Source organism: Artibeus jamaicensis, unplaced genomic scaffold, assembly GCF_021234435.1.
Source record: "Artibeus jamaicensis isolate MK-2021 breed Jamaican fruit bat unplaced genomic scaffold, CSHL_Jam_final contig_196, whole genome shotgun sequence".
Taxonomy (NCBI): domain Eukaryota; kingdom Metazoa; phylum Chordata; class Mammalia; order Chiroptera; family Phyllostomidae; genus Artibeus; species Artibeus jamaicensis.
Genome location: NW_026521401.1, coordinates 3528783 through 3769028, shown reverse-complemented (window position 1 = coordinate 3769028; position 240246 = coordinate 3528783). Strand labels below are relative to the sequence as shown.

The 240246-nt window shown below is 42.7% G+C and overlaps 7 protein-coding genes across 23 annotated transcripts; 2 read left to right on the top strand and 5 right to left on the bottom strand.

Annotated features, from left to right (window-relative positions):
- Positions 1-8335: 8335 nt before the first annotated feature.
- MCAM (melanoma cell adhesion molecule) lies at positions 8336-15091 on the top strand. The gene is given in 16 exon segments (XM_037147349.2): positions 8336-8710; positions 10391-10518; positions 10609-10816; positions 10898-10968; positions 11054-11141; positions 12058-12237; positions 12346-12467; positions 12550-12712; positions 12810-12928; positions 13010-13151; positions 13300-13421; positions 13528-13669; positions 13780-13851; positions 14039-14186; positions 14526-14559; positions 14561-15091. Coding segments are annotated over 16 exon segments (1980 nt in total). The 5' UTR covers positions 8336-8643; the 3' UTR covers positions 14735-15091.
- A 1428-nt stretch (positions 15092-16519) lies between these two features.
- Positions 16520-155216, bottom strand: CBL (Cbl proto-oncogene). Of its 5 annotated transcripts, XM_037147169.2 has the most exons (16): positions 154645-155216; positions 116774-117021; positions 72146-72292; positions 68846-69002; positions 61273-61394; positions 60795-60932; positions 58770-58857; positions 58272-58403; positions 57861-58064; positions 45763-45894; positions 45297-45674; positions 41369-41463; positions 27642-27782; positions 27179-27279; positions 26321-26500; positions 16520-24873 (listed from the first exon to the last, which is right to left on the bottom strand). In XM_037147169.2, the coding sequence occupies exons 1-16, from the start codon at positions 154861-154863 to the stop codon at positions 24590-24592; spliced, it is 2766 nt and encodes a 921-aa protein (XP_037003064.2). In that variant the 5' UTR covers positions 154864-155216; the 3' UTR covers positions 16520-24589. The 5 variants fall into 5 exon arrangements, with proteins under 5 accessions (XP_037003064.2, XP_053528504.1, XP_037003066.2 ...); XM_053672529.1 differs by lacking the exon at positions 116774-117021 and having other exon boundaries at positions 154645-154733; XM_037147171.2 differs by lacking the exon at positions 154645-155216 and having other exon boundaries at positions 116741-116829.
- On the top strand, positions 154862-164070 carry CCDC153 (coiled-coil domain containing 153). The gene is given in 8 exon segments (XM_053672603.1): positions 154862-155069; positions 156954-156969; positions 160467-160537; positions 161475-161594; positions 162123-162187; positions 163458-163553; positions 163555-163626; positions 163897-164070. Coding segments are annotated over 8 exon segments (822 nt in total).
- Positions 164071-168745: 4675 nt separating this feature from the next.
- On the bottom strand, positions 168746-173516 carry NHERF4 (NHERF family PDZ scaffold protein 4). Of its 4 annotated transcripts, none has more exons than XM_037147177.2 (11): positions 173080-173516; positions 172689-172716; positions 172506-172579; positions 171951-172162; positions 171503-171692; positions 171266-171402; positions 170790-170994; positions 170375-170577; positions 170055-170282; positions 169713-169913; positions 168746-169413 (listed from the first exon to the last, which is right to left on the bottom strand). In XM_037147177.2, the coding sequence occupies exons 1-10, from the start codon at positions 173159-173161 to the stop codon at positions 169749-169751; spliced, it is 1524 nt and encodes a 507-aa protein (XP_037003072.2). In that variant the 5' UTR covers positions 173162-173516; the 3' UTR covers positions 168746-169413; positions 169713-169748. The 4 variants fall into 4 exon arrangements, with proteins under 4 accessions (XP_037003072.2, XP_037003073.2, XP_037003075.2 ...); XM_037147178.2 differs by having other exon boundaries at positions 171954-172162; XM_037147180.2 differs by lacking the exon at positions 170790-170994 and having other exon boundaries at positions 170375-170572.
- Positions 173517-173575: 59 nt separating this feature from the next.
- NLRX1 (NLR family member X1) lies at positions 173576-188456 on the bottom strand. 5 transcript variants are annotated; one of them, XM_037147174.2, is made up of 10 exons: positions 188401-188456; positions 187443-187564; positions 186837-186906; positions 186299-186387; positions 185124-185743; positions 183912-184730; positions 176528-177123; positions 176170-176256; positions 175146-175397; positions 173576-174694 (listed from the first exon to the last, which is right to left on the bottom strand). In XM_037147174.2, exons 2-10 carry the CDS (start codon positions 187510-187512, stop codon positions 174373-174375), a joined length of 2925 nt encoding a protein of 974 aa, XP_037003069.2. In that variant the 5' UTR covers positions 187513-187564; positions 188401-188456; the 3' UTR covers positions 173576-174372. The 5 variants fall into 5 exon arrangements, with proteins under 5 accessions (XP_037003069.2, XP_037003070.2, XP_053528868.1 ...); XM_037147175.2 differs by having other exon boundaries at positions 187443-187559; positions 188401-188450; XM_053672893.1 differs by lacking the exon at positions 188401-188456 and adding an exon at positions 187958-188394.
- Positions 188457-194855: 6399 nt separating this feature from the next.
- ABCG4 (ATP binding cassette subfamily G member 4) lies at positions 194856-209460 on the bottom strand. The gene is made up of 15 exons (XM_037147318.2): positions 209412-209460; positions 208548-208797; positions 201437-201554; positions 201188-201320; positions 201004-201054; positions 200648-200793; positions 199405-199528; positions 199162-199276; positions 198826-198968; positions 197854-197952; positions 197482-197650; positions 197299-197399; positions 195780-195938; positions 195508-195626; positions 194856-195352 (listed from the first exon to the last, which is right to left on the bottom strand). Exons 2-15 carry the CDS (start codon positions 208786-208788, stop codon positions 195127-195129), a joined length of 1944 nt encoding a protein of 647 aa, XP_037003213.2. The 5' UTR covers positions 208789-208797; positions 209412-209460; the 3' UTR covers positions 194856-195126.
- A 15235-nt stretch (positions 209461-224695) lies between these two features.
- Positions 224696-231372, bottom strand: HINFP (histone H4 transcription factor). 6 transcript variants are annotated; one of them, XM_037147320.2, is made up of 12 exons: positions 231285-231372; positions 230836-231177; positions 229999-230089; positions 229732-229916; positions 228146-228375; positions 227775-227886; positions 227448-227600; positions 226876-226953; positions 226667-226787; positions 226442-226580; positions 226226-226350; positions 224696-225677 (listed from the first exon to the last, which is right to left on the bottom strand). In XM_037147320.2, exons 4-12 carry the CDS (start codon positions 229904-229906, stop codon positions 225332-225334), a joined length of 1479 nt encoding a protein of 492 aa, XP_037003215.2. In that variant the 5' UTR covers positions 229907-229916; positions 229999-230089; positions 230836-231177; positions 231285-231372; the 3' UTR covers positions 224696-225331. The 6 variants fall into 6 exon arrangements, with proteins under 6 accessions (XP_037003215.2, XP_037003217.2, XP_053528916.1 ...); XM_037147322.2 differs by having other exon boundaries at positions 231055-231177; XM_053672941.1 differs by lacking the exon at positions 229999-230089.
- Positions 231373-240246: the final 8874 nt, after the last annotated feature.

The following is a 240246-nucleotide window of genomic DNA, read 5'->3' as shown; positions in this document are numbered from 1 at the left end:
AGTGTCCTTGGTTAGTGGGGGTAAGGTCTTGTGATTCACCAGCTAGCTGTAAGTTGCTCAGATTGTTTGGTCTTGTTTAATTTTCTTATCTCAGTTTCTCTATTCCACTTGCTCAGGAATTTTCCTAGCTTCTTACTACCCTGTCTCATTCACAGCAGCACTACTATTTACAATGCCAAGAAGTAGAAAAAATCCAAGTGTTCATTGGCACATAAATGAATAAAGAAAATGTGTTATATCCATGCATGCAATGGAATATTATTGTGCCATAAAAATAAACAAAATTCTGATACAGGCTATAACATGGATAAAAGTTGAAAACATTATGCTAAGTGAAAGAAGCCTATCACAATACGATAAATACTGTATGATTTCACTTAGATGAGTTATTTAAAGTAATCAAATTCATAGAAGCAGAAAGTAGAATGGTCATTGCTGGGAGCAAAGGGGCAAGGGAAAGGAAGAGTTTTTGTTTAATAGGTATAACTCTTTGGTTTTACCAGATAAAAAAGATTCTGGAGATCTGTTTCTCAACAATGTAGATGTACTTAACACTACTGAACTGTACACTTAAAACTGTTAAAATGTCAAATTTTATAGTATGTGTTTTCTACCACAATTTAAAAAACAAAACAAAACAACCTAAATATGCTTTGACTCTTTGACCCAGCAATTCAATTCTAGAAATTTACTATTAAGATACTTTCCACAAAATAAAAAATTATCGCAACATTATTTTTAATCATAAAATATTGGAAAATTATTTAAAAGTTCAAACAGAAGATTGATTGACAAAATTATGGTAGGTAAATCCAGCAGAGCACAATATAATTGTTAAAAAATAAAAAAAGGAATAAGTAAGATCCCTATAATATAGGATGATTTGCAGTTTATATTACTAAATTAAAAAAAAAAAAAGCTAAGTGCAATCCAGAGTGTGATCAGCACGTTTTTCTTCCTCTCTGTCTCTCTCCCTTCTCCTCTCTCTAACAATAAGTAAAATCTTAACAAAAAGAAACACCAAATAGCCCTGACTGGTGTAGCTCAGTGGATTGAGTGCAGGCCTGTGAACCAAAGAATTATGGTTCAATTCTCAGTTGGGGCACATGCCTGGGTTGCAGGCAGAGTTCCCAGCAGAGGACCCATGAGAGGCAACCATACATTGATATTTCTCTCCCTCTCTCCTTCCTTCCCCTCTAAAGATAAATAAGTAAAATCTTAAAAAACAAAACAAAACAAAACACCAAATAGATCTAGATACAGTATTGCATTAAGAAATGATTTAAATTACAATATAAATGATAAAGATTTATATGATGAAAAAATATTTTCTGAGATAAAATATTTATTATATGTGACTCCTTGACAATGAACATGACATAAAATTTATGACTGAATTCTTAATCTAAGTATTGCTTTAAAAACATAAGTAATTTCAATGTGAGGCAAAATTTCTCAAAATTGAAATTACCTTTTAAAACATCTGAACAGCAACAATGCACCCTGGCTGGTGATGCTCAGTTGATTGAGTGCCAGCCTGTAAACCAAAGGGTCACCAGTTTGATTCCCAGTCAGGTCATATGCCTGAGTTGTGGGCCTGTCCCCAGTTGGGAGTGTGTGAGAGGCAACCACACATCAATGTTTCTCTCCCTCTCTTTCTTCCTCCCTGTCTCTAAAAATAAATAAATAAAATCTTTAAGAAAGATATAACTAAAAAGCAATAATGCAAGAAAGGTCAACTTAATTTAGCATTACTAGCTAAATAACATTATGAGAAAAAATTATTATAACAATATAATTAGGAATTTTGCCAAAATTAAGGCAAGAAAAATTAATTTCATGAAATACATGTATAAAATTTATAAATCGTATATGACTTTATTATCTATCCAAACATTGCTAACTTATCATGAGAATACCCAAGCATGTGCAATAATCATTAATTTATCTTGGTTTTTTTTTACTTTAAATTTTACAAAAACCATAGCTTTACATATTTTTAATGTTCTCATTAGAAAGTATATTTGTCAAGATAAGAGGATAGAGCACATTGGACACTTAGGTAGCTTTCAAATAATTCAAGTATTTTGACATGTGATAGGTGAGCCTTCCTTTGTATTCTGACCTGGACCAGTAAATATTGAGAGTGGCCTGTTCCTTCCATTTCTCTCTATGTAACTATTGGTGTTTGGGTCTGGTCCTTTCATTGTTTCTATTTGAAAATATAGAGATATGTAATGTATAAACTGTTCATCCATTCTTATCCAAAAGATAACACTATATGTGTGTGTGTGTGTGTGTGTGCACGTGTATCTCTCTCTCTATATATATATAATTCTATTGCTAGCTTTTAAAAAAAGATTTTATTTATTTTTAGAGAGGGGGAGGGGATGGAGAAAGAGGGAGAGAAATATTGATGTGCTAGAGATACATTGATTAGTTGCCTCTTGTAGCCCCCCAAATGGGAACCTGGCACACAACCCTGGCACGTGCCCTAAGAATCGAATCAGCAACCTTCTGGTTTGTGGGTCAGCACTCAAACCACTGAGCCACACCAGCCAGGGCTATGCTAGTTTTTTTAATCTAAAATTATTGTACATTCTGGTCGTCACTCCATATTAGCATATAGAGATCATCCTAATTCCTCAAATAGCTGCATAGTACCCTACAGTGTGGAGTTTATTCAGACTATTTTAAGGGGATGCGTTAAACCTCCAGTTGGATATGGAAAGGAGCAGAGACTGCAAAGAGGATCTCAGTCACTTGTGGGTGACATAAGGAAGAGGCCCCCTTTCACTGTAGTGAAGGCAGAGAGCCACAGTAATGTTCTCTTCTCTGAATCCCTGTTGCACTTCCTGTTTATACCACATTATACAGTGACATTCAATCCACTACTTTCATTTCCATTATATGTTTACTTATTTTTTTTTTAATTTTTATTTTTTATTTTTTATTTTTTTGAATTGTTTATGCTGTTACAGTTGTTCTATTCCCCCCTTCATTCCCCTATATGTTTACTTATCTCAGATGTAAATATTATAGGTATAGTGCATAGGTTTTGGAGTTAAATCTTGGTTCAAACTGTAGTTCCTTGGGGTGATGAAAAAGTTCTGAAACTATACAGTGGTGATGGTTGCATAACATTTGAAGGTACTTCATGCCACTGAGTTGTACACTTAAAATGGTTAAAAGGGTAACTTTTTGTTATGTGTATTTTTATCACAATAAAATATGTAGTTTCATCACTCACAGGTTGTGTCACTTTAAATCATGTAATTCTTTGTTCTTTGGTCTCATTTTTTGGTTGCAAAAATCAAGATAAACATCAGCGATGAAAATGACCCATAAGTAAAACATCTACATTGCAAAGCACTGTACATACGTTGAATATGAGTGGCTTCTTTCCTCATTCTAGCACTGCCCTGTTCCCCCTGAACAGTCATGGTTCAGTCAGTTGCCAGAGATTAACTAAGTGGCAGGGGTGCCTCAAAGCCACCAGATCCTTCCTGGAGTTTACAGCCAGGTGTTTGAGAAAAAAGTTGAGCAAACACTTTCCAGTTGCTTTACATCCCTATACATGGGGATATAAAGGAAAAGTGCCACAGGAGAGCACAGACTGGTCTGATCTAGTGTGGAACTTTCACTGACTTCAAATCCTGTGTTCTCTCCACCTTTCAAGTTCTCTTGAAGCCCCAGCCACTGGGAATGGGGGTCAAGGAGGCAGGGAGCAGGCCCCAGGCTTGCATGCTGTCTTCTCTTTCCTCTCACCAGCCTGCCCTCCTCCAAGATCATGTGTGGAAACCTTAGTGGAGATCACAAGCCCCACCAAGGCGGAGTGGAACAAGGCTCCTTCCCCCAGGGTTCCACGGGGCACCAAGCTCTGTGTGGAAGGAAAAACAAATGCAGAAGTGGTCTTTAGGAAGGAGAGGGGCCAGGAGACCCAAAACTGGCATTCCTGGGTTTCTCATAGACTCCTCTCCTGTAGACTGGCTAGCCTTTTCTCAGGATAAGTCAATCAAATTTAAACAGCTCTCTGGGGACATTCCTCACCCTGGATGGTGTCATTTTGGGGAGAGGATGTGAACTTCCATGAGGGAGAGAGATGTAAACTCCCAGTATTCTGTTCCCAACCTTCTCTTCAACATGCTGCACTCTCCGAATTTCGGGTGGGAGGAGCAGGTGGGAAAGGTTTAGGCCCTCAGAGTTCAGAGAAGTGAGACCCAAGATTGGGGGCAGAAGGCCCCCAATTATTACAGCTGACAAGACTGGGTTCTACAGAGATGGAGGGAGACCCATAAGTCCTCACCGGTCCCAGTGCTGAACTCAGGGCTAGAAGGTTCTATTGTTGATCACAGGTCACTGCACACCCAGGAGGCAACCCATAGGAGGCAGCCTCGGCTCTCCGCCCAACTCCACCCCCAACTCTATTGGACCACTTTCCAGGGTGGGGAGGGAGCAGACCGAATCTAGCTGACAGCTTGCGCTAAAAAAAAGAAAGACAGCAGACGGTTTCCTTTCCTGAACCCAGAATCCCCAGCAGGAGCCACTCCCTTTGCTGGCGGCTCCGCCTGAGCATTTATGGTAGTATTTGGGTTGGTGTGTACAGCTGCAGAGGATGCCCCGCCTCCCCGCAGCCTGGGCTAGGCAAGACCTGGGAAACAAGGGGTGTTAGAACGCCACGGCCAGCCCCCGCCCCGCCCCGCCCCGCCCCGAGCTGGGGCATTGGGTGCTAGAGGACTGTCTATGTGGAGAAGCCCCTGGGGTCAGAGGGGACAAGAGTGACAGTCCCCTTTCTGAGAGCACAGCAGGGTGTGGAATAGGATGGGAGGGCTGTAACCATCCTCAGCATATACCACCCACTCACTTCTGTCCCCTTCCTGTGGCTTAAGGGTGCCTACTCTCCAGGAAGAGTCCCTATACATCCGCATCCTCTTTCCCCCTCTTTCTCCCCACTCCCTGGCAGGGAACAGGATGAGAGTAGAGGCCAGCAATCTCCCATGGGAGTCACTGGAATGCTGGGAGCCTGGGAACCGACCCTGCAGTCCCTGAGAAAGCCAGGCTATGGGAATCCCACCCTCAGCTCCCTCACCATGATGAGCCAGTGATGCCAGAGACCCCGGTACCCCAGAAGGGGACTTTGTTTGCATGGAAAAGCCTCCTGTCCAAACCCTAGCCTGGCTGGACCCAGGAGTTCAGTAGGCCAGCTGTGAAAAAGACCCTCTTCCCCACTCTACTCTACACTCCAACATAATCCTCATCATTGTGCCACTTGCCCCCCCCCCTTCTCTGGGCCCCTGTACAATGGGGCCTTTTCGGCTTCCAGCACTCAGGGTGGAGATGAACTCACTCACTTTTTTTCCAAGTCTAAAAATAGCCCTTCCCATCCCCCCAAATCATCACCCTCCTCTTCTACAGTATTTCTGGGGCACACCTCCATCCAGGTAGCACCTTCCTCCTACCCTGAGTCAGATGCTGAGGCCAGGATAGGGGTTGCTTCCCCCCATTCAATCTCTTCCCCACATCTACCCAGCCCCCAGTATCTGGTTTCCTGACCTGATGTTGTCCTCAGCAACAACTGCCCCCACTGTCCTCCCACCCAGTTTTTTACTCCTCAGTACAGTCATTTCCCAGCTCAGACACCCATTCTGGAAAAATTCTCCTACCTCTCTAACCCAAACTGGATCCTATTTTCTGGCCAGTCCAGGGGGTTGGTTCCACAGCATCCACAATTGTCAAGATTACTGGGCCATCCCCTCCATCCCCAGCTCCTTCTCATTGCAGCTGCAAACTTCTCTTTTATCAGCTTCCTTCCTCAGCCCAGCCTGCATCTCTCACATCCTCCTGGTTGAGGCCCCTGGACCAGAGGGGTGGGTGGGAGGCCATTGTGCCCACTATGCTAGAGCTGACAGAGGGCTCCTAGGTTCAAATTTCACCCAGGTGAGCCCCTGGAGGCAGGCCCATCCTTGTCTTTTTACCTCCAGCTCCACTGGAGCTGGGCACCACTTTTCTCCACTTCTCCTTACAATGAAATGAAAGACCCACTCACCCTGGAGACTTCAGCTGAGGTACCTAGAATACAGCCACCACCCCACCCAGCCTCCATCACACCCATGCCAGAGAGACACAACAGAGGGCCTTTCACACGGTGGGGTTTGAAAGGGTCAGGCCAGTTTTCCAAGCCACTGGACTGCCCAGGACTCAGTTGTCCTGACTCGCTTGGTAGCCCAAGGCTTAACTCTCTCTTGCTCACAATAGACACCTGGGGCTAGCCACAATGGCTAGTTGTCAGACTGACTCTCCTGTACAGCCCAGCCCTTTACCTAACCCACTGTCCAGGCTCACATCCTGGAACCCTGAGGCACCTGCCCAGAAGAACAAGAGACTAATCCCTCCCCTTTAGCCCCAAAAATCCTGAGTCATTTCTTTAAAAAACCCCATTCCTGCCCCCCACCCCAGGCTGCAGTCGATCTGACTCAGCCCACCTGTAATAAGTGCAGCATCAAATAAAGGCACTTGGATCAGATCATCCGGTTCCTCACGCCTCTATTTCTCCCACATTTCTAACAGGGTTCTCATATCTCTGAGTAGCCTGGGTCTACCATGAGGTGCTGGTAGAAAGTACTCATACCCCTTCTTTCTCCAGGGAAGTCAGGCAAAGAATTAGGACTCTGGCTGGGGGACCTCTTCTTCTGATCTTGGCCTATATCTGGGCAAGGCTGCTTCTAACCCAGTCCTGGTGCAAGAGTCTCTGCTGGCAGAAAGCTCAGAGAGGTGATACCCAACATCTTCTGCTCCATGTACCCTATTCTGTCTTCACTCCCCTTTCTTCCTGTTTCCAGTCCCCTTTGAATTCCCTCCAAGGTCTTGCCTCTTTGGTTTGGGATCCCAAAATGCTCCCGTTATTAAGCCATCCCAAAGATGTCTGCTCCCTGGCAATTCAAATCACCCCAAGCTACTGGCTTCCTTAAAGAACAATCTGTGCTTGTCTAGCAGGGCAATGCTAGGAAGAAATGTCACCTGGGCTCTAACTTCATTTCCCCTTCACTGCAGAGCCAGTTCCTCTAACCCCATCTGGCTTATCTTTCCTCAGGGTACTGACTGTCCTTGGAGGTTAGCTGGCACTGTCTTCAGGCCTAAGAAAAGAGAATGATTAGTTAATGGTGTTAAGTGAAGGGAAGGGGGTGGGGGCAGGGAAGCAAGGCTGTATGCCCAGCTCTGGGCTTGCCAAGGCAAATAGCATCCTTCAGCCATTCCCACTGCTGCCCCTGCAGTCAGACAAACTCATCCATTCCACTCTAGGCCCCAGGCCAGTCCCTATATTCACTCTGGGGAGTGGGGAAACATGGTCCTCTTCTTCCTCTATGCCCCCTGGCCCCAGGCCCCCAGCACTTTGCATGGCCCCTAACCTATTTGGAGAAGGAGGACGGTGTGTGTGTGTGGGGGGGGGGGTATCAGGGTTCTGAAAGACAAGAGTGATGTGGTTTGCTGGTCATCTCTGTGTTATCAACGCACCATCCCAGAGCATTATCTCAAGTCAGTGGCCCATCTCTGGCATTTGCTGCCTCACCCTGCTCCTCCCCCAACCAGCAGAAGGTCTGCCCGGCCAGGTGACAGACCTCCACCTCAAATCCAGGCCCTCGTTTGACTCTCCCTTGTTGAAGGAGTCCCAGGGGCCAGGGTGAGAGCTCTCTCTGAGTCAAGAGCCCATTCTACTCCCCACGGAGCCTGTGGGTTGGCAGGTAGAGCCCTGCTGCAGGGAGTCTTTTCAACTGCCCTCCCCAGCAACAGGGTCTCAAGGGTCTAGGTGGAGACCTTGTACCCATTAAACTCTTCCTTTCCCTCTTTCCATTAAGGTGAGGGGAAACTGAGTCCCAGCCTAGGCACTTAACGAGCGAAGAGGGCAGAAACACAACTCTCAAGGCTTCGGCTTGGACAAGTTTGAAAACCTTGGGCTTATGAATTCAGCTCCCTCCCTCCTTCCTCTAGTCCAGGACGGACCTGCAGTAGCTTGGGTTTGAATGGACAGCTCAAAGGCACCATCTCCACTCCCCAATGCAGGTACCTTTGTGTCTGTGTGGGATCTGGCCCTAAATTCTTCCCGCAAAGTTGCCAGGACTGTCAGGCGTGGGGGCAGTGCCAGGCCGGCAGCAGCCGCAATAGGGCAATCGGCTTTTTTTTTTTTTTTTTTTTCCCTATGGCAGGGGCCCCGAGGGGTGGAGAAGGAGAAGGAGAGGGAGAGAGGATCCTGAGTGCGATGCCTCTGTTAGCTGAGCCTCCCGCCCGGAGGTCCCTCAGAGCTGCAGTTGCTGGTAGGAGCTGAGCCGGGGTGAAGAGGGTGGCGATGAGCGCCGTTGGTCCTGACCACAGCTACTCTGGCCATTCCGGCCAGCTTCTCTTTGATACCGCCTCTGCTAGTCAGTCCGGCCTGAGACACCTGTCCCTGCCCCCTCACCCTTCCCAAGGTCGGGGCTGGGAGTCGGACTCTGGTGCAGCGTCTTGGGAGGGGCTGGGGGCTGCGGGGCGAGGAGGGGAGGGGCAGGGCGACCAGCAAGGCCCTCTCTCCCCTCTCCCTCCCCCTCCCCCTGACGTCAGCCCCGGCAGTCTGGAGCTCTCTCACTTGGCGCTGGCCCTCCGCGGGGAAGTATGGGGCTGTCCAGGCTGCTCTGTGCCTTCCTGATGGCCTCTTGCTGCTGCTGTGGCCACGCTGCGGGTGAGTGAAGTCGCTGGGGGACCCGTACCCTGAATAGCCGTAGCCGGCCCTGAGGTAGGGGCTGGAGCTTTGCGCTCCCGGCATGCGCCCGTCCTTCTCAAGTCCCCGGCACCAGGCGCCTTGAGCGCACGCCACTCTTTTTCTTCAGCCAGTTTGCAGTCTGTATTCCAGTATCTCGGGAGGAGGAGGCTGCGGCTCGGAGCGCTTAGGGGTGGAGCCGAGCCTACTGGGGCGTCCAGAGACCTTTTTTCCTCAGGTCCTTCTGTGGGGCCCATAGTTGGAGCAGTGGCAGGGATGCACAGCTAGAGAACATCATCCACAAATCGTGAATTCCGCTCCCGCCTGTTGCTGGGAAAGACGGCTTTCTTAGCTGGAGAGTGTATGCCAACCCCACCCTCTCCCGCCTGGGCTTCAAGTCTGGCTGGAGATGTAGAAGAGGGGATAGACGGCGGCTCTCGACCAAGCTGGGCGTTAGCGGGAGCTGGGGGGCGGTGTAGGTCGCCTCATACCTACCCTGGTGATGGTATCACAGCCAGCAGAGACGAGGGATAGAAGCTTCCTAGAGTGGAAGCGCCCCAAACTGTTACACCTCCGGGAATGAGACCATGTTCAGGTGGGAAGAGCACCCCTGCACGAACTTGCTAGGAGCCGGGTGCTCCCGGGTCCACACTGCCCTTGTATGGCCCGCAGCGGTGCTGCATGTTTCTTTTGGCTCCTTCTCCCAAATTGCCGCCGCTCTCCGGCTTTGGAAGGGGAGAGCTAGCCCGGTCTGCTACCTCCCGAGGTGACTGTATTTCTGGCAAAAGGGCTAACTCAGGCTCCACAGCAGCGGTAGGTCCAGCGTCACCCTGCCCTGCTCTTCTACATCCGGGGAAATGGAATCAGGGGTCTGAGCCCTCTGCTGAGGGATGAAAGACCATTCCATCTGTCTTCCTTGTCTGGGAGCCAGACCAGAAAAACAACCCCAGAGTCCAGTCAGATAGGATCCCAGAGTCCAGGAAGATGGGATTGAGTGACATCACCTCCAAACAGAGTGGGCAACATGCAGGCACCACTGATGTCACTCTTGCCTGCTTCCTGGCCCTTGTCTTGACCCCTAGGGGAAACTCTGAGCCCTCACAAGACTCCCAGGTTGAGGTCCTCTGAGTGTGTCAGATGTTCAGAGGTGCTGCTTTCTAATCACGAAAGGGGAGCTTTGGGCAAGGATTGGACCAGTGGGTCTTATGGGAGACTTAGGGAGGGGTTTTGGTGGCGGCTAAATGGTAGAGTAGTGATATTTTCCCTTGGCTGTGGTGACACAAAGGGGCCTGTGTGCCCCAGCTTGGCACATGCTTTACATTCCCACACTCTGAGCTCACTCAGAGAGGAGGGGGCCTGGAAGGGAAAGGGCATTCCTCTTGGCCCAGAGTATGAGTAGCCCTCTCTGCCAGCCTCATCATAGAGGTGCCTGGCACTCAGAGTCTCTGCTCCAATGACCAAAGATTACCATCCCAAGTCCCTTGAACTAACTGGGAGAGAGCTGGCCTGAGGCAAGGGGTAGAGAGTGGCTGAGGGTTAGGAAAGGACAGGGCTCTCTTCAGATACTGGAAGAGGGAAGAAGAACAACTGCAGTGAGCAGTGTGCAGGCCTGGACAGCAGCTGGAGTTGACACTGCTGGGGTGCTCCTTCTCTCACCCCCAGGTGTGCCTGTAGTGGCAGAGCAGCCAGAGCCTGAGCTGGTGGAGGTAGAAGTGGGCAGCACGGCCCTACTCAAGTGTGGCCCCTCCCATTCCCAGGGCAACTTCAGCCATGTCATCGACTGGTTTTCTGTGAGTGCTGGGGCTCCAGAGAGGGCATCAGTAGGGGAGCTCTACCCTTCATGTAGCCCAGGATGCCCCTCCCCTATTGCCTCTTCTTAGGTCCACAAGGAGAAGCCAACACTCATCTTCCGTGCGTACCAGGGCCATGGTCAGAGTGAACCTGGGGAGTACCAGCACCGGCTCAGCCTCCAGGACAAAGGGACTACTCTGGCCCTGACACATGTCACCCCTCATGATGAGCACATCTTTCTGTGCCAGGGCAAGCGCCCTCGGTCCCAGGAGCACCGCTTCCAGCTCCGTGTCTACAGTGAGTGCCCTACCTGTGCCTCATGGGCAGTGTGGGTCGATGTAGTGCTAGTTCCATGCCTCTCATTTCTCTCCCTTGTAGAAGCTCCAGAGGAGCCAAGCATCCAGGCCAATGCCTTGGGCATTTCTGTGAACAGTAAGGAGCCAGAGGAGGTGAGACATACAAAGGTGGCCAGGTAGTAAGAGGAGCTGTAGGGCTTCGTAGGGTCTCAGAGGCAACTCACTCTATTCTTCGTAGGTTGCTACCTGTGTGGGGAGAAATGGCTACCCCATTCCTCAAGTCATCTGGTACAAGAACGGCAGGCCTCTGAAGGAAGAGAAGAACCGTGAGTACCCCTCTTGGCCCTTAAAAACCATGCTTATGGTGCCACACAAAGACCACCTTACATTTTATTTTACTTTTTTTAAAGTATACAAGTGATACTTGAAAATATTTACATAAGAATTTAAATTGTACAGATAATATAAAAGGAAGGTTTCCTTCCTGCTCCAGACCCAGTGCCCCTGCCCCAGAATTAATCTCTGCTGTTGGTTAGTGTGTGTTCTTTCAAGCCTGTTTCTATATGCTTACTCACATAGGCAAATACATCTGGGAATATATAGGCTTTTGTTTTTTATTACATAAATCAGTGGTTCTCATCCAGAGGTGATTCTGCTCCCCCTCTGGGAAATTTGGTCACATCCAGAGACATTTTTGGTTGTTTTGACTGGGGCAAGGAGAGGGGCTACTGGTGTCTACTAGGTAGAGGTCAGGGATGCTGCTAAACATTCTACAGTGTCCAGGACAATCCCTATAGCAAAGAATTGTCTAGCCCAAAACTTCAGTAGTGCTGAAGTTGAGAAACCCTGATCTAAATGGTATTGTATAGTATACACTGTTACAGTTTTTTTTTCTTTTTACAATAAGTCTTAGAAATCTTTACAGGTCAGTAAAGATTTATTTAGATCTACCTAATTGTTTACCCTGGCTGCCCAGGATTCCATTCATGCCCATGTAGTAGATGTCTACAGCATTTCCTCATTTCTCTTTTTCATCACTGCAGCATTATTTTCACACATCTTTGTGTGTGCCCATGTGTGTTTGTTTGGGGTGGATATCTAGCAGTGAGAACTTGCAGCTTGCCATTTGTATGTGGCCCTTTGCAGGTGATAAGAGGTCCCTTTATGTCTCCCCTCACAACCCCAGGGAGACCATGGAGGCAGGGCTGAGGCCAAGCCCTTTTCCCCTTCCTCCCTGCCCAGGGGTCCACATTCAGTCATCGCAGATTGTGGAGTCAAGTGGTCTGTATACTGTGCAGAGTATTCTGAAGGCACAGCTGCTTAAGGAGGACAAAGATGCCCAGTTTTACTGTGAGCTTAACTACCGGCTGCCCAGTGGGAATCACATGAAGGAATCTGGGGAAGTCACTGTCCCTGTTTTCTGTGAGTGTTGACCATTGAATTGGGGCTAGGCCTGGGGATGACGCCTGCTAGCCTCTCTGTCCCCAGGCATGGGCAGTGTGGGCTGAGAGCTACCCCTTTACCATGCAGACCCGGCAGAGAAAGTATGGTTGGAAGTGGAGCCTGTGGGAATGCTGAAGGAAGGGGACCATGTGGAAATCAGGTGTTTGGCTGATGGCAACCCCTTACCCCACTTCAGCATCAGCAAGCAGGTGCAGAGGGCTTCATGTGGGTGCAAACAAGGATATAGAAGGGATGGAGGTGCACTCCGCTCACCCCTGCATCTTCTCCCAGAACCTCAGCACCAGGGAGGTGGTGGAGGAGGCAGTTGATGACAATGGAGTCCTGGTCTTGAAGTCTGCCCACAAGGAGCACAGTGGGCTCTACGAATGTCAGGGCCTGGATTTGGAAACCATGGCATTACTGTCGAGTGACCAACAGGAGCTCCTGGTGAACTGTGAGGGGCTGAGGGCCCAGTACAGGGGGACTGGGCTGTGGCAAGAGGGAATCTGCTCACTCTGCCACCCACACGCTGACACTGTTGCTATCCTCAGATGTGTCCGATGTCTGGGTGATTCCCGCAGCCCCTGAAAGCCAAGAGGGCAGCAATCTCACCCTGACTTGTGGGGCAGAGAGTAACCAGGCCCTTGAATTCCAGTGGCTGAGAGAAAAGGTACCCTGGTGGCCCTGGGGCTGTGGAGTGGGTGGAGGTGGATGGAGAAGGGAGTAGCCTCTGACATGTCTCTCACTCCAGACAGGCAAGGTGCTGGGAAAGGGGCCTGTGCTTCAATTACACAACCTGAACCGGAAGGCAGGGGGAGGCTACCGCTGCGTGGCATCTGTGCCCAGCGTGCCCGGCCTGAACTCTACACAGCTGATCAATGTGGCTATCTTGGGTGAGACCCTCTGGGCACAGATCAGGTGGCCCTTGGAGCCACCCCAAGTTGGGTGTTTCAAGTTTTTTGAGGACATAAAACCACTCACTGCCCTGGGCTGCTCTGTGGGGAGGGGGAAATAGGCTAGCAGAGTTTGCTGCCTCTCCAGGGCCCCCATGGGTGGCATTAAAGGAGAGGAAGATGCAGGTGCAGGAGAACACAATGTTGAATCTGTCTTGTGAAGCCTCAGGACATCCTCGGCCTAGCATCTCCTGGAATGTTGGTGGCATGGTGAGCAGGCGCATCTCATCTTCCCGTGCTCTCATTGATCCCTGCCCAGGCTTTGTTGCCATGGCTGGACATCCTCCCCACCCCTTGAGCTGCTCCTTCCTTGTAGGCAAATGAACAAGACCAAGATTCACAGAGTGTCCTGAGCATCTTGAGTGTCCTTGTGACTCCAGAGCTGTTGGAGACAGGTGTTGAATGTGTGGCTTCCAACTCCCTGGGCAAAAACAGCACCATCATTTTCCTGGAGCTGGGTATGGGCTTTGGCCTGCAGAGCATGTCAGGGGCATGCCAAGGCGAGGGCACCAACTTAGGCTTTTCCAACAACCCCCTGTCACAATCCATCTAACTGCTCTCCCACCAGATTCCAACAGAACCACTGCTCTCATCACCTCCACTGTCAATCCTTATGCCAAAGCCAACAGCACCTCTACAGGTAAGACAGGCCTGGTGCAAGACCAGGGCTATACCAGGGCATCCTCACTGTGTCCTGACTGTCCCTGGGAAACCCTGTCCAGAAAAGTAAGCACAGTCCCCCTCTCTCAACCTTTGGTTGGGGGGAGCAGTGATGGAAATGCCACAGCCTGGGGCAGGAAGTGAATAGGAGTGTCTTTGTGGGACAGAGAAAAAGCTGCCAGAGCCCAAAAGCAAAGGTGTGGTCATCGTGGCTGTGACCGTGTGCCTCCTGATCCTGGCCGTGCTGGGTGCTGTCCTCTATTTCTTCTACAAGAAGAGCAAGTTGCCTTGTGGGAGGTCAGGCAAACAAGAGATGTAAGCATGGTTCCTAGCCCCTTGCTCGTTACCCCATCTTGTTACTCAGCTTGCTGCTTCTTTGGGATGTTTCCCTTTGCCCCAGCATGTTTCCCTGTTTGCCCCAACACCTACTCACACCTTTGGGGCAGAAGTGGAGCACTGGGTCTTAGTGCTTTGTTTTACTGCCCACTACCAAGCTTCCATCAATCATACTTTCTTCCTTTCATTACCTATTTCCCTCCCCTGCATTGGCCCCAGAGCACCAAAGAGCCCATCACTCAGCCCAATGTCCTTCCCAAGGGCCCTTTCCTTCCCTTACCCAAGTTGCCAACTTCTTGCCTGCCTTAGTCCTCCCAGAACGCTGCCCCCATCTCGTAAGAGAGATTTTATAGCTTGAAGTTAAGTCAGATAAGTGCCCAGAAGCCATGAGCCTCCTTCAGGGCAGCAACCGTGACACGAGGGCTCCAGGAGACCAGGTAGGAGGCAGTTCCTGTGGCCAGTGCCTGATGCAACTTCAGGGATTGGCAACAACAGGGGCTAATGATTCTCATTTCCCTCAACACTAACTTTCTATTCATTCTTCTCTGCTGGAGTTTGGGAGCGGACCACATCTTGCCCTCCTTAACAGTATTTACAGATGGTAGGACCCAGCACGTGGCTGAGGGATCCTGGACAGGGTAGCTCCCAGGACTGAGAGCGAAGACCCATACCATCACCATCACCATTTCCTGAACAGTACTTGTGGCTCAGGTCACGAGGTGTGACTTAGGGGCCTAGGTTCCTTCCTGGCTCTGCCATACCCACCTCTGCTTCTTTCCCCCAGACTACTACACCTAGTCCGTCAGCTTTTGCTTCATACCTCCTCCCTCCTTAGTGCTCACACCCTGAACTCTGGTCACTATCTCCACATTCCTCTCTTGCTTCTCTTCCCCCGTGTTTAGGGAGAGAAATACATAGGTCTGAGGCACTAGTCGCTGAATCATACCGAACTCTTCCTCTTTTTGCCTGGATATGTCCTGCTCCTGCTCACTCTCATCTCCAGCACTCAGGATGGTCACCAATGTCTGTAAAGTGGACGACAGAGAAGACTTCTACTCCAGCTTAACTGCAGATGACATTTCAGAGGGCCAAAGGGCTAGGACCAGAGCCATACTGAGAAGGACCTCGGATGCCCCCGGAGGCCCCCTTCTCAGGGACCACATTCTGCCACTGTCTCAATTTGTTGAGTGATGCTGATCGCAAGGAGAGGCCTTGATATTCTAGGAGTGGGTAGGACAGTTTCTTGCAGAACATGTGTTCTCTTTACACATACTATGGATATAAATACCCTTCTTCTATCAATAGCTATTGAAGTAGGTAGCCTATTTATCTTGAGGTGATTTACTCACCCAACGTTGGCTTCATAATTCAGTTGTATCACTGATATGAGGATGCACTGAGAGCCCAAGCCCCCTCACCACTGGTGAAGTGTGTTGTGCACACCAGTTCTAGACAGTACCCCAGCAGGATCTAGAAGCAGTTGCCTGCCTGTCTCTGGAGTCCCTTTTGTGACATTCCTTTCTTTGGGCAGAAGCCAGGACCTACTATCATTCCTTAAAAGACTTGCTGGTTGTATCTCATTGTCCCTGCAGTGAGGAAACTGCAGTTTTCCAGGGTGAAGCCCACTGAGCACAAGTGTCTATATTCGTTTGGCTCTCATAATCATATGATTGAAAGATGAGAGTAAGGGACAGAGATGAGATCTACATAGTTCTTTAAGGGGATTAAGGTTATAGTTATACTAGCATCAAACTTCTACAAACTGAGCTAATGGGCATAGACCACAAAAGAAGGGCCTTAATGGGAAGATGATACTTTAAGGATAAGAAACAGGGGCTTAGCAAGAGATTGGGACATATATGTGTATCTGTGTTTGTGTGGTTTTGTTGTGTGTAAATTTGCAAATGGTTTCCTTTATACACACACACAATAAAGCTTAATGTCCCAGAAAGTTTACATTGTTTTTTATTCATTATGGGGACCACAGCAGCCAGGGGCCTCTGGAATTGGAATGGGACTAAGAGGAACACACACCCTTTGCAGTTGGCAGCAGAGCAAATGGCTTAAACCCTAGCACAAAGGACAACCTCGCTGCTCAGCAGCAGAGCTGCCCTGGTCCAGGCAGCCCACAGAGCCTGGCAGGCTGTTGACAAGGAGCTGTTGCCCTTTTTGTACACTTTGCTGTCGCTGAGACTTTTCCTCGAGGTAGCAGTACAGACTTGCTGTGATAAGTGGTTCCATAGCTGCCTGATGTATCACCCCTCCACCCCCACAAAAGAGCAAGAACTCAAGTCAGCTACAACAAAAGAAACTTTATTTAAAAATACTTTTACAGACATGGGTGCTTGAAAAAGCTCTTTAGTTAACTGTGTATATAAATGAATTAATAAATAACATTAGTATAACAAACCTCTAAACATTAATACATTGGCAAAACAAAGTAGACTTAAAATGAAAATGAATCTTAAAGCTCTGCTATTCTCTGTAGGAATATTTACCTTCTGTTTTTCTTATTCTTTACATGTGAGAATGATTAAATACTACTAACAAAAGAATTTTATATTAATGACATATTTTTAAAATAGCCAACAAAAATCTCATCTAAGTTTTCACGTTATTTAACACTGATATACAAATTGAGACTCTTATTCTGGAGAAAGCATCAAGCTTCCTCCAGCCCCAGTATGTTAAATCCCCAAAAAAGGACTTTAAAAAGAATTGTTTCTATCCCCAAATTTATTAGTTATAGGCAGGGAAGAACTGAGAAAAGGGAAAGAATTAAGTAAAATGCTATTATATAGGAAACATTTTTTTCCTCGCCTGCCTCCTGAGACCTAGTGGCCACAATAATGGTGACAGGCTTCTGGTATTTGGTTCTCTCTGCCTTTCCCAGGGGAAACTAGACCCCACAGAGGGCACTAGCTGCTTAATGCTTTCAGTTTGAAAGTCTTCAAATGAAAGGGAGAGGCAGGAGGTCTAGGCCAGTTCAGGATCTACCAAAAAGAAAAGAGGGAAACATAGAAACAATCTCCCCTTTTTAGAGTCCATCTGACACTTCCAGGCAGCTGGGCCATTAATAGGATTAGGAGGCTGGGTCACTTGAAATGGTCCAGAGTAGACCTGGAAATCATGGAACATTGTCTCTATTCTTGCTGGAGACATCATTTGACCTGATAACTAAGACTCTAATGGGAAGCAACCAAATGATCCAGAGTACAATGCTTGTTTCTTCCAACTAAGCATCACAGGCAAGGAAAAGGGACCACTGACACTATGCCCCTGTGTGACATCTCCAGCCACATGGACTACTTCTTCCTTTTCCCTAGACTGTAGGGATCAGTGATACTCAAGGTAGAGGAGAGCTAAGACTCTGCTATTTCCATATTAAGCTCTAAAATGCAGCCTTTCTTTACAAAGGCACAATATGTTTGGCTTTTTTTTTTCAGTGTGCTAAAAATTGTTTTTGTTTTGAATAAAAGAGAAAGATATACTCATATAAGGTTAAAAATCCCAAGTCACCACAGCCAGCCACAGAAAGCAGATGTAAGAGATACTTGATAGCTGCCATGGCCCAACCACATGCTTCAGCAGGTCAAGGCCAAGACACTACAACAATGCTGAGAAGGGTAGATCAGGAGGCATCTACTTCATGGATATTGCTCCTGCAAGCTTACTCACTTACAGCAAAAGAGGCCAAGGAAGAAAAAACATGTGGTCTAAAGACTCATAAGTAGCTTTTTGCCTCTTCAGTTTCCAGATAGCCATGAGGATGGCAACCTACACCCACCATAACAGGGTCAGGGGTAAGGAGGAAGGACAGAACTGACCACAGTAAACCCACTGGGGGCCTGACCAGTTGCACAGAGCATGTGTTGAGCAAGCTTTCTCTGGTCCCCTAGTCTACCTCATGGGTAGAACGTGAGGTGATGTGGAGGGTGCCTCCCATGTTAATTTTTGGGACTGAGTCAAGAATATGGGGCTGGGCAATTAGAATTCTGACTTGTTGAGCTGCCAAATCAACAGATTCGAGGTTGGCCTTTGGCCTTTGTTCTGCACAAACAGAAGGTGTGGTAAGCCACAGTTTTCTCAGGCACTACATAAGAAGAGGGGAAGCACCTGCCATCTGACTATGAATGAGCCTCCATGCAGCACCTATGTACCCCTACTTCCCCAACTCTTACTCTTTGTGTTTTCCAGAACCAAGAAACTCGGCACTCCTCTCCAAAATCAACCCAGGTTTCCTAGGACACTGAAGGCAGAACCTACACTAGGATACCAAAGGTAAAGTCTGATAACCCACCCTATAACATGTGCCTCAATATACATCTTTGGATTATTAGGTTGCTTCTATGTATATATAACAATCCAATAGTTTTTTAAAGTTCTCATTATGAAATGCCTTAATAACAAGACAAGACTACATAATGAGATAACTAAGATCAAAAGATTCAGGCAAGCAGAAGCACAGTTTCAAAAATAAAAACAAAGGTTTTAATACAGGACTACAAAGAAAGCAACTGGACAGGTGAAGATATTCTGTCTAAAGAGCTCTCAGTAAAACAAACACACACAAAAACTCCATTCTAAACTGGAATCTATATGTAATTTATATCCTAACAACTCTCCCAACTATTATGTATCCTTACTGGCTTCAGCAAAGCAGTTTCTGAGGTATCTAAGGGAGGTTGCCTAAGACTATTACCAAGGAGCTCCCCTCATACAGCAAATGGAAGGGTGAGAAGGAGGGTATAGAGAGGAACACAGGTCATAGAATGAATCCCTTTTCAGTGCTGAAACCTGAAGACAGCCCAGAAGTCCATGGGTGACTACAGTGGGATTTGGGATGATCTGCTCTCTAAATGATATGAATGAAGGCTAAAAAACCTGAGATAGAAGGAGGGCTAAGAAATATCACCCTAAGAACAGACTAGCTCCAAAACAGAAGAAACTGGTCCTTAAGAAAGAGATAAGAACTCTTGGACACAAAGACTCATAAAAGTCTCATTAAAAAAACTCATAAGAAGAAAAATAAGAAATAAAGAGAACCTGAATTAAATATAAGGATTTCCTTGATGTTCCAGACACAATGCCACAGCTGTCTTCTTACTCTCAAAAAAGTAGTATGATAGCAGTTTACTGCTAAAGTATTTTTAGGGTATCTCTCCTATCTATACCCCCTTCTCTGAGAACCCCCACCTGCCCCCTGAAGGGACATGCTGCTGTTGCCCTGTGTGGGAAGGCTGAAGGGTAGGGGGTAGATACCTAATCAATGTGCTAGGGTGGTCATATTCTTTCTTGAGAATATGAACCAAGAAGCAATGGAATCTGGTTCATGGTGATCTCTAGAGTTGTGGACTTAAGGATTAGGGTGTCTATTTTGGGCCTATGCATGCCAGTAAACACAATGACAAGCAAAAGGACTAGGTGCAAAGTGTTCCAGTTCCATGCGAGAGTCAAGTGTATTTCTTCTCCTGGGTTCTGTGAAATACCCTGCATCCTTATGACTCTGTCCTTTCTTTAGTTTCAGTACTTGTTTCTTGCATCCGAAGGATTCCCAAACAGGATAGTCAAAGATACATCCTTGACCTTCTTCCACTATGCACCGCCTCCATGTATTGAATGGCTAGATGCAGTTCTAAAGACAGACTACTACTGTAGACGGAGATCAAAGTAGTAATAGTAATGCTCTATGTTGGATTAAAATGCTGTAGACTGAATTTCTGAAGACTGAAAGTCTAGGAGAGAATAATGATGTGTTGATTTTAATACTAAGTTCTAGGATGTCTGAGGTCTCTCAGTTCCCTACCTTAAGAGACAAAAACTGACATTAAAAAAAAAATCCTCACTCAAGGGTATGTTTGATTTTAGAGCAAGAAGAAGGAAGAGAGGGGAGAGATAGGAGAGAGAGGTGACAGGGGAGAGAGGTAAACAACATTGATTGATTGTTTCCAAACATGCCTGACCAGGGATCAAACCCACAAACTAGGTATGTGCCCTGACTGGGAGAGTTGAACCTGCAACCTTTCGGTGTTCAGGATAACACTCCAACTAACTAAGCCACCCAGTCAGGGCAAGGCTGACATTTTTGAGAACTGATTGAGTTCAGTGTATTTTCATTGCCTGACTCTCAGGAGACCAAACAACTGGTTGAAGATCAGGACCAACAACAAGTGCCCATAGGTTTCTTATACCTTCAGCCACCCTTAAAACATAAGATTAGCTGCAAAACTCGGTGAAGGACTGGAAAACAAGTTCCAAATGGGTGACAGGTCACAGAAGGCCAATAAGGAAACTTCCCAACAAGGGAGATTAGAGACACAATTGGCCCGGTAAAAAAGATGAAGGGAGGTACTACATTAGAAAGGGAACCATGGGTAGATGCTTTGCTTAAACAGTTAATTGCTTTATTGCGCAATTCTCAGTCAACATACCCCTCAAACCACCACACAGATTCTTCAGCCAGGACAGCTCTGAAAGGAAATGTAAAAGCCATGAATGAAAACTATACAATCTTACTGGGAAGGGCTACTTTAGGGCCAAATCTAAGTGCCAGGCAGCCAAGTAAAATCCCCCAACATCAGTAAATCACCACATGGTGGTAGGAGAAAACACGAGCTGACAGTTCTGGCAAATGGTAAATCACTCATAAACTTTTGCTGAATGAACAAACAAACTGGTAAACAGCCAGGTCAATGGTCAGAATACTGTTACTCCATGGACAGAGTCAGGAAGAACACAGTAAGAAGGGGGACTTCCAAATAGTTGGGAAGGTCTATAACCCTCTGACTTTCATGATGTGAGGTAGGAGAAGACTCTGCATTAACACCATTGTTATCACCCACAGAAAGGTGTAGATCCTTAGTGCATATGTGAATGTCGCCAAGAGAGTATATCTTAAAAGTTCTCATCGCAAAGAAAAAAAGAATTTTTTTGTAACTTTTTATGGTGATTACTAAACTTAGAAACTTACTGTGGTGATCATTTTGCAGTATATGTAAATACTGAATCATTAGATTATATACCTGAAACTAATATGTCAATTATACTAGAACTTTAACAAAAAAGAAAAAACGGTCTAGATCTTGTTAATAGTGCCTTAAAGGTAACATACAGCTGGGTTCCTACTTCACAAATAATTTACAAAAACTCATTTGTATGTTCACTGTTTGGACCATAAAACATAGTTTACTTTTCTATATAAAAAAATAAATACTTCAAGTATGAAGAATAGCAATGGCCCCCCTGCCCGTTTTTTGTTTTTTTTTAATCCACAAAAACAGCAAAATGATACATCCTAGGCCCTGGTACTGAAAGTCTATAAAAGAAGAGGGCAATCAGAAGAATGGCAGAACATTTAGAGTGGGGCTGAGGAAAGAGAGGGCTGTGGGAGAGAATGACCATCCACTATTTACATAAAGAGTAATAGGTAAATGCAAGATGATATGTTGCTCAATCTATTATGTACCTGAAGGGAGGTATAACATAGAACCCACAGATTTTTTCCACTTTGAGAGCTCTATGCTTTAGTGGGAGATGGGACGGGCAGATCATTGCAAGTCCTGCACAGCAGCCGCCCAGTTAATGTGGGAGGCTATGTAAAGCAACCCTGGAGAGCAGAAGACTGGGTTTAACAGAATAGCCTAATACATTTAAGAAAAAGGAAAACATCAAAGTGGTTTTACCTTATATACCTGATAGTTAAGAGAGGAAGAACCATCTGTGATAGGAGGGAAAAAGGAATGAGTTTGTCAAAATGGAAAAACTCAACGTAAAGCCTTCTTGTGAAAGAGCAATTTTAATTTAATTCAGAACAGAGCCAAAGAATTATAAATTATCATAAAAATGGAGTTTGAGGAACAAGTTACTAGGGCCGTAGTCAAAAGAAAATTTAAGAAATTAAAGTTTTAGGACTATCCTCAAAACAAGAGCCGTATGAAAATTTTCCTGAGCTCGCCTGGCAATCTCAGACATGGACCTGGATATACCCTCAAAGCACCCAAAGAGAAAAGCCTCACAGAAAGTCTGAAACCCTGAATGCCTACAGATACACAACTGACAAGATAATACTCCGACCAATGGTGTACATGTTTAACAAGGATCTGGCACCCCAGTTCAGGAAGGACCTAAAAAGCAAAAGCCACACTAGTACTCCACTGAGGAAAGAAAGGATGAACTTGCCCTTAGCCTATATAAGCAAGGACATAATCTCCAAAGAAGATTCTGGATGTACTTTGAAAGAGGAATAGATACAAAGACCAGGGCTTTGGTCTCTTGATAGATCTTCAGATTATGGGCAATATCTACAGACAAGCAAATCCCTGTATGGTTAGGCATGGAAACTGCTGCCATTTTTTTAGTTCTCTCTAGGCTTTCAATATCTCAACAAAACACAAAACTAAATGTTACCACAAATGAAACACAAGTCTGGCTTTTAGAAGAAGCCAAGTTACTGTTTCCTATACACTGACACTCTATTCTGCCCTCCACTCTAGTTCAGGACCTCCTACGCCAGATGGTGGGCCATGTCATTCTCCACCACACAGAAGAGACACAGGACAACCATAGCAAATCAGCAAGTCCTGTACTGTCTACCATGAGAATGCAAATAGCTCTGAGATAAGAGGATAAAACCAAAAGCTAAAAGCCAAGAGAAGAGTTAGAAAAGTTTTAGTTATAAAGATGACAAGATGAGAAAGAGATCTAAATAAAGAGTCAATTTCTGTGGATCTAAAGACAAAAAGCATGATTTAGAGTCTGAGGAAGGTAGATCAACAAAAAGCAGGCCTGCTTCTGATAAGGAAGAAGGTTCGGGGAGACCAATGAAAGATTCTGGGCAAGAATGACCTGAACTTGAGGGGTCATTTGGTAGTATTTACAAAAACTAATGGTGCCTGACACTGGATTCTGAATCTGCTTTGGGAATCTGCAATTACACAAACTGCCTTGCTGTTCACATATTGTCTCTGACTATAGTAAAGTCATTTATCACACTAAATGATGTCTAATTACTGTGGGAACACAGTCATTAAAGTGTATATAGGACCAAAGGTGAAGAGGAAAGGTGAAGGAGGTGCTACATTCCCAAAGCCATAGGCACAAATGAACACCAATTTGTTGGGTAGAAAAATGCTGAGTTAACATGGATGGTACCCCCATTTCTAAAGGGCAAAGAAAAAAATCACTACAGAAAATATAACTTGGCTCATGTTCACAGAGAGACACCCATATAAGCTGGAATTAATTCATTTGGAATAAAAAGTGAACAGGTAAACCCTTATTGTCTGTTTTGTGCATTTTATGGATAACAAAGTAGACAGCACGTGATTCAAGCTTCCTGGAATTTTGGCCAGAAAGCTATGCTAGAAGCTAATGTTCTTCCCTTCCCACTGAGTAGAAACACTCATGACCTACATCAGACACAAGCATACCTAGTTCCAAGGCAATTGACTCCCAGACTATTTTCTGGAGAGAGCATGGAATGTATCTGAAGGCCTCTATCTCAAATCACTCATTGTAGTTAGAATAATTAAACATCTTATTTTAACAGATTCAATGTTCCTATAGAAACAGTGTTTTAGAGTGGCTAGTGCTAGCTGCTAGTATGAAACATGACTAGAATGATACAGGAACAGGACCTTTTTCCCCTTTCAAGCAAACCAACACCATCACATACAATAAAGAAATCCTATACATCATTTGGCTCAGCAGGGCTGGTCATAGCAAGCTAACTGCCAATGTGAGACACCAAGGAAGAGGAGGAAAGAGAAAACAGGGAAAGGATAGAGGGGAAGTATTCTAAAATTACATGACTTTGTGCATATGATAATCCCAACCACAGGGGAGTGTTAAAGTTGTAATACACACTGGGGGTGGGTATAATACCACAGTATATGGAAGTTTTAATAAGATTCCTTCCTAAACTTCTTGTGCTAATTTTCCCTGCCTTGGATTAACACAAAAAGCAGATTAATTTTATAATTACAGGACAGACATGAACACAGACAAACATATATACACGACCACATTCCTAAGCCCAGGAAAATCTCAAGTCCTCAATTAGGATTTATAGCACAATATTTCTCTTACTGCTTTCTGTACTGCTCCCCAGGTAGGCTACCATAAAAAAAAAACCCACACTCTCTCTGACTGGAGATGGAAGGACACCTGCAAATATACTCCCAAAATAAAATAATAAAAACACACTAGTCACTCCATTTTCATTCCACTGCTTTGCAATCTTAGAACCACAGATGTGATATCCCACAGACAGGGCTAAACTTCACTGTGAAGTCTCCAGAGGAACCTCTCTGCCCTTTAGGTACTACTCGAGTAAGAGCTCCCAGGTCATTGGTCCTCTGAAGCTGCAGCAGGAAGATGATGTGCTAGGTGGCTACATGGGCAGGAGAAGAAATAGAAACAAATTCCCGGAGGATATTTTTGGCCATTTCAATGTTGTTGTGGGCAATGACCAAGGCTTTCTGAATGTCCTGGTAGGAGTATCCCTGACTCATCAGGTTCTCAATCTCACTGGAGAGCTGTGGTGAGGTGGTGGCAGCAGAAGTAGCAGCACCACCTTGCTGAGAGCTGCTGGCTTTTCGTTCGGAGTTGATTCTCCGAGGAAACGGCTTGGGAGGCCTCTCAGGGACTTGGGAACCCTCAGTTAAGTCTACAAGAAATAGAAAAGGAAATATTTGCAAATGTGAAGGGGAATCCTGATTTGATTGGTAGCAATAACAACAATACACTAGTATCAAAACATTACTGACATACTGTCAGTTGGGAACATATATTCTTCAGTCAAAAGGTTGGGTGCCCTAGGCGGGTAGCTCAGTTGGTTAGAGCATCATCCTGACACACCAAGGTTATGGGTTCAATCCCTGGTCAGGGTATATACAAGAAGCAACCAATGAAAGGGGGGGAAATTAGGACATCTGTAATAGACTAACAACATAAAAATTATTAAAGAAAAGATTAAAAACAAAATGAAGCAACCAATGAATGCATGAATAAGTGGAACAACAAATCAATGTTTCTCTCTTTCCCTCTTCCTCTCTCTCTCAAATCGATAAATATTTTTTAAAAAGACTGGGTTTTACAGGTTCAAGAATTTTAGTACATGGGCCCCTCCTTCTCATAGCAGAAACAACCTTCTAAATATACCATGCACCTGTTCTGCTAACAATAACCACTACTGTCATAAGCACAGAACATCTGCATTTGCATCATGCTTAACACTTGGAAACAAGTTTTCATACACATCACTGCCTGGATTATTTTTTTTTAATTTCTGAGGGGGACAGAAAAGACACTGAAATTCTCGTTTTCCAAATAACAAAACAGAAATAAGGTTGAGTGAATGGGGATCACCACCTGTTTCAGCAAATGGCTGTAGTATATCTTTTTTACCAGCTGTTGAAAGTGACAAAAGTTTTGACTGTTGTGTTCCCAGGCAGCCACAGGTGCAAGAAAAATAGTCCTTGACAGTCAAGACCCAAATGTAGGTTGGGTCCATGCCCAATCAGTGTGCTTCCCAGAGGCCACACACCTCTTTTCCAAAGGAATGGAGCCCAGAAATTGGAATATGTGGTCTGAAGAACCATTGAGCTTAATAACCACTGTCATAATGCACAGAAATCCTTCTTACCCCCCACACAGGAGGAGCCATGGTTTAAGGAACAACCTCATTTCAAAGTCTAGCAAAATCTTAGAATCTGAGCCCTAGCTGGTGTGGCTCAGTGGATTGAGAGCGTGGGCCTGCGAACAAAAGGATCAAGGTTCGATTCCCAGTCAGGGCACATGCCTGGGTTGCAGGCCAGTTCCTGGCAGGGAGCGCATGGGAGGCAGCCATACACTGATATTTCTCTCCCTCGCTCCTTCCCTTCCCCTCTAAAGATAAATAAATAAAATCTTTTTAAAAAATCTTAGGGTATGACTACAGTTTAACTTCCTAACTGGGGACCCAGAACCCACTCTCCTCCCATTTAGACATAATGTTTAGTCTACTACTTTCAGCTACTGATTTACTTCACCAGGCAGTCACTCATCTCTATTTCAGTATAAATTAGGAGCCATACAACATTTCAGTACAAACCCAAGGTATCCTGGAGACTCACTTGTGGGATCGCCTTCCAGAGACAACCAGCCAAAGGAGGAGCTGGCATTAGAGATGTCTGAGAGAGTTCGGCGGGCCAGCACTGCTGGCACAGGTGGCTTAGGGACATCATACCCATCATCTTCATTTTCTGATTCTTCTGGGCCAATGTCAGCATGGCCTGCAGTCGTATTACCCTCATCTAGAGCAAAGTTTGAGCAGTTAGTTATTTTCTTCTAGCATACTTCATCTACTACTACATTTCAATATAAGGACATCCTTTCATTCAGGCATGTATGGACAGAGTCAAACCATTACTAAATGTTGATTACATTTACTACAGGCCAAACATCATGTGAGGCCCTGTGGGAGAAGATAAAAGACAGAAAAAATAAAATCTACACCAATTCTGTAGTTCTACCTTTCTGAACATGTCAAAAGCTATTTTGCCAGGATTAAGCCACTTAAGTGCCACTTTATAGCATCATTCAACACTTTATCTGCATTTCACTTTGGAGGGCCCTGTGTATGCTGCCTTGAATTTTCACCTTGGTAAGCTAGTTAATATGGGAATTGAGTATTTACCACACACACACAAAAGAATATCATCACTGTGAGAAAGCAGTGGGAATAAAAGAGAGCTGCCAGCATTGCAGGTCCAGGCCATTTAACACAAATGTCTCTAGGCCCTGGAAGGATGAAAAAGCAGAAAAGAAACTAGTGGTGTGAACAAGGAATAAAACGAAGGAAAGACATTTTACTGCTCACAGATCAAAGATATTTTGCAAATAAAATTATGTAAAAGAATTTTCTGCTTAAATCAAGCTATCTCACTAGCCAAATATTACAGGCTCATTCCTACGGCAGAATAGCTACTCACCAAAGGTTCTGCTCTCTGTGTCAGGTGGTGCCACTTGGGATGGAATATGGTACATTGCTTCATATGTACAGCTATCAATCTGCTGGTCACAGTCACATGTTCTGAACCGGAAGGAAAGTAGCACAATGATCTTTAGAAATAGAACTCTGTTATTCACAAACTTATTAAGATTCATCTATTCACTATTACTCTAGACCCTGATTCTATCAAGAGAACATTCTTTTGCCAGTATCACTACAAAATGTAAAAGTCATTCTTGTGATGAGTAATAGACATGTATGTTTTCTAGATTACTGTGATGTTGAGGAATATTAAGAGGAATTGCTTACAGCTGTTAATAGGCTTAAACATTAGCAAAGATACATCTTTCTGCTTTGTGGCTGGGTAAAGCTACATGAAAGTAGCAAGCCAAACAGGTGAGTAGTGTCAGCTTAATTCCAAAGCAGGATTGTTGTGAACCTACCGTAAACTCTGGCATGTCTCTAAAGGCCATTTCACCTCTGGCTTTTGAAGCCCTAGAGGCCTAGAGGTGGGAGTCATATACTCTGTGTCCTCCTCACTTTCACACTGTTCTCCAGGTGGCAGCTTTGGCACAGGAAGAGGTCTGGAAGATGAAAAATAAAAAATAGAAAAAGAAAACAGAAAGAATTAACAAGATGAAAAGTCAAGTATGAAATAAGTGTCTTCGAAGCAAATAACAATTCAAATTTGACAGAGCAAGATATTTGCCACCAAGGGAACTATAATTTCTTCTGGCTAAGATAAGTAATTATTAGATACACAATAATTTAATGTTTCACTTTTAACTGACCAAACATAAGGCTATTAGCTTTGAAATGTATTACACTGGAACAGTACTTCATGCCAGTTAGACTCTGTCCTCCAACAAGTTAGAACACCAGTCTAAGAGCTAGTATGCTGGTTTTTCTTTCACTAGGCATGAAACAAAAAATAGCAGGTGGCTTTCTGACAATATGCTAGGAATGTATACAAATCTCAATTCTAAAATCTTCCTGTTTCAAAGAATATACAGCTTGTTGAAAGCTATCATATATACTACCTTATAGCATAAATAGGTATCCTATTCATATTATACAAAAAAAATAAAAGAAAATAAAAAGATATAAAGTGCTTTGGTAGTTAGCATCAATTCTAGGACTACATCCCGAATCTTAGGACCCTGGCCTTCTGGGATCTTGCCATTATACTCATACATAATTCTTGCCCAGAAGTTTTTTTTTTTCCATTACCATTTAACCCTCTTATACCCATCTCTGCAATCACCACACTGTTGTTCATGTCCGTGAGTCCTTTGTCCTTTTTGCTCCATCCCTCCATCCTCTAACCTCCCCCATAGCTGTCAACCTGCTCTCTCTGAGTCTCTATTTTGCTTGTTAGTTCGGTTTGAGCATTAGATTCCAAATATGAATAAAGTTATATGGTATTTGTCTCTGACTGGCTTATTTCACTTAGTGTAATGTTCTCTAGGTTTATCTATGTTACTGCAAAGGGCGAAATTGCTTTTTCTTATGGTTGAGTGGTATTCCATTGTGTAAATGTCCCACAGTTGTTCTAATCATTCATCTACTGATGGACACTTGGGCTGCTTCATCCAGAAGATTTTGAAAAAAAAAAAAAAAAAAACAAACTTCTCCTGCCACCCCACACTGTGAAACTTGAGGAAGACAAAACAAAAAACAAACACCCCCACCACCCCACCACACAACTATGTAAGAAAGAAAATTGCTTCTGGGAATATGAGTATTTCCCCTCCTTTCTTCTTCCTGCTTTTTGTGGACATTCTAAATAGTCTATACAAACATCGATTAGATTTGCCTGTCTGTGTTTACTTGATGTTTATTTTTGCTAATTACAAAACCAACACCTGTTGATTATAAAACACTTAAATGCTAACTGAAACCTAACAGATGATAGCCCTTTATATTCTCACTTCAGATTTTTTTCTTATGTCTACATATTACTTTCATTATTTGTGTATTCCACACTGAAGTTCTGAGGTAGAAGTATACTGGGATCTAAAATGTTCCTTGAGCCCTGGCTGGCGTAGCTCACTGGATTGAGCATGGGCCTGTGAACCAAAGGATCATGGTTCAATTCCCAGTCAGGGCACATGCCTGGGTTGCAGGCCAGTTCCCAGTTGGAGATGCATAAGAGGCAACCCTACATTAATATTTCTCTCCCTCTCTACTTCCCTTCCCCTCTAGGGATAAATAAATAAAATCTTTAAAAAAACAAAAAATAAAATAAAATGTTCCTTGAAATGTGTCAAAAAACTAAGGATGGATGAGTAATAGCATAGATAGATAAACGTGTAACAAAACAAGTGTAATAGGACTTCCGCCAAAATGGAGGCGTAGGTGGAAACCCTGTGCCTTCTCCCACAACCAAGTTTAAAAACAACAAAGTTAGAAACAAAAATGCAGCCAAACCACAGAAAATTGAACTATACAGAAGTCTGACAACAATGAACCTTTCAGCCAGACCCAGCCAGACCGGTAAGAGGGGCGAAGCCAGCAGCAGAGCAGGGTCGGGCAGGAAAGATCCACTGGACCTGGACGCGCCACCTAGAGTGCAGGCAGCCGTTGGGGGAATCCTAGGTGTGGAGTAGCAGCGGGCAGACCCACTGAGGGCTGACACATTCACCCACAGATAAACTGGCGAAGGGGAGAGCAGTAAGACAGACTATGCAAGGCTCCAGCGATGGGAAGCAGCAGAGGAGACCGCTATGGTCCCTCTCTGACCTTGCCCCACATAAGCATCACAAACCAGCGACATGGGTAGCCCTGCCCTGGTGAACACCTAAGGCTTCGCTCCTCATACATAACAGGTGCGAACAGAGCAAAACATTATGGCTCAAGAAGAACTCAAAGCCCCAGAGCCCGTAATTCTAAGCAACAAAGAAATAGCCAAACTTTCAGATGCACAGTTCAAAACACTGGTGATCAGGATGCGCACACAATTGGTTGATTTTAGCCACAAATTAGAGGAACATATGAAGGCTAAACTAAATGAAATAAAGAGAAATGCACAGGTAACCAATAGTGATGGAAAGGAAACTGGGACTCAAGTCAAGAGACTGGACCATGAGGAAGAAAAAAATGACCAAACAGAAAAGGATGAAGAAACAAGAATTGTTTTCTGTTCATTTTTTTGAAATAAGGAGAGGCTTAGGAACCTCCAGGACATCTTTAAACACTCCAACATCCAAATTATAGGGGTACCAGAAGGGGAAGAGAAACAGCCACAAGTGGAAAACTTATTTGAACAAATAATTAAGGAGAATTTCCCCAATCTGGCAAAGGAAATAGACTTCCAGGAAATCCAGGGAGCTCAGAGAGTCCCAAAGAAGTTAGACCCAAGAAGGAACACACCAAGGCACACCATCATTACATTAGCCAAGATTAAAATTAAGGACAGAATCCTAGAAGCAGCAAGAGCAAGAGATAAGGGGACAGTCACCTACAAAGGAGTCCCCATCAGACTCTCAGCAGATTTCTCAAAGAGACCTTACAGGCAAGAAGGGGCTGGAAAGAAGTATTCCAAGTCATGAAATCCAAAGACCTACATCCAAGATTGACCTATTCAGCAAAGCTTTCATTTAGAATGGAAGGGCAGAGAAAGTGCTTCTCAGATAAGGTCAAATTCAAGGAGTTCATCATCACCAAGCCCTTATTATATGAAATGTTAAGGGGACTTTATCTAAGAAAAAGAAGATAAAAAACATGAACAGTGAAAGGACAGCAAACTCACAGTTATTAAGAACCACACCTAAAACAAAAGCAAACTAAGAGGACAGCTAGATCAGGAGCAGAACCATAGAAATGAGATCACATGGAAGGTTAGCAACAGGGGAGTGGGAGAAGGAGAAGGGGGGAGAAGGTACAGAAAATAAGTAGCATAGAAGGTAGGTAGAATATAGATAGGAGGGAGGGCAAGAATAGTATGGGAAATATAGAATCTAAAGAACTTGAGACACGTGGTCATAAACTAAAGGGGGGGAGTGATGGGGGAGGGGTGTGCAGAGTGGAGGGGAATGAAGGAGAGGAATAGAAAAACTGCAATGGCATAATCAATAAAATATATTAAAAAAAACAAGAGTAATAAAATACAAACACTAGAATACAGGAAGTGAGTAAGCAGATGTTCACTGTAAAAAATCTTTCACCTTTATATTAGAAACTTTTAATAAAATGCTGGGGGGAACAACCCATAAAGATTAACAAAAAATACCAACTATTGGTGAAGATGTAGGGAAATGGGTACTTTCCTATGTAGTTTTACAAATAAGAAATATATGGAGTAACTTTTCTGTATTAACTCAGCAAAAGTATTAAACCAAAGATGAAAATACTTATACTGAGAAATTCCATTTCTAGGAATTCTTCTTAAGGAAATAATACTTAAAAAAGAAAAGGCAACAACCTTGTCAAATAATAGTGTTGAATAAAATTTAAACCAAATATCTGAAGTCACCTGTATCCCTCAGTGGCTTGGGGGTTCCAAGAAGAGCTTCAGAGGCCTACTTCTGCTTCTACCACAGCAGGTCTTGTCTATTTTACAAAGTGAGGTTACACTTAAATCAGTTACTCTGCTTTGCAATCAACTGAAATAATTTAAAAATTATTGTAGTAAAAGAATATGTAATGACATTCTAAGTTGTTAAAGCTATTCCTAATGAAAAACAGCATGTACACTAAGATTTCATTCACATAGAATGGCAATGAATGCACATCAAACGCTAACTAATAGTAAGGTTATGGATAACTTCTATTTCTTCAATGTCGCTTATCTGCATTTTCTATAATTCTTAATTAACACATTACTTTTATTTTAAAAAGATATTTAGGACTTCCGCCAAGATGGAAGCATAGGTGGAAACACTCTGTCTTCTCTCACAACCAAGTATAAAAACAACAAAGTTTTGGCAACAAAAACATAGCCAAACCATAGAAAATTGAACTATATGGAAGCCTGACAACAACGAACCCTTAAGCCAAACCAGTAAGAGGGGCAGAGCCAACAGCAGAGTGGGGTCGAGCTGGAAAAATCCACCAGACTGACCGGAGCACAACCCAGGCAGGCAGGCAGTGGGTGGATCCCAGGTGTGGAGTAGCAGGCAGACCCACTGAGGGCGCAAGGCAGTGGATTCACTGAGAGCTGACCACGGTCACACATTCGTGCACAGATAACTGAAGAAGGAGCATACAGTGAGACTAAGACAGACCGCACGGGCCCCAGCAGAGAGGGGACCGCCACTGTCCCTCTCTGACCTCGCCCCCGCATAATCATCACACATCAGCGACATGGGTAGCCCCAACTTGGTGAACACCTAAGGCTTCGCTCCTCATACATAACAGGTGCGAACAGAGCAAAACATTATGGCTCAAGAAGAACTCAAAGCCCCAGAGCCAATAACTCTAAGCAACGAAGAAATAGCCAGACTTTCAGATGCACAGTTCAAAACACTGGTGATCAGGATGCTCACACAACTGGTTGATTTTAGCCACAAATTAGAGGAACATATGAAGGCTAAACTAAATGAAATAAAGGGAAACGCACAGGAAACCAATAGTAATGGAAAGGAAACTGGGACTCAAATCAAGGGAGTGGACCAGAAGGAAGAAGGAAATAACCAAACAAAAAAGGATAAAGAAACAAGAATCAAAAAAATGAGGAGAGGCTTAGGAACCTCCAGGACATCTTTAAAGGTTCCAACATCCGAATTATAGGGGTACCAGAAGGGGAAGAGAAACAGCCACAAGTGGAAAACTTATTTGAACAAATAATTAAGAAGAACTTCCCCAATCTGGCAAAGGAAATAGACTTCCAGGAAACCCAGGAAGCTCAGAGAGTCCCAAAGAAGTTGGACCCAAGGAGGAACACACCAAGGCACATCATCATTACATTAGCCAAGATTAAAATGAAGGACAGAATCCTAGAGGCAGCAAGAGCAAGAGATAAGGGGACAGTCACCTACAAAGGAGTCCCCATCAGACTCTCAGCGGATTTCTCAAAGAGACCTTACAGGCAAGAAGCGGCTGGAAAGAAGTATTCCAAGTATTGAAATCCAAAGACCTACAACCAAGATTGACCTATCCAGCAAAGCTTTCATTTAGAATGGAAGGGTAGAGAAAGTGCTTCTCAGATAAGGTCAAATTCAAGGAGTTCATCATCACCAAGCCCTTATTATATGAAATGTTAAAGATACTTATCTAAGAAAAAGAAGATAAAATATATGAACAGTGAAAGGACAGCAAACTCAGTTATTAAGAACCACACCTAAAACAAAAGCAAACTAAGAGGACAGCTAGATCAGGAGCAGAACCATAGAAATGGAGATCACATGGAGGGTTAGCCACAGGGGAGTGGGAGAAGGAGAAGTGGGGAGAAGGTACAGAAAATAAGTAGCATAGATGGTAGATAGAAAATAGATAGGGGGAGGCAAGAATAGCATGAGAAATATAGACTCTAAAGAACTTGAGACACGTGGTCATAAACTAAAGGGGGGAATGGTGGGGGAGAGGTGTGCAGGGTGGAGGGGAATGAAGGGGGGAAAAGGAACAACTGTAATGGCATAATCAATAAAATACATTTTAAAAAATCAATAAAAGGTCTTCCACCAAGATGGAGGCATAGGTGGATGTGCCGTGCCTTCTCACACAACCAAGTTTAGAGACAACTAAATATTAGCAACACAAAACACAGCAAGAACACGGAAAATTGAACTTTTCGGAAGTCCGTTAACAACAAATTCTTCAGCCTGACCGGTAAGGGGCGAAACCAGCGGCTGGTGAAGCGGGATTGCACAGGAGGTCTCGGTCAGCCGGACTCAGGTGTGGAATCCAGACGTGCGGAATCCAGGCGCAGGGCTGGACCTAGTGAGCGACCGAGCGAGCCACCAGGCGAGAGACCTCAGGGGAGACAGCGGGGGAGCGGTGCTGCGTGTTGACTGTGGTCGCGCATTTGTGCGCGGGCGTACAGGCAAGGGAGTGGGCGGTTGGACCCGGCCAGGTCCCCGTGGCAAGCGGCAGTGGAGGGTGCCGCCATTTCCCCACTCTGACCCCACCTCCACATACAGCGTCATAACCCAGCGACTCTGAGTGGCCCAGCCCAGGTGAACCACCCAAGACGCTAATCCTCACCCAGCCGGGAGAAACAGCAGAGGGGGTCGCCATTTCCCCGCTCTGACCACGCCCCCACATACAGCGTCACAACCCAGCAACTTGGGAGTCCAAGGTACCGCTTCTCACACTTAAAGGGCCAGAACAGACCAAAAATGTTGCAAGATCTCAAAGCCACAGAGCCTATAAATCTAAGCGATGAAGAAAAATAGCAAAACTCTCAGACGCACAGTTTAAAACACTGGTGATCAGGATCCTCACAGAACTGGTTGATTATACTGACAAATTAGACAAATATATGAAGGCGAAACTAATTGAAATGAATGGAATTGCACAGGACACCAATAGCAATGAAAAGGAAACTGGGACTCAAATCAATGGAGTGGACCAGAAGAAAGCAAATAATGGCCAAACAGAAAAGAGTCAAGAAGCAAGAATTCAAAGAAATGACGAGAGTCTTAGGAACCTCCAGGACATCTTTAAATGCTTCAACATCTGAATTATAGGGGTACCAGAAGGGGGAAAGGCACAGCCACCAGTGGAAAACTTATTTGAACAAATAATAAAGGAGAATTTCCCCAATCTGGCAAAGGAAATAAACTTCCAGGAAATCCAGGAAGCTCAGAGAGTCCCAAAGAAGTTGGACTCAAGAAGGAACACACCAAGGCACATCATCATTACATTAGCCAAGATTAAAATGAAGGACAGAATCTTAGAAGCAGCAAGAGCAAGAGATAAGGGGACAGTCACCTACAAAGGAGTCCCCATCAGACTGTCAGCGGATTTCTCAAAAGAGACCTTACAGGCAAGAAGGGGCTGGAAACAGGTATTCCAAGTCATGAAATCCAAAGACCTACAACCAAGATTGCTCTATCCAGCAAAACTTTCATTTAGAATGGAAGGACAGATAAGGTGCTTCTCAGGTAAGATCAAATTCAAGGAGTTCATCATCACCAAGCCGTTATTATATGAAATGTTAAAGGGACTTATCTAAGAAAAAGAAGTTAAGAAAATAACATGAACAGTGAAAGGACAACAAACTCACAGTTATCAACAACCACACCTAAAACAAAAGCAAACTAAAAGGACAGCTAGATCAGGAGTGGAAACATAGAAATGAAGATCTCAAGGAGGGTTAGCAACAGGGGAGTGGGAGGAGGAGAAGGGGGGGAGAAGGTACAGAAAATAAGTAGCATAGACAGTAGATAGAAAATAGATGGGGGGCAAGAATAGCATGGGAAATATAGAATCTAAAGGAATTGAGACACATGGTCATAAACTAAAGGGGGGGTAATGGTGGGGATGGGGGGTAGGGTGGAGGGGAATGAAGGGGGGAATAGAACAACTGTAACAGCATAATCAATAAAAAAATTTAAAAAATAAAATAAGGAGCAAAGCATAACCAGAGGCATGGAAAAAAATCAATAAAAAATATAAAGCATGAAAAAAAATAAAAAAGAAAATTAAAAGGGTGATCAAAAATGTTTCATTATAGCCATGGCTGGTGTGGCTCAGTGGATTGAGTGCCCATCTGCAAATCAAAGGGTCACCAGTTTGATTCCCAGCCTAGAGCACATGCCTGGGTTGCAGACTAGATCCTCCCCCCGCCTTAGTAGGGGGCACGCAAGAGGCAATCACACATTGATGTTTCTCTCCCTCTTTCTCTTTCCCTGCCCCTCTCTAAAAAATACAATAAACAAAATCTTTAAAATTTTTAATTGTAATTTTTTCATTGATGATGTTAATAAAAATATAAAATTGCATCTCCTCACTAAGCATTTTAGCAATACATATTTTAAAACATGAACCATCTTTTGTCACAGAAGTTCTACCTTGGTTATATCTCTGGTTACCGTATATTTTGGACCACAAGACGCACCTAGGTTTTAGAGGAAAATATGGGAAAATTTTTGAAGCAAAAAATGTGTTTAAATATTTAATAACATAAATAATAATATAATATTTCACCAAAGTAAACAGAACTCAACAGCAGCATTAACAACCATTATTCCTCCCAAACTGGGGGGTAAGGGGGGTGCGTCTTATAGTCCGAAAAATACGCTATGTGCAAAGCTATCCAATAAAATGTTTATCATTTTAAACAAAATAAATATCCAACAATAGAGGAATAATTAAAATATGTGATTCTAAAGTCACATTATGTACGTAATCATTGAAAGTATGGATTTCGAAGAACTTTTTATTTTTTAATATTTTAAATATTTTATTTGTTTTTTTAGAAAGTGGGGAAGGGAGAAAGAGAGGGAAAGAAACATCAATGTGTGGTTGCCTCTCACATGCCCCCTCCCCCCCCACTGGGGACCTGGGCCACAAAGCAGGTATGTGCCCTGACTGGGAATCAAATTGGCAACACTTTGGTTCGTAGGCCAGCACCCAATCCCCTGAGCCATACCAGCCAGGGCTTAAAGAATTGAAGAATTTTTTAAATGATAGGAAGAGATGCCCAAGACACAATACTAAGTTTAAATAAGGAGAGACTATGAAACTGTATCTTGATCTAAAACATACATGTTGCATGTTCACAGCTATGGCCAAGTAGCAAGCACTGTCCAACCATCTGTTTGGAGCAGCCACTGGAAAAGGACTGCAGAAGAAAGAGGCACTGGAGAGGAAGCAGGCAGCCAGACTTAAGAGGCCAGCCAAGACTCCAGACAGGAGGAGAATGCTCTGATGTAAGCCCCAATTTAGAAGATCTAACCTTGGGGTTTCGACAGGCTGGGGATTCTGGAGTATCAAAGTGGCCAATTTATCATGAAGGGCCAAAAATCCTGAAGAAAGTAATAGCAGGGAATTAGGTTTAAATTCAACCTGCAATTTTCCTTAGAGTTATTGCTAATCCCCAAACTGTGTATACATGAAGTTAGAGCCAGATAAATCATGCAGGAAAAGATACTCTTGTTGTCTTGCCAAGCTAGAGAGACAAAGCTGTAGTTAACAGATGTGGCCTTCAAAATAATTATATGTTCAGTAAAAAAAAAAAAAAAAAAAAAAAGGATAGAGAATTTTATTGGAAAACTAAAAAAATATATTTTTGATAAGCACATGAAAAATCTAGAACCTAAAAACATAGTATCTGAAAATACAAATTCAACAGATGGATTTAGGGCAGATTAGAGACTGCAAAAGAGAAGATCAGGGAATTTGAATATAGCAGGAACTATTCAGACTAAAGAGGAAAAAATGGGAAATACAGATGAGCATAACAGTTATGTTAGGAATGGTGAGAGGCCACACATTAAAGTCATTGGAGTCACAGTAGGAGAGGAGAAAGACTACACTATTCAATCTATTTTAAGAAACAGTGGCCTAGCCCTGGCTTGTATAGCTGAGTGGATTGATCATAGGCCTGCAAACCAAAGGGTTGCCAGTTCGAGTCCCAGTCAGGGTACATGCTTGGGTTGTGGGCCAGGTCCCCAGTAGGGGATGCACAAAAGGGAACCACACATTTGCTCCCTCCCTTCCCCTTCCTTTCTCTCTAACAATAAATAAATAAAATCTTTTAAAAACAGCCCTAGAATTATCTAAAACATTAAAAACATCAAACCACAAAATCAATGAAGTCTATAAACCTTAAGAAGGATAAATGTAAAGAAAATTAAATAGGAGCAAATTATGGTAAAACTGCTGAGATCCAAAGAAAAAGAGGTCCAGAAAAGACACATTATCTTTAAAAGAAAAAATTTAAGCCCAGGAGCTATTTTTTCAACAGAAACAAAGGGCAGAATAATGTTATTTTTTAAGTGCTAAAAGAAAATAACTGCACTTCAGTACTACACTCAGTGAAAATATCTTTCAAGAAAATTAAAGTGAAATAAAAGACATTTTCCGTCAAACAAAATCTGGAAAAAATGAATGATGGAAGACACCTACACTCATCCATACTCATACCTGAATACTCTGTCTCTGTAAAATAAGTTATTTGGGCAGAAGGAAAAGATTCCGGATGAAAACATGGCAAAGCAGTAAGAATTGAGGAGTACTAGAGAATAAATATGTGGAAAATTTCAATGTCCAGAAAGTGTTAAGAGGCACTGATTCAGGACTTTCAGCCAAGATGGAGGTGTAGGTAGACATACTGTGCCTCCTAACACAACCAAAAAAAGGACAACAAATTTAAAACAACAAACAACCAGAACTGCCAGAAAATCGAACTGTATGTAAGCCCAACAACCAAGGAATTAAAGAAGAAACATTCATCCAGACTGGTAGGAGGGGGGGCAGATGGGAAGTTGGGTGGAGAAGAACTGAGGCAAGGTAGTGGCTGGCAGGCAGGGCAGTCCCACATTTACATGTAGATAAACTGGGAGGAACAACTGAGGAGCAAGACAGACTGTACAACCCAGGGATCCAGTGTGAGGAAATAAAGCCTGAAACCTCTGACTGAAAATACCTGTGGGGGTTGAGGTGCCAGTGGGAGAAACTCCCAGCCTCACAGGGGAGTTTGTTGGAGAGACTCACAGGGTCCCAGAATGTACACAAATCCACCCACCTAGGAACCAGCACCAGAAGGGCCTAATTTGCTTGTGGGTAGTAGGGGAAGTGACTGAAAACCGGCAGAGAGCAGAGCAAGCAGCACTGCTCCCTCTCGGACCCCTCCCCCACCTACAGCATCACAACAAATTGACGTGTGTTGCCCACTCTGGTGAACACCTAAGGCTCTGCCCCTTCCTACATAACAGGCACGCCAAGACACACACAAAAAATGTCCCAAATGAAAGAACAGATCCAAGCTCCAGGAAAAATACAACTAAACAATGAAGAGATAGCCAACCTATCAGATGCGCAGTTCAAAACTCTTGTTATCAGGATGCTCCAGGAACTCACTGGATACTGCTAGAGCATAAAAAAGACCCAGGAGACAATGAAGGTTGCATTATGTGAAATAAAGAAAAAGCTACAGGGAACCAACAGTGACAGGAAGGACACCAGGACTCAAACAGTTTGGTGCAGAAGGAAGAAGTAACATTCAACCAGAACACAATGAAGAATTCAAAAAAATTAGGAGAAGCTTAGGAACCTCCAGGACACATCTTTAAATGTTCCAATATCCAAATCACAGGGGTGCCTGAAGGAGAAGAGAAAGATCAAGAAATTAAAAACTTATTTGAACAAATAATGAAGGAGAACTTCCCCAATCTGGCAAAACAAATACAGGAAATACACTTTCAGGAAGTCCAGGAAGCTCAGAGAGTCCCAAAGAAGTTGGACCCAAGGAGGTACACACCAAGACACATCATAATCACATTATTACCCAAGATTAAAGAGAAAGATTCTTAAAAGTAGCAAGAGAAAAGCAGACAGTTACCTACAAAGGAGTGCCCAGAAAATTAACAGCTAATTTCTCAAAAGAAACATTGCAAGCAAGAAGGAGCTAGAAAGAAGTACTCCAAGTCATGAAAGGCAAAGACCTACATCCAAGATTACTCTATCCAGCAAAGCTAACATTTAGAATGGAAGGGCAGATAAAGTGCTTCCCAGATAAGGTCAAATTCAAGGAGTTCATCAACACCCAGCCCTTATTATATGAAATGTTAAAGGGACTTATCTAAGAAAAAGATAAAAATATAAACAGTAAAATGACAATAAACTGATAACTATCAACAACTGAACCTAAAAATACGAAACAAAACCAAAAATGAACTAGGCAAACAACTAGAACAGAAATAGATTCACAGAAATAGAGATCACATGGAAATTATCAGTGGGGAGGTGGAGGGGGAAGGATGGGGGAAAAGGTTCATGGAATAAGAAGCATAAATGGTAGGTACATAATAGACAGGGGGAGGTTAAAAACAGTTTGGGAAATGGAGAAGCCAAAGAACTTACATGTAATACCCATGGACATGGGCTAAGGGGAAAGGGGGAATGCTGGTGGGGGTAGGGGAGGGATGGGGCGGTACAGGGTGATAAAGGGGAGAAAAAATGGGACAACTGTAATAGCATAATCAATAAAATATATTTAAAAAAGAGATTAATATCCAAAATATGAAGAGAACTTCTAAAATTCAACACAAAAATCCTGATTAAAATTGGGCAAAGGTCTTAATACATTTCTTCAAAGGAGATATATGAATGACCAATAAACACATGAAAAGATGCTGAACATTACTGATCATCAGGGAAACACAAAACAAAACCACAATGAGCTATGACCTGACACTCACTAAGATGGCTACTATTAAAAAAACAAAGACAAAAAATACAGAAAATAACAAGTGTTGGTGAAAATTTGGAGGAATGGGAAGCTTTGTGCACCATTAGTGGGGATGTAAAATAGTACATATGCTGTGAAAAACACTATGCCTCAAAAAATTAAAAATAGAATTACTACATGATCCACCAATTCAACTTCTGGGTATACACCTAAAAGAACTAAAAGTAGTCTTATAGAGATATTTGCTCGCTGGTATTCATAGCAGCATAATTTACAGTAACTAAAATATGGTAGCAACCCAAGTGTCTATTGACTGATGATAACAAGTTGATGGACACTTATTAAGCATAACATGACATATACAAACAATGGACTATTAGTCAGCCTTAAAAGAGAGGACGTTCTTCAATATGATACATGGTGAATCTTGAGGACACTCTGCTGAGCAAAACAAGCCAGTAAGAAAAAGATAAATATTGTATTATTCTACTTATATGAGGTATTTAGAGAAGTCAAAAACCACAAAGACAGAAAGTGTAATGATGGTTGTCAAGGGCTGGGGTGAGGGGAAATGGGGAGTTATTGTTTAACATGTATATAGAGTTTTACAAAATGAAGAGTTATGGAGATGGATGGTGGTGATGGTTGCACTATGTGAAGTATTTAATACCACTGAGCTGTATACTTATAAAAGAGTAAGATATAAATGTAAAAGCAACACTCCAAAGCATAAAATAGGATACTTTTTACATGGTGCAAATACGGATCAATTTTTATTTTCCTCATTATATTCCTCTGGGTTTTAATTTTCTATAGGTAAACTGTTTAAAAGTTCCAACTCCACTGTATGAAATACAGCTTTAGAAAACTTACCTGGAAGCCAGGGAATAAATGGCATTGGCAGATGCAGAAGGTTTGATTTTGGGGTGCTCACACTCTGGACCTGCTAATGGGCCACTATTTGTATTCTGGAAAGAAAAGTGTTGAAAAAGGACCTTCTTAATATAGCTATTTATCTCCTCTTATTTAACCTACTGAAAATAATAATAGGTTATTTAGACACAGACCTTTTTAAGGTCTAAATTATAAAGACATAGACCTCACTTTTAATGCCATGCTGAGGGATTATTACATCTGAAAAAGCATTGTTATTTTCAGGTTTGGAAAAAAGCTCAAATGTAAGGGGGTTAGGGAGACAGAGATCTAAAAGGAGCCAAGGACATGTGCTGCTTTCTGGTTTGTTTGTTTGTTTGTCTGTTTAATTCTAGAAAGAGTTGAGCAAATTGGCTCTCTATACAAATACCATTTCTAGCTTTAGATTTCTATATATCCTTCAACTGTGATGCCACCAGGAAGCCAAACCTAACCCACTCTCATTAATTAGACTCTCACTTAAATCTAAATTACAGCTTTCCCCCCTCCCTTGGAACACAGGGAATATTCAGTTCAATTACTGGCCACAACATTCCTCCACTTTGCCCTTCCAACTCCAGCTTTTTCTTAGATTTCCAACTATCTACTGGCTATTTCTGTTTCAATAACTCATCTCAAATTCAACATGTCTCTAGTTAGCCAGGTTCAAAACCTCGTGTGTGTGTGTGTGTGTGTGTGTGTGTGTGTGTGTATGAAAGAGAGAGAGAGAGAGAGAGAGAGAGAGACAGATGGATGGAGAGATGGAGATTCCTTGTCCTGTTTTGCACCTACTGACTGCTTTCTAGCCTTACTGAATCTTTGTTTCTCACCCTGTCAAGGCTCTACCTAATCTGGCTGCCCCCACCTGCCACAGACAACTGTTCTCCTTCCTGCTTACTTAGCACCAACTCTATTAAGGCACATTGTTATTCCTCAAACAGACCCTTCCAAACTCACTTGCTTTTCTCTTCACCATGGAATGGTCTTCCCCCAGAATTAGCATGGCTCACTCTCCCCATTGCTACAGGTCTTTGTTCAGCTCTCCCAATACCAGCTATTTTTGTGCTATTTTTTCCCACAGTACCCATCCACGACCAACATCTTGAATGTTTATTAACTTATTTTGCTTATTTTCTGTCTTTCCTCCACTAGAATGTAAACTTTATGAGAGCAAGAACTTGTGCTGAATGTGTAAATGAACCAACAAAAATATGAATATACCTCTTCCATCCCTAGTTGTGAACCCCTAATCTTATGCTTATACAATGGACTGCTAATTTGTCATTTTCAACCTATTATCTTAGCAATCCATTCTACATACTACTATTGGACTCATCTCTTTAAATCATCATTGCGGTCACGTCACTCCACTAATTTAAAACTTTCAAATGCTCTCATTCCCTACAAAATAAATTCAAATTCTGTTGGAACAGGATATTCAAAGCCCTCTAATCTAGCCCCTTTTCCTATTTTTTAAAAATATATTTTATTGATTATGCCATTACAGTTGTCCTATTCCCCCTTCATTCCCCTCCACCCTGCACACCCCTTCCCCACCATTCGCCCCCTTTAGTTTATGACCACGTGTCTCAAGTTCTTTAGAGTCTATATTTCCCATACTATTCTTGCCCTCCCCTCTATCTATTTTCTACCTACCGTCTATGCTACTTATTCTCTGTACCTTCTTCCCCCTTCTCCTCCTCCCACTCCCCTGTTGCTAACCCTCCATGTGATCTCATTTCTATGGTTCTGCTCCTGATCTAGCTGTCCTCTTAGTTTGCTTTTGTTTTAGGTGTGGTTCTTAATAACTGTGAGTTTGCTGTCCTTTCACTGTTCATGTTTTTTATCTTCTTTTTCTTAGATAAAGTCCCCTTAACATTTCATATAATAAGGGCTTGGTGATGATGAACTCCTTGAATTTGACCTTATCTGAGAAGCACTTTCTCTGCCCTTCCATTCTAAATGAAAGCTTTGCTGGATAGGTCAATCTTGGATGTAGGTCTTTGGATTTCATGACTTGGAATACTTCTTTCCAGCCCCTTCTTGCCTGTAAGGTCTCTTTTGAGAAATCCGCTGAGAGTCTGATGGGGACTCCTTTGTAGGTGACTGTCCCCTTATCTCTTGCTCTTGCTGCTTCTAGGATTCTGTCCTTCATTTTAATCTTGGCTAATGTAATGATGATGTGCCTTGGTGTGTTCCTCCTTGGGTCCAACTTCTTTGGGACTCTCTGAGCTTCCTGGGTTTCCTGGAAGTCTATTTCCTTTGCCAGATTGGGGAAGTTCTCCTTAATTATTTGTTCAGATAAGTTTTCCACTTGTGGCTGTTTCTCTTCCCCTTCTGGTACCCCTATAATTTGGATGTTGGAGTGTTTAAAGATGTCCTGGAGGTTCCTAAGCCTCTCCTCATTTTTTTGAATTCTTGTTTCTTCATCCTTTTTTGTTTGGTTGTTTCTTTCTTCCTTCTGGTCCACTCTCTTGATTTGAGTCCCAGTTTCCTTTTCATTACTATTGGTTTCCTGTGCATTTCCCTTCATTTCAATTAGTTTAGCCTTCATCTGTTCCTCTAATTTGTGGCTAAAATCAACCAGTTGTGTGAGCATCCTGATCACCAGTGTTTTGAACTGTGCATCTGAAAGTTTGGCTACTTCTTCGTTGCTTAGAGTTATTGGCTCTGGGGCTTTGAGTTCTTGAGCCATAATGTTTTGCTCTGTTCGCACCTGTTATGTATGAGGAGCGAAGTCTTAGGTGTTCACCAAGCTGGGGCCACCCATGTCGCTGATTTGTGATGCTTATGTGGGGGCAAGGTCAGAGAGGGACAATGGCAGTTCCCTCTGCCACTTCCCTCCACTGGGGCCTGCGTGGTCCGTCTCACTGCTCACTCCTTCACCGGTTTATATGCGCACGAATGTGTGACCACAGTCAGCCCTCAATGGGTCTGCTTGCTACTCCACACCTGGGATCCACCCACTGCCTGCCTGCCTGGGTCGTGCTCCGGTCAGTCTGGTGGATCTTTCCAGCTCGACCCCACTCTGCTGTTGGCTCTGCCCCTCTTACTGGTTTGGCTTAAGGGTTCGTTGTTGTCAGGCTTCCATACAGTTCAATTTTCTATGGTTTGGCTATGTTTTTGTTGCTAAAACTTTGTTGTTTTTAAACTTGGTTGTGCAAGAAGGCACAGTGTGTCCACCTATGCCTCCATCTTGACGGAAGTCCCCCTTTTCCTATTTTGATACACAAAATTTCTGCTCTACTCAAACTACTTCTCATTTTACAATACAACTTTAGGATTTCTGTCATTGTAGCTCTGATCTATCTTAAAACTGTATACACTTTGGAAAGAATACTTCAAATTCAGATGTCATCCTTTCTATAAAGCCCTCAATGTTTGCTTTATCTGACAATAATTTCTCCTTTCTCTAAAACATGTTTTTTATTTATACCACTCATAATACATAACATGCACACATGTGTACACACACTTAGTGAATTTACAAACATGCCTTAAATGCTCTATAAAAATATACATATCTTCAGGGTAGAGATTTTGTTATCTTTAAATACTATATAAAACCTATCACAAAATGCTGACCCATTAAATATTATCCACAAAAATTTGTTGTTATAGGCTAAATAATTTCAAAATCAGCCCTGGCTGGTGCAGCTCAATGGACTGAGTGCCAGCCTGTGAACTAAAAGGTCATTGGTTTGATTTCAGTCAGGCACATGCCCTAGGTTGCAGGCCAGGTCCCTAACTGGGGGCAGGTGAGAGGCAACTGATCTATGTATCTCTCGCACACTGATGTTTCTCTCCCTCTCCTTCTCCCCCCCTATAAACAACAAACAAACAAACAAACAAACAAACAACATCTTTTAAAAAGAAAATCAGGACTCACCATAGAGGTGTCCAGGCTGAATGTGCTTCCGAGCCTAGGCACATCTGCTCTGGGTTCAATTTGTGAGGGCAATGAAAATGGAAGTGAGTGCCGGTTGGTTAATTCTCTCCCTGTCCAGGGATCACTAAGGTTTGGGGTAACTACTGGTACTCTGGGGATTGGCCTAGGAAGCCATGATTCCCCAAAGCGGCTAGACGGGACAGGGGGTAATCTGTCCCTGGATGGACAGTCGGCTGGTGTACAAGGCAAGGGGCGTCTCTGAGGCCGGGTTTCAGCTCCAACAGAATACAGTCGGTCTGGAGGGGGTGGCGGTGGAAGATCTCTAAGTGTGGGAGGTACTGGTAATGGCTTGTCCTTATGAAGGGAGCCAGAAGCTGCCTGTGGAAGCGAGATAGAAGCAAATCAATCAAAGCCCACCAACCCACAACAAAGAACCAGTAAACTGCACAAACAGATAATGCTTTACCTTAGAAGCAGTTCCAACACTAGACACACTTGAAGGGATAGACACTCGTTGTTGCAGAAGGTCAAGTCGTGGTGGCACTGGGGGAAGGGAAGCTTGGGGGGCCATGGAGAATGGAGATGGAGGCCGTTCCACCTAACAAACAAAATCTCCTAATGGATTATTCTTGTTTGGGAGTGGCATGTTTCAACTCCTTCGGAAGATGTAGATATCAAGTCCTACACGAATACCACCTTTAACTATCAATGGGTCAGACTTTGGCCTGGGGTACCACTTTCTGAATTATTTTCATGTCACTGTAAGAAGTCAGATTCAATCACAGAAATACCATACAGATATAATCTACAGGCAAATGTATAAAAAAATGGCTGTGCTACAAAAAGCCTCCTAGCTTACAACTTTTAAAACAAATTTACAATTTCCACCTCCTCATTTTCAGAGAAAGAAAAAAATCTTTTCAATATTAAAAACAGGAACCCAGCACTGGCCAGTGTGGCTCACTTGATTGGAACACTGTCCCCTAAACTGAAAAGTCACAGGTTTGAACACCAGTCGGGGCACATACCTAGGTTGTGGGTTTGGTCCCCGGTCCAGGCACATACCAGAGGCAACTTGATGTTTGTCTCCCTTTCTCTCTCCCTCCCTACCCCTCTTTCTAAAATCAACTGGCATGTCCTCAGGTGAGGATAAACAAAACAAAACAAACAGAAACCTATATAAAAAGAAAGAAACAGACATTCACCTCTCAACATATCACCTGCGAAAATAATGTTTACAAAGCAGAACAAGAAATTCAAGCCAAGATGGAGGCACAGGTAGATATACCTTGCCTCCTCACACAACCAAAAGAAGGACAACAACTTTAAAAACAAAAAATAACCTGAACTTCCAGAAAATCAAACTGTATGGAAGTCCAACAACCAAGGAGTTAAAGGAGAAACATTCATTCAGACTGGTATGAGGGACAGAGACAGGCAGCTGAGGCTGAGAGGATACTCAGCAAGGCAGTGGCTGGAAGACCTGAGCAGGAGAGTCAGCAGCTGTTGGACTCTGCAGTTCCACATTTGTATGCGGATAAACGAGGAGGAACAACTGGGGAGCAAGACAGACTGCGCAACCCAGAGTTCCAGCATGGGGAAATAAAGCCTCAAAACTCTAGTGATAAAAACCTGTGGAGCTTGGGGTGACAGGAGGAACTCCCAGCTTCACAGGAGAGTTCACTGGAGAAACCCACAGGGTCCCAGAAAGTACACAAACCTACCCATCCAGGAATCAATACCAGAAGGGCTCAATTCTGCTTGTGGGTAGCAGGGGAAGTGACTGAAAGCTGTCAGAAGCCCAGCAAGTGGCAGTGTTCCATCTCTGATTCCACCGCATACAGCGCCACAATGCAGCGGTGAGGGTTGCCCACCCTGGTAAATACCTAAAGCTCTGCTCATTACAACCTAAAAGCTGTGCTGAGGAAAAAAAAAATATGGCCCAAATGAAAGAAAAGATCAAAGCTCCAAAAACAGAACTAAGTGATGAAGAGAGCCAAGCTATCAGATGCAGAGTTCAGAACACTGGTAATCAGGATGCTCACAGAAATAGTTGAGTATGGTCACAAAATGGAGGAAAAATTAAAGGCTATGCAAAGTGAAATGAAGAGAAATGTACAGGGAACCAACAGTAAAAAGAAAGAAACTGGGACCCAAATGAACGATTTGGAGCTAGGAAGAATAAACATTCAACCAGAACAGAATGAAGAAACAAGAATCCCAAAAAACGCTGTGGCTGGTATGGCTCAGTGGATTAAGTGCCAGCCTATGAACCAAAGGGTCACTGGTTTGATTCCCAGTCAGGGCACATGGTTTGCAGGCTAGGTCCCTGATAGGGTGCACAAGAGGCAACCACACATTGATGTTCTTCTCCCCCTTTATCTACCCCCTTCCACTCTCTCTAAAAATAAATAAATAAAATCTTTAAAAAAAAAAAGAAATTCAAAAAAATGAGGAGAGGCTTAGGAACCTCCGGGACAACTTTAAATGTTCCAACATCCAAATCATACAGGTACCAGAAGGAGAAGAGGTAGAGCAAGAAATTAGAAACTTATTTGAAAAAGTAATGGAGAACTTCACCACTGTAATAAAGAAAATAGACTTCCAGGAAATCCAGGAAGCTCAGAGAGTCCCAAAGAAGTTGGAACCAAGGAGGAACACACAAAGGTACATCATCACTAGACTACCCAAGAGTAAAGATAAGGAGAGAATCTTAAAAGCAGCAAGAGAAAAGGAGACAGTTACCTACAAAGGAGTTCCCATCAGACTGTCAGCTTCTCAAAAGAGACCTTACAGGCAAGAAGGAACTGGAAAGAAGTATTCCAAGTCGTGAAAAGCCAGGACCTACATTCAAGATTACTCTATCCAGCAAAGCTATCATTTAGAATGAAAGGGCAGATAAAGTGCTTCCCAGATAAGGTCAAGTTAAAGGAGTTGATCATCACCAAGCCCTTATTATATGAAATGTTAAAGGGACTTATCTAAGAAAAAGATTAAAAATATGACCATTAAAATGACAACAAACTCACAACTATCAACAACTGAACCGAAAAAGTGAAAACAAAAACTAAGCAAACAACTAGAACTGGAACAAAATCACAGAAATGGAAATCACATGGAGGGTTATTAGTTTGGAGGGGGAGAGGGTGAATGGGGAAAAAAGTACAGAGAATAAGCATAAATGGTAGGTACAAGATAGACAAGGGGAGGTTAAGAACAGTATAGGAAATGGAGAAGCCAAAGAATTTATATGTAGGACCCATGGACATGAACTAAGGTGCAGGGAGTGCAGGTGGAAGAGGGTGTGCAGAGCAGAAGGGAATAAAGCAGAGAAAATGGGACAACTATTAGCATAATCAATAAAATATACTTAAAAATGAAAAGAAAAGAGGCAGAACAACAAAAGAGATCAAAGATAATAAATTCTCAGTGGGTTGTTACTATAAAAAAGAAAAAAAGAGCTTTGTAAGAGGAGAACAATCAATATCTCTGAAAAGCATATTGAATCCTTCTGAAGAAATATAATTAAAATGAGGAAATTCAATTCAATAATTAAAAGGGATTAGTATTTTCTGCTAATCTGTGTTCTAAAAAAATGAGGTACAGTCCTGGCTGATTAGCTCAGCAGATTGAGTGCAGGCCTGCAAACCAGACAACTGTGGTTCGATTCCCAGTCAGGGCACATGCCTGGGTCGCAGGCCGGTTCCCTGCAGGCCAGTTCCCAGCAGGGGATGCCCAAAAGGCAACCATACATTGATGTTTCTCTCCCTCTCTCCTTCCCTTCCCCTCTAAAGATAAATAAATAAAATCTTTTAAAAAAGAGGTACAAATTAGAAGAAACAGTACATGTATAACCTTTTCCATTCCCTTGCCTGTAGCAGGGTGATGAAGAGCTGAAAAAGTTGTCCAAGTAACTGTCAAGAGATATACAGCAAGTCATACAAACACTTCTCTGCATTTGCATTCTCTAACAGAGAGAAATACAGAAGGAATAGAGGCAAATAATTATTACAAGCACTTATGTAGAATGATAGAAAAATAGCCATCCCCATACTTAGTCCTGTCATTAATGCTATATGATGAATGAGAGTAAAGAAAGCTCTTATCATTAGCTACTTGCTTTTACTCATGCTGTAGAAAATGGGTCTCATGTCAATGGAGTATGAGCAATGCAATATGAGTAGCTGAATTTCCAAACGGTTAGAATATCCCCCATCTATATTTCATTCTACTTACCAACCTTGGACCTGATTTATTAAAACTGCCTTCTAATTATTCTCCCAACTTCTACTTTGTATCTCACCAAATCCTTTTGCTCACCATTACTATTTTAGCTATCCTTAAATACTGACTAGTTCAAAACCATCCATCGGTAACTCTCATTTCCCCACCACTCTTTATTCTGGAATTCCCACCTATTTGCCTTTGTTCAAACTGCTTCCCAATTTGAAAGGCCCTCTCTACCTATTTTGATCGCTCGCAGCATCCAACTTTCTCATTCCTAAACCACAGAGGGTTAAGCTCATCATATTCCTCAATTCATGGCACCACATCATAACCAATCCCTGCAATGATCATTTATCTCAACATATAATAAAGTTCCAAAAACAGAAAATCACAAATGGTAAAGAAATTATCTCAGAAAGAATACAAAACATTTCCAAGAACTAAGGGTATAAACATCCATATAAAAGGGTTCCCTGAAGAGCTAGCCCAGTGAAGGGAAAGAAACCCATAACAAACACACAAACCACCCCAAAGCATCCTTAAACTTTCAGATAATCAAGGATAACAAAAATATCCTAAAAGCTTCTGGGGGTTGAGGGTACCAAACAGCATAATTACACAAGAAATCACATGAAGCTGTAACGGTTTAGAATTGAATTTTTTCAACCTAGACTTCTATAATTACTCAGTTTGAGGGTTGAATAAAGACATTTTAAGATAGCAAATGTTCAAAAATTTTACCTCACACCTTTCAAAGAAAGCTATTTTGAGGACATATTCCACCCAAACAAGGAAGTAAAGCAAAAAGAAGGAAAACATGAGAACCAAGAAATAGGCACTACAACACACAGTAGAGGTAATGAAGTCCTATGATAATGAGGGCAAGTAGAGATCTCAGGGGGACAGAGGATACAGCATGCTCAGAGAATAACCAGTCTAGACTGGGGTTGAAACATGGAAGACTACTCTATATAGTAAGTATGCTATTAGGTTGGCCAAATAGTCTGTAAAATAAAGACATTTTTCATTTTCACCAATAACTTTATTGATTGGGATATGTTGAGTATGTTAGATATCTCCCACTATTAGCTTCTAGTGGGTTGAGGCCAAGGGTGCTACTAAACACTTTCCAATGCATAAGATACCCTCACAACAAAGAATTATTAGGCAAAAATGTCAACAGTACCAAGTAACTTTGCAAACCACTTTTGACACGTTTGATCAATCACAGTACCTTCTCCATACAATGGACAAATCTCATTTCTGTCTATTTCAGTTGTGTTTTTACTTTTATTGAAATAATAAAGTATAGTACACCAAAAATGTTGCATGTCTTCTTCCATCTTCAATATTAAAATGGCTACACAAAAATTCACCAGTTTCGATCATTTTTTTAATGCACACTGATATGACAGCTGTCACAATACAATCTTACAAAATTGTTTCAAATGAAGTTAAAGACAACTAAGCACTACTGGAGCCATCTTACGGAAAAAAACAATCGAACTTTTTGGCCAACCCAATATATTATATACTACTATATTAACAGAATTTACTTTATAGGAAGTTATATTGAGAGGATGTTTGACAACATGGTAACACTTGGCACTGCTAGATACAAAGTGAAATTTAAGAAAGTAAAAATAAAGCAATTATCCCAGGAAAAATAAAAGTAATTACATTATAGTGAATATATTATTTGGCACATTGAAGAGCAATATCATTCAAACACTGAACACCAATTTAGCCAAAAACATTCAGATATAGTGAGAAGATAGTAATAAGAGATCTAAAATCCATTTGTACAATATCTGAAGTAAAGAAACAAATATTGGAAAGCAGTATAAGCCTATGATTAAGGAACAGTTTTTTTAGAACTGAAAAATCTAAATGAAACACAGAAAGCAGCTGGAGGAGTATAGGCAGGGAACCAACCTTTCTGTAAGGCTGTTATCAATTCTTTTAAACTTTTAAAAAACTTCATGTGCATTTACCACATGACATTTTTAAAAAGTAGATTTACTGTATTAAAAACAAATGAGACTTCCGCCAAGATGGAGACATAGGTGGAGGAACCACCTTGCCTCTATGCACAACCAAATCTAAGAACAACTATTTTTAACAACAATCACAACCAAGCCACATGGAAAATCGACAATACGGATTCCAAAAGACAACTAAATACTCAGCTAAACCTGTACGAGGAGCGAAGCCAGCAGCGGAGCAGGTTAGCAAGAAAAAATTCCCAGGTGGTGCGCGGTGCGTGCACAAGCAGCTGAAGGCGCTGATCCTCGAGCGAGCTAGCTACGGGAGCGCACAGGGAAGAGGCGCGGCGGGTCGGTCAGTCGCGCATCTGCGTGTGGAGAAACCAGTGAGAAGGGAAGCCTGTGCGGGGCAGCAGGCTCGCACAATTCTGATCGGCTAAACAAGCCCGAGGCGTGTGGTGTGACTGGACGGGTTGGGCTAGCAGAGAGGACCGCCATTGCTCCCTCTCTGACCACGCCCCCACACACAGCGTCACAAACCAGCGACCTGGGTCTCCCCGTCCTGGTAAACAACTAAGGCTTCACTCCGCTTACTTAACAGCACGAATAGACCAAAAATGGCTCTAGGACAACTCAGAGCCCCAGAACCGATAGATCTAAGCGATGAACAAATAGCCAGTCTCTCAGATGCACAGTTCAAAACACTGGTTATCAGGATCCTTACAGAACTGGTTGATTTTAGTCACAAATTAGAGAAACATATGGAAGCTAAACTAATTGAAATGAATGGTAATACAAAGGAAACCAATAGTAATGGAAAGAAAATTGGGACTCAAATCAAGGGAGTGGACCAGAAGGAAGAAAAAAATGATCAAACAGAAAAGAATGAAGAAATAAGAATTCAGAAAAATGAGGAGAAGCTTAGGAACCTCCAGGACATCTTTAAACGTTCCAACATCCGAATTATAGGGGTACCAGAAGGGGGAAAGGCACAGCCACCAAAAGTTTTCCTTTGTTCAAGGAAAACTTATTTGAACAAATAATAAAGGAGAATTCCCCAATCTGGCAAAGGAAATAGACTTCCAAGAAATCCAGGAAGCTCAGAGAGTCCCAAAGAAGTTGGACCCAAGAAGGAACACACCAAGGCACATCATCATTACATTAGCCAAGATTAAAATGAAGGAGAGAATCCTAGAAGCAGCAAGAGATAAGGGGACAGTCACCTACAAAGGAGTTCCCATCAGACTGTCAGCTGATTTCTCAAAAGAGACCTTACAGGCAAGAAGGGGCTGGAAAGAAGTATTCCAAGTCATGAAATCCAAAGATCTACAACCAAGATTGCTCTACCCAGCAAAGTTTTCATTTAGAATGGAAGGACAGATAAAGTGCTTCTCAGATAAGACCAAATTCAAGGAGTTCATCATCACCAAGCCCTTATTATATGAAATGTTAAAGGGACTTACCTAAGAAAAAGAAGATAAAAAAGATGAACAGTGAAAGGACAGCAAACTCACAGTTAGTAAGAACCACACCTAAAACAAAAGCAAACTAAGAGGACAGCTAGATCAGGAGCAGAACCATAGAAATGAAGATCTCATGGAGGGTTAGCAACAGGGGAGTGGGAGGAGGAGAAGGGGGGAGAAGGTACAGAAAATAAGTAGCATAGACAGTAGATAGAAAATAGATAGGGGGGAGGGTAAGAATAGTAGGGGAAATACAGAATCTAAAGAATTTGAGACACATGTTCATGAACTAAAGGGGGAAATGGTGGGGGAGGGGTATGCAGGGTGGAGGGGAATGGAGTGGGGGAATAGAACAAATGTAATGGCATAATCAATAAAAAAAAGTGTAAAAAAAATAAAAACTAAAAAATTAAAAAAATAAAAAAATAAACAAATGAAAATAAAACAAAACAGCAGCAAAACAATAATCAATAGCTACCAGGATGTGACAACATGGGCACTTTCATAGTCTCATACACCTTTGAGAGTGATTTGAGGACAAAAAATGATGACAAATTTTAATATCTACCAAGAGATGTAAAATATTTTTACTGAAATATTTTGTTCATGTAAATATTTTACTCAGACCTTATATAAACTATCAAGTACAAATAATATGACACCCATGCAGTACCTATCACTCAGATAAGAAATGAAATACCATTGCCTGTGTGAAATTTCCGTGCATCCCCTAACCTAATTATGTTCCTCTGCTCTATCAGTTTAGATTTTTCCATAAGAATTCTTTTATCCAGCAATTACACTACTAGAAATTTACCCTAAAGATAGGCATGCAAAAGAATGCCAATATGTATATAAGCCTGCAAACAATATGAAATGTCCATTAAGAAAAGACTAAATTACCATACTCAGTAACAATAAATGATGCTATTTTCTCTCTACTTGAATTTTTACAGTTTACATTTTTTTTAATTTTTTTTTACAGAGAGGGAGGAGGGAAAGTGGGGGGGAGAGGGGGAAGGGAGGGAGGTAAGTGGAAAGAGAGAGGGAAGGGGAGAGACAGAGAAAGAAGCATCAAATTTTTGTTCCACCCATTCATGCATTCATCCATCAGTTGATTCTTGTATAAACTGTAACCAGAAGATTGAACCTGCAACCTTGGCATATTGAGACAATACTCTAACCAACTAAGCTACCCGGTCAGGGCTACAGCGTACATTTATTACTTTTATTTAAATGAGTTAAATTTAGTGTCTTTCATATTTATCAACTATGGAAAAAAGCATTCATTTTCATCTTTCCTCTAAGGTTCTTTACACTTAAAGAATATGTACTCTACAATTGAGACCAATATATACTGTCAGCCTTTTGTTAAATAGTGTTTCGCCTGCATATATATTCTTTTCCCTAATAAAACTACTAGCTTCTTGTGGGCCTTTGTCTTAGGTTTCTTATCCCATACAGCACTCAACACAGAGCTACTTACCTAGCAAAATAAATACTTTGTTAAAGCAATATGTTAATTGAAAATTAAAAAAACTCAAATATTTCATAAAATTTAAAGTCCTCTGAACTTGTATACTCAGAAATAGTAATTTGCTGTGTAGTCATCCAATTTTTTCCATGTGCATGTAAAAAATTTTTTTACAACCAAATTATTCTTATAGAAATAAGTGATATTAAACAGAGTATACAGTTATTTTTAAAACAATATACATTAGGCAGCTTTCCTCTCAAGGAAAGCTGAACATGAAAACTGAAGTCATTCTGCAGTGTTCCATTCATTATATGGACTATAACAAGCAAATGATCTGCTGCCGCCCTCCAAGATTCACGTCCTAAAACCGAGAATTTGTGAATGTGATACCTTATGTGGCAATTTTGCTAATGTGATTAAAGATATGGATCTTGAGATTGGGGTAATTATCCTAGATGATCTGCAGTGGGCCCAATCTAACTATGGAGTCCTTAGAAGCACAGAACCTCAGAGAGACAAGATTAAAGGCAGAAAGGAGTCCAGGAGCCAAAGAATGCAACTGACCACTAGCAGCTGAGAATACTGTCAGCTGACAACCAGTAGGGAAACAGGGAACTTAATCCTACAACTGTAAAGGAACTAAATTTGCCAAACCCAAATGAGTAAGGAAATGGAGTCTTCCCTAGGGCCTCCATAAAGAAATAATAGACCTGCTAACACCCTGACTTTAGCCTGATGGGAAATGGGTTGGAATTGTGACCTACAGACCTATAGGAGAATAAATTTGTTCTTTTAAGCTACTAAATTTGTAATAATCTGTTATGGCAATAGAATACTTACATATGTGGACATGTGAGTTGTTCTTAACTTTTTTTTTAATTACTTTTATTTAGTTATTTTTCAAGTACAGTTTTTTGTCTATTTTCCCATCCCAGCCTCCCCCGCCCCTTGCTCCCCACCTCCCTCCCATTAACTTTTTATTATTATAAATAATGTTGTAAGAATAACCACACCTACAGATTTGTACACTTGTCTAAAAACATTTCTTTTTCTTTTTATCCTCATCTGAGGACATACTTATTGATTTTAGAGAGAGAAGAAGGAAAAGAGGGAGAAAAGGAGAGAAACAGTATGAGAGAGAAACATGGATTAGTTGCCTCTCAATCTCCCCCACTGGGGACTGAACCTGCAACCGAGGCATGTGTCCTGACTGGGAATTGAACCTGCTACCTTTCGGTTGCAGGTCCATGCTCCAAGTGAGCCACACCAGCCAGGATCACTTAAGTATTTCTTAAGGATACATTTTTAGAAATGGAATTGCTAATTCAAGCTGTGAACATTATATATTTCGAGTTTGTCAAAACTGTTCTTCAAAAAGATTGAATTAATTTGTGCCCACATCAACACTGACTGTGAGTACCTGTTTCTCCACCATCTATAAAAGTTCATAAAGAAAATACAAGGGTAATTTAATTCCAAATAAATACATATATGAAAGGTCACACTTTTTTTATCTTATCATTCATATACCCTAATAGTCCAGAAGTTGCCAGTAAATTTTCACAAATGAACAAATAGCAATCTATGCATGAACATGAAAGTGCTATCATGGTCAAATGAATCTCTTAAAAAGGAACCAGCCCTGACAGGTGTGGTTCAGTGGATTGGGCATCATCTGGCAAACCAAAGGGTCACTGGTTCAACTCTTGGTCAGGGCACACGCCCACACTGTGAGCCAGGACCCTGGTTGGGAGCACACGAGAGGTAAGCAATCGATGTTTATATCATATATCAATGTTTCTCTCCCACTCTTTCTCCCTTTCCCTCTCTAAAAATAAAATAATAAAATCTGTATTAAAAAAAAAAAAAACCTGTATGAGGGGCCAAAACTACTATCAACTTCAAAAAAACAAAAATATAGTGCCCTCAACTATCCAGTAGTGATATGGCATAGATAAATTTATCTACTCTTGTTTTAAAGTATTTTTAAATCTCAAACATTCAGAGTAATTACTATGTGTTCAATTTTGAGAAGCTAATTACAAATGAGACATGGCTGTTGTCTTCTAGGAACTTACAATGAAAAATATGTTTAATAAATTATTACAAGGTGATAAGTTCTGTGGGAGACATATTCACAACATCGCAGAAACATCAGGCCAAACTTAGATTGTATGTGTATAAATACATGTGAGTGAGTTGGGGGTCAGGAAAGCAGGGTACAGTTTGGAAAGGTTTCCTAGGAAGTAAAAACAGCTACACTACACAGAAACTATCCGGACAAAAAGGAGAAGTTTTTAGAGGTTCAGCCTTGCAGTAGCACAAAATATAAAGTGGAAAGGATTATGGGTGCAAAGTATCTGGAAAGAAGAATAAGTTTAACCCATTAAATAATGAAAAGTCACCAAAGGGTATGAAGTAAAGGAATAAGGTGGCAAGATCTGTGTTGTAGATCATGACTCTGGTAGCAGGGAGAACAGATGATGATGAGAGCCTGAAATAGGGCAATGGCACTGAGGATACAGAGGAGAAGATACAATGGATATAGTTATTTAAGAGATAAAATCCATGCTTTCAAAATTTATTGAGCACCTACTATGTGCCAAGCAGTCAGGTGCTGGCTTCTTTTGTACCAAGGAAATGCACCACATGAATTTGAAACATGCTAAACTAGACAATATGCAGCATATTAGAATCTTTTGTTTGCCCTCTATTTACTAAAATCTACATGAACTGACTTCTAAGATTTAAAGAATAAATCCGTTTTACCCTACCATCTGATGTAGCAAAATTTGATCACATCCTTTTTATAGCCTTTATCTCTCCTATCTTCACTAGGACCTTTCTAGTTTGTTCTGTTTCTCTATGGTACCTCCCACCAGCTTGCAATCATTTTAGTTGCCATTTATTTGTTTATTAACAGTTCCTCCTTTCTCCCCATCAAAGCTAACTTTCTAATGCCAAGATTCTATTAGAAGAAAGATAAGGACAAAATATTCTAGTCACAGTAGCAAAATAGGGTCCAGTTATTTTACTCTCCTTCATTTTCTGCACCAAGCTATCTGAGTGAAGCCCAATTTTAGAATATAGACAGTAGAGCTTGGGCCTTTAAGCCAAAATGCCTGGCCACAGAGTCTAGTTCAACTTACTATGTGTGTGACCTTCAGCAAATTCCTTAACCTTTCTGTGCCTCTGTTTCATCATTTGTTAAATGATAATAATAGTATCTACTCAGAGGGTTATATGAGTTAAAATAGGAAAAGTTCTTAGCAAGGTATCTCTGACATAGTAGGTGCTCAATTAAGTATTAGCTATTATTACTCCTTGTACTTTGGATGTCATTAAGTGCTCTATAGCTTTAGAATACAACTCGTAATGGATTTTGCCACAGTCTCTTAAATTGCAGTCTTACCTTGGCACCAGCTAATTCCTTCATCATAAAGAAAGAATCATCAGCTCGTTCATCATCATCATCATCATAATTTGGTGAAGAAGCTCCCTCTGTTCCTTGCCTCAATAGGCTGCCACTTCCTCTAGGATCAAATGGATCTACCACAATAGGCTCAGTACCTTTAATTTCACATCGGCAAAAAGGACAGCCCTGGCCTTCTGATTCCTACAGAAGAAACAACAGATGGTAACAGGCACATCTGAAAGTACTTAAAATATTCATCCTAAAATACTCATCCACTAGGAAATACATTTCCTAGAGATGAAAAAAGAAATCAAAAGTTTAAAACCTACCCTGCAAAACAAGCCATACACACTTCCCAGTTCTTCAGAGCGATTACACAGCTGAGGAAATGAATGATTTGGACCATACCTGCCAGGATGTAAGACAGGACGTACACATGAGGTGTCCACAGGGCTCAATCTTTACATCCTTATCATTTTCAGCACATATTTTACACAGTTGGAATGTGGAACCCATCTCACAGTATAATTCATATTGTTCCTTTAATTAAAAAAAAAAATTACTCAGTTTATTTCAGATATTTGTTGAATGAATGACTGCAAACATAAATGCTTAAAATGAAAATATTAAAGAAATATTTATAGTGTCTATACAAATTTTGCTTTTATAAAAGTTTCACAGCAGTGGTCAATGTTCTCCCATAAAACAGAAATCACCTAGCTTTGGTCCCATTTTAAAAGCTGCATAATTTAAAGAAAAACCACATGCAACATTAATTCACTAATCTAGTCAATGGTTTAAAATTTAAGTGTTCCAATCACTTAGTACAATTCTACTACCAATTCTATTAAGTCCATACAAAAGCTTGACTCTGGTAATATGGTTATAATGTAAAACAAAAGTCACCTGGGTCACTTTGATGTGGTCTTGGGGAGTTGGTTCACATAAGCCTGTAAGGTCGGGATTCTGATTCCGCCCATCAGGAAACAAATAGCTGTAAAAAGGAGTAATCAGCACTGGTATTTTATTGAAGCCATTGATCACTGCTTGCTAACATAGACAAATGACATCTAGGATTCCCTCACTATAAAATGGAAACTTTGGGAAAGTGCAAAGGTAAATCTTACTAATATTTCAAAAATAAATAACACAGAACAGTTCCAAGAAGATATTCTCCTAACACTGACATTCTTTCTACAGGGTACATTGCCACAGACTACATCTTTTTAATTGAGGGGTTTACAAACTTTTTCTGTAAAGGGACTGATAGTCAATATTTTAGGCTTTGCAAGCCATAAAAATCTATGTCATATATTCTTTTCTTTTTTTAAACATCATTTTAAAAAGAAAAAATTATCTTAGAACAGGTTGTAACAAAAAAAGCTAGACAGGATGGCCACAAAGTATAAATTCTTAATTTAAACTGTATTTGCTATTGCTGTATTTTTTATCCTCACCCTAGCACATTTTAATTTGCTTTTTTTAGATAGAGAAAGGGAGGGAGAGAGAGAAACATCAATGCAAGAGAAGCATCAACTGGTTGCCTTTGTATGCACCCAGACCCAGGATCTGTGCTGGAATGAATACTGTATGTGTCCAGAACAGGGATCACAAGCTCTTGCACCTGGACAAGGGATGAACCCACAACCTAGGTGTGTGCCCCAACCTGGCATTCGAACCACCGAGCCACACCAGCTGGGGACTTCTATTTATTTGTTTGTTTGTTTGTTTATAGATTTCACTTTTATTTATATTTAGAGGGAGAGAAACATCAATGTGTGGTTGCCTCTTGTGTGCCCCCAAGTGGGGCTTGGCCTGCAACCCAGGCATGTGCCCTGCCTACGAATCGAACCAGCAACACTTTGGTTCACAGCCCCTGCTCAATCCACTGAGCTACGGCCCCCAGGGCTTCTTTTTTTAATTGATTTGAGAAAGAGAGGAAGGAAGAGAGGGAGATGGAGGAGGGGGGTAAGAGAGAAAGACGGGCATAGGAGAGAATTGTTTTTCTACTCATTTATGCATTCATTGGTTGATTCTTATATGTACCTTAATCAGGGATTGAACCCACAACCTAGCATATGGAGACAATGCTCTAACCAATTGGCAACCCAGCCACAGTAAACTCCATTTGCTTTTTTGACCAAATACCTGAAACACCACCACCACCCCTTTTTTAAATCAGATTTACCACGGATAGACACCAATTTAAAAGAAAAGTAATAGGAAGCAACTTAAGCCACTGAGATCATCTACCACGAAGCTTCTAGCACCAAACTGTTCTGACATTAGGGGAAACTCTAATGCTACTGCATAAAATGATACATAATAGAAAATGGACTTCCCTAATCACCTTAAAATACACAAGTAGTTTTCTGATATCTGGTCAACTGTTAGTACTTTCAGCACTTACAAATTGATAATCAATTTGAATTCCCAAAAGAACAGCAATTCTGGAATAAAAGAACTTAATCATAAACATTAGCATATATTTACAAGAGCCCAAAGCCTGAAGAAATGCTGCTGAACCAAAGTGCAGTTGGGATGAAGGCCACCGAGCCTGCCGTCATTGGGAGCAAAAAATCTAATCACTCTATTGTTAACTAGTTAAATAACTGGTAACATTTTCTGATAATTGGGATAATTTTACATCTGACATAGACTTAAACATAAGTTAACATTTATAAAAGGAAAAAGATAAACTTTACTCATAGTAATAAATGAACCATTAGACAAAAGTTATTTTACTCAAGGAATCCCTTTTAAGTAAAAACAGAAATTCTACAGAACCTGAAGGTCAAAATATAAAGTGTTAATACGTTTCCTGACTCTTAACATGTAGAAGAAACCCAAAATAAAGTCATTAATGAAAAAGTTTTATGGCATCTAAGTTCCTTGACTCTAGCACATGGTAAACAGTAGGTAGTTACTCACAAGCCTTCCCTGAAGCCATCAATCAGTGCTTGGAAGAGAGGTTTATTGTGAGGGATTGTCTGGAGAATGTTCCCATCAGCAGTAACATACCCAATAGCCCACTGACCCAGACGAGTACAGCTCAGCCGGAAAATGTAACTGAGAATAGAGATAAACAGAATCTTCAATATATAATAAATTTATGTTAGGGCAGAAGGTAAGACTGGGACAAAAATCAAAAGGACCATCAATAACAGATTCTTCACTGACTCCAGGCCAAAAAGCAAAAGACACCTAAGCCCAATTCTGAAGTGGCTTGAAAGTATTTATCAAATCATTATATCTGAATGAGTCAATACCTCAGATAAACAGGCATCAATTTTACTGCAGAAGCATAGCCACTGGGGAACTCGTGAAAAATTGTGTTTCCTCTATATTAACAAAGATTATAAGAAAATAAAATTCTGGAGAGTAAGCCTCTTTGATTCATGGCACTGACCTGCCAGGTTTGTGAATGAATTTCTGGAGACGAGCTTTTACTTCATCATATGTCAGGAAAGCCATATAACCAGGGTGAGTTACAGCAAGACTATTCCAGTTCCTGAGCAAAGAGGACCAGGGCTAAGGAAACAAGAGATCAGTAAGACCATTTGGTTCAAGACATGGAATCATTCTCAGAGTGACAAAGAACCTCAATTCACAATTATAAATTCTCCATTTATTGTCACAAATTTTTAATTGCACTGTGAGGGAAGACAAACATGTTTGGGCAATAAGAATTTTAAAAAGCTAAGAAGAAACAAATATATCCTTACAGGGAAAACTTAACTTTACAAATGAAATTTTAAAAATTTTAAATCTAACAGTAGTGACGTTAAATAAAAACATAAAAATAAGAGAATAAGACAGGGACTACATGTGCAACTAAGAAGTTCCAAATAAAGGGGGTTCCGGCCAAGATGGAGGCGTAGGTAGAGACGCCTTTGCTTCCTCACACAACCAAAAGAAGGCTAACAACCAATTTAAAAACAAAAAACAACCAGAACTGCCAGAAAATCAAACTGCATGAAAGTCTGACCGTCAAGGAGTTAAAGAAGAAACATTCATTTAGACTGATAGGAGGGCAGAGACAAAAGCCAGGGTGTAGAGGACACCAGGTAAGGGGGCAGACCGGTCGAGTGAGGTAGTAGCTGGCAGACAGGATTTCCCACAATTAGAGCAGATAAGCCAGGAGGAACAACTGGGAAGTGAGACAGACAGCACAACTCAGGATTTTCTGTGCAGGAAACTAAAGCCTCCAAACCTCTGGCAGTAAAAACTTGTGGGGCTTGTGAATGTAGAAGAAACTCCCAGTTTCCCAGGAGAGTCCACTGGAGAGACCCACAGAGTCCTAGAACATACCCACCCACCTGGGTTTTAGCACAAGAAAGGGCACAATCTGCTTCTGGGAAGTGAGGGAAGTGATGGAAAGTAGGGCAAAAGCCAAACAAGTGGCATTATACCCCATCTGACTCTTCCCCAAAATACAGTGCCACAATGCAGCAATGTGGGGTTGCCCCATCCTGACAAATACCTAAGGATTACAACACCCCTTACAACACAACAGAGGCACCAAGACAAAGAAATATGGCCCAAATGAAAGAATAGATCAAAACTCCAGAAAAAGAACTAAGCGATGAGGAGAGAAAGAACCTATCAGATGCATAGTTCAAAACACAAATAATCAGGATGCTCCCAGAAATTATTCAGTTCCATCACAAAATGAAGGAAGAAATGAAGGCTATACAAAGTGAAATGTAGGAAAATATACAGGGAAGTGAAGGGAAGGAAAACAGGTCTCAAATCAACGATTTGGAAAAAAAGGAATAAACATCCAACTGGAACAGAATGAAGGAAAAAAATGAGAAGCTGAGGAACTTCTAGGAAACAAAATGTTCCAACATCTGAATCATACGGTTCCCACAAGGAGAAGAGAAAGACCAAGAAAATGAAAACTCACTTGAAAAAATAATGAAAGAAAACTTCTCCAATGTGACAAAGGAAGTAAGACTTCCAGGAAGTCCAGGAAGCTCAGACTTCCAAACAGTTTGGACCCAAGGAAGCAATAACAAAGGCTCATCATAATTACATTACCCAAAATTAAAGATAATCAGAGAATCTTAAAAGCAGCAAGAGAAAAGGAGACAGTTACCTACAAAGGAGTGCCCAGAAAATTAACAGCTAATTTCTCAAAAGAAACATTGCAAGCAAGAAGGAGCTAGAAAGAAGTATTCCAAGTCATGAATGGCAAGAACCTACATCCAAGATTACTCTATCCAGTAAAGCTATCATTTAGAATGTAAGGGCAGATAAAGTGCTTTCCAGATCAGGTCAAGTTCAAGGAGTTCATCATCACCAAGCCCTTATTATATGAAATGTTAAAGAGACGTATCTAAGAAAAAGATGATCAACACTATAAACAGAAAAATGACAACAAACTCACAACTATCAACAACTGAACCTACAAAACTAAGCAAACAACTAGAATAAAAAGAGAATCACAGAAATGGAGATCATATGAGAATCACAGAAATGGGGCAGGGGGAAGATGGGGGAAAAAGGTACATGGGATAAGAAGCATAACTGATTGGGGGGAATGCTGGGAAGTGGGTGGGTGAAGGGCAGAGGGGGATAAAGGGGAGAAAAAATTGGGACAACTATAATAGCATAATGAATGAAATATACTTTAAAAAGCTAATCCCAAATAAAAGTTTATTCAAGTTATCTCACATATATAGTATCTTTATTTAAAAAAAAAAAGAGAAAACTTGACTTGCTCTGAAGTATTATTACATCTCAATATTAAAAGTCAAGAACTTTTTTCAAAAAAAGTAATTGATTATACTATTACAGTTGTATAATAGTACCTTTCCCTCCTTTGCCCTCCTCTACCCAGTACCCCTCATTCTTTCCGGCAATCCCCCCACTTAGTTCATGTCCATGGGTCATGCATGTAAGTTCTTTGACTACTCCATTTCTTTCTTTTCCCATTTATTTTTATTGTTCAAGTACAGTTTTCTGTCTTTTACTCCCATCCCAGCCCACACCCCCAGTGCTCCCCACCTCCCTCCCATTTCCACCCCCCCTTAGTTTTTGTCCATGTGTCCTTTATACTTGTTCCTGTGAATCCTTCCCCTTTTCCCCTGAAATTCCCTCCCCTCTAGTCCCTGTCAGCCTATTCTCTATTTCAGTGTCTTTGGTTATATTTTGCTTGCTTGTTTGTTTTGTTGTTTAGCTTCCTGTTAAAGGTGAGATCATATGGTATTTGTCTTTCACCACCTGGCTTATTTCACTCAGCATAATGCTTTTCAGTTCCATCTATGCTGTTGCAAAGGGTAGGAGCTTCTTCTTTCTTTCTGCTGCATAGAATTGTACCATAGTTTTTTGATCCATTCATTTACTCCATTTCTTATAGTGTCCTTAACAACCCCATCTATTCTGTACCTATCAATTTGTACTTCTTAATCCCTATCCCTACACCTTTCCCCCCTTTCTCTCCTCCCTCCCACTGATAACCCTCCATAATCTCCAAATTTATGATTCTCTTTCTGTTCTGCTTGTTTGCTTAGTTTCTTTTTTGTATAGTTTGCTTTTAGTTTATTCAATTGTTGATAGTGGTGAATTCATTGCCATTTCAATATTTATACTTTTGATCTTCCTTTTCTTAAATAAATCCCTTTAATACTTCATATAATAAAGGCTTGGTGATGATGAACTCCTTTAGCTTTACCTTGTCTGGGAAGCACTTTATCTATCCTTCTATTCTAAATGATAGCTTTTCTGGATAGAGTAATCTAGGTTGTAGGCCCTATCACTTTGAATACTTCTTGGCAGTCCCTTATAGCTTGCAAAGGTTCTTTTGAGAATTCAGCTGACAGTCTTATGGGAACTGATTTCCTATAAATTTTTATTTCACTTAGTGTATCTTTCATTTCTGCCTGGGTCTTTTTTATGCTGTTGAAGTACCTAATGAGTTCCTAAGCATCCTCATAACTGGTGTTTTGAACTCTGCATCTGACAGACTGCTTATCTCCATTTTGTTTAGTTCTTTTTCTGGAGTTTTTTTCTATTCTTTCATTTGGGCCATATTTCTTTCTCTCTTCATCTTGGCAGCCTCCCTGTGTTTGTTTCTATGTATTAGATAGAGCTGCTTTGACTCCCTGTCTTGGGAGCATGGCCTATTGTAGAAACATGCATCCGCAAGTTAGATTGGGTGCAGTCTTAGGTAGTTGCCAGGGTGGGACAACCCGTGGGTCAACACATGTAAACCGTGTTGATGGAGTCTCAGAAATGTTGCCACTGTGTGGCTCTGTGTGAGGAGGGCTCAGAAAAGGGAAAATGGCTGCTGGCTGGTCTCTGGAGTTTTGTCTGGGAGGAAGCTGTCCCCCGGCACTTGCTCTGGTGCCAGACACTTCAGTTTCTCCCCTTTGCCACTGGTGCCCTTCCAGCTGTTGTCCTGGTGCTAGTGTCCAGAGGAAGTGAGTCTGCGTAAGTTCTAAGTCTGTTGCAGGCCCTTTAAGAGGAAACACCTGAAAATCCTGCAGTTTCATTCTCCATTCCAACCCCCACCAGTGGCTGTTTTACAGCCAGAAGTTATGGGGACTTATCTGCCTGGCACTGGAACCTTAGGCTGAGTGGTCTGGTGTAGTTCTGGGATCCCTTGCTTCCAGCATATTCCTAATTTTTATCCGCCACATGTGGATATGGGACTGCCTGTTCCATGTCTCTGCATGTTCACATCTGCACCTCTCCTAGCAAATCTTGATGAGTAAGACTTCTTTAATTCCTTGGCTGTTGGACCTCCATACAGCTCAACTGTCTTACAATTCTGTGTGATAGCTGTTTTGTAGTTTACTATAGTTTTTACTGAGGTTGCACAAGGAGGCAAGCCGTATTTACTTACACCTCTATCTTGACTGGAAGTCAAAAATTTCAATGTAATAATAAGATAAGTTGGAAACACACATAGAACTGATTAAATATATCATATCATAGTTATGTACAGCATGATGATTTTTTCGGTCAATGACTGACATCGTATAGCATGGTAGTCCCATTAAGATAATGGAGCTAAAAAAACCTATCACCAAATAACATCATAGCCACCATAACATTGTAGTGCAAAGCATTATGTGTCTGTAGTGACACTAGTCTAAATAAATCTACTACACTGCCAGTGACATAAAAGTATACACATACAATTATAACTGTACATAATGCTTGCTAATGATAATAAATGACTATATTAGTGCTTTGCATATTTATTACATAATACTTTTTATTGTTATTTTAAAGTATACTCTTTTTACTTGTATGTCTTGTGGGACTTCCAGCCAAGATGGAGGTGCCGGTAGACACACTGTGCCTCCTTGCACAACCAAAAAAAGGACAACGACAATTTAAAAACAAAAACCAACCAAAAATGACAGAAAATCAAACTGCATGGAAGTCTAACAACCAAGGAGTTAAAGAAGACACATTCATCCAGACTGCTAGAAGGGGCACAGTCAGGCAGCCAGCCAGGGTGGAGAAGACTCACAGCAAACCTGTGGATGGCAGAACAGGTGGTCCCACATTCACACACCGATAAACCAGGCGAAGCTGGGTAGCGGGACAGACCATACAAGCCAGGGTCCAAGCTCAGAGAAAGTAAGCCTTAAACTCAAACCACTGATTTAAAACACCCGTGGGGGTTGAGGTGCCAGGAGAAACTCCCAGCCTCACAGGAGAATTCACTGGAAAGACCCACAGGATCCTAGAACATACACAAGTCAACCCACACAGGAATCAGCACCAGAAGGGCCCAATTTGCTTGTGGGAAGTGGGGGAATTGACTGAAATCCAGCAGACAGTGGAGCAAGCACCACTGTTCTCTCTTGGACCCCTGCCCCACATACAGCATCACAACACAGCCAAGTGGGTTACCCTGCCTGGGTGAATATCTAAGGTGCCACCCCTTACTACATAACAGGCATGTCAAGACAAAAAAAAAAGCCCCAAATGAAAGAACAGATTAAAGCTCCAGAAAAAAATAAAACTAAGCAATGAAGAGGTAGCCAACCTATCAGATGCACAGGTCAAAACACTGGTAATCAGGATGCTCACAGAATTGGTTGAATTTGGTTGCAAATTAGATGAAAAAAATGAAGGCTATGCTAAGTGAAGTAAAGGGAAATGTACAAGGAACCAACAGTGATGGGAAGGAAACTGGAACTTAAGTCAGTGGAGTAGACTAGAAGGAAGAAAGAAATATCCAATCAGAAAAATATAAAGAAACAAGAATTCAAAAAAAATGAGGAGAGGCTTAGGAACCTCCAGGACATCTTTAAATGTTTCAATAATCAAATTATAGAGGCACCAGAAGGAGAAGAAGAAGAGCAACAAGTGGAAACGTTATTTGAAGAAATATTAAAGGAGAACTTCCCCAATTTGGCAAAGGAACCAGACTTCTAGGAAGTCCAGGAAGCTGAAAGAGTCCCAAAGAAGGTGGACCCAAGGAGGAACACACCAAGACACATCATAATTACATTAGCCAAAATTAAAATGAAGGAGAGAATCTTAGAAGCAACAAGAGATAAGGAGGCAGTTACCTACAAAGGAGTTCCCATAAGACTGTCAGCTGATTTCTAAAGAGATCTTATAGGCAAGAAGGGGATGGAAAGAAGTATTTCAAGTCATGAAAGCAAGGACCTACATCTAAGATTGCTCTATCCAGCAAAGCTTTCATTTATAATGGAAGGGCAGAGAAAGTGCTTCTCAGATAAGGTCAAATTAAAGGAGTTCATCATTACCAACCCCTTATTAAATGAAATGTTAAAGGGATTTATCTAAGAAAAAAAAGATAAAATATATGTACAGTAAAATGACAGCAACGTCACAATTATTAACAACCACACCTAAAACAAAAACAAAAACAAACTAAGCCAACAACTAAAACAGGAACAGAACCACAGAAATGGAGATCACATGAAGGGTTAGCAACAGGGGAGTGGGAGGAGAAAGGGGGAAAAGGTACAGCGAATAAGTAGCATAGATGGTAGGTGGAAAATAGACAGTGGGAAGGTAAGAATAATATGAAAAATATAGAAGGCAAAGAACTTATATGTATAACAGATGGACATAACTAAAGGGAGGTAATGTGGGAAGGGGTGTGCAGGGTGGAGGGGAGTGAAGGGGGGAAATGGAACAACTGTAATAGTATAAGCAATAAAATACATTTAAAAAAAAAACAAAGCAGTATGCCTTGTCATGCCAGCAGCAGCCTCATATAGCTTGTGTTTACCATATAATCTTGAATATATCATTTTCTTTTGTACTTGATTTAGTCTCATATTATTTTACAAATTTAATGTAGCCTAAGTGTACAGTGTTTATAGTCTGAAGAAGTATAATGTCCTAGACCTTTATGTTCATTCACCACTCACTCAATGGCTCACCAGAACAACTTCCAGTCCTGCAAGCTCCATTCATGGTAATTGCCCCATATAGGTGTACCATTTTTATCTTTTATACTATACTTGTATTAAAATTACCCACTATATTCAGTATAATTACATGCTATAAAAGTCTATATCCTAGAACCAACAAACTACCATATGTATAGATGTATATAGGCTATACGATCTAGGTTTGCATAAGTGCACTCTATGGTATTTGCGCAAAAATGCAACTAGCTAACAATACGTTTCTCAGAAAAAAATCCCTGTTGTTATGAGGCATATGACTGTATGCCCATTTTCTGGACATTCTACAACTATTAAAATGATGCAGAAGAATATTAATAACAAAGAAAGATTATTGTGAGGGAAAGCAAATTATATAGCTATTATTTTTACCCAAAAATACTATATGTGCATATACATATCTGTATCTGTATAGAAATATGAAATGCAATGTAGTTCTATTCTTTTTCTGCTTATAGTTTCTACAATTAAAAACAATTTTATGATAGGAAAAATCCCAAATGTTAATTTTTAAAGCTTCCTCTTCAGAAAAGCAGCAATAACTACTTTAACCAACTTTTAGTATCCTACCTGAAAGAGTCGTGTAAAGATGTCAAATTCAAAAACTGAAATATAATCATTGCAGGTCAGATCAATTGTGGATTTCAGAGCCATGGCCTCCAGCCCAGAACTGATGGGATGTACTTCATGAAGGGCCTGTCGGAAGCTCTTCCAAGGGACTACTGTCCTGGGATGAGGTGGGTGGATAAGAAAGCACAGAGTGAGAAACAGGTAATTCTGGGCATTGCTATAATGAAGGAAAAGACAGCCACATTAAGTTCTAAATATCAATTTCAATGCTCTTAAAGAAGCTGAGCTGTATTTTGGATTGAAAAAAGAAAGGAAGTAAATGATGTATTTCTTAACTTCCTAGTAAGTAAATCAATAGAGAAGTCTTTCTCCACTGTTCTTTGAGAGAATATTACAAATTAATCTTCTTTCTCATCTTTCTTCAGACACTTGTTCTAATAGAGAAGTATAGAGAGATGAGAGTACTTTTTCTATAAATAATTAGTAAAGGACTAGCCCATAGATCATATAACAAATATGATCTATGGGCTAGTCCTTTACTAACTGAAAGCCTATAAAATCATTTTTTAAAGCCATGTAAAACATTATGAGTTCTTTGGGGGAACCCACACCATTAAGGACTAGACAAGAGGAAATAGGCTTAAGGTATAGGAAGAATAGTTCTGAGGAAGAAATTACTGAACATAAGACTGATTAAACCCCAGATAAAGCTAACAAGAGATATTATGGGATTTCTCTTTCTTAAGATCTTTAAAACAAATAAAGCCTTTGAAAAGCTTATGTACTCCCTTGCCTGAAAATCAAGTAGTGTTCTGAACTCTTTTCTAATGTTGTCATTAAGTTAAAGAAACAAAGTTAAATTTATTCACACCCTCTTCAACTAGGTTTTCTAAATTCCTAACTATTTTATATTTTATATGTAAACCTAATTTAAAAAATAAAGGTAGCATTTAAAAAGATACATTAGGCTATATATTCAACTGAAAAATTGCATTGTTTTCTATCTTTTTCATCTCTATGGTTCAAAATTTCAGACACACATGCCCTGGTGGTGTGACTCAGTGGATCGAGTGCCGGTCTACAAACCAAAAGGTTGGCAGTTCGATTCCTAGTCAGGGCACATGCCTGGGTTGTGGGCTGGGTCCCCAGCTGGAGGTACAGGGGAGACAACCGATGGATGGTGTCTCTCACACATTAACATCTCTCCTCCTCTCTTTCTCCCTCCCTTCCCCTCTCTCTAAAAATAAATAAATAAAATCTTTAAAAATAAAAATATAAAAAATTTCTCAGATATAGCTCTGCAGGCGGCTCAGTTAGTAGGAGTGTTGTCCCATGCACCAAAATATTGCAGATTCGATGCCTGTCAGGACATATACCTGAGATTGAGGGTTCAATTCCCAATCAGGGAATGTATGGGACGCACTGATTAATGTTTCTCTCCCTTTCTCTCTCTCCACCACTTCCCCACCCCTCCCTCAATATCAATGACTATATCCTTAGGTGATGATTTTAAAATATTTTCAGATATGTAAGAACATTTATATTAATATGTGTAAAAACATAAGCTTGACGCATAAAACTGGCTATAGAATTTACAACTTCTGTATTTCAAAAGACAACATAACAAAGTGAAAAGACAAGCCATAGACTAGGAGAATATATTTGTAATGTAACAAAAAAATTAATACCTTACGACATGAAAAAAATGGAAGTCAGGAAGAGCAATAGGCAAGTCAGAAGAAGAATCCTGACTAGTCATCAATGTGAAAAGATGTACCATCTCCCATGTCATTAGGAATATAAAGCAAAATATGGTATCAATTGCTATTACCAGTGTTAGCCAAATTGCAAAGCTACTGGAACTCATGTATTCTACTTATAGAAACATAAACTAGTACAACCACTTTGGAAAGCAGTTTGGCAAAGCAGAAGATGTGAAGCCCCCTGACTCAGCAATTTCTCTCCTAGGTAATGTGAATAAGGAGACTGTTGCATATGAAAGCAAATAACAGCTTTGTTCACTGCAGCAGTGCTTGCAATAGCAAGTAATTTGAAACATGAATGTCAAAAGTATAGTGAATAGGGAGGGGAAGAGAAGACTGTTCAAAGAGCACAGGTTTCAGCTGAATCTGCAAAGGCTTATTTCATTTTTTTAAAAAAGATTTTTATTTATTTTAGAGAGAGGGGTGGGAGGAAGAAAGAGTGGGAAACATCACTGTGTGGTTGCTTCTCGTGCTCCCCCTATTGGGGACCTCACGTGCAACCCAGACATGTGCCCTGAATGGGAATCAAACCAGTGACCCTTTGTTTCACAGTCTGGCACTCAATCCACTGAGCCACACCAGCCAGGGCAGACTTATTTCTTTAAAAAAACAAAAAGGCAAAAAAGGAATTTATGTTTATCAAATCTGAATAATATCTACATACACAGTCATTATTTTACTCTGTTTTCCCATGTTTTAAATTTCATTAATAAAAAACTAAACTTATCTACTGAGCCACATCCCTGGCTGGTGTGTCTCAGTAGAGTGAGTGCCAGCCTACAAACTAGAGAGTTGCCAGTTCAATTTTCATGCCTGGGTTGTTCACCTTGGCATGTTCACCCTGGGTCAATCTTAGCAGTCCATTCTCTACTGAAGTTTTACTTCTTCAGAGGTATTCTAAAATAACTCCCTGTTCCCCATCCCCTCCCAGTGACACCTCCCTGTACACTTACTTCATGACAACCACTAAGATTGAAATAAACATTATACCTTTTTGTTTATTTGTTACTGCCTACCACTTCTATTTCATTCCCTTAAAGAACCCTCAGTTCCTAGAATAATTCTGAACAACTATTAAGTACTCGATATACATTTGTTAAAAGAATTCCTCTAAACCTAAATTCCACTGGATCATCTGCCAGTCATCTACCTGCCTATCAATCGGTTTGCAATACTTAGGTGTAAAGATTTGTAGAGATAGGTGCATTAATGTATGTGATAGTAAGACACATGGGGAGTGGGACGATGGGGATACAGAAAAAACTAAAGACATATCCTTGGGGAGTTATATCAGCTTGGTACATGTATGTCATATGCCTGGGCTGTGGGCCAGGTGCACATGCTTGGGTTGTGGGCTAGGTCCCCTACTGGGGGCATACAAGAGGCAACGACACATTGATGTTTCTCTCCTTCTCTTTTTCCCTCCCTTCTCCTCCCTCTAAAAATAAATAAATAAAATATTTTAAAAAAAACAAACTACACTCACAGTATAAGCTTTAGTTCTTTGTAATTCAAATTCATTATTTTGAGAACTTACTTTTCCCCAAAAGCTTTCCTCCAAAATTCTGCAGCATCTGCTTTAGTAATTCGAAATGTGTCTCCTTGAAAGAGTCCACTTGGAAAGATTCCTTTTAGTTCTGCCAGCATGTGGCTGAAGATCAGGGACAATTTGGTTAGGTTTCGCCTACAAATAATCATAAATGCAATAATTAAATAAATACATAAAATTATTTTTGTCTTCAGTGTACTCAATTCACGAGGTATATAATATATGAACATTAAAATACATTTATAAAAACTCTCTTTGGTCCTGCCTGGGTGCTCAGTTGGTTGGAGCATCACCCCACACAAGAAGTTCAATCCCTGGTTAGGGTGCATATAGGAGACCATTGATCAATGTTTCTCTTCTCTCTCTCCTTCCCTCTCTAAAATCAGTGAAAACATATCATATCTGTGGGTGAGAATTTTTTTTAAATCGTCTTCAAATATACTTTCTGGCCTATTACTATCAAAGATACATAAATCTAGGGAAGAAGAGAAGAAATGTGCTGTTGACAGTATTAATACAGTTGACCCTCGAACAACATGGGTTTAAACGGTGTGTGTCCACATATATGTGGACTTTTTTCAATAAATACATATAGGACAGTAAATGTATTGTCTCTTTCTCATGATTTTAACATTTTCTTTTCTCTTAGCTTTCTTTAAGAATACAGAATATAATATATATAATATAAAACCTGTGTTAATCAAATGGTTTTAATATTTATTGATTTTAGGAAGAGAGCAGAAAGGAGAGGCGAAACTATGATTTTTTTGTTCCACTTATTTATGCATTCATTGGTTGATTCTTTTATGTGCCTTGATCGGGGATCAAACCTGCAACCTTGGTACATAAGGATGACACTCTAACCAACTGAACTACCTGACCAGGGCCTGTGTTCATCAACTGATTATGTTATCAGTAAGGCTTTCAACAGTAGGCTATTAGTAGTTCAGTCTTGGGACAAAGTCATACGTGGATTTTTGATTGTGGAGGTGGGACAGGTCCTAGGCACCTCTAACACCTGCATTTTTCTTTCTTTTTTTTTTAAATTTTTTATTGATTATGCTGTTACAGTTGTTCTATTCCCCCCTTCATTCCCCTCCACCCTACCCCCCCGTCCCCACCATTAACCCCCTTTTAGTTTATGTCCATGTGTCTCAAGTTCTTTAGAGTCTATATTTCCCATGCTATTCTTGCCCCCCCATCTATTTTCTATCTACTGTCTATGCTACTTATTTTCTGTACCTTCTCCCCCCTTCTCCTCCTCCCACTCCCCTGTTGCTAACCCTCCTTGAGATCTTCATTTCTATGTTTCCACTCCTGATCTAGCTGTCCTTTTAGTTTGCTTTTGTTTTAGGTGTGGTTGTTAATAACTGTGAGTTTGTTGTCCTTTCACTGTTCATGTTTCTTTAACTTCTTTTTCTTAGATAAGTCCCTTTAACATTTCATATAATAAGGGCTTGGTGATGATGAACTCCTTGAATTTGACCTTATCTGAGAAGCACTTTATCTGTCCTTCCATTCTAAATGAAAGTTTTCCTGGATAGAGCAATCTTGGTTGTAGGTCTTTGGATTTCATGACTTGGAATACTTCTTTCCAGCCCCTTCTTGCCTGTAAGGTCTCTTTTGAGAAATCAGCTGACAGTCTGATGGGGACTCCTTTGTAGGTGACTGTCCCCTTAGCTCTTGCTGCTTCTAGGATTCTCTCCTTCATTTTAATTCTGGCTAATGTAATTATAATGTGCCTTGGTGTGTTCCTTCTTGGGTCCAACTTCTTTGGGACTCTCTGAGCTTCCTGGATTTCCTGGAAGTCTATTTCCTTTGCCAGATTGGAGAAATTCTCCTTTATTATTTGTTCAAATAAGTTTTCCACTGGTGGCTGTGCCTTTCCCCCTTCTGGTACCCCTATAATTCGGATGTTGGAGCGTTTAAAGATGTCCTGGAGGTTCCTAAGACTCTCCTCATTTCTTTGAATTCTTGCTTCTGACTCTTTTCTGTTTGGCCATTATTTGCTTTCTTCTGGTCCACTCCATTGATTTGAGTCCCAGTTTCCTTTTCATCGCTATTGGTTTCCTGTGCAATTCCATTCATTTCAATTAGTTTCGCCTTCATATATTTGTCTAATTTGTGGCTATAATCAACCAGTTCTGTGAGGATCCTGATGACCAGTGTTTTAAACTGTGCATCTGAGAGTTTTGGTATTTCTTCATCGCTTAGATTTATAGGCTCTGGGGCTTTGAGATCTTCTTGAGCCATTTTTGGTCTGTTCGCACCCTTTAAGTGTGAGGAGCGGAGCCTTGGACTCCCAGGTCACTGGGTTGTGACACTGTATGTGGGGGCGTGGTCAGAGCGGTGAAATGGTGGCACCATCTGCTGTTTTGTGCTGCTGGGTGAGGAGCAGAGGCTTAGGTGGTTCACCTGGGCCAGGCCACTCAGAGTCGCTGGGTTATGACGCTGCATGTGGAGGTGGGGTCAGAGCAGGGAAATGGCGGCGCCCTCCCTGCTGCTTGCCGCGGGGAATTGCCCACTCCCTCGCTTGTCTATCTGCATACGAATGTGAGACCACAGTCAACCCGCAGCCCTGCTCCCTCGCTGTTTTCCCGCGGTGGCTCGCTTGGTCGCTTGCTCGGTCGCTCACTAGGTCCAACCCTGCGCCTGGATTCCACGTGCCTGAGTCCGTCTGACCGAGTTTTCCTGTGCAACTCCAGTCTGCCAGCTGCTGGTTTCGCCCCTCTTACTGGTCAGGCTGAAGAATTTGTTGTTAACAGACTTCCGAAAAGTTCAATTTTCTGTGTTCTGACTGTGTTTTCTGTTGCTAATATTTAGTTGTCTCTAAAGTTGGTTGTGTGAGAAGGCAGGGCTTATCCACCTATGCCTCCATCTTGGCGGAAGTCCTAACACCTGCATTTCTCAAGGGTCAGTTATACTCTACGATATTGTTATCTTTGTTCAAAGGAGGGCTTTAGAAATTGTTTTTGCCCTAATATTATATGAAAGATGTAAGTAAAATGGCATAAACACTGCTGAATCCATTAGGTCATTTCCTATTCCCTCCATTCAAAATACCAAAGAAGAAAAAAAAATTGACAGTAATATATTTTAAGGCTTTGAATCTTAAATTAATCAGGCCCAATAACGCTGAGCAAAAAGTAACAAATTTACTTATTGGGGATGACATATAAGATAATTCAACAAATAAGATAAGAACTTATACATTCTTATAACCACTCAAAGAGAAAAAAAATGTTAGAAAAGCAAAATGTATTATTTACTGCTTTGCTTAAGCTATTCTGAATAAAAAAATCATATAACTCATACAAATTAAAACTATCAATAAAAAAGGATTATTTAAATATCCAGACCTAATGAATATTTTCACTAAATCAGATTTTACAAAAATGATTCCTAGTCCTTTCCAAAAATTAAATGTTAACTTCCAAACTATGTAAAATCTTCTACATAAGTACATGAGCTTCTACTCTAACAATTAGTGAACTTTATTCTAATAACATCTCTTTAATGGGTGTGATTATAAAGATGCCACACAGTATCAATTTAACACACCAGATACTCTCTCTACTTTTAAGTATGTCTTTTAAGCAGATTGCCTTTATCTTTAATGATACTGTCAAACAAAACAAGACATAAATGCTTTAGATTATACTTGCTTATTTTATCTTCCTTTACCTCAATAATTAGTATTTGTGTACTCAAAAGCCTACTCCTGTCATACAGGTGGACTATAAAATTTTAAGTAAATTCATGATCAAATCTGATGGACTGAAAAAAATATTTTTGGTATAGATTTTTCTTTTTTTATGCTATACTGGAGGATCACCACCAGTCCCAACTTTGTCTTTCCTGGATAAAATGCTGCACCAAAGTAATCAATTCTCTCTAGCCTGACTTTTCTGCAAAATGCTGCTGAAATCTTTCAGTTAAGAATGCCAACAAATCAACTTCAGTTTTTTGATATTTGTCTTCCTGTACTTGTTGCAAGTTATTTTCTTTCTAGTTTCCTATTTGTTTTCTGCAAGCACCTATAAAAATAATAAATGTTGATATTCCTTGAAGATGGCCTTAAAATAATTTATATGCTAAACAGCTCAAATACAAGTACTTATGTAATGCCTAAATTCCATTGTTTTCCTCCTTGCACTCTGAGATCCTTCAACTATTGCTGGTTAGGATTTTTACTATTTTGAAAAGAAAAAGAAAAAAGATCAAGAATGATCACAGAGGAATTCTGAATCAGATAATTTGGTAGTAAATCTTCAAAGCAAAAATTATTCCCAAAGACTTTACTTAATCCTCCAGCAGGACACCAGACTGCATGCACAGCGCACTGAGCCTCAATATTAATATAACATTCTGCCAAATGTTAATTCTTAAAAGATACACAGGTGAGAGTCCATGAATCCCTTAAGATATGCTCAACTGTCAGAAGCTACTACATGTAAAAAACTATGCTAAACAGTAAGTTCAGCAAAATAATGTATGATATGACAGAAAAAAATACATATCACCACTCCCAACATTACATCATAGCTTTCTCAAAGGAACAGGTTTGAATCTTACTTCTTCCTTAAAACATCTTTCCTTGGTTTCTCCAATATTGTCCCCTCCCTTAGTTCTACTTGCTTTTGTCCTTCTGTTGGCTTTTCTTCTTATTCTCTTAATAGTTATTTCCCAAAAATTTGCTATCTTCCTTTCTTTTTCCATTACCCTCTGACCCTTCCTTTTGCAATCTCAAGGCTTTAAAAATCACTTTGCAAATGATTCCCAAATCTCAGGCCTTGGTAGCTTTCCATCTGCCTGCCACATTTCTCCATTCAAATGCTAGCCACCTCAAAGCAACATGTTCAAACTTAATCTTCCTTTTCAAATCTACTTTCTTCATGTTCTCTATTTCTATATTTAATGACAACATCTTACTTTCTACAAGTTCAAAACCCTGGACCCATTTTGACTTCTTCCATTTTCCTTATTCTCCATATCTGATTTATCTGTCAATTTGCTGACCATTTGTTGTCAATCCTACCTGAATTACATTATTATTGTAATATACACTCCTTGCTACCTTTACCTACCAACTCTGTAATTCAAACTTCAATCTCTCACTATGGATGTCCAACCATACCACATACAACTGCCTTTTAAGGAGGGGAAAAAACAATTTCCACCATGCCAATGGGACAAAACCCAATTTCAGCTTTGATTTTAAGACTTTCCACTGACCTGGATCTAATTTCTTAGTTATTTACTATTACATTGCAGAAAAATTGAACACCTTACCTTTTCTTATATGTACTACTGTTATATGTATTCACTTTCCTACCTCTGAGCTTCTGCTTATCTGTATCCCTAGGCAGAAATAAGACCCAGCTTAAATGTCTTAAGAGGTCAGCTGGATGTAATAAATCTATAAAATATCCACAGCATTTTTGCTAAGGTTCTCTTAGTCATTTGAATCCATCCTATACTATAGTTATATGTGTACACAGAGCTGAATCTATTTTGGATGTGTATTATATCCCTTGGGCATCTGGCACAATTTCTAGCCTTCATTATACCAGAAAACATCTGAATGCCTATTAGGTGCTAGGCAGTAGGGATTGGATACAGCAATGAACAAAACAATGGTTCCTGTTATTACTGCATTTAAATCCCCATGGGAAAGTATCAGGTGGTGGGGAAAAAGTGCTTTGAAGTACAAGGCTGGGTGTGAGAGCAAGTCATGGAGGGCTGCTGTTTCAGAGGGTGGTCTTAGGAACTTCTCTGAGTGTTGATTTTTTTTTTTTTAAAGGCAAGTCTCAAGCAAAAAGACAAGAAGTGAGTCTTGGAATGCTTAGCCCTTTATCAGCATCTTTGACTCTTCAAATAATCCTCCAATGAGAACCTACCAGGTACCCAGCACTCTGTTGGACAGGAGATAAAATACACACACACACGATGGACAGAAAGGTTTCTTAATTTGTGAAGTAAGGCCACAAAAAAGGGAAAGTTACTGACCACAGGATATAATGGCACCAGGTACCCAAGAGCAGTTCAAAGTGCTGACTGAAAGTTACTAAAAATCAACTGAAGATACTTTCTTACTCCAGAATGCATCCCCTCCAAAAGCCAGCTCACATTTCTTAAAACCAACAGAGATGTGCATTGTAATGAGGAGGAAATGCTAATCAGCCACAAAGTTAAGCAATATAAAGCTTTCTTTATTGGGGTTTGGGCGCCCTGGCGAGGTTCCCTGGTCTGCAAAGTGGGGTCAGGGGAAATCACTCCCAAGCAGGGAATATGGTGGGGTTTTATTTTAGTTGGCTCTCTTCATGGGAGCTGGGGATTGGTCCTCTTTGAACAAAGCGGCACTATATCATTGGTGGCTTTCTTTGCTATGCGGATATCCATTTTGGCAAAGCCTGCCCTCTGGCTCTCTGGTTTGACGTTAGCCATCTTTTCCGAGTTGTAGTTCAGCCGCCATTTTGTCCTACCCCGCCCATCCTGACATTCCAACCTCTTTGATAGAATAAGGGGCGCTGTGTTCGATCTGGCTACTTCCTGCTGTCAGGGCAGCATAGAGGGGAGGGGCTAGAGGTGGGCCATTTCTGGTTCATCAAGGAGGGGTGAGTAGGTTTTCTAACAGCGGGAGGATAAGGGAGGAGGAAGGGGTTGGGATTTGCCTGATCTGAAGAGCGATGCCTAATAATTGGAGAACATCGTCCTAGTAGCGGAATAGGGCAGGAGGGTATGACAAGGAATGAATGAGAACAGGGAAAGCCATCCAGACTGCAGCTAAGCTGGGGGGTTCGCCACGGGCAAGATGGGGTCCCGTCGACCCCCATGACCGAGATCTGGGAAAGAGTAACAGGTCCTAAAAAAGATGGTAAAACAGAGTAGATAGCCCCCGTGTCCACTAGGAAAGAGATGGACTTACCACTACCTGTAGCGTTACCCTGGGCTCAGTGAGGGTGATAGGGGTCTTTGAGCCCAGGCTGCTTCAATCTCCTAGGAGTCCGAGAACTTCTGGCGCGACCTTGATCAGCTGGTCCCCCGTGTGGAGACGCTGGGGACAAGCCTCTAAGGGGACAGGCACCCCTCCAGTAGCCAAGCTGCTGGCAATCGGGGCAAGGCTTCATTGATGGCCGAGGCTGAGGACACTGGCAGGCCCAGTGCCCTCCTTTGCCACACTTGAAACAGGTCTCCAGTGGGGTGTTCTTTGGCCCAGACTTAGGCTTCGTCCCCATGCCAGTGTTTGCACCGGCCACAGGGCCACTAGCATGACTTGGGTTTGCAGGGCTACCTTTTGCTATATGTGAGCCTAGCGGGCAACCTCAGCCTCTACTTCCTGGTTATTGAAAACCTTAAATGCCATATTTACCAGATCTCGAATGGGGGCTTGGGAGCCATCCTCAGCCTTTTTTAGTTTTCTTCTAATGTCTGGGGCCGACTGGGAGATAAAGTGACTAGCTAAGACAGCGGCCCCAGAACTAGAAGCCGGGTCAAGGCGGGTATGAAGCACCATTGCCTCGGTTAATCTGTTGAGAAATAGCACCGGATTTTCTCTGGGGCCTTGGGTGACCTCTCTGAGCTTATCATAATTGACTGCTTTCTGGGCAGATTGGTGCATACTTGCTATCAGGCACTTGACCATTTGGTCGCAGCGCCTCCAACCCGCCTGTCCTACCTGGTCGTCCCAGTCTGGTTTCACCTCTAGCTCGGCTTCAGCCCCTATTGGCATGAGGGGATTGGTGGTGTGGGTTTGGTCTGCATGAGCCCTACCTGCAGTTTGGACGTGGTCACACTCATCCAGGGTCATAATGGAAGTTAAAATGATATGCAGGTCATACCATGTGAGGTCATAAGCCTGGACTAGGTATTGGAATTCTTTGATAAAATTGGTAGGGTTGGTGGAAAAAGAGCGTAGATGTTTCTCAATTGAAGAGAGGTCAGTTAGTGAGAAGGGGACATGGATCTGAATGACACCTTCTGCTCCTGCCACTCCCCGGAGGGGGCAAATGCGGGAGTATAGGGACTCTAGATTCAGGCAGGAGCGGGTGTGTGAGCTGACCTGGGAAGAAAGGTCTTCAGAGGAAAAGGGAGAATCGGCTGAGAGGGGAGGGCTGGGGCTGGAGTAGCCGTTCAGCAGAGCTGATAAGGAGGGGGAGAAGGAAGGGAAGCAAGACCCTCAGGGGAATCAGAAACAGAGGAGGGAGGTTCTGTGGCAGTAGGCTTAGGAGGCCAGACAGGTTCAGGATTCCCTTGGGCGAGGAGAACTTGGGCTGTGGAACACTGGGCTCACAGATCCGGGTGAGAACGTAAGGCCCAGAAGCCTTTGAATGTAGGGGACCTCAGACCATTTGCGAGTCCATCTGCAAAAATTATCTAGGTCAATAAGGGTAACGAAATCAAAAGTGCCTTCAGGAGGCCAGGTTTCATGATTATCAAGCTGATACAACAGCCAGGCCGTAGTGGATAGAAAAATTAGCCATTTTCACTTAAGGCCAGGGTGAATTACTCTCAAATTTTTCAGAAAGCACCCTAGAGATGACTTAGGATCTGGCTTGGACTCCTGCCCTCCCATTCCTAGTCCCACAAGGATCAGCAAATGGGAATCGGCGTCCCTCAACCAAATCTGCTGATCCGGTCTGGTAAAAAACAGGGGTCTGGGTCCAGGGACATCTCCTCTGGTGCCCAGAACCTCTCAGCAGGGGAGGGCAGTCCCTCCTGGAGGGGTTACCCCAACGCAGCGCTGCAGTTTTGGTGTGAGGGCAGTCTCTCTTAGCAGACAGGGCCCCGAAATCGGTGTGGGGACCAGAAATTTAAGGGCAGTGGTACTTACCCTGGTTCTTAGCCCGGACTGGTGGGGTGACCACGAGACCTTCTCGGGGAGTGGGGAGAGGAGCAGTCTTCAGCAGACAACTCCTCCTGGGTTTTGGCACCACCTACCTACATCTAAACAACTGCAAAATCTACTCTATAGCTTCTACCTTCCAAGTTCAAGAATGGAGTCAGTTCTTTTCCTCTAAACTCTAAAAGGTCCTACTCTAAAAGTCAATGTATCTCAGACCTAAAGTAATGGCATACATTTTTCTGAGTATAACTTCAGCTAATAAGGGACTGAGATCTTTACGTCACCAATACATAAATATATTACAAATTAAATAAGCAATTATATAACTCCAGTTTTAGCTTCAACAGTAGAAAAATAAATATCACTTGATAGGAATCACAATCACCATTTCTATATATCCAGCAAGAAAGGGTTGGAAAGTACCTTTTATGAGAATAACAGATAAAAACAGATAAACTGAAAATTCTAGTGATGCCAATCCATGCACTTACTACTATACGAAATACTGAAAAAACAAGCTATCTTGTAACTCTTGGCTACAGAGCACTTTGCAGAGAAAGAGGAAATGAAAAAAGAACACAGTATGAGAAGATAAGTTAATCCTTAATATTAAAGTGTATTTATTCATATTTAACACAAGTATTGACAGTATCACTCTTTTTTTGTTATTGTTTTAATGAGAATCCCTTAAAAATACAGTAACAGTTTTGAGAAGAAATGAATATTAAGAGACTGAGGTCTTCTAGAAAAAAAATAATGGACCTATAATACAATTAGTCCAAGGTATTCATAAAGATATTCTCACTTAGGGTTATTTTGCTAACTCCATTTTGATAGTTAGAGATAAATGATATGATTAACAAGTATGCTTTTTAATTCCTTCTACAAAGGAGTACCTGAAAATACATACATATGATAATAGCCAAGAGAACCAGAAATCTAAAATGTATTCCCTGATCTCCTATTAACTTATTGTGTCCTTGGGCAGTTATTTACACTCTCTGGGCAACTCTTGCCACAGAAGTAATATAAAGAAAATGGAGTCGGTCACTCTTAAAGATTTCTTTCTATGTATAAATATGTACAAATGTATGCTATACCATCAATTTGAAACTGAAAAAGAAAACTACTAGTTTAATTTCGTAAGTGGGTTGAAGAAGACACGAGAGAAAGACAGCTAGTAGCTAGTGCCTATCCTTATATGACTGAGGGCTAGAAATTTTACCAAGTAATAATAATTTTTAAAAGTACATTTTATTCCTGCAAGAATTGTAATATTACGGAATTTGAATAGTTAATTGTATGAACTGTATATAGGGCCTGAAAATTAATCTAATCTGATAAACTACAGCTTTGTTATCTACTGTTACTAGGGATTGGCTAAATCCCAGAATATGTTAATTATTTTACTCAAAGAATTTTATAATTTCTGAATAACGCGAAAACATCAAAAATCTCAGCCATTTCAAAATACTGCCTTGAGGACTTCCGCCAAGATGGAGGTATAGGTGGATGTGCCGTGCCTTCTCACACAACCAAGTTTGGGGACAACTAAATATTAGCATCAGAAAACACAACCAGAACACGGAAAATTGAACTTTTCGGAAGTCCATTAACAACAAATTCTTCAGCCCGACTGGTAAGGGGCGAAACGGGCGTCTCGTGAGGGGTTGCACTGGAGGACTGAGTCGGACCAGGGCGCGGAATCCAGACGCGCGAATCCAGACGCATGGGTTCCAAACGCAGGACTGGACCTAGTGAGCGACCGAGCAACCCACCGGGTGAGCGACTGCAGAGGAGACAGTGGGGAGGCGGTGCAGCGTGTTGACTGCGGTCGCCTGTTTGCGGGCGAGCGGACAGGCGAGGGAGTGGGCGGTTGGACCGGGGCCCAGCTTCCCCGTGGCAAGCTGCGGTAGAGGGCGCCGCCATTTCCCTGCTCTGACCACGCCCCCACATACAGCGTCACAACCCAGCGACCTGGGAGTCTAAGGCGCCGCTTCTCACATTTAAAGGGCCAGAACAGACCAAAAATGTCGCAGGAAGACCTCAAAGCCCCAGAGATAAATCTAAGCGGCGAAGAAATAGCAAAACTCTCAGACGCACAGTTTAAAACACTGGTCATCAGGATCCTCACAGATCTGGTTGATTATACCGACAAATTAGACAAATATATGAAGGCTAAACTAATGGAAATGAATGGAATTCCACAGGAAACCCATAGTGTTGAAAAGGAAACTGGGACTCAAATCAATGGAGTGGACCAGAAGAAAGCAAATAATGGCCAAACAGAAAAGAGTCAAGGAGCAAGAATTCAAAGAAATGAGGAGAGTCTTAGGAACCTCCAGGACATCTTTAAACGCTCCAATATCTGAATTATAGGGGTACCAGAAGGGGAAAAGACACAACCACCAGTGGAAAACTTATTTGAACAAATAATAAAAGAAAATTTCCCCAATCTGGCAAAGGAAATAGACTTCCAAGAAATCCAAGAAGCTCAGAGAGTACCAAAAAAGTTGGACTCAAGAAGAAACACACCAAGGCATATCATAATTACATTAGCCAAAATTAAAATGAAGGAGAGAATCCTAGAAGCAGCAAGAGCTAAGGGGACAATCACCTACAAAGGAGTCCCCATCAGACTGTCAGCAGATTTCTCAAAAGAGACCTTACAGGCAAGAAGGGGCTGGAAAGAAATATTCCAAGTCATGAAATCTAAAGACCTACAACCAAGATTGCTCTATCCAGGAAAACTTTCATTTAGAATGGAAGGACAGATAAAGTGCTTCTCAGATAAGATCAAATTCAAGGAGTTCATCATCACCAAGCCCTTATTATATGAAATGTTAAAGGGACTTATCTAAGAAAAAGAAGTTAAAGAAACATGAACAGTGAAAGAACAACAAGCTCACAGTTATTAACAACCACACCTAAAACGAAAGCAAACTAAAAGAACAGCTAGATCAGGAGTGGAAACATAGAAATGAAGATCTCAAGGAGGGTTAGCAACAGGGGAGTGGGAGGAGGAGAAGGGGGGAGAAGGTACAGAAAATAAGTAGCATAGACAGTAGATAGAAAATAGATGGGGGGGCAAGAATAGCATGGGAAATATAGAACCTAAAGGACTTGAGACACATGGACATAAACTAAAGGGGGGTAATGGTGGGGATGGGGGGCAGGGTGGAGGGGAATGAAGGGGGGAATAGAACAACTGTAACAGCATAATCAATTTAAAAAAATAAATTAAAAAAAATACTGCCTTGAGAAAATGGTTCAGAGAATCAGAAAAAACAGTTTATTTTTACAAAGAGAAGCAGAATTTTCCTTTTAGAAACAATTTAGTTAATTGAGGTGGGGAATCAGAAAAGGAAGAGGGATGTTCTGGGGCAGTAGGCTTAGGAGGCCTAATGGGTTCAGCGTTCCCTTCGGCGAGGAGAACTTGGGCTGTGGAACATTGGGACAGTTGAACATTGTGAAACCAGGATAGAATCTAAGTGATAGGTATACAATTGTAAAATTCTTTCAACTTTTCTGTATGACTGAAAAATTTCATAATAAAATATTGGGGGAAAACCCCAAAAATTTGAGAATGAACTCTAATATTTGTGGACCTAATGATCCTGTACTGACCAGGGAGGAAATTTCCAAATGATTAACATTTTTAATATAATGATTAACAAACTGTACACCATTATAGATGCCATTCTGGAGTTGTAAAATATTCTCAAAATGAGGTCACAATATAACTCATTCTTTGCTAATCAGTCATGTTGTGGGCTGAAAAACTCATATATATAATAAATTAATTATACTGCTGAAAGCTGAAGTGATCAGTACTTTTAAGTATTTCAATTACTGGTACCATTTCAGTGATAATTGTGCTGCTTTTCCTATTCATTAAAAACCTGATAGACAAACACTAATATAATTCAAAGAATGCTGAGTGAAAACATACTTAGATGACATTTGTAACTCAATAAGCAGCATCCTCTGCTCACAGTAAGGAGCTTTAAAAATAGACACAACAGGAACTTCTTTCAACAAAGCTTCACAGGAAGTTGATGAAGTACTATTTAAGTCTTTTCAGCTTAAACTGCTTTAAAGGCAAAAACCATCCCCTTTACAAAAGTTCTAAGCCGACATACCTAGAAGTATCAATAACCTTTTTTATTAAATATATATTAAGTATACTTCATACTATACTCAAATATAGTATCCTGCCTTTGAGACTCCCACGCTACATAGTATAAGATTACCGTCACACAACAATAATACCCAGAACATTCTGAGCCGTTTCACAGAATTCTAAAACTAAATCTAATTCCCCAAGGACATGGGAAGGCATTAACCCTATGAGAATCTCCAACACTCCTCTCATCCTTCTACCAAATTAGTTTTAAGAGACTCAATCTTCTTATTTCCCCTACACAAAAATCTTCATTGACTTCCCAATAGCCACCAAAAAATTTCAAACTGCTCACTTTCTGAGTCAAAACATTAACACTAGGGTCCTGACTTACCTTCCTAAACATACACTGTTCAGTATTTCCGATCCTATCCTTTCCCATTATATCTTGTCCAAACTGGCCAGGTGATGATGATGTTCCAAAAATATATGCCTCTCTTCATTTCTAATAGTTAACACTAATAAGTTACTGTGTATGAAATACTTTGCTAAACTACATGTATACTTCATTTAACTCTCTTAATAATTCTGTGAAAGAAAATTCACTAATCCTACTGTAGGAAGGTGCAGCCAGGGGGCCCCCAAAAGAAGAATTTGCAATGGGGTCCAGAACTCAGGGTGTCCAGGAAATATTAAAAAATGGGATGTCCTCACCCCCACGTCTGAGCTAGGGGGATGGGATACACGGAGCAGGGCCATCGAGTTGTTTTGCATAGCAACAGTTTCTCAGATAACCTCTGGAATGGTTATTTAACATATCTATAACCTTTAACTGGTTTCATAGATATGTTAAATAGCTGTGGCCATGCTTTGAGCCAGGGAGAATAGAGTGACTTCCACTCAAGATGTAACTGGGAGGTAACTCCCCAGCCCATTATAGCGCCTGTGTGAGAGCTTTGGGGATGATTGGCTCCATGCCATGGGGCCACACCTGCCCAGACTCACTATGGCAGCCCAGTAAAGCTGGGAGGATATGGGTGTCCTGGCAAGTATAGCCGATTGTGGGAGGAGTTGGAAATGGGACTGCAGAAGAAGATTGGCATGGAGATTTAAATGCAGACATTGAAGAGAGAACCATGCATTTTGTCCAGAATGGGGACCCTCACAGCCATGTGACAGAGAATCACCATGTAGCTTTAGCAGAGAGAACTACCATGAGGCTTTAGCAAAGAACCATCACTCGGGTTTAGCAGAGAACCACCATGTGGCTTCGGCACAGAATCGCCACGTGGCTTTCTATTTCTTTTCCTGAGATACAGTACCTTGGACTGGGCAAAGGGGGAAAGAAGGACTGCGTGAGAATGTGGGACTGCTTAGTCCTCCAGCTGCCTTGTGTACTGTGTCCTTATCCACAATCGGCTGCCTTGCTGGATTCACGTCTGCGCATCTGCACGTGCAGCCACTGCCTGCACGTCTGGGGTCCTTCAGCCACCTTTTTTTTGCTGCGACCCTTCTCCATTGTGCCACCCAACTCTGCCTGTCATACCGGTCTGGAAGCATGTTTCTTTAATTCCTTGGTTGTCCAACTTCCATATAGTTCAATTTTCTGTCAGTACTGGGTTGTTTTTTGTTTGTTTCTAAATTGTTGTCCTTATTTTGGTTGTGCAAGGAGGCACAGTGTGTCTGTCTACCTACGCCTCCATCTTGGCCGGAAGTCTCAGTTTTCAATTTCTTGCTGCTGCTCTTCTACTTCTGGCACCCCTCTAATTCAGATATTGGAATGTTTCAGGTTGTCCCAGAGAATTCTCACCCCCCCGCTTCATTGTTTTTGGATTCCTGTGTCTTCATTCTGATCCAGTTGGATGTTTATTTCTTCCTTTTGTTCCAAATTGTTCCTTTGGATCCTGGTTTCCTTGTCAGTGTTGGTTTCCTGAATATTTTACTTCATTTCATTTTGGGTATCTTTCATTTTTTGAACAAACTCAATTAGTTCTGTGAGCATTTTGATTACTAGGGCTTTAAATTCTCCATCAGTTAGGTTGGCAATGTCCTCATCGCTTAGTTCTGAGGTTTTGCTGTGTTTTTTCATTTGGGCCCTATTGCTTTGTCATGGTGCACCAATCTGGTTGTTCTGGTTGATTTTTTCTTTAATTCCTTGGTTGTCAAGAGTTCCATGCAGTTTGATTTTCTGGTGCTTATGGTTTTTTATTGATTTTAGATTGGTTGTTACCCTCCTTTTGGTTGTGAGAGGAAGTGAAGGGTTTCAAACTACGCCTCCATCTTGGCTGGAATTCTCAGCTGGTTTTTACAGCCAGAAGTTATGGGGACTTTTCTTTCTGGCACTCACACCATTTGCTGGTGGGTCTGGTGTGGGTCTGGGACCCGTACCTCCTCGGGGTTGATCTTCGCAGTTGAGAAATCCCTCCTTATTTTTAGCCACCACATGTGGGTATGAGACCAGCCTGTTCTGCATCTCCACACCTCTTACCAACCTCTATGCAGCTTTTTCTGTATATTATTATAGGACTTCTATTCAGCTGGACTTCAGACAGATCTCTATATGGATGTTTGGTAGTTGTAATTTTGACATGGTCGTGGGAAGATGGGAGTACAATTTTCACCTACTCCTTCATCTTGACCAAGTCTGACTATATTCTTGAACTCATTAGGAAATAAGCATGCTAGTACCAAAAGTTAATGTAAGTTAGTAAACATTTGCTTAATGTTCACAACGGTTTTAAAGCTTTTTTTCTTCTGACTACACTAAAAACCAAAGGCATTAACTTAGAAATATTATGCCTCAATAGTTTGTGCTTTAATGAGAATGTATCATATTAATCATTTAAAAATACTGACTCTAGTATAACTAATCTATTTTAAATGAGTGAGGAAAGAAGGAATATATCTAGGAAAAAGTAAATATTTTCTGGTAGTTACTACACAGTGGAGAAGCTTAGAAAATCAGCATGAGCGTCAATCCCTCACACTAATGTGCCAGTAACGACTGAGGCTCAACTATAACACGAGGGCATAAACAACCCACACAAGGGACACACCTGGAGCACCTGCCTCAAGTGACCAGTGAGACTGCACTACTAAGCCTCACACCACAGAACACCTACTACATAAGGCCACTTTACCAGGAATAGGAAATAAAAGTAGCTCTACATAGAAACAAACACAAGGAGTAAGCCAATATGAAGAGGCAAAGAAACATGTCCTAAGTGAAAGAACAGAACAAAGCTTCAAAAAAGAACTAAACAAAATGGAGACAAGCAATCTACCAGATGCAGAGTTCAAAACACTAGTTATAAGGATCCTCAATGATCTCAGTGAGAACTTTGACAAAGAGAGAACACAAAAACGGAGATGGAAAAATATTTTTTAAAAAAGAAGTGAATAATACATAATTGAAATGAAGATACATTAAAGAGATTCAACATAGAATAAATGAAGCGGAGGATTAAAGCAGCCATTTAAAAGATAAGATAGAAAACACCTAATCAGAACAGTAAAAGGAAAAAAAATCCAAAGAAATGAGGATAGTTTCAGGGGTCTCTGGAAAAACATCAAGCATACCAAAATTCACATCATAGGTGTACCACATTGAGAGAGAGAGAGCAAAGAACTGAAAATCTATTTTTTTTTAAGTACAATAAAAAACTTCCCTAACCTTGCAAAGGAAATAGACATACAAGTCCAGGAAACACAGAGAGTCCCATCCAAGATGAACCCAAACAGGCCCACACCAAGACACATAATTAAAATGCCAAAGGTTAAAGACAAAGAGATAATCAAAAAAGCTGCAAGAGTAACACAGTTAGTTACCTACAGGAGAACTCCGATAAGACTGACAGCCGATTTCTCAAAAGGACTATTGCAGACCAGAAGGGACTGACATCAAATACTCAAAGTCATGAAAAGCAAGGACCCATACCAAGACTACTCTACCCAGCAAGGCTATCATTTAAAATTGAAGGAGAGACTCTCAAGATGGCAGCAGAGTAAGTGAAAAGCTACACTAACTTCCTCCCAGGACCAAATTGGAATTTCACCTAAATTAAAGGAAAATCACAATGAATAATCAACTGAACACTAGGTTCATTTGAACATAGAACTTATGGAATAAATATCACCACAACAAGACTGGCAGGAAGTGTGGAGGTGTGAGAGGGCTGGCTCCTTGAAGTGGCTGCTGAAGTTCCAGAAGAATATTTTAGTGGTCAGGAGGTTCACCCTGAGGAGTGTGGGGTCTAAACTCCAAGCTGGGCTCCCCAGCCTAAAACACAAGAACTGGGAAAGGAACCCAAACAACATTCGGCAGAGAAAAGCAGTGGGGTTTCTATCTGGCCTAGAGAGATGGGAGAGTTGCAAAGAGTCTCTTCAAGGGCCAATGCACAAAATTTTGTTTGTAGCAAGTTACCCTGCAGTCTGGCAGAGGAAGGGCAGGCTAGACCAGAGACATATGAGGAAAGACTGCGGTTGGTGACTTTGGGGAACAAGCTGAAAGGTCAGCTACCAAGATCCCTGTGCTTGCAGAAGTCATTATTTCTTGGCACAGGACTCCTCTCTAAGTGGCATCAGCCTTGGGGGAAGTAGTTGGCCCACCCTGTGGAGCTTAAGCTTGGCTGCTGAGTATACAACTGGAGGCTATTTCAGTAATTAAACCTAACCTGAAGGCATATCTCTAGGAGCTCTGAGACTTTAGCTACCCCTCCCCTAAGTCTGGTGCTGTCAAAAGCCAGCCTTGGTGCACAGACGTTTCCATCTGCACACAACCAGGCCCAGTAGAGGGAGCCACAAGCTGTGAATCGCTGATACCTACAAACAGGTGGCGGAGGGCCAGTCATATACAGTATCTGCCAAAGGACTGCACCAGACTCTCTGCAATCTACCTAATACACAGAAACAAACACAGAGAGAAAGCCACAATGGGAAGACAAAGAAACAGGACACAAATGAAGGAACAAGAGAACGCTCCAGAAGAACAGCTAAATGAAAAGGAGGGAAACATTTATCAGATAAAGAGTTTAGAGTAACGATTATAAGGATACTCAACAGCATGAAAAAAGATATAGAAGTTATTTATAAAGCACCACGCAGAAATAAAGAATGAAATATCTGAAATACAAAAAATACACTCGAAGGAATAAATAGTAGGTTAGATGAACTAGAGGATCAAATCTGAAGTTTAGAAAACAGGGTAAAAAACAATACCCAAGCAGAAAGGCAAAAATAAATAAATAAGTAAATAAATTTTTAAAATGAGAATTTAAGACACCTTTGTGACAACATGAAGTGTAACAACATCTACATCATGGAAATGGCAGAAGGAGAAGAGAGTGAGCAAAGGATCAAATACCTATCTGAAGAAATAATGACCAAAAACCCCCCCAACCTGGTGAAGGAAAAAAACACACAAGTCTAGAGCATTCATAATCCCAGATAAGATGGACCCAAAGAGGCCTACAACAAGAATTATAATTAAAATGGCAAGGCTTAAAGACACAAAGAGATGCTTAAAAACAGCAAGAGAAAAGCAGTTATAAGGGAGCTACCATTAGAATGTCAGCTGAAGCCCTGGCTGGTGTAGCTCAGTGGATTGAGCGCAGGCCTGCGAACCAGACAATCGCGGTTCGATTCCCAGTCAGGGCACATACTGGGGTTGCACGCCGGTTCCCTGCAGGCCAGTTCCCAGCAGGGGACGTATGTAAGGCAACCATACATTGATGTTTCTCTCCCTCTCTCCTTCCCTTCCCCTCTAAAGATAAATAAATAAAATCTTAAAAAAAAAAAAAAGAATGTCGGCTGATTTCTCAATAGAAACATTTCAGGCCAGCAGGGATTGGCATGAAATATTCAAGGTAATGAAAAACAAGGATCTACAAACCAGACTACTGTAGCCAGCAAGGATATCATTTAAAATCGAAGGAGAGAGACTTCTGCCAAGATGGACGGGGAGGTGGAAACACTGTACCTTCTTGCACAACCAAGTGTAAAAACAACAAAGTTTTAGCAACAAAAACGCAGCCAAACCACAGAAAACTGAACTATACTAAAGTCCGACAACAACAAACCACTCTACCAGACCAGTAAGAGGGACAGAACCAGCAGCAGAGCAAGGTCAGGCAGGAAAGATCCACCAGACTGACCCAGGCACACGACCCAGGCACGCAGGCAGCCAAGGACGAATCCCAGGTGTGGAGTAGCAACGGGTGGACCCACTGAGAGCACAGCGGCAGGCTGATCTCGGTCACACATTCGCGGGCAGATAAACCAGTGAAGGAGCGAACAGTGAGACAGATCACGCAGGCCCCAGTGGCGGGAAGCAGCAGAGGGGATGGCCATTGTCCCTCTCTGACCCTGCCCCCACATACAGTGTCACAAACCAGCGACCTGGGTGGTGCCACCCTGGTGAACATCTAAGGCTCCACTCCTCATAAGTAACAGGCATGAACAGACCAAAACACAGCTCAGGAAGAACTCAGAGCCCCAGAGCTGATAAATCTAAGTGAACAAGAAATGGCCAACCTATCAGAGGCACAGTTCAAAACACTGGTGATCAGGATGCTCACACAACTGGTTCATTTTAGCCACAAATTAGAGGAACAAATGAAGGCTAAACTAATTGAAATGAAGGGAGATGCACAGGAAACCAATAGTGATGGAAAGGAAACTGGGACTCAAATCAAAGGAGTGGACCAGAAAGAGAAAAAAAATGACCAAACAGAAAAGGATGAAGAAACAAGAATTCAAAAAAATGAGGAGAGGCTTAGGAACCTTCAGGACATCTTTAAATGTTCCAAAATCTGAATTATAGGGGTACCAGAAGGGGAAGAGAAAGAGCAAGTGAAAATCTTATTTGAACAAATAATAAAAGAGAACTTCCCCAATCTGGCAAAGGAAATAGACTTCCAGGAAATCCAGGAAGCTCAGAGAGTCCCAAAGAAGTTGGACCCAAGAAGGAACACACCAAGGCACATCATAATTACATTAGTCAAGATTAAAATGAAGGAGAGAATCCTAGAAGCAGCAAGAGATAAGGGGACAGTCACCTACAAAGGAGTCCCCATCAGACTGTCAGCTGATTTCTCAAAAGAGACCTTACAGGCAAGAAGGGGCTGGAAAGAGGTATTCCAAGTCATGAAATCCAAAGACCTCCATCCAAGATTACTCTATCCAGCAAAGCTTTCATTTAGAATGGAAGGGCAGATGAAGTACTTCTCAGATAAGGTCAAATTCAAGGAGTTCATCATCACCAAGTGCTTATTACATGAAATGTTAAAGGGACTTATCTAAGAAAAGGAAGAAGATAAAGTATATGAACAGTGAAAGGACAGCAAACTCACAGTTATTAACAACCACACCTAAAACAAAAGCAAAGTAAAAGGACAGCTAGATCAGGAGCAGAGCCATAGAAATGAAGATCTCTATGGAGGGGTAGCATCAGGAGAGTGGGAGGAGGAGAAAGAGGGAGAAGGTACAGAAAATAAGTATCGTAGACGGTAGGCAGAAAACAGATGGGGGGAAGGCAAGAATAGTAGGGGAAATATAGAATCTAAAGAACTTGAGACACATGGACATAAACTAAAGGGGGGAATGGTGGGGGAGGGGTATGCAGGGTAGAGGGGAATGAAGGAGGGGAAATAGAACAACTGTAATGGCATAATCAATAAAATATTTTTTTTCAAAAAGAAAAAATAATAAAATAAAATTGAAGGAGAAATAGAGCTTCTCAGAGAGGAAAAAGCTAAACATGTTTGTTAACACCAAGCCAGCATTGCAACAAATATTAAAGAGCCTGCCTTAAGAAGAATGAAAAACAGATGAAAAGAAAAAAATCTGGGGTGTAATACTCACACCAAACAAAATAGACTTAAAATGAAGACTACATCAAGAGACAAAGAAGAGCCCAGCAATTCCACTTCTGGGTATTTATTTGAAGAAACCCAAAATACTAATTCAAAAAGACATAGGAATTGTATGCTCACTGAAGCATTATTTTTAAAAATATGTTCTATCCATTATGCTATTACGATTGTCCCATTTTCCCCCTTTATTGTCCCTGCACCCTGTGTACCCCCCTCCCATCCACATTCCCCCCTTTAGTTCATGTCCATGGGTCATATTTTTAACTTCTCTGGCTTCTACATTTCCTATACTATTCTCAACCTCCCCCTGTCTATCTTCTACCTACCATTTATACTACTTATTCTCTGTAACTTTTCCCCTCTTTCCCCCTCCCACTCCCCCACTGATAACCCTGCATGTGATCTCCATTTTTGTGATTATGTTCCTGTTTTAGCTGTTTGCTTAGTTTGTTTTAGGTTTGGTTGTTAATGACTGTGAGTTTGCTGTCATTTTACTGTTCATATTTTTTATCTTTTCTTACGTAAGTCCCTTCAACATTACATATAGTAAAGGCTTGGTGATGATGAAGTTCTTGAACTTGACCTTATCTGGGAAGCACTTTATCTGCCTTTCCATTCTAAATGATAGCTTTGCTGGATAGAGTAATCTTGGACGTAGGTCCTTGCATTTCATGACTTGGAATACTTCTTTCCAGCCCCTTCTTGCCTGTAAGGTCTCTTTTGAGGAATCAGCTGACGGTCTTATGGGAACTCCTTTGTAAGTAATTCTCTTTTCCTCTTGCTGCTTTTAAGATTCTCTCCTTGTCTTCAATCTTGGGTAATGCAATTATGATGTGCCTTGGTGTGTTTCTCCTTGGGTCCAACTTCTTTGGGACTCTGAGCTCCCTGGACTTCCTGGAATTCTATTTCCTTTGCCAAATTAGGGAAGTTCTCCATTATTTTTTCAAATAAGTTTTCAATTTCTTGTTCTTCCTTGTCTCCTTCTGGCACCCATATGATTCAGATGTTGGAATATTTAAAGTTGTCCCAGAGGATCCTAAGCCGCTCCTCACATTTTTGAATTCTCATTTCTTCATTCTGACCTGATTAAATGTTTCTTTCTTCCTTCTACCCCAAACCAATGATCTGAGTCCCAGTTTCCTTCCCATCCCTATTGGTTCCCTGTGCATTTTCCTTTATTTCACTTTTCATAGCCTTCACTTCTTTCTCTAATTTGTGACCATACTCAACCAATTCTGTGATTCCAGTGTTTGGAACTCTGCAACTGATAGGTTGGCTATCTCTTCATCACTTTGTTTTATTTTTTTCTGGAGCTTGATCTGTTTCCATTTGGACCATGATTTGGGGCAGTCTGGTGCTCCTGTTACATAGTAAGGGGTGGAGGCTTAAGTATTCACCAGGGTAGGACAACCCTCTTTGTTGTGTTGTGGTGCTGTATGTGGGGGAGGGGTTGTAGAGAGAACAATGCCTCTTGCTTGGCTCTCAGCAGCTTTCAGTCACTTCCTCCGCTACCCACAAGCAAATTGATCCTGATTCCCAGGTGGGTGGGTCTGAGTACATTCTAGAACCCTGTGGGTCTCTCCAACAAACTGTCCTGTGATGCTGGGTGTATCTCCCACTGGCATAATTCCCACAGATTTCTACAAAGGTTTTGAGGCTTTATTTCTCAGTGCTGGGAAGCTTAGATTGCAGTCTGTCTTGCTCCCCAGTTGTTATTCCCAGTTTATCCGCACACAAATGTGGGACCACCCAGTCCACCTGACACTGCATTGCCTGGTCTGGTCTGCCAGCTGCAGCCTTGCCAGCCTAGTCCTCCAGCTACCTCCTTTTCTCATGTCCTCTGTGCCCCTCCTACCAGTCTGAATGAATGTTTCTTCTTTTAACTCCTTGGTCATCAGACTTCCATACAGTTCGATTTTCTGGCAGTTCTGGTTATTTGTGTTTTCAAATTTGCAGTTGCAAAGTGTATCTACCTATGCCTCCATCTTGGCTGGAAGTCCTTTTTTTAGTGTATTTTCCATTAAAAATAATCCTCCTCAAGTTTAAGACTCTGTGTCTTTATAGAGTCTGGTATTAGTAGTTTAGTTAGTAGTATTTTATCAAATTTAATATAAAACTTTTATTATGAAACTATATACAAAGACAATGTCAGAAAATCTTCCTGAACCTGACTATCTAGTTATCAAAGCAGACTCACACACTTAGGTAGACTTTAGTAAACTAAAGTAAAAAGTGAGTGTCACACCAGCATGAGTGTAAGAAGCACTAATTAAAACTAGTATAATTTAGGAGGCATCTTAAAACATTAAAAAATGTAATTTCAACAGACAATGTGGGAGGGAAAGTGATTCTAGGCCAAGGAATGATCAAAGGAAAGGTTCAGTAGAAGAGTTCAGGGACTGACAAATAGACTGCTGTAGCTAGAATGTAGAATCATAGTAGCATATGACATTAAAACATCAGCACAACTCGAAATGTAGAGTATAGTAACTGTGTGAGAGATGTTATAAATACAGCAGGAAGTCATAAAGGGTATAGAACTGGGAATGACATCCAATCTGTTTTAAGGCCATAAAACAGCAGCATACAGGATGAATTAGAGGGGAAATCACAAAAGCAGCAAGATCAATTAGAATAATACTGGAAAAAAGGCAATGAAAGCCCTAGCTGGCATGGCTCAGTGGATTGAACGCAGGCCTGTGAACCAAATGGTCGCTGGTTTGATTCCCAATCAGGGTACATGCCTGGGTTGCAGGCCAGATTCCCAGTAGGGGGGGTGTGAGAAGCAACTTACACAGTGATGTTTCTCTCTTTCTCCCTCCCTTTTCCCTCTCTAAAAATAAATAAATAAAATTATTTGAAAAAAAAGGAAAGGTAACGAGAGCCTGGAGATGGGTAGTAAAATAAGACAGATTTGCGAGCTAATGCAAGAGTAAAATCAAGAAGATGAGACAGGTGATGATGAACTTGAAACTGAGCATGAGTAAATGGGAGTAGGATCTTAAACTAATACATTTAAAAGGCTTACTATGTGTCAGATACTTTGCTTATTTTATCATTTAATTAATTCTCATTCATAGTCCTATATGACAGTTTCCATGATTACCTCCATTTTTTAGATTAAAAAATCTAAGCTGAAAGACGTTAAACTAAGAAATCAATCCCAGCAGTTCATGCCTGTCATAATACTACATACTACTAACTCAGGGAACACAGAAAGGAAGTTGGTTTGCTAAGGAAGATGATACAGTTTGTGTTCAGACATGTTTAATGTGAGATGCCCAAAAGATATTAATATGGCAATGTTTAGCAGGCTGTTTGGGAAAGAGGCAGCAAAGTAGGGAAACAGAGACACTGTTGGGAGAACTATCTACTAATGTCCTCACATAGGCCAATCAAAATCAAATGGAGTTTTTCCTGGCTGGTATAGTAGCTCAGTGGATTGAGCATGGGCCTGTGAACCAAAGGGTTGTTATTTCAATTTCCATTCAGGGCACATGCCTGGGTTGTGGGCCAGGTTCCCTAGTAGGAGATGCACAAGAGGCAACCATACATTGATATTTCTCTCCTCTTTCTTTCCCTTCTCCTCTCTCTAAAAATAAATAAGTAAAACCTAAAAAAAAATCAAATGGAATTTTTAATGAAATCAACTTTTTTGTCTACCTTAAACTTACAGTGTTACATGTCAAGTATACCTCAATAAATATTTAACAAATTTTAAAAACTCAAATGGGAGTTCTAAAAAGACTTGGAGTTTCTACCTTCAGGAGGAGTGTGGGAGTACAGAAGGACTGTAGGAGAAGGAGTGTGGGAGAATAGAGTCAGAAGGAAAAAAAGCAGAAGCAGATTCCTCTTATAAAAAGCAGAACAAATCCATATAAAAAGATATATAGAAATACTGGATAGTCAAGGTCCCAAGTGAATTATATATTAATCTTGATAAAATCATGCTAATATTTTTAGTCATTCTCATAAGGCAGAAACTAATGGCATCTCTTTGAGGTACCCTCTTGTTTCTTAATATCTTTTATATAGACTTGATGGAAATGCATTTAGTATCTTAGTACGTCTCCACAGATTTTCAAATTTTAAGGGTTCTAACACCCATTCAATAGTATCTATCATACTTTCCAAAAGGAAAAGATATGGAACTTGTAAACAATACTTTCTGAGTTTACTAAATTTAATAAAACAAAAGAGATAAAATTTCAGGACTGTCAATGGAGCAGAGGTATATTCATGAGTGGGGGAAAAACAAAGCGTAAGAACAGATAATAAATGGAGAATAAATCACAGATATATCTTGATCAGAATAAGAGAAATTTAAAAGCTACATAAGAGTGCCAACTTAAACCTATGATGATGAATCAGCAAGAAACTTCAGAATGTGAACAGAATTAGAACTAAAAAGATAACTTAGTAACAGAATATAATGAACTCTATTCCAATAATTTTCACTAATTTATTAATTCCACAAATGCTAAGTGCCTATTATATGGCACTGTTCTTAAACTTACAAATGTAGGGGACATGTACATTCTAAACCCCAAGTAAACCAAAAATCATTAAATGGAATGGGTATCAAAATCCACTCCCCACCTTTACACACAGTCATACATATGTGCACAAGCATGCACATTACACCGTGATTATACTGCAGAAGAATTTTTGCTATATATTCCCTATAAAAGCTAACGCTTATTTCTAAAAACTTTGCAAATACAGAAAGAGAAGAATTCATTTTGACTTCTATAGTCAAAAACCATGAGAAGAAAATATATGCTAATTTCACTTACCAATATAGATTTAAAAAACCTAAGTGAATATTGAACCAGCGCAAACCAGTTTCCAAAGCAATGCAAGGATAGCTTAACTTTACAAAATAACATGATTCACTGCAGTTACAAAATACATATTGCACAGGGACAATGACTTTTTTAACTTCCCCTTAGTCCACACCACCATCATCTCATCTAAATTATTACATTTGACTCATAACTAGTGTTCTTCTTCTCTCGGGTTACATAGCAATGATCTAACCAGGACCAGGGGTCCTCCTCCTTCCCTCTGGCAGGAGTTGTTTCTCTGAAACATCTTCTCCAGGGGCCCCAATCTCCAGGTACCAGACATCTTGTTCTCAGCAACTACTATAAACAAATGGCACCCAAAATCACTTTTTACCTTATTAATCACACACACTCCCAAGAAAACCAAATATACAGGTGGGTTGGGGAGGTGGAGTCCCTTTCCTGAAGCCCGGTATCATAGTACTGGCAGCTGTGCCCCAACCCAAGCATTCCTCTCCACAGGACACCAGAAGAATGGGTGGAGGGGGTCTGTGTACCTGATCATCCTGACACCCATGAATTCCAGCCTGACATTAACCTTGAGTCATGTTCTCAGAAATAGGTGCTGTATGAATACTCACATGAAAATATCAATAGCCTTTGAGTTAAGACATTTTTAAAAATTATATTGAAATATATGACAAAATTTACTATTTTAACCATTTTGAAGTGTATAATTCAGTGGTTGTTTTATTTAACACTTTTCTCCTTCCCATAATTTTTCAATGACTGTATATCTGTATATATTTTTAAAAAACCAAATACTTAGGACCGGTTTTCTATAAACCAAGCATTATTCTAAGTACTTTCTAAATATTAACATTTTTATTATACTACAACAGTCTTATAAAAACACTTTCAAATGAGATGTTTGAGGCAAAGAGTAGTAATAACTTGTCTAAGGTCATATAGATAGTAAATGAAAGAGGAGTGCAATCTGGGCAATCCAGCTCATACACACAGTCTATATACGCACCATCTAATTCTATACTGCCTTAACCTCATTGCTCAGCACTACATGTTTACTGACATGTAAGTGTGTCACTGAGTAAAACTGACTGAGAAACTCTATAAAGTAGTGCCTTAATAATTCAGGATCTACAAATAAGAGCTAATCTATAGAACCTTGAGCTAGTGATTTAAAGTATTAAATAGATAATATTCAGTTACATATAGGCCTAAAGAGCCCTGCACAAAGGTTCTTGTCAAGAGAACTTAGCTCACTGTTAACCCAAAAAATGATGGAAAATATTCTTTCCTAATAAGCAGCTTTTAAATCATGCTCTTTGCATTTGAATAGGAGAATAGAAGAAAAGGGGTCACAGCAGTCCAAGTGTCCATCAGTAGATGTGTAGATAAGACAACTATGGGACATTTATACAATGGAATATTAGCCATAAAAAGAAAAAAACAGCCCTGGATAGTGTGGCTCAGTGGACTGGGCGCTGGACTGCAAAGTAGAGGGTCACTGGTTCAATTCCCAGTCCGGGCACATGCCTGGGTTGCAGGCCAGATTCCCTGATGTGGGGAGCGCATGAGGCAACCATGCATTGATGTTTCTCTCCCTGTCTTTCCTTCTCCCTGCCCCTCTGTCTAAAAATAAATAAAATATTTTTTTTTAAAAGAAAAAACAATTTGCCCTCTGCAACAGCATGGATAGACCTGGAGAACATTATGCTAAGTGAAAAACATCAATCAGAGAAAGACAAATACTATATGATTTCATTTATATGTAGACTAACTAGACTAACAAGACTAGACTAACAAGACTAGACTAGAACAAACTACACTAACGAGTGAAACATAGATTTATAGAGAGCAAGATGACAGCTATTGGATCAAGCCAAAAGGAAAAAGGTCTCATGGACATGGACAACAGTGGGAATTGCAGAGGCAGAGTATATAAGGGAGTTAAAAGGTAATGGAAAAAATACAGTAAAAATTCAAAAAAAGAAAAGAAAAGGGATCTCAATTATCTGGTTCAACTCTAGAGAAAATAAAATATTCAGTTAATTATTTTAAATGTAAATAAGATGAGAAAAATACTGTAAGAGTAAGAGTGAAACCAATTAAGAATTACTAACTCTGAACACCTAAGCCTGGATTTCAACCATCTAGATATATTTTATTAGACTCTAAGCTGGATGAGTATTTTGCATGTAAAAGGAATAGTGGGAGGTTTAAACAAAGAGGGGAAAATACTAATGAAATATTTTTATTACATTCCTTTAACAAATTGAATATGTTGGATTTAAGGTTTCTGAAGAAAACATGTACTTCAAGTTCAATGCACTTGTAAAGTAAAAGTAAAAAAAAATACGATGCTAAAATTGAATTTCACAAAGCTTCTAATATTTTCATACTACCAGGTATTTGTAGTAGCATTTGATGCTTTGTATACTGCAGCCTAGCAAAAAGACATTCTTGTAGCCAGCTTTTGGGCTTGTTCTTTAAAGATGTTCTCATTTCAATCTAGTTGTAGACTTCACAAGTATTAAGGTTTTAGAACAAGTCTTGATTGGCAATATTAAAGCAAAGTGATTAGAGAAGCTTTTGCACATTGTACTTATTTGGTATTCACTGACTACTTCTCTAAAAGCTCTGGATTTATAAAAGTTATCACTGATTCTTTGAGGTGAAGCAAGGAAGAGAATCTTCACAGTCCCTCCCTCTAGCTACATAATCGAGCCAATATGCTATTAGAAACATCTTGAAATTCTCGTTATGTGAATACATAATCCTGTGGTAAAAATCTGATTTTTTTTTTTAGTTCAAAAGACATCCCTCTTAAAACATGTTTTAACTTCTCTAAGTTTATATAGTTTACTACTTCATATGGTACTTGAAGTGTGGCCTCCAAGGGACCATTTCTATAATATGGAATGAAATATACATTCCTTTACATACAAAGAAAACCAAAGTAATTGATAACAAACATTTAGGAGCCTACCTTAAAAAAAAGGCTCTAGCTACACGTTCCCATCTACAAAGTAAAAAATACTATCACTATATAAAAATCAAAAGCCAAGTTAATTTTGTTCAACAATAACTCCTGGCAAATAGAAAGTAGTCAATTAACATATGTGGCAAGGCAGAGAGTGAGGAAGACTAGACTAAGTTTTGAAATATTCAAGCATGCAGCAAGCAAATAATAAATATAAACTGCAATGGAATTTAGAAAATATCCTAAATTAAGTTTAGATTGAGACTCCTGCTTTCAGCCAAGATGGAACTGCAGGGACTTAATTTATCCTACCACCTGAAAGAACTAAAAAATTGGACAAAATATATGTAATAATGGTTTATTATTACACTGAACATTAGGCAGCAAAAAACCATAATCTGAGAGAGGGGAAACAAATGAGATGGACCCAATGACTGACTAAACTCACTTCCAGGCCTCAGCACCAGAAGGGCGAACTCAAGCAGTCTGAGTTGAGGAGACACAATTGTGATTATGGGGAAGCCACTGCAATTGGAATTCTCAGTGAAGAATACAAGAGAATAGAGTTTTTCAGAGACAGAACATTCTGGAGATCTCCAGAGGGGACATTCTAAGTTTTCAGGTGAGCACACATCAACAGAGGACAACACCTGAGGCTGGGTAAAGAACCACCTGAAAGAAGCACAGTTCTTTTCATTCCCTAGTTCTCACAGAGAAAGGAGTGGGGTGGGGGTAGGGGGATCTTGTTATTTGGAGAACATTGGATGGTTAGGGAGGGGAGATAATTAGCCCTAGATTAAAAGTTCTTTTGGCTTAGCCTTACAAAGTTTCAAACAATCAACCTATTCCAAGTAACTCAGGTGTATCCCACAAAAAAGCTCAATATTTTAAGAATACAGAAGTACCCAGCACCTAACAAGGTAAAATTAACAATGTCTGGCATCCAAAAATCTCCAAGCATGCACGAAGCAAGAAAACATAGCTCCTAGGATAAAAAATAAATCAATAGTATTAAATATGAGAACATAAGTGACAGAATTAACCAACAAGGATATCAAAATACTTATTAAAATTTATTTCATATGTACAAAAAGAGAGAAAAACATTTGCATGTGTTAAGTGCATGCAGAGGACAATAAGAAAATACAAATCTGCCCTGGCCAGTGTGATTCAGTGGTTGCAGTGTTGTCCAGTATCTGAAAGGTTGTGGTTTTATTTCCTGCTGGGGCACATATCTGTGCTGCAGGTTTGGCCCTCATCTGGGCACAAATAATGCCCAGTATGAGCACATAAGATCCCAGGTCCAAGCACATGCTGAAGGTAAAACCAATCAATGCTTCTCTCTTGCATCAATGTTTCTCTCACTTTCTTCCTCTCTTTCTAGAATTGAAAAAATGTCCTAGGGTGACGATAAAAAAAAAAAAAAATCCAAGCCTAACTTCTAGAGATGAAACAAAAATGGAACAGACTGACAGCAGATCAAATACCACAGAAAAAAAAGATTAATTAACTTGAAAACAGAGTAACAGTCCGGCCAAGATGGAGGCATACATAGATACCCTGTGCCTCCTTGCACAACCAAAAGGAGGACAACAAATTTAAAAACAAAACAACAAAATAAGCCAGAACTGACAGAAAATCAAACTGTATGGAAGTCTGACAACCAAGGACTTAAAAGATGTAACATTCATACAGACCAGTAGGAGCGGCAATTGGAGTGGAGAGGACTTGCAGAAAGGATTCATGACAAGGCAGTGGCTCACGGACTGAGTAAGGCTGCAGCTGGCGCAGCTGGTGGTCCCACATTTGTGTGCGGATAAACTGGGAGGAACCACCAAGGAGCAAGACAGACTGTGCAACCCAGCGTTCCAGTATGGGGACATAAAGCCTCAAAACCTCTGACTGAAAAAGCCTGTTAAGTGTTGGGAGTTCAGGTGGCAGGAGAAACTCCCAGCCTCACAAGAGTTCATTGGGGAGACCCACAGGGTCCTAGAATGTACACAAACCTACCCACCCAGGAATCAGTACCAGAAGGGCCCAATTTGCTTATGGGTAGCAAGGGAAGTGACTGAAAGCTAGCAGAGAGCTGAACAAGCAGCACTGTTCCAGAAGGAACTGCAACAAAATGACATGCATAGCACCAATCACTTTTTTTCTTCACTACTTCCTCAATTCCCTATCATACATATGGCTATAGCATTTTAATATTGTATATATTAATACAAAGGTTCTCAAAGTGTGCTGGGGGTCCTTGAGACCCTTTCAGGGGGTCTGCAATGTTAAAATTATTTCCATAGCAATACGAAAACACCACATGATTTGTCTTTTCCACTGTGTTAATATTTACATTGACTGTGTAAAGTGATGGTGGGTAAGACTGCTGATGTCTCTACATGAATCAAGACAATAGCACTAAACTATACATGTAGTTTACCAACACTTGCCATAAAATCAAAATGCTAGTTGTACTTAATGTCCTTGATGAGGTAGGAAAGATCACTAATTTTATTAAATCTTGACTGTTAGGACATTTAAAAAATTGTACATAAACGTCCAGCCAAGATGGAAGCATAGGTGAAAACACTGCACCTCCTCGCACAACTAAGTTTAAAGACAACAAAGTTTTAGTAACAAAAATGCAACCAAAAAACACAGAAAATTGAACTGTACGGAAGTCTGACAACAACGAACCACTCAGCTAGACTAGTAAGAGGGGTGAAGTCAGTGCCTGGCAGAGCGGGGTAGGGCAGGAAAAAGCAGCCAGACCGACCCACGTGCACAGGCGGCAGATCCCAGGCCTGGGGTGGCAACGGGCAGACCCAGTGAGGGCGCAAGGCGGCTGGCTGACCACGGTCACACATTCGAGATCAGATAAACCAGGGAAAGGAGTGAGCAGAGAGACAAACTGCGCAAGCTAGGGCCCCAGCGATGGGAATTAAAGCCTGAAAGCACCAACTGGAAAAGGTTTCGGGGTTGAGGTGCTGGGAGAAGCTCCCAGGCTCAAAGAGTTTCTTGGAGAGACCCACAGGGTCTTGGAGGGTGCACAGGCCCACACATCCAGGAGCTGGCACCAGGGGGGCCAGGTTTGCTTGTGGGAAGCAGCAGAGGGGACCGAAATCCGAGAGAGTGGAACAAACGCCAATGCCCCTCTCTGACCCTGCCACCACATACAGCACCACAACCCAAGGACTGGGTTGCCCCACCCTGGTGAACACCTAAGGCTCCACGCCTCGTACATAAAAGGCGCCAACAAATCAAAACATTGTGGCTCAAGAAGAACAGCTCAAAGCCCCAGAGCCAATACTTCTAAGTGAACAAGAAATGGCCAACCTATCAGAGGCACAGTTCAAAACACTGGTGATCAGGATGCGCACAGAACTGGTTGATTTTAGTCACAAATTACAGAAACATATGAAGGCTAAACTAATTGAAATGAAGGGAAATCCACAGGAAACCAATAGTGATGGAAAGGAAACTGGGACTCAAATCAAGGGAGTGGACCAGAGGGAAGAAACAACCAAACAGAAAAGAATAAAGAAAAAAGAATTCAAAAAAATGAGGAGAAGCTTAGGAACTTCCAGGACATCTTTAAACACTCCAACATCGGAATTATAGGGGTACCAGAAGGGGAAGAGGAAGAGCAACAAACTGAAAACTTATTTGAACAAATAATAAAGAAGAACTTCCCCAATCTGGCAAAGGAAATAGACTCCCAGGAAATCCAGGAAGCTCAGAGAGTCCCAAAGAAGTTGGACCCAAGGAGGAACATACCGAGCCACATCATCATTACATTAGCCAAGATTAAAATGAAGGAGAGAATCCTAGAAGCAGCAAAAGATAAGGGGACAGTCACCTATAAAGGAGTGCCCATCAGACTGTCAGCTGATTTCTCAAAAGAGACCTTACAGGCAAGAAGGGGCTGGAAAGAAGTATTCCAAGTCATGAAATCCAAAGACCTACATCCAAGATTGCTCTATCCAGCAAAGCTTTCATTTAGAATGGAAGGGCAGATAAAGTTCTTCTCAGGTAAGGTCAAGTTCAAGGAGTTCATCATCACCAAGTGCTTATTATATGAAATGTTAAAGGGACTTATCTAAGAAAAAGATAAAAAATATGAACAGTGAAACGACAGCAAACTCAGTTATTAAGAACCACACCTAAAACAAAAGCTAACTAAGAGGACAGCTAGATCAGGAGTGGAGCCATAGAAATGGAGATCACATGGAGGGTTAGCAACAGAGGAGTGGAAGAAGGAGAAGGGGGGAGAAGGTACAGAAAATAAGTAGCATAGACAGTAGGTAGAAAATAGACGGGGGGAGGGCAAGAATAGTATGGGAAATACAGAATCTAAAGAACTTGTGACACATGGACACAAACGAAAGGGGGGGAATGGTGGGGGAGGGGTATGCAGGGAGGAAGGGAATGAAGGGGCGAAATGGGACAACTGTAATGGCATAATCAAGATAATATATTAAAAAGAAAAATTCTATATGACAAAATGAGCACACAAAAAGCACTTCTGTTGTAATTATGTCTTCAGAATGAGCACTTGTGCAATGTTTACATTGTTAGTTGAAGTAGCTTCTTTTTTCCACTAAACAATTTTTAGAAGCAATTTTAACTATTTTTTAAATTCTATTTTTGAATCTTCACGCGAGGATATGTTCACTGATTGTAGAGAGAAGAAGGTAGAAAGACAAAGACAGATACATTGATGCAAGAGGGAAAGATCAATCGGTTACCTCCTGGGCATTCCCTTACCTGCGATTGAATCCACAACCTAGAACTGTGCCCCTGAGCAAGATCAAGTCTGCATAGAAATGATGCTCCAACCAATAGAGCCAGGGCCATTTTAACCATTTCAAGCATACAATTCAGTAGCACTGAGTATATTTACAATGTTGTATAACTATCACTACTAATCATTTCCCGAATTTTTCATCATTCCTCACAGAATTAGCAGTAACTACCTGTTATTCTCTCTTTACCCAACCCTGCCTCCCCGCTTCCAGTAACCTCTATTGTGCTTTCTGTCTCTGTGAATTAGCCTTATCTACATACCTCATATAAGAGAAATCATATAATAATTTGTCCTGTTTCGGGCTCGTTTTACTTATCATAATATTTCTAAGATTCATCATATGATAGAATGTATCAGAATTTCATTTTTATAGCTGGATAATATTCCATTATATGTATAGACCACAATTTGTTTATACATTCATCTGTGAAGAGACACTTGAATGGTTTCTACCTTTGGCTTTGCCTATTGTGAAAGCTGCTACTCTGAACATGTGCGAACAAGATAGCTGTCCAAGTCTCTGCTTTCGATTCTCTTCGGTAAATAGTTAGGAGAATTGTTAGAATATGGTAATTCTATTTTCAATTTTTTCAGGAACTGCCAAACTGTTTTACACAGTGATCAGACCATTTGACATCATCACCAGCATGGGTTCTAATGGCTCTACATCTTTGTCAACACTCCCAGTTTCCCTTTTTTGATAATAACCATCATTATGGGTGTGAAGTGCTATCTCCTGGTTTTGATTTGTATTTTTCTAACAGCAATGATATTGAGCATCTTTTCATGTGCTTATTAGCTAATGTCTATTCATAGCTTTTATTTTTCTTGTTTATGAGTTGTAGCACCTCTTTATTCTGGATTTTTATCACTTACCAGATGTGTGATTTGCAAATATCTCCTCGCTTGTTATGGGTTGTGTTTTCACTTTCTTGTTAGTGTCCTTTGATGCATAAAGTTTTAACTTTTGATGAAGTCCAAATGTTTTTCTTTTATTGTCCATTATTCGGTGTCATATTCAAGAAATCATCACCCAATATGAGATCATGAAGATTTTCACCTGCTTACTTCTAAGAGTTTATATATTAGCTCTGAAATTTCGGTCTTTGGTCATTTTAATTTTTATACATGCTGTACATAACAGTCCAAATTCATTCTTTTGCATGTGCATATACAGTCTTCCTAGCACCATATGTTGAAAAGACTGTCTTTTCCCCTTTGAATAAATTTTGAATCCTTCTCAAAATTAAATAATCATTATGTGTGACAGTTGATTTCTGGGCTCTCTGTTGTATTTCACTGGTATACATGTCTATCCTTACGCTAGTACCATATCATCTTGATTACTGTCTTTGTTGTAAAGCCTTGAAATCAAGAAATGTGAGTCCTCTGACTTTAGTCTTTTTCAAGATTGTTTTGGCCATTTGAGGTTCCTTGAGATTCTTTATGAATCTTAGGACCACCTTGCCAATTTCTGCAAAAAAGGACAGCTAAAATACTGACAGGAACTGTGTTGGACCTGTAGATCAATTTGGAGAGTATTGCCATCTTAACAACGCTGTCTTTCAATCTATGAGCATTAGATGTCTTTCCATTTATTTAACTTCTTTTCAGCAACATTTTGTAGTTTTCAGTGCACTGAGTTGGCCAGAAAGTTTGTTTTCCCATAGGATGGCTCTAGTAGCACTTAGTTGTCTTTAACTTCATTGGAAACAATTTTGTTAGATTATACTGTGACAGCTGTCTTATCAGTGTACATTTTAAAAAGACATCAAAACTGGTGAATTTTTGTGTAGCTATTTTAATATTGAAGATGAAAGAAAATAACCTTTTCAGCATATTATGCTTCACTGTTTCATGAACAGTAATAACACAACTGAAACACACACAAAAAAGATTTGTGCAATATAGTATGGAAAAAGTGCTGTGACTGAAAGAACATGTCAAAAGTGTTTTGCAAACTTTCATGTCGGAGATTTCTTGCTAGACAATGCTTCACAGTCAGGTAGACCAGTTGAAGTTGACAGCGATTAAATTGAGACATTGAGAACAATCAATGTTATACCACATGGGAGATAGCCAACATACTCAAAATATCCAAATCAGTGAAAACGAAAATGTGTCTTATTTTATGGAAAAAACTGAAACTTTTTGGCCAATCCGATACAAGTGTTTTGCCTCCTTGGTTAAATTTATTCCTAACTATTCCTTCTGATTGTATTATAAATGGAATTGCTTTCTTAATTTCATTTTTGGATAGTTTGTTGCTGGTGTGTAGAATACAATTGATTTTTATATGTTGATCTTGCATACTCCAGCTGTGCAGAACTGATTTTTTTGGTTCTAGTAGTTTTGAAGGGGATTCCTTAGGATTTTCTACAAACAGGATCATGTCATGTGCAAATAGAAATAGTTTTACTTCTTTCTTTTCTTTGTGAATACATTTATTTCTTTCTCCTGCCTAAGTGCTCTGGCTAGAATCTCATATGTTGAATAGAACTTGTGCTGAAGAGCAGTGGTGAGGGCAGACATTTTTGTCTTGTTCCTGGTATTAGAGGAAAGCTTTCAGTCTTCCACCATTGAGTGTGATGTCAGTTATAGCATTTTCATATATGACATGGAACACCATTTTTTTATCCTCGCCCAAGGATAATTTATAAAATTAATTTTAGAGAAAGAAGAAGGGAGGGGACGTCAGTGTGAGAGAGAAATTTCGATCAGTTGCCTCCCATAGATGCCCTCATCAGGGATTGAACCCGCAACCTAAGTATGTGCCCTGACCAGGAATCAAACCCACAACCTTTTAGTGTACAGGACATCATCCCAAAATACTGAGCCACCTGTCCAGGGTAGAACACCATTTTTACTTAAAAGAATAACTAATAGACAAAGTATGATTACTCTGATTTGGTTATTTAGCAGTTTCTCCAAAATGAATACAGTGGCCTGTCATTTTAAGGAAACAACTGTTCGTTTTTGTTGCCATTGATAACATTTGAGCTTTTAAGCAAAAATTCAAATTTTGGAAAATTTCCATCCACCACCATGAGCTTAATGGCTTCCCAATAAAACTTTTCTAATGAGGTTAATTTATTAATGTGATTGTATCAGGATGTGTCAACACTTAGAAAATCTACATAATCTATTAAACCAATATTTCCAAGTGACCAATGCCTGATGTTACAAAATCATGCATGAGTAGAATATTAATTCCAAGTTCAAGACAAACCATAGCTTTTAATGTAAAAAAGCACTAAATGTTCATTGAGCTGGCCTAAAAGATTTGTAAAAATATAAAACTCATTTAATTAATATTACCATAAATACATTTTCATGTTATAATATAATGGGCTTATTACTGTTATTTTAAAATGTTTAAATGTTATTTTAACTATTCAAATATTTTTTAATTTCTTGGTTTTAATATTGAATATGGTAAATATTCATATATATATATACATATATATAACCCAAATACACAAAAACTCTTTCATGTCTTTAGTGATTTTTAGAATGTAAAGGGTCTTAAAATCAAAAAGTTTGAGGCAACAAACTACATTTATAAGCAAAAGGTCTAGACAACCAAGTAGACATTTGCTTTTTAAGAAACAAACAGTACTTTAGGCACTAATATATCATGTACCCCTACATGAGATTTTCTAAGAAAATCAAAGACTTTACTATCATGTATTAACAGTTAAACCATAATAACTTATGACTGACAAGTGGTCTACAAGCACTGTCACCTTATAGTTGTACGGGATGGTGATGAGAACTCAGTATAACTGTTAACCTTTGTTAAACTTCACCTTCTCCACTTCGACCAAGTTTTCTAGCCTCTCAAGATAAGGGTTTAGCACTGTGTTTGACTAGGTTCACTGAGCTCAACTGAAATGACCAATAAATAAGTTTTTCGCGAGTGTTCTTGTCAATCCACACTGTTGTTGCCTAAAAAAAATTGATTGCCCTGGCCAGTGTGGTTCCGTTGGTTGGAGCCAAAAGGTCACAGGCTTGATTCCTGGTCAGGGCATATACCTAGGTTGCAGGTTCGGTCCCTGGTTGGGGCATCTACATCTCTCACATTGATGTTTCCCTCTCTCTTCCCCCTCCCCACCTTCTGCTCTCTAAAGGAACAAAAAAGTATATCCTTGGGTGAAGATTTAAAATAATAATAACAACTTAATTAATTACATTTCTATTACTGAAAATGTAGAAAATATAAAGAGAAAGAAAATTAAAACTATCTCTAATTCCAATACATAGAGATGATTACTGTTGGTATTTTGGTATCATTTCTTCCAGGGCTTTCCCCTATAAACACTTTTACAAAAATAAGATCTTATTATAGTCATACATACAATCCTGTTGCCTATTTTTTTTTGTTTATAGAAATATTACAGTCACCAATCAATACATTATGTCCTCAAGAGTTACTTATAACTAGAAGTTTATACCTTTAGACCACCTTCACCTATTTCTTTAACATATTGTTTGCCTAGCATTAATCTTCATAAACAAAATTTTTCAATGTCTATGTAGAACACAAGAGCTTCTGTTATTTATATATGTATCTTTTGATGCTGAGCATTTAAACTGTTTCTAGATTTTCCCTATTATATAGGCATCTTAGTGAATAGATCTCTCTGTAGCTATTATTTAAACCAAATCTCTTCTCACTTCCTTTCAATAAATTTCTTAAAGTTGAACTACTGAGCAAAATTCTAAATTTTTCTATATAAACCAACCTTCAGGAATCTAAACCTATTTCATTTCTATCACACTGGGTATGGGAGAACTCATTTTCCTTCACCCGCCATTGACAGAGTTAATAACCAGAAACCTACAAGCCATCCTTGATTCTTCCTGTCATCTTTTTCCACCATTCTCTTGTCCAATCCATTAGCAATTCTTATTGATTCTATCTTCAGTCTATCTCCTATCTGTCCATTTTTATTCCTTTCAACTTTTTCTTGCCTAGTCTAAGTTGTCTCATGCCTGACTTGGCCTACAGCAATAACCTTGTAACCTAGCCCTCCTACTTCTATCATTGCTACTATCACAAGCCTAATTCACTTCCCACAAAACAGCCAATACTACCACTGTTTTATAAAGTCAGGTTGTGTCTTTCCCCTGTTCAATACCTTTTTGTGGCATCCCACTGCACCATCTACTCACTTGCTCAAACCAAAAAACCTATCCAATACATCAGCAAGTCATATTTCCCTAACTTTAAAATGCATCAAGGACTGAAGACTTCTTTCCATCTCTACTATCACCACATTGATTCAAGACATCATCATCACTCTCTGGGACTGAAAAGATACAGGAGCATGGTGCTGCCCCTTTCCCAATCATGAGAAAGGCATTCCAAATCTATGTGGGAATCTTTTCACATCAAGCCCAAACTTCTCAACATAAAAATCTACCCTGCCATTATCTACCAATAGGATTTGGCATACTTATTGAAATCTATCTTGGGGGTGTTAGGGAAAGACTACAGCAGCACAAACACTATTCCACACCAAAATAATTTGAAAACCAATAGAATACTGGTTTTAGAGGTTATGTTTAAAAACCAATGGAAAAAAAAGAGAACATAAGGTTTTAAGTTTCATAAGAGAAGGAACTATGTTTTTCCAATTCACTGTTCCATAACATCTCCTAGAGCAGTCAGTGCCTACCACAAACACTAAATAATAATTGTTTTTCTTTAAAAAGTGATTAGCACATGAGCTTTTAGCTATTTCTGTGAATTTTTAGTTGAATACAACAAAGCCAAATCTTGATCATTTCTTTTTAAACTACCTCTAAAAAGGCAATACGGTAACAATAGAAAGGTCTGATCTTCTAGAATAAATGCAGTAAGACAGTGATATTTTAAAGTTAGCTGCACTGCACAATCCTGTTCAGCTTCTACTATAACATCCTGTGCAGAAGCAAGCAGGTACAAAAGCTAGAGTTTAAAAGGCAAGAAAGCAGCTTATGCTTTTGCTTAATTCATTTTTTATAAAGAAAATTTTTCTAAAAACATGAGAGTAAATTTATCTTTAGACAAGTTAAGTCATCTAATATCCTCTCTAAAATAATGACAGGAAGCAACAATTCTCTTCTAGAGAATATTTAAGTACTTAGCTCCTCAATATCTAGCCTGGGAACAAACTCCCTCATATATGGCTTTGGGGAAACAGGTAGGTAACCAAATAACAGATTCTTCAAGAGTTGAGAACTGGCCTAGAGTAGACTAATTATATCATTTAGCATTTCTTTCCAAAGTTGACTGTTCCAGGGAAAATTACTTGATCTGTACCAAGGCCAAAGTCAAAACTGGAACTAAGAGTCAGGTAAGCATCAGGCATTCTGCTATGCTGGAAATCCATAAGATGTAAACGTTGAGTATAGCAGAGGCCAGATTTTCCTGTGACTTTGACATTAATCTACACTGAGAGAATACAGATAGTCTTGGCAGCATTTTCAACCACGGTTTCAGTTATTCCCAGAGCTTACGTCTTCCCTTGTTTCAACTTAAGATATTTATGTTTCTAGAATTTTACACATTCACAAATTTCTCTCTCCCAAGAAGAAAACCAAAAACAAAACATACAAGTCCTGTAACATCCTTTCATTATAAAAACAAAAAACACTGAACAAGCAAGAAACAGAAGAAAACTTTCTCAACCTGGTGAAGGATATCTATACAGATTTCACAGCTAACACCACACTCATGAAAGCTTTCCTCTAATACCAGGAACAAGACAAGAATATCTGCTCTCACCACTGCTATTCAGCACAAGTTCTATTCAACATAAGAGATTCTAGCCAAAGCACTTAGGCAGGAGAAGGAAATACATGTATCCACAAAGAAAAGAAAGAAGTAAAACTATTTCTATTTGCACATGACATGATCCTGTTTCAGAAAATCCTAAGGAATCCCCTACAAAACTACTAGAACCAAAAACATCAGTTCTGCAAAGCCAGAGGATACAAGATCAATATATAAAAATCAATTGTATTCTACACACCAGCAACAAACTATCCAAAAATGAAATTAAGAAAACAATTCCATTTATAATACCATCAGAAGAAATAACATAATTAGGAATAAATTTAACCAAGGAGGCAAAACACTTGTATACTGAAAATTACAAAATATTGCTGAAAAGAAGTTAAAGAAGACCTAAATAAAGGGAAAGACATCCATGTTCCTAGATTGAAAGACAGTGTTGTTAAGGTAGCAATACTCTCCAAATTGATCTACAGGTCCAACACAGTTCCTATTAAAATTTTAGCTGCCCTTTTTTCCTGAAGTTGACAAGCTGATCCTAAGATTCATGAAAAATCTCAAAGAACCTCAAATAGCCAAAACAATCTTGAAAAAGAATAAAGTTGGAGGTGTTAATATTTCTTGATTTCAAAGCTTTATTACAAAGACACAGTAATCAAGATGGTATGGTACTGGCATAAGGATAGACACAGAGACCAATAACTGTATATCTGCATACAAAAGAAGTTAGACCATCACTGTATACTGCATACTGTATTTAAAAAAAAACAAACTTGAAAATTATCGTGGTTTAATCTTCCTGACCTTGGTTTGGGCAATGTTTCTTAGCTATGACATCAAAAGCACAAATAACCAAAGAAAAAATATTGGGCGTAATTAAAATTCAAACATTTTGTGCTTCAAATGATAATATCAAGAAAGTGAAAAGAAGACCCACGGAATGGTAGTAAAGTTTTTTAAATCATTTATCTTATAAGAGTCTAGTATCCCATATATGTAAAGCACATTTACAGCTCAACAATAAAAAGACAAATAACCTAATTCAAAAATTAACAAGGATTTGAATAGACATTTCTTCAAAGAAGATATTTAATGGCCAATTAAACACATGAAAAGATGCTCACATTAGGAAAATGAAAATCAAAACCACAATGAGATACCCACTTCATACCTAGCAGGGTGGCTATAATAAAGAAAAAATAAACAATAACAGTGTTTGTGAGAAACTAAACCCCCATACATTCCTTGTAGCTGCTGAGGAAAACAATGTATGGTTCCTCAAAAAGGTAAACATAAAATTACCATGATTCAGCAATTCCACTCTTAGGTATGTACCTAGGAGAATGGAAAACATACAGCCACACAAAACCTGTACACAAATGTTCACAGAAGTATTATTCATAATACTCAAAAGTATACTTATCCAGAATACTCAAATAACCATATTCAAAATGTGGTCTATACACATACAATGAAATACTATTTAGCGATAAAAAGAAATGAAGTACAATTCATGCTATTTCTAACATGGATAAATTTTGAAAACATGCTAAGTGAAATAAGCCAGACCAAAAAAGCTACTGTTACATGACTCTACTTACATGAAATTTTTAGAACAGGGAAATCAAAAGAAACAGAAAGCATATATTAGTGACTACCAAGTGCTTGTCAGGGGACAGGAGTAGGAAATGGGGACTGACTGCTAATGAGCACAGGGTTTCTTTTTTGGAATGATGAAAATATTCTGGAATTACACAGTGCTGATGGTTGCACTACTTTGTCAACACACTAAAAGCTAATGCACTGTATACTTTAAAAGGATAAATTTTATGGTATGTGAACTATATCTCAACTTCAAAAACTGAACAGGAAAAATAACCTGTAAGAGCAATGAAAATACAGATCACAAAGACCACACAGTAAAGCCATATATTTTCCTTTATTAAAAAAAATCTGATTCTCATCTGAAATTTACTTATTCTCACTTTACATATAATTTGTATGAATCTGATTGTATGTATTCAAAACCCATTGTGGGTTAAAACCTTCATATTAGGGGAAATAAAACCGATATAGACAAACATACTGACAGTAAGAGTTTAAGAAAGGCAAAAGAACTTACAAGCATAGTATAGAGCCATTTAGTAAGAGTAACTCGGCCTTCAATAGTTCCTGGCAGTGTCACTGACACAGAGCCAGATACAATAATTTGTTTATAGTAATGAAAATAATGACAATGATTAAGATAATAAAAGCTAACCCATTTGTCACTTTCAATGTATTTATTACTTAGTTCTAAGTACTAAACACTTAGTTATTCATTTAATAATTCCCAACAATCTTACAAGGAAAGTACTACTATTATTTCATTTCAGAGATGAAGAAAATGAGGGATCACATAGCTAAATAAGTGGAAAAGTTAGGATTCAAACACAGACAAGAGGCTTCCAAGTCCATCATCTTAACCAGTACACTATACTTCCTCCAAGTGATGAACTATCAGTCACACAAAAAATGTTAAACAATGTTCAGTATGTTCCAAGACTAGAAGGCCTATAATTTTTATTTCCTTATAAAAATGCTCTTTAGAAAACACTATTCAAGGCAGCCTGTTATCTATAGGAGAAGGTCTAGAGGTCAAAGAACAACTCTTTACAATCTCACTCCAATCTGTATTTCTGGCTTATCTCTCTCCCCCCATTCTAGCCAAACCAGACTGCTCATGTTCCCTAGACATACGAAGCCTGCTTTTCATGCCACTTTGTTAAAGGCCTTTTCTTCACTATTCTCCCTATAAAAGTCCTACCTTTCAAAATCTAGTTCAGATAACTCTCTCCCTGTGTGATTTTCCCTAATGCCACCAAGAAAAACTGTTCTCACAGCATTTTGTACATATCTCTATTAAAGCATTTATCACATTTCATCATAATTGATTGCTTAACTCTTTTTTCACCTCCTGGGATTTAAACAGAACCAAGTTCATTATAGATGGTAAATAAACTTTCAAAGTTCTGGCACCTAATAAAGTAAAATTATTTTTTTTTAACTCAATAATACAAATGACTAGTTAGCTAAGTCCCATATAGTCAAAGTTTGAACAAAAGTCAAGAAATTGAAATAGTTAAAAGGAATGAAGTTCATTTTCATATAAACTAAAAGTTACAAAGGTTCTTACACATTAAATTTATTCACCAGAAATCTTTTTAAGAAGAAAAAGACTGCCCTGGCTGGTGAGGCTCAGTGGACTAAGCACTGACCTGTGAACCAAAGGGTCACTGGTTTCATTCCCAGTCAGGGCACATGCCTGGGTTGTGGGTCCAGTCCCCAGTAGGGGGCACATGAGAGGCAACCATGCACTGATGTTTTTCTCCCTCTCTTTCTCCCTCTCTCTCCTCTCTCTGACAATAAATAAATAAAATCTTAAAAAAAAAAAAGACTGATAGCCTGGACCAAACCTGAATAACTTGTGGTAGAAAAGGTAATATGAATAAAGATCTGAATAAAATGTTAAGTGAGAGACAAGGGTTCCCAGAATCTAAAACACAGTGAAAGGAGTGGTGGACTACAAGGATACCATTTATGAAGTTACTGTTCAAGTAATGCATGCCAAATTAATACCCTCAGAAATTAGAGTTGCCCTAATTCAAGTCACTCCTCAAGAGTAATTTGTTCCCTAAAAAGTTATAGTAATATTTACTGTATATTTTACTTACTTTAGATGAGTTAATATTTATTTCCAACTGGATAAAATCAAATACAACGATACCTATATACACAATCAACCTATTTCTCTCCTACTATGTCACAACCAAGCTAATAACAGGATAACCAATAGAGTTGTTAGCATTAAAAAAGTACAAAAGAATATATAGTGATCCCCCAAACATTAATTGAATTACCTGCATTTGGCAATATCTATTCTATTTGAAAAGTCAGTTTACTTATAAAAGAAATGTCATTTCACTATGCTTTATTAAAAAGTTATCTAAACTAATGGCTTATGGTAATTTGTCTTCCTATTATCCTATACTTACAATTTGCCTAATATGCTACAGCTCTAGCAAAATCTAACCTCTTCTTATTTACTAACCACAGCTTACCGCCAACCTCTTTTATTCAAACTCTCACCTATCCACAAATTTTCATGATCTTCAGGGTCTGTAAAGGACCTACCACCTCCAACTCATATTCCTGACTCTAAGTCACTGACTTGCTATAGGTAAACAAACCTAATGAAGTTCAATGTCCTCCAAGGCAACCTTTTATATATGGCATACCTTTAAATCAAAAGTCAACTTTGCATTATTGTTGACATAAAATTAAAACCAACTTAACTACTTCTATGTGTTACCCATTCAAGCAGTCACAGACCTGAATAAATATTTGTGTAGTATTCTCCATTACCTAGGCTGAGAATTTTCCTCATACATTCTTTCTTTCCCCTCTTTGAAGAGGCTTATGGTCTGCTTAGTTTTCTTCATCAAATTCTCCATGAACACCCTAAAATACTCATTTTCTCCAAGTGTCTCCATCTTCCCCTCGTATCTTGACAAGATAGTACGAAGATGCTGGTAGGTATCTGGCAGCAGGTCTAAGATATAAGGTGGGCTATTCTTTAGCGCCAGCTTTGGGTTCTGACACAACCGCACCACCTGAAACAAATGAAAAAGAAGGACTATTACTTGGAAAATCTTAAGGACAATTTCTTTAAGTTCAAAAAGTTATAAAACATGTGCTTTTGTAAAAAAGTGAAAAATGGATAAGAATATAAGAAATGATCGACTTCCAGTCAAGAAGGAGGCATAGGTAAACATGACTCACCTCCTAACATAACCACAGCAAAAATTACAACTAAACTACAAAACAACTGTCAAACAGAATGATCAGAAAGTTGGGCTGTATGACAGTCTGACAAACAAGGAATTAAAGAAATCACATTCATCCAAACAGGTAGGAGGGGCAGATGCAGAGATGTGGAATAGGCAGTCCCACACCCATACATGGTAGATAAAAATCAGATAGGATACTTTGGGATCAAAGGATCCCACACCCACACCAGACCACCCGGCCCAAGTTTCCAGTACCAGAAAGGTAAGTCCCCATAACTTCAGGCTGTAGAAACTCGTGAGGGTTGAGGTAGCAGAAGAAACTGCAGGATTCTCAAGCATCTTCTCTTAAAGGGCCCGCAGCAGATTGGGACTTACACAGATTCACTCTCCCTGGACACTAGCACCAGGACAACAGCTGGAAGGGCACCAGTGGCAAAGGGGAGAAACTGAAGTGTCTGGCACCAGAGCAAGTGCCGGGGGACAGCTTCCTCCCAGACAAAACTCCAGAGACCAGCCAGCGGCCACTGCCCCTTTTCTGAGCCCTCCTCACACAGAGCCACACAGTGGCAACATTTCTGAGACTCCATCAACACGGTTTACATGTGTTGACCCACGGGTTGTCCCACCCTGGCAACTACCTAAGACTGCACCCAATCTAACTTGCGGATGCATGTTTCTACAATAGGCCATGCTCCCAAGACAGGGAGTCAAAGCAGCTCTATCTAATACATAGAAACAAACACAGGGAGGCTGCCAAGATGAAGAGAGAAGGAAATATGGCCCAAATGAAAGAACAGAACAAAACTCCAGAAAAAGAACTAAACAAAATGGAGATAAGCAGTCTATCAGATGCAGAGTTCAAAACACCAGTTATGAGGATGCTCAGGAACTCATTGGATACTTCAACGGCATAAAAAAGACCCAGGCAGAAATGAAGGTTACATGAAGTAAAATAAAGAAAAACTGATAGGGAATCAACAGTGGAGGGAATGAAACAGAATCAAATCAATGATTTGGAACATAAAGAAGAAAAAAACATTTAAACGGAACAGCAAGAAGAAAAAAGAATCCAAAAAATGAGGATAGTGTAAGAAGCCTCTAGAAGAACTTCAAGTGATCCAACAGTTGCATCATAGGGGTGCCAGAAAAAGAGCAAGAAATTAAAAATGTATATGAAAAAAACAAATTGAAAATGTATATGAAAAGAAAACCTCTCTATTTGGTAAAGAAAATAGACATACAACTCCAGGAAGCATAAAGAGACCCAAACAAGATGGACGCAAAAAGGACCACACCAAGACACATCATGATTAAAATGCCAAAGTTTAAAGATAAAGAGAGAATCTTCAAAGCAGCAAGAGAAAAGCAGAGAGAGTCACCTACAAAGGAGTGCTCATAAGACTGTCAGCTGATTTCTCAAAAGAATCTTCGTAGGAACTGCCAAAAAGTATTCAAAAAGCAAAGGCCTACAACCTGGATTGCTCTATCCAGCAAAGCTATCATTTAGAATGGAAGGGCAAATAAAGTGCTTCTCAGATAAGGTCAAGTTCAAGGAGTTCATCATCACCAAGCTCTTGTTATATAAAATACTAAAGGGATTTATTGCCCTGGCTGGTGTAGCTCAGTGGATTGAGCGCGGGCCTAGAAACCAAGCAACCACGGTTCGATTCCCAGTCAGGGCACATGCCTGGGTTGCAGGCCAGTTCCCATCAGGGGACTGACAAGAGGCAACCATACATTGATATTTCTCTCCCTCTCTCCTTCCCTTCCCCTCTAAAGATAAATAAATAAAACCTTTAAAAAAAGGGATTTATTTAAGAAGATGATCAAAACTATGAACACTAAAATGGCAATAAACTCACAATTATCAACAATTCAATCTAAAAAACAAACTAAGCATACAAGTAGAACAGAAAAAGGAGATCATTTGGAGAGTTATCAGGTGGGAGGGGAAAGAGGGAGAATGAGGGAAAAGGTGCAGGGATTAAGAAGTACAAGTTGGTAAGTATGGAAAAAACAGGGATGTTTAGGACAGTATAGGAAATGAAGTAGCCAAACAACTTATATGTGTGACCCATGGCTATGAACTAAGGGGTAGAGAAACTGCCAGAGGAAATGGGGGGTACCAGGTGGAGGGGTGCAAGGGGGAAAAATTGGGATGACTGTAATAATGTAATCAATAAAATGTATTTTAAAAAAGAAATTATAACTTCTCTGCTAACAGGCAATCATTTTACGTTTTCAGTGGTCCCCTTACAGGGTGAGTTCTTTAAATGATACGGGTGACTAATGATTCAAATAACACATAACAGACTGAACAACTGAGGAAGGAAGGCATGGGGTAGGGAGACATCCACACAAATGCCTAAAAATGCAAGATGAAATACAGCAAGTTCATTTTAAAGATTTTAGTTATTTTTCTCATAGAGTTGAAGGGAGAAAGAGGGGGACAGAAACATCAATGTGTGAGAAATACTGATGGGTAACCTCTTGCATGCTGCCCAACTGGTGGCCTGGCCTGCAACTCAGGCATGTGTCCTCACCAAGAACCAACCAGTGACCTTTCCATTTCTGGTACAATAGCCAACCCACTGAGCAACACCAGTTAGGGCAGCAAGTTCCTTTTAAATGCATGGCTCACTCCACAACAAAATAAGAAAATTCTCAAGGGCAGAAACACAAAGTACATGTCTGCCCTAGGAGGTACATCTTAGTGATGGGGGCATGGACTTTTGACATTCCTGAGGGGACAAAAACCGAGCGACCCTGAACCCAGAAAACCATGGAGTTGATTGAGGTACCTTTCTTTCTCACATATATGCAGGACTGTCAAAAAATTCTCCTGAGATTCTTTCATTACCCTTTACTTTCAACTTCTCTGAGTTCTTATATTTTACTTTTTAAAGATTTTATTTATGTATTTGTTTTTAGAGAAGAAGGAAAAGGAGGGAGAAAGTGAGGGAGATTAACATCAATGTGCAAGAAAAACATCAATGGGCTATGTCTCATACACCCCACACCAGGGACTGGCCTGCAACCCAGGCATGTGCCCTGACTGGGGAATCGAACTGGTGACCTTTGGGTTCTCAGGCGAGCACTCAGTCCACTGAGCCACAATGGCCAGAGCTGAGTTCCTGTGTTTTAAATAGAGCTCTTTTAAAGAACATATAGCTAGCCCTAGCTGCTCTGACTCGGTGCATTGAGCACTGGCCTGTTAAACCAAGAGTTGCTGGTTTGATTCCCAGTAAGGGCACAAGCCTGGGTTGCGGGCTGGGTCTCTGGCAGAAGGTGCATGAGATGCAACCACATACAGACATTTCTCTCCCTCCCTTTCTCCCGTCCTTGCCCTCTCCAAAAATAAATAAATAAATAAATTTAAAAAGTAAAGAACAGAGACTTCCGCCAAGATGGAGGCATAGGTGGAGACGCGGTGCCTTCTCACACAACCAACTTTAGAGACAACTAAATATTAGCAACAGAAAACACAGCCAGAACACAGAAAATTGACCTTTTCGGAAGTCCGATAACAACGAATTCTTCAGCCTGACCAGTAAGAGGAGTGAAACCAGCAGCTGGAGGAGTGGGGTTACACAGGAAAACGCAGTCAGACAGACTCAGGCGTGCGGAATGCAGGCGCAGGGTTGGACCTAGTGAGCGACGCAGCGAGCAACCTCGGGGAAACAGCGAGGGAGCACAGCTGCGGGTTGACTGTGGTCTCACATTCGTACGTGGATAGACAAGAGGGAGTGGGCGATTGGACAAGGCCCAGCGGGTCCCTGCGGCAAGCAGCAGGGAGGGCGCCGCCATTTCCCCGCTCTGACACCACCTCCACATGCAGCATCATAACTCAGCGACTCTGAGTGGCCCAGCCCTGGTGAACCACCTAAGCCTCTGCTCATAACCCAGTGGCGAGAAGCAGCAGAGGGGGCCGCCATTTCACCGCTCTGACCACGCCCCCACATACAGCGTCACAACCCAGTGACCTGGGAGTCCAAGGCTCCGCTACTCACACTTAAAGGGTGCGAACAGACCAAAAATGGCTCAAGAAGATCTCAAAACCCCAGAGCCTATAAATCTAAGCGATGAAGAAATAGCAAAACTCTCAGACGCACAGTTTAAAACACTGGTCATCAGGATCCTCACAGAACTGGTTGATTATAGCCACAAATTAGACAAACATGTGAAGGCGAAACTAATTGAAATGAATGGAATTGCACAGGACACCAATAGCGATGAAAAGGAAACTGGGACTCAAATCAATGGAGTGCACCACAAGAAAGCAAATAATGGCCAAACAGAAAAGAGTCAAGAAGCAAGAATTCAAAAAAATGAGGAGAGGCTTAGGAACCTCCAGGACATCTTTAAATGCTCCAACATCCTAATTATAGCGTTACCAGAAGAGGGAAAGGCACAGCCACCAGTGGAAAACTTATCTGAACAAATAATAAAGGAGAATTTCCCCAATCTGGCAAAGGAAATAGACTTCCAGGAAATCCAGGAAGCTCAGAGAGTCCCAAAGAAGTTGGACCCAAGAAGAAACACACCATGGCACATCATAATTACATTAGCCAAGATTAAAATGAAGGAGAGAATCCTAGAAGCAGCAAGAGATAAGGGGACAGTCACCTACAAAGGAATTCCCATCAGACTGTCAGCTGATTTCTCAAAAGAGACCTTACAGGCAAGAAGGGGCTGGAAAGAGGTATTCCAAGTCATGAAATCCAAAGACCTACAACCAAGATTGCTCTATCCAGGAAAACTTTCATTTAGAATGGAAGGACAGATAAAGTGCTTCTCATATAAGATCAAATTCAAGGAGTTCATCATCACCAAGCCCTTATTATATGAAATGTTAAAGGGACTTATCTAAGAAAAAGAAGTTAAAAAAAAAACATGAACAGTGAAAGGAAAGCAAACTCACAGTTATTAATGACCACACCTAAAACAAAAGCAAACTAAAAGGACAGCTAGATCAGGAGTGGAGACATAGAAATGAAGATCTCATGGAGGGTTAGCAACAGGGGAGTAGGAGAAGGAGAAGGGGGGAGAAGGTACAGAAATAAGTAGCATAGACAGTAGAAAGAAAATAGATGGGGGGGGGGGAAGAATAGCATGGGAAATATAGAATCTAAAGGACTGGACCTGGCTGGTGTAGCTCAGTGGATTGAGCGCGGGCCTGCGAACCAGACAATCGCGGTTTGATTCCCAGTCAGGGCACATGCCTGGGTTGCAAACCAGTTCCCTGCAGGCCAGTTCCCAGCAGGGGACGCACAAAAGGCAACCATACATTGATGTTTCTCTCCCTCTCTCCTTCCCTTCCCCTCTAAAGATAAATAAATAAAATATTTTTAAAAAAATAAATAAATAAAGGACTGGAGACACATGGTCATAAACTAAAGGGGGGTAATGGTGGGGATGGGGGGGTAGGGTGGAGGGGAATGAAGGGGGGGAATAGAACAACTGTAACAGCATAATCAATTAAAAAAATAAAAATTAAAAAAAAAAGAAACATTCATATAGACCAGTAGGAGGGGCAGAAACAGAGAGCCTGGGCAGAGAAGACTCTCAGCAAGGCAGTGGCTAGAGAACCAGGGCAGGAGAGGTGGAAGCTGGCAGAGCAGGGGGTCCCACATTTGCATGAAAATAAACGGTGAGAACAACCGGGAAGTGAGACACACTGCGTAACCCAGGGTTCCAGCATGAGGAAATAAAGCCTCAAAACCTCTGGTGGTAAAAACCTGTGGGGCTTGAAGTGGCAGGAGTAACTCCCAGCCTCACAGTAGATTTCGTTGGAGAGACACACTGGGTCCTAGAACATACATGAACCCACCCACCCAGGAATCAGTACCAGAAGGGCTCAGTTTTGCTTGTGGGTAGCTGGAAAAATGACTAAAAGCTGCCGGGAGCCCAGCAAGTGGCCCTGTTCCATCTCTGACCCCTTCCCTACATACACCACAACGCAGCAGCAGCAACATGGGTTGCCCCGCCCTGGTGAATACCAAAGGCTCTATCCCTTACAACCTAAAAACGGCACTGAGGACAAAAATATGGCCCAAATGAAAGAAGAGATCAAAGCTCAAAAAACAGAACTAAGCCACAAAGAGAGCCAACCTATCAGATGCAGAGTTCAGAACACTGGTAATCAGGATGCTCACGGAAATGTTTGATTAGGGTCACAAAATAGAGGAAGAAGTGAAGGCTATGCAAAGTGAAATGAAGCAAAATGTACTGGGAATCAACAGTGAAGGGAAGGAAACAGAGACTCAAATCAACAATCTGGAGCAAGGAAGAAGTAAACATTTAATCAGAACAGAATGAAGAAACAGGAATTCCAAAAAATTAGGAAAGGCTTAGAAACCTCTGGGACAACTTTAAATGTTTCACCATATGAATCATACAGGTGCCAGAAGAAGAGGTAGAGCAAGACATTGGAAACTTATTTGAAAACATAAAGGAGAACTTCCCCAATCTGGCAAAAGAAATAGACTTTCAGGAAGTCCAGGAAGCTCAGAGTCCTATAAAAGTTGGACCCAAGGAGGAACACACCAAGGCACATCATAATTACATTACCAAAGATTAAAGAGGAGAGAATCTTAAAAGCAGCAAGAAAAAAGGAGACAGTTACCTACAAAGGAGTGCTCAGAAGACTGTCAGCTGATTTCTTAAAAGAAACCTTGCAGGCAAGAAGGGGCTGGAAAGAAGTATTCCAAGTCATGAAAGGCAAGGACCTACATCCAAGATTACTCTATCCAGCAAAGCTATCATTTAGAATGGAAGGGCAGATAAAATCCTCCCAGATAAGGTCAAGTTGAAGGAGCTGATCATCACCAAGCCTTTATTACATGAAATGTTAAAGGGAGTTATCTAAGAACAAGATTAAAAAATATATGAACAGTAAAATGACAACAAACTTACAGTCATTAACAACCGAACCTAAAACAAAAACAAAGTAAGCAAACAAGTAGAACAAGAACAGAATCGCAGAATGGATTCTGTGATTCTGTGAATGGAGATCACGTGGAGGGTTATCAGAGGGGGTGTGGATGGGGAGAGAGGAGGGAAAGGTACAGAGAATAAGTAGCATAAATGGTAGTCAGAAGATTGACAGGGGGAGGGTAAGAATAGTACAGGAGATGGAGAAGCCAAAGAACTTACATGTACGACCCATGGACATGAACTAAAGTAGAATGAGGGTGGGAGGGGAATAAAAAGGGACAACTGTACTAGCATAATCAATAAGATATATTTTTTTAAAAAGAATATAATCACTCAATGTAAAAATGTATTTCTACTCCAAGTAGTTTATAAATTCAGTCCAATTCATATTAAAATTCCAATAAATTTTATCATGGAACTTATCAAGTTAATAGCAAACATGGAAGAAAAAGGAATCAAAACCAGCCAAGCCAATTTTGAAAAAAATCACAAGATAGATGGTACTTACCCAAAGTGTTATCAAGACATAGTAAAATAGTGCAATGTTCACCTTGACAGTAAATGGCAAAATGAAACACAAGAGAGCCCATACACAGTCTCACACATGTGTGGGAAATTCAGTATCAGAAGTTGAATAACAGAGGGGACTTCTGCCAAGATGGAGGCGTAGGTGGAAGCACTTCACATTCTCACACAACCAAGTTTAAAAACAACAAAGTTTTAGCAACAAAAACACAGCCAAACCATAGAAAATTGAACTACATGGAAGTCTGACAACAACAAACCCTTCAGCCAAACCAGTAAGAGGGGCTGAGCCAGCAGCAGAGTGGGGTGGGTCACGAAAGATCCACCAGACCAACCAGGAGAGTGACTCAGGTGCGCCAGCAGCCGTGGGTGGATCCCAGGTGTGGAGAAGCGGGCAAACCCACTAAGGGCACAAGGCATTGGACCCACTGAGGGCTCAAGGCAGAGGACCCACTGGGGGAGGACCGGGGTCACACATTCGTGTGCAGATAAACCAGTGAAGGAGCTAGCGGGGGTGAGACAGACCACACAGGCCCCAGCGGCAGAAAGCAGTAGAGAAAACCACTATTGTCCATCTCTGACCCCACCCCCACATACAGCATCACAAACCAGTGACCTGGGTGGCCCTGCCCTGGTGAACAACTAAGGCTCCGCTCCTCATACATAACAGGCACAAACAGATCAAAACATAGCTCAAGAGCAACTCAGAGCCCCAGAGCCAATAAATCTAAGCGATGAAGAAATAGCCAAACTTTCAGATGCACAGTTCAAAACACTGGTGATCAGGATGCTCACACAACTGGTTGATTTTAGTCACAAATTAGAGGAACATATGGAAGCTAAACTAATTGAAATGAAGGGAAATACACAGGAAACCAATAGTAATGGAAAGGAAACTGGGACTCAAATCAAAGGAGTGGACCAGAAGGAGAATAAAAATGACCAAACAGAAAAGGATGAAGAAACAAGAATTCAAAAAAATGAGGAGAGGCTTAGGAACCTTCAGGACATCTTTAAACACTTCAACATCCAAATTATAGGACTACCAGAAGGGGAAGAGGAACAGCCATGAGTGGAAAACTTGTTTGAACAAATAATAAAGGAGAACTTCCCCAATCTGGCAAAGGAAATAGACTTCCAGGAAATCTAGGAAGCTCAGAGAGTCCCAAAGAAGTTGGACCCAAGAAGAAACACACCAAGGCACATTGAAATTACATTAGCCAAGATTAAAATGAAGGAGAGAATCCTAGGAGCAGCAAGAGATAAGGGGACAGTCACCTACAAAGGAGTTCCCATCAGACTGTCAGTGGATTTCTCAAAAGAGACCTTACAGGCAAGAAGGGGCTGGAAAGAAGTATTCCAAGTCATGAAATCCAAAGACCTACATCCAAGATTGCTCTATCCAGCAAAGCTTTCATTTAGAATGGAAGGGCAGATAAAGTGCTTCTCAGATAAGACCAAATTCAAGGAGTTCATCATCACCAAGCCCTTATTATATGAAATGTTAAAGGGACTTACCTAAGAAAAAGAAGATAAAAAAGATGAACAGTGAAAGGACAGCAAACTCACAGTTAGTAACAACCACACCTAAAACAAAAGCAAACTAAGAGGACAGCTAGATCAGGAGCAGAACCATAGAAATGAAGATCTCATGGAGGGTTAGCAACAGGGGAGTGGGAGGAGGAGAAGGGGGGAGAAGGTACAGAAAATAAGTAGCATAGACAGTAGATAGAAAATAGATAGAGGGGAGGGTAAGAATAGTAAGGGAAATACAGAATCTAAAGAATTTGAGACACATGTTCTTGAACTAAAGGGGGAAATGGTGGGGGAGGGGTATGCAGGGTGGAGGGGAATGGAGGGGGGAATAGAGCAAATGTAATGGCATAATCAATAAAAAATTAAAAAAAGAAAAAAAATATTCAAAGGATTAAAAAAAAAAGAACCACACCTAAAACAAAAGCAAACTAAGAGGACAGCTAAATCAGGAGCAGAACCATAGAAATGAAGATCACATGGAGGGTTAGCAACAGGGGAGTGGGAGAAGGAGAAGGGGGGAGAAGGTACAGAAAATAAGTAGCATAGATGGTAGGTAGAAAATAGATAGGGGGAGGGCAAGAATAGTATGGGAAATATAGACTCTAAAGAACTTGAGACACGTGGTCATAAACTAAATGGGGGGGAAAGGTGGGGGAGGGGGTGTGCAGGGTGGAGGGGAATGAAGGGGGAAATAGAACTGTAATGGCATAATTAATAAAATATATTTTAAAAAAGAAGTTGAATAACAAATCAGAGTTCAGGAGAAAATTGGTTGTCCATATAAAAAAAATTAGGTCCCTCACACATTACATGAAAATTAATTTTAGGCAAATTAAGTATCTCACTGTGAGAAGAAACATTTTTTTAAGTTTTTTTAAAAAATAGAAAACTATTTGAACTTTTATGATCTGAGAAAGATAGGATAAAGCCATGAAAGGAACTAATTAGAAACGCAAAGACTGATTAGTTTGACAATACCAATATTTTAATGTTATTATAACTCATAAGAACTGTTGAACCACACTGTATCTACTCATTTTAAAAATATCAACCTGGCCGTAGCTGGTGTAGCTCAGTGTCTTGAGCATAGGCCTGCGAACCAGAGGATCATGGTTCGGTTCCCAGTCAGGACACATGCCTGGGTTGCAGGCCAGTTCCCAGCAGGGGACGCATGAGAGGCAACTGTACATTGGTATTTCTCTCCCTCTCTCCTTCCCTTCCCCTCTGAAGATAAATAAATAAAATCTTTAAAATTTTTTTAATTAATTAAATAAATAAAAATATCAGTCCGTGTTCACTGCCACCTTCATTCTCTAATGGCAGGGCTTCCTCCAGCCGAAGATGAACAAGGATAAATAAAGAGATCTCTATACCAAAGTTCAAACAAAGCAGACTGCCCGCAAATCTACCGGCAGTAAAGCACCAAGGAAACAAATGGCAACCAGAGGCACTGGCAAGAATGTGTCCTCTACTAGAGGGGCGAAGAAACCTCATCATTACAGGCCTGGTACTATGGCATTTCATGAAATTAGATGTTATCAGAAGTCCACTGAGCTTCTGATTCACAAACTTCCCTTTCAACTCTTGGTACAAGAAATTGCTCAGGACTTCAAAACAGATCTGCGTTTCCAGAGTGCAGCTATTGGTGCTTTGCAAGAGGCAAGGGTAGCCTATCTGGTTGGCGTGTTTGAAGAAACCAACCTATGTGCTATCCATGCCAAATGTGTAACAATTATGCCAAAAGACATCCAGCTAGCTAGCACACAGCATACATGGAGAACATGCCTAAGAATCCACTATGATGGAAACATTTCATTCTTAAAAAAAAATTATCTTCCTGTTATTGGTAGTTCTAAACGTTAGATATTGTTTTTTCATTAAGTCAAAAGGTACCTAAGTATATGATTGCAAGTGGAAAATAGGGGACAGAACTCAGGTCTTGGCAGTTTTCATTTTCATTTGTATGTGAATTTTTTAAATATGAATGTGGGGACATAAAGTATTAATGCAAGTCAAGATGTTTCAGTGAACAAGTTTGAAGCAGTTTGACTTTATAACAATATAAATAAACCTGTGAAATTTTTCTGGAGAATGCCAGAATTTGGATTTTTTTAAAAACTAGTTAATTTCCTATTGATGGCAATTAAATGGTGCTTGTAGCATTTTTATCACAGAATAGATTCCACCCATTCACTATACTTTTCTAACTGAGCTGTCCTACATGCAAGTATGTTTTTAATGTCTGTCTTCTGTGCTGTTCCAGTAACTTTACTATTAAATTACACTAAACTGAAAAATATATATGTCAATGCAATTACAATACTGTATATTCTTGAACATCTTCTTTACTTTCTTCTAGGTAAAATGAACTTTTTAATCACTGGAATATTCCTCTTCATCTCTCATAACAATACTTGTCTTAAGTTTCATTTGACCTTATATAGCTGAACCAGATTTCCTGGATTGGTGTTTGCATAATATATCTTTTTCCATTTTTCTACTTTCAAATTTTCTGTAGTCTTACACTTAATATGTGACTCTTTGTGTGCAGAATATAGTTGGTCCCTTTTAACCCATTCTGACAATCTATAGTTTTAAGCAATTTGATCTACTTACACTCATATTCTGAAGTTACTATTATTATAAATCAAATATTGGTTTATATGAAAACCAATTTCATATGGGTCACCTAATAAGTACTGATTCTATCATAAGTAATAAAATAATCTACTGTTTTCTATGGGTCTCTTCTATTCCATATTGCTTTAGCTCCCTTTCTTCTCTCTTTTGGTTTAAGAAATTTTTGTTTTCCCAATTAGCTTATCAAACACATATTCTTTTACTACTCTTTTGGTGGTTATCTTAGTGATTACAAATGCATCTCTAATTCATAAAATCTTACATAATTAGTATTTTTACCACTTCCCAGACAATTCAAGAAATTTAGAACACTAACTCCATTTACTCTCTTTTCAGGTCATACGCTATTTCTATCATACACTTATCATCACATATATCTTATAAAGTCTACAAGTCATTATTACTTTTACTACTATTATTTTATATAACCAATATTTATTCATATTTACCCACATAACTGCCCCTTCCAATGCTTTCCACTGCATCTGAAATAATTTTTCTTCAGTCTAAAAAAGATCCTTTGTTTCCTTTATGGTAGGTCTAACTGGCTACAAATTCTTAGTTTTTGTTTGTCTAATAGCATCTTTATTTTGTATCCGTTTTTTTTTTTAGCTGTTTATTTTTCCATTGACCTTATTTCCATTCTGTTGAAGAGTTTATGGAAGAATAGCTTAAGACAACTCAGTGGTTGTTCCTACCCACTGAATGGCCAGAGTGAGCCACCTTGTTGATGCAAGGGAAAGTAATGTCCACACAGCGCAGAGAAAGAGCCTGTGTTACACAGAGCAATAGTAGGCAGGTTAACATAAGATGCTTTTGTGAGAGGCTCATGGTCGGTCCTGGGATAGTAACCACCAGAAGTCTCAGCTCCCAGACAGCTGCCTGTAACTATTTAGTGAAGGTTCCAGGAATGAAGTGGCCAGCAAAAGAAGGGGCTTCAGGGGCAGTAACAAGCTTCAACACAGCTCACTGGCCAGTATTCCTAGACAATATGACACTAAACATCATCAAGGTTTTCAATGGCAGCAATAGTACAAGCTGCTAGAAGAAGCTTCTCCCAGGTTCTCTTCAAGATGTGTGATGTAGCCCTGGCCAGTGTGGCTCAGTTGGTTGGGCACCATTCTGCTAACCAAAGTGTCACTGGTTTGATTCCTGGTCAGGGTATATGCTTGGGTTGTAGGTTTGGTCCCTGGTTGGGGTGCTTACAGAAGGCAACCAATCAATGTTTCTCTCCCTCTCTTTCCCTCTCTCTAAAATTAAAAATAAAAATAAAAGATTTATGATGTAGATGCTATACCTTTTCCTTTTGTAGACGTACTGTTCTATTTGACAGTTAAGGCTGGTGTCACCTAAGTGGGTTCTTGCTGCAAGGAATTTGAGGACATCCTCCTCCTTCATTTGCAGGATATCAAGAGCTCTGGACACTGTGTAAGTTTCCCTTTAAGTTATGTGGGAATCGAGAACAATGGCATATGGGCCCCTCTCTGGGGAGTGCAGAAAGGGTCCATTGTTAAGGGCTATTTTCACTAGATGAAGATTGACAGTTATCTTCCATCATCATTTTATGGTTATTTCATGTCTTCTGCATGCCACTGTTACTGTTGAAGGCAGGCTGTCAGTCTCATTGCTCCTTTGAAGGGAAAGTATCTTTTATACTCTGGTTGCTTTTCATATTTTCTTTGGCTCAGGTTTTCAGCAGTTTTACTATGATGTGTCTGGATGCATTTTACTTGTATTTTTCCTGGTGTTTATACAGCCTCTTTTATTTACAACTTCATTATTTTAATCAGTTTGGGGAAATTACCAGCCAAATTTCTCACCAAAAATATTTCTGCTCCATTTTCTTTTTCCTCTTCTGTAGGAGACCATTCTGCATGGCACGGGCCCAGCTCCCACTCGGAGATGCACAGGACCTACGCCCATGGATAGGTTCTCCCGTGGGGAATCAGGCCTGCAATGTGCCTAGGCTGCTTTGAGTCTTGCTTTTGCTGGGGCTCCCTCACCCTGAATTGAGACAAGTGCTTATTGTAATTTCCTAAAATCCATGCTAAACCTTCCTAGGACCAGTGTAATGGGTCCAACCACTTTTCCCTTTTCATTTGCAAATATCCTTCTTCTGTGATGTGATGTGATTAGTGGTATCGGCTCCTCTGTTGTCTGTAAAAGGTGACCACCTAAAGCAAACCTGTGCATAGTAAATGAGGACCATCATGTAATGTGCAGAGAAACCCAATAAAGGCCAGTCACAGCAAGGGCCAAGGCTTTTGCTCCCCTTGAGAGAAAAAAACCATGCTGTCCCTTTTCGTCCACAGGACTCAGTAGTCCATGTGAATGTCTCATTTCATCCATAATGACGTGGACACCGCAGGCCAGTGTCCCCATCACTCTTCCTTACAGGGGTGTCCAAATTTTGGAGTCTCTGAACGACACTGGAAGAAGAGTTATCTTGGGCCACACATTAAATAAATACACAAATACTAACAAAACTGATGAGCAAAAAAAAGGTTTTAAGTAAATCTATGATTTTATGTTGGGCCACATTTGTAGCCATTCTGGGCCAAAATGTAGTCCACAGACCATGGGTTGGACATCCCTGCTAGAACTTCAATTACTTACCTAAGACCTTTTCACCATAGTCCATGTGTCTCTTGCATTCTTTTTTTGTATTCTCCATCCTTTTGTCTCTCAGTGCTTCAGTCTGGACTTTTTTTTCTGATTTATCTTCCACTTCACCATTTCTCTCTTTAGCTGTATCTATGTCATTAGTAAACCCATCCACTAAATTCTTAAGAATAAGTTCTTGTGTTTTTCAGTTCTTGAATTTCTATTTCACACTTTATCATTTCAAGTCTCTGTCAAAATAATCAATTTCATTTTTTAATTCTTCTAACACATTAATCATAAATATACCTTTAGTCTGTGATGATGACTCAAATATCTATATCTCCATAGGTATGTTTCTAGTGTCAATTTTACCCCTTGGTTTTCAATTGCATTTTATCCTTTTCTATGCCTAGGGCTCTTTGTTTTAAATTAATTATTTATTTATTTTTAGAGGGTAAGGAAGTGAGAAAGAGAGGGTGAGAAACATCAGTGTATGGTTGTTGCCTCTCATTCACCCCCTACTGGGGACCTGGCCCATAGCCCAGGCATGTGCCCTACCTGGGAATTGAACTGGCGAGTCTTTGCAGGTCAGCACTCAGTTCACTGAGTCACACCAACCAGGGCAATTTTGTAATGAATGCTGAACATTATATATTAAAAAGTACAGAGACAAGCTGAGGCAATAGATGATGCTGTTCATAAACAATTTACTTTGTGTTCTAGCAGTCAGGTAGGCTTATAGATACTAGGAATCCCAGATTATCTGAATCTAATCCAGAATTGAAAAGATTTAAAAGATGGGCTTCAGTCCTTAAAAAAACTGGTTTACTTCTGTTTCATCTTTATTTCTATAATTTAGAGCCTCAGGAAACCAACCCAAAAACCTAGAGTGTTTCAGCCCTGGCCGTGTAGTTCAGTTTATTAGAGTTGTCCAGATATTCCAAGGTTGCAGGTTCAATCTCCAGTCAAAGCACATACAAGAAGCAACCAATGAATGCATAAATGAATGGAACAACAAATCAGTGTCTCTCTTTTTCTCTCTTTCCCCCCAACCCTCCGCGCTTCTACCTCTGGAAAAAGCACAAAACAAAACACCACTAGCATGTTTCCTGGGACCCTCCACTGTGAGGGCCCTCCACAGTTCCATTGGAACTGGGCTCCAGTTCCAATTTTTTCTCCTTGACATAAATGTTCTGAAAACTACTTTGCCTCTCAGCTGTCACTTCCAGAATCAGCAATGACCTCAAGGGCACGGTAGCCTCAAATAACAGGCTTACCTCTCAGAGCTTTCCTTATCTTCCTGAACTTGGCCTCCTAATTCCTCACTGCCTTTATAGCTCAACATTTTCTAGCTTTTCTAGTTGTCAGCAGCATATTTAATTTGAAACAACGTAGTCTGACATCTTACTAATTGCTTCATATTTAAAAATACCTATTATTTTTGTGTCACCAAAAACTCATTACAAGGAGGGACCCCAAAACAACTGGAATTATCTTCGGCAGGCAAGCCCCTTACAGTACAGACTTACCCCACTAGGTGAGTGTTCTAAGAACCCATCTGTATCAGTGTAATAGCTGACTTTGAGAGAGGCTGCATTAACCATCAATAAATATTTTTGGAAGACTTTTTTTAAATTATATTTTATTAACTATGCTATTACTGTTATCCCAATTTTTCCTCCTTTGCTCCCCTCCACCTAGCACCCCCCATCTTCTGAGGCAATCCCCACATCACTGTTCATGTCCACGGGTCACGCATAAGTTCTTTGGCTACTCCATTTCCTATACTGTACTGTACATCCCCACGACTATTCTTTAACTACCTATTTGTACTTCTTAATACCCTCATCACCACTTCACTCATTCTCCCACACCCCCTCCCATCTAGCAACCATTAAAACACTCTCCATATCCATGATTCTATGAAGACTCTTTCAATGTGTTTGCCCATTTCATAATGGGTGATTTACAAGCACACCTACCTACACTGCACTGACTATTCAGCAGGTTTTGACCAAAAATGGCACTACCCCCGCACCTACCCCCTGTGCCCCACCTGTCCTATTTACCCAATCTTACCATAAGTGACTTTTGTTTCCCTGGATGAAAAAAGTCCTCAAAGGGAAACATTTTGCAGATGTGGAAGAAGTGAAACAAAAAACAACAAAAATCAACGAGTTCACAAACCATTTTGTGCAGTGGCAAAAACATCTCATGGGGTATTGAATCAAATGGAAAGTACTTTGAAGGTGACTGAAGTTTAAACATGTAAAAATACACAATTCTTTATAAATAAATTCTGGGTTTTGGGGGGTTATAAATAAATTCCAGGTTTTTGGGAATTTCTCCTCTCATAAACTTTCTGAGATGTCTAAATGATTCTAATCTATGAACATACTATATCTTAACCACTGCCCTCACTTAGTTTTAACATTTATATTGTTTTCAAGTGTTCACCACACTGAACATTTATGGGTATTTTATTCTTCTATGTATCAGATTATTTCCTTAGGATAGATCCCCCAGAAATGGAATCATCAGGTCCATATAGCAACTACAAAATTCCAATTTAATGACCACTCATCAATGACTCTTCAAATGATGAGAGACAATACTAAATGTTTAAAGCTATTTTAATTTTGTTCTCTGTACACCACTTCCTAAACTTTTATTTTTTATTTTTTAATTTATTTTTTATTGATTATGCCATTACAGTTGTTCTATTCCCCCCTTTATTCCCCTCCACCCTACCTCCCCGTCCCCATTACCCCCCTTTAGTTTATGACCACGTGTCTCAAGTTCTTTAGATTCCATATTTTCCATACTATTCTTGCCCCCCCCATCCATTTTCTATCTACTGTCTATGCTACTTATTTTCTGTACCTTCTCCCCCCTTCTCCTCCTCCCACTCCCCTGTTGCTAACCCTCCTTGAGATCTTCATTTCTATGTTTCCACTCCTGATCTAGCTGTCCTTTTAGTTTGCTTTCGTTTTAGGTGTGGTCGTTAATAACTGTGAGCTTGTTGTCCTTTCACTGTTCATGTTTCTTTAACTTCTTTTTCTTAGATAAGTCCCTTTAACATTTCATATAATAAGGGCTTGGTGATGATGAACTTGAATTTGATCTTATCTGAGAAGCACCTTATCTGTCCTTCCATTCTAAATGAAAGTTTTGCTGGATAGAGCAATCTTGGTTGTAGGTCTTTGGATTTCATGACTTGAAATACCTCTTTCCAGCCCCTTCTTGCCTGTAAGGTCTCTTTTGAGAAATCAGCTGACAGTCTGATGGGAATTCCTTTGTAGGTGACTGTCCCCTTATCTCTTGCTGCTTCCAGGATTCTCTCCTTCATTTTAATCTTGGCTAATGTAATTATGATGTGCCTTGGTGTGTTCCTTCTTGGGTCCAACTTCTTTGGTACTCTCTGAGCTTCCTGGATTTCCTGGAAGTCTATTTCCTTTACCAGATTGGGGAAATTCTCCTTTATTATTTGTTCAAATAAGTTTTCCACTGGTGGTTGTGCCTTTCCCCCTTCTGGTACCCCTATAATTAGGATGTTGGAGCGTTTAAAGATGTCCTGGAGGTTCCTAAGACTCTCCTCATTTTTTTGAATTCTTGCTTCTTGACTCTTTTCTGTTTGGCCATTATTTGCTTTCTTCTGGTCCACTCCATTGATTTGAGTCCCAGTTTCCTTTTCATCGCTATTGGTTTCCTGTGCAATTCCATTCATTTCAATTAGTTTCGCCTTCATATGTTTGTCTAATTTGTGGCTATAATCAACCAGTTCTGTGAGGATCCTGATGACCAGTGTTTTAAACTGTGCGTCTGAGAGTTTTGCTATTTCTTCATCGCTTAGATTTATAGGCTCTGGGGCTTTGAGATCTTCTTGAGCCATTTTTGGTCTGTTCGCGCCCGGAGCCTTGGACTCCCAGGTCGCTGGGTTGTGATGCTGTATGTGGGGGCGTGGTCAGAGCGGGGAAATGGCGGCACTCTCTGCTGTTTCGAGCCACTGGGTGAGAAGCAGAGCCTTAGGTGGTTCACCATGGCCGGGCCACTCAGAGTCGCTGGGTTATGATGCTGTATGTGGAGGTGGGGTCAGAGCAGGGAAATGGCGGCGGAGCCCTCCACTGCCGCTTGCCGGGGGGACCCGCTGGGTCTTGTCTAATCGCCCACTCCCTTGCTTGTCTAACCGCGTATGAATGTGAGACCACAGTCAACCTGCAGCCCTGCTCCCTCGCTGTTTCCCCACAGTCGCTCGCTCGGTCGCTTGCGCGGTCTCTCACTAGGTCCAACCCTGCGCCTGGATTCCGCGCGCCTGAGTCTGTCTGACCGAGTTTTCCTGTGCAACCCTGCTCCACTACCCTCTTACTGGTCAGGCTGAAGAATTTGTTGTTATCAGACTTCCAAAAAGTTCAATTTTCTGTGTTCTGGCTGTGTTTTCTGTTGCTAATATTTAGTTGTCTCTAAAGTTGGTTGTGTGAGAAGGCACCGCGTCTCCACCTATGCCTCCATCTTGGCGGAAGTCCCCTAAACTTTTGAGTACAGCCCTGCATATATGTCTAGCTAATAACTACAAGCTAAATCAACAAAAATATCTGATACACAAATATTTCAAGTGCTTTAGGAATTGCTCAAGCCAAACAGAAATGACATAGCCAAGAAAAAGACTCTACCTCAGAAGAGAGTTATATTCTAAGCCCCATAGAGTCAAGAACTAATAATAATAAAACAAATACAGACTGTCCCCAATGTATTAAGTGTTACATTCCAAAACCTCATTTGTAAGTCCACTGTTTATAATTCAAACAAATTTTTACAGGCTATCAGTATACATATAAAAAAATATTAAAATGGCCCTGACTGGTGTGGCTCAGTAGATTGAGAGCCAGCCTGCAAACCAAGGAGTCACAGGTTCGATTCTCAGTCAGGGCACATGCCTGGGTTGCCCCCCCACAATGGGGGGTATGTAAGAGGCAGACATGCATTCATGTTTCTCTCCTTCTCTTTCTCCCTCCCCACATGTCTAAAAATAAATAAATAAAATCGTTAAAAAAATTAAAATGGCAGGTTCCTGGGTTATTCCATGGAAGGAAGTAGAGGAGACTGACACTGAACTTAAAAGATCGGAATCCAATAAAGATTATAAGAGGTATATGATTGAAAGTTTGTATTTTCAGAGAAAATGGAACATGTTTTATATAGAGAAAGAACAAAAAGAGAAAACATAGTAAATGAAAAGCTGAGGTCTCTGGCAAGACAACAGAAAATGGGATCTACAACACAGCTCAGAACACTAAGCACCATTAAAAGAAGGGACATCCCTTCCTCTAAAACAGGAAGGGACTTAGGACACGTTCAGAGAGAGACAAATTCAAAAATATGGAGGCAGAAGGTTAAAGAAAGTTTTACCTGATGGGTTTGACTACTCAACAAACACAGGGTGGAGCAAAAGTAGGCTTACAGTTGTTCATATGGAAAATAACACAATAGCCCTGCCTGGTGTAGCTCAGTGGATTGAGCTCAGGTCTGCGAACCAGACAATCGAGGTTCGATTCCCAGTCAGGGCACATGCCTGGGTTGCAGGCCAGTTCCCTGCAGGCCAGTTCCCAGCAGGGGATGCACAAAGGGCAACCATACATTGATGTTTCTCTCCCTCTGTCTTTCCCTTCCCTTCTAAAGATAAATAAATAAATTTAAAAAAAAAGAAAATAACACAATTAATAAATAATAATACAAGAATAAACTCTGTGTTTTATACAGTCACAACTATAAACCTACTTTTTTAAATCCTCACCCAAGGATACATTCATTGATTTTAGGGAAAGAGGAAGAAAGGTGGGGCACTGATATGATTGAGAAACATTGATGTGTATATGCCACAACCAGGGATCGAACCCGCAACCTAGATATGTACTCCCACCAAAGATTGAACCCACGGCTTTTTGATGCATGGGACGATGCTCCCAGCTAGGGCACTGAACCACCCAGCTAGGGCACTGAAAACTTATTTTTCTCCACCCTATATACCATATTTTTCAGACCATAAGATATACCTAGGTTTTAGAGGAGGAAAATAGAAAAAAAATTTGGAGCAAAAAGTGTGGTAAAATATTTAATAACATAAATAACATATTTCACCAATGTAAATGTAAACAGAACTCAACCATTATTCCTCCCAAATTAGGGGTGGAAGGTGCATCTTATAGTCTGAAAACTATGGTATGTTAGGCACTGGGACACAAATGAAAAAGACAATATCCCTAAATCTGAGAGGAATCAGGCAATAAACAATAATTTTTTAAACAACATGAAAAATATCACCTATTGAGAGAATGAAAATCGACTAATACAGTACGAAAATCCTGGGTGACTACTTTAAAAGTGAATAGGGAAAGCTCTCTGAGGTAAATTTAGGTTAAGATTTGAAATTACAGGAAGGAGTCACCCCTGTAGATTCAACAGACGAGTAACCAAAATAGAGGAAAAAAAATAATCAAATAGCCCTCAGGCAGGAACAGGTTTGGATTTGTTTGAGAAACACAAAGGTCAGTGAAACGAAAACACAAAGAGCAAGGTGGAGAAAGGGTGACTGAGACAGAGATGTACAGTAGGCAGGGAATTAACAAGGAGACACAATGAAGCCTAAAATATAAGTTTTAAGTTCTCAATTACAATTTCAAGGGCCAACTGTCTTTAATATCTTCACAAGACTGCCATCAAAGGATAAAAGTATAAGGACTGAACTAATAGATCCCAAATTGTAGATAGTCACCCTCTGGAGACAGTGGTGGTCAGCTTAACTTATGAGAGTAAAAGAGGAATTTTACACTTTGTTCTGCATATTTTGTAATTCACAAATTGTTTTCACAAAGAGTGTTACACTGACGTACTGCTATTCAAAGTGGGCCTAAGAAATGAGGAAGCAGGAATTAGGATCCCATCCCACTCAGTGAAATATCAGTGAGATAGCCTCACTTCAAGATGTCTCTATAGGTGATCGCAGGGCCAGAGGGAAGGCAGCAGTCCGTCGTGTTTACAAGAATGTACCTGGGCAGCAGAGTCAAGATTCATCATCCATCCCAAAAGCTGCAGAGAGAAGACCCAGAATCACTCCTGATTTCTTCTGTGGGAACCATAGGAGCTTCTATGACAGAGGCACTGCCTCTTCCAGTGCTTGAATCCCCTTGGAGTATGTACCACAATTGCCACCAGCATAAGCATCCATTTCCACTCCTGTTTTTGGAAGCTGCTGCAGGAAGGAAATGTAATGACAGCTGAACCTGGCTTCCAGTGCTCCTTGTTGACTACTCTCACCTATTATACTCCAGCACAAAATGTGCTGATCAAGAAAACACTTCACACCCTGGCTGGTGTGATTCAATGGATTGAGAGCCAGCCTGGGAACCAAAAGGTCACCAATTCAATTCCCAGTCAGGGCACACCTGGGCTGCTGGCCAGGCCCTCAGTTGGGGCTTGTGAAAGGCAACCAATCTATATATCTCTTGCATATCCATGTTTCTCTCCCTCTTTTTCTCCCTCCCTTCCCCTCTAAAATTAAACAAACAAAAAAAGACTTTACAGTTACTTGCTTATTATAATTCCCTCTCTTCTATCAAAACCTAAAATAGATCAGAACCAACAACTTCATTGGGAAATGTGATTGAAATTCAGGCTCAATTTTCACACTAATAGATCTAGGATGGTCATTAGGGGAATAATTTCTCAAGGTATAAATGTTATATATAAATGTATAAGTATAAATGTATATATGCAATGTATATTTGCATATAACATGAACTGTGGTGAAAGTAAAGAGTCAGGGACCAATTTGCTAATGACTTAATAGGTTCATTATATACAGACTGCTGACTAACGAACTACAGAGTGGAATAAAAGTAGGTTTACAGTTGTGAGTAAACAAGAGTTTATTCCTGTATCATTTATTAATTATTGTATTAATTTCCAAACAACTGTAAACCTACTTTTCACCAACCACGTACAAAAAACAGGTTATTATTATAGCGAGAATCACCAAAAACTTCAAACAAAATCACAAACAAAGCAGATTATCTTCTTCCCTAATGCTACTAACCTTGTGAAATTTCTATCATGAATCACATGAAATGTTCAGTTGAGATTATGTTTCATAAGGAATTATGAAAAATGTTATATCCTTCAGGGGAGCCTTTTTTAAGAATTTATTTATTTGTAGAGAGCAGGGAAGGGAGGGAGAAAAACAGAGGCTCGACAGGAACATGGATTTGCTTCTTCAACACCCTCAACAGAGACCTGGCCAGCAGGCAGGTAATCAAACCAGCAACCCTTTGGTTTGCAGAACACAGCCCAACCCACTGAGCGACACCAGTCAGGGCTCTCTGGGGGAACTTTTAATAGGCATAAAAATGCTTCATGTTTAACAATGACTATATGTTATCTTCATAACCAAAAAGGGTAAAATTACTTCTAATGTTACTTCAATTAAGCAATAAAAATTTAAAAGTTAGCCCTGGCTGGTGTGGCTCAGTGGATTAAGCACCAGCTTTCGGGGCACATGCCTTGGTTGCAGGCCAGGTCCCCAGTTAGGGAAGCGCATGAGAGGCAACCACACACTGATGTTTCTCTCCCTCTTTCTCCTTCCCTTCCCCTCTCTCTAAAAATAAATAATCTTTTCTAAAAATTGAAAAATTAAATATAAAAAAAGATTTCCTACCCAATCCCCCTAATTAATCTTATAGAAAATGAAGGAGTGTGTTTCAATCCCACTTTATAAAATGGTTGCACTTTACTCAGCAGGTACCATCTCTTAGGCACAGGAACTGAAGTTAAGACAAAGTTTTGGTCCTGAGTAGTTCTAGTGGAGGGGGGGGGGGAGCAAGAGAGAGATATGAAATAAAAAGTATAAATGTTACCACAGATAACTTGAATTAGTATAATAGGAAAACAATGTGTACAACGCTCTAGCATAACCATGCAAAGTAACCACTATACATGATTTTTTAAAGGTTTTATTTTTTTAGCGAGGGGAAGGGAGGAGAAAAGGAAAGAAACCTCAGTGTGTTGTTGCCTTTTGCATGCCCCCAACTGGGGACCTAGCCTACAACCCAGGCATGTGCTCTGATTGGGAATCAAACCAGAGACCCTTTGATTTGCAGGCTGGCAAGCAATGCACTGAGCCACATCAGCCAGGGCTCCAGTACACAGAATTTAAAGAGACACCAATCCTTAACTTAAAAAGTAGGTAACAGGTATTTCATTGAATGGTATTAATTAAATATTCTCTTAATATCGTTCAAGAGAATATGCATATGTCTACTTTGCCTGATTGTGTGAATGGCAGGGTGTTTGTGTGTTTAACGTGTACAATGCTGTTGTATGCCTACACAGATCACTTTCTCAATAAATGGCTTTTGTCATTGAGACTTTGCTATATATACCTGAGAAGGTATTGTATGAAGGAAATAACTAAACTTTAGAAGATGGATAATCCTGGATTCCAAGTCAGTCTCCACTATTAACTGGTTACATAACCTCTCTGTGCCTATCGTCATTTTTTTTAAATTTTTTTATTGATTATGCTGTTACAGTTGTTCTATTCCCCCTTCATTCCCCTCCACCCTACCCCCCATCCCCACCATCATCCCCCCTTTAGTTTATGACCATGTGTCTCAAGTCCTTTAGATTCTATATTTCTCATGCTATTCTTGCCCCCCCATCTATTTTCTATCTACTGTCTATGCTACTTATTTTCTGTACCTTCTCCCCCCTTCTCCTCCTCCCACTCCCCTGTTGCTAACCCTCCTTGAGATCTTCATTTCTATGTTTCCACTCCTGATCTAGCTGTCCTTTTAGTTTGCATTAGTTTTAGGTGTGGTTGTTAATAACTGTGAGTTTGTTGTCCTTTCACTGTTCATGTTTCTTTAACTTCTTTTTCTTAGATAAGTCCCTTTAACATTTCATATAATAAGGGCTTGGTGATGATGAACTCCTTGAATTTGATCTTATCTGAGAAGCACCTTATCTGTCCTTCCATTTTAAATGAAAGTTTTGCTGGATAGAGCAATCTTGGTTGTAGGTCTTTAGATTTCATGACTTGGAATACCTCTTTCCAGCCCCTTCTTGCCTGTAAGGTCTCTTTTGAGAAATCCACTGACAGTCTGATGGGGACTCCTTTGTAGGTGACTGTCCCTTTAGCTCTTGCTGCTTCTAGGATTCTCTCCTTCATTTTAATCTTGGCTAATGTAATTACGACGTGCCTTGGTGTGTTCCTTCTTGGGTCCAACTTCTCTGGTACTCTCTGAGCTTCCTGGATTTCCTGGAAGTCTATTTCCTTTGCCAGATTGGGGAAATTCTCCTTTATGATTTGTTCAAATAAGTTTTCCACTGGTGGTTGTGCCTTTCCCCCTTCTGGTACCCCTATAATTCGGATGTTGGAGCGTTTAAAGATGTCCTGGAGGTTCCTAAGACTCTCCTCATTTCTTTGAATTCTTGCTTCTTGACTCTTTTCTGTTTGGCCATTATTTGCTTTCTTCTGGTCCACTCCATTGATTTGAGTCCCAGTTTCCTTTTCATGGCTATTGGTGTCCTGTGCAATTCCATTCATTTCAATTAGTTTCGCCTTCATATATTTGTCTAATTTGTCGGTATAATCAACCAGTTCTGTGAGGATCCTGATCACCAATGTTTTAAACTGTGCGTCTGTGAGTTTTGCTATTTCTTCATCGCTTAGATTTATTGGCTCTGGGGCTCTGAGATCCTCCTGCGCCATTCTTGGTCTGTTCAGGCCCTTTAAATGTGAGAAGCGGCGCCTCGGATTCCCAGGTCGCTGGGTTGTGACGCTGTATGTGGGGGTGTGGCCAGAGCAGGGAAATGGCGACCCCCTCTGCCGCTTCTCACAGCTGGGTGCGGAGGAGCAGTGCCTTAGGTGGTTCACCTGGGCCGGGCCACTCAGAGTCGCTGGGTTATGACGCTGTATGTGGAGGTGGGGTCAGAGCAGGGAAATGGCGGCGCCCTCCACTGCCGCTTGCCGTGGGGACCTGCCGGCCCGGTCCAACCGCCCACTCTCTCGCCTGTCCACCCTCGCACAAATGCGCGACCTCAGTCAACACGCAGCCCCGGGCCCGGCTGTCTCCCCCGAGGTCGCTCGCCTGGTTGCTCGCTGGGTCGCTCACTAGGTCTGACCCTGCACCTGGATTCCTCGGGCCTGAGTGTGTCTGGCCGAGTCCTCCTGTGCAACCCTGCTCCGCCAGCCGCTGGTTTCGCCCCTTACCGGTCAGGCTGAAGAATTTGTTGTTAACGGACTTCCGAAAAGTTCAATTTTCCGTGTTCTGGCTGTCTTTTCTGTTGCTAATATTTAGTTTTCTCTAATCTTGGTTGTGTGAGAAGGCACGGCACATCCACCTATGCCTCCATCTTGGCGGAAGTCCCCCCTATCGTCATTTTTTTAAAAATGATAACTACTAAATGGATATAGCAAAAAGTCGGTTTAATTACCTTTAATTGATTTGCATCCCCACACCTTTCCCTTTCAATGATTCCTTTGGGGCACACAGAGCAATTTAAGAAAAATTTACTAGTACTTACTATTGCATAAGGCCTCAAAACTGGACACTGCAGAAAATAAGCAGATTATAGTTGCTGTCCATACAGAGTTTACAATCTTGAGCGGTTAAAATAAACACAGAAGAAATACAAATGCAGTAGAGATCTCTTATCACTTTGTAGATACTTAAGTGGTCATTTATCACTATAATTTAATTTCCTATAGTACAAGAATTCGCACTAAGCACTATACTTGGGATGTAGTGACCATGCAAACATCAGAAGAAAGGTAAGAAGGGACGGAGTAAGAAGTCCTCAGTGCACCTTACTTCCAAAAAATAGAAAGCTAATTAACTCAAAGTTACTTTTGGGGAGGGAGGGGTGGCATAGGTAGTGTCAACAGAAGCAGGTAGGCTGGGAGCAGAGGGAAGAAGCATCATCTATTTTTTTTTAAGTTGTACAACATAATGCTTCGATATATGTACTATATTTTTTGAACTATAAGATGCAGTCCCCACTCTCCCCCTCCAACTTGAGAGGAATAATAGTTGTTAATACTGCTGTTGAGTTCTGTTTACATTTACATTGGTGAAATATTATGTTATTTATGTCATTAAATATTTTACTTTTTTTTCTTCAAAATTTTTTTCCTATTTTTCTCTAAACCCTAGGTGTGTCTTATGGTCCAAAAAATACGGTATATATTGCAAAATGATTACCACAGTAAATTTAGTTAGCATCTATCACCTCACACAGTTACAATTTTTCTTGTGATGAAAACTTTTCAGATCTACTCTAAGCAACTTTCAAATATACATTACGAATTCTTAATTATAAGTCATCATGCTGTACACCAGAATCTGTCTTGTAAGTCTGCACCTTTAACAGCATTTACCCATTTTGTCCAGTTCCTCCCACCTGACTCTGGCAATCACTAATCTATTGTTTCTATGAATTTTTTTATTTTTATTTTTTCAATTACAGTTGACATTTAATATACTTTTAGTTTCAGGTATACAGCATAGGGGTTAGACAATCATTTACATCACAAAGTGATTCCCCCATATTTCAACTACCCAACTGGCACCATACATAGTTATTACAATATTATTGACAATATTCCCTATGCTTTACATCCCTGTAACTATTTTGTAACTACCATTCACTTCTTTAAAAAAAAAAAAAAAGTATTTTATTGATTGATTGATTGATTCTAGAGAGGGAGAGAGTGTGTGCCCTGACCAGGGATAGAACCCACAGCCACAATGTATTAGGACAATGCTCTAACCAACTAGCTACCCCATCCAGCCAGGGTTCAATCTGTACTTCTTTTTTTTTTTAAGATTTTATTTATTTATCTTTAGAGGGGAAGGGAAGGCGAGAGGGAGAGAAACATCAATGTATGGTTGCCTTTTGTGTGTCCCCTGCTGGGAACTGACCTACAGGGAACCGGCCTACAACCCAGGCATGTGCCCTGACTGGGAATCGAACCAGGATTGTCTGGTTCGCAGTCCTGCACTCAATCCACTGAGCTACACAAGCCAGGGTTCAATCTGTACTTCTTAATCCCTTCACATTTTCCACCCAACCACCCAACACCCCTTCTCTCTAGCAACCATCAGTATATTCTCTGTATCTATGTCAATTTCTGTTTTGACTGTTCATATATTGTTCTTTAGATTCCAAATGTAAGTGAAATCATATTGTATTGTCTTCCCCTGACTTATTTCACTGAACATGATACCCTCTAGATCCATCCATGTGTCATCTCAAATGGTAAGATTTTATTCTTTTTATAGTTGAGTAATATCCATTGAATATAGGTATCGAATTTAGTTTTATTTAGTTTTAAAGAGGGAAAGGGAAGGAGTAAGAGACAGAGAGAAACAGTGATCCGCAAAAGAGATACATTAGCTGTGTCTCGCACGCCCTTTGTCTCAAGGTAGCTCCTGATTTCTTTCTTGATTTCATTAACTTATTATATAGTAACATGTTATTTAAGCTTCAAGTGTTTATGTCCTCAATTTTTTTTATTTTGTAGCTAGGTTCCCTTTGCATTCCATTGTAGTGAAATAAGTACTTGACATGATTTCAGTCTTCTTAAATTTATTGAGACTTGCTTTGTGGCCTAACAAGTGGTCTATCCTAGAAAATGATCCCTGTGCACTTGAATAAAAGTATATTTTGTTGCTCTGGGGTAAAATGCTCTAAAAATATCAATTAAATCCATCTGTTCTAATGTGTCATTTGAGGATACAGATTTTCTCTGGATTTTCTGTCTGGAAGATCTATTGATGTCAATGGGTATTAAAGAAGTACCCTACTATGACTGTATTACTATCAATCTCTCCCTTTATGTCTATCAATATTTGCTTTATATATTTTGGTGCTCCTATGTTGTGTACATAAATGTTTACAAGGGTTACATCCTCTTGCTGGATTGATCCCTTTATTGTTAAGAAATGTCCTTCTTTGTCTCTTTCTTTTTAAAGCCTTTGTTTTAAAGTCTGTATTGTCTGATACAAGTATTGTTACCCCAGCTTTTTTATTTGTTGCCATTTGCATTAAATACCTTTTCCATCCCTTTAGTTTCAGTCTTTGTGTGTCTTTCCATCTGAAGTGAGTCTCTTGTGGACAATATATATGTGGGTTTTGTTTTCCTATCCATCCAGTTAGCTTGTGTCTTTTGATTGTAGCATTTAATCCATTTACATTTAAAGTGATTACTGGCTTCTGGTCAAATTGGTAGAAAGGTAAATGTGGTACTTGCATTTTCCCACAACCACATCTAAAATACAACTAAACTACAGGATGATCATCATTCAGAACCACCTAAAATCCAGCTGTACAGCAATCCTACAACTAAGAATATAAAGAGCCACCTAGACACTGGTAGGAGGGGCAGAGACACAGAACAGCCAGTCCCATACACATGTGTAGCAGATAAAAATCAGGAGGGATATCTCCTCTGTAGAGGTCCAACTTGAGAAGTGAAGGGTTCCAGTTTCACACAAGGCCACCAGCCCAGAGCTCCAGTGTCAAAAAGTCCTCAAAACTTCTGGCTGTAAAAATCAGCAGAGATTGCGGTTGAGAGAGATGGAAGGCTTCTAGAGTCCCAGGCAGTTCCTCTTAAAGAGACCAAAGCACAGGCTTACTTGGATTCATTCCCTGAGTTCTAGGGCTGAGACAGCAGCTGGGAAGGCACCATGGACACATAGGGAGGAAATGAAGTGCCTGGCATCAGAACAAGAGCTGGCAGGACAGCTTTATCCTAGACAGAAGTGCTGGCAGATGCCATATGTTCCTTTGATGAGCTCTACCCCCCAAAAGCTGTCAGGTGAGCACCATATCTGAGATTATATCAACCTGGCTATCACTGTTCACCCATCCTGGTGAATCCATGAAACCCTGCCCCACCAACTTGCAAGCCAACCCAGGCTGCTTCCAGGGGCTTTTTCATACAAATGGCCTGTTTTGGTTCATATTTCAGACTCTCCTAAGATCTCTTAAAAAAGAGGTACAGGCCTGGGTATGCCCTGTACCTCTTGGTAAGGTGACTTCAGGCCCAGCACTAGAGGCAGTCAATCTTGGTTCACAGCTTGGCCTCTCCTGGGCACCTCCAAGCCCAGAATGAGTAGCAACCACCTGTAGACTGCCTTGTAGCTCATGTTGGGTGGTCCCAGGCAGAACACATGTGGTAGCTAACCTTGCCAGCACCTCCAGGGAGGCCCCAAAGCCAATGTACCAGGTAGACGGCTTCAGACCACACAGAAGCACCGCCCAACCACTCCACAAGCAACACACTCAATGAGTGGATTTAGCAAGCACCAGAGCCCCACTGAAATAAGTCCTGTTCCATGGGGTGGTCCCTTGCATAGGTGATCCTCCCCAGGGGTCACAGCCAGTCCTTGAAGCCAACTAACTCAGGGGTAAATCCCTCCCACTGACATTCCAACACCAATCAAGGTTCAGCTACAACAGAAGGATGTACACAGTCCACATTGCAGGGAGAAGGGGAATGCACCTGGAGTTCCCAGCCTGGGAGAATAGGAAGGCTTTGCCACTGGACCCTACAGGACACATACTGCATTATGCAACATTTACCAAACCCAAGAGACATAGTAGCTCTACCTAATACACAGAAACAAACACAAGGCGGCTGCCAAAATGAGGAGATGAAGAAACTTGTTCCAAATGAAAGAACAGAACAAAAATTCCAGAAAGAGAACTAAACAAAATGGAGATAGCAATCACTAGATGCAGAGTTCAAAATAGTGGCTATATGGATGCTCAATGAACTTAAGGGAAGAATAGAGAGAACTTCAACAGCACAAAAAAGGACATAGTAACATAAGAAGAACCAGACAACTTTCACCAAGATGGAGGCATAGGTGGAGACGCCGTGCTTTCTCACACAACCAAGTTCAGAGACAACTAAATATTAGCAACAGAAAACACAGCCAGAACACAGAAAATTGAACTTTTTGGAAGTCCGATAACAACGAATTCTTCAGCCTGACCGGTAAGAGGAGCGAAACCAGTAGCTGGCAGAGCGGGGTTGCACAGGAAAACTTGGTCAGACAGACTCAGACACGCGGATCCCAGGTGTGGGGTTGCAAAGGGCCAACCCAGTGAGCGACTGGCAGATCCAGTGAGGGTGAAGGGCGGCGGGCTGACTGTGCTGGCGCATTCCTGAGCAGATAGACTGGCGAGGGAGTGGGCAGTAAGACAGGACCGAGCGGGTCCCAGCGACAGGAGGCAGCAGAGACAGCTGCCATTTCCCGGCTCTGACCCCGCCCCCACATACAGCGTCACAACCCAGCGACCGGAGTGGCCCTGCCCTGGTGAACACCTAAGGCTTCGCTCCTCACCCAGTGGCAGGAAACAGGAGAGGAGGACGCCATTTCCCCACTCTGACCCTGCCACCACTTACAGTGTCACAACCCAGCGACCCTGCCCTGGAGGCCCCACCCCGCCCCTAATAAGGCTCAGCTCCTCATACTTAATGGGCTCGAACAGACCAAAAATGATTCAAGAAGATCTCAAAGCCCCGGAGCCCATAAATCTAAGCGACGAAGAAATAGCAAAACTTTCAGATACACAATTCAAAACACTGGTGATCAGGATGCTCACAGAACTGGTTGATTATAGTCACAAATTAGAGGAACATATGAAGGCTAAACTAATTGACTTATTTGAACAAATAATAAAGGAGAATTTCCCCAATCTGGCAAAGGAAATAGACTCCCAGGAAATCCAGGAAGTTCAGAGAGTCCCAAAGAAGTTGGACCCAAGGAGGAACACACCAAGACACATCATAATTACATTAGCCAAGATTGAAATGAAGGAGAGAATCCTAGAAGCAGCAAGAGATAAGGGGACAGTCACCTACAAAGGACTTCCCATCAGACTGTCAGTGGATTTCTCGAAAGAGACCTTACAGGCAAGAAGGGGCTGGAAAGAGGTATTCCGAGTCATGAAATCCAAAGACCTATAACCAAGATTGCTCTATCCAGCAAAGCTTTCATTTAGAATGGAAGGGCAGATAAAGTGCTTCTCAGATAAGATCAAATTCAAGGAGTTCATCATCACCAAGCCCTTATTATATGAAATGTTAAAGGGACTTACCTAGGAAAAAGAAGATAAAAAACATGAACAGTGAAAGGACAGCAAACTCACAGTTATTAAGAACCACACCTAAAACAAAAGCAAACTAAGAGGACAGCTAGATCAGGACCAGAACCATAGAAATGAAGATCACATGGAGGGTTAGCAACAGGGGAGTGGGAGAAGGAGAAGGGGGGAGAAGGTACAGAAAATAAATAGCATAGATGGTAGGTAGAAAATAGTTAGGGGGAAGGCAAGAATAGTATGGGAAATACAGAATCTAAAGAACTTGAGACACGTGGTCGTAAACTAAAGGGGGAAATGGTGGGGGTGGGGGGTGCAGGGTGGAGGGGAATGAAGGGGGGAATAGAACTGTAATGGCATAATCAATAAAATAAAAATAAATAATTTTAAAAAAAGAAGAAAAACAATTTTAAAAAATGAGGGTAGTGTAAGAAGCCTCAGAAAAACTTCAAGCAAACCAACATTTGCATCATAGGGGTGCCAGAAGGAGAAGAGAGAGCATGAAATTAAAAACCTCTAACAGAAAACTCCCATGCCTCGTGAAGGAAACAGACACACAGGTCCAGGAAGCACTGAGTCCCAAACAAGATAAATCCAAAGAGGGCCACACCAAGACACGTCATAATTGAAATGCAAATGGTTAAAGACAGAGAGACTCTTTGGCCATAGCCTGGTAGCTCAGTTGGTTAGAGCATCATCCTCATACACCAAGGTTATAGGTTCGATCCCTGGGTCTGGGCACATACAGGAATCAACCAATAAATGCATAAATAAGTGGAACAAGAAATTGATTTTTCTCTTTCCCCCTCAAAAATCGATAATTTTTTTAAAAAATTTAAAAGAGAATTTTCAAGGCCACACAAGAGAAGCAGTTAGTTGCTGAGAAAGGAGCTCCCATAAGATTGTCAGCTGATTTTTGAACCAAAACTTTGCAGGCTAGAAAGGACTGGCTTGAAATAGTCAAAGTGATGAAAAGCAAGGTCCTATAACCAAGATTACTCCACCAAGCAAAACTATGACTTAAAATTGAAGAAGAAATAAAGAGCTTCACAGGCAACAAAAACATAAAGGAATACATCACCACCAAACCAGTATTACATGAAATGTTAAAGGGTATTATTTAAAAAGAACCCTGGCTGGTGTGGCTCAGTGGTTGAAGCCAACCTGCAAATCAAAGGGTTGCCAATTTGCCTCCCAGTTGAGGGCACATGTCTGGATTTCCTGCCAGGTTCTCAGCAGGGGGTGCACACAACAGGCAACCACGCACTGATGTTTCTCTCCCTCTTTTTCTCCCTTCCCCTCTTGTCTAAAAATAAATAAAATCTTTCTTTAAAAAATTAAAAATTAAAAGTGATGCCCCACCCAGAGCAAAATTTACCCCAGCAGGATATGGCACTTTTCAATACCTACCTTTGAATGTGCTGTTTGAAGAGATAATCATCTCCCTACATGATTTTTTAACAAGTTTCAAGCAATATCATTTGATTTTACTGTTTTTTTTATTCAACTGACTAAAATGATGCATACGATTAGAGAATATTTTAGAGACGTCCTTCCATGGCTCATCCAGGAGACCCAGGCTTAAGGGTTTTCAAAATCTGAGGCTGAAAACACTTTTTTTCAATACGCTTTAAGAGGCATTTTCCAGTACATTATATCCTTTTTAATTTTTTTTATTTGATGGGGGAGGGATGGAGAGGCAGAGAGGGAGAGACAGAGAAACATCAATTTGTTATTCCACTTCCTGATGCATTCATTGACCAGGGATCAAACCTGCAACCCTGGCATATCAGAATGATGCTCTAACTCAAAAATCCTCAACCCCTGGGGCCAATAATAGCAGTCCTTTGGCCTGTTAGGAACAGGGCCACACAGCAGGAAGTGAGCAGCACAGCAGGCTAGCAAATGAAAAAGGAAGCCTCCCTGGCCTGGGCTGCAACCTTCTTTCCCTGTACACACACACCCCCACCCCTGCTCACCATGGAAAAACTGTCTTCCACTAAAGTGGTCCCTGATCCTGATGCCAAAAAAGGTTGGGGACCACCGCTATAACCAACTGAGCAACCCCAGCCAAGACAAACTATATCCTATTTTTTCAAAAATCAACACCTACCCTGGCTGGTATGGCTCAGTGGAATGAGTGCTGGCCTGCAAACCAAAGGGTCACTGATTCAATTCCCAGTAAGAGTGTATGCCTAGGTTGTAGGCCAGGTCCCTAGATGGTGGCACACAAGAGGCAACCACACATTGATGTTTCCCATCCTCTCTAACTTCCTTTCCCTTTCTCTAAAAATAAATAAGTAATTTACTTGTTTTTTCTTTCTTTCTTTCTTTCTTTCTTTCTTTCTTTCTTTCTTTCTTCTCTACTTATTTATTCTTTTTTTATTTTATTCATCTCTTTATTTCTTTTAAAAAATAAATAAAATCAACACCTTAATGTTTTAATGATATCAGCTGATATAAAATGAAAACAATATAAACCTAAAATTCTGCCAGAATGATGTTCAGCTTCAGAAGCAAGCAAACTACAGGCTACAGCCATTTTTTTGTACACCTGCAAGCTAAGAATGGCTTTTACATTTTTCAAGTATTGTAAAAACAACAAAGAATATTGGCCAGAGTATGTGGACAACAATGCCTAAAATATTTACTATCTATCCCCTAACAGAAAAGTTTGCCACCTCCCACTCTACTTCATAATGAAATTTTGAGTCTCTCACTAAACTAAATACCTTAATACCTAATTTACATTTAAGGTAATTTATACAACTTCTCTTTCCACTCCCCTGTCCAGTAGTCTCTTTACTAGCCACTCTCTTCGCATACAAGCGCTTACAAAAATATTACACATTATACTGGTTGGTTTAAAAAAAACAACTAGAAGCTGAGTATGTCTTTTGTTTAGTAACAAGCATTATAGTAGCACAAGCATTTTTCCAACAAGTTTAAGTTCCACAATGGATTAGTAGATTGAGCCTATGAATAGATTAGTAAATTAGGCCTATGTTTACCAGAACCCATGGCTTATTCCAACTTTTCCATCTCCATACATCCAATATAGCCGGAGGGGAGGAGACTAAAAATTCTCAGCGCTAAATCAATGGACTGATTAATAATAGGCTGGAATAATATTCATCTAACGTCTATGACAAGGACAAAACAGGTGTGAAACATTTTGTGGATTTGACAGTCCAGTTTTTCACCACTTATACCACATGAAGTCACATTTAAGACTTTCAACAATAAAAATAGTAAAAAAAAAGAGAGAGAGAGAGAGAGAGAGAGAGAGAACACCTATGCTCAAAACGTCAAGAGTAAAAGAGATTGTGTGACCTAACAACACTACAGAAGTATTCAGAAATTCTGGAAAGTCCTGTGTTGGCCAAAAAGTATGTTACATTTTTTCCATAAAATAAAAGACATACTTTTTGTTTTCACCAATAACTTTATTGATTTGGATATGGTGAGTTCATCAGCTATCTCCCACTATTAGCTTCTACTAGGTAGAGGCCAGGGGTGCTGTTGAACATCTTCCAAAAATTGGAAGCCCCAAATGGGGCTTCCAATGCATGATAGCCCCACAGCAAAGAATTACTTGGCCAAAATGTCAATAGTACTAAGAAACTTTGCAAACCACTTCTGACACGTTCCATCAGTCATAGCACCTTCTCCATACCCTGCACAAATCTTTTTTGTGTTTTAACTGTTTTTTCACCTTTCTTGAAATAATAAAGCATAACAAGCCAAATGTTGTATTTTCTTCCATCTTTAATATTAAAATGGCTACACAAAAACTCACCAATTTTGGTACGTTTTTTTAAAAGCACACTGATATGACAGTTGTCATACACAATACAATCTAACAAAATTGTTTCGAATAAAGTTAAAGACAACTAAGCACTACTAGAGCTATTGTACAGAAAAAACATTAACAGACTTTTTGGCCAACCCACTAGTATGAATCTATCAGACTAATACATAAGAAAGAACTGAATTTTCCTTTCAGCCCAACCAGTAATATGTGATATAGAGCACAGAGAGTACTAAAGTTATCTTCCAAGGCAAGCAACACAAGAGTAAAACACCCCTCTGCCCATGCTAACATGGAAAAGTTGGAAGCCTCCTTTCCTTGAAACTATTTAACACCTGAAAAATCATTTTCACTCAAAACTCGGAGTCCTCTTTATTCTTCCCAAATACTTAAACATTCTGCAGAAGAAATAAAAATTCAATACACATACTTTAAAAAGATGAAAAGGGTAAGAATTAAAGAAAGATCTTAATTTGGACTACCTTACAGAGACTCAAAAGTTTGATCAAAGTTTTTAAGAAAAAGTCTCTAATCAATACAGTTTTGATACACTGCGTACAAATGTCTCATATGAGAAACTAATTAGAAATGTAAACATGTTTTCTATTCCAGGAGAACCATTTTAGTCCTAACTGTAAATCCCTAAAATACAAGCCTACAAACTTCAGATTTTGAATATATATATTTTGTTAAATATGCCAATGCATTTCAAGTTTCCTTTACATGCCTAATTTTCTATAATAGTTTTATTACAATTTCTAATAATGAAATGAGCATTGCCACACCCATGTAGTCAACATAAAAATACTTGTATCATTAATTACAACATCAACAATTTAACATAAGAAAACATGGCTCTGAAACCATGCACTACAGGATTGTTAATTCACACACAGGACTTATTAAGCATTTACATAGCACATTTATATTTGCCAGGTGCTTCATAATCATTTTTATTACTTGTTTCGAATCTGAAACAATCCTTGAAGAACTTTTCAGAAGAGGAACCTTGGACCAGAATGGAACCAATTTTAGTTGGGAAGAACTAACATCATTTTCTTACAATATGTCAGACCCTTCTAATCACTTTTCATATGCAGTGTAAATTTTGCAAAGTATGTTATTAATTAATAATGTGAAAAATATCAAGGAAATGCTGTATTGAATTCTCCGGAACAAATCGTTAGACTGCTTAAAAACTTTTCAGTACTTGAGACGAACAAGTATATTTCGTTATATAAACACAACTATAAAGAAGTAAAATTCTCCCAAATGCCAAAAGTAAAAAGGCTAAATATAATGGTGTTAGTTTTCAACCTTGCTTTAAAAAATTTTTAACAGGTAATCAAAGAAACTCATTAAACAAGCTTAGAGTCAGGTGCGGCAATAGGGAGACGGGTCCGTTACACAAACTATTGTAGAACCCAGATAAAACACTGTATGTAAGGAGGAAGTTCTGAAACAAGTCAGAAGCTGCTGCTTAGAAAGCTCATTCAATACGTCTTTTCCAAGATAATGGTTCTAACCAAAATTTGTTTAATCAGTGCACATCTAAGCACCAGCAGAACATCCAATGTTTTGAGGATAAAAACGAGCCAGCGCTGGACGTGGAGGAAAGTTCCTTGTTTGGCCCATTTACACATCTCCGTTTCTTTTATCTTGGTGTTACATCTTAATAAGGAAAAGAAAACAAAACACTAGAACGCAATTTGCCTGCGGAGTGGGCCTGACCCCAGGTCTCTCAAAGCCCCTAAAGTAATTAAGTTCCGTAGTCAAAGTTCTACTCCTCATTCAACTAATAGCCCTAGCCGGTGATTCAAACACTCTTCCTCATCTCCACCCCCCCCCCCACGCTCCTACTTCCCAGGGCCAATTCTATGACTGGCATCCCTATACCCTGTACAGAGCCCCAAACTCCGCACCCCCCATTATACTTCCGCCCGGGTGGCTTCCCAGTTAACCTTCACCTCAGCCGCTTTTATGTCGCTACCCCAAACGCACCACCTCAACCTTCTCCCACCCCCAACCACCACAGCCTTTCCCCACCGCCAACCCCCTTCTTCCCCATCCCCATGACCCCTACCTTCGGCCCTGTCACCCCAGCCCCTCGCCACCCCAGCCTCGCATGACACGTCCCCTCCCCCAGCTTCCCGTTTCTTCCTTCCACTCCCTCGGCCCCTCCGCCCACGCCTACCACTCCTCCCGCGGATTGTCCGCAGGCCTTTCACCTTATCCATAAGCTTCCAGCACTTCTCTACCATCTTCTTGTCCACGGTCCCCGGCGGGTGGGGGCTGAGCTGGTGGTGCTGGTGGTGCTGGTGGTGCTGGTGGTGGTGAGGCTGGAAGGCGTCCTTCATGAGCCCGATCAGGCCTCCAGAGCCCGAGCTCCCGGAACCGCCACCGCCGCCACCCCCAGCCCCAGAGTTTTTTTTCACGTTGCCGGCCATGGCCCGAAGAGCGTTGGGGGCTCAGCCGCGTCAGCCAGTTCCGCTTGGCAGCGAGCGAGGGAAAGAAGGAAGGCGTGAAGGAGGGGCCTCGCCCTGCCGCTGCCAACACCGCTGGCAGTCCGGGCGGAGGGAGGGACGGCTGCAGGGAGGGGAGTGGGCGGTGCCGGGAGCGCGGGGCAGCGGGGGCGCGCCCCTCCGGGCGCCGGGCTAGATGTGGGAGGAGCGCTCTGAACTCACGAAGGCTGGCGTCTGTGTCGGTACTAGGTAGCAAAACCTAAAGCTACAACCTCCCGAAAAGCCGCGACCAAGTTTCCGCGTTGCCTCCACCACCCTTGCCTTCGGGTCGGACTGGGCGGAGCTCCCTCGTGAGGTAGCGGGGCAAAGAAGGGATGGGCTTTAGCTTGGAGTCTGCGTAGTAGGCTGAAGCCGAGCTCCCCATCTTCCTTGTGGGCAGTAGATTGAAGTTCCTTGTGCGGATCATTGGAATATTTAAGACATGTAGCTTTAGAAAGAACCTTAACATCAAGTCTTTAGCCCACATCCGACAAATAAGGAAATTGCTTCTTCACATTGTGGGAGTAAAAGGGGAGTAAATTTCCCTACTCCCTGGTGTTTTAAACTCATCAGTAAGTCTGGCCCGAAAACAGGAATGTGAATGCTGAAGAGTGTTGGAAATAGATTAGGCCCCAGAAAAGTTTGAGACAAGCCGGGAGTTCTTCTTCCAAAACTTTTGACTTCTGAAAACAAAACACTTCCCTCTTTTTTGGCTTCCGAACACTAGTTCCTTTTTCTGGGAACTGAGTATGTACTTAAGATTTCCCTACTCAGAGCATTGCACCTCAGGCCTGCACCGCCTGCACCAGTCCCAGACCGCATACCACTGAAACTAAGACAGCTGTGAGCCCTGGCCTAAGGAGCTCCTGTTACTCGTCAGAAACAGAATGTTGTTCCCAGTTACTTCCACTTCTCTAATATGAGTTCCGTTGGAATAATCTTGAAAAAAGGAACTTCCCTCTCAAAGAGGGAAGTGTCCTGACCTAATTTGCTAATTCTTAGCCTCAGGGAACTTGCAGGCCTTGGTGTGCCAATCATTGCTCAGTTCCACCTTAGATCCCTCACCTACCTGGCTCTTCCACAAACCCTTGACTAGTTAAGGAATTAAGCTTATCAAGTATTTTTGTAAGAGGGAAAAAATACCTCTGAACTCAAGAGCCTTTTGACTAGATTTCCTGGTTTTTTAATTCAAAGGCCTTTATCTAAGACAAATTTTGAAGTCAACATAATTTCCTATCAGTAGAATTTCCTTTAATTATTTCCTACCTAGAAAGAGTTTAGGACACCTAGAGAGTTAGGAATCTAGGCAAAGTTCTTAGATAATAGTCAAAATTTAACACCTGCCTTGCTGCAGACCCTCCTTTCTCTCCCCTGGCCTATTTGAAACTTTTTCCTCACTAGTTGTCCTATTGCCTCTAATCCAACCTGCCACCAGACTAGTCTTCCTAAATTGTAGTTCTGACAGCATCACAAAAAAACTTTAAACACTCCCCATTCCTCCTGAATAAAGAGTTATGATGTAACTCCAAATTACCTTGCAGTTTTATATTATTCCAATACCTATATTCTGTGTTGGATGACTCACCATGTCACAAAATACCACAATTTTTATTTATTTATTTTTCATAACCATTATTCAGGGCATTCCCTCTGCTCTGAGGTGTGCTACTAAAATCCAATCCATTCTTCAAAACTCAACTCAAATAGTGTCCAGGCACTCCAGCAAGAAACAATCCTTTCCTCTTCTAAATTTCCAAAACCATCCCAGGCTGGTATGGCTCAGTGGATTTAGTGCAGACCTGTGAACCAGGTAGTCGCTGGTTTGATTCCAAATCAGGGCACTTGCCTGGGTTGCAGGCCAGGTCCCCAGTGGGGGACATGTGAGTGGCAACCACAACTTATGTTTCTCTCCTTTCCCCTCTCTCTGAAAAACAAATATTTAAATTTTCATAACTATTTATTTCTTATACCTACCACAGTCATCCACAGTAGGTACCACAAGAGTAATTTTTTTTCTCCTTATTGTCAAATTCTAGATTTACTGGGGTACAGGTAAGAAATTAACTCTTAGAACTTATATAATTTTATTAGCCAATGTCACCTCGATAAATTCAATAATTTTTTTAAGAAAAGAAATTAACCCTTGGAGCTGAGCTTGTCTAGGTCATCTACAAGTCTTTGGGTTGGTTAAAGACTTCCAATTTGAATTATCTTTAGTACAGCCTGTATAGAATGGAATAGTATAATTTTCACTTAGTTTCTGCTGCAGTAAGCCATATTTCTTTTAATACAGAATGACCTATCTTTCACATCTGAATAAAGCTTGGGGAGCAATCCTTACCTTCTCTGCATCTCTTCAAAACTCTCAGATGTGATCCTATGCAAAGGAAGACAGAGCTGTACTGAAATGATCTTTTCTATTTTCACTTCTAAACTGAGTTAATAAAAAAAAAGGAAAGACTGACTTTTTTCACGATTTTCAAATGTACTAGAGATGGGATTGGATTGTTGATTACAATGTCATTCTTATTTCTGGGTTATTCTAGAGCTAACTCAGTCTGTATCATATCATGTGACATGTAGCATTTTTCTTATCCTATTTCACCTTCACCCCAAACCACATCCTCATTCTCCACCTGAAAGTTGGTTGACTGAACATATTTGAAAAGTAAATGCTCTTCTGAGGCCTGATATGTTTTTTGTATTCTGTAATCTCTGTCCTCAATATGTCATTCCACGCATTAGCATAATGGAGATACTAACATTCCATGGAAAATATCCCCAAACAGGCTTCTAGCTGAGGAGAAGGGTTAGGATAGGCCTTCTGTTGCATTTCTAGGCAGAAAGAGAGGGTTCTGGGGAAAGACCAAACAAAAAATATGCTTCAAGATTAGAAGAAACATGCCCTAGCTGGTGTAGCTCAGTAAATTGAGCACAGGCCTGTGAAGCAAAGGGTCACTGGTTCAATTCCCAGTCAGGGCACATGCCTGGGTTGCGGGCTGGGTCCCCAGTAGAGGACACATGAGAGGCAACCACACACTGATGTTTCTCTCCCACTCTTTCTCCTTCCCTTCCCCTCTGTCTAAAAATAAATAAAATATTTTTTAAAAAAAGATTAGAAGAAAAGGTTGGGGGGGGATGGGACAGCTGTAATGGCATAATCAATAAAATATTTTTTAAAAAGGGGAAAAAAGATTAGAAGAAAAGTATTTTCCATGTTTGAGAAATGTGCACAAGGCTATATAACCCTGAGGTACAGAAATGTAAGCACTTGGAAAGACAAGCCCGGTTCATCTCTTTACTCTGTAAAATATCCAAAGGTTCAGAGAAGTACCCTGTAGTCATGGTGACAAATCAACATGAATCATCCTCTTCTTGAATCTGCCTGCTCCCTGAAGGAAGGATTTTTAATTTCCAGATCTTACGGCTATTTCTTCAGATTTGTTCCTGGCTATAGACAATTGACCAAAAATATTGAGGGAAACAGAGAGAGAAAGAAATAGTTAAAGAAAGAGCCCAAACTTCTCTTAATCTACAAGGGGAAGACTCCTGAAGTTTCTGTTGTTTTCATTCTAGCCAGTAAGGTGCCAAGAGATCCAGGTGGCAGACAGATGACAAGGCTCCACATACCGCAGGACTGGAGGGAGGGTACGGGCTTCCCAGCAAGGGCAAGTCATCCTTCATACTCCCTTCCCCGAGTTTGTTTTTCCAACCACTCATAACTCCAGCATGATGCTAGAAAGCATCTCAAAGAGGGAAGCACCTCCAACATTGCCCCATAAATAATTTAAATAGAAAAATTTAGGAGACTCCAAAAAAGGTCAAGCAAGTCCATGAGAGGGAGCCCCTTACTACTTACTGCCCAGAGCCGAAGTATACTTTCTCACTCAGTATCTGTCTGAAAAACACATAAGGGAATGCAGGAAGAAGAGCAATAAATTAAGTCACCATAAGAGAAGATAGCCCTGTATATACCCAGTTAAAACAAAGGCCTTTCAGGATTTGCAAAATCAATGATTTAAAGACCAGGAAACTGAGACTGAGCAAAATTAAATGGTGTACCTAAGTTTACATATCCAGAGGGGAGATGAGAACTCATAGCTCTTATCTCTAATCACTGCCCTTTCTACTTTTGCATTCCTCTAGGTCAGCACTTGGAGTCCATGGGTCTGCCTTTCCTCTATGTCCCATTCTCCAAAGGGGGAAACTCTCTTAACTACCTTCTCCTGCATTCCTTTCCCTCATACCCTGAAGAATGCCTTCCTGAAGGGGATCTTGAGTTTTAAGCCTAATAATGTCCTTTGTTGATAAGACCTAGGGATGTCAATTGCCCCAAACTGGTACCATTAGTCTTTTCTCTCTGTATCAACACTACAGCATTATTTCAAATGTGTAAGCCTGTCATTTGTACGTCTCCAAATTGCAGGCAGTGATACATGGAAGTGAACTGTAGCTAATGAGTTCCAGTGCCCTTTCTTCTCGAACTACACTTGGATTTGGGGATAAGGAGAGAATTAGCCCTCTGGGAGCTTGGTATTTTAAGCTTTGTATGTAGCCCATTCTACCTTCTGATGAACTTCATGTTTCCCAGTTGTCTGGACAAACAGTCTCAGGAAACCCAATCTTTCAGTTTTCAGTTCTGCCCCTGAAGGAAATTTGCAACCCTGGATTGGCTCCCAGAACCAAGTCTCCTCCCCATTCTCCTAGCTGTTTGGGCCTTTTCTCTGCCCCTCCCCGTGAGTGGGTCACTTCATAGGAAGACACAACAGAGATAAGAGAAGGTCCTATAGGTAGGAAGAGGCAGGGTAAAGATAATAGGAAGAGGGAAGAGACAAGGTACTGAGATTTATTTTCTCCAAAAGAGGATTGGAAGGAGTGATTTCTGTAAGTAGAGCCTGACTTGTAAAGAGAAACAGCTCCAGACTCCCCACTGACTTCTGCCTTGCCTAAGGTTTCCAGGAGACCAAGAATGAAAGCTTCTGGAAAGTATAAGAGACAGATTTGGAGACTAGCACTCTAACTCTCCCTGGGACTCCTGATTCAATCTAGGGATCAGGAAAGCATCCCCATGTCCAAAACCTAAATACAAGTCACCTTCTTCCCCCAGGACAGGAAGGAGATGCCACCTAAGTCCAAAGAAGAAAGGATAAAAGCTGGCAGATAAAACACACAGGTGCTGGTGAGTCAAGGTGTGTGCCCCTGCTTCTCCATGCTCTGGCTTGGAGACTGAGAAGAGAGAATTCAGCCCTTCACATGACAAGATGGAGTTTTCTGGACCCTTCTCCTTCATATCCTCACATCCAGGTTCCACAAAGCTGGTAAAGTGGGAAAACTGGCACCCACCCCTTCTTTGAGCCCCTTTGGCTCTATGCCTTTCTTATATATTCATTACACATATTTGTGGTAAACAGTAAGGACACAGTGGTGAACTCAGTAGACACTGCCACTCATTTAGTGATCCACAGATGTCCTTCAAGAAGAAAGTGCAGACTATGGAAGGGGAATAAGGAAGGCTGAGATCATAAGCTGAAGCTCTTACAACTTGCCAGGGCAGATGTGGAAACTGAATCCATGCACAGGCTGGCAGTACTAGAAAAGGAGTTGCTCCAAGACCACTTAGGTAAGAAGGACAGAAGCTTTGGAAGCAATACAAGTGGGCCACTGGAGCATTTTTCTATCCTTAAGGGCTTGGAGGGTTGGAGCTAATGTAGGGGCCTGAGCTGACAAATAAGCATCTCCTAGTAGGAAACGATAGTCACAAGTTGGAATTGTGAGGAAGGGATGGACAGTGAGAGCTGATGAGCCAGAACATAAAGGGTGTTCTTGTTTCTTAGTAATGAAGAGTCCATCAGATCCCAAAATGGTGGTCAGGGAATGGGGCAGCAGGAAGGGTGGGACAAATTGAGAATAAGGGAGACTAGAAGTCTGCTGCTAGGTTCTCAGAGGAGGGCATAGTCCATCAAGCCAATGGATGATGCAGACCCTGGCTTGTGGGGTCTGCCACATTGTGGATGGGGGAGAGACATTCACATGGACTACCGAGTCCTACGGAGGACAAGGGACAACATGGCTTTTTCTCTCAAGGGGAGCCAAAAGCTGTAGCCTCCACCATGACAGGCCCTTATTTCTTTTTCTGGGCACACTAAATGATGGTCCTCATTTATTATGCACAGGTTCACTTTAGGAGATTACCTTTTACAGAAAACAAAGGAACTGATGCTGCTAATCACATCACAGAAGAATATTTGCAAATGAAAAGGGAAAAGTGGTTGAACTGGTTACACTCCATACTGGGGAGTTTCAGCATGGATTTTAGGAAGTTACAGTAAGCACTTGCTATCTCAATTCAGGGTGAGGGAGTTTTAGCAAAAGCGAATCTCAAAGCAGTTTAGGTACAATGCAGGCCTGTTTCCCATGGGAGAACCTATCTGTGGGCATGGGTCCTGTGCATCTCTGAGTGGGAGCTGGGCCCATGCCATGCAGAAAGGTCTCCTACAAATGGAGACTGATTCAGTGAGGTCCCCAGCCAGTCCTGGGAGCCCTGGCACTGTTTACAGCTCTGCAGAAGGGTGAGGTCCACTGAGCTGAGGCTTCCGCAGACCAGCTGAATCAGAGCTTGCAAGGGCTGGAGGATGAGCTGGAGGGGGCCCCAAGTGAAGGGAAGGCCATATATGCCGGTATGTAGTCAGTCAAGTAGGTGGGCAGGAGACAGGCTCCTGAGAGAGAACAACCAAGAGGGCCAGAGGATGCAAGGAAGGGAAACAAGGAGGATTTCCATTTGCCATGCCTAGTGTCTGCCTTCCCAGCAGAGCATAAATCAGGCAGGAACCTGAAGCGAGGAAATGAATGCCTTTAGAATTCCAGGCAGGGACTTTCCAGGATGCTTGATGCCATATTGTTGATGATTTGCATGCTGCAAAATGAAGTCATGGCCTTGATCTCATTCATCCCAAGGGAGTAAGTGGGGAGAAGGGTTACAATCCCCATCCCCATGGAGCTGGCATGGGGAAAGGGGACCTGGTTTCCTAGTTCTTCTTGGATTTCCAAGGTCTCCCAGATTCTCAGAATCACCACAAGAACGAAGAAGGCCTTTATGCTCTTGTGCCCCTGGACCAAGCAGAGTCATTCATACTCACAATTTCCCTTCCTCCCTTCACCACTCCATCCCCACCTGGTTCCCTGGCTGTCCATTGCAGCCACCACAGAGATGAGTCATCAGTGCCAGGTCCTGCAGGAAGAAATGGAGACCCATCTCTTGCAGGCTCCTGGAGTAAGAATTGGGGAGTCTTCAAGAGCAGCTAAGTAGGCTCCCCAACCTCTCAGCCCTTTCTCTTAGAGGATCACTGAGGAGGTCCAGCCTGAAGGGATGAACTTAAGAGGATCCTTCTCTAGAAGACTGCAGTCTATGCTTTTGTATCACTTTCCCCACTGACTCACCACTGAGGATTAGAATGGGTTCAGGATGTCAAAAATCTTAAGTAAAGAAATCAGTCTCTTAACCCATTACCCTCTTTCAATGGTCTCTCCAAATCCAGGTCTTTCTCCCTACCACTGCCATGTCTTTCATAAGCAAAACATATTCCCTCTTAGAATGGCTGGGTTTTACAACAAAACTAAGGGGAAATGGCCCTGGCCAGTGGTTCAGTTGGTTGAAGTGTTATCCCATACACTAACAGGTTGTAGATTCAATCCCAAGTCAGGGTATATATGGGAGGCAACCGATTGATGGGTCTCTCTTTCTCTCTCTCTCTCTCCCATCTCTAAAATCAATAAAGACATATCTTCAGGTGAGGATTAAAAAAAAAACTGCCCTGGCTGGTGTAGCTCAGTGGATTGAGCGTGGGCCTGCAAACCAAACGATCGCAGTTCAATTCCCAGTCAGGGCACATGCCTGGGTTGCAGGCCAGTTCCCAGCAGGGGACGAGTGAGAGGCAACCGTACATTGATATTTCTCTCCCTCTCTCCTTCCTTTCCCTTCTAAAATTAATTAATTAATTAATTAATTAATTAATTTAAAAAAACTAATAAGGGAAAATATTTGACTTACTTATTTTCCTTTCTACAAGGCTTAGTTCATGGTAGATCCTAAATAACTATTTGTTCAATAAATGAATAAACTTTCCAAATAAGCAAATATATATATCTTAATTTTTTTTAACAGGAAGTTTTTGCTTTGTTCCCTCTGGGTTACAGGACAGAGTTGAAATGTTTTAGGATGGCACACAAGAATTTTTACAATTTAGCCCTCTCTCTTTCTAAAGTCAATATATAAAAAAATTATAGAAGACTTTAAAGATAAAGAGACTGAAGCTCAGAGAGAGAGATGTTCAATGTTACACAGTAATAAGTGACAACCAGATTTGAGACCCAGATCTCTTGTCCCAAGCCCACTACTCTTTCTACTATACCTTAATGGTACTTGAACTTTTCATAAGGACTACAGGAAAGTTGATGGCTCTGAGGGAGTCTGGAATGATACCACTCATTCTAGAATGATCCCATGCTTTTTGAATACCATTGGATACTGTATTCCAGGATAGAGTGTCACCATTCTATCTTCTTTCATCCTTATAGCTCACTCCCCAGAGACATGCCAGAGAGAGGCAGAGGCTGCACGGGGAGAAGCTAAGCTAGCCCCTCAGAGAGTGGGACCGAATGCTGGCTCAGCTTTGGACACACATGGAAGCCAAGTACAAGGACATCTTATATGTAAGCACCACCCTCTGAAGCCCAAACATCCCAATACCCAGCACTCTTCCATCACCACAAGCCCTAGCTAGGTAGACAATGACAAACCAAGGGGAAGGAGAAGAAGCATCTCCACAGGAAACTCCTTTCTATCTTGAGGGGGTGCAACCTTGCCCACCCACTAAGAATAAAAACTTTAAGGAAACACTGCCAAGAAAAGCTTATTGACCAACCTGCTGCTCCCCTCCCCCTCCATCTTGCTTCCTGTGGCCTGAAGCTTGGTGTCTGCAGAGAAGCCTGGACAGGCTCTTTAAGCTCAGAGCCATTAAACCTCAGTGGGATGGAGTCATGCTGAGATTCTACACCAGGCATAAGGAGCAGCTCTACCAGTTTGGACTCAACCCCCTGGACCTTTCAGATTGTACATATATAGTCTCTGGGGCCCCAGCAATAAAGCCATCTTGATGTAGAAGTCAACAAAACTGTGTGGTGAGGCTTTCTGACAAAAATGAGTGACTCTCATGTGAATACCTTCGTTCTGGGCTAACCCATTAGCCTGAAGACTGAATGACAGGAAAGAAATTTGAAGAGGTCTTATCACATCTCTTAGAGAAACTGGGTACCACCCCTTGAGCTTGGGGCCTTTTGGTCCCTTTGAACCACAGCCCCCCCCCCCAAACAGGCAGCCAGTTTTGCGGGGAAAGGCTATTTCTGTAAGTAACCAACAGTGATCAAATACCTGCCCCCACAGTCCTAAAGTGATCATCTCCAAACTCTTGCAATACATCTAAGTGTCTTGGAGTCATGACTAGCATAACTTCCAGATGGCTTCAATCCTAGTTGGCCCTACAGTCCACCTGAAAAGGGAAAAGTCTATGTTTCTCTCTTCTACAAAAACTTTCTCAGTACTACTTTACTTTTGCTCACTAAATGTGTAGGGGTTTTTCCCACACCAAGAAATTCTTCGAAAATTGTTGGGGACTTCCGCCAAGATGGAGGCATAGGTGGATGTGCTGTGCCTCTCCCACAACCAAGATTAGAGAAAACTAAATATTAGCAACAGAAAACACAGCCAGAACACGGAAAATTGAACTTTTCGGAAGTCCGTTAACAACAAATTCTTCAGCCTGACCGGTAAGGGGAGAAACCAGCGGCTGGCGGAGCAGGGTTGCACAGGAGAACTTGGCCAGACACACTCAGGCCCGAGGAATCCAGGCGCAGGGTCAGAGCTAGTGAGCGACCCAGCGAGCAACCAGGCGAGCGACCGAGGGGGAGACAGCCGGGCCCGGGGCTGCGTGTTGACTGAGGTCGCGCATTTGCGCGAGGGTGGACAGGCGAGGGAGTGGGCGGTTGGACCGGGCCGGCAGGTCCCCACGGCAAGCGGCAGTGGAGGGCGCCGCCATTTCCCTGCTCTGACCCCACCTCCACATACAGCGTCATAACCCAGCGACTCTGAGTGGCCTGGCCCAGGTGAACCACCTAAGGCACTGCTCCTCCGCACCCAGCTGTGTGAAGCGGCAGAGGGGGTCGCCATTTCCCTGCTCTGACCACGCCCCCACATACAGCGTCACAACCCAGCGACCTGGGAATCCAAGCCGCCGCTTCTCACACTTAAAGGGCCCGAACAGACCAAGAATGGCGCAGCAGGATCTCAGAGCCCCAGAAATAAATCTAAGCGATGAAGAAATAGCAAAACTCACAGACGCACAGTTTAAAAAATTGGTGATCAGGATCCTCACAGATCTGGTTGATTATACGGACAAATTAGACAAATATATGAAGGCGAAACTAATTGAAATGAATGGAATTGCACAGGACACCAATAGCAATGAAAAGGAAACTGGGACTCAAATCAATGGAGTGGACCAGAAGAAAGCAAATAATGGCCAAACAGAAAAGAGCCAAGAAGCAAGAATTCAAAGAAATGAGGAGAGTCTTAGGAACCTCCAGGACATCTTTAAACGCCCCAACATCCGAATTATAGGGGTACCAGAAGGGGGAAAGGCACAGCCACCAGTGGAAAACTTATTTGAACAAATAATAAAGGAGAATTTCCCCAATCTGGCAAAGGGAAATAAACTTCCAGGAAATCCAGGAAGCTCAGAGAGTCCCAAAGAAGTTGGACCCAAGAAGGAACACACCAAGGCACATCGTAATTACATTAGCCAAGATTAAAATGAAGGAGAGAATCCTAGAAGCAGCAAGAGCTAAGGGGACAGTCACCTACAAAGGAGTCCCCATCAGACTGTCAGCTGATTTCTCAAAAGAGACCTTACAGGCAAGAAGGGGCTGGAAAGAGGTATTCCAAGTCATGAAATCTAAAGACCTACAACCAAGATTGCTCTATCCAGCAAAACTTTCATTTAAAATGGAAGGACAGATAAGGTGCTTCTCAGATAAGATCAAATTCAAGGAGTTCATCATCACCAAGCCCTTATTATATGAAATGTTAAAGGGACTTATCTAAGAAAAAGAAGTTAAAGAAACATGAACAGTGAAAGGACAACAAACTCACAGTTATTAACAACCACACCTAAAACAAAAGCAAACTAAAAGGACAGCTAGATCAGGAGTGGAAACATAGAAATGAAGATCTCAAGGAGGGTTAGCAACAGGGGAGTGGGAGGAGGAGAAGGGGGGGAGAAGGTACAGAAAATAAGTAGCATAGACAGTAGATAGAAAATAGATGGGGGGGCAAGAATAGCATGGGAAATATAGAATCTAAAGGACTTGAGACACATGGTCATAAACTAAAGGGGGGGTGAGGGTGGGGATGGGGGGTAGGGTGGAGGGGAATGAAGGGGGAATAGAACAACTGTAACAGCATAATCAATAAAAAAAATTTAAAAAAAAAAAAAGAAAGAATGAAATTCTTCAACTCTTCTGTGGACACCGATCTGGTGTCCTACAATTTAACTAAATTCTGACACTATCTACCTAGAGATAATGTAGGTTAAAGACTCAGTCCCATGAGATGCCAATTTCAAGTCCATGTTGTCACTTGTGCTACTGACCAACTGGCTATAAATCAGAAATTCTCATGACCCCCTCCTCTAGTTTTGTCATTTGCTAAAGGGCCTCATAGAATTCAGGGAAACAGGACTTCTGGCCAAGATGGAGGCATAGGTAGACACACTATACCTCCTTGAACAACCAAAATAAAGATAATAACAATTCAGAAACAAAGCAACAACCAAAACTGAAAGAAAATTGAACTGTATGGAAGTCCGACAACCAAAGAGTTAAAATAGACACATTCATCCAGACAAGTAGGCGGGGCAGAGTCAGGCAGATGAGCAGAGAGGGGTCAGCACAGGAAGCAATGACACCGGGTTCGCAAGTCACCCCAGGCATGCAAGGTGGCACTGGGCAGACCCCTGGGCACCCAGGCGGCAGCTGACAGACCCCAGGCGTGAGGTGGCAATGGGCAGAACCAGCGAGGCAGCAATTGAGAAGCTGGTACCATGCGCAAGGTAGTTGGTTGACCGGGCAGCAGTCCCACATTCACACAGATAACTGGGGAGACAGATTGCACAACCCAGGGTCCTAGCACCAGGAAATAAAGCCTCAAAACACCAATCAAAAACACTTGTAGGGGTCGAGGTACAGGGAGAGGCTCCCACCCTCACAGAAAAGTTTGTTGGAGAAACACACAGCGTCCTAGAATGCACAGAAGCCTACCCACATGGGAATCAGCACCAGAAAAGTCCAGTTTGCTTGGAGGAAGTGGTGGAAGGGACTGAGATGCAACAGAGAGTGAAGCAAAGCGCCATTTTTTCCCCCTCAGACTCCGCCCCCATAAATAGCATCACAACCCAGCGACTTGGGTTGTCCTGTCCTGGTGAACACCTAAGGCTCTGCCCCTCATATATAATAGGTGTGAACAGACCAAAATATTATGGCTCAAGCAGAAAAACAGCTAAAACCCCAGAGCCAATACTTCTAAGCGACAAAGAGATAGCCAACCTATCAGATGCACAGTTCAAAACACTGGTGATCAGGATGCTCACAAAACTGGTTGATTTTAGTCACAAACTAGAGGAACAAATGAAGGCTAAACTAATTGAAATGAAGGGAAATGCACAAGGAACCAATTGTGATGGGAAGGAAACTGGAATTCAAATCAATGGAGTGGACCAGAAGGAAGAAAGAAACATTCAACCAGAACAAAATGAAAAAACAAGAATTCAGAAAAAATGAGGAGAGGCTTAGGAACCTCCAGGACGACTTTAAACGCTCCAACATCCTAATCATAGGTGTACCAGAAGGGGAAGAGGAAGAGCAACAAGAGGAAAACTCATTTGAACAAATAATAAAGGAGAATTTCCCCAATCTGGCAAAGGAACCAGACTTCTAGGAAGTCCAGGAAGCTCAGAGAGTCCCAAAGAAGTTGGACCCAAGAAGGAACACACCAAGGCACATCAGAATTACATTAGCCAAGGTTAAAATGAAGGAGAGAATCCTAGAAGCAGCAAGAGATAAGGGGACAGTCACCTACAAAGGAGTTCCCATCAGACTGTCAGCTGATTTCTCAAAAGAGACCTTACAGACAAGAAGGGGCTGGAAAGAAGTATTCCGAGTCATGAAATCCAAGGACAATCCAAGATTGCTCTATCCAGCAAAGCTTTCATTTAGAATGGAAGGGCAGATAAAGTGTTTCTCAGATAAGGTCAAGTTGAAGGAGTTCATCATTACCAAGCGCTTATTATATGAAATGTTAAAGGGACTTATCTAAGAAAAAGAAGATAAAAAATATGTATACTAAAATGACAGCAAACTCACAATTACTAACAACCACACCTAAAATAAAAACAAACTAAGGAAACAATCAGAACAGGAATAGAACCACAGAAATGGAGATCACATGGAGGGGTAGCAACAGGAGAGTGGGAGGAGGAGAGGCGGGGAAAGGTACAGAGAATAAGTAGCATAGATGGCAGGCAGAAAATAGACAGGGGGAGGGCAGGAATAGTATGGGAAATGTAAAAGCTAAAGAACTTAAGACACATGGACATGAACTAAAAGGGGGGAATGTGGGAGGGAGAGGGTGTGTAGGGTGGAGGGGAATGAAGGGGGGAAATGGGACAACTGTAATAACATAATCAATAAAATATATTAAAAAAAGAATTCAGGGAAACAGTTTACTTACTTAATTACCAGTTTATTATAAAGGATACAATTCAGGAAGTCAGAGGTAACAGATGCCCAGGGCAGGGCATGGGCATGGTAGCTTCTGTCCTCTCCACATGTTCAGTAACCTGGAAGCCCTCTGAGTCTTGGCTTTTTTGGGTTTTTTAGAGGCTTCATTACATAAGCATGATTGATTTAAACCACTTCGGCCCCTCTCCCCACCTAGGAAGCCAGTGTGGGGTGGGAGTGGGGGTAGGGCTGAAAGTTTCAACCCTGTAAATGCAGGTTTGTTCTCCTGGCAACCATCCTCCCCCCACTTCCCCAACTTTTATTGCTCTTATTACTTAGGAAGTTCCAAGGGTTATAAGAGCTCTGTGCCAGAAATAAGTATGAAGACCAAATATATATTTCTTATTATAAATCATGAAATCACACAATTCATCTTAGGCAGAAAGAACTTCATCCTTGGGGCAAAGCTTCCAAAGCTCCCACATGGGTTCCTTTGGAGTTAGAGGGCAGGATTCCTAGTGGACCATCCTGAGGCCTCTGACCACATCCTCTTCAGGGAGGTGAGCCCCATGGGAGGAAGGGAGACTCTGGGTAAGTCTGTGATTGTCCAGAGCCCTAGAGATCCAGTTTTTGGCGTAAAGAGAGCAACTCAGCTTCTACCACCTGCAGCTGGAGAAGGAAGACAGGAAAGCTGCTGGGTAGGCCTGTGCTAAGGAGAAGGGCACTACAACAGATCTGAGACTACAGCCCACTCCTAAGCAGAGAGAGAAGGTCATTCAAGGATCAGAAGAATTCCTTTTTCCTGCAATGCCCAGTAATAGGACTTGTTCCATGGGTCCTTCTGTCCCCACCTTCCAAGGCCTAAAGTCCCAACCTTTGTGCCCCATCCTGCAGCCCCCCTGCTCTGCCCACCTCTCTGGTCCCCCTCTGTCCTTCTCTGACTGCTCACAGTCCCTCTCCTTTCTCACCTCTACAGACCCTGAGGCAGTCTATGCTTCCAAGCCCTATGGAAATCTGGTCACCAGTTTCAGGCACAGAGGTGGCTCAGCTTCAGTCAGCTGCCGAAGCATTTCCAGGTCATTGAATCCATCCACAGAATTCCCGTTCACCTCCAGAATCACATCTCCCCTTTGCAGTCCTGCCTGGGCAGCTGAGCTTCCTTGAATCACCTGGGGATTGGGGATGATATACGGAATGAGGAAGACCATGGAAAATTTTGCTGGGTGCGCTAAGGGTCTGGAGGGAAGCAAAGGAATGTTCACCAGGAGGAAAATATTGATAGGGTCCAAGGCCAATGGGACATCAGTCACCTGGGAGATAAAAAGACAAGGCCCACTGGCCACATAGCTGAGTCGGAAGCCATAGCCACCACCAGGCCCAGGGTATAAGAAGCACTGGTGAGACCCACATGGGATAGGAGGCACAGCTGTGTCTTCAACTGGTGGATCCTTGGTCTCAACCAGAGAGGCTAAGCAGGTGTCCTGGGGAGAGGCAGGAGCCTCTGTGCCCTCCAGGAAGAGGAGTGGAGACAGGCGAACCTGGAAGGAGGCAGATAGAACAAACCTGTTGCTTCTCCCTCCACCTGAGCCCCACTCCACTCCTGATCCCACCCTATCCCCTGCTACTCAACTCTCACCATGCTGAAGAAGTGGTCAGCCTCTGGGTCAACAACAGTGAGGGAGACACGGGAACCCTGTGCCCGGATCCTGTACACTGTCTCCTCATGGCCCAGCCCTTCCACGCTCTCCCCAGCCACAGCTACCAGCCGGTCCCCATCCTGCATCCCGGCCCTCTCGGCTGGCAGTCCTGGGTTCACCTCCCGAAGGAACTGCCCTGGGAAATATACATCTTCACTGCCCCTTCCCCGATTACCCCAATGCCAGCCCAGGGACAGTGGGGGACTGAACCAGGGGTACACAGGAGGAGGAAGCCAAGGGCTGGGGCTCAGACAGAGACACCACTAATGTGCAATGAAGTACATATGTACACGTGTAAGCCCACCCCAAGGTCCACCTTCCCTACCCACTCCCAGGGCTCCCACTCACCGAGGTGACCACCAAGACCCTTCTCCTCCCTGAGCAGGAACCCAAAGCCCTGGGGCCCTTTCTCTAGGTGCAAACACCGGGGCTTGGCAGGCAGTGCCCAGGCCTCTGCCAGGGGTGCAGCCAGAGGCATTCCCAGCTGGCGACACTGTTCCTCCACCTCTGGTCCTGCCACCAGAAGGGTGACCTGCTCTCCACTCTGCCAAAGCTGTGGGGACACAGCAGGGCTTCAGTATCACCTACCTGGGTAGGGAATGCAGAGGCAGGCACCCCCTCATAGCCCCTCTTCCCAGGCCCAGGAATGAGGCACTAAGGATGGGGGAGAGAAGGGCCTAGCATAAACAGTAAAGGGAAGGATGGGTAATGGAAATACAAAATCAGATCAGGTGATTTGGTGCTTGGGAGAGGAACCTGCGTCCTGGGGCAGGTGCCCCAGGTGCAGAAGGGTGAAGGATAAATATGGAAGCAGGCAGCCATACCTTTCTGCTGAGTTGGTTATAAGTGAACTTCTCCACACTGACCCCATTCACTTCTAATAGTCGGGCCCCAGGGGGCACCCCTGCCCGCTCAGCTGCTCCTCCAGTACTCAGCACCAACCTGAAAGAACCCTGATGTTCTGGAATTAAAAAAAAAAAAAGCAAGTGTTAGTCTGCTGGCTGCCTGGAGCGGGGCTGAGATTCCCCCTCCCAACTTCCCTCCCAAAACTCTAAGCTCACCGTAGGTGACACTAAAGCCAAAACCACCCTCATCTTTCACTACATGGCACAGACGGGGCCGGACCCCTGGGCTGAGAGTAGGACAGAGGAGGACATCATTCCCCTGCTGAGCTCGGGACACATCATACACGTGCTGCGCCAAAACCGTCAGCAGCACTCGAGGACCACTGGCCTGGATGCGGAGTACCACCTAAACGGAGGGCAAGGTTGGAGCTGGCCCCTCTTGCCAACTCCCCATCCCTGGAATATGTAACTTTCAGCATGAAAACCAGCTTTCTGTATGCCTCTACCCAAATATTCTGAACTGGGTACCCCCAAATCCTGGGCAGTGTGGTAGATTAAGGCTTGGGTACTGCCCCATATACCTAAGAGGTGATCCTGGCTTCTCTCTCTCTGTCATGTTATGGAACATTCTCCAATACCAGGAGGAGTCCCAGCCCAACCTCACCACCTCGGCATCTTCATGTTCCACAACATGGTTGTTCACTGCCAGGATCCGGTCTCCTTCCCGAAGACCCTGCTGCTGGGCTGAGGAGCCTGGCTCCACCCTGCACACCACATGACTGGCCTTGCCCAGCTCCTGATGTAGATGGAAGCCAAAACTCCTGCCCTCTTCTTTACTCAGCAGGCAGAAGCGAGGTCGCTCCAGGTTCCAGAGATCTGGATGGGAAAGTGGGCAGCAGAAAAGGGGGAGGAGGGATGTGGCCCAAATACAAGTCACCTTGTGCCTGACAGATGCTGTTTGCTTTATAGGACACCAGGCGGACTTCTACCCAGTTAAGTTTTGAGCAGTAGGGCCAATCACTGTGTGGGCAGAGTGGCTAAAGCAGAAGGAAACTCCTGGCCCCCTTCTCGGTCCATGTGGTCACTCCCAACAAAGGCTATTATCAGAGGGAAACAGGTGAGTGGTTATCAAGGAGATGGGAGGCTGTGCAGAGCTGTGGTATCTCTTGGGGAGTGGAATGGTTGCCCTGCGGGTAAAGGGGTTATCAGATGCGGTTACCAGAAAGGTTGTGATCTTCGGCCAGAGACAGGACAGGATTATCAATGCCCAGCTTTGGGTTAAACTGAAACTTCCTGCAAGGAGGTGCCAGACTGTACTTGCAATGCTAATAGCAGCTGAAGAGCTTCCCCACCTTCGATTTCCTCTTCCCCTTACCCCAACCCTTCACAGGATACCACTTACAGAGTTAACGAAGCTGTGTCCTGAAGATCTGCTGGGCAAAAATGGGATGAGGGGAAAAGAGGTGCTTTCTCTAGCCCCTTCCATGGTCATTAAATGAAAGGACTTAGGGAAATCCCCAAACTCAGGACGTGTACCTTCCATTCTACTCCAAAAAGGTCTTTCCTTTCCCTTCCTTCCCCTCCCCCTGAGGCCACGGTACAGAAATCTGTACAGGGTGTGGAGCAGGAAGACAGACACTTCCACTCACCTCTTCTCTCCTGACTCCCAGTCTATTTGCTTCATGACTCCAAGCACCAACATCAAGTGTGCCCTAGTCTATAATACCTCAGCCTCCCAATCTACACCGGACTATCCTGAAGTCCCCTCTAGGGGATATCTCCCAGCCTCTTACCTGCAGCTGCCTCCATAGTTAAATCAACAACCCAGTCCTCAGGGTAGGGACAAAGTCCACTGAAACCAGACAACCTTCTCATTTACCTCCCACCCAGTCCCGCCTCCTTGAAGACACTGCCTTGGAAGCAGTGGGATAATGATTAAACAAGGAGAGCCTTATCCCTAGGGAAGTATTCATGTTCCCCTGTATCCATTCCTGGGCCCCAACTTCTTTAGACACTCCCCTGCTGTCCCAGCTCCTGCTAGGTGCAGAGAAAGGTTGATTGCTGATCTACTTTAATTCCAAGCCTAAGGTAGGAATGTATGAAAGGGATGATAGGAGTCCTAAAGCCCAGCATAACCTACCCATACAGCAATATCATGAGTCCCCCCAGTTCAGGCACTTTGAACTTAGTACCTAAGAACTATTTGTAGCAAAAAGTGATCAGCAGTTTAATCAGAATGGCCAAGAACAGTGCCCTTCCATGAAAGCACCAGGCAGAGGCCAAAGTAGGTAGGTGGAAGACAACTTTTTAATAGGAACAAATCAGTGCACATACCTGTAGGACCACTGAGCACAAGAATCATTGTGGTTAAAAGGAGCATGAGGCTGGGGAGAAGGCACCAATGAGAAAAGAAAGTGGCTGCAGGTATCCTGAGTGTCCACAGAAAGTATAAAGGCAAGAGGTAGAAGCCCTCCAACACATCTGGACAGCAACACCCCTAGGCAGGCCGACATAAGAAGTGCCCTCCGTAGTGGCACAGAGGCCCCTTGAGAGAAGCAACCAACCTTGTGGCGGTGCTACAGGGCAATTCAGTCATGGAAATGCCACATCCTTCCATCCTTCTAGCCCAAGGAAAAGGAGGAATGTTTCATGACCCTGGAAATTCCAAACCTGGGAGGCTTGGTTGGACATGTTCCTGGAGGGTCACTGGTACAGCTGTGCCCAGGCTTTTGCCTCTAGCCATGAAGGGATCTTTTTTTTTTTTTTTTTTTTAAGATTTTATTTATTTATTTATTTATTTATTTATTTATTTATTTATAGAGAGGGGAAGGGAGGGAGAAAGAGAAATGTCAATGTGAGGTTGCCCCTCACACACCCCCTACTGGGGACCTGGCCTGCAACCCAGGCACGTGCCCTGACTGGGAATGAAACAGGTGACCTTTGGTTCACAGGGTAGCACTCAATCCACTGAGCCACACCAGCCAGGGCAAGGGATTTTTATAGAAATAGTAGTGCAAGCCAGGAGGCCACAGAGGGAAGAGGTTTGGGGATAGGAGTCACACAGCTAGGTGCTTGCTGCCACTGTCTCAGTGCCCAGGGCCTCCCAACTGCTCCAAGAGGGCCTTGACCTCGCCCTCCACTCGAAGCAGCTGGGCCTTGCGCCAAGGATTAAGGGTGGCTCCTCGGTTATCTTCCAGATCCTGCAGCAATAGCTCAAGGTGGCGCTGGACCCGTCCCTGATCCCAGCTGTTGAGGTTCCGCTGGACTTCACTGAGGATCACCGACCAGTACTCTGACACTGCTGTTCCCTCTGTCAGCGATACCACAACCTGGGCCCTGCCTTCAGCAGTGCCCCCTAAGTTCCGCAAGACCCGGCGGCCCTCTGAGCTCAGCTCATTGAAGTAGAGGCTAGCAGGAGAAATAAGAGTAGATGTCATTCACCGAGGCTCTGAGAAGTGGCATAGGGTGGTGGGTGGACAGAGAGTGAGCAGGTCCCACAACTTAGCCCCTGGCTATGGAATATGGATGGGGTATGTTTGCAATAGGCCAGAGATAGAAGGTGGTAGCCAGTGGGAGAAAGGAATGACACTAGAATTTAGTGAGAACAGGAAGAGTAGGAATGGAGCCACCAGGAACCTAAGAGAAATGGTAGTAGGGAATCAGGGTAGGGTAAAGGCCAATCACAGAGGAGGTTGCCTCAGAGCAGGTTGACAAACATCAGTCAGAAGCCAGGATGAGAGGACAGGCCCAGGCCCACCCCCTAGGGTAGAAAAAGCACTATGGAGAGAGAGAAGGAAGACTGAGGATGGGAAACACAGTCTCAGGCTGGGATGGGGTAATGACCAGGGATAAGACTCACTGTAGCAGCTCCAGGGAAGGATGCTCCCAGGCAGCCTTGGCCAGGGCCAGGGCTGCTGTGTCACCAGCACCATTGTAGGCTACGTTCAGCTCCTGTAGCTGCTGATTACGGTCCAGCTGGGCAGCCAGCAGCTCCAGGCCCTTGTCCCCAAGGCCCGTGTGTAGCAGAGACAGGTGTGTCAGTGAAGTGTTTCCTGCTAGCCCCTCCACCAGCAAGGCCACACCCTCAGCTGTCAGTGGATTGTTGGACAGCCTACATACAGCCACAAACACCCCAAGGTTATAAGGACCATGGTAGAGACTGTGCTTGGGCCAAAAGGGTACACAGCCTGGGAGAGGGACCAGCCTGGACACAGAAGTGCAGGTTCAGAAGAGGATGGAGAAATAGCAGGTGGGGCACAATGCCAGGGAGGGAGAATGGGGCAGAAGCCAGCTTCTCTTCCCCTCTTTTCCCTTCTTCCATTCTCCTTTGCTGATTCCCTACTCCCCTTCCTCTTCTTCATTACCATTTTCCTTTTTCCTCTTTATCTCACCTCCTCCCCAGACCCCACTGCCCCATTCTTCTTGCCCTTCCTCCTTTCTCGTTCCTTATTCTCCTCTCCTTATTTGAACCAGAAATCAGAAACCCAAGAGAGTGAGTTCCTAGTAAATCAGTCAACATTTTGGGAGCATCTGTTGAGGGCCCAGCATCAAGGTCATCCTTGTAAAGCAACAAGAAAAATCCTGGGAAGGGATCAGTGGCACTGTTACCAGGCAACTGGCCTGGGTATTATTCTACCCCTTCCCCAGGCTGATTTTAGCCACATGAGAGGCTTTCTTAGCACCTATAGCTGGTGACATCGCACCCACATTTCCATCCTATTGCTTGTACTGGACATGGGGGGCAGGACAGGGCCAGACTCCCACCCTTTTACTACACCATGGGTAGGCCTGTGCCAGGTATATTGAGGCAGGACAGACCCTTGACCTTAGGTGGCTACCAGAGTGTTCAGAGCCTCCCTCCAGCCCTCTCCCCAGACGCTTACCGCAAGGTGGTAATTTGGCACTGGTCATGCAGCAGCAGGTCTCGGAGGTCCCTGCAGGCCTCCGGGCCCAGGCTGTTGAGTTGCAAGCTGAAGCAAAAGGTGACCAAAAGAGAGGTGTGAAACCAAAGAAGGAATTCAGCATAGGGTCTGCCCATCCACCAGGCCCCTTTCTTACCATCCTGACTCTTGCAGTCCACACCTGTCCTCCCTTCTATTGCTCTTGTCACCTCTACCCACACCACTCTTTCATCCCATCCTTTGGTCTTTCCTCAGTACCTTTGGTTTCCCTAGCACCTTCTCTTCCCACTTCTTCACCCCTATCCTCTCCTCTCTTCATGTCTGTGCATAAGGTCCTTACCCCAGCTTTCGAGCACGCAGGAAGACAGGCATGAGTGTGCGTAGCCCAGCAGGGTCCAGCTGGCAAGAGGCCAAGTTCACCTCATGCAGTGCATGCCTTCCACTCCCCAGTACAGCTGCCACTACTGTGCACTTGAGGGGTGTCATGCGCACACCTGCCAAGTTGAGTTGGCACAGGGAGCTGAGCACCTCAGCAGAGAAGTGCTGATTCTGGAACTCATAGTGGAAGAAGAGGTGGTCAAGGAGCTCCGGAGGGGGTAGCACCTGCCGGCCCAGCTTCCCCAGCTTCTTCTTGATGGCCTGGGCATTCTCCAGGGCATCAAGGTTCTTAATGGGGCAGCCAAGCTGAGCCAGCATGGCCCGGTTATGGGCAGAGAGAAGTCCTCCCATGAACATGGGGAAGAGCTCAAAGACCTCATCCTCGGGGGGCTCATCTGGGTGGCGCCGGGGGCCCTCTATTCCCAGGATACTGGCACCCATCTGGTCCAGGACATCATCATTGTAGTAATCCTCTTCCCGGAACATCTCCAACACCATGGCCTGGGCCACAGCCTCACGGCTTTTACCCACCATCCGCCCAAAAACTTGTGGAACCACCTGAGAAAGGAAGCAGAATAAAGGCACTTAAGCCTTCTGCATGACTGCTCATCCTTCACAGCTCAGCTTAAGGTGCACTCTCCTTGACTGCTCCAGCCTCCTGTCTCCTCTTGAACTCATAGCATGATTTGTCTGATCATATATATATATGATATATATATATATATATCATATACACACACACACACACACACACACACACATATAATACCTCACCCCCTACTGCCCTCACAGAATATAAAACTTTTCATAATTTTGCCCCAATTTGATCTGTCCAGAGTCATCTCTCAACACTTGTCTCATGCACTCCATATATACATTCTTCTTCTTAAACACCCCCATACATTTTCAAGCCCGGGGGTAGTGGGAAAAAACCAGCATATATCACACAGCTAGTTTGGAACAATGTAGATATAAATATATCACCATCTTCAACATCATCATCAGAGCAATGATGACTGATATCACTCCTACTACTTCAAAATCCTGCATCACTTGGTTCCTGCCAACATCATCACAAGCTTCTCACCCTCACTCTGCTTCTGTCCTTTTGGTTTCTCTCTATCTTTCTCTCTTCCTCCACAGTGGCAAAGCTACATACTATTCCTAGAGTGTTTTCCCCCAACTCTCTTCCTGGCTAATCCTCTAGGGATCAGACTAAGTGCCCTTCCTAAAGAGAGGCTTTCCTTATTCCCCATTAGAGACACTTTCAGAACCTGGAACTTTGCTTTCCAGGCACTTACCATACCTTTTAATTACATGGTTATACTGACATGTTTGTGTTCAGACTGTATGATTGGAAAAGGTAGAAACTTTGAAAGGGGCAGTTAATTGTTTTTTCCTCAGAATCTAACATATTGCCTGGCACTCAAATATTCATTGAAGAATGAATGTTGTGGACCTTTGCAACACCATCTCACACCCTTACAATGGTTCTGAAAGGAATGAATGGTCCCTACCTCTGGCACTAAGCCACAAGGTTGTGGCACCTCCTCTAAAGTCTAGTTTTATTTTTTTGCTTTTTATAGAGGAAGTTCCTGCCAAGGAGGTTCCACTAATCCGGTATTGGGATGAGAAAATGTCACCCTAGGAAGCTGAATCAATAGGATCATGAAGAAGCAGTATGGAACTATCCTCTGCTAGGCAATCCTCCCTCTAAGAGAGCTTGGGACTGTGGTACAAATAGTTCTGGTGCACTCTAAAAGAATGGAGGGGCTTTCTGGAGTCTGTCAGGGGACCACAGCCTCTTACTGCAACCTGGAGGAGCCAAGTACATCCTCAAAGGGGTGGGGTAGCCTCAGCATTGGCTATTACCTCCCTGTCTGGGGTGATGGTGTAATAAGGTGTGGGCTACCTGAGCCTGTTGTTACGCTTAAAAATTAAATAGCACTTACTATGCACCTGGCCTTAAGTATCAATACATTTAATCCTCCTATTAGGCAATGATATAGACTTTACTATTATCCCCATTTAAGAGATAAGGGCTCTGAAGCACAGAGAGATTCACTTATCAAAGGTCACACAGGTAGGAAGTAGCAGAGCCTTTATTTCAACTGAAGTAGCTGTATTACTGAATTCTTGTTCTTAATCCTTATGCTTTGCTGCCTATACAAAGAAAAATTAGTTGAAATTTGACCAGGACTCTACCTACTCAAGATCAGTTATTAAAATAGTCCTAGAGAGGAAAGGGTTACCTAGGCAAGGCACCATAGCTTGAAAAACATCCACAATATATCAGTAAAGTTTGGCAGAAAGATACAGGATTCAGAATCATGAAACCTGGGCTCAGATCCCAGCTACTTTATTTACTATCTGAGTGACCTCAGACAAGTTCCTTAGCCTCTGTGAGCCTCAGTTTCCTCATCTATAATAGGAATAATAACCCTGGCTCGCTAGATCAGTTGGTTAGAGCATTGTCCCAATAAGCTAAGGTTGTGGGTTTGATGCCCAGTCAGAACACATAAGTGAAAAAACAGACTTCCAGCCAATACACTGAGGCCAGATACACTGTGCTTCCTCAAACAATCAAAAGAAGGACAACAACAAATTTAAAAACAAAAAAACAACAGAACTGACAGAAAATTGAACTATATGGAAGTTGGACAACCAAGAAGCTAAAGAAGAAACATTCACCCAGACCAGTAGGAGGGGCAGAGACGGACAGCTAGGCAGAGAGGAAAGGCACCTGCTGGCAGACTGAGCAGTCTCACATTCACGTGCAGATAAACCAGGAGTAACAACTGAGGAAAGAGACAGACCGCACAACCCAGGGTACCAGCACAGGGAAATAAAGCCTCAAAGACTCTGACTGAAAAAACTGCTGGGGTTGAGCAGGAGAAACTCCCAGCCTCACAGGAGAGTTCGTTGGAGAGACCCACAGGGACCTAGAATGTACACAAACCCACCCACATGGGAATCAGCACCAGAAGGGCCCAATTTGCTTGTGGATAGTGGGTGAAGTGACTGAAAACCAGCAGAGAGCAGAGCAGGTGGCACTGTTGCCCCTCATTCCCCTCCCCCCACACACAACAATGTGGGTTGCCAGGCCCTGGTGAATGCCTAAGGCTCCTCCCCCTTACTACATAACAGGTGTTGAGATCTGGGAAATTGAGAACATAGCCTGACCACAGCAAAACAGGCTGATTGTAATCTGTTTAGTTTTGAATTTTGAAACCCCACCCTGTTCATGCGCGCGTGGTCTCTGTCAGCAAATAGCTCACTGCACATCTGCTTCTGTTCAACGCTTGCTTGCTTGTCCCTATATAAGGACTAAGCTGTAAGCTCTCGGCACGTCTCTCATCTGCAGCCCTTTTGGGCACTGTGTCTCTGGACACCCCAAGAGTTCGCCCCTGCACAGGTTAAGCTTGGCCAATAAAATAAGATCAAAACCCTGAAAGGTCTTTGAAAATTATTCTCGCATCTGGTGGATATAACACAGGCAGCTGGGATTAAAAAAAAAAAGGTCCAAATGAAAGAACAGATCAAAACTCCAAAAAAAATATAACTAAGCAATAAAGAGATAGCCAACCTATCAAATGCACAGTTCAAAAACACTGGTAATCAGGATGCTCACAGAATTGGTTGAATATGGTTGCAAATTAGAGGGAAAAATGAAGGCTATGAAAAGTGAAATAAAGGAAAATGTACAGGGAACCAACAGTGAAGGGAAGGAAACCGGGACTCAGATCAGTGGTTTGGGGCAGAAGGAAGACAGAAACATTCAACGAGAACAGAATAAAGAAATAAGAATTCAAAAAAATGAGGAGAGGCTTAGGAACCTCCTGGACAACTTTAAATGTTCCAATATCTGAGTCATAGGGGTGCCAGAAAGAGAAGAGGAAGAGCAAGACATTGGAAACTTATTTGAAAAAACAATGAAGGAGAACTTCCCCAATCTGGCAAAAGAAATAGACTTCCAGGAAGTCCAAGAAGCTCAGAGAGTCCCAAAGAAGTTGGACCCAAGAAGGAACACACCAAGGTACACCATCATTACACTCCCCAAGAGTAAAGATAAGGAGAGAATCTCAAAAGCAGCAAGAGAAAAGGAGACAATCACCTACAAAGGAGTTCCCATTAGACTATCAGCTGATTTCTCAAAAGAAACCTTGCAGGCAAGAAGGAGCTGGAAAGAAGTATTCCAAGTCATGAAAGGCAAGGACCTACATCCAAGATTACTTTATCCAGCAAAGCTATCATTTAGAATGGAAGGACAGATAAAGTGCTTCCCAGATAAGGTCAAGTTGAAGGAGTTGATCATCACCAAGCCGTTATTATATGAAATGTTAAAGGAACTTATCTAAGAAAAAGAAGATAAAAAATATGAGCAGTAAAATGACAACAAACTCACAACTATCAACAACTGAACCTAAAAAACAAAAACAAACTAAGGAAACAACTAGAACAGGGACAGAAACACAGAAATGGAGATCACAAGGAGGGTTATCAGCAGAGGAATGGGAGGAGGAGAGAGGGGGGGAAAGGTACAGGGAATAAGTAGCATAAATGGTAGGTGAAAAATAGACAGGAGGAGGTTAAGAATAGTATAGGAAATGTAGAAGCCAAAGAACCTATATGTATGACCCATGGACATGAACTAAAGGAGGGGAATGCAAGTGGGAGGGGGTGTGCAGGGTGGAGAGGAATAAAGGAGGGAAAATGGAACAACTATAATAGCATAATTAATAAAATATATTTTAAAAAATAAGTGGAACAATGAAGCATTGTTTCTTTCTCTCAAATAAAATAAAAAAATAAAGACTTCCACCATGATGGAGGCATAGGTGGAGACGCTGTGCTTCCTCACACAACCAAGTTTAGAGACAACTAAATAATAGCAACAGAAAACACAGCCAGAACACAGAAAATTGAATTTTTCGGAAGTCTGATAACAACAAATTCTTCAGCCTGACCGGTAAGAGGGGCGAAACTAGCAGCTGGCAGAGCGGGGTAGCACAGGAAAACTCGGTCAGACAGACTCAGGAGCACGCGGAATCCAGGCACAGGGTTGGACCTGGTGGGCAACTCAGCAAGCAATCGCGGGGAAACAGTGAGGAAGCGGGGCTGCAGGTTGACTGTGGTCGCGCGTTCGCACATTCACGTGTGGATAGACAAGCAAGAGAGTGGGTGACTGGACGAGAGCCAGCAGCCCCAGCAAGTGGCGGCGGAGGGCACCGCTATTTCCCCGCTCTGACCCCGCCTCCACATACAGCGTCATAACCTGGCGACTCTGAGTGGCCCGGCCCCAGCGAACAACCTAAGGCTCTGCTCTTCACCCAGTGGGGCGAAACAGCAGAGGGGGCTGCCATTTAGCCGCTCTGACCCCGCCTCCATATACAGCGTCACAACCCAGCGACCTAGGAGTCCAAGGCTCCGCTCCTCATACTTAACGGGCGCAAACAGACCAAAAATGGCTCAAGAAGATCTCAAAGCCCCAGAGCCTATAAATCTAAGCGTTGAAGAAATAGCAAAACTCTCAGACGCACAGTTTAAAACACTGGTGATCAGGATCCTCACAGAACTGGTTGATTATAGCCACAAATTAGACAAACATATGAAGGCGAAACTAATTGAAATGAATGGAATTGCACAGGAAACCAATAGCGATGAAAAGGAAACTGGGACTCAAATCAATGGAGTGGACCAGAAGAAAGCAAATAATGGCCAAACAGAAAAGAGTCAAGAAGCAAGAATTCAAAAAAATGAGGAGAGGCTTAGGAACCTCCAAGACATCTTTAAACGCTCCAACATCCTAATTATAGGGGTACCAGAAGGGGGAAAGGAACAGCCACCAGTGGAAAACTTATTTGAACAAATAATAAAGGAGAATTTCCCCAATCTGGCAAAGGAAATAGACTTCCAGGAAATCCAGGAAGCTCAGAGAGTCCCAAAGAAGTTGGACCCAAGAAGGAACACACCAAGACACATCATAATTACATTAGCCAAGATTAAAATGAAGGAGAGAATCCTAGAAGCAGCAAGAGCTAAAGGGACAGTCACCTACAAAGGAGTCCCCATCAGACTGTCAGCGGATTTCTCAAAAGAGACCTTACAGGCAAGAAGGGGCTGGAAAGAGGTATTCCAAGTCATGAAATCCAAAGACCTACAACCAAGATTGCTCTATCCAGCAAAACTTTCATTTAGAATGGAAGGACAGATAAAGTGCTTCTCAGATAAGATCAAATTCAAGGAGTTCATCATCACCAAGTGTTTATTATATGAAATGTTAAAGGGACTTACCTAAGAAAAAGAAGTTAAAAAAAAACATGAACAGTGAAAGGACAGCAAACTCACAGTTATTAACGACCACACCTAAAACAAAAACAAACTAAAAGGACAGCTAGATCAGGAGTGGAAACATAGAAAGGAAGATCTCAAGGAGGGTTAGCAACAGGGGAGTGGGAGGAGGAGAAGGGGGGAGAAGGTACAGAAAATAAGTAGCATAGACAGTAGATAGAAAATAGATGGGGGGGCGAGAATAGTATGGGAAATATAGAATCTAAAGAACTTGAGACACATGGTCATAAATTAAAGGGGGGTAATGGTGGGGATGGGGGGGTAGGGTGGAGGGGAATGAAGGGGGGATAGAACAACTGTAACAGCATAATCAATAAAAAATTAAAAAATAAAAATTAAAGGGAGCATAATAGCATTTCATATACAAGTCACCTTGTAGATATCAGCAGGATCCTTCAAAACTTAGTATATCTGCCCTGTTCACAGCACAGTTCTCAGGCCTGTAATTTGGTTTCTGGAATGGACCTGCACCCTGGATAGGCTGTCCTAAGCCAATTACCAATGCATTCATTCTCCTGGTATAAATGAATAAAATGCCATCTGCTTTATAAAGGTGCCTCTGATGCTTTAGTTAAGATGAGTCATTACTCCTGGACTCTAATCATCTCTGGGAGAACAGATATAATAGAGTGTCTGGACCTGCAAAGCAGAGGACAGACCCTGAACTATGGTGACCCCTGCCTCCCAGAAGCAAAGACTAGGAGAAGAAATGCAAAAGAAAACCATCTCAGGGTTGTAGGATTGTTATTAAAGTCCCTGCACTCTCAAATTCCCCTCTCAAGCCTCCAAGCCTTCCCCAGCCTATGGCTTCTGTCTCTCCCTTCCTTATGCCCCAATTCCACTAAAAGCCAGATTGCCAAAATCTGAAGCCAGAGCCAAAAAAAAAAAAGAGGATTCATAGCTATGCAGGAAGTAGCAGTTTCCTTCTGGGAGAGGAGCAAGGGGTAGATGGAGAGGAGGAGGCTGACGGCCTAGGGTCCGGAGGCTGGTGTTACCTTAAGCAGGTTGAAGAGCAGAGGTAAGGCCCTCAGTGGCAGCAGCTTGGCCATGATGCCCAGGACCAGGCTGACATCCTCTCCGACACGGCCCACGAGGTCGGCCACTTCCTTGCCCACCTGTTGCACAGTTGTCTTATGCAAACCCAGCACGATATAGAGGGCAGCCAGATATTCTTGCATGGCAGGCACAGTGAACACAAAGGTGCCTGGACGCTCTGGCTCCATGCACGGGGCCAGAAAAAACCTCAGGGCATCCCAGCGGAAGACATGCAGTAGCTGAAACTCCTCTTCCGTCCTGACGCCAGCCTCTAGGCAGCCACGGACATCCTCTTCAGAGAAATAGGTCTTGCGTGAAGATACCCCCTCATAGGCCAACTTGCCCATGGTTCGGGCAGCATAGGCCATCAGGGACAACTTGGAGGGGCCACTGCTGTCCAACATCTCGCCACTGAAGTTTAGACGCAGGAAACTGGTGTAGATGCTTGTGAGGGTCTGGCCAGCTGGTGTAGGGGCATGTAGGAAGTGCAGGGTGGCACAGATAAGCCAGCAATAGGAGGGCAGGAAGCAGGCAGCAGTAATCTGGTGGTGCCCTTCCAGGTTCCTGGAGAGCATCTCCACCAGGCTGTCACGCTGAGCTGATGTCGCTGAGACACCCACCCCATCACTATGCCCACAGTCTGGCTGATTGAGGCGGAGCTGGAAATAGAGCTTCTGCAGGTTGGTATCAGAGAAGCCACAGATCTCGCCATAGCGGCCCACATACTTGCTGGGGATGCGGCCAATGGCAGAGGGCCGGGTGGTCACCAGAATGCTGGCCTGAGTAGAGCACAGTTGAGGGTTAAGAAAGGTTTTGATATCCTGATTGCCTCACTCTCCAAAGAGCACCTGACAATCAAGTGCCCAAGGATGAAAAGATGATGGCCATAATAATTATAACTAACAATTAGTGTGCACTTACGATGAACCAGCACACTGTCAAGCAGTTTATATGTAGTATCTCATTTGATCAATACAACTCAAGAAAAGAAAACAGAAGCTTAGGAAAGTTAGTGACTTGCTCAATGACACATAGCTGGGAAGTGGTGGGCCAAAATTTGAACTAGCCCAGGGGCCTCTCTTACCCAATAATTATGTGGGCCTGGGACACAAAAATCCGTAGGTGGCAAGTCAGAGACAGAGGTGGCAGAGAGAGGCAGGGGGCCCACCTACCTCAGGCAGCATATATTTGCGAAGCAGATTGACTATGATAGCAGCTGGTGCCTCTGGCTTCTCAGGGTCACTGCAAAGCCCTGTGCCTGACAGCCGGAAGTCCAGGTTGAGGCACTCCAAGCCATGAAGCACAAAGAGCAGGCGGGACCCAGTTGTAGCCATCAGGGGCAGAATCTTCTTCAGGGGCGTGTAACGCTGGGCCACAAGTTGGCACAAGGAGGCTGGAGCAGAGCCCACAGATGACAGATCCTCACAGGAGAAGGGGATGAGCAGCTCAAAGGCTGGCAGCCGCCCATGACACCAGTCCAGGACCATCTTGCGCACCAATGTGCTCTTGCCTGTACCCACCGCCCCATACAGAACCACTGTCTGCACCCGGCGCCCACAGGCATCTGGATCAAAGAGCTGAGACAGAGTCAGTGTGGAGAGCCTGGCCAGGGGCAGCTGATGTTCCAGGGCCAGCTCTGAAGGTGGGTGGAGAAGCTCATTGGGGGTGCTCTCACAGATCACAGGGTCCACATGGACTGTGTCTAGTGCAAAGGTTGGGCCAAACTGACGCTCTTCCCTGGGCAGCCGGCTGAACCACTCAGCCAGGTTCTGGCGGTGCCACTGGATGGCTTCTGGATGGAAAGGTAAAGGGAATGGGCCACAGGAAGAGGCCAGGAGATGTAGGAACTTAGGGACAGTAAAAATGATGGTAGGGTCAGGCTGCAGAGTCAAGACAGCACCAGGAGTTGCTGGGGCCCAGAATGGTAATGAGCACACAGGATTATCTCAAAAAATACAGTGTCCAGAAAGTTTGGAACCCCTGTGGCAGAAAGTGGGGAGCCACAGGATGAGTAATGCTGAGCCTGGGCTGACTGGTTTTCATGGTTATATGTATGTGCAATCTTTATCAGACTTCTAGACCCAGTTTGTTGAAGGTGGGGATGGTATATCCCTTCCAGGGCTTTGTACATAGGGTGCATTATATGAGTGTTGCAGGAAGAGATACATGGACAGATGAATGATGGGGGCAAGAGAGGGTGGGCCCACTAGTGGATGATGTCAGGGAGTCCTCTATGCCTCCCTCTTCCTGCTTGCTTCTCCCTCCAGGCCCCTCTCACTCCCCCAGCCCCCACTGGGATCCCAGCCAGTCCCTTTCTTCAGGCTGACTGAGGAACCAATCTCTTTACCAGTTGCAGAGATGCTCTGGAACAACTGTCCATGCCTCCCTGATGGCGAACCACTTCCCACTGAGCTTCCAGAATGGCGTATAAAGACCCTGGGAGCAAGAAGAAGGAGTGACCTGGGGCTTGGTTATTGAGCTCAGTCACTGCACAGGTTTGGAGTCCAGGCCTGTTTGGAATGATGGACTTCTGGCTTCCTAAGATCCAAGCCCAATCCTGGACACCTAGGTCAAGACTCTGACTCTCACCCTTCCCTGGAACTGAGGTCTCACCCCTAGCACTCCAGCTCCCCACAGCTGCCTGTCTGGAACTCAGCCAGATAACTGCCAGGCTCCACCTACCTCCCACAAGATCCTCCCCCTGGCTGACCACTGTGACTTGTACTGTAGAATGATGTAAGCCAACTCCCTCTTAAGTCTGGTAGCTGACTCTGTACCTTCCTCACATCTAGAAGACCAACCTTCCCCCCAGATCAAGTAGCTTGACCTTTCCCAGGCTACTCTTATACCCAGACATATTCTAAGATAAGACACTGAGGCCTCACCTAGGGGGTCCCAGGGGACACTCCCCTTTAAGGGCCCAATTCCAGTGGATCATCCAAGGGATATGTTCATCTGCAGAAAGAAGAAAGAAATAGCATCCATATTTCCCCACCAACACACAGACCCTATGTCCATATCAAATCTCCCATTATTTGCTCTTAAAGCATCACACACCACCCCTTTGTAGCAGTTATTATGCAATTTTAGATTTTATTGTGTGATTATTTGATCAACATTCATTTCTGTTTCCCCACCACCACCATGAAAGCAGGATCACATCTGGTTCTGTACATAATTATATACTTAGATTTTCACATAGCAGGCACTCAAAAAATATTTGTTGAATGCAAAATGAAATCAGATAAGTGTTCCTGAACTTAGATAGCCACAGGGATTCTCAAAGATTATCTGGTCTGATTCCCTTATTTTAGGGTAGGGAGAAAAGGAAACTCAGGGAGATGAGATAACTTGCCCAGGGCCAAAAGCTAGTGAATCACAGACCAGAGACTAGAACACCTGTTGTCTGAATCCCTGCACTCTTGGAGGCACAATCTGGACTCTATAAAGGAAGGAAGAGGTAGAAACAGAAACTTTTGCTTCCTGCTTACCTGCTGTCTTCAGTGCTCCTCCCAGGCCAGAGTGCTGAAAGGCTCTGGGCAAATGGCGGCTCCACCTCATGGTAAGAAGGAAGGTCAGAAGCCAGGGTTTAGTTTACACACCACCTTCTATCCTGCAAAAAGAATGGTGTGAATGGACTGCAAACTGCCCCCCCCCCCCCCATCTCCCCTGTGCAGGCCAAGAAAGAGTTTTCTTCCTCAGGACAGCATCAGCCTTTCCTTAAATGTCAGCATTGCCAAAGCCCTGGCCTTCGGATCTCCTACCTCTTCTACATACTCCACCGGAGTGATCCCATTTTATCTCATACCACCAACTGCTTCTCCCTTGGGGCTTCAGGAACGTCTTTCTTCTGAGTTTCAGCCTAGTGAATTGCTTGATTTAGATATCCTTTTTTTGGACCTTTCTCTCCTGTCAGAATCCTACCCAATCTTTTAAGACCCTGCCTAAAGATCCTGTCTCTCTGGAAGTCTTTCCCGATCCTTCTGAGCCTGCTGCTCTTTCGCACCTGATTCCCAGAGATGTGGCTCCTTCTGGGTAGGGCACAATTAAGGGGAACTGGCTGCGCCAGGCCCACCTGCCCGCAAGGCCAACCGGTGGAGGAGTGGGCTGGGACTCACAGCAGGAGTCCCAGGGGCTGGAGAGGCTTAAGAGAGGACCCTGGAAAGCTGAAAAAGCTTGGGAAAACTAGGACAGTGCGATAAAATCAGACCCAGGGTCACTGGCTCAAGATGAGATTCGCGGGAGGGGGGTGCAGTGGTGGCGTGGGCAATTCTTCCAAGATCACCCCAGGTCTCCAGGACGGTGAAAAAAGAACGGGACACAGCAGTAAAAGTACAAGGGCTGTGCTCCCACAAGTCCAACGCTCCTCCCCCAATACTGGGTCCCAAACATTATTCTCAGTTGCAGTTGGCTTCTGACCCAGACGGGAGAGCCTGCCAGAAAACCCACCACTCAGCAAACCAGCTACGTCCTGCAAGTCCCGCGGTCGCGAACTCCCAGCGACACTTGCGGGAGTTCGTACTTATCTCCCCACCCACTGCCACTCCAGGCCGCGCTGGGCCCGCCCTATCCTCTCGGGCCCCGCCCAGCCCAGCTTGGAGCAGCACCGTAGGCGGAGGCGAGGGGAGACCCAGCTGGCTAGGCCTTTACCAGCGGCTGCCCGGCTCAGGAGCCCGTGGACCCCCGGTGCCTCCTTGTTTCGGGAGGCCGCGGCGCTTCTTGCCTGCCCTCCCTGGCAGCGGGCACAGGAGAGAATGAGCCTAGGCCCTCGGACTCCTCTGGGTCCTAGGAGGAGGGAGATAGTGAGGGAGACACCGAATATCCCGGAGAGCAGCTTGGGGCAGGGACTCCATCCCCCTCGGTCACTGCATCGCCCCTGCCCTCCTAGGGTACATCCTTCCAATCCGGATGGTCACCTATTCTAGGACTGCCCACTGCAGGTTACCCAGCGCCAGTCCCATCCAGTTATCTCACTATTTCCCAGGCTGAGCTTGTTATGCCCATTTTACAGATGGAGTTACTGCATCTGGAAAGGGTGAAAGGACTCGCACAGGCTAATCCATTAAGAAGCAGAAGAGCCAGAACCGGAATCGAGGACCTGGGTCTTCCTAGCTCACCCCTAAATCTCTCTGAGGCATCCAGCCATACCCATCACTCTTTCCTCCGCACCTCTCCAATTTCTCAGCCTACCTCCTGGCAGATATCTGAGTCAAGAGCTTCTTGGGTCCTTCCTTCTGTACCTGGCTTTCTTCAAACCCCAAACCTCTGTGTATGGCTTCTGGTCACTTTGGTCAAAGAAGAAGGAAGAATGGGGGCAGAGAAACAGGTTCCACCCCAACCTGTTCTTCTTGTCTGGTACCCAATCATGGCCTAGTCCTGGGGCTTCCTGGTCTTCAAAACCCTCACCTTCATCCCTCTGTTTCCACCCCAACCTGCTCTTCTTGTCTGGCACCCAATCATGGCCTAGTCCCGGGGCTTCCTGGTCTTCAAAACCCTCACCTTCATCCCTCTGTTTCTATGTAAGTCACACCCAAGGCCTATGTAGCTGATGGAGGAATCACCCACCACCCACAGCCAGGGCATGCCTCTACATGCAAACCATAAATGTACAATGTTAACAGAGGTGTGCGATAGGGAATGCATGAAGTTCCTCAGGGCAGGGCAGGAAACAGGGCCGTGTGATCTCCTTTATCTGGACTGAAGACAGTGTTGATATATTTGTTCATTCATGGTATTGGGGTAATACTGAGCAAGGCATGCAGGGGTCAGACCCTAGCAGCTCCCCTCCAGAGGGCCCAAATGATGGTACTTCAGAGGTTGGCAGAAGGCTTAGGAAAGCCTGGGAGAGGAAGTTATTAACTGCCTCTGGCAGAGGAGGTAACATTTGAACTGGATCTTAAATAAGTCCAGAAAGGGAAGGGTATTCCAGGCAGCAGGGAAATGGCACATTTGCATTTTAACAGATGTTCTGAGGGGGGAATGGAAAGAAATGGGAGGAAGGAAATAGAACAGCCTGATGAATGTGGTCTCAGAGGTGACATTTTGGACCTGGGTTACTCCTCTGGCTTCACCGCACTTACCTAGTCACTCGAGGCAGACAGGTCCCTGGCTGCAGTTGCAGGACACAGCCCAGAGCAAGCTACCTCCACCCCTGCCACGAAGGTGTGACAGTCATATAGGCTTTTTAATAACATATGATTTGACTAGCCTCTTGTAGACTGAAATACTCTGAGTTGTGCTGCAGGCATGTGCTCTGTTGTTTGACCTCAGAATGGGGTACCAAGTGCTGTAGAGCCATCTCATGGAGAAGAATCTTGGTCATCTCTGCCCTCCAAAACCTTGCACAGGCCCTGATACAGAGGTGGTTGCAGTGAAAAAGATGATCCCTGAGTTCAGGAAGTTCACCAATGAAGGTGAGTGGGTCCATTTCAAAACTCACTTAGATGGGTAGGGAGCATTTACATCCAACCTCTGCAGGCTGCTGGGACTGGTGGGAGAAATCGCAGGTGCTTCACAATGGCAAGAGCACCATATTTTTTAAGTCTATTTTATTGATTATGCTATTACAGTTGTCCCATTTTTCTCCCCTTTATTCCCCTCCTCCCTATATCCCCCTCCCACCAGCATTGCCCCCCTTAGTTAATGTTCATGGGTCATACATATAGGTTCTTTGGCTTCTCCATTTCCTGTACTATTTTTAACCTACCCCTGTCTATTTTGCATCTACCATTTATGCTCCTTATTCCCTGTACTTTTTCCCCATTTCCCCCCTCCCCGCTGATAACCCTCCATGTGATCTCCATTTCTGTGATTCTGTCCCTGTTCTAGTTGTTTCCTTAGTTTGTTTTTATTTTTTAGGTTCAGTTGTTGATAGTTGTGAGTTTGTTGTCATTTTACTGTTCATAGTTTTGAGAGCTTGTTCAAGTCACTGCTCCAAGCCTTGGTATCCTTCTCTGTAAAAAGAGGAGATGATAATACTCATTCTAGCAGCTTCATGGGGTTACTAAAAGAATCAAAAGAGCTTTCTTTACAAATATGTGAGCCACTCACAAATGTTCTCTGTGCTTAAATGGTCTTTGCTAGCTCTGGATTGGCTTTTCATCTTCTTAGCAACCAAGGGAATTTACAAATGTGTGAATTTATAAATGTTTCAGTGTCTTGGGAATGTTTGCATTTTAAAAGAGAAAGAGTAAAGATGAGGAAATCTTAAGAAAAACTATCTAATAGTGGGATTTTGTGTTGTCTGACTTTAAGGAGCCATATAGTGGAATCACTGCAGGGCGAAGTTGGCATTCAGAATGTCCCTAAAGCTAGCTAGAATTCCAGCAGCTGGATTTCTTTCCACTTCCCACTCCCACCCTGAACCACCATAAGAAACAAAAAGTCCATCTCCAGACAAGCATCCAATCAGTCATAGATTGGACCCTGATCTAGCCCAGGGCAATTAGTTCTGCTTGTGGCACAAGTAGGGTGTTCCAGGCAGCTGGCCAGGTTGATGCCAGTCCCTTCCTTCAGTTCCAGGCTTCAGGATCAGAAGGGAAGTGGGTGATACAATGTGGTACTTCTTGGGTCATCCTGCTACTATCCTTCAAGGACTTCTGAACAGTTGTCTACTCCAAACTTCAGGCTAACCAGACCCATCTGCAGTCCTGGTAGCTCATGGCTCAGCCCTAGTAAGTGTGGCCCAGTAGGAAAGAAGAGAGGAAGAGAAGAGGAAAGCTGTAGTGAGCTCAGTGAAGTCTCTACCACTCTCATCTTAGGTTGCAGAGTTTTTCCTACTGCTCATTGCCCTTCATGAACCTCTAACCCCACTCCTCAGCCCCTGCCCCCTAGGCACAACTAGGGCTCAGTCACATCTGAGGAGAAAGTCATGTATCACTCTAGTAAGAACATACCTATGCAACAGACACAGGGCACCCACACACAGCTTACAAAACTACCATGAACAGTGTCATTGGCACATGTCAAGAGTGACAAGTCTAGCCCTAGCTGGTGTGGCTCAGTGGTGCTCACCTGGGTACTGAAAGGTCACTGGTTCAATTCCTAGTCATGGCACATGCCTGTGTTGCAAGCCAGGTCCCCAGCTGGGGGCATGTGACAGGCAACCAATGGATGGATGTATCTCTTACACATTGGTATTTCTTTCTCCTTCCCTTCCCCTCTCTCTAAAAAGTAAATAAATAAAATTTTTATTTTAAAAAAGAAAAGGAATGTAGAAGAACCCCCATAATTTAACAAAGAGCACCTTACAAATATACCTCTTCAGTACCATCTGTCACCTCTCTCCCCTTCCCTCTCCCAGAGGGAATAGGAAAAGGTTAAGACTGTTTTGGACTTTCTGGATTCAAGCTCTGGCCACATAGCTCACTCACTGGTGATAATCAGTCTTCTCTTGCTCACTTCACCTAGTCTGCCAGATGAAAAAGGAAGGAAAACAGCCACCACCCAATAGTGTGCTTGCTCAGAAGGTTCTGTATAAGAAGGGATTGTTTGAAAGCACCCATAATGTCCTATTAGTTTTACAAGATTCTCTTCCTCTTTTCTTTTAAGAGGGAAAAATAACATAAAAGCAATAAAAAAAAAAAAAAAAGAATGAGGAGTCTAAGGAGTCTAGAGGTAGAAGATCTAGTTCCCAGACCTGGTCCCACCTTCATTAGCTAAGGATATATGGACAAGTGATTTAATCCAAGTCTCAGTTCTCCCACTGGTAAATGGGTTGTCATGAGGAGTAATGCAGGATTGTCATGGAAGTCCCTTGAGATAATAAACATGAACCATCTGTGAGATGTAAAATGATGCAGATATTTTATAATATACACATTCACTAGCTTGATGTTCAAGGTCTGTCTGGAAAAGGATATTGTTACTATAATGAGAATGTTTTGCATGACATTGATGTAACCTGGCAACCAAAGATAGTAGACTAGAATGCAACTGTCCAGAAGTCCTTGAGGGCTGGTAGCAGGATGACCCAAGAAGTACCACGTTGTATTACCCATTTCCCTTCTGATCCTAAAGCCTGGAACTGAAGGAAGGGACTGGCACCAAGGATAGTGGACTGGAATACACATGTGTGAACAATAATGACTTCGCTGTACTAGTCAGTAGTGGCAGTAGACGCCATTGAGTGAGCATGTGTACCATGCAACTTGCATTCAAAATGACTGAGCAAATAGAGCAACAAATCTGCATCAGATTTCACATTAAGCTTGATCACTCCTCCATGGAAACTATTTGGATGATTCAGAAGGCTGAAGCTATTGGCAACTGAAATCACCTTTGAAAGGGAAGAAACTGCAGACCATCACTGAGATTGAGGAAAATAAAACAACCAGGCAGCTGATGGTGATTCCAACAAAGGATTTTTTTCAGAGTGTTTTGAACAGTGGAAGAGATGCTGGTAGAACTGTGTGAGGTCCCAAGGTGCCTACTTTGAAGGAGAATGAGATGTCATCCTATGTACAATATTTCTTGTGCCATGTATCTTCTTCAAGAAATGTCTCTATTTTTCATATTATGTGGCTGGATACTTTCTAAACAGACCTCATACCTGGAACTTACCCCCCCTCTGCCTCAGGTTTCCTAAAGCTCATAGACTTCTTACCAAGTGCTTGGAAGACTCCTTCACAGCCCACGGTACCAGGTATCAGACCCACACACATTTACACTGCATACTGTATAAATATAGGTTTTATTAATTATGAGTGAAATCCCACAAATACAACCAGCATCTCTGTGTGATGGGGAGAATCTGCAGCAGGGTGAGGGAAGATAGATATATACACAGTAATAAAGAGGAAAAAGAGCCCTAGGGAAAGGGAATTGGAAGTAGAATGAGCCTGGACCCACCAGGAAAGCCAGACATACTCCTGGTGTGTCTGTCACCCTGGTGCTCTGGGCATACCTGAGGGCCACCTTAGATGATGGGAAGGGAGGTAAAGAGACATGCCAGCTTATGGAGGAAAGAGAATGCCAGCTTGAAACACAAAAGTGCCATGGGGTGGCAGTGGCCAAGACCAACTTATGTCCATGCTTGTGCTTGTGTTAGGTTCTGAATTTCAGGGAGCTAATGCCCCGTGCCACCACCTGGCTTGGGAGAGAGGGAAGACTGGGAGATAGACACCTGCAGATCCAGAAGATGCCCTAGACGGCACCAGTCTCCTCCTCACAGTCCAAGTGAGGACCCCAGGAAAAGGTTGGCACTGCCCTCCCCACAGCATCCACCACTGCCATGCCACCATTACTCTTTCTCTGAGCCATCAGGGACAGCAAGGGTATGGAGGGCTGAGATTGCCTGTTCTCATGTATGTGCCTGTAACTCTGGAGAAGGGAGGGAGCATTGCAGGAACATGCTGCAGGGGCAGTGAGAAAGGAGGTATGGGTCTTCTCCCATTCACTGCCCCACCCTCCAGAATAAAGTTCATTTGCCGTGGCAGGTGGGAGAAAAACAGCAACATTATTGCAGAGATACCACAAAGCCCTACCCCCACCAAAGGTGATGGAAAGTGGGGAAAGGGTATCCTATCACCCAAGGCTGCTCCAATCCCCAGGATTGGGAGGATGACCAGTCTCTTCCTGTGCTGGGAGGATGTCCCAGCAGATTGTCTAAATCAGCCAGGGTCTTAGGGGGGTGGGGGGAGAAGGTAAGGAGGAGGAAGAGACTTCCAGAGTCCTTCCCGGCTCCATTCCAACATACAAATGGGTCTTCCAGGGACCCCCATCAGGGCCCAACCCTGGAGCCCCAACCTCATAGCAGCTCAGTTTACAAACATTTACGTGGTTAGGACTCCCAGGAGGGGCCACTTTTGTCAGTTGTATGTGGGAGCCTGGAGAGCCTGGGGCTCCCAGGCAGACAACAGAGGAGAATGCTGAGGGCAGGAAGGAGGGTGGTGGCCTCCCTGTGGTCTTTGCATGCAGGTGTCAGAGAAAGAAGGGAGGAAGCTACAAATCACATCAACTTGGGGAGACTTCTGGGCACAGCATGGAGGGCTGCACCCCAATTCTAAGGGCCAGGGCCCAGAGCACAATCAGTCCACCGACCTGTGGAGGAGCTGAGAGAGGGGAAGGCAGCTGTGCCAGCAACCAGTGCTCAAGTCTACAAGGTTAAAACAGTCCCAAAGGGCCGGAGCTGGGGGCCTCCTGCTACAGGACTAAGGCACAGACCAGGGCAAAGCTCTATCTCTCTGACTTGACCCGGTACCGGAGTACAAGGTATGCCAGCAGCCGCAAGGCCAAGAAGAAGATGCCCAAGACCAGGAAGTCCATGTAGAGCTTGGCACCATCCACATCCAGTGCTCGGAGTATACTCTGTGGATCCTGGAAGGGGCAGTGCTCCTTAGAGCAGGTCAGGTCTCCTCGCTCCATGCCGTAGATGGTCAGAATCACACCTTCAAAGCCATACCTAGACAAGCAGGAGCATCAGAGCAGGATACAGAGTAGAGAGGGTCACTGCTCCCTGGGCAAACTGTCAGAGCCAAGATGCAACTCTCTCTTCCCTGGGGCATGGCCTCCTGCAGGGAGGAGCAAGGGCAGATGGCTGGGGAAACAGATACTGACCTGACATAGGAGAGGTAGGAGCTCCATTGCAGGTAGGTGGGAATGGTCTTGAAGCTGACAAAGAAACCGGAGAACAAGAGGACAGGAATAGCAGTAACTGGGCCCACAAACGTGGCCACCTGGAGGGGAGGGGAGGACGCAAGACCATCACGGGGTGACCAGGACAGATCTGAGACTGGGGTGACTTCAAGGTTTCCCATTTATCTCTCCCACTCCTTATGTTAGCCCCTGCTGCCTCCCTTCTTGGGGTCCCCAAATGCCAGACTTCCCACCTGTAGGGAGTTAGAGGCAGCTCCAATGAGTAGCCCCAAAGACTGGGCCACCAAGGCTGTGGCAGTGGCCAGGGCTGAGAAGAGCAGGAAGCGGCTAGTCTCGGTTGGCTGGCCTGTCATCCAGTACACGATGCTGCAGTACACCACTGGGCACACCACCTGGGAAGTGGCATAGAACTGGGCAGTGGAGTTGTGAACCAGGGTCGCAGCAGCCAAACCTTCCACTTTGCCCCAGTAGGAGCCTCTAGGACAGCTATTTCTAGAATTCTCATGCCTAGTCCTGCCTCCATACTTTTGTTTGTACTGCTCCAACCAGGTCACATGTCTCCTTCCCCCCTGGCCACATGAACCTCATTCATCTTCCAGTCTCACCTCTTCCATTAGGCCTACTCTGACCAGTTCAGTCATGGTGAATTCTTCATCTTCTGAGCTCCTAAAGTCTGTCCCACCTGGTCCAGCTTTTTCCTTATATTGTTCATTAACTCTCCATGTGAGTTTTATTCCCCCTGCTGTAGCCACCCTCCCCTCTTGAAGGGCAAGGACCAAACCTACTACATAGTCATACAGGTTGTTCCCTGTACAAAGACACCTAATCAAGAGGCAGCCAGAGGCTAAGATACAGTTGTGCCCTTTCATAGAGCCTTGCACCCTGGCACAGTACAGCATCCATTCTGAGGAAGAGGCATCTTTTTCTAAGTCGCACAAAGGTACCATATGGATTATTGGTGGCCCAAGGTCTTAAAATATGGCGGTGGTAGCAATAACAGCTAACATTTTGGGGGCACTTCAGTATGTGCCAAGTACCATTCTAAGTACTTTACAAAACTCATTTAATTCTCACTACCATTCCCAAGGTAGATACTATCATCAGCCATTTTTATAGATGAGTACACTAAAGCAAAGAGACATGGGGTGACTTGTTCAGTGTCTCACAGTTAGTAAGTAGCAGTAGGCTCCAGAGCCTACACTAGTCTCTATTGCTTCAAATAAAATTTACGGAGTCATCTGTAGTGTTATTATTTTTATCATTTTCTTTTTTATTATTAAATTTTAAAAATGTTTTACTTATTTATTTTTAGGCAGAGGGGAAGGGAGAGAGAAAGAGGAGAGAAACATCAATGTGTGTGGTTGCCCCTCATGCACCTCCTACTGGGACCTGGCCTGCAACCCAGGCACGTGCCCTGACTGGGAATCGAACCAGTGACCCTTAGGTTCATAGGCCTGCACTCAGTACACTGAGCCACACCAGCCAAGGCAATTTTTTTTTATCATTTTCTGTTTGTCATCAGTTGTTTCCACTAGAAAATTAATTCCATGAGGACAAGACTATATCCATCTTATTCCTTGCTATGTCCCAGCTGGGCACAGAGCCTGGTGCATGGTAGGTACTTACCACCCATTTTCTAAGTAAGTAGAAGTAGAGGAAAAGATGATAGGTGATAAGTTTGAGGGGGACAAGCAAGCAAGGATGGAAGAAGTAAGACAGGAAGGAAGCAGTGGGCAGGAGGAAGAGGCTCACCTGAAAGGGCACATCGGCCATGGTCTTGGCCAGGTAATATGCTTTGAGGCTGTACCAGTAGTTGAGATGCTCCCTCATGAAGACTGCCATCTCTAAGGGGACTGAAAACATAGGCATATTAGGCAAAACTGGCTGACACTCTGCCTCAGCATTCCCACCCCTGCCCAGAGCAGCTCAGCTCACAGGTAAGCACAGTTGGCATAAGGGCAGCAAACATGAGGAACAGCATGGAGAAGAAGAGGCAACCCGTGTTGTTGAAGACCTTGCTGGCATCATTGCCAATGTGTAGATAGAGGAGACCAATGAGCACACCAATCACCACATGGGACACGAACCGCAGGTGGGTCAGGACCTGTGTGACAAGGTCATCATGAGGAGAAAGTATAGGTCACAGGCCAGGGATGAGCATCCACACTGGAGTAGGAATGTGGAGCTGTCCTCACAGGCACATAGACCCATAGGTGCGCTGTGGGGGATGGGGTAGCACTGCTAGGATCCTATTCCCCAAAAGGCTAGGCCCATGCCAGCCTCCTCTCCCTCAACTTGATGCCTCACCGTGTCTCTGAGGATAGACAAGAAGGTCCTCTTGAAGAGAATGCAGAACTGTGTGAGGGTGCTGGTGGCAAAGGTGTGGCTTTCAATGGGATCCACTTCCTGGGAAAGAGGAAATTCGGTCAAGTGAGCATATGCACGTATCCACTGCACTCCCAGCCCAAGGAATGGGAAAACCGCCGAGCCTTTCCCCAGGGCAGGGGTCCCCTGTGTCTACAGAAGAAGTCATCACCATTCAGTTTTGTGTCTGGCAAGTGGTCTTTGGGCGTGAATGTGAGATATGGAGAGACACAGGAGGAAGGATAAAAACTTGTAAAGCAGGAGATAGAAAGGGAGTCAAGGACACCCAGGAGGTGATTAGTCACTTCTCTTCTTCTCCGTAATCCATCGTAAAACATTTACTCTAAGGGTACCATAATTTTATGCTGCCATTTTCTCAATAATATTATTTTTTTAAAAATAATAATGATGACAACAACAAAATAATGCTGTCTGCTTCCAAGGATTATAGTATCTCCTTTAAGGAGAACTGGCACTGAACAAACACTGGCTGTAACCAGCTACAGTGTGAACAGCTTTCAAGTGATGATCTTAGTTATCCCAATAACCCTGTGAGTTTTGTATTATCACCTCCAGCTTGGAGATGAGCCACAGTGTCACACCGGCCTCAAGGCCAGAAACTGCATCAGTCTAGTCTAGTGTGCTGGCACCGGGGACAACACACTACAGATGCTCAGTAAAAATTTACTAAAACAATAAATGAACAAGAAAGCAGAAGCTCAAAGAGGTTAAGTAAGTTGTCCAAAGTCACACAGCTGTTAATAGTAGGTCTATTCCAAGTCCTAGGTTTTTCCTAGTACCCAATGGTTGTATGCCTCTGAGGGACATCTCTTTGGCCTCTTTGGCAGGGCCACTGTCATGGTCCCTTCTCCCCTCTCCCACTCTACACTCTCTGCTCTCTTCACCCCTACTCACCAGAGGGCAAGGGGGGCGGGGGGCAGGGACCTCATTCTTCTCAGGGCTCCTCTTCCTCTCAGTCATGGCGCACAGCCCATTCTGCACAGCCCTGAACAGCATGGGGTTCAGGTCTCCATACTCGCCAGAGGCCACCTCAATGACTGGGGGGCACAGAGAGGAGTGCTCAGCTAAGATCTATTCTTGTTCCTAAGGGCAATCCAGCCCCTCCTTGGGTCTGTGTTGAATGCAGGTGACAGTGAGATCTCTGTCTCCAGAAGGCCTAAGTGCATGATCCAAGTCCCCAGTTTTGGTTCCCACGCATATCCCAGCCCCTACCAACAGGCCCTCACTCACTGAAGTCAGCTGGGTTGTGATAGGTGGGGCAATGTAAGCCAAGGCCCTTCAAATAGGGGATCAGATTGGTGACCATACCCTTGAAGATGCACTGACCCTGGCTCAGGATGTAGAGCTGAGGTGGAAAGAAAAGGGTAAAGAAAATAAGACCAGTGAGCCAGACAGACCTCACCAGCACCTCTATTCACCCCCTTCCCTCTTCCCAACTCAGGCCAGTTGTCTTTGAGAACCAGAGACACCCACCTTATCAAACATCTCAAAGAGCTTGGCACTGGGCTGGTGGATGGTGCAGATGATGGTACGGCCTCCCTGGGCCAGGGACTTCATGAGGGACACCACTTGGAAACAGGAGGCGCTGTCCAGACCACTAGCCATAAAGAGACCATCAGGGGGTGGGGTGAGGTGAGCAGAGCCAAGAGAAGGGAATGTTTGAGATAGAGCAGCTACTATGAACAGGATGGAGCTGGCAGGAAGGGGTCACTCTGGCCATCCCTATATCCTATACACACTATGATTCAGACATTTGGAGGTACCAAGAAGCCCAGAGCATTGTTCACTTTAACAAGTATATATTAAGCATCTGCTGAATGCCAGGCACTGGAATTACAATGTTGTATAAATAAGGAGAGTTAAGTGCACAGATCACTTAAGATAATTGAACTGTGCCTTATTCTATTCACATGGAGTGAAAGGAGAAGTATTCAACCCTTCTGTACAACGGTGTTGCAGGGCAGCCAGAGATTTCTGAGTGAGTCCGGAAGAAGAAAGAGCTAACCAAGGTGAAGGTGGTTACCTTCACCACCTTCAGTGGTGAAGGACATTCCAGGCAGAAGACACAGCATATGCAAAACTCAGAGGCATGAAACACATGGCTTCACAAAGAATTATAAGCAATTCAATATTATTAGAGCATAAAATACAAGACAGCATGAAGCAAGATATAAGGTCAGAGTAGCAGTTTCAGAAGACGACTTTGTGAGTCCTCTGACTTTATTCTGAGATTTGCCCATTTGCCAATGGGCATCATTGCATATTGTTATATAGGGGAGTGAGTATTGCCAGAGTTGTCTTTTAGGAAGTTCATTCTGGCAACAGTGTGGAGGAAGTATTGCCTGGGAGAGACCGGAGATGAGGAAATAGGAGTCTGTGGCAGAAATGTAGGCAAGAGTTGATGATGTCCTGAACTTAGCACTGGCACTCAGGATAGGGGTGGGGTGAATCTGAGAGATGGCCAAAGGATGTGAAATCTGAAGGACTTGGTGACTAATGATTGGCTGTTGGGGAGAGAAGGAAAAGGAGGCATCAGTCAAGGATGACATCAGGATTTCTGCCTGTGTGAAGGATGGGGCTGCTACAGCAACAGGATTGGCAGGAATGGAGATGAGGAGTAAGCCCTTATCTTGGCCCCAGAAAGCTGAGAACACAGGCTCTGGTATCCAGTAGCCTTCAGCCCCAGCTAAGGGTGGGAAAGGAAGGGGAGAATTACCTGGTGGGCTCATCAAAGAACATGACAGGTGGATTGTTGACCAGCTCCAGGGCGATGGCCAGGCGCTTCCTCTGCCCTCCGGAGAGCAGGGCTGTCCTCGTGTGGGAGCAGGACATCAGGCCCAATGCTGTCAGGATTTCCGTCACCTGCCCCAGCCCCGCCCCCAACTCCAAATCAGCTTCAGAGTCTCTGCTTCCCTATGTGCCACCCCAATTTAAAGAAGCATCTCCCTTAAGTCTAGTGTGCCAGGCTTGAACACCATTTTTTCACCACCCACCTCAATTCAGGGCCCCAGAACTCAATAGCACCAAAAAAAGATGGCTGTCCCATTTCTCCCCTTCCCTTTCCCCACTCACCAGCTCCTTTTTCACCTCTTGCTTTTCACTCAGCTTCAGGTTAGCAGAGACCTGAGGCCCAGAGAATAGGAGGGTCAGCTATGTATGAGAGGAGACCACTGCCTTGACTCTTAGCCAATGAGGAGGATGGGGACAGCAAACAGAAGGGGCAAGTAGAAAGAGGAGATGTCTATTCTGCCCTTACCATCATAGCTTCCAGCACTGTGAGATGTGGCAGCAGCATGTCATCCTGCATGATGTAACAGGACATCTTGCGGAAGGTCCTCAGTTCCCGTGACTTCCCATTGACCAGGATCTGTCCCTTCATTCCACACTCCCTGCACAAAAATCAGTTGGAGATGGGGTTCAAGGCAATTCCAGAACACCTTCTGTGCTCCCCAGGAGATCCTTCTTTCTGGGTTCTGTCCCCATGCCACCCCAGCCTTGTTCTCACCTGTATCCTGCCAAGATGTTCATAAATGTGGACTTGCCAGCCCCTGAGGGGCCCATGATGCCAATTAGCTCCCGGCGGCAGAATTTACCTGATAGGCACTTGAGGAGAGTCTTATAACCTGCATGGAGGGAGGAACTTTTGACAAGGGATGTAGTGAACAGAGGCATCCTGAACTTTTAGGAGCAGCCATGGCTATCAGTAAAACAAGCAGTCCTTACCTGGTATGAACTGGTTAGGATAAAGCAGTAACCCTCAGAGTCCCAACAATAACCCACACCTCTTATCCTGCCCTCTAGAAATGACACTACTAATGTCAAGGTACTAGAGGTGACAATACTCTTCGGAAAGCCATGGAAACCCCCCTCCTATATCATGGATAGGCATGTAGAGGGGGTTGGGGTTATTAAAAGCCTGATTTGCTTCTATAAACACAAGGATCATGCTCTCACCTCCTCCAGGAAGACTTTACCAATGATACAGCCTGAGCTTGCTGACTGTCCTCTCTGTTCCCATAGCACTTCTCATATGCCAGCATGTCCCTCCCACCAGTGAGCTCCTTGGGGGCAGGGTCTTTGTCTTACTCACATTTGTAACCTCAGCAGACTGGCAACTAAATGCTCTGTGGTGTTTTTTTCTATAAATGTGTGTCATCAAAGCTTTGGATTCGTTTTGAAAAAGCCTTCTTCTTTGTACTCCCTCTGCCCCAGGCTTGTCTCTATATCCCCTAACATGGCCCAGTAAAATCTTACCTTCCATTCACTCATTGGGAGGCAGCATATGCACTGGTTTGGAGTCAGGTGAATCTAGGTTCAAATTCTGGCTCCACACTTACCAGTTGTGTGACCTTGAGCAAGTGCTTAACCTCTCTGAGCTCCAGGTCACTTATCTGTAAAATGAGGATGACAGTACCTATCTCATAGGGTTGTTATAAAGATTCAATGAGATAATATATGTAAACCATATGCTTGGCACACAAAGAGTATTACAAAGTGACATTTTATTATTAATTCTATTTAACAATGCTTATTGATATCTACTACATTCCAAGCTCTGTACCAGACACTGGGCAAAAAAAAAAAAAAAAAAAGAGGAAGACAAGGTTCCTGCATTCAAGAAGATCAGAGTCTAGGTAAAAAGATGGAAAACATCTATAGATCTGAGGAAAGACAAAAGGAGAGTTATAACAAAAGTACAAATAATGCACAATGAGGATGCAGACAATGGAATCAATGAGGGTGGAGGAGGTAGGGGAAAATCAGGAATGACTTTTAGAAGAGGTGGTATTTGCCCTAAGTCTTGAAGGATGGGCAGTATTATGAAATGGAAAGGGAAGTCAATGTTTCTCCAGGCTTTGGGAGGAATAGCTCTCCTATGTAGGAATGTATATGTAATACAATCCAGGGAGCAGAGGGCAAAGAGACTACAGGGGTCACCTGGTGAGACAAAGGCGTGGAGCACAAAGAGAAAGCCAATAAGGTGGGTGCTGCCTGCTATGCTCGACTTGCCTCAGTGAGGCCAAAACACCAATCCCCTACCAGGCATCTTGCTCACTACCGCCATCTCTGAACTCCACAAAGCCAGTTCCCTCTCCACTCTATCTGCTTAACAAAGACAGTGAAGGGATATGATCTTTCACCTTCCCTCCACAGCACCCAGCTGTCTGTCCTTCTGGGACATCCTATCAGAAGGGGCACAGCTGCTGCCAAATGTGGAGTCTTGATCATACCAACTGCCTGGATGATGCTTTACAGTTTACAAAATTCACTACTTTAGTTGCTACTGTAGCAACATGGATGAGGCAACTGGGGCCCAAGGACATCCAGTGACTCACCCAAGGTCACACAGCAAGTTGCTTACTGGGAGAAGAAAAGTCATGGGTTCCAGTCCTCTGTCTCAGTCATCAACATCATCAATCACAAAGACAGATGCTTCTATACTGCAGCATATACTTTTCAGAGCCACTTATGGGAAGTAATTTCTTTTGCAGGGCAAGAAACTAGCAATAATCAACCTTCCCCCTCATTTAACCACAGCCAAGAACTAGATTGAACACTGACGCCTGCCTTTCACAAAGCATTTTCACAGATAATATCTGAACTTCACAACAAGCCTGCATTGTGGGTATTCTTATCATTCCAGTTTACAGATGAGGAAAGTGAGGCCAAGAAAGGGTAAGCAGCTTTCCCAAGGTCACACAGCTTAGAAGTGAATTCCTGCTGTATGATAACTGTGCAGCATGGAAGAGGCCTACCAGGTCTTGGGCAGGAGAGAACCAAAGTTCTACCTTATTTTGTCATGTATAAAGCATACACACATTCCTGGCCCAAACTTTCAGAAAAAAAAATTTCATTTTAATTTTTTATTCAATTACTTATTTGTATTTAGATACTTATTTTTGTATTATAAGGGAATTTTAGCATTTATTTTTTAACATATCATGGTACAAGAAATTTTATGTAACAAATAATTACAAAACACAAGAACAGATACAACGTACAAAACATTTTATGTACCAGTAACAAATTTACAATATTTATGCATCATTAGTACTACCCATGTATAATTTGCATCCTTATTTTTCCCTCAAAAATTTGGGCAAAGATGTTCATATTATACATGGCAAAATACAGCACTTCCATTTCAGCTAGTAACTGTCTTTGCAAGCTTTTTTTGTTTGTTTTTTTCTTCAGAATTTATTTTATTTTATATACTTATTTTTAGAAACAAGGGAAGAGAGGGAGAAAAAGAGGGAGAGAAACAGTGATGTGTGATTGCCTCTTGCACACCCCTAACCAGGGATCCAGCCCACAACCCAGGCGTGTGAGCTGACTGGGAACCAAAAAGATGACCCTTTGGTTCACAAACCAGCACTCAAACCACTGAGCCATGCCAGCCAAGGCCCTTTGCAACTTTAATCACTTAATCTTCCAGGTTCTCTGTTTCCTTGTCTACAAAATAAAGATAGCAATATCTCCTACCAAGGACATAATAGGATATTGTGAATATTAACTGAGATAATTAATAATTAATTAAAAAGTATTTTTGAAAAACAAAAAATGTCACATATAATTAGGAGAGACTAGGTGATAAATCCTAGGTGATAAATTAGGTGATAAATCCTTAGCTCAAAATGGCAGAAATCTCCCTCTCTCCACACCCATTGCTCTCTTCTCTCTCTGCCTACCTGTAATTACTTTCTGTCCTTTAGAGAAAGAGAGAGTGATTCAAGTGAAAAGAGAAGTTAGAGAGAGAAGGACAGAGTACAGAGAAAGGGGCAAGGAAAAAAAGGTCAACACAATGGGACTTCTGGTCAAGATGAAGGTGTAGCTGGATACATTTTGTCTCCTTGCACAACCAAAAGAAGGACACAACAAATTTAAAAACAAAAAATAACCAGAACTGCCAGAAAATCAAACTGTATGGAAGTCTGACAACCAAGGAGTTAAAGAGGAAACATTCATCCAGACTGGTGGAAAGGACAAATGGCGAGGTGGCAGCTGGCACACTGAGCAGTCTCACATTTGTGAGCAGATAAATGGGGAGGGACAATTGGGAAGTGAAAGAGACTGTGCAACCCAGGGTGCCAGTGAGGGGAAATAAAGCCTCAAAATCTCTGGTTGTAAAAGCTTGTGGGGGTTGCCACAGCAGGAGAAACTCCCAGCCTCACAGGAAAGTTTGTTGGATAGACCCACAGAGTTCTAGAACACACACAAACCTGCCCACTTGGGAAATAGCACCGGAAGAGCTCAATTTTGCTTGTGGGTAGCTGGGGAAGTGACTGAAAGCCAGCTGAGAGTTGAGCAAGTGGCACTGTTCCCTTTTGGACCCCTCATACAGCACCACAAACCAGATATATGAGTTTCCCTGCCCTGGGGACTACCTATGGCTCTGTCCCTTACTATGTAACAGGTGTGCCAAGGCAAAGAAATATGGCGCAAATGAAAAAACAGATCAAAGCTCCAGCTCTGGCTGGTATGTGGCTCAGTAGATTGAGCACTGGCTTGGGAACTAAAGGGTTGCTGGTTTGATTCCCAGTCAGGGCACATGCCTGGGTTGCAGGCCAGGTCCCCAGTAGGGGGCGCTTCAGAGGCAATCACACACTGATGTTTCTCTCCCTCTCTTTCTCCCTCCCTTCCCTTCTGTCTGAAAATAAATAAGTAAAATCTTTTTTTTTTAAGTTCCAAAAAAAGAACAAATCAATGAAGAGATAGCCAACCTACCAGATGCAGAGTTCAAAACACTGGTAATCAGGATGCTCACAGAAATGGTTGAGTATGTTCACAAAATAGAGGAAGAAGTGAAGGCTATGCTAAGTGAAATAAGGAAAATGTACAGGGAACCAGCAGTGACAGGAAGGAAATCAGGATTCACATCAATGATTTTGGACCAGAAGGAAGAAATAAACATTCAACCAGAACAGAAGGAAGAAACAAGAATTCCAAAAAATGAGGAGAGGCTTAGGAACCTCCTGGACGACTTTAAATATTCCAGCATCCCAGTCATAGGGGCGCCAGAGGAGAAAAAGAAGAGCAAGACATTGGAAACTTATTTGAAAAAGTAATGAAGGAGAACTTCTCCCATCTGGCAAGGAAATAGACTTCCAGGAAGTCCAGGAAGCTCAGAGAGCCCCAAAGAAGTTGGACCCAAGGAAGCACACACCAAGGTACATCATCGTTACACCACCCAAGAGTAAAGATAAGGAGAGAATCTCAAAAGCAGCAAGAGAAAAGGAGACAATCACCTACAAAGGAGTTCCAGAAGACTATCAAAAGAAACCTTGCAGGCAAGAAGGGGCTGGAAAGAAGTATTCCAAGTCATGAAAGGCAAGGACCTACATCCAAGATTACTCTATCCAGCAAAGCTATCATTCAGAATGGAAGGTCAGACAAAGGGCTTCCCAGATAAGGTCAACTTAAGGGAGTTCATCATCACCAAGCCGTTATTATATGAAATGTTAAAGGGGGCTTATCTAAGAAAAAGAAGAGATAAAAATGTGAACAGTAAAATGATAATAAATGCACAACTATCAATAACTGAACCTAAAAAAAAAAAAGAACAAACTAAGCAAACACCTGAACAGGAACAGATTCACAGAAATGGAGATTGAGGATCTTCAGCAGGGAGTGGGAGGGGAGAGAATAGGAGAAAAAGTACAGGGAATAAGAAGCATAAATGGTAGGTACAAAATAGATGGGGGGGGCGGGTGTTAAGAATAGTATGGGAAATGGAGAAGCCAAAGAAGTTATATGCATGACCCATGGCCATGAACTAAGGGATGGGGATTGCTGGAGGGAAGGAGGATACCAGGTGGAGGAGGGTAAGGAGGGAAAAATAGGGACAACTGTAATGGCATAATCAATCAAATATATTGATAAAAAAAAGAAAGGTGAACAGAATGGACAGTAGAGCAAAATAGGCTTGGCAAGATCAAAAGGAATGATAGATTAGGTAAGGGTGACAATTTTGTGGCTGGTGGGTTGAAGCCACCAGAGAGCTGGTCTATTTCACCACATTTCCTTTTTATCTTTTTATCTCCTTAAAATTGTGAGGAAATGAGATGGCTAACGAAATGACAACTACTTTCTCATTTTGCCCAGAGTTACTCTCAGGGCTGAAAGAAACTGCTTAGGGATAAGGTACTAGGCAGGGAGCCCAGACGCCTCAGTTTCTGTGGGCTCATGCCCTGTGACCTTTTCGTTGTTCACTGGAATTAGGGGAAGAAATGCAGAAATAACCCATGCTCAGCCCTGCTCTGACAGCACCCAGATGTACTTTTAAACCTTATAGCACAATGTCCTGGCTCTATCCCTGATCCACACTGAGGCTCTGGGGAAAAAAAGCTCTACCACAGGTTCTCTATTTCTAGCCCAACCTACCCAGGGCAGGAGATACAGGGGATGGTCAGGATTCAAAGGAACTCAGAGCCCCAGACTTTACCCAAATGTACTGATGGGGGGAAAGAGGAGATGGGAATATTTTAACAGGGTGATTAAGGGAGGGGGAAAAAAAGCTGAAAGAAAGAGGAAACTATGTAGTAAATTTGACAATCTCAGGTCACATGGCAGGCCTGACAAGCTCAGTTACTTCCCCAGCTGACCTCCCTTGAGACCTCCTCTCTCCCGGCCTCAAGTCGGAGGAGATATGACAGGTTGGTAAAAGTAACCTCAAAGGACGATATCAGAAATTTCTAACTGGGCAGGTCTTGGTGGGTAGTCATGGTCCAGGCCTGTAGCTTCCTTAGTAAAACATGAATCTCTGTCTAAGTGAATCTTGTCCATTGTTCTTGTGCATCCTAGGTTAATACACCTTAGAAATGCCAGATCATCTTTTCCAGACCCTGAAGGTCTACTCTCACTGGAGCACATGCACCAAATGTCCTCATTGTCACCTTGTTGCCATTTCTATTTACTGTAAATGTTAAATTCCAAAGATATCTCACTTTGCTTTCTTCCACCTCACAAATCTACCACAAATAGATTTCATGGAACTTCCTTACTTTCTCTCTCCTTTGATTCTAAATGTATGAAAAGAACTGCCAAACTGCCATTCTCCAGAGTATGGAGCATTTTCTCAGTCTGTTGAGATCTTGCTTCTGGGCATGTCCCGAGTTTAAATAAACTCTAATAAACTCACAGATTTTTTTCTATAGGTTTGGAAATTCTTATGTTGACAGAAAAAATGCATGGAGAGCTGTAAAACCTAGCTTCTAGTCCCAGCTCTACCACTTAGCTGTGTGACAGGGGCCTCTGTTTCCTTATTAGTAACAGAATGTCATCTCTCATGCCAAACCTTCACCCTCCCTGCTTCGAAGTACTTCAGCAAGAACTAAGTAAGAAAGGAAAACTCAAGGACCAGACGTCATAGTGTCAAGTTGGAAGAGGAAAGCTGCAATAACCAATTAAACCTAGTGTCACAGTGTTCACAGGTGTAGAGGGAACGGAGATCCTGGCACTGAAGTCTATGTGCACAGTGAGGGGCTGAGATTTTAGTGTTCCCACAGGGCCCACTGGTACAGAATTTGCAAAACAGGAGACACCCAGATCTCATGCTTCCTTAGGCAACTCATTGAGGGGAGGGTGTGGCCACAGCTCCCCACAAGGCTGCTCCCTACCGCGTTTTCGCCAGCAGGGCCCCTCCCGCACGGAATAGGACAGCTCCACGAATTCAATGTCAACAGCTGAGCGCTTAGGTAGGTGGGAGAAGCGCTGGGCTTCGGTGATGTGGTTCTCCACCTTCTTCAGGTGTGTGGTCAGCACAGGGGGATCCCCCACATCCTCCAGCGCCACGGCCATGGTCACAGCCCCCGGTCCTAGCCCACAGCCCACGGCCTCCAGTGCCTTCTCCGCCATCATGCTGGCAACCTGCAGTAGAACGGCCTGCTCAGTTCCGGGCAGACCCCCAAGCTCCAGCTCAACGCTCCCTGTTTGCTTACTTCTGCCCCCACCCCAACCTCCGACTCCTTCTCAGGGCAGGTAAGCTACTGCGAGCACCTTACTTCCCACAGCCAGAGCATCTGCCCCACACACCCAGTGCAGCTACACAGTCCCAACCTCTCGTTTGGTCTGGGACAGCCCCAACCCCAGCCTGGCCACAGCATCGCATCTCGACACCCTCACCAGCTCCCTCCTCCAAACTGCCACTCTAATGTCCTTATCCTGGAGGCCTGCAGCCCCAGGGGACTTGGTGGTTGGGGGTTGGGGAGGAGGGAAGAGATAGTTGACCACTAGGAGGTCATGGTAGCAGTGTAAGGCCAGGGTGAAGGCGTGGGGGGTGGGGTGGAGTGGAGTGGATAAGAAGACTCTGGGCCTCTCCCCATCCCTGAGCACAACGCCCTGGCCCTCCGGTACCCCTGGGTCCGTGTGCCCTGGGCGCTTCCCAAAGGCTGGAGCACTACTCGAACTCAACCCTCTCGCCCCCGGCCAACTAAGTGCTCAAGGCCAGCTTACCCCCTCCCATCTCCTGCATGCCTAGTCACCTTGAGGTGCCCCTGGGCAGGTGTGGGCCAAGATGCTTCGTGCTGTCTCAGGCTGAGGATGGAGGATGGAGACCCAGGGCTGCAGCACAAGAGTCCGAGCTCCCGGTCCCCGCAGCCCGGGCAGGGGCGGGGCCGGGGTGAAGTGGTCAGCAAGAGAGGGCCCGGCCTCAAGTTGGAGGAGAGATGACAGGTCGGTGGTGGTGGGGGAGGGTTGGGGCGCTCCCCAGTTCCTCTGGACTGTGCACACCGGGTCTCTGAGCCTTTTCCTCCCGAGCCCTTTGGAGGACTGCACTCTCCTCCAAGCTACAGGAACAACGGGACCCTGTTCTTAAAGGGCCCGCGCCCACCCGCAGCTCGAAGGGAGCAAGGATGGCCAAGAAGAAAGCAACGCAGATGACGCATGGCCCGAATGAATGCAGTTGTGGACTCGGGACCGGGACCGAAAAGTTGGCGATGAAGGGCTGACATGGGGACAGAGAGGAAAGGACGGCTGAAGTCTCTCGGTAGGGACAGGTACCTGTATTACAGATTAGACTATGGTGGTGGTGGGGTGGGGGAGGATTGGGGTGCAGATTCCAACACCCTCAAGGGATTGTGAAGCTGTAAACCAATCTGCATCCCGCGCTCTCCTCCACCAATGTATTTCCCTCGGTTCTGGCCCTGGAGCTCAGGCTTCCCTCAGAGAATCCCCAAATTAGATAAAAGGGCTTTAAAATCCAGAGTCAAGTACATCCCCCTCCTCCTCCCCAACACGGTCCCTCTCTAAGGACAAGGAAGCTAGTTTAGGAGAGATAGGGTAGCCACTTTGGGAGAGCTTGAGCAGCCTCAAGTTTAAACTGGTACCCAGAGCTCAGCCTGCTCCGACTATAGAAATCTTTAATCTCTCAGGTAAACTCAGGCCTTTAAGACAGGCATATGCCTGATGCTTGATGCACATGGTTACCAGGACATGTACAGGGCTCACAGACACTGCCTGAGGCATCTTCACATCACATGTGCATTCTTTTCTCTCCCCACAAACCCTCAGAGATGTAGGTCCCTAGAGCACTCTTGGGACATTCCCCTGCTTCTTTTTTTCCCCCCCAAAAAGATTTTATTTATTTATTTTTTTTAGAGAGAGGGGAAAGGAAGGAGAGAGGGAGAAAAACATCAATGTGTGGTTATCTCTCAAACGCCCCCTACTGGGGAACTGGCCCGCAACCCAGGCATGTGCCCTGACTGGGAATCAGGGCCAGTGACCCTTTGGTTTGTAGGCCGGAGCTCATCCACTGAGCTACACCAGCCAGGGTTCCCCTGCTTCTTTCTCAAGCAATTCACTTTGGCCCCTATCTGCCCCAGCCCTAGTCTTCATGGGGTAAGTATGTTAGCTAGCTGAGACATGTGACTTGAGCTTTTCAGTTCCTACTGTCACACAGCAGACTGATGAGAGAGAAGGCTGCTGATGCTGGTGTTGGTTCTGGCGCTGCCGCCACCACTGAGGCTTCTCCTTACTGCCACAGTTGAGAGGTTATTAGCACTCAAACCTCCTCCCCAATCATCCCCCACCTCCAGCCTCTCTGAACCCGGGAGGCTGGTAACCCTTGCAGGACATCTCCAGGTTTCATCTGTTACTGTGAGGGTTTAGGTGGGTTGTGGAGCCAGTCCTTCCTACTGTCCCTCCACTCCATGCGCTGCATCACCACCATTCCTCAGGACCAATGTTCCCTTCTTCGGATGGATCCTTGATTCTTCAAGTTAATCTCTGCAGGAGTTCAGAACAAGTCACCCCAAGATGTGCCTCTGTGGCATGAGCTAAAAGCGACCAAGACCCTTCAGGCCCAAGAGAACACCCTCCCCCTTTAAATACCTAGAGGGATTTGAAGTAGTGGCCTTCCCACAATAAGAGATTATCAGAGATAACCTTTTTAACATATCTATAGGGCAAGGCAAACTCCTGCAGTGACACTTAAGGGTCCCCAAGGTGGCTTACCTTTTCCCTAGTTCAGAATGTCATATATAACGTTGTGCTTCACAATTTTTCTTTCTGTTTGGGAACTCTCATGTATATGAAACCTCTTTCATGTATGTAGAGTTCTCATACATATTTATAAAATTAATTGGTTTTCCCTTGCTAAACTGGCTCATATCTATCTGATTATTAAATCAGCTGAAATAACCTTGAGGGTAGAGGAAAGTTTCTTCCACCCCCACACTTGCAATGCTCCACTACAGACACCACAACAGTTGCTTTTATTGAACAAATACTACGAACATTATCTCATTTAATCTTAAAAAATCCTTATAAAGTGGGTATGACCATCTCTCTTCAGAGATAAAGAAACTGAAGCATAGGGAGGTTAAGCAATGTGCCTAAGGGGACATATCTGGTTGGTAGCACAGCAGAGATTGAATCCTAAACTCATTCTTCTATGGGGCCTCTCAGAACCCTATTCTCAAATCAATTTTCTCCCTCCATTTTCTAGACAAGCTTTTCAGTCTCCCAAGATACTCTCCATACCTCAATGACTCCCCACTTTATGCCCTGGCATAAAACTTTCCAGTTCTTAGTAAAATTTCTTCCATTTTACTAGGAACATACACTGTCCCCCATTCCTCAGGACAAGCTCCTCTATCTTCAGAGACCAATATTTCCAAGTCTTATATCAGCTTTTTACAATGTGGATTCACACCCCATGCCCAAGAGCAGTGGTCTTCAGTCTTGGATGAGAGTTAGTTGACTTGAGGGAGTTTTAAAAGATGTCTAGATAACACTCCAAAGTCCTTTCTGATGTCTAAGAGGGTTCCAAGATTTAGGTATTATTAAAAGCTCCCACTGATCCCACTGCATAGGAAAGTTTAGAGCCACTACCCTAGATGAATCTTCCATACCCTGGGTAAGGACCCCTACCATGCACCCATAGAATAGCCCTTCACATTTGATAAGACATCCATTCACCATAACCTGAACTTGGAGTCAGAAGATTTACATTCTTTTTTTTCAAAATACATCTTATTGATTATGCCATTACAGTTGTCCCTATTTTTCCCTCCTTACCCTCCTCCACCTGGTATCCTCCTTCCCTCCAGCAATCCCCACCCCCTTAGTTCATGGCCATGGGTCATGCATATAACCTCTTTGGCTTCTCCATTTCCCATACTATTCTTAACACCCGCCCCCCCCCCCATCTATTTTGTACCTACCATTTATGCTTCTTATTCCCTGTACTTTTTCTCCTATTCTCTCCCCTCCCACTCCCTGCTGAAGATCCTCAATCTCCATTTCTGTGAATCTGTTCCTGTTCAGGTGTTTGCTTAGTTTGTTCTTTTTTTTTTTTAGGTTCAGTTATTGATAGTTGTGCATTTATTATCATTTTACTGTTCACATTTTTATCTCTTCTTTTTCTTAGATAAGCCCCCTTTAACATTTCATATAATAACGGCTTGGTGATGATGAACTCCCTTAAGTTGACCTTATCTGGGAAGCCCTTTGTCTGACCTTCCATTCTGAATGATAGCTTTGCTGGATAGAGTAATCTTGGATGTAGGTCCTTGCCTTTCATGACTTGGAATACTTCTTTCCAGCCCCTTCTTGCCTGCAAGGTTTCTTTTGATAGTCTTCTGGAACTCCTTTGTAGGTGATTGTCTCCTTTTCTCTTGCTGCTTTTGAGATTCTCTCCTTATCTTTACTCTTGGGTGGTGTAACGATGATGTACCTTGGTGTGTGCTTCCTTGGGTCCAACTTCTTTGGGGCTCTCTGAGCTTCCTGGACTTCCTGGAAGTCTATTTCCTTGCCAGATGGGGGAAGTTCTCCTTCATTACTTTTTCAAATAAGTTTCCAATGTCTTGCTCTTCTTTTTCTCCTCTGGTGCCCCTATGACTGGGATGCTGGAATATTTAAAGTCGTCCAGGAGGTTCCTAAGCCTCTCCTCATTTTTTGGAATTCTTGTTTCTTCCTTCTGCTCTGGTTGAATGTTTATTTCTTCCTTCTGGTCCAAAATCATTGATGTGAATCCTGATTTCCTTCCTGTCACTGCTGGTTCCCTGTACATTTTCCTTATTTCACTTAGCATAGCCTTCACTTCTTCCTCTATTTTGTGAACATACTCAACCTTTGCTGTGAGCATCCTGATTACCAGTGTTTTGAACTCTGCATCTGGTAGGTTGGCTATCTCTCCATGGCTTAATTCTTTTTTTTTTAAAGATTTTATTTATTTATCTTTAGAGGGGAAGGGAAGAAGAGGAGAGAAATATCAATGTATGGTTGCCTCTCATGGGTCCCCTACTGGGAACTGGCCTGCAACCCAGGCATGTGCCCTGACTGCAAACCGAACCACAATCCTTTGTTTCGCAGGCCTGCGCTCAATCCACTGAGCTACACCAGCCAGGGTGGCTTAATTCTTTTTTTTGGAGCTTTGATCTATCATTTGGGCCGTGTTTTTTTTCTAGGGGTGCCTGTTAAGTAGTAAGGGGTGGAGCCTTAGGTATTCCCCAACGTGGGGCAACCCACATAGCTGGTTTGTGGTACTCTATGTGGGAGGGGGGCACTCCAAAAGGGAACAATGCCACTTGCTCAACTCTCAGCTGGCTTTCAGTCACTTCCCCAGCTACCCACAAGCAAAATCGGGCCCTTCTGGTGCTGTTTCCCAAGTGGGTGGGTTTGTGTGTGTTCTAGGATCCTGTGGGTCTCTCCAATAAACTCTCCTGTGAGGCTGGGAGTTTCTCCTGCTGTGGCAAGCCCCACAAGTTTTTACAGCCAGAGGTTTTGAGGCTTTATTTCCCCACACTGGAACCCTGTGTTCTGCGGCCTGTCTCACTTGCCAATTGTTCCTTCTGGTTTTCATCAGGAAAATGTGGAACAGCCTGGTCCTCCAACACATCCTCTCCACCCCAGCACCCATCTGTGCCCCTCCAACCAGTCTGAAATATTTCTTCTTTAACTCCTTGGTTGTCAGACTTCTATACAGTTTGATTTTCTAGTAGTTCTGGTTATTTTTTTCTTTTTAAATTTGTTGTTGTCCTTCTTTTGGCTGTGTGAGGAGACAGAGTGTATTTACCAAGCTTCCATCTTGACTGAAGTCATTGTAGGTCCTTGCTTTTCATCACTTTTAATACTTCTTGTCTGCAAAGTTTCTTTTGAGAAATCAGCTGAGTGTCTTGTGGGAACTCCTCTGTAGGTCACTCTCTGCTTTTCTCTTGTTGCTGTTAAGATTTTCTCCTTTACCATTAAATTTTGGCATTTTACTTATGATGTGTCTTGGTGTGGTCCTCTTTGGATTCAACTTGTTTGGGACTCTCTGTGCTTCCTGGACTTTTGTGTCTATTTCCTTTGCCAAATTAGGAAAGTTTTCTTTCATTATTTTTTTAAAGATTTTATTTATCTTTAGAGAAAAAAGGAAGGAGAGAGGGAGAGAAATATCAATGTATGGTTGCCTCTTGTGTGTCCCCTGCTGGGAACTGGTCCGCAACCCATGTATGTGCCCTGACTGGGAATCAAACTGCAATCCTTTGGTTTGCAGGCCTCTTTCATTATTTTTTTCAAATAAGTTTTCAATGTCTTGCTCTTCTCCTTCTCCTTCTTACATCCCTATGATTTGGATGTTGGCACTTTTGGAGATGTACCAGAATCTTCTTATTCTCTCCTCATTTTTTTCTGAATTCTTCTTTCTTCATTCTGTTCTGGTTGATTGTCTATTTCTTTCTTATGTTCCAAATTGTTTATTTGAACCCCAGCTTCCTTTCCTTCAATGTTGGTTCCCTGCGGATTTTTCTTTATTTCACTTAGCATAGCCTCCATTTCTTCTTGTATGGTTTTGCCATACTTGAGTTCTGTGGGCATCCTTATCACCATTGTTTTGAACTCTGCAGCTGTTAGGTTCGATATCTCCATTTCATTTGGTTCTTTTTCTGGGTTTTGTTCTGTTCTTTCTTTGGGGCCATATTTCTTTGTCTCCTCAATTTGGCAGCCTCCCTGTGTTTCTTTCTGTGTATTAGATCTGCTTTGACTCCCTGTCTCAGCTCACCTGTGAAGTTGTATGAGGAAGAGCCTCAGGTATTCACCAGGGTGGGGCAACTTGCTTCACCATTTTGTGGCTCTGCATGTGGAGGAAGGGTCAGAGAGTGGACAATGCTGCTGATTCTCTAGTAAGAGGCTTATTTAGCACTTTCCCTGCTTCCAATCATTTCATCCACTTTTTGTACACAACTGATGCACCTCTAGCTGTTGCCCTGGTGTTGATTACCATAGTAGGTGAGTTTGTGTACATTCTAGGACCATGTGGGCCCTTTAAACACACTCATCTAAGAGACTGACATTTTCTTCCACTGCCCCAATTCCCGCTGGTTTTTACAGCCAGAAGTTATGTGGCTTTATTTTCCCAGTGCTGGATCCCTGGGCTGCACTGTCTGTCCCAGGATTGAGATTGCTTACTCCCCAGGTATCCTTCCCAATTTTTATCCACCCCACGTGAATGTGGGACTACCCATTCTGCCTGCCACTGCTACTACCTCGCTGCAGCTATCACACCATGTTCTCTCTGCCCTGGCTCCCTGGCTCCACTCCTCCTACATATCTGGATGAATATGGCATCTTTAAATCCTTAGTTGTCAAACTTCCATACAGTTTAATTTTCTGGCAACTCTGGCAATTTTTTAAAAATTGGTTTTGTTTATTTTAAAGTTATAAGACTAAGCCCTGGCTGGCGTGGCTCAGTGGATTGAGTATTAGCCTATACACTGAAAAGAAGCTGGTTTTTGTATTTTTCTGTTTTGAGGTTAGTTGTGACTCTTCTTATAATTGTGCAAGGCAGCAAAACATGTCTACCTATGCTTTCATCTTGGCTGATGGTAGAAGATTTACATACTAACCTTGAAATTATGGCTTACTAGTTCTATGCCCTTAAACAAATGTTTTCATAGTTTTGAGCCTCATCTGTGTGATGGGAGTGATTAAAACCCTGTGTATATGCCTCAAAAGGTTTTTATGAGGTTCAAGTACAAACATTTAGCAATAAATAATGATTATTTTTATTCTAAAGAGTAGATCAGATGTTCTTATTCTTCAGGTCAAACTTAACTATAGTTCGAGATTATTTCTTTTCCCCCAGAAGAATCTCCCATTTCCTGGGCAAAAGAGGGAAAACTATTGAATATCTACTATATGCCAGATACCCATAGAGATATGAATTCTGGGGAAGGGGCTAAGTCTATATCTTCTCATATTCCCAGAACCTGTACACAGAAAACACACTTAGTAAATATTTGATGATTCAGTGGTGTAACCAATCCTCATGGCTTAATGAGGTCAGTATTTTCTTCCCAGGTTTCACACAAGGAAACTGAAGCTCAGAAATGTTAAGTACAAGCATGACATCATGCAGTGAGTATGATGGATCTAGGGATTCAAATCCAAGTCTTAGTGACTCTGAATCATGGCTTTATCTATTATGTCAAACTTCTTCATTCCCTTGTATTGTCACCTTCCCATTTTATAAAGCAGATCCGTCCCTACTCCCATGAACTTACCTCTATTCATTCTAGGATGTATAATCTTTTCAACCTTCTAAAGGTCTGCTAGGACAGGCCCTCCCCATTCTGAGATACTCTGCCACTCCCATCATATATCCCTCAGAGTGGACCTTTGGTTCCCTAGAACATACACCTTTAACTCTTAGAAAAGACCTTGGAACTTAAGAAAAATAGTTCACAAACTTTAGCACACATCAGAATCACTTGGAGGGCTGGTTAAAACAGATTGCTGGGCTCTACTCCCAGAGTTCAGTAGGTCCAGGGTGGGGCCAGAGAATTTGTATCTCTAAGAAGCCCCTGGGTGATACTGACGCTGCTAATCTGAGGACCACAACTTGAAAACCTTCATTATTCAGTCTAGACTTCATTATTCCCAGAACAAACCTATTTTCTACCATGAAATGTCCCTCAATTTCCAGATGGACCTTATCCCCAAATATATCTCTTCTACTCCCTGAGATTGATCCTTTTCTTTCTCTAGGATCCTACCCAATTTCCTTCCACCACCAAGACAAAGCCTCCATCAGGGCAGGTTCCCTAGACCCAGACAGGTAAGGGTGAATGATAATTGGTTTAAGGGGAGCAAGACAGAAGCAGAAAATTCCCATCTTAGCTTAGTACCAGGAACTAATCTAACAGACACAGTGTGCTCTGGGCAGGTATTTGTGAAAGAACCAGTTGGTAAGATTCATGGACCTATGGGAAACGAAAGCTGGTAGGGTCCTATGGGAGCTGGGAAGGAATTGTACTGGGGACCTTGGAATAATGCCAGATCCTCATAAACCATGCCTGCCTTGCCCACTGTGACAGTCTCTCATCTTGGGACAAAATAATTTTAATGTATTTGTCAATGGCAGGACCCTCTGCTGGCCACTTAGAGACATGCAGCCAGGACTGGGACTGAGGGTACATGAAGGAGCCTGGAGGAGCCCTCTTCCTCAAAGACAGACAGTAAAGTTGGGCATGGGCACCTGAGACCAGGCAGTAGAGGAGTCCCTACTAATCAGAAACCTTGCTGTTTCTTTTCAAAAAATTGGTATTGTTTTAAAATTGTAAGACTATGCCCTGGCTGGTGTGGATCAGTGGATTGAGTGCTGGCCTATAAACCAAAAGGAAGCTGGTTCGACTCCCAGTCAAGATACATGCCTGGATTTCAGACCAGGTCCCTAGTTGGTGGCATGTGAGAGGTAACACACGGCTTGATGTATCTCTCAAATGTTGGTGTTTCTCTCTCTTTTTCCCTCCCTTCCCCTCTCTCTAAAAGTAAACAAAATCTTTTAAAAATGAATAAAATTATAAGAATATAACATACTCAAGCAATATCAAAGTGTATTTTAGTATATGTGCTGCTGAAGCAAGCACTCAAAATGTATTTTAAAATTTACTTCTCCATCTCTTTTCTGCTATACGATGCCATTTTCTTTTAAAAAAGATTTTATTTATTTATTTTTTAGAGAGAGGATAAGGGAATAAGAGAGGGAAACATCACTCTGAGAGAGAAACATCAATTGATTGCTTCTCACATGCCCCCAACTGGGGACCTGGCCTACAACCCAGGCATATACCCTGGCTGGGAAGTCATCCAGTGATCTTTAGTTTCGCAGGTTGGCACTCAATCCACTAAGCCACACCAGCCAGGGCTGCCATTTTCTTTGAATAAGTGAGCTGTTCGCCAAACCTGCAGAATGCCAAGGTTCTCTGCCCAACAGTCTCTCTTCTTTCTTGGGATTCCATATACTTCCCTCCTCCCAGTCTCAGTTTGCTACCTTCTTTTCCCTAGAATGTGAATTTCCACCAAGCCCCTTGACCATACCATTTCCATGGAATCAGCCTCAGACCAGGTATTTGCCCAGCTGTGCTCTGCGGTCTATTCCCCTGCTCCTAATACAGGGCCCACTCCACTGTAGGGTGAGGCAGAAAGGCCTTTACTGGTAGGTGTTAAAAATGCCTTGTTTCCCTTGGTCTCTTCTACTCCAATGAACTGTTTCCACTCAGCAATCCACCTCCCTATGGACATAGTTTGAACTCCATTTAAAAATGTCCTTTCTAAAATGGAAAGGAAACCAACCATATGGGAAAATGTATTTGCCAATAATACCTCGGACAATGGTTTGATATCCAAAATATATGAAGAACTCAACAACTCCACACCAGGAAGACACACAATCCATTAAAAAATGGGCAAAGGACCTGAACAGACAATTCTCCAAGGAGAACATACAGAGTACCCATAGATATATGAAAACATGCTCAATATTGCTAGTCATTAGAGAGATGCAAATTAAAACCACAATGAGATACCACTTCACACCAGTCAGAATGGCCATCATTTATAAATGAACAAACAAGTGCTGATGAGGCTGTGGAGAAATGGGAAGTCTAGTTACACTTTTGGTAGGAATGCAAACTGGTGCAGCAGCTGTGGAAAACAGTATGGAATTTCCTCAAAAAACTAAAGGTGGAACTGCCTTTCGATCCAGCAATACCACCGCTGGGATTATACCCTAAAAATCCTGAATCACCAATTCAAAAGAACCTATGCACCCAAATGTTCATAGCAGCATTATTCACAATAGTCAAGTAGAGGAAACAGCATTAAGTGCCCATCAGTAAATGATTGTATTAAAAAACTGTGCTTCATTTACACAATGGAATACTATGAAGCAGAAAGAAAGAAGGAACTCCTACATTTGGTGACAGCATGGATGGAACTGGAGAAATTATAAGTGAAATAAGCCATGCAGTGAAAGACAAATACCATGTGATCTCACCTGTAAGTGGAACCTAATTGACAAAACAAACAAATAAGCAAAATAGAACCAGAGACTTGGAAATAAAGAACAAGCTGACAGTGACCAGAGGGGAGAAGGAGAGGGGTAATGGGGGAAAGAAGGGGATGGGGCAAGCAAAGGAACACAAATGGAGGACTCTTGGGCAGACAACTGGTGGGGGGGGATCGACTATGGAAGTGCGGGGGATGAGGTAGGGATGAGCAATGGGGAAAAAGATGGGACGACTGTAACTGAACAATACATTTAAAAAAAAAACTAAAAAAATTTAAAATGTCCTTTCTGACCACAACCTTTCACTTCTGCCCTCCAGTCTTCAGAAGTATCACTGGAACCTTCAGTGCTTTGATTCTAACTACTATCTTCTAGTCTCCCAAGGCCTCTAGTCCAACTTGAATCTCACGATTGTTTTCCAGCTGCTCTAATTACCCTGTTCCTTGGCCCTAAGTAATCCATGTCCTGGCTCTCAGGCCACAGTTGTGGACCAACCCAGTGGTCCATCAATCCAGTGGTCCATCAACCTAATGGTCTGTCTTCTGCTCTTGCTCCAGAGGTGCTGGTATCTGCTACAAAAGTGTCTGGTTGTGCCTGATCTTGATCTTCAACGTCATCTGGGCTGTCAGGCCACCTATCTCACTCTTATATCTATTAATGGCATTTAAAAAATTTGACAGATCTTTTTTTAAAGATTTCACTTACTTTATATAGCAAGGCAGAGGGAGGGAGAAAGAAAGAAAGGGAGAGAAACATTGATGTGTGCTTGCCTCTCACATGTCCCCAAATGAAGTCCTGGAATGCAACCCAGGCATGTGCCCTGACTCGGAATTGAACCAGCAACCCTTTGGTTCCCAGGCCGGCACTCAATCCACTGAGCCACACCAATTCTTATAAATCTTCTTAATCCAATAAATTGTGCCTCAATAACCTTAAATTCTACTTTATCAAGGAAATAGAGACCAGTAGGCATGAAACCACCTTAATGCCTTACTTTCTACAAAGTAAATCCTCATCCACTCCCATCCATCTCTCCTTCCCTCTAGTAAAAGGGGTCTCTTATTCCTTTCCAAATTACATGCACCTATCTGTTCTCCACATTCCTTATCCAGTCAAAAAGTTCAAGCTATTTAGAATGGTATGGCATTTTTACTCTCCCCCAACCTTCCCTGTCAGCCTCAACTCCCTCTGGTACTATACATGAAATGGGTATGCTCCTCATTCCCAAAGTACACCATGGGATTCCAGATCTTGAGCAAAATTCTTTCATCCATTTACCAGCCATTGAGCACCTATATTCACTAGGTCATAATCTTACAGAAATTTTGTTCCCCATACCCATTCCTTTTTCTCATTTCAGACAATCATTTCTTTCATATCCACTCAGCAATTCTGCACTCTGAGGTTGTGGACTTGCCCCAAGTCACAGAAAAGCAGCATTAGCTTCCACACTCATGGGCCACCTGCATTCTCTTTCTATTCCCACTCCTTGAAGAAAGACAAGGTGTTTCAATTTTTAGATGTCTGATCTGACTCATGGTCTGACTCTCAATGAAACTTAGTTAAACTAAGGCAGTCAAATTAGTATTGTTACCTTCCTCCCTTCAGAGGTCTGTTCCCACCCACCACCAGCCTCATATCCTTCAACAGGTCTGTGGCTGCTTGGACTAAATAACCCCTCACTCCTGGTCCAGTGCTATCTAATCCATACATGCTGACCCCAGGATCCCCTCCTCCTAGAGAACTGGCATCACATTAGCAGACCAGAATCTCACAGTCCAAACACAGCTGGTGTGGGCATGACTCAAGACTGATAGGGAAGGCCCTCTTCATAGGGTGTAGGCCTAAGCCTGAAGGGCATTGCTCAACTAATGAATGGATGGCACCAGTAAGTCGATTATTGACTCAAGGGGTAGCCCAAGTCAATACTTAGAGCATAAGTAAAACAAAGGCACCAAAATTAAAAGCAAAAAATTAAGATCAGATTTTGACATATATTTTTATATATTTATTTTTTAGAGAGAGGGGAACATCAATTAACTGCCTATTGCCCCAACAGGGGACCAAACCCACAACCCAGGCATGTGCCCTGACCAGGAATTGAACCAGCAACCTTTCACCTTGCAGGATTATGCTCAACCGAACCACACTGGTCAGGGTAAAAAATATTTTTAAAAGCATAATCATGTTTGACTCCCTTGTTTCATATTTCCATTTTTTAGTTATATATGGAATGGGCACCAGTCTTTTTAGGGTTTATAGCCTTTAAAATCTCCATCTGGCCTTGGTTAGGTCTTCAAGTGCATTACCTTTGGGGTCTCTCTTTGGCCTTGTTCTATTCAACCTCTTAACCTACCACTTGGAAACAGATGTCATGTTGAACAAGGCAAAATTTAACAGGGACAAACATGAGGGCCTATTAGGTCCAAAGTGTCAACTACATACATATTACAAAGTGAAGGAGTATGGGTTGGGCAATAGCAAAACATGGAAAATTTAGGGGTTCCAGAGGACAGTGATTCACAGTAAGTTTAGAAAATGGTGTAGTAACCACCAAAAACACAGGCCCAGAGGAGGTGGGGGTGAGGAAGGAACCCCAAAGTACATGACAGGAGGCACAAATAAAACAGGGTATTCAGCCCCAAAGCACCTCGGTTATCCTGGTGAAAGGATAGGAATTAAACTCATTTAGTAGAGGGACAGGGTGTGGAGACAAATTTAGTACAGGATCCTAGAGCCTGGAAATGTAGTGGCTTTGCTTGTGGAAACTTTCAATTCCTGTAGTCTCTCTCTTCCATATTGCCATTTCATGAAGGGGTTATTGAAGACACAAAGCAGACATCAACACTGTTTTATTTTTTTTTTATTTCATTGCTGTAACTTGAAAATCCTTGTTATTTTTTGCCTGAATTCCAGCAGCAGCACTCTAACTTGTATCTGCTTGCAGTCTCACTCTTCCAATTTATTGGGTTGGCCAAAGTTTGTTTAGTTTTTTTCCACAGGATGGCTCTAGTAGTGTTTAGCTGTCTTTAACTTCATTAGGCACAATTTTGTTAGACTGTATTCTGACAGCTGTCATATCAAGGTGCATTTAAAAAACAAAAATTGGTTGAGCTTTTGTGCAGCCATTTTGATATGCAGATGGAAGAAAATATACAACATTTTTGGGATATTGTGCTTTATTATTTCAAGAGGGAAAATACACAACTTAAATGCAAAAAAAAAATTTGTGCAGTACATGGAGAAGATGCTGTGTCTGATTGAACATGGAAAAAGTGGTTTGTCAAGTTTCTTGGTACTACTGACATTTTAGCCAAATAATTCTTTGTTGTGGGGCTGTCTTACGCATTAGATGTTTAGCAGCACCCCTTTTCTCTATACACTAGAAGTCAATGGCAGGAGACAGCCAACATACTCAAAATACCCAAATGAATTATTACTGGTGAAAATGAAAAATGTGTCTTTTATTTTGTAGAAAAAAATTAAACAGACTTTTGGGCAAACCCAATGTATTCCCCATCATTACCAGAAATCACTACTCTAAAACTTTACATGATTCTTTTGGGTGGTCCTGCCTTCCTTTCCAGTCCTGTCTCTTCATGGCCTGCTGTCCTCTTTGCTACGAACCATAAAGTACCCCTTTAGGTTTGCTTACAGACCTAGTTTCTTACACCAGGAATAACATGCCCACTTCTTTGGAATGGTAGCTGTAATCACTTCCTTGATAAATCCTTTCCTGATCCCTTGCCCACATAATACTGTCTACTTGTATTTTGAGCCTTTTATTATTATTGTTTCTTTTGTTGTTTTTATTGATTTTAGAGAGAGAGAGAGAAACATCAATTTGTTGTTCCACTTATTTATGCATTCACTGATTGATTCTTGTATTGAACCTGCTACCTTGTTTTATCAGGGCCACACTCCGAGCTACCCAGTCAGGGCTATTTTGAGCCTTTTAAATAAACCCTGATAGGCTTCTATCATTCTACTTATTTAGATCTTTCCTTGCCTCTATACTGCAAGTAACTCCAGAGCAGGTCCTGGTTTTATTCATTTAGCACCTGTCACAGTGCCTGGAGCATAGCAGGAACTCAGTGAACAGCTGATGGAATGAAGAGTATTTTCTTTGTAAATTTCCCTCTGTAATGGGCACAGTTTTTGTTATAAAAATTAAACTTGGGCCCTGGCTGGTGTAGCTCAGTGGATTGAGCACGAGCATGCAAACCAAAGGACTGTGGTTCAATTCCCCATCAGGGCACATGCCTGGGTTGCAGGCCATTCCTAGCAGGGGCCAGTTCCCAGCAGGGGATGCACAAGAAGCAACCATACATTGATTAAAAAAAAAATTAAACTTGGGTCTTTAAAAAAGGCCCAGAAATTAGAGCTACCTGAGAATATCTTCTTGACCTCTCCAGAGCAGCAGAGACCCTAAGAATGGACACAGGTTATTATGAAGTGGTTGGACAGACCCAATTCTTATTTTGGAGGGTTTCAAACTCTTTTTGAGAATTTAATGAAAACCAGACCCTTTCTCCAGGAAAATGCACTCACGCTCACAATTTCCTACCTTGGTTCCTTGACCCCAAGTACCTACCAGTATCTAGGGCATCCAAATCCACCTTCCATTGCCAGCTTCCTTCCTAGTCCCATAGGTAAAGAACGCCCTAACACAGAGGCACTGGGTTCTAATCAGAACTCACAGAGTGTAGGCAAGGTCTGGTGCTGTATTTTCCTGGTTAGCCCCATTCATCCATTCTAGAGTGCTGCTAAAGCAAACTCATGACCTATGCCTAAGACTCCCAGAGAGATGGTAGATGCTGAAAAGAAATGAAGGTTTCACTAAAGGAGGGGAAGGTGAGCAGGAAACAAGACAGTTAAAAAACAGAAAACAACCCTAGCCACTGAAAGGGGTACAAGCCTAACTATTCAGTTCTCTTCTGGGTGGCTATATTTCATTACATCGTTAACAGCCACCAAACATAAGGAAGAAGAAATGAGTAACAGCAGAAGCATTTCTTTTATTACCAAAAACAAGTGCTATACACACTCAGTGCCTCCAGCCTCATCCCTGAGGATAATATGGAAGTCATTAGGTTGTAGGAGAAACCCTTTGGAGGGAAATGAGTGCCTGGTTCACAATGCCTTGGCTGGCTATGATGAAAGGGCCATTGCAGGGACTAGTTACATGTCATCCCTGGGCTTGAGAAACCCTAAAGATGAGAATGGATGCAAGTTGACTACGGACTTTAATCACTGTTCCAGCATTTCTAGGGGTTATGATTAAGCCCAATACTAGTTCTCTCTACAAGAACACACAACTAGGGTATCCCTAGTTATCTCTAATGTATCTCTAATGAAAACTCCTCAAGACTCCAAAATGTGGACTGGCAGAAAAGGAAAGTCCTTAGAGTCCGCTAACATGCAAGCTGGATTCAGAGTGGATCACACTGCTCTCAGCACCACTCCAAAAGGCATCCATTGGCAAGGGTTGTCCAAAGGGGCACTGCTACCAGCCTGGGTGAAACCCTAGAATCTGGGTTAATAATGGTCAGGCTCTACCACCTTCATACCATCTGGACTTCTGGCTCCTCAGCTATTCCCTAAAGCTTTTCCATGATGCACCCTGAGGGGGACTTAGGGGCTTGGGGGGGACTCTCCCAGGGCTTCAGATAGCACATAGTAGACAATCTCTTGGGCACTGGTCTGATTCACCACATGGATGATGGGACTTGAGGTGTCCTGAGAGGTTGAGAGGGCTGTCCCCTTACCACCTCTGCCTTCCTCTTCCTCTTCAGCCTCTTCCTGGGGCCCTGACTCCCCTGGCACTGTTTCTAGAATGATGCTCTGCAGACTGTTCTCATTCAGTGATGCTCCAAGGCCCGATCCCTCTTGTGGTTGCTGTAGAAGTTGCTGTGTCAGCTCTACACTTTCATAGCGAACTAGCTGCAGTCGCATATAGCCATCTTCATGCTCCTTGTACCTGGTGAAGTAGAAGAGCAAAGGTAGCAAACGTGGGCAGGGGGCTGCAGGAATGGCCTGCAGCTTGGCAAAGTAAGAAACAAATATAAGGAGTAGAAGAAGGCCTGGGATTCTAAGTGATGGGAGTTGAAGACAAAAAAGATTTTTATCAGAATATGAAGGGGAAAGAATCACTACTCAAAATGGAAATTTTTATGTAGAAACCAGAGAGGGAAGTGAGAGAGGAAGGGGAAAGAAATTACTTGTGGAAGGTGGGGGTCAGAGGGCTATGGACCTGGACCTGTAGGCTCTACTTCTAGTTTTGGCTGCAGGACTTTGGACACCATTAATTTGATTTGATACTGTGCCTTGGATTAACAAATTAGAAAACCAATCTTTGCCCCACTGCTATTCTTGAAGTTCCTTGAGCCTAAAAGGAGATGAGACATCAAAGCACTATCAAATTCAATGATTTTAACTTGTTGAAATAATATGGATAAAAATGTTTTGTAAATCTAAACATTTACAAATGTGGGGGGGGTGTGATGGGGAGGGAGAGTTGAGACATACCGAAAACGGGGGTGCCCTGAGGGCCACTTAAACTGGTGCTTCTTGCGAAGATGCACAGTGAGGTTATTGCCCCTTGTGAAACATTTGTCACACACATGACATTTGTACCTTGGCTCTGAGTAGCCCTGATGGAGAGGGGAGGAAGAGTGAGGTCAGCTTTTCACCCTGGCTCCCCCACACTTCTGCTAGCCCTTTCCCACCACAAGCTCCACTCACTTCATGCACTTTTCGGTAATGGGACTTGATAGAGCAGAGAGCTCTGGCACTGAAGCTGCAGTTCTCAAAATCACACCTATAGGCTGGCTCCTTGCTGTGGGTATCCAGGTGCTTCCGGAGGTCAATTAGATTCTTGCAGCTGCCAGGAGAGGTCAGGAGGGGTTGGAGCGCATGAGGTACCCTAGAACATGAGGTCTGTGATTTCTGGCCCCCAGTTCCCCTTACCTGTAGTCACAACAGTCACATTTAAAGGGCCGGTCCTCACTGTGGCGAAAGCGCATGTGGTTACGGAGGGAGGATGGCAGTGGACAGGTCATATCACACAGAGGGCACTTATAGTGATTCACTGGGAGAAGCAGAGAGGAGGCTGTGATTTGAGGGCCAGTGGAACCTTGGAGGGCGGGCTGGGAGTTTGGTGGCAGCCAGCTACTCACCATGGTTACGCATGTGGTCCCGCAAAAGCCTCTCAGTGGCAAATCTCTTGGAACAGTGAGAGCACTGGAAGCGCTGCTCTGGAGCAGGACAGGCAAAAGAAAGGGTGGATTGTGCAGGATGGAGGATAGAAAGAAGGAGTCCCAGAGAGGGGAACCACCCAAGGAAACAAGGGCAGTTTAGTGAATTATGGATGGACATATTACAAAGGAAAGAGTATAGGACTTGGCACTGAGAACTGAATTAGAATCCCAGCTCGATCACTTATTATCTGTGTGGTCTCAAGTAAGTGATTTTAAGCTCTCTTGAGTCTTAGTTTCATCATCTGCAAAAAGGGGGATAACAAGCCTACCTCATGGGGTTGTTGTAAGGATTCACTGAGATAACTGATAGGGCACATGGTAAGCCCTGAATAATAATGTCTCATAAATCTGAGTCAGCAAAGACTGTGGCAGATGACTGAGCCCTAAAGGTAGACATAGCCAAGCTGCAGGTACCTTCAGTGGGCCCCTCCCTGGAAATATGCCCCCAACCAGAACAGCCTGCACCCATTCCCCTTCTTCTGACAACTTACGATCCAATGAGGTCTGGCGACGGATGTGATCTAAGAACTTGGTGTTGTTGGCAAACATGCCCCCGCACGTTGGGCAAGCTACCACCTTCTCCTGGGTATGGCTACGCAGATGCTCACGAAGCTTACAGTGGTCCTTGAAGGTACAGGTACAACCTGGGAAGGAGACCCAGTTATACTTCAGCAACAAACTCACAGAGTAGGTTCTGGTAACCCCAAGTGTCTCTAGACAGCAGTCAGCTTTGCCCCACAGGCCCCATTCCTAGCTGCTCTAGCCCCTCAGCAATACCAGGGTTTCTTTAGAGGTCAGAAATTAAGGAGTGGTCCTACCTTTCCAGCCACACAGCACCACGTGGTTGTCTTTACCAACTGCTTTGTATTCACAGCACATGCTGTGTGCTTCCACATGCCGATAGAACCACTCAGGATTGTCGAAGGAGCTCTGTACCAGGAGCAACTTGGGGTAAGGATTGAGGGTGGTTGGAGGGAGTCTTAACTTATGTGTCTAAAAAGGACTTCTTGGCTCTCTCCCAAATTAACTTTGTGGGGATGGGAACATTTGAGCAAGGGAGCTACCCAGAAATAAAGGAGAGGTACTAGCAAGAATCTTGGGAATACAGGGGACTGTAGAAAGAGTCAAGGCATCTTGAGTTAAGATTCGCAACTTTTTCCCACCCCTATTACTGGCACCACCTGCTGACCTCACAGTGCTCCCACAGACACAGGAAGTGGTCAGGGATGTCAGGAATGATGTTGCGGCTATGGAAGTCCAGGATGCAGGGGCTGAGGTCAGCCTGGCTCTGCAGGGCCTGCAGCCCCCACTGTTTCAGCTTGGTGTGGTAGCAGTGGAAGTAAACATGGCGGACAAGATCAGCAGAATTGTCCAGAGAACAAAAGCCACACTCCTGCCATAAGCAGGAGAATTCTTCCTCTGTGGAAAGAGGTTTAGAAAAAAAGAGTGATACTTTCTAATGTTCAGCTTTCCTTCCACCTGTGGCACTTAGCAGTGAGAAGGCTGGACTCTGACCAAATTACCTGGAGTTCATTCAGTAAATACCATGTAACAAGTAAAGAGTCCCAGTCTGCCCTTACATAGCTTTCAGCCAAGGGAGAAAAAAAAAGCTATCAAATAATCACATGGATAAATATGAAACTGTAACCAGTTGTAGCAGTCGTATCACGGGGGGGGGGGGGGGGGGTTGGGGGTTGGGGGGGTGGGCACAAATACAACAAAATATTAAACAGAATTCATTTGAGGCAGACAGATGTCTTTAAGTGTCTGCATTAAGATCTTAAGGGCAAGCATCTATAAACTAGGTGGGGAAGTGTGGTCTGTGCAAGATCCAGTGCCAAGAACTCAGAGGCAGCAGGTATGACAGGCATGCACTATCCTGGCCCAGTTTCTACCATTCCCTGAGGAAGATGCTGCCTCCCAACCTAACTACAAACCCTACTTTTCCCCATATTCTGCTCAAGATCTGTCTTCTCCAGAAAGGCTCATCAACTATTTCAATCCACTTCCTATTTCTCTAGAATCTCTCTCTAGGCACCATATTTTCAATGCTTTTTATGGGCACACTTGTCTTAAAAAGCACTTTTTAAAATAGAATAATCCCCTAATTTCTCTTTTGTGTAAATATTACTTTTGAAACTATTAGTTATATTGTTCAATCACTAGACTTTAAGCAGAATTTGAAGAGAGATGTCTCTGTACTTTCTATAGAACAGTTTTTCAAACTTTATTGTGACCTATTAGTGGGTGGTGAGATCAATTTACGGGACTGCAAACCACTTTTTTTCTTTTAATAAACACTTCAGAGAGCGTTTAATAAAAGGCAATAATTTTCTCAAGTATTTTTTAAACTTAAAAAAAGAAGATTTTATTTATTTATCTTTAGAGGGGAAGGGAAGGAGAGAGGGAGAGAAATATCAATGTATGGTTGCCTCTTGTGCGTCCCCTGCTGGGAACTGGCCTACAACCTAGGCATGTGCCCTGACTGGGAATCGAACCGTGGTTGCTTGATTCCCAGGCCCGCGCTCAATCCACTGAGCTACACCAGCCAGGGCAGTAATTGCCTTTTGATAGAAAGATTGACAGATTCATTTTAAAAATCCCTGTCAAGTGAGTTTTCTATAAGGAGCCTACAATGTTTCTATAAGCAAAAAAAGCACAATTAGGAAATTAAACCATCACTCTCCCAGGCTGCATTCTCCCTCTGCAGAAAGGAAAGTCAGATTTTCCATCTTCCCTTGGGCTCTTTCCCCTTCCTATATCCTGCTCCCTTACCCAAGGGATCCTCCTCCTCTTCCTCTTCTTCCTCTGAGCTGTGCAAGTACTTCTGCAGGTGCTGAGTGACATGCTCACAGAACTCCTCCATGGCTGAGCACACAGAGGAGCAGGACCCCCACTCACACTGCAGCCCCAGTTTCTCCTTTCGGGGAACTTTCCCAGGGGGCGGCATGGCCTTCACCCTAGAAGAGGAGGAAGAAATCCACAGCTGCATGGATTACACCCAACTGTGGCTAGGGGTAAACATCTGGGCAGGCAGCCTACCTAGAACCAGCAGAGGTTCCTCCAGTGACCCATGAGAAATGCTCTGCTTTTTCAATAAGGATGGAGTAACAGTTCTGCAAAACCCTGGAAACTGTGTGTTGGTTTTGGGAAAGGAGAGCACACACTAACATTATTTATAGCATGTACCAGGCACTAAGCTAAGAACATGAAGAGACATTTTCTCATAAAGCTTCAGAACAATGTTCCAAGGAATTATTCACATGGGAGGCATAACAAAGCCCAGGTTCAAAGAGATGGCTTTGGAGAAGAACCAGAGTTCAAAGTCAAGACTCCTGGGTCCACTACCTATTAGCTGTGTCTTTAGCCAATTAACCCATCTTCTCCTGAAAATCATCAGTTTCAAAATAAGGTACCAAAACCTTTTGTTAACTTCATACTACTACATGCCAAGCACCACACTAAACACTTTATTTACATTGTCATTTAATCACCCTATGAGGTAAGCACTATGTTAACTTTAAATGCCTCAGATTCCCATGTAGCATGGGAATAATTATGCCTATCTTGTTGAATTGACTTATGACTAAAACAACATATTAAAATACTTAACACGTAGTACATGTCTAAAACACTTAGCTAGAACTCAACATGTGTTAGGTACACGTATTTACGCTTTTTAAGGTGAGATGATCTAAGCAGTAGTTCTACAAAAAACAACAAAAGGACAACCCGTGGCATTCTTAACACTTCTTTTCATCAGGATTCACAAGCAACTAGCAAATAGTTGAGTAGACACAGTACCCCCAGTACCGAATGAACCCTGAATGGCACTCAAGATAAGGAGGGCCTCAGGTTCTGAACCTCCTTAAGACTCACAATTTGGCTGAAGAGCTAACACTCTGATGTGCGAAGACAACCACCAAAACAAAGCACCCAATGAGAAAAATCAGGGGAGAAATCCCAGTGAGCAGGCTAAGATGTAAAGGCTTGCCGGCCCCTCGAAGGACGAGTCGAGTTAGGAGAGAAGGAAGGAGACCGTCCCGGAAGGTAAAACCTCTTCTTCGCAGCCCCTCAGGCTTCCCGGATTCTTTCTACCTAAGGTATGGCGGTGACCCGAGTCGCAGTGGTAGCGAAGATCCAGAGGGAAAAGCGGGGACGTCCGAGTCAGCGTAAGGAGCCAGGGACGCGGCGGGCAATGGGCCGACCAGCGCGATCGAGCTGCAAAAGGAAGCCTCGCTGAGACTACTCAGGAAGAACCCGGCCTTGAAGCCAGCCCAGGGATCAAGCCCAAACGCTGACCCACCAAGCCCGGACCTGCAGCTTACCAGCTCGAAGTCTCTCCAGGTCTCCTTCCACTTTAGACCATTTCCGGAGGATGCTTGAACGACATCAGCGACAGCCAATCGCCTGCCTGGTGCCCCTCTAACAGCCAATGGCCGCTGCGACTGAGGGAACCAGTGCAACCAAAACACGGAAGAGGTGGGAGTAAGGGGCGGCGGTTGCTGGGAAAAGTAGCCTTAGGGATGCCGCGGATTGCCAGCAAAGCGCACGCGGGGATCCTAAGGGCCGAGTTCCCCCAACAGCGCATGCTCAGCGCCGGGCCCTCAATGGACAATTGCAGAGCTCTGGTTAAGTGCAGAGTGGGGTCTACCCTCCTTCGTTGGTTCACTGAGTTAGCTGGCTGTGTGGACAACGAGAAGGAGCTGGGTCCCCAGTGCTGTCAGCCCTGCCCAGCCTAAATTGCATCCTACCTCTATCCTTCATCTTCTCTTAAATATTGGTATTCCTGTGCCAACCTCTCTGTGCCCCAACAACTCTGCCTCCTATGCTAACAGGCTCAGTGAACAACCATGTTGTTCTCAATAAGCATTCATCCTCTCCTTCAAGTCAGAAACCGGGCAGTCATCCCTGATTCCTCCCTCACCGGTCACATCCAATCCATTATCAAGTCCTGTGAATTCTACCTTCCCAAACACTGGATCTCTCAAATCATTCCCCATTCTTCATCTACTCTGTCCCTCTCTAGTTTAAATGAACTAGAAGTAATGTCTATACTAACCTAAACTGGTTCGTCTGTGTGCACTCTTGCTTCCCTACACACCAATGAATTTCAACTGGTAAGCAAGAACATTGACCTCTTTTCCCTTAGAGTGTTAAAAAAAAAAAGACAATAGCCACCCTGGCTGGCAACGCAATACACCAAGGTTGCAATTCAGTGCCCAGTAAGGGGGTATACAAGAAGCAACCAGTGACTGCACAAATAAGTGGAACAACAAATCCATGTTTTCTCTTTCTCCTAAAAAAAAAAATCAGTAAAAAATAACAGCCAACACCATAGCAACCTGGTGTGAATGAATAAAAATTAAACCTATTTTTTTGTCAGATCAGCAAAAAATATAATACATTTTTTGGTGTGCCACAGAAATTTAGTGATTGTTTATGTGTGCCATGAGATTAAGAAAAAAGATTGAAAAAGATTACTCCAAATGATTTTCTTTCCCATTTGTATACTTGTGCCTAGAAATAAATACGACAGAGATCTGCCCTAATTGTTCACCTTTGCAAACAAAACTTTGAAGCCTAAGGAAAGTATATTAAGCCAGTTCTTTTTTTTTATTAAATATTTTTTACTGATTGTGCTATTACAGTTGTCCCATTCCCCCCCCCTTTTATTCCCCTCCACCCTGCACAGTCCCTTCCACTTGCATTCCCCCCGCCTTTAATTTGTCCGTGGGTCATACATATAAGTTCTTTGGCTTCTACATTTCCTATACTATTCTTAACCTCCCCCTGTCCACTTTCTACCTATCATGTATGCTACTTATTCTCTCTACCTTTCCCCCCCTCTCCTACCCACTCCCCCACTGATAACCTTCCATATGATCTCCATTTCTGTGATTCTGTTCCTGTTTTAGTTGTTGGCTTAGTTTGTTTTTGTTTTAGGTTTGGTTGTTAATAACTATGAGTTTATTGTCATTTTAGTGTTCATACTTTAATTTTCTTTTTCTTAGATAAGTCCCTTTAAAATTTCGAATAACAAGGGCTTAGCCAACCTATCAGATGCATAGTTCAAAACACTGGTAATCAGGATGCTCACAGAAATGGCTGAGTATGGTTGCCATTACTCGCCATGATGAACTCCTTTAACTTTACCCAACCTGGGAAGCACTTTATCTGTCCTTCCATTCTAAATGATAGCTTTGCTGGATAGAGTCATCTTGGATGTAGGTCCTTGCCTTTCACGGCTTGGAATACTTCCTTCCAGCCCCTTCTTGCATGCAAGGTTTCTTTGGAGAAATCAGCTGACAGTCTTATGGGCACTCCTTTGGAAGTAACTGTCTCCTTTTCTCTTGCTGCTCTTAAGATTCTCTCCTTCTCTTTAATCTTGGGTAATGTAATTATGATGTGCTTTGGTGTGTTCCTCCTTGGGTCCAATTTCTCCAGGACTCTCTGAGCTTCCTGGATTTCCTGGAAGTCTATTTCCTTTGCCAGATTGGGAAAGTTTTCCTTCATTATTTTTTCAAATAAGTTTTCGATTTCTTGCTCTTCCTCTTCTCTTTCTGGCACCCCTATGATTCAGATATTGAAACATTTAAAGTTGTCCTGGAAGTTCCTAAGCCTCTCCTCATTTTTTTGAATTGTTTCTTAATTCTGTTGTGGTTAAAAGTGTAGTTCTTCCTTCTGGTTCAAATCTTTGATTTGAGTCCAGGTTTCCTTCTCTTCACTGTTGGTTTCCTGTATATTCTCCTTTATTTCACTTTGTATAGCCTTCACTTCTTCCTCTATTTTGCGACCATACTCAGCCATTTCTGTGAGCATCCTGATTACCAGTGTTTTGAACTCTGCATCTGATAGGTTGGCTATCTCTTCGTTGCTTAGTTGTATTTTTTCTGGAACTCTGATCTATTCTTTCATTTGTGTCATTTTTTGGGTCTCAGTGTGCCTGTACCGTATAGTAAGGGGTGGATCCTTAGGTGTTCACCAGGGTAGGGCAACACACATAGCTGTGTTCTGGGGAAGGGGTCTGAGAAGGAGCAATGGTGCTTGCTCTGCTCTCTGCTGGTTTTTTTAGTCACTTCCTCTGTTACCCACAAGCAAATTGGGTGCTTCTGGTGCTGATTCCCATGTGGGTGAGTTTGTGTACATTCAAGGACCCTATGTGTCTCTCCATTGAACTTTACTGTGAGGCTGGGAGTTTCTCCTGCTGCCAGCTCAACTCCCACAGATGTTTTCAGTTAGAGGTTTTGAGGCTCTATTTCCCTGTGCTGGAACCCTGGGTTGTGTGGTCTGTCTCGCTCCCCAGTTATTCCTCCAGATTTATGTGCATGAGAATGTGGGACCACCTGCTCCACGAGCCACCACCTTGCCTGCTCTGGTTTTCCAGCCGCTGCCTTGCTGTGAGTCCTCTCCTGCCCAGCTGTCCATTTCCACCCCTCCTACCAGTCTGGATGAATGTTTCCTCTTTAACTCCTTGGTTGTTGGACTTCCATACAGTTCAATTTTCTGTCAATTCTGGTTATTTTTGTTTTTGCATTTGTTGTTGTCCTTCTTTTGGTTGTGCAAGGAGGCACAGTGTGTCTACCTACAGCTTCATCTTGGCTGGAAGTCTCCAAAAGATTCTCTATAGAGCACTCAAAGTAATCTCTACAAAGAGCAAATCTACTTTGAACACTCAAAGACATTCTGTTGGTGTCAGAGCAAAACCCCAAAACCATACTGAGGCTTTCTAGACCCTTCAACATCTAGTTCCTGGATATTTCTCCAGCTGTGTCTTGGGTCCTTCTCTAACCCACTTCTTGCTCTCCAGGCCCAAATTTCTTTCATTTTCTCCAACACATTCAGCTAGTTGCCTCTTACTTCTCCTGCCTTGTAATTGCTGTTTTCTCTCCCTGAAACAACTTCCACTTCTCCCCTTCCCACATGTACTTGTCTGATTCCTATTTATTTTTTTAAATTTATTTTATTTTTGTAAAGATTTTATTTGTTTTAGACAGAGGGGAAGGGAGGAAGAAAGAGAAGGTGAGAAACATCAATGTGTGGTTGCCTCTTGTTTGTCCCCTACTGGGGACCTGGCCCACAACCTAGGCATGTGCCCTAGATTGAAAACCGAACCAGTGACCCTTTGGTTTTCACATCAGCACTCAGCACACTGAGCCACACCAGCCAACGCAAGGTGCTTCTTTTTATATATATAATTTCTATTTTGCCCTTTAACAATATTTTTTATCTGCTTACTTTTGGAGAGAGGGGCAGGGAGGGAGAAAGAAAGGGAGAGAAACTTCAGTGCATGAGAGAAACATCTCTTGGAATCTGCAGCCCAGGCATTTGCATTAATGGGGAATTGAACTGTTGACCCTCGCTTTGTGATACAAAACCCAACAATCTGAGCCACAGTGTCCAGGACAATGAAGATGCTTCTTTTTCCAAGAAGTGATCCTTGACATTACTCTCCTGTATTTTCCCATTACTGCTCTATCGTTATCATAAAACAGTTAGTCTGAGCACCAGGGGAGTCTCTGCCCTTTGGCCAGGATGGCAGGGGGAGGTTCTTACACTGAGCAGGCTTAAAGCTAGAAACAGGATTGGACAGGACCCAAGCACCAGCTAAAAAGATAAATGGATTAAGAGGGGAAAAAAAACAATCCCCCTTCCCTGTAAGAACTGGGGGCTTGAGCAGGAAGATTAAGATGACCTTTGAGACAGGAATCCACTATTTCCTAGGCTGTGTGTCACCTGAAGAACTTTTCTTTTGCACCACCACCTGCCTCACAAGTTTGGCTTTTGTGGCAACAGGCAGCCAAACCTTGGTTTGTTTTTCTTTTTGTTCAGTAATAGTTTTGGTGACTCCCAAAAGGACGGCATGGACTTCAGTAAGTCCTGGGGGGCCCAGGCTTGTAACAGGCCAACCCTGGGAGACTGGGACTATGGGGATTTCCCAGCATCTACCAAGAACTTTCCTGGGGGAGTTTCCCTGTACTCCTGTTCAAGGCATCGGCCACTAGAAACACCTGGCTGGTAAAAGGAAATAGGTCTGGGGAAGAGACAGACGCTAACAATGTGTAAGTTGAACTGGTGCACACACTTGGGCGTTCTCTATCCCTGCCACTTGGGCCTTGTGCAATTTGGGTTTTGTGCCACTTGGGTCCAGTGAGGACCATTTGCAGTACCACTTGGCTGACTATCCCTGCTGCTTGGGCTTTGTGCCATTCAGGCTTTGTGCTAGTTGGTTCTAGTTACGACTATTTGCAGTACCAGTTGGTAGGCTATTCCTACCACTTGGGCTTTGCACCATTTGGGTCTGATTAGGACCACTTGTGGTGTCACTTAACAGGAGATAAGATACTAAGACTCCCTTGTGAGCACTCATTTGGAAAAATGGAATTGTGGATTCAAATTTTGTTTATATGTTCCCACTTTGTCTGGTGTCTTTTCATGGTTATGGTTTTGGATTTGTATTTTCACGCCATCAAGGGTTATTCTGTTTTAACTCCTGCAGGGAGCCCACTGGGCCAAATTTTAGCAGATTGGTCTATGTACAACTATTATCCAATGTCTAAGAAGGAATTGGTTTTCTGTTGTAACACTGCTTGGCCTATGTATACTTTAGACTATGGGAGGAAATGGCCCCTAAATGGTTCCCTAAATTACTACACCATCATACAATTGGAATTTGTTTTGACCTTTGTTTTGCCCAAGGTCAGGGAAATGGGACAAAAATCCCTTTTGTCCAGGTGTTAATGTCTTTACACAGTAAGGATTTGACAAAGAAAGGGAATCAACTAATGATGTAGAGAAGGAAATTGGCTTCAAAACCACTCCGCAATAGTAAGACACAGGAAGAAAAGGAAAATGAGTCTCTTTAATGCCCTGAACCCAGGATTAGCAACAGAAAGATTTCAGCTACCACCGCCTTAGCTGCTATATAACCCTGAAATAAGACCTAGAGAGGCAACAGCCCCACCCCTATATGAAGGAATGGTCTCCCCTTCAAAGTCCCAGGAGGGCACCCAATTTGGCCAGGGAGCATCCCTATTGGGAGCAGGACAACTCCCTTTGAGGCTATACCCTATAGGCCAGAGGTGTCAAACTCGTTTTCATTGGGAGCCACATCAGCCTTGTGGTTGCCTTGAAAGGGCTGAATGTAATTTTAGGACCATATAAATGTAACTACTCCTTAACGGTTAAGTGAGAGCTCAGTGCTGCTGCCAGGTAGAAACAAGGTGCCGGGCTGGATAGAACAAGGTGGAAGGCGGGATTTGGCCCACAGGTCTTGTGTTTGCCATCTGTGTCATAGGCGAAATAAACCAGGAAATACAGCCCATTGGCTAATATTGGGCCCATACTCCATTTTCCACTTCGTATTTACTGAATTGGAAGAATTCCAACTTTTCATACAAGGAGGATCCTCAGAAAATGGCAGGTATTATCACCTTCATTTTTGCCATTCATCATCCAAACTGGGCAAATGTACAGGCTCTCCTTTACATCCTGCTGATAGCAGATGAAAGGCAGCTGGTTATAAATAAGGCTAACGAAGTGGCTCAGTGCCTCCACCAAAAGGATCTCAACAGAATGCAAACTCAGCTGGGGTGATTCCCTTGACAGATCCCAACTGAGACCTAATAGTGGGGATCTAGCCTTCCTAGATTACAAAAGGTGCATATTGGAAGGGCGTCAGAAAGGGGTGCCTAAACCAAAGAGCCTGAATATGATACAGGCCATTCAACAAATGAAGATCCTTCTGAATTTTTAGAAAGGATCTATCAGGCCTATCAAAAGCACACTGTTGTTGACCCAGAGGCACCAGAAAATTTCCAGATGGTAAACATGACTTTTATTGAGCAAAGTGCCTTGGATATCAGAAGAAAGCTCCAACATTCAGATGGGGCATGGGAATGAATCCCTCCTAGCTGGTGGACATAGCCTTTAAAATTTACCATGACTGAGAAACAAGGAAGTTAAAACAGTCCACTGTTTTCTTAGAAACAATGTGGGGAAATCAGAAGGACAGGTGTGACCTGAAAAGAAATGGGAAAGACCCACCAGGTGCCAATCAATGTGCCTATTGCAAAGAGGAAAGCCATGGGAGAAAGGACTGCTGGGAACTCAAAAAGAAAAATAAAAAGGAACCATACCAGGTACTAACTCTATAGGAACAGAGAGCAGGGTATTGGCTGGTGTCAGGGCGCATGGGAAAATGTCATGCCATTTTATTAGACAACCCAAATATTACCTTACAAATCACCACTACCTTAAACCCAGCCACTCCACTCCTGGACTCTGAGGGAGGCTCAGATCTCCAGCATGATTGCTTGGAAATCATTGACCAGGTTTATTCCAGCAGACTGGATGTATTGGACCAGCCACTGACAGAACCCAACTGGGAATTATATACAGATGGGAGCAGCTCCATGGAGAATAGTTGGTGATGAGCTGGGTACATGGTAGTCACTATAGACAAGGTAATATTATACAAGCCCAAGCCCTTGCCATAGGAACCTCAGCACTAAAGGCTGAACTGAGAGCCTTCATCAGAGCCTTAGAAATATACCTAGGAAAAAATGTTAACATCTACACTAACACTAAATATACCTTCATGGTAGTCCATGCCCATGGGGCAATATGAAAAGAAAGAGGGCTCTTAACCTCTGGGAATAAGGACATCAAACTTGGGGAAAATTTTTTTTTTAATTGCTGGAGGCAGTGAATATACTGACCCAGATTGTCATATACATTGCTCAGGATACCAGAAAAACTGTTCCCAAACAAGTCAGATAAATCAAACTGCCAAGAAAGCAGCAAGACAAGCCACCTGAGGGCCACCACTTCTTGGGGCTTTAATTCCACACCTGAACTTGTCAGAAATTAAATCCCATTACACAGAACAAGATGAGGGACAGGGATGTGAATGGGGATTCTCTAACATTGACCCTAATTCCATACAAAAGATCAACCCACATGGTATAATCTTATTGCCCCTAAAGCTCTAGTATATCCCATCCTCAAAAACCTATATGAAGGGACTCATTATGGAAGGGATGCTTTAATGGACCTCAGTAGACCATGTTTGAAGGGTCCTCATTTACAAGGAACCATCAGAAGATTATCCAAGCTTATCAGATATGCACCAAAAACAATTCTAAGACAGAACATGCCCCAACAGGAAAAAAAAAAACAACATACAGGAATATGCCTGTTTAAGGACTAGCAAGTTGACTTTACACTGATGCCTAAAACCATAGAAAACTAAATTTTTGTTAGTTTTAGTAGATACTTTTTCTGGATGGGTAGAGGCATACCCCACTAGAACTGAAAAGGCAACACAGGTGGCAAAACTTCTACTCAAAGAAATATCTGGCAAGATAGCAGCATAGGCAGACATGACTTGCCTCTTCACAGCCACATCAAAATGACTGCTCCAGTTCCAGGAACTTTTGGCTTCAAACACCAGCAAAGATTGAGTTAGTAGAAGAAACTGCTGGAGCCCCAAGGAATTCCTCTTAAAGAACCCACACACGACCCTGGCTGGTGTGGCTCAGTGGATTGAGTGCCAGCCTGTGAAACAAAGGGTCACGAGTTCAGTCACCAGTCTATGACACAAGCCTGGGTTGTGGGCCAGGTTCCCAGTGGGGAGCATGTGAGAGGTCACCACCTCTCACATTGTTTCTCTACTTCCCTTCCCCTCTGTCTAAAAATTAAAAATAAAAAAATGACCCCCACATGGACTCACCTACTCATACCCACTTCCTCTGAGCATACCCACTCACTCTAGTTCCAGCACTGGGGTAGTATCTTGAAAGGCACCAGTGGCCTTTCAAGAACTAAAGTGTCTGGCATCAAGGTGAGCAGAGGCCATTGTCTCTTTTCTAAACCCTCCCCCCACAGAGCTGGTAAACTGGTACCATATTTGAGACTGGTGTTGGAGATCCACAGAGACTCTGCCCCACCCAACTCATGGGCCCACCCATGTTGTTTTTCCATACGAATAGCTGGTCTTTGCTTATGCTTCACAACTTCCTAAATCCTATCAAATAAGCAACAGCTGGCCTCAATGAGCCCCAGGCCTGGCACTAGCAGCAGCCAGTTTAGATTCACAGCTTGGCTTCATGTGGAAATCTCAAAGCCCAGCACAAGTGGCAGCCATCTCAGATTGCTTTATAGCTCAGGCAAGGGTGGCCCTGGGCAGAACCCAGGGGGATGCTGAACTTGGTCAGCACCATCCAGGAAACCCTAGGGCCAGTGCACTCAGTGGACAGCAGTGGACCACACTGGAGAACCACCACTGCC

What these genes read in the sequence shown, in the direction of transcription:
- CBL (XM_037147169.2), bottom strand. Translation starts at nt 154,863, where the DNA reads ATGGCCGGCAACGTGAAAAAAAACTCTGGGGCTGGGGGTGGCGGCGGT. An exon ending in TCTTTACACGACTCTTTCAG is followed by an intron (nt 61,395 to 68,845) that starts GTAGGATACTAA and finishes TTGTTTCCTTAG; the next exon opens with CCCTGGTCCTCTTTGCTCAG. An exon ending in TCAGCCTGGACACCTCTATG is followed by an intron (nt 41,464 to 45,296) that starts GTGAGTCCTGAT and finishes TTTTCTTTCCAG; the next exon opens with AATACAAATAGTGGCCCATT.
- ABCG4 (XM_037147318.2), bottom strand. Translation starts at nt 208,788, where the DNA reads ATGATGGCGGAGAAGGCACTGGAGGCCGTGGGCTGTGGGCTAGGACCG. An exon ending in TATGCCAACTGTGCTTACCT is followed by an intron (nt 197,400 to 197,481) that starts GTGAGCTGAGCT and finishes CTATGTTTTCAG; the next exon opens with TCCCCTTAGAGATGGCAGTC. An exon ending in CTGCCTCTAACTCCCTACAG is followed by an intron (nt 195,627 to 195,779) that starts GTGGGAAGTCTG and finishes CCTCCCCTCCAG; the next exon opens with GTGGCCACGTTTGTGGGCCC.
- NLRX1 (XM_037147174.2), bottom strand. Translation starts at nt 187,512, where the DNA reads ATGAGGTGGAGCCGCCATTTGCCCAGAGCCTTTCAGCACTCTGGCCTG. An exon ending in TGTCCCCTGGGACCCCCTAG is followed by an intron (nt 186,388 to 186,836) that starts GTGAGGCCTCAG and finishes TCTTGCTCCCAG; the next exon opens with GGTCTTTATACGCCATTCTG. An exon ending in GCAAATATATGCTGCCTGAG is followed by an intron (nt 184,731 to 185,123) that starts GTAGGTGGGCCC and finishes TGCTCTACTCAG; the next exon opens with GCCAGCATTCTGGTGACCAC.
- HINFP (XM_037147321.2), bottom strand. Translation starts at nt 230,129, where the DNA reads ATGTTAGTGTGTGCTCTCCTTTCCCAAAACCAACACACAGTTTCCAGG. An exon ending in GTCTGTGGGAGCACTGTGAG is followed by an intron (nt 227,887 to 228,145) that starts GTCAGCAGGTGG and finishes CTCCTGGTACAG; the next exon opens with AGCTCCTTCGACAATCCTGA. An exon ending in TGTGACTGTTGTGACTACAG is followed by an intron (nt 226,581 to 226,666) that starts GTAAGGGGAACT and finishes CTCTCCTGGCAG; the next exon opens with CTGCAAGAATCTAATTGACC.
- NHERF4 (XM_037147177.2), bottom strand. Translation starts at nt 173,161, where the DNA reads ATGAGAAGGTTGTCTGGTTTCAGTGGACTTTGTCCCTACCCTGAGGAC. An exon ending in AACATGAAGATGCCGAGGTG is followed by an intron (nt 171,693 to 171,950) that starts GTGAGGTTGGGC and finishes CCCTCCGTTTAG; the next exon opens with GTGGTACTCCGCATCCAGGC. An exon ending in CTTGTCTTTTTATCTCCCAG is followed by an intron (nt 169,914 to 170,054) that starts GTGACTGATGTC and finishes CCCAATCCCCAG; the next exon opens with GTGATTCAAGGAAGCTCAGC.